General features: G+C 45.9%; 4 protein-coding genes and 1 long non-coding RNA gene across 8 annotated transcripts; 4 read left to right on the plus strand and 1 right to left on the minus strand.

Annotated features, from left to right (window-relative positions):
* The first annotated feature begins 740 nt into the window (after positions 1-740).
* Positions 741-42,281, plus strand: WDR44 (WD repeat domain 44). The gene is made up of 20 exons (XM_063141851.1): positions 741-879; positions 14,881-14,914; positions 18,394-18,468; positions 19,136-19,808; positions 19,908-20,029; positions 22,174-22,269; positions 23,169-23,305; positions 24,419-24,502; positions 26,161-26,267; positions 27,949-28,100; positions 29,664-29,802; positions 30,324-30,388; positions 32,474-32,587; positions 33,580-33,702; positions 34,150-34,341; positions 34,998-35,099; positions 37,142-37,257; positions 37,946-38,073; positions 39,578-39,709; positions 41,191-42,281. Exons 1-20 carry the CDS (start codon positions 800-802, stop codon positions 41,283-41,285), a joined length of 2,766 nt encoding a protein of 921 aa, XP_062997921.1. The 5' UTR covers positions 741-799; the 3' UTR covers positions 41,286-42,281.
* A 3,116-nt stretch (positions 42,282-45,397) lies between these two features.
* Positions 45,398-167,666, plus strand: DOCK11 (dedicator of cytokinesis 11). 2 transcript variants are annotated; one of them, XM_063141849.1, is made up of 54 exons: positions 45,398-45,508; positions 65,261-65,377; positions 67,472-67,561; positions 68,443-68,525; positions 68,907-68,976; positions 73,307-73,402; positions 76,249-76,383; positions 78,861-79,032; positions 79,549-79,628; positions 81,118-81,201; positions 83,390-83,530; positions 84,747-84,944; positions 85,742-85,864; positions 87,352-87,434; positions 90,837-90,959; positions 92,451-92,527; positions 94,669-94,859; positions 96,942-97,007; positions 97,231-97,323; positions 100,621-100,744; positions 103,977-104,098; positions 105,526-105,612; positions 108,149-108,238; positions 109,708-109,826; positions 110,737-110,806; positions 111,500-111,625; positions 112,670-112,741; positions 114,213-114,359; positions 116,251-116,334; positions 116,425-116,536; positions 117,995-118,033; positions 121,938-122,116; positions 125,562-125,678; positions 128,096-128,171; positions 129,921-130,033; positions 131,276-131,387; positions 132,053-132,119; positions 134,815-134,862; positions 136,294-136,436; positions 138,025-138,140; positions 139,714-139,851; positions 141,614-141,796; positions 142,491-142,604; positions 147,673-147,888; positions 147,969-148,026; positions 151,664-151,770; positions 152,925-153,047; positions 156,592-156,705; positions 157,646-157,792; positions 159,756-159,966; positions 161,509-161,699; positions 163,841-163,941; positions 166,182-166,320; positions 167,178-167,666. In XM_063141849.1, exons 1-54 carry the CDS (start codon positions 45,407-45,409, stop codon positions 167,295-167,297), a joined length of 6,249 nt encoding a protein of 2,082 aa, XP_062997919.1. In that variant the 5' UTR covers positions 45,398-45,406; the 3' UTR covers positions 167,298-167,666. The 2 variants fall into 2 exon arrangements, with proteins under 2 accessions (XP_062997919.1, XP_062997920.1); XM_063141850.1 differs by lacking the exon at positions 117,995-118,033.
* A 1,283-nt stretch (positions 167,667-168,949) lies between these two features.
* LOC134409368 (interleukin-13 receptor subunit alpha-1-like) lies at positions 168,950-199,586 on the plus strand. Its single transcript, XM_063142080.1, has 12 exons — positions 168,950-168,982; positions 175,586-176,150; positions 180,925-181,085; positions 184,171-184,303; positions 187,744-187,864; positions 188,904-189,076; positions 190,085-190,362; positions 191,227-191,334; positions 194,747-194,894; positions 197,370-197,469; positions 198,539-198,623; positions 198,784-199,586. The coding sequence occupies exons 1-12, from the start codon at positions 168,950-168,952 to the stop codon at positions 198,862-198,864; spliced, it is 1,986 nt and encodes a 661-aa protein (XP_062998150.1). The 3' UTR covers positions 198,865-199,586.
* Positions 181,708-184,147, minus strand: LOC134409312 (uncharacterized). Its single transcript, XR_010026173.1, has 5 exons — positions 183,955-184,147; positions 183,703-183,764; positions 183,040-183,127; positions 182,384-182,430; positions 181,708-181,831 (listed from the first exon to the last, which is right to left on the minus strand). It is a non-coding gene; the product is annotated as an uncharacterized LOC134409312 (long non-coding RNA).
* Positions 199,587-209,913: 10,327 nt separating the features above from the next.
* LOC134409311 (interleukin-13 receptor subunit alpha-1-like) lies at positions 209,914-231,489 on the plus strand. 3 transcript variants are annotated; one of them, XM_063142008.1, is made up of 10 exons: positions 209,914-209,992; positions 215,895-216,055; positions 218,068-218,197; positions 221,326-221,446; positions 223,187-223,359; positions 224,719-224,858; positions 226,562-226,700; positions 229,762-229,861; positions 230,363-230,447; positions 230,674-231,489. In XM_063142008.1, exons 1-10 carry the CDS (start codon positions 209,926-209,928, stop codon positions 230,752-230,754), a joined length of 1,197 nt encoding a protein of 398 aa, XP_062998078.1. In that variant the 5' UTR covers positions 209,914-209,925; the 3' UTR covers positions 230,755-231,489. The 3 variants fall into 3 exon arrangements, with proteins under 3 accessions (XP_062998078.1, XP_062998079.1, XP_062998080.1); XM_063142009.1 differs by having other exon boundaries at positions 229,825-229,861; XM_063142010.1 differs by lacking the exon at positions 209,914-209,992 and adding an exon at positions 211,010-211,228.
* Positions 231,490-236,071: the final 4,582 nt, after the last annotated feature.

A 236,071-nucleotide genomic window follows, 5' to 3' on the forward strand; every position in this document is an offset into this window, starting at 1 on the left:
TTTGCTTTTTTCCTCCCTCCCAATCCCCTTTCCTTTTGTGCCGTGTAATCCGCCTTGGGAACCTCTTTGGCTAAAGGGCAGGATAAACATGCTATAAATAAATAAATAAATAAATAAATAAATAAATAAATAAATAAAACAAATGCTATAAATATAAATGCTATAAATAAATAAAATGATTTTTTAAAAATAGTAATAATAACATTTATTTATTATTTATTTATTTAAGGATTTTTATGCCGCCATTCAGCCAAAAAAGGCTCTCACGGCGGCTTACAAAAGTATTTCTTGATGGTCCCTGCCCACAGGCTTACAATCTAAAAGACATGACACAAAAGGAAAGGGGATTGGGAGGGAGGAGGAGGAGGGGGAAAAGGAAAGCAAATTCAGGCACTACAATCTTAGTTGGAAAGTTCAGCAGTTGCAGTTGACAGTTGGCAGCAGGAGGGAGGGGGCTCTCAGCTGGAGCTGGACCCAGGCACGATGGAGAGGTGCCTGGCTGCTGCTTCCTCCCTCACTGGTGGCCTCTCAATAAATAAAAATAAAACCAATAGGCGATCATGCAAAAAGCACCGTAGTAGAGATCATCAATGGGTGCGTGTGTGCGCGCGCCGAACGGAAACCAGAAGTGCGCGGCGCGTGTCTCTCTTTGCTTCTACCTCTACGGCTCCGCTTCCCAGGACTCCCCCTAGCCACGCCCCCCCGCGCAGCTCTCGCGAGACTTGGTGCGCGGCCCTGCCCCGGCCCTGCTGCTGCTGCTGCTGCTGCTTTTCCCCTCACGGCGCCGCTGCTTGCCGGGATGGCGTCCGACTCCGACACCGAGGAGCTCTTCTACGACGCGGCCGAGGATGTCGCCCACCACGGAGGGACCCCATCGCCGTGAGTCCATCCGGAAGGAGGGCGGGGCGGGGCGGGGGGCCGCGCGCGTACACACACACACACAATCCGGATCGACTCCGAATCAAACCTTAATCCGGATTACGCACGCCGACAGGTTGCCGGCCAGCTCAGCCTGCTCCTTCCTTCTCCGTCCCTGCCTCTGGAAAGTGGTGGTGGTGGTGGTGGTTCGGGGAGCAGCAGGGTGCGCACCAAGGCAAAACTAATCCGGATCGAAGCCTTAATTTCGGGTTGCATTGAGCAGCTGCTTGCTAGCCAGCCAGTTCTCTCACCTTTCGCCCCCGCCCCGTCTATCTGGCTCACGAAAGGGGAGAGCAGAGCAGAGCAGCAGGGTGCACCTCAAGGAAAACCTAATCCGGATTGAAGTCTTAATTGGAGTCATACCGAACAGTTACCCTTCGTCTCATTCTTCTTCTGTTTCTCTTCCTTTTCGCCTCTCCCTTTCCCTTCTCTGCTGCTTTCTCTACCACCTTTAATGGCTTCTCTCCCTTCTGTTCTTATACCTCTTCTTGGTTTTGTCTATTTCTTGCATCCCCCCCACCCCCATGACCCCACTGGGCGTGAAATACAATTTAAGCAATGACGTTTAAAGACTAGCTGAAATCGAGTTCAGCTGCAGAATTGGTTTAAGCGGCAGCGTTGTGCCCAACCTCCAGCAGCCGCCCTCCTCAAATAGCAGGCCACTGCCGCCCCACCCAGCCACCCCACTCCTGGGAGGAAAGACCACCCTAAAGAGGGACACGGGGCATCTTCCTGAGCACAACCGGCTCCTCCTTCCTCCTGGCTTTCCTTCCTGAGCCTCTACCACATCTGCTTTCCCTTTCCCCACCTTTAAGCCTCCTTTCCTAGAATCTGTTTTTTAGAAAAAGAAACTCTGTACATGTTTAGAAGTCTCTCGTTCTATATGTTCTGAGCCCTTTGCTCCAGTTTCACGCCTTCTGCCCCCATCTCCCTCCCTGCTCTACGCACACCTTCCTACCCCACACTCTGGCTGTGTCGCCGTATCGTTGCTTGGCACTCTCAAACCAACCCAGCGTGGGTTGCACGGTTTCCCCTGGTGCACAAGCCACCATCCCTGAGTCGGGCAAATGGAAGTCATCGCTGCACCCCAGTCTGTTAGACCATGTATAAAGTTGTGTACGTTGTAATCTGTTACTTCGCTTCAGTCTTTCCACCCGGTTCCGGGTCACTTTTGCTTGCATTCTGCCTCCCCTTCCACGGCTGTATTCCCTTCTCTTTCCCCTGGCATCCAGCCTTCCACTGTTGGCGTTTGACCCACGCTGCTTCATTCCCTACCACCTGTGTCCCTCACGCGTCACCACTTCCTCCTTGTCAGAACCTCTTTTTCCTGATTCATTTCAAGGCCTTTTCCTGGGCATGCCGTCACCGATACAGACACGCACGGAGGGCCTTTTAACTCTTCCGCCTTTTATTCCGGCTTACGCCCAAGGCTGAGGGTCCTTTTTCCTTCCTCGCTCTTTTCCTTGCCCCGATTCTGCTGCTGTCATTTTCTTTCACTTTCCTTGTGCGCGCGCGCGCATGTGTTGCATGCTTTGCTGCCCTCCACCCAACCGCATCTCGCTGTACACCAGGGACTCCCATTTTCCAAGCAAGCAGCCCCGATTGCAAGAGAAAGGGTTGGGCCAGACAGCCTTCATTTGTGTTGGCGTGTGATCAGAAGGGAGCGTGATGCACTGGTAAAAGACATATTCAGAGCTGGGTGCGCAGCAGCCGGAGACCTGGATGCTTTTGTGCGCCTGGAGGAGTCATTGTTTGTGCGAGCGTCTCTGCCTGCAGCTGCCGTGTTCTGGAGGAGTTTGCTGGTGGGGAATATGTGTTGTCCACAGCTGGATCGTTGGCAAAGTTGTGAACGTTCCAGATGGTGTAAACACTCCTCTTGACAAGCTTCTAGGCTTCTCCGCTCAGAAATTCCACGGCACCTGATGAGGGAGTGATTCATGTTGACTTTCATGAATCACGTTTGCCTTATGAAGGAAAAATCTGCAGTCAGCTTTTCCAGCTAAGGAGCTTTTTTAAAAGAATTAAAAAACCAACAGCTGGTTGCATTTTTAAACACAAACACCCTTTCTGCAACCTTTTCAAGCCAGCTCTTACTGCCCTGAGTTACTCACAGTCAGCTGTTTCTGTCTCGTGGGGTTTTCCTTTTCTCAGGCTTGGAAACCAGCGGTGATGCCCCACTTCCTAACTTGCAAGTAGCCCTCCAGCTGACTCCCCGTGCTCCGCTAGGGCTCCAGTTCTGTGGCTTGTTTCTGTCCACTTCTCTTTGCATTTCTTATGCAAGCGAGCAGGGAAAAGCAGAGGCTGAAAGAGGCCTCAGCCTGCTTGCACGGTTTAAAGTGAGAGGTGCTACAGAAGTACTTAGAATGTCTGTTAGTTTTTTTTAAAAAAAGTTATTTATTATTGCATTTCTATCCTGCCTTTTTTCCTGCAAGGAACCCAAGGTGCCGTACATAATCCTCCTCTCCACTTTATCCTCACAACAACAACCCTGTGAGGTGGGTTGGGCTGAGAGTCTGTGACTGGCCCAAAGTCACCCAGTGGGTTTCCATGGCCGAGTGGGGATTAGAACCCAGATCTCCCCACTCCCAGTCCGACACTCTAGCCCCTACACCACACTGGCTCATAAGATTAAATCAGGACACAAACTTCGCAGCATTTGTGGCTGTCAGCCAGGCAGTTTATCCGTGAGTTGTAGATGACCAGTTCCCCTCCAATTAAACATTTGTGTTCTAACATTGACCCATTTTTCTGCAGCCAGGGGGGACGAAAGGAATGCAGACACAAACTTCATGGGTCACTTGCAAGGGTTTTCCCCCTGTTCCTGTAGAACGGTTTGCTTTCGTAATGGCGATACTGGGTTTGAGAGGTGGAGTGTTTAGTACAGCGGTATTTTTGTGGATGCTTGTGGTCTTCTCTTTTGCCCACTTCTCACCAGCTGCAGACCTCCGGCTTCATTCATTCATTATATTTATATCCTGCTTTTTAGCCAAGATGATCTCCCAAAGGAACTTGCATTTTAAATCCATACAAAGGTATCTTAGGGATAAGCAGAGGGGGTGATGGCAGCCTCTTCCAGCCCCTGGCAAGCAGTGATGCAGAGGCTTTTTCCTCCGGTGGGGCCGGCTTATTGATGGACTCAGGTTGATAAAGATACCAGCCCACAGGAGCAACTCTTCTGCCCATCTGCACAGTCTTCCGCGCCCTGGTTTAGGAACAACGGAAGCTGCCTTGTACAGAGTCAGATCACTTAGCTTGGTATTGTCAACATCTTGACTTGCAGTAGCTCCCCAGGGTCTTGGAAAGGGCATTTCCCAGACCTTCTTGGAGATGCTGTGGATTGAACGTGGGGCCTTCTGCAAGCAAAGCTGGTGCACTACCATTGAATTGTGACTTGTTCCTCATAGTCCACATCCTAAGCTCTTCTCATCCGAGGCAAAAAGAGCTGTGGATGGACTTTAGTGGCTGATAAGACAGAAGCGGCCTGTGTGATGATCTGGAGACTTCTGTTCCCTGCCCATGGGTGACGTAGTCCTGGTTCCAGGCTCTTCCCTCCAGAGGTAGGGGGGCAGAGAGAATTGCGGATAGGTGTGGGTACTGGTAAGGTAAAGATGCCCACGGTTGCAGCCTTTCCAGTTATCCTTCTTTGGAATAGCCCCGGCTTGTAAATAGCTACTAGCCTGGTTGCCTATGACAAGGAAGAATAGCGTTCAAGTGACTGGGCAAAAATGTTTGGGGTTTGTTTGTTGTGTATTTAAAAGAAAATTAGAAGAGAGTTGGGTGTTCTGTTTTCAGGTGGTCGGTGTACCACAAATGTACTTAAATTGGTACACATGGACAGGTGGGCTGGTAAAACATTATTCTGGAATAAAAAGCACCTGTGGACCTATTTGCAGTGCTGGAGTAGTCCTGGTAGTGGTGGTAGTAGCAGACGTGACTTAAAGAGTGGCCGTCTGAATTATCCTTACTCATCAGTTAACACTCTTACGCCCGCCAATTGTCGAGAGAGAGAGAGAGAGAGAGAGAGAGAGAGAGAGAGAGAGTTGAGGGGTTGTTATCGCTCTCCAATTTCACACTGTGTGTTTTTAACAAAATGTACGTTGTGGCTTTTTTGTACGGCTGATTAAAAACGGCTGCAGCGGCAGCTCTGTTTGGACGTCTCCGTCTCCTTGCGTTTCAGACAAAAAACAAAAAAAACTCAGACAGAGCTGCTAATAAGTTCTGAGGAAAAAAACAAGACCGTCCTTCTTCATCTTAATGATGAAGAATCCTTAATTTGACTGGGCTTGATTGCATGGCATCAAACAGAGAAGACGAAATAGTCGTCACAGTGCAAAAGAATATTATGAAGGGGAATTGGCTTCTTCTTCTTTTTGGAATGGAGGGGGCACCCCCCACCGGCAGCTTCCCTTAACAATATGCAACACTAGGCAGGGTAGCGGAAGACAGACCGGTAGAGGCTTTTGGGCCCATGGGTATAATAGCAGCTATAGGGACAGACGCTGCTTTGCATAAGGTCCCAGGTTCGATCCCAGCTTCTCCAGGTAGGGCGAGGAAACGAATCCCGCCTGAAACCCTAGAGCGCTGCTGCCAGTCAGTGTCAGCAATACAGGTCTAGATGGATCAGTAGTCTGACACGTTATGAGGAAGCTTCCTATCTACACCAGCCTTCCTAAACCTGTTGCCCACTTCATGTTTTTAGCTTACAAGTCCCATCATCCCTGACTTATTGGTCTTGCTGGGTGGAGCTGATGAGAGTTGGAGTCCAGAACACCCGGAGGGGCACCAGATTGTGCAAAGATGAGCGAGACATTTCTGGACTACACCTCCATTGTCCCTGACTATTGGCCGTGCTGTCTGGAGCTGATGGGAATTGTACTCCAAAGCATCTGGAGGGCACAAGGTTGGGGAAGGCTGAGATAGAGATCTATGCCCCTTTGTGAGTTTGGTTGATGGCTGTTTTGGCGTTGGGTCCTGTGGGTTGCTTATTTATTTAAAGTACCTATTGGTTGCTTTTTTTTATTAAAAACAATGTTCAAAGCAGTTTACAAATAACACAGCAGTAAATATAGCAATCTATGAAAAGAACAGTCTCAAGGACAATAAATAAGATCTTTTAAATTCAAGTTTAAAAGCAGATCGATAAAACTTGTCTGAAGTCAAAATAGCAGCAACGAGACTCCACAGCAACGCTGAAAGCTATAAAAAGCCACTGAAAACGTTAAAAGCCTCTCTTTGTCTTCTGAAAGATTTTAAAAAGCATTTATGCCTCCTTTTCCTGTCGGATGGACAGATGAGGTGCCACTCCTGAAAAGGCCTTCTCGCCTGTTACCCTCACCCAGTGGGGCACTTGAAGGAGGGCTTCTGATTTGGTTCTAAAAATATGGGAGAAGACTAGAACCGAGATCTGTAGTTACGGAAGGGGCGTAGTAATGTCTGTGGACTGGGGAGAAGCCATTTAACGTTCCCATTGCTGTTGTCACCAGTCAGCCCTGCCTTAATTAAGGGAGGAGCCGTAGCTCCTGTTTTGCATGCACAAGGTCCCGGGTTCGATCCACAGCATCTCCAGGTAGGGCTAGGAAAGAACCCTGCCTGAAACTCTGGAGAGCTGCTGCTGCCAGTCAGTGTCCGCAACATGGGGCTAGATGTACCCATGGGCTGGGTTCACACGTCATGCTAACCCACGGTGGGTGGCAAACTATGCTGGGTAGGTGGTTATGCAAGCAACCTACTGGGCTCCCACCGGACGATCAGGCAAACAAGCTGCCCGGTTGTGCAGGGCTGCTGCTGTGTTGGCTGCCAGAAGGGCTATAGCTCAATGGTAGAGCCCCTGCTCTGCATACCGAAGGTCCCAGGTTCAATCCCCGGCTTCTCCAGGTAGGGCTGGGAAAACTCCTTCCTGGAATCCTGGACAGCCTCTGCTGCCAGTCTGTGCCAGGAGCACAGGGCTTGATGGAGCCAGGGTCTGACTCAGTAGAAAGCAGTTCCCCTTGTTCCATAAGGATCCATACTCTGTGAGTTTGATACTAGTATATAGCAGGGATGGGGAGGCTGTGGCTCTCCAGGTGATGTTGGACTGCAACTCCCCTCATCCATCAGCTGTGCTGGCTAGGGTTGATGGAAGCTGCAGTTGAACAACATCTGGAAGGCCACCCCCTGGTCTGTAGGATATGAATCCATCATGGAACTCAAGGCCCCATACATGGGGTTCCCATCTGGCCTTTCATTTAGGCACCGAACCTGTCAAAGCCTTTGCCCATCTAGCCCAGCATCGTCTACACCGACTGGCAGCAGCTGGGCAGAGAAGCCTTTCCCTTCACCTGCCCCATGCTCTTTTCCACTGCTGATAACGTGGATTGAACCTAGGACCTTCCACATACAATGCAGGCACTCTGCTCGCTGGCCAGGGTCCCTTCTCGGCTTCCCCAAGATGGTTGCAGTGTGGTGCCTCGAGACCGTGCCCAGAGAGATGAGGACAGGCCCTTGACGGGCTTTGCCAGGCAGTGAGGGGAGCAGTGTGGCAAGGTGACGAGGGGCAGAAATCAGCGATGGCTGATTGGTCGGGTGCACGCTCTCCGCCATCGCCAGCTAAAATGATGTTGGGTCGGAGGGCTGGGAAAGGTCTCTTATTGGATAGCTGGTATTACTCAGGGCAGACCAGGAGAGAATCTACACAGCGTACTGAAGGCGCACGCAAGCGGCTTCAGTGCGCCCCCAAAACGATTGTGTAGATCCTGCCTGAAGAGACGCAGGAAGAGGCGGAGGAGGAGGCGGCTGGGGAATCTGGCCGCGTCCTTGCCGCTGCCCACCTCCCCGCCGGCCTCCTGCTGCCCCCAGCCAAAGCCCCCCGAAGCGCAGCGAGGAGACCAGGGCCAGGCCGCCTCCCTCCCTCCACCTAGCAGCAGCAGCAGCTCCGCCGGTCCGGTCCGTGCCAAGCAGCCCCTTCTCCGCTGCGGCTCTGCTTACCTTACTTACCAGCAGGAGGCCGGCGGCCCACCTCCCCGATCTACACAATCATTTTGGGGGCGCACTGCAGGCGCTCGCGTGTGCCTTCAGTACGCTGTGTAGATTCCCTCCAGGAGTGGGGACCGTGGGGCTGCCAGATGTTTTTGAATGATAATGCCCATCACTCCTGACCATTGGCTGAGGCTGATGGGCGTTGTAGTCCAACTACATCTGGAGAACAGCAGGCTCCCCGCCCCTGGAATAGATGACACAGAGCTAAATCTACCAGTGTTTCTAGGCAAAAAAAGGTAAGCCTCGTATGTTCAGAAGTACTTTAAGGTTTGTTTGGAGTTGGGCTGCTCCCCCAAGTCCCAGGATGTACTGATAGCCCAGGGGTCAGTGGGCTGCTGGAACAGGAAATGTCTAGTGTGGATCCCAGTTGCAGAGAGTTTGGCTCTTGGAACTTGAATATCAATGGAGCGTGGCGTTCTGGGAGTGCCCCAACCTGCAGGCCCCGTGAGCAAATGCAGCAATGGGAGCTTGCATTGTTCTGCCCCCCACTTCGGGAACCTTAAGAAAACTTTTTCTTAAGTGTTCTGGGTCAAAGAAGCCCCCACAAAGAATTGAAACTCAAGAAATATTTGTCTTTTCTGTGCTGGTTTTATGTGAACTGCAGGTGTCAGGCGCAGGTTTAATTTGGCAATTGTGTGTGGTTCTCAGACTTCAAAAGATCGAAATTTTACCCTCTAGCATTAAGTTTGGAGAGCCCATGTGTGGCGTGTCGGCATTGTGCGTAAGCACCCTGCAGTTATGGAACAGTGGCTTATCTCTAGCAAGGTTCTGCGGGCGCTGGGTGAGGGCTACAGAGGCCTTGCCTGATAGGAACTCGGTGGATATTACAAAACATCTAATACTTCATTACCCTAAGAATAATAAGTGGTGCAAAAACTCTTAATTGTCCATTTCCCCAGAATCCCTGCTAAGTTTAGCTGTTGCCTTGGAGTGTTGCGAACGAAATTTCCACCCTGAGCTCTTCAGAACCTTTCCTTTCTCTTGCCTTTCCATTGCTGGCTCTGTGGTGCTCCACAGCCATCCCCTTAATTACTGGTTTTCATGGAGGGTGAGTGGCTACACCCAGTCTGCCAGTTAGCCGGAGTGCTCAGGGATAGTTTTCCCACAACAGCCCCTGTTAAGGGCAAGGAGAGTGGGCTTTCTTTCTTTCTTTCTTAAAATGTTAATTTAATATGTATAACCCAGCATTTTAACATCTGGGGGCAGGGAGGACGTGACGCACTTTGATAACAGAGAAAGAAAGAAGAGTCCAGCAGGAGGGAAAGGGCTAATATAATCTTTTGTAAACTGCCCAGAGAGCTTCAGCTATGGGGCGATATAGAAATGTAAATAATAATATTTTTTTCTAGACATCATGTCGTCTAGAAAAACTGCCATGAGCAAGAAAGAGATATAATAATAATAATAATAATAATAATAATAATAATAATAATGTAGTATCCCAATAGTCTTTAAACCATTTCTGTTCTTCTCCAGACATACCCTATTTCTTCGATTCTAAGATGCACTTTTTCCCCCATATAAACATCTCTAAAAATGGGGTGCGTCTTAGAATCGCGGGTGTGTCTTAAGGTTTTTTTTTTCTGTTGGTGGTACTGAAATTAGTGTGCGTCTTACAATCGATGGCGTCTTACAATCGAAGAAATACGGTATTGATCTCCCATCTTTAACATGCATATACCATATGATTTTATTCTTAACAGCCAGGCCCCGTGACTTTAATAAAACAATTCTTTTCAACCTGGGATATACTCGGACTTCCAATCTTTCTACAAATAACCCTCTAGCTGCCACAAAATAACCACCCTTTTCTTTGAAACGGATCCTCTCAAAGTTATTAATAAAAACATTTTGGGATCTATTATTATTATTATTATTATTATTATTATTATTATTATTATTATATAGCACTATCAATGTACATGGTGCTGTGCGTAGTAAAAGAATAAAACAGCAACACCCTGCCACATAGGCTTACATTCTAATAAAATCATAATAAAACAACAAAACTAACGGTGTGAAAGTAAGAACAAAGTCAAGTTCTAAAAGCTGTAGAAAAAAGAAAAGTTTTCAATTGAGCTTTAAAAACAGTAACTGAATTTGTGATCCGCAAATGCTCTGGAAGAGAATTCCAGGCAATAGAAATTCCAGTGAGAGAAAATGGACGAAGCCGAGCAAGGGACGTAGAGGCCCTTGGGCGGGTAAGAAACATGGCATTCGATGAGAGAAGATCACAAGCGGAGCAATAGAGTGAGGTGAGAGAAGAAAGATAGGAAGGAAGGAGCTAGACTGTGACAAGCTTTGAAAGTCAACAGGAGAAGCTTATATTGGATTCTGAGCGTATATAAGGCCTATAACCATTGTATTCCCCCCCCTTTCGAATGCAAGTCCTCTCTCTCGTGCAAGCACTTGAGTCATTGCTGACTCCTAGAGGGACGTCTGCTTTTGCTGACGGTTTCTTGGCAGGCCTTATAGCGGGGTGGTTTGCCGTTGCCTTCCCCGGCCATTATTCCCTTTCCCCCAGCTAACTGGGTACTCATTTTACCGACCTCGGGAGGATGGAAGGCTGAGTCGACCCGAGGCGGCTGCCTGAAACCAGCTTCCGCTGGGATCGAACTCAGGCCGTGGGGAGAGTTTCAGCTGCAGAAACTGCTGCTTTGCTGCTCTGCGCCACATGAGGCTCTAGCAGGGAATAAAGTTGTTTCTTTTGTAACTGCAGTTCCAGCATCCTTCAGTGCTGTTACTATAAAGCAGAGAGTATATTTGCTGCCTTTGGGGAGGCTAGTAGCTCCAGCTGATGCTCTCCAGTTGTTTTGGACTACAACTCCCAGAAGCTCCAGCTAGTGTGGCTTGTGGATAGGGCTTGTGGGATTTATAATCTTGAACATCTGGATGGCACCGGGTTGCCTACCCCTCAACTACACAAACCGGGAGGGGAGCAGTTTTAAGAAGTGCCCCCATTTTCCGGCAAGAAAGTAAAACCTTCCTAGGGATCATTCCAAAGAACAGTCCCCCTGCATCAGATCAGTTGCCTACTCTGCCCAGTATCCAGTTTCCACCAGCGGCCAGCCCCAAATGCTAGCACAGCCAGCCCCAACCTGATGCCCTCCAGATGCGTTGGACTCCAGCCAGCGTGGCAGAAAATTCTGCTCACCGAAAATGGCAGCCTTAACATACCTGGAGGGCACCAGGTTGGTTGAAGTCTGTGCTATAAGAACAACTGTCGACTGGGATAAGACTCATCTACACCAAGCAGGATATTCCACTATGAAAGCAGTATATAAAAGGCAGGAGCCACACTACTGCTTTATAGTGGTATTGAAGTGCTCTGACAACTGTTGGGGCCCATTGGCACATACCATACACCGCTTTCATACAGCATTCATGGTGTTATATCCTGCCTGGTGTAGATGTGTCAGGGGCCCCAACAGTTGTCAGTGCACTTCAGTACCACTATAAAGCAGTAGTGTAGATCCTGCAGTGCACTTCAACACCACTATAAATTTATTTATTTATTTATTTATTTATTGCACTTATATACCGCTCCCATAGCCAGGGCTCTCTGGGCGGTTTACAGAAATTCTAAAATTAAGATTAAAACGAGTATACAAAATTTAAAATTCTGAAACACAGAACATACACACATAAAGCATTAAAAACCATTAAAAAACTAAACATGTGGGTGATTAAGATGTGCCGCCATATGCCTGGGCAAAGAGGAAAGTCTTAACCTGGCGCCGGAAAGATAGCAGCGTTGGCACCAGGCGAGCCTCGTCAGGGAGATCATTCCATAGTCTGAGGGCCGCCACCAAAAAAGCCCTGTCCCTCGTTGCCACACTCCGAGCCTCTCTCGGAGTAGGCACCCGGAGGAGGACCTTAGATGTTGAATGTAGTGACCAGGTATATTCACGTCAGGAGAGGCATTCCGTCAGGTATTGTGGTCCCAAGCCGTGTAAGGCTTTATAGGTCAAAACCAGCACCTTGAATTGGGCTCGGAAACATACAGGCAGCCAGTGCAAGCGGACCAGAGCAGGTGTTATATGGTCAAACCTTCTGGTTCCCGAAATCAATCTGGCTGCTGCGTTTTGCACGAGCTGCAGCTTCTGAACCGTCTTCAAAGGCAGCCCTACGTAGAGTGCATTGCAGTAATCTAACTTGGAGGTTACCAGAGCATGGACAACTGAAGCCAGGTTATCCCTGTCCAGATAGGGGCGTAGCTGGGCCACCAACCGGAGTTTGTAGAAGGCACTGAGGTCACCTGAGCCTCAGGTGACAATGATGGATCTAAAAGAACCCCCAAGCAGTAGTGTGGCTCCTGCCTTTTATATACCACTTTCATACTGTTTTCATAGTGGAATATCCTGCTTGGTGTAGATGAGCCCATAGTCTCCCGTTCACTTTAATTGGAGCTAAACAGGAGTGGATCGTAAATGCTCCATTGGCCATTTCCCAACGGGTTCACTGCATGCACTTTCCAAACAGGTCTAGAAAAGCGTACCGTCCGAAGTGGCCTTGGGCGGCCAGATTCCCTCATCTTTGCGTTGCAGCAGACCTGCGGTTGATAGAATAGCATGCAGAATTGCGTCTCCTCCTGCCCAGTCCCTCCAGGACCGGGGAAGAGTGAAGCGTGGCTGGCTATAGAGAACGAAGGGGGTGGGACGTGACTGATGCCCAGAACAGATGGTGGTCAAGCGCATCCCTTGTCATTGCGCCCTTGCCGATGCAATCCAGGGACGGTCTGTAGCTCTGTGGTGGAAAATACAGGATTCGTGTGAAAGAGACACTGCCTGAAACCTTGGAGATGCACTGTTAGAGAAAAACAGCCCTGGGCTAGACGGACTCGTGGACTGGCTAGGTAAAATCCAGCTGCCCTTCCTACGGCCCAGTTCCGAACAGGGGCTCTGGAAAGCTGCCCATATCTGTGAGCGTACGGAATGTGGCGCCGAACACAACTCTGCCGTTTGAGCAGGTGGCTGAGAATAGCTGCTTCTGCTCACCGAAAATAGCATTTTGTTGTTTTTGCAGCCACTGAAGAAAGCCGGAAATAGCTTTGGCTTTTTAGAAAACGCAGGAGAACTGGAAGGCGGTGGACAAGCGTCGCAGCCGCCCACTCTTGGCAAGGGAGAGGGGGGGTCCCTTTTCTCTGTGTTTCCCTCTCCTTACAGGCCACTTTTCTCTTTCCACTGTCTTTAGCTGCAGTAGCCTCTGATGCCCCAGGTGCACCAGGCATTGAGGAAGTCCCGGGGCTTCTTCGAAGTTTATTGTGTGAGAAGAGCAGTAATAGTGGCCAAGCGTCCCTGAAAGATGGACTGATAGTGGTGGGCAAAATCGCCCTGCCGCACACTTGGTCACTGGCATCTTCTAGCTCAGGGGCAGGCTGATTTCAGGCTTGTGGAATCTACTTGATTTACTGCAAGATCCACCAACCAGAGCCTGGTGGAAAAGACACGCCCTCAGAATTAAAGATTTCCGTGCCCAGGAATTTATTTGGTGTTCCAGAACAGAATGGAGATCGCCGCCTTTCCACCCCAAAAAGGCTCCCACAGCCTTCTTAATTTCAGGAGTATAATTGAGCATGGAGGAGCGGGGGGGGGGGGGGGACGTCATTTTGTCGTTGCCACGGTTAAACAACTGGGAGTCAAAAATCTTCGCCTTTCTACTTCAAATCACCCAGAGATTGGCCCATAGATCCTGGTCTTCCTTCTGGCCACCCCTGTTTTAGGGTGCTTGCTGAGTTAACATTGGGCAGCGTTGAGGCCTAAGAAGTCTGTGGCTGCATTCGGACAACGTAATAGAGCTTCGGCTATTGGGTGGTATAAAAATGTAATAAATAAATAAATAAATAGTCAACGGTGGGTTAATAGTCAACCCCACGGTTGATTATCGAGGGGGTACTCCCCACACGACATGATTATAATCAACCATGGTTTGGATTAAGGCCAGAGTTGGGTTGACTAGAGCCTCGTGTGGCGCAGAGTGGTAAAGCAGCAGTTTCTGCAGCTGAAACTCTCCCCACGGCCTGAGTTCGATCCCAGTGGAAGCTGGTTTCAGGCAGCCGGCTCGGGTCGACTCAGCCTTCCATCCTCCCGAGGTCGGTAAAATGAGTACCCAGTTAGCTGGGGGAAAGGGAATCATGGCCAGGGAAGGTAACGGCAAACCACCCCGCTATAAGGCCTGCCAAGAAAACGTCAGCGAAAGCTGGCGTCCCTCCAAGAGTCAGTAATGACTCAGTGCTTGCACGAGAGGTTCCTTTCCTTCCTGGGTTGACTATTAATCAATGGTATGTTTGGTTGACACGTCCCCTGCCATCTCTGCCCCCTCAGTCCTCCTGCTGGTATCCCATCAGCCATTGTGAGTTCTGTTGGCTGGACTAGAGTGGCAGCTGCTGCTTTGGTCGCTCTTGCCGGGGGACTCTGTAATCGCTGAAAATAACCAACTGTGTGCAACAAAATAGTCAACGGTGCCTGACACAATAATCAACAGTTGTTCAAATAATCAACTCTGCACAGCGTTGGTTATCTGCATTGATTTTTTTCGGGTGAATAACCAACCGTGGTGTGGAAAAAGTCCCGACAGACGAATAACCCACCGCCGACTATTTAACCCACCGCTGGTTATTGTGTCATCTGAACCCAACCTGTGGTTCCCAATTGTCCACTCTGGAACATGCCTCTGAATCTTCTACAATGCACAGGAAGGGCCCAGGGGGAGTGGGTGGGTGGGAAGGCGGAACATCCATGGCAAGCAGATCAGTGCGTGTTTGTTTCCCAGAAGGGGTGGGGGAGCATTTGTGCTACACCGCCCCAGAGGACAAGGGGAGGAATTCTTACTAGTTAATTTTTAAACGGTTAAGAGGTGTTAAAATTCCACGTGTTCTTTTTGTCCTGTTTTATCTAATCTCTGCACATGTGTGTTTGTGTGTGTGTGTTTTTCTTTTCCCCCCCACAGGTCGCCTACCAAAGTTGGGCTGCCAGTACCGAAGGTGCGTCTCTTTGTATAAATGTTTGTTCGATGCAAGCACCGGGCCCGATCTAAACAGAGAGCCGCCCAGGTCATCTCATTCTAAAGACGTCAGACCTGCAGCGCCTAGGTAGACGGTGGCAAACGGAGAGGGGGACGTTTTGCTTTTTCCTCTCCTCTCGAGTTTCTTTCTTCCTTTTTTTTTTCCTTTTTCCCCCCGTCACATGGTTTAGTTCATAAGGTTTTGCTTTGGACATAGAAAGGGAATGGGAACGGAATGATAAGAGAACCGCAACCGGTGCTGAGCCGTTCTTTGCATTCCGATCCGAAGTCCCAGGGCCAGGGAAGCGTGGCAGGGGAGACCTGAGGCACAGCTGGCCTTCCAGATCGTGGGGGGCCCGGGGGCCGTGTTTCTCCAAACCTCCTGCCTTCTTGGGAGACAATTACAAGGCCTCCTAAGTAATCCACAAAGCTTTATTCAAGCAATAAACATCTCTTCCCTCCTGAAGAGAGTCTGATCTCTAGGAACTTTCTTCTAGGCAAAATTATGCAAACTAAGCGAGACAATTGTCCTTTCAAGAAGGACAGAAAGCCTTTTCCCAAGACGGGTTAACGTCAGAGAGACTAGTTCTGAGGCAGCTTCTGACGGGACTTGAGCCGGGCTGACTTTCTCTCGCCTTCCTTTAGCTCCACCCGTTTTAGTCTGCGGCGTACTCTAGGATCAGCTACCCTCTCCGTGCTCTCCCCCTTGGAAGAATGTTGGCTTCCATCTGACTGTGTTTTATTTGCCCTTGACGAGATAAGCTCTCGAGAGAGTTCACCACCAGCTGGTGAAGAAACCGTGAGAGCTTTCTCCCCCACTGGTCCAGGCTGGCCTGTGTCTGGCGCCGACTCCTCTACTTCAGAGTCTGATTCTGATTGATCACCTGAAACACCTTCTTCCAACCCAGAGGGAGCAGAGCTACACATGACACCAGGACAGTTGGTCTTCTCCTTGTTAAACACGTGGACTGTATCAAGCTGATTACAGCAAGTGGACGGGCTGATATATGGGACAGTGAACTGAAGCTCACTGCACAGTCTTAGATAGGCACAAGGGGGCCTACCAAATCGGAAGCATGATCAGAAACGGAAGTCAGTGGCTAACACCGGGGGTGTTTTAGTTTTTTAATCTAGCCTGCTTGAAGTCGTTTGGGGAAGGTGCAGCGGTTTTCATTAAGCGTAGCTCCAAGCTACACGTTCGCTGTGCATTGATTTGGGATCTAGCCCAAATCCAGCGGCTTCGTTGAGCCACTGCACCCCTGTCAGCTGGCTCCTTTTTTCTCCCTTGACGCTTTTCTGCTCCCCAGGTGTCTCAGTGCGGTGACAGGAGGGAGTAGGGTGCTCTGGTTTGAAAAGCTTGAGATTATGTGAAAGCAGAGCTCTAAACTTAGCACATGGAGGCAGCACCGCTGCTTCCCACGCGGGTAATTAGTATGCTGCCGCCACGAACGGTGACAGCAACGCTGGATCTCTGGCATTTATTAAGTAGGCCAAGAGTCGGTATGCATTTAGGCGAGAAGGAGGGGAGAGAAAAACCCGCGTGTGTTTCTTTAGAATGAGCAAAGATGCCGCCGTGCCGTTTCCCAAGGAATAAAGAGGGCCTAGTCCATGAGGAGTATTGCGTCCAGTTCTGGGCTCCACAATTCAAGAAGGACGCAGACAAGCTGGAGCGTGTTCAGAGGAGGGCAACCAGGATGATCAGAGGTCTAGAAACAAAGCCCTATGAAGAGAGACTGAAAGAACTGGGCATGTTTAGCCTGGAGAAGAGAAGATTGAGGGGAGACATGAGAGCACTCTTCAAATACTTAAAAGGTTGTCACACAGAGGAGGGCCAGGATCTCTTCTCGATCCTCCCAGAGTGCAGGGCACGGAATAACGGGCTCAAGTTAAAGGAAGCCAGATTCCGGCTGGACATCAGGAAAAACTTCCTGACTGTTAGAGCAGTGCGACAATGGAATCAGCTACCTAGGGAGGTGGTGGGCTCTCCCACACTAGAGGCCTTCAAGAGGCAGCTGGACAAGCATCTGTCAGGGATGCTTTAGGGTGGATTCCTGCATTGAGCAGGGGTTGGACTCGATGGCCTTGTAGGCCCCTTCCAACTCTGCTATTCTATGATTCTATGATTCTATGAGGGTTGACTTGGTGTTATACTGTACCAGCGGTAGAAGACGCGCCTCGATGCGTAGAGGGGACGTTTGCATATTTATTTGCTTAAGGGAGAAAATTAGTAAGTAAAAGTTACCACCTCTCCTCGCAAAAATGTCCGAGGCAGCTTAAAAAACAAATGCAAAAGCAGAACGTTCACCTGAAAATCTTGCATATATTGGAGCAGTGGAAAGCCAAATCCCACCCCAATAAAAGCTAGAGAATCAAACCGACAGCAATAAAATGCAAAATGCGTTAACTTGCTGATAGAAAACCCTGGCCAAACAAGCAGCGTCGTGTGCATAGAGCTAGAGGAGGCATTCCCGAAATGGAAAATTGGGTCCAGGGGTGTAGAAAGAGGCCAAGGGGCCATTGGTCTGCCTTTAACCCTGACCTGTGTAGCGGTGCGGTTTCATCACACCTGGTGGTCGGGGCGGGGGGAGGGTGACCTCGTCAGTGGCTTCTCCGAGGGCCTGCTTGCTTGCTTTCACTGCTGTGGGCTTAACCGGATGGCAGCCGCTGGGACTGGGTGCTATTTCAGTTTCCCTGCAGTGCTACTTCAGGTTGTCCAAGGCATCATGGGGAAATCAAAGCAGCCACAGAACTGAGAATGCTGGCTGGCCATGCAGCAGCCTGGATAGATCCCACTGGGGCCCTCGACCAAGGCAGTGCTCAGTCCTGCTATGCCTTGAGCTGTTCCTGACCTCGCAAGGGCTGGTCCGCTCATCTGTTTTTGAAGTGGAAGCCTTGCCACCAGAATCCGTGCCCTGAAAAAAATAAAAGGCTTTTTAAAAGGGCCTTGCCTAACCTGGTGCCCTCCAGATGTCTTGGACTACAACTCCCATCATTCCACACTGACGGGTAATGACAGGAGTTGTAGTCCGATGCATCTGGAGGGAACCAAGTTGGGGAAGGCTGGGCGAAACCATTTCATGGAGCACAGGGTTCTCAGCAGCGACTGGCCATGATAGCTAAATAGAACTTCCAGTATCAGGAGTAGTCAATCTCTGAATACCAGATTCTGGAACAAGCAGTGGAGGAGCTCTGCTGCTGCCATGCCTAACTTGCAAACTGGTCAGGGGGGATCTGGACTGGCCACTCTCGGAAGCAGAGAGCTGGGTTAGATGGCTCCAGCAGTACCGCTCTCCAGTTTCTTAAAAGATTCACCTTTTGTTCACGCGAATGTACGCTTTGCCCAACGTGCTCAGCTGCTCCCAGTGTGTTTCTGTACGTCGGTGCTATCTGTGTCGTGACCGATTTTGCCCTCGGGGGCCTTGATAAAGAGAGTTTCCTTATGCTTGGGTTATTTTACAGGAACTGGTCAGTGATCCCCAGGCAGGAGAGAGTGAGCCACGCACACTAGACGTCAAGCAAGAAGACCCCAAAGAGGTTCGTTGTACAGCTGCTGACAAGCGTGGCTCTTAGCAATGCACTGAAAACCAGCTTCACTTTTGGAGCCTGTGGTGTGGATATTCCAGGAGAAAACTCAGAGGCAGCCGTATTCCAAAGCCATTCCCGAATTTGTGAAAACCAAATCAGTTTAGTTCTTAACGTTGCTATTATCGTCCCATTATGGTTTTAATCAGATTAGTGTTTTTTTTTAATCTCTCAAACGTTTTATGCGCCACCGGGGCAGGTTTCATTTGGAAAGGCAGTATAGGAATACCATAAATGAATTTAAAAATATTCGGTGTCCCCCCCAAGTTTCTAGTGAGACTGAAACTATTAAACAGATGAATTCATCCGCTGCCACTTCAGGGCCGAGTGGGGGCTAGAACCCGGATCTCCTGAGACCCGGTCTGACACTCTAACCGCTGATCCACACTGGCTCTGTATTGCTGTTTATATATTGTTGGGGGCCGGAGGGGAAGGTCCCTGCTGTATCTCCCCACTCTGGGCACAGAGGGCATCTAACACAGTTGCTTAATCTTCCAAGGCACCCTCCCGTCCCCCTCGCAGCAGACGGGCTACACGGCACCTCCGCCAGCAATTCCTACAGTTAGCCGCGTTCTCTGCCCACCTGCTGTCTTACGGAACCCATTAATTTGCTGTTTAGATCATTGACAATATTATAGAAGAAAGCCAAAAGGCGCATCGGTCGGAGGACGATCCTTTGGGCCCGCCTGGAAAGGAGCTGACCACCCCCTCGCCGCACGCCAACGCTTGGATTCCCGGAGCAGACCTCCTCCAGCACATTCCCGAACTGTTGGTTGCGGAAGCCACGCTGCAAGGGCAGGATGAGGCCCCGTCAGGCCAGGCGCTGCCTGTGGCAAATGGGATGGAATCTGGGCAAGCCTTGCTCCCTTGTGGGGAGGATGGCGACGCCCTGGAGCGCCGAGAAAAGGACGCTGTTGCTGTCTCGACCGAAACCGCAAGCGAGACCCAAGAGCTGAAGCCGGCGGAAGGCGACAGGCCAGGAGAGGGGTTGAAGAGCGAGGGAGCAGCCGACGTGAGGCTGGCGGATGCCTCGGACCAGGCACCCTCCTCGGACGGCTTGCCCGCCAAAGATTTCTCAACAGGCGACGAGATGGCCCCAGCCAAGCCTCCGCGGCAGCTCACGGCAGAGCCCGACATCGTCGCCAGCACAAAGAAATCCGGCCCTACCAGGCCCCCGCTTCCGGCCAGCGGCCCGCCTCCCAGGCCTCCGCCCCCTGCCCGGCCCGCTCCCCCCCCACGGAAGAAGAAGAGCGACTTAGAAATGGAGACGCAAAAAATACCTGGTTTGGAAGGTGAGTTTCAGTTCTGTAAATCCCCGGCGAACGGCACGCTTCGGTTTGATCCGTTCAGCTCTCCGCCGCCTCCTTTTAACATGTCGACTCTTGCTTTAGTTCCTTTCTCGACCGGCGGGCTCTTGCCTCCCAACGCGTCGCTGGAATCGATGGGCAAAGATGGCCAGCCCTTTTTGGATCTGGCAAGCGCAACTAGCGGAGACAAAATCGTAACTGCACAGGTAAGCAAATGGTCATTCCGACGCCCGGTCGCGTTTGGGAGAAATTCGGGGGCTCTGGGATAAATCGCTCATTCTGAAGTGGGGGAGGGAAGGGAGCCGAGACCACCTACTTAAGAGTTGATCCAGACTTTCAGAAAAAGGGAGGGCATACCTCTTTGGGGTTAGGGGGTGGGGGGCTGTGCCATTTCAGAACACAGGTGTAGGATTGCCTGTTAGAATGCTCTCGCAAGTCAGGAATTCAGCGCATGTAGAAAGCCAGCATCTGAGGGGAAGCTAGACTTAGACCCTTAACGTTCTGCCTTTCCGTGAGCAGGACACGAGGGAGTATTCCAAGGTGGGGTTCTCTGCTGAAGTCTGTCTAAGGGCCAAGTTTTAGGTGTCTAGATTTCACAGTTGGCGCTGTGGCTCTGACGGATGGACAGATACACCGAACCTCTTTTTTATTCTCATCTTGATGAAGATGGTGGCGATGATACATTAATATCCTCCCTCGCACCTGATCTCTGTGAGGTTTGGCACTGGGCGAGACCTGGGGCCGGCCTTTTCGACAGGGGCTTCTGGGCTGTAACCACTCCAAGTCAGTTGGGACGGAGGCACCGATGATAGAACCTTGTTCCATGCAAAAGAATCTCAAGCATGTAGAAAACTGATACATAGAAGAATTATAAAGAAAACTGCTTAGCAGACCATTGCAAAGCAGACTTTGCAATGTTTTGGCTTGCAAAGTAATAGTGAAAAAAATATGAATAGCGCTTAGGAGTGCTACCCTCTGTCAAAAAATCGATTTAAATTCAATGTATTTCTTTTTATCTGTTGATAACTTTGTTGAGTTTGTTTTGGGAAATGAATAAAATCTTTAAGAAAAAAGTGATATGTTGGGGAAGAAGTGTTCTGGCTTAGTCTTTTCCCTGAAGCGGCAGCTTTCTACGAGTAGGGAAGCTTTCTAGGGAACTTTTTTCTATGAGTAGGGAAGCTTTTCAGGGAACTTTTTTCTACGAGTAGGGAAGCTTTTTAGGGAAGTTTTTTCTACGAGTAGGGAAGCTTTTTAGGGAACTTTTTTCTATATGTAGGGAACTTTTTTCTACAAGTAGGGAAGCTTTTCAGGGAACTTTTTTCTATATGTAGGGAACTTTTCTACGAGTAGGGAAGCTTTTCAGGGAACTTTTTTCTATATGTAGGGAACTTTTTTCTACGAGTAGGGAAGCTTTTCAGGGAACTTTTTTCTATGAGTAGGGAACTTTTTTCTATGAGTAGGGAACTTTTTTAGGGAACTTTTTTTTACAAGTAGGGAACTTTTTTCTATGAGTAGGGAGGCTTTTTAGGGAACTTTTTTCTATGAGTAGGGAAGCTTTTTAAGGAACTTTTTTCTACGAGTAGGGATGCTTTTTAGGGAACTTTTTTCTACAAGTAGGGAAGCTTTTCAGGGAACTTTTTTCTATATGTAGGGAACTTTTTTCTACGAGTAGGGAAGCTTTTCAGGGAACTCTTTTCTATATGTAGGGAACTTTTTTCTACGAGTAGGGAAGCTTTTCAGGGAACTTTTTTCTATGAGTAGGGAAGCTTTTTAGGGAACTTTTTTCTATGAGTAGGGAAGCTTTTTAAGGAACTTTTTTCTACGAGTAGGGATGCTTTTTAGGGAACTTTTTTCTACAAGTAGGGAAGCTTTTCAGGGAACTTTTTTCTATATGTAGGGAACTTTTTTCTACGAGTAGGGAAGCTTTTCAGGGAACTCTTTTCTATATGTAGGGAACTTTTTTCTACGAGTAGGGAAGCTTTTCAGGGAACTCTTTTCTATATGTAGGGAACTTTTTTCTACGAGTAGGGAAGCTTTTCAGGGAACTTTTTTCTACGAGTAGGGAAGCTTTTTCTTTTAATCATGCGCCCTGTTCCACTGTTCAAGGCAACTTATTTCCTAGGAAGTGATTAGAATTGCCACCTTGCTCTGCTTTCAGTGCTGCTGCCCTCTATAAAAGTAGACTGCAACTTGGTACTGGCCAGAGCTACGATGGTGTTGCTCTTTGGAAATCCCATTTATACTGTGTGATATGCCTTGACCCAGTTTCCAGTACTGGGATGTGAGTGCAGTAATGTGTTCTCTTTCATTTTTATTTTGCATTTAAGCAAATGCACAACTGTAATTGCAGGAAAACGGGAAAACAGCCGATGGGCAGATGATCACGAGTGAAGCGATTGGTCCTCAGAGACCCAGGTCTAATTCTGGCAGAGAACTCACGGACGAGGTATCCTTTGGGGCCAAAGGCAGTTGGAACGATTTCCTTCTTCCTGTTTGCATGTCGTCTTTAAGTGCTGATTTGGGGCGGGGGGAGGGATTTCATGCTGAAAATTACATGCGCATATACCCAAGAAGCAACACACACACACACACACACATTGTGAAGCTGTACAGCACCATGTACATTGATGGCACTATATAAATAAATAATAATAATAATAATTTACCAGCTCAAACCACAACTTTTGTGGAACGCAGTATAAAAGTCATAATGCTAGTCCTCTAAGTGGAGCGTTAGCCTGGTCCCCGTGCTGAGTGAAATCGCACAGCTCTGTAAGGGCACAAGAGGAGCCCTGCCGGATCAGTCCACAAGTTCATCTAATCCTGAATCCACTTTGAATCTCCCTGTCCCAGCAACAACCCTGTGAGGTAGGTTGGGCTGAGAGTCTGTGACTGGCCCAAAGTCCCCCAGTGGATTTCCATTGCCCAGTGGGGTCTAGAATGTCGCTCTTCACGCCAGTACTACAGCACCACAAAGGCATTCGGGATAAACAGTGCAGGGACAGAGAAAACAGGCAGCGGTTTCTTAGATCACCACGGGTTAAAGAACTCATGGGTACCGTTATGTGCAAACCAGGCCTGTGCGTGGCTTTTGTTTGGATTAATTTTCACCGTGCCCCTCGCCTCAGGCATTCTGATGCTGAGTCTTCTAGGGTACATGAGAGCCAATCTCCTGCCTGGTAACTACATGCCAGCGAGACAGGGCATTTTACCTGCTTTCTGAAAACTTGTACGACTCGAGCACCAGCAAGATGGGTTCAAGATACTCTCATTGCCACCTTCCATTGGACGTTCATCTCTGCGCCTTGTCTGTGTCCGTTCCGTCCCTCCTGCCCTTCTCTGCAGGAAATCCTGGCCAGCGTCATGATCAAGAACCTCGACACAGGAGAGGAAATCCCCTTGAGTTTGGCTGAGGAGAAGCTGCCCACCGGTATCAACCCCCTGACGCTGCACATCATGCGGCGGACGAAGGAATATGTCAGGTAGGGGTTGAGGGGCGGCAGCTGGACCCGGTGGTGGTGGTGGGGAATCTGTTCCGGTGCCTGTGTTTCCTGATGGATGTCCTTCTGTATACAGCCCCCCCTCATCAGCTTTCTTTAGGGCGTTTTATGCAGCATTGGCTCTGAAGAGAGCAACGGGCTGAAATTACACCTGTGAGGCTGTTTGCTGGCACATCTAGAAATGAACGTATCCTGCCAGTCCTTAAGAGAGCTTCGCTGAGTGACAGACTCATGTAGTTGGAGGGCTCCTCAAAGATCATCTAGTCTCCCCCACCACCAACGCAGAAAATCCATTGCCACAGCATCCCTGATACAGAGCCAACTAGACTCTGCTTGAAACATCCAACGGAGGAGAGTCCCTCGCCATCTTTCAAGGCAGCTTGGACCGTTCAGGAAGCTCAACCTAATTTTTAGTCTAAATCCCCTTTGTTTGGCCCTACCTTCTGGAGCAGAGATAGGCCCTCTGGTACCCACAGGCACCTGTGTGTCCCCAGACACCTTTGAAAGCAGCCTTCCTCCCTCCAGGTGGCCTACCCAAGAGGTTTCTGATGGTGCTGAAAAGCATAGGCTTAAAGTTCTTACCTGTGTTGGGGCTCAAACCCCATCTCTGCCTTCTACTTAGTCTTTGGGGCAGGTTACTTGTTCTCTGTGGCTAGCCACACCTCCTATGGCAGCCATTTTGTGGTGGTGCCCACAACAGTTTCTCATATTGCTAAATCCCAAGAAACTTGTCTACCTCTGCTCTGCAACAACAGAAGACAAATTTATTCCATTGTCTATGTAACAGCCCTTGAATATGGCTGTCCAATCACCTCTGAATCATTCTCCTATGTAAACATATCCGGCTCCTTCAGTCTTCCCTTGTAAATACTGGCCTTAAGATTTAAAGGCCTAATTGGCCCAGGGCCAGGGTATTTGAAGGACTGCATACTCCCGTCTGACTGCTTCTGCCTTACTTCCATATTCTGGGTCAATACAACCATCGTTACAGGACCTACCGTCTGAGCAGAGGTTGGTGGCTACCTGGGTTAATTCCACTGAGAAGTTTGAATACTTGCCACATAACATTGACAGCCGTTTTTTGCTTTTTCACAGTAATGATGGGGCGCAGTCAGATGATGAAGACAAAATGCAGTCTCAGCAAAGCGACACAGACGGCGGGCGCTTGAAGCAGAAAACGTAAGCCTGGCGCTTCCTCGTTGGTTACATTTATATCCGGCCGTTTTTTCCTCATGCAAGGAACCGAACAGTTGATCTCCCTCCTCCTCCCGTTTTATCTTCACAACAACCCTGTGGGGTAGGCTAGGTTGAGAATCTGTGAGGGCCCAAAGTCGCCCCCTGTAAGCTTCGTAGCAGAGTGGGGCCTAGAACTCAGAGCTTAGGATCCAGTGGTGCCCTACCGCTGGCATCCAGGCCTGCTGGTCCTGCTACGCACGCAGCCCTCACTGCCAGCGGTGGCCAGGTAGTGCTTTCAGGGGCAAGTCCCTAAACGACCAGAGATGCATGATTCTGGGAGGCACAACCTGGCATTTCCGGTCATTTGGCGGCTGGCCCCCAGGAGCTCTGAATTGCTGCTGTTGGTACGGGTTGTGCATGTGCCAGTGGTAGCAGGGCAAGACTCATACAGACCGGGAACTGGCAGTGCTGAGCAGGAGGGGCACCGTGGGATCCCACCCAGAGCCCCCAAGGCCCAGTCCAACACTCTAACCACTACACTACCCTGCTTTTGCTGCTGTTGTACCTAAAAGCTGCCCCTTTCCAGCATGTAACTTCTCTGCTGAGGGAACTGCACTGGCTGCCTATTCGCTACCGGGTCAGGTTTAAGGTTCTTGTACTTGTGTGCAAAGCCCTAAAGAACTTGGGACCAGGAAACCTGAGAGAGCGCCTTCTCCCCTACCAACCTGCCCGGTCACTGAGGACATCCGAGGGCCTGCTCCTGGTGGTCCCACATAGATCCATCCTCCGATTGGAGTCCACCAAGGGAAGAGCCTTCAGCGTGGTGGCCCCCCTCCTGTGGAATTCCCTGCCTCTGGAGGTCAGGCAGGCGCCATTTTTGTACTCCTTTCGGCGCCTCATAAAAACGTCATTATTCCAGGAGGCCATTCCTTAATGACCAGCCACAGTTCACTTTACATTTTGTTTCTTTTAAAATCTATTTTAAAGTGTTTATTCTGTTTTTATCTTATCTTGTACAACGCTCCGGAATTTTCAATGGGGAGCGGCATATAAATATTGTAAAAAATAAAAATAAAATCCATTACAACATCATTGGGGGGTGTATCCAACGGCGGCTTTGCACTAGTGGAAAGTGCTTCTGCTCCCGCAAGGCGAGGCTCCTGACCTTCACCAGGGCCCTCTGCTGGCTGCATCTCTCCATGCCATCTCCCATACTGTTCCGGAGGGTCCCCCTACCTTCCGGAGGAGCTTTTCGGGCCATACTCAAGCATGGCAGAGGAACTGACAAAGATCGAGTGCCTGGCTTTGCTCTTCACAGCCATCGTTGGTGGGCAGCCCAGGTTGGGAGAAGCAAAAGGTGGAGGTCTCTTTGCTGCACTGCTCCGTGCATTAATATTTTAATTCCTGGCATAGTTCATGGTTCGTTTGCTTGTACAGTTTTCAACGCGATCCCAGTTGCATTTTCCTCTTTTGCTGTAAGCGGCTTCGGATTATTATTATTATTTTTTTACAGAACAGCAGCACATCAATATTTAAACTAAGCTGAAAACAGGAAGGGAATGGATGCCCTGTTTTCAAATTGTGGCCTGCCTCTCTCTCTCTCTCTCTCTCTCTCTCTCTGAAATGGATCGTTTTCAAATGAACCTTCTTTTCTTTTAAAGGACTCAGTTTAAAAAATTCTTTGGCAGTAAAGTCAGGAAGGCGAGGCACCTGGCCGAAGAGTATGGCGAGCGCGCCGTCAATAAAGTGAAGAGCGTTCGAGATGAAGGTACGGAGGGGGTGTGTGGTGGTGGTGGTGCTGGTGTGGCTGTGGAGGGTGTTTTTTAAAAAATATTGTAATAATATGCCCAAGAAGTGGGGAGGGCCTCCAGCAGACAAGCTGGAGCGTGTCCAGAGGAGGGCAGCCAGGGGTCTGGAAACAAAGCCCTATGAGGAGAGACTGAAAGAACTGGGCAGGTTTAGCCTGCAGAAGAGAAGATTGAGGGGAGACATGATAGCACTCTTCAAATACTTGAAAGGTTGTCGCACAGAGGAGGGCCAGGATCTCTTCTCGATCCTCCCAGAGTGCAGGACACGGATTAACGGGCTCAAGTTAAAGGAAGCCAGATTCCAGCTGGACATCAGGAAAAACTTCCTGACTGTTAGAGCAGTGCAACAATGGAATCAGCTACCTAGGGAGGTGGTGGGCTCTCCCACACTAGAGGCCTTCAAGAGGCAGCTGGACAAGCATCTGTCAGGGATGCTTTAGGGTGGATTCCTGCATTGAGCAGGGGGTTGGACTCGATGGCCTTGTAGGCCCCTTCCAACTCTGCTATTCTATGATTCTATGATTCCTTCCTTTCTGATCGAAGTGTGTGGCTTGAACCTTGCCTCTGCCTCAATCCAGCTTTTCTTTCTCAACTTCAGGCCTCTCGGCTGCGATATGACAATAATATAGACCAGCTTAATTCAAGTATTTCTTTTCCCCTCACTCATTAGCCAAAAGAGGCTCCTGGAGCAATGTACCAACTCTCTAAGACAGCCCCTGCCCACAGGCGTAACAGTCCAGAAGACACAACGTGCAAGGAGAAAGGGGAAGAGGGGGGAACTGACACCTTTCAGCAGGGCTGGCAGAATCCGAACGGCCCAGTTTCCCACCTTCATCTCCCTCTGTCCGGTCTGTTGGAAGGGCAGCAGTGGAGCTGGACGGGGTGCTGGTCGAAACGCTTTAAATAACCTATCATGTGGGGGGCAGAGAGGCCAGAGGTTAGTGGTAGAGCAGCTGGTTTGCATGCAGAGGGTCCCTGATTCAACCCCCACCCCACCCTCCAAAGGAAGGCCAAGATCTCTCCTCGATCCTCCCAGAGTGCAGGACACGGAATAACGGGCTCAAGTTACAGGAAGCCAGATTCCAGCTGGACATCAGGAAAAGCTTCCTGACTGTTAGAGCAGTGCGACAATGGAATCAGTTACCTAGGGAGGTCGTGGGCTCTCCCACACTAGAGGCCTTCAAGAGGCAGCTGGACAGCCATCTGTCAGGGATGCTACTATTCTATGATTCTAAGCAGCCCCTGTCTAAAACCCCTGAGTGCAGCTGCCCATCAAAGAAGGGCAGCCCAGTTCTCTCCAGATGTTTTGGACCACACCTTCCATAATCCCTAACGATTGGCCATGCTGCCTAGGGCCGATAGAGTTGTAGTCCAAAATGCCAACTTCAGTTTATTTCCACCTTCCCCAACCTGTTGCCCCGCAGATGTATTGGACTGCTGCTCCGACCATGGGTGCAGCCCAACACATCTGGGGAACACCCGGTCGGGGAAGGCTTTTCGGTTTATTTAGGTGTGGGTGTGCTCTCACGGTCCTGATGCTGGAAGCACGGTTTCTAGCCTCATTTCGAGCCCCTTGAACGTTTTCTAGATGTGTCAGAATCGGCCCCTGATTCTGGACCTGCTGCTGATTTTTCTTCTCAGTCTTCCATATTGACCAAGATGACCCCTCCTCGAGCGACGACGAAGGCATGCCGTACACCAGGCCAGTGAAATTCAAAGCGGCGCATGGCTTCAAGGGGCCCTACGACTTTGAGCAAATTAAAGTGGTTCAGGATCTCAGTGGGGAGCACATGGTAAGGGCCTGTTTCTTTTTCCGGCACAGTAACTAGCCGGAGGGAAGGATCCAGAAAGTCACGCTCTTGAGGTGGACAAGCAACAGGGTCACTGTGCCTGGCCAGCTCGTGACACAAACCAGTTTTCAGGCTTTCTCTCATCATCATCATTATTATTATTATTATTATTATTTGCATGTATATACTGCCCCATAGCCCGAAGCTCTCTGGGCAGTTTACAAAGATTAAAACACAGAACCCTAAAAACAAATATACAAAATTTAAAACCATAAAAAGCGTACAAACAGATTACATACAATATCTATGTTGCCTTCAGGAGCAGCCTATTCATTTCTATCCAGCTTTTTCAAATCCTGTTCCTTATAGGAAGTTCTATATAAAATACCAAAAACTTGACCACTTTTTTTCGTGTCTCCTTAGCCCGAATGCCCGAGGGCAGGGTCTGCGTTGCATTTTAATTGGAAGGTGTTTTTATTTATTTATTTATTGCATTTATATCCCGCCTTTTTTTCCTGCAAGGAACCCAAGGCGGTGTACATAATCCTACACATCCTCTCCATTTTATCCTCACAACAACCACCCTGTGAGGTAGGCTGGGCTGAGAGTCTGTCAGCCCAGTGTGGGCTCTCCCACACTAGAGGCCTTCAAGAGGCAGCTGGACAACCATCTGTCAGGGATGCTTTAGGGTGGATTCCTGCATCGAGCAGGGGGTTGGACTCGATGGCCTTGCAGGCCCCTTCCAACTCTGCTATTCTATGATTCTATGACCTAGGGAGGTGGTGGGCTCTCCCACCCTAGAGGCCTTCAAGAGGCAGCTGGACAAGCATCTGTCAGGGATGCTTTAGGGTGGATTCCTGCATTGAGCAGGGGGTTGGACTCGATGGCCTTGTAGGCCCCTTCCAACTCTGCTATTCTATGATTCTATGATTCTATGACTGGCCCAAAGTCACCCAGTGAGCTTCCATGGCTGAGTGGGGATTAGAACCCGGATCTCCTGACTCCCAGTCCAACACTTTAGCCACTACACCACACTATGCTGTTTTAATTATTGTGTTTTTATGTTGTGAACCGCTGAGAGATTCTATTATATTCAGCGATCTAGTAATGTTACAAATAAAAATAAATCAATAATGTTTGCCCCATGCCAATGGGTCAGAGCGACTGGCAAAGGCTGGGGAGACCCAGGTTCAAATCCCCGCTCGGCCATAGAGCTCGCTGGGTGACCTTGGGCCTTTCACTCATTTCTCAGCCTAACCTGTTACCCCTAAAGGTTTGCTGTGAGAATAAAATGATGGGGAGCGAGAAACTTGTACACGGCAGTGAGTTTCCTGAGGGAAATGTGCGGGATATATATTCAATAAATACTAGTCATAGATAACCATGGTGGGAGGAGCTTGGCCCAGCTAGGAGGTCCCGTGGCAGGGCAGGCCGAGGGCTTTCAGGCCCAAAATGGCGAGGGATCCTACTGGCAGCCCTGCTGGCCTTAATAACATCTGGCCTGGCAACGGCAGATGCTGCTGGGTTGTGCTGACCACCAGATTGCAAGCGGCTTTCTCTCAACAGGGGGCTGTTTGGACGATGAAGTTTTCCCACTGCGGCAGGCTGCTCGCGTCCGCAGGTCAGGACAACGTGGTGAGAATCTGGGTGCTGAAAAACGCTTTTGACTACTTCAATAACATGCGGATGAAGTACAACACGGAAGGTACGTCTTGCTTCCGCGTGTGCGCTTGCCCTTCCAGGGCCGGCTCTACCATGAAGCGATAGGAAGCTGGCGGCGCAGGTGGTCGGAGTAGGGGAAGAGAGGCGCTCTCCCCCTCCAAAGGGTCTGCCGCTCCTTGGTCCTGCCGGCTGCCTGCATGGCGGGCCAGACGGGCGGATGGCAGGGCCAAGAAACAGCGGCCTGCTCACTCCCTCACGCACTGCGGCTCCCCTCCCTTCCCGCTCGCTGGCTCTGCGCGCCTGGCTGGCTTATTGCTCTTCGCACGCACATGTGTGCCCGCCTCCCCAGGAGTGCCCATCCTTTCGCCTTCAGGTGCCGCGCGGCAAAGTATCGCGGGCAAAGTATCGCGAGAGGACCCGGAAGTTCCGGGAGGGGCGCGGCAGCGGGTCCCTGCTTCAGCCGGTGTCTGCGCAGTTGCAAAGCCAAGCGTGGCTCTTGAGAAAAGAGGGGTTGTCATTTGCAAAGAAACTGGGCTTCAGGCCGTTTCTGATATTGTGTTTCAGGCCGCGTATCTCCCTCCCCGTCTCAGGAGAGTCTGAATTCCTCCAAGTCGGACAATGATGCAGGGGTAAGTCGGACCCTTTTGTCCTCGGGGTGTGAGGGAGAAATAATCCTCCTTGCCAGTAGGTTTCCAGGACTATGGACCATTCCCTCCCCACCCACCCCCCGAGATGGGCTGCTTGTGGTTTGGATTGTATGGGGGGAGCCTTCCCCAACCTGGTGTTTTGGACTCACAGAATTCCTGATCATGGACCGCGCTGGCTGGGGCTGATGGGAGTTGAAATCCAACACATCTGGAGGGCACCAAGTTGAAGAAGGCCAGTATGCGGTACGGCCTATGAATCTATGGGTGGTCTTTGTAGTTAGGGGTTGGACCGCAAGGCTATTGCATTCACGTCCTGCTTGTGGGTTCCTGGTCAACAGCTGGTGGGCCACTGTGTGAACAGAATGGTGGGCTAGATGGACCCTTGGTCTGATCCTGCATAGCTCTGCTAAGGCCTTTTTGGCCTAAATGAGATTCAGATCAAACGTTCGGAGGTCATACGACTGGTGGAGGATCTGACTTGACTGTAGGTCATTAAAAAAATAATCTCACCTCCTCCTGCCGCTTGGGTAATTAATGCTGCTCTCTCAGCACGACTGTGGATTTGAATGTTGGAGGTAATTAAACGCTGCGCTCGCGGCCTGGGCTTCCTAGCCTAACAATTACTTACTACAGCCTTATTTAAAGATGAGGCTGATGTTGTCCGTCGCCTTCCAGTGAAAAGACGGGGGGGGGGGGGGGAGTGAGGAAGAAAAGTACAGCATAACCAAAGCCAGGAGGGTCTAGAGTATCGTTCTCCAAGCTGGTGCCCTCCACATTTGTTGGACTATGACTGTGCTGGCTGGGGGATTATGGGAATTGTAGTCCAATACCAGGTCAGAGGAAGGTTGGGGTTGGGAGCATGATTCTGCAGGCAGAGGCACGGTGCTCCCCCCGCCCCCGCTTACTTCAGTGCAAAACTCCATGTGTACAGCTGGGACCACCTCCGTGCAGAGACGGCTTCTAGGAGTTTCCAGAATATCTTACAATATTTATATACTGCTCCCCATTCAAAATTTCGGAGCAGTGTACAAGATAAAATAAAAACAGAATAAAAACACATTAAAATAGATTTTAAAAAAAATGCAAAGGGAAGCATGGCTGGTCATTAAGGAAAGGCTTCCTGGAATAACGACGTTTTCAGAAGGCACCGAAAGGAATACAAAGTTGGCACCTGCCTGACCTCCAGAGGCAGGGAATTCCATAGGAGGGGGGCCACCACGCTGAAGGCTCTTCCCCTGGTGGACTCCAGTCAGAGGGTAGGTCTGTGTGGAACCACCAGGAGCAGGCCCTCGGATGACCTTTGTGGAACTTTGTGTGAATTGGCAGCATCTGACAACTGAAGCAAAATCATATCACCGGATTCCTTTCCTGTAAAAGAAGTTCCTAGCCCTTATTGTTCCTAGCCCTCTGATCATCCAACCAGGATGATCAGAGGTCTAGAAACAAAGCCCTATGAAGAGAGACTGAAAGAACTGGGCATGTTTAGCCTGGAGAAGAGAAGATGGAGGGGAGACATGAGAGCACTCTTCAAATACATAAAAGGTTGTCACACAGAGGAGGGCCAGGATCTCTTCTCGATCCTCCCAGAGTGCAGGACACGGAATAATGGGCTCAAGTTAAAGGAAGCCAGATTCCGGCTGGACATCAGGAAAAACTTCCTGACTGTTAGAGCAGTGCGACGGTGGAATCAGCTACCTAGGGAGGTTGTGGGCTCTCCCACACTAGAGGCCTTCAAGAGGCAGCTGGACAACCATCTGTCAGGGATGCTTTAGGGTGGATTCTTGCATTGAGCAGGGGGTTGGACTCGATGGCCTTGTAGGCCCCTTCCAACTCTGCTATTCTATGATTCTATGATTGTCTGCAGCAAGAGCTTAAAAACATCCTGGCAATCATGACCACAGTCCAGATAACGGACGGTCCATTGCCTTCGTGGAGGTCCGCTGCTCAGGACCGTTTTGCTTTGGTGTGGAGGTGACCTGCTAGGACACCTGTCTGTACCCACGGAAACCATTGCAGCTTCTAAACACCCTTTGTCTTCCTGCTCTGCCTCATTGCTCTGCTTAATAGGTTTGCAGCGGGACTGATGAGGACCCCGACGATAGAAGCACGCCCTTTCGCCAGCGCCCCTTCTGCAAATACAAAGGACACACGGCAGATCTCCTGGATTTATCCTGGTCGAAAGTAAGCCATCTTTTTTGGTTTTGATTTGTTTGTTTTTTAAAGCGGCAGCGTTATACAGCCCACGTTGCAAATTGTATTTAAGCCACATCATGCGGAATGGAATGCCTGTGATCATTCCGTAGCAGCTCCTCAAAACTGGCCAGCGAAGGGCCGTGCAAAGACACGGGAGTGTCACGCCGCTGTAGAATCCTCCAAGGCACTAGTGTGGTACAATACGAAGCTGCCCTTGTAACCAAGTCATCTAGTTCAGTATGATCTGTACCAGAGGTCCCCGGTCTTTTTGGGTCCCTGAGTGCATTTGGTAGTGAGTGCCGTGGGCACTCTCACAAAAAGTCTGCTGGGGGAAGTTGCCCATTCTTAAAATGGCTCCCTTAATGTCCAGTCACTAAACGCGCTGATTATCTGATTATCTTCATCCACGGGCAGGTCTATGTAGGACAAGGTGGTCCTTTAGAACAGACACACACACAAACACACACATTCTGTCACTTTCCTATGGTGAGTGTTGTGACTATGCCCCCCAAGCAGTGGTTTATCCACATTCCGAGGAGCAACAAAAAACAAGGATGTGGTTAGTTTACCTGGTGGCCAGGTGAGGGGCGGGGGAGTTTCTGCCATTCTCATCCTGGGCCAGTGACCAGCCTAGAAAGTCCCAAACAGCACTCCCTGCAGGAAGGATCCGTAATGGTGGACAAACTGCCTTTCTGCGATTCCTGATCTCCTTGGGGGATCCTCTGGATTCCTATGGACGAGGGCGGAATCTCATCGTTGCGCTTATTACTCTAAACAGTGCACAAGCAGGGCACGAGCTTCTTTAGTATGCATGAAGGGTTGTTTTCCTCCCTCGTTCCTGTTGTGGAACTCCAAGCATTGAGAGAGATCTTTTCCGTTCTGAGCAGATGAGGCTTAACAGTAGATTGCATCTGCGGTCAGGGCTCTCTCCGAGTTTTACATCCCTCGGAAATAATTCATGCCATTTTGATCCCCCCTAGAATTACTTCCTGCTTTCTTCATCCATGGATAAGACAGTCAGGCTCTGGCACATATCCAGGCGAGAGTGCCTGTGCTGTTTCCAGCACATTGACTTTGTCACTGCTATCGCCTTCCATCCTAGGGTAAGTGGCTTCTTCTATTTTTTTTTGTGGGCTGGCCTGGTTTTTAACCCAGTTTTTTTTTTAAATATGGATTGAATGAGAGGTCACATGCAGTAAGGGAATAGGAAAAGAAACTAGCATGGTACTGGTTGTACTTTGTTGAGGAGAAGGTGCTTGGTACAAATTACATGCATCAGTTGCACTTTGAAGAGTGTATCAGGTGTACAACGTGCCCCTAGGTTTGCAGTCCCCAAAGCCTATCTCAACATCAGGAGAAGTTAAATACAGAGCTTGTGGAACTGTGCATCGGAGACTAGATCCTGCACCTGTATTCCCTGATTGTTTGTCCCATCCCTGATTGTTTGTTGCATTTTTTATATGGGGGCAGGGGAGGGAGGAAGCAATAGCAGATAGATTGCCTTAAACGGTTGCTGCTAATTCCTTGTGGCATCACCTCCCCTTTCTCAGGACGACAGATATTTTTTAAGCGGCTCCCTGGATGGAAAACTTCGACTCTGGAACATTCCCGACAAAAAAGTGGCGCTGTGGAATGAAGTGGATGGGCAGACCAAGCTCATCACAGCAGCAAACTTTTGCCAGAATGGCAAATACGCCGTGATCGGCACCTATGACGGCCGGTGTATCTTCTATGACACAGAGGTGAGCCAGTGTTTGATGGCTCCCATTTTACTAAAGGGAACCAACCAGTAGACCTTCGGCCTTGATTCCTCACCCTCATTCAAAAGTGAGTCCTATTTACCCCCCTGTTCACCACCTGTGGGCCTGTTCAGAAGACGCCTTAAGCCCTGCTGGTTAAGGCTTTTGGTTAAGCAGCAGAGTTTAAGGTGACTTAGGGGATGCGTTTTTCCTCAACACTGCTCACTCTCTAACCCCTCGGGCCACCTGCAGCAGAGTTAGCAGCTCTAACCATGGCTTAAAGTGTTGTGTGTGACATCACGGCTCGTAGTGAGTGCTAACCCCAGAGAACCATGGTTTCGCTAACCACAGAGCCAGAAATGTCGTCGGAACATGCCCTATGTCTCCTTGAGCTGCCTCTCGGTCCCAAAGCGGTTTCAGGCAAACCCAGGTGCAGAGCATCTATAGGCAAACCCATACCTCAGGGCATCTATATATTCTAGTGTGAGCTCTCCCACCCTAGAGGCCTTCAAGAGGCAGCTGGACAGCCATCTGCCAGGGATGCTTTAAGGTGGATTCCTGCATGGAGCAGGGGGTTGGACTGGATGGCCTTATAGTCCCCTTCCAACTCTACTATTCTATGATTCTAATAAGTTCCTCTGTCTTTTATTTCTCTTTAGCACTTGAAGTATCATACGCAGATACATGTACGGTCGACTAGGGGACGGAATCGAGTTGGAAGGAAGATCACGGGGATTGAGCCCTTGCCAGGAGAAAATAAGGTAGCCCTGCAGTGTTGGCCGCCTCTTAAGTTGTGGTCTCTGAAGTTCTTTGGGCTGTGTGTGCAGTTCCACAGGTCAGTTTGACCGCTTGCCGGGAGGCACAGCTGAAATCACGGCGGCCAGACAGCCTGAAAAAAACAGGCACAATGCCCGTGCTCTCTTCCTCACTCGCTGCTTCTTCCCGCAACACCAGGTTGGTTCGTAGGGCAGGGCTCAATCCAGGCTGCAGTTCATCCCTTGAGCACGTGGAATGCTTTTCAGCCAAGACTCGCTCCCTTTTCGGGGAGTAAATGCTGGGTAGCAACGCAAGAGGACCTGGTCTTAAGCATTTCATTCATCGTTCAAAAGAAAATATTCCATAATCCCAAATTGTCCAGTTTTTAATAATAATGAGAATTTTAAAAAATCCGGGGGGGACTTTTCTTCCCAGGTCTTCACATCTCTTCCCAGGTACATCGTAGTCAGGGATACATTGGTGGTTCCCGAGTCCGGGAATTGGGTAAACGACCTGTTCTGGATGAGGTGGCGCTCCCTCTGAAGGAGCAGGTGTGTAGCTTGGGAGTATTCCTAGATCCATCCTTGTCACTGGAGGCCTAGGTGGACTCCGTGGCACGGAGTACGTGGGGTCAGCTTCGGCTGATCCGCCAGCTATGGCCTTTCCTGGACAGGGACAACCTAGCCACAGTAGTGCATGCTCTGGTAACTTCCCGATTAGGCTACTGCAATGCACTCTACGTGGGGCTGCCCTTGAAGATGACTTGGAAGTTGCAGCTTGTGCAAAATGCAGCAGCTAGTCTTACAGAGACCACATAACACCAGTCTTAAAGGAATTGCACTGGCTGCCTATACACTTCCGGTCGGAATTCAACACCTTGAAGCCCTAAACAGCTTGGGACCTCTCCTTATATATGCCTGCCCGAGACTTGAGATCTGTTGGAGGAGTTCGTCTCCGCATCCCACCAGCGCAACACATACGCTATGATGGGACAAGGGAGAGGGCCTTCTCTGTGGTGGCACCCTGACTGTGGAATGCCCTCCCCTTGGAGGCCCGACTGGCGCCAACACTGATTTCATTTCGACGCCAAGTAAAAACACGGCTTTTTAACAACGCCTTTGATGGTTAAATTCACTAAGATGGCACATTGTTTTACCCGTTTTTACTGCTTTTAAATTATATATTGTTTTAACTTGGTTCATGGTTTAATTTGTTTTTAGCTGTGTGTATTTATTGTTTTATACTGTATGCTTTTATCTGTATGCCGCCCTGAGATCTTAATGATATAGGGCGGGATACAAATGTTTATAAATAAATAAATTTGGGGGAGGGGGGGTCCCTTCTGCTCTGTGGTAATTGGTGGCACTGTCCAGGCCCTTTTTCCTTGCCTGGATGAAAGAGACAAAAGGAATTGGGACTGGCTGATGTCCCATATGCCAATTCACAAAAGCAGCCCTTCCATTAGTCTTAAGAATAAGATGTATTCTTTATAAACCACCTATAGGATTGCACTGTAGGTTAAGGAGAACACAGCATGTCTGCAAGCATACAGTCTGGGAGACAGTTTAATAACAGAGAAGGCCTTTAAGCGTGTGCAGGCGACGTTTCCCTCACTGGAGGGCAGATTCTGTACATTCAGTGCTACGGGAAAATGCTTCTGTGGAACAGGGCGTGAAATCTATTTATTTAAGGTATTTGTGACCCGCCTTCCTTATAAGTCTATCCCAGGGCTGTTCATAATAACAAATTGCAATAAAATACAATTCAAGTTGGGGATTACCGGGGTGTGTGTGCGTGTTTTGGGTGGTGAGAACACAGTCAAAACAGAAGCATTTCTATATTCACCCAGGTTTCAAAACCAGTTCAGACAACAACAGAATGGATGACTCAGTTACAGTGTTTAAAACATACCTAGGTCTGAACTCTGGTGACCGTCACTGTAGAAATGAAGCACAGGTGTGGAGCGGGAGGCTCTGTGTGAGCGTGTCTGTCTTTCCTCGAAGTTGCAGTTTTTCAGCCCATGGAAAATTTCTACTTTTCCTGCCAGATCCTCGTGACATCAAACGACTCCCGGATCCGTCTGTACGACCTGCGAGATTTGTCACTGTCTATGAAATACAAGGGCTATGTCAACAGCAGCAGCCAGATCAAAGCCAGTTTCAGGTACAGACTTGGCTCGTAGCCAGGGCATTCTGCCCCCCCACCCCCACCCCAAATCCAAAGATGCGCAGAGTGCCCGCCCTGAATTCAGTCTGCGGATTTAGGTTGATATGTTTCCTGCTTCTAAAATTAAGCATTTCAGGGAATCGGGGACATGTTAGCTTTGCGTTTTTCTTGCCCAGCCTCTCCTGTGGTGCAGTGGGTTGCTTGTCAGGCTTGGTACAGATCTGAACTCGCACCAGGAGGCTCTCAAAACCTAACCCACCTCACAGGGTTGTTGGGGCTAAAATGGGGGCGGTGGGGATGGAGGAAAGGAAGATGGCTGCAACCCAGAGTTCCTTGGAGGAAGGACAGGATAAAAACGCAATACATCCCCCAAATCTATTGATAATCGAGGTTGTAGAGACCAGCCTTCCTCAACGTGGTGCCCTCCAGATGTTTTGAACTTCAGCACTCATCAGCCCTCAGTAGCCAAGAACGCTAGGGGTTGTAGTCCCAAACATCTGGAGGGCACCAGGCCAGGGAAAGCTGGTTTAGAACTTTGACACACAGACATGTACCTGCTCCGCCTTCAGTCTTCATTTGCATTAAGCCGTGCACCTTCTGTCTGGGGGAGGAAGCGACGGGCGCAGCGAAAGATGACATGGAAATGATTGGTCCTTTCTCTCATTCTCTCTCTCTCTCTCTTCAGCCATGACTTCACGTACATCGTCAGCGGCTCGGAAGATAAATACGTTTACATTTGGAGCACCTACCACGACCTAAGCAAATTCACTTCTGTACGGAGGGACCGCAATGACTTCTGGGAGGGTGTCAAAGGTGAAGCCCTCCCTGCTCCGCGATACTTGACTTGCTGCTTGCCTTTAATATTCTGTGATGAAACAAGAGAAACTCCTTGAATTTATCTCCTGGGCATGGCAAAAGTCTCGTGGGCTGCGGAACTGCCAGCCTTTTGCTAACAGGCTCTGCTTGCAGCGCTGGTCAGGTCAGGTGGCTTCCCAGAATGCCCTGCTCCCAATAGGCAGAGCTCTTCGCCCTCCACCCCACTATCCCTTCGGTCGTGTAACTACGAGGCGTGTGAGCAGCCCTTAGTGATGGCTCCGTTTGGGTTTAGTGAATACGAGCTCAGGAGTCCCTTGGGTTGCTGAAAGGGACACAACTCCTGTTGGACTTGAGGTCTACAAAAACTCTTATGAGCTCACTTGCCAGCCCACACGCGCCTATGTAAAATGTGGCCTGTTCTACGCTTTTCAGAATGAGGTGGTGGACAGGGCCGCTTGAGACTGTGGGGTGGGGGAAAGGGCACCATTTTTAATATCTCCCCCCCCCCCATGTTCGTTTTTAAACATCCTGCAGGTCAAGAACTAGCCCAAAGAGGGATTAGAGTTCTCTGCTGGGTTTTTGGGTTTTTCGCTTCTCATCATTGCTGTGAGAAAACACTGTTACCCTTAAAGCAATGCTGGGGCCTTCCAGATGTGTTGGACTACATGCCCAGCCAAAAGGGCAATTGGATTTGCCATCTGGGGATAATGGGAGTGGTGGTCCAACACATCTGGAAGATGCCAGGTTCAGGAAAGCTGGCGTTGAGTTTTGTAGGAGCCACAATCGCAAACGGCCCAAGGCGAAACGCTCCTGTCCCACGAATCGCTTTGCTTGAGGCCAGTGTTTTCAAGCCATGGCGGAGTGACTTACTATCCAGCCCAGTTTTGGCAATGTTCAATTCCAGCTATTCAAGGACACGTTGGAACACACGTGGGGGATTGCTTGTGTGAAAGCATCCCTCCGTCTCCCCGTTTGTGGAAAGCTAGAGGCTTTGGGGCGGCTTTTTGGGTGGGGCAGATTCTTAGCTGTCCTGAGTGAATTGAGTAGCATGAGGCAAAGGGATACCTGAAAGACCTGTGAATTGCAACTCTGGGCCTATGCCCATATCGGGGGGGGGGGGGGGGAAGTGTCACAAGACTCTGTCCTAAAACTGGAAGAGATCCAGGGCTACGTGTGTTGGGGAAATTCCCCCATTTTTAGACTGGCTTCTTGTGAATTTCTTTGCAGGTTTAAATCGGGTGTAGGCAATTTGTAGCTCTCCAAATGTTTTGGCCTAGAGTGTCCATCATCCTTCACCACTGGTTAAGCCGACCTAGAGGCTGATGGGGATTGTAGGCCCAAACACCTGGAGCACAAGCTTCCCACCCCTGGTAAAACACCTCCATCAAGCCTTTCCTAAAATTAGTTGTATCTAGTTGGTTGTGCTGTTCCCCCCAAGGTTCATTTCCCCTTGCATCTTCTTCAGCTGCATGGATCCTGATTGCTTTTCCTCTCTTCCCAGCACATAACGCGGTAGTCACGTCGGCCATTTTTGCCCCAAATCCCAGCTTGATGGTCTCATCTGAAACGTCCGAAAAGCAAGAGCCCGAAAGCAAAGGTGAAGATTCGGAATCTGCAGATCCCATTCCTTCTGGTAGGTGGGGCTTAGATAACAGAGGGCCGGGGAGGACCTGGGACGTTGAGCCAAGAAGCCTCCCGGAACACCTACCCAATTATAGTTTTATGGCTTTTGTTTTTTGGTTAGCCACCTTGAGGCATTGCAAAAGGTGGGATGTCAATTCCTTAAATCAGTAAATGATCAGTGTTGGCATAAGTAGAGTCATGTTGGATCGGACCAAGGGTCCATCTAGTCCCGCATTCTGTTCCCACAAGCAGGACATCAATGCAACAGCACCCTCCCACCCATGTTCCCCAGCAACCGGTGTACATAGACTTACTGCCTCTGATACTGGAGGTGGCACATAGCCATCGATCGCCTTCTCCTCCTCCAGGAATTTATCCAGCCCCCTTTTGAAGCCATCCAAATTGGTGGCCATCACTACATCTTGCGGAAGTGAATTCCATAATTTATGTGCTGTGTGAAGAAGTGCTTTCTCTTCTGCGACTTGACTCTCCCACCAATCAGCTTCATGGGGTGGCCTCATTGGGGTTCCAATATTATGAGAGAGAAAATGTCCACACCAGGTATAATTTTGTACACCTCCATCATAACTCCCCCCCCTCCTTTTCTCTACATGAAACAGTCCCAGCTGTTGTAACCTTGTGTCCAGCTTACAAAGCTGCCTTATTCTGAATCAGACTCTTGGTCCATCTAGCTCAGTGGTTCCCAAACTTCTTCAGATCACCGCCCCCTTGGTTCCACAAACTCATGCCCAGTGCCCCCTACCCTACACTATAAAAATCATTATTCCGAATAGCCGGTTTCAATGAACCACTAAGGAAGATAATAACAATAAAATTTGAAACAGTAACAATTAATTGAATATTTACTCAAAATCCGAAGCACCCACTGCAGGCTTGCCAAGGGAGGGAGGGAAAAGAGCGAACGTCTCTGTTTTGCAGCCGGCGTGGCGGGGCACACCAAGCAGGGTATGTCTCTTCATTAGCGTTTTGGTGCTTTTGAAACATTTCAATTCACCGTTAAAAGGACTCTTCTTAAACGGTATTAATACATGTGTGGATTCTTCCCTTATATGGCTTGGGACCAAACTACCTTCTCCCATAAAAATGTCCCTGGATTTTAAGACCTTCTGGAGAGGTGCTTCTCGGAAATGACCACCTCGAGCGCCCCCCTGCCTCTTAACACCCCCCCTATGCAATCCCACCGCCCCCAAGGGGGTGGTACCGCCCACTTTGGGCACCACTGATCTAGCTCATCCCTGGTCTATCTGGACAGCCTGCGGCTCTCCAGGGTTGCAGGTAGAGAAGAGCCTTTACCATGATCTCTACCTGATCCTTGAACTGGACATGCCAGGACTGTATCTGGGACCTTTTGTACACCAAGCAGTTGTTCCACTACCGACCTCTGACCGTTTACCTAACCGGTTTACTGCAAGCTAGTTCTTGCATGGAGTGGGTTCCTAAAACCATCTCTTTTTCTTCTGCCATTTCAAGGAGCTTTGAAGACAGACCACACAGAAGTGCTTCTGTCAGCTGATTTTACTGGAGCCATCAAAGTCTTCATTAACAAAAAGAAAAACGTCTCTTAAATCAACGGTAACTTGACAGCGTCATGAAAATGGTACCTGGATGTGAATCATGTGATCAGTGAAGCAAAAGTAAAATATAGAGCTGGAGGCTGGCTTAATTTTTAAACTTCTTTCATTTAAAGCTGCTCCATTAGGCCTCCTGGGACAGCAGCCTCCGGACTCTTTAATTCCCCTGGCTTTTAGAATAGAAAGGGAAGGGCGCAAGTAACATTGCCAAGCGACTCCGCGTTGTGTTTTCCAAATAATTCTTTTGCTTGAAGAACTGTTGCCACGCGCAGGATTCTGCATGAAAAGGGCAATGAGATATTCACATAGGTATGTGCCATTTGGGGGTTATATGCAACAAACTGCACAAAAGTGACAGCTTACGTTATCGAGTTGTGCCCATGCTGGGGTAGGGAAGGAATTTAATTTAAGAACAAATGCGGACTCTTCCCAGAATCCCATTTCCAGCAAAGTTGATCCGGTTTTGAATTTATGTTAACAGAGCTAAAATTGTGACTGGGTTCCTCACATCCATGAGCCCCCCCCCCCCCCCCGGGTCATCCTACCTTGGTCAGAGTAGCAGCAGCCATGTATCAATGTTTTCTAATGTGGATTTTTGTTGTCTTCTAATTGTTGTGCACTCAAGATTCCTTTCTTAATATATAATTATTATTATTTTTGCACACTGGAGCACAATATTTCTATGAAAGAGTCTCTCATTCCTTATTCACGGGCACTGGATTATGCTCACCTTAAAATTAAGCGGCGTTAGGAACAATTCTTTTACAACAATGTAAAATAAACTGTTTACATATTTTTTAAAGCATTGTAGTTTAAAATTGCGTTTTTGTTTTTTGTTCAGAGCTAACGGAATTTAAAGGTCTTTGTAAATATTCGTAAAATATACCAATGAAATAACATTTCGGGGTGTTGAAACTCACAAAATGTTGTTGATGGTTCCTGTTCCACAAGACAAAAGATGTATCATTAAAAATGGGTCACATTGAAAGAGATGATGTGTTTTGTCGTTTTTACGGCATTGATTTGCTTGGCTTTTGGCTCAGAACTGGAACACGCTGCCTCCAAGCTGTGTCTATTAGTCACCAAACTAAGAACAGAAGAACCTCAAAAGAGCCCTGCTGGATCAGACCAAGGGTCCATCTACTCCATCACTCTGTTCACACAGTGGCCAACCAGCCATCGGCCAGGGATGAAAAAGCAGGACATGGTGCAACAGCACCCTCCCACCCATGTTCCCCAGCAACTGGTGCACATGGGCTTATTGCCTTGAATACTGGAGATAGCACACAACCATCAGGGCTAGTAGCCATTGATAGCCTTTGCCTCCAGGAATTTATCCAACCCCATTTTAAAGCTATCCAAATTAGTGGCCATCACTACATCTTGTGGTAGTGAGTTCCATAATTTAACTATGCGCTGTGTGAAGAAGTCCTTCCTTTTATTTGTCCTGAATCTCCTGCCAATCAGATTCATGGATTGACCCCAGGTTCTAGTATTTTGAGAGAGGGAGGAAAATGTCTCCCTATCCACATTCTCCATACCATGCACAACTGGAAAGCAGCAATGCACGTTTCTTTAAAAGCTTCCTTAATAGTCCTTGATCAGCAAGGCAGGTGGCCTGCAGTTACCCAATTGCTACTGGGAATTCTGCTTTTTTGAAATTGTGCCCGATGACATTTTCTATGAAGCTCAAAAAACACACACACCTTGCAGCACCAGGTCTGTTGTATGTATTTCGTCTCTTTCAGTTCTAGAGAGCCCTTATTTCCACTAGATGGCACCCTGCATTTAGATTTGTAAGGACAATTTGGAGCGGCAATAAAATGTGGGTGTGGAGTATGAACGTTTCATCCATCAAGCTACATCCTCTTTCAGAATACCCTGTTTCATCCCTCCCCGGCCCCACCCCCTGGTTTCATTTCCCCAATAGATACTTGGGCGTCTATGGCCACTGAACATGCTGTATCACTGCTAGGTTGCTTGTTTTAAGACTTTTTGTGCTTCTGCAAAGTCGGGGGTCCCCCAAACCTGCTGATTCACAGAGAATCACAGAGTTGGAAGAGATCTCAAAGCCTACCTCTGGAGGGAACTTGCTCCACCGAAACAGCTCGTACTATCAGGAAGTTGCTATGGTGCTATTTTGGCTACTTACAGATTTGCACTGTTACTTGGAGAATGAATTTGCTATTAGTGTACAGGATGGAAAAGCTTCTTACTGTGAGTTATTGACCCTTTAGGGAAAGGGCATATGTTACTTGGAAAAATAACCACTTTCAGAGCTGTGTTTAATTGCTGTGGCTCCCAATTAAGCAATCCTGGAACCTGGAATTCAGCAGGAGCAGGGAGAGAGGTGAGGGATCTTTTATAGAATTCTCAATGCAAAAATCTATGTAGAAAGCCTTTAACCATCAACCCTGGTCAATTTTTCTATCATAGGTATGCAGTGGAAGTGACTCCACCTCTAGTAATTTGAGTTTTCCTTAGTTTTGTATACTGGTTCCTGATGCTGGCTTAAATTTAACTAAAGCTAACTTCCTTAAGGCTGTCTTTGAATGTGTGTGTCCAAAGAAATGAAGGCCTCAAGTAGTTAATGCATAGAAATCAAGCAACAGAGACACTGTCCTGCACGGTGCTCATACTTATTTTGGGGTTGCACACACTTATTTTGGATGAACTGGAATCGAGAACAAGAGGATGGTGAAAGGCCTTGAAGGCTAAAGGTGCTCAGTCTAATAAATTGAATATTCTAGAGGGATAAACCCATTGTTTATTTTTTTTAAAGAAAAGATATATCCCACTAACAAGACGTTCACAGATCCACTGAAGAAGAAGCAAGAAGCATTGGGGTTGAATTCTAGGAAAATTAGATGCATGTTAAAATGGGGGGAGGGGGACAACCAGTGGGACAGCAATCTTAAGCAGGCGTGCTGGAGGAAAGGGAAGGGTTCACCCTCCTCACCCTCCCAGCAACCCGAAAGTAGCCTCACCCCACCCCACATCCCTGCCACTGCCCAACCCAGCAATTTTAGGGTCCACTGGAACTGCGGCAAAGTACTACCACCTAGCACTGCATATGCCCCTTGGGGCAAAAGATTCTGTTTCTGCATTAGGGGATTCAAAAAGGTAAACTACAACCTGAACGTTCATTGCCCATGCGTGCACACACACACCCTTTAAGGAGGGGAAATGGGGGAGACAGGACATTTTTTAGGACCATCAAGCCTCCCCACCCTGCAAAAGCCACTCTAACACATATGTGCACACCCCTAAACGCAAACACCAGCAAGAGTAAAATGAAGAGATCCTGCTCCCAGCAGCTGAAGAGATCTCAGCCCTCCTAGGGCAGATGTTTCCATAATTCTGGGGCCACCGTAGAGAAAACCCTGCACCTGGGAGCCAGCAGCCAAAGGTGCATTGGATGGATGCTGACAGGTGCATTTCCTCTCCTTCCTGGAGTGAAGACAAATGGGGAAGTTAATTGAAAAGTTAAACTGGCGTGAAAACTCAACCAGGAAAGTTTAGCTTCCTGGTTTGCCTAAAATATGGAGGCGCTTCTGTATTTCGGGCAGGACCCCCATTTCTCTACCCCCAGCCATCCAACCAACCGGGAGGGGGGAGCTTTGGTCCTTAACGCGGGGGAGGGGGGTCCTCCGGCCAGGGGTATCTCCGCCCCGCCTTGGTTCAAAGCGAGCGCGGCGGGCGAGGAAGGAAGGCGCAGGGTTGGGCATCTCCCCAAAGGGCCCCTCTGAGCCCCTCCTCCTTTCTCGCGGTGGGGCTGGGCAAGCAGGCAGGCATTCAACCCCAAGGGCGAGCGGGCAGGCAGGCAGGCAGCGGCGCCCCCTCCCTGGGGGCCCCGCCGCCGCCGCCATCCGCGCCACGCCACGCCAAGCCCCGCGCTCCGAGGGGGCGTCCCCGAGGCGCGCGCGCGCCGCCTCCCCCGGGCCGGGCCTGCGCTCGCTCGCTCGCTCGCCCGCCGCCGCCGCCCGCCCCTTCCTTTGTCTGCGGCGGGGAGGGGAGCGCGGCCCTGGGCCGGCCCCTGGCTCCTCCCCGCCGCTGGCCTGCCGGGCGAGGAGGCGCGCGGAGCAGCCAGACGGCGCGCGGCAGCTGGGGGCGCGATGGCCGAAGTGCGCAAATTCACCAAGCGCCTGAGCAAGCCGGGCACGGCGGCCGAGCTGCGCCAGAGCGTCTCCGAGGCGGTGCGGGGCTCGCCGGGGCTGGTGAGAGCCGGGCGCCGCGGGGGGAGGCGGCGGCCAGGGGCGCACGTGGCCGGCAGGCAGGCAGGCGGGCAGCGCGGGGCAGGGGCCGGGACGCGCCACCCGCCTGCCTGGGAGGCGCTCCGCTCTCCGCCCCGCTGCGGGGAGGGAGGGAGGGAGGGAGGGCGCTCTGTACATGCCCAGAGGTGCCCTTGTCGGGGGCCGGGGTAGACTTTCCAGCTGCTGCAGGCGGGGCCTGAGTCAAGGAAGGGCCGAGGGGGGCTGAATAGGAGCCTCTGTGCTGGGGGGGCGGGATGCGGCGGGGATGGGCGGCGGGCGAGCCGGAGGGGGCGTGGCTGCTCTCTGATAGACAAGCGCGGGAGGCCAGAGGCGCCGGTGAGGGGCCGACAGGCAATGTTGCGCGCCCCGGACAGCTCCGCCGCTCTTCAAAGGGGAAGGAAGGCCCCACCCGAGCAGGAGCAAGCTGCTTCCTGGGTGGTGGTGGGGGGGAGGGACCATCTTCGCCTGGCTAGCCTGTCAATCTCCCATTCAATCCTTTATTGGGGGGGGAGAGGAGGAGAAGAAACCCCCCCCCCCAAATGAAAGGCTTACAGAGCTCCGCTGCGACCACTGGGCCGTTTTCCTCTTCAGGGGTCCACTGAGACCATCTCTGGGCCCATCCTTATTTTGGCCTGCACTGTGTCTCCGCTGGTCTTTTGCTGTGACTGTGCCAAATCCACAGGCTACCCAAAGGGCTTTGGGCCAGGAGCACCCAGGGGCAACGGAGGTGCCAGGAGCCATGCCCGGCAGGTGGATTAGTAGCCAGGCGTGTCCGGGGAGTCCCTATCCCACTGTACGGGGGGGGGGGGGCGCAATTCTGATCTGGGGATGGGGTGGGAGAACCAAATTTAGACTTGCAGTTGGGCTGATCCAGGGACTGGCGGATCCCATGCACAGTTATTCCCTCTGCTCATTGCAGCTGCCAATCTTCCCCCCAGGATGCTTCAGTCCAACCGGCCCCTGCTTCTTTTTGGCTTCTCAGACTTCACTCAGAGTTGCCCATTTTCACGCCTGCCTTTTTGATCAAAAGGGCTAGAAGTTTACTTTTTTTAAGAAAAGAAAAGAGACACTGAGGAGGATGCTAAGTTATGCACCCGCTACGTTCAGAAGGCGCCCGGCCCTGTCTGCGTCACTTGCTCCGCAAGGTTTGGCCAGCTCCAGCCCGGCAGAGAGAAACATCTGTGCCTCATAAATTGCACCCTCACGCTTCAGCCAGGCCTTTTAAAAACCACAATGTAAATAAAAGGTGCGTCGTGATGTGTCTTGGGTAGCGGAGGCTGCAGAGTTCTGAGACTGTGAACATTAAACCTTCTCCACGGTGCTGTTTGGTTGAATCTTGCTGTTGTGAAAGTAAAAACGCTTTCTGTGCGATAGAAGTTTTATGCTGCTGGCAGGAATGAAGAGTTTTCCAAAGCAGCCAAGAGCTGCTGGAGCGTCTTTGGTAGAGTTGGCTGAGCCAAGGCCTCCTTCTAAAGTGTGTGCAAAGTATCGCAGATGTTATTAGTTTTTTCCATGCTCTTCTCTCGCCAATACGGATTTGTGCTCTACGGGAAGAATTAGGCTGGGAAAGCAGAACGGCAAGGAGCCCGGGAGGCGGGAAAATATTTCCTTTAGGGATGCCAAAAGGCAGGGTGTGGTGAAGTTTGAGATTTGGCTAGGAATTGTCTTCAAATACTCCACAAAAAGGGAGCCCAAATTGCCTTTTGGGGTAGGTGGGTTATATTTGTAGAATAGTCAAACTGGAAGGGTGCAGGAATGCGGAAATTCACGCTTTCCTGCTTCTAGGATCACCGGCTTGCGCAGCCTCTCCAGAGCACCTGCAATCCTGTGCAGAGTTCCTTTGGCTTGGTCATTTGGCCGCATCCACGGCCAAAGGAAGAAAAGCTACCAACTTGTTATTCAAGCAGGCAAGAACGCCAGCAAGAAAAGATCAGCTTATCTTCTTAGTTTGTAAACCTGATGGCAGGGATCTGTTTATCTCTTTTTTGTTTGTTGATATGAACTAGTTTGGGAGATAATCATCATCTGGAAAGTGAGATAAAGATACAGTATAATAATAATAATAATAATAATAATAATAATAATAATAATAGATGATGATGATGATGATGATGATGATGATGATATGCCACCCTGGCTCAACTGATAGCAACAGATAGGCAGACTGTAAAATTCCAGCGGCCTGGTGGGCTGATTAGTTTGTCTATGGCCAGAATCCCAACATGTGATAATCTCAGGCTATTTAATGAAGAAATCACCCTAAGCATGGTTCTCTGGTCTTGTCAGAACAGTTGATTGTAAAAATGGCTTTGGGTTTGAATGCTCGCTCTCTGTCCATCTCTTCCCCACCACCACCAATAAAATGAAGGTTGGGATGACTCGGGTCCAGGTTATTTGAAAGACCGTCTTCTCCCTTATGAGCCTGCCCATGCTTTGAGATCTTCTGGAGAAGCCCTTCTTTCAGTCCCACCATCTTCACAGGCGCGCTTGGTGGGAACATGGGAGAGGGCCTTCTCGGTGGCTGCTCCAGTGCTCTGGAACTCTCTTCCCGGGGAAACTAGCCTGGCTCCCTCCTTGATGGGCTTTCGGAAGCAGGCTAAAACTTTTTTGTTCCAGCAGGCCTTTGGAGAATAATCTGGCCCTCCATCTATGTTAACGTCTTATAATTTTGTTGTGTATTTTAAATGTTTATGGTTTTGTTTCCCCCTGCACCCAATGTATGTTTTAAACTTTGTAAGGCCGCCTTGAGGCCCTGCATTGGGCAAAAGGCAGGATACAAATAAATATAATAATAATAATAATATAATAATGACCCTGCCTCGCAGGGTGGTTGGTCGAATGGAGACCCAGATCCACAAGCACTTTGCAAAACACACATGCTACGTCTTTAATTGTTCTAATCAGGAGGCAGATCATTTGGGGCAGTTTTCCAAAACTTGTGTTAGAGTATTTTTAGATGTATAACCTCGCACTCTCTCAAGGGACGAGGCTGCTTAAAAACAAACAAACCCTAAACTAAAAACAGCTGAAATCAAGAGAGTAACTTAGCTTGCAGACATGCTGGAGGGGGTTCAGAGGAGGGCAACGAGGGTCTGGGGAAAAAGCCCTATGGGGAGAGACTGAAAGAACTGGGCGGGCATGTTTAGCCTGGAGAAGAGAAGATTGAGGGGAGACATGATAGCACTCTTCAAATACTTGAAAGGTTGTCACACAGAGGAAGGCCAGGATCTCTTCTCGATCATTCCAGAGGGCAGGACACAGAATTTTTGTGAACTGCCCAGGGAGCTTCTGCTATTGGGCGGTATAAAAATGCAATAAATAAATAAAGGGCTCAAGTTACAGGAAGCCAGATTCAGGCTGGACATCAGGAAAAACTTCCTGACTGTTAGAGCAGTACAACAATGGAACCAATGACCTAGGGTGGTTGTGGGCTCTCCCACACTAGAGGCCTTCAAGAGGCAGCTGGACAACCATCTGTCAGGGATGCTTTAGGGTGGATTCCTGCATTGAGCAGGGGGTTGGACTCGATGGCCTTATAGGCCCCTTCCGACTATTCTGACTCTATGATATCCTGCCTTTTAACAACTGTATGCAAGGCAGCTTCCGTGAAATCAAAACAATTCAAAATTCAGCCTAAAAGATCAAACAGTCCAAAATCAGCAACAGAAACTGCATCAGTTCTATAATAAATCAGGACCCTAAAATAGCTCCCCTAAATAAAATAATCTTCACCAACTTCTGCCTAAGAGCAGCCAAAGAAAGGGGGCAGACATACTTTTCTTAGGAGGCTATTCCGAATCATTGGCAGCAGAGCTGGAAAGGTTGAAGGCAGGACTTAAAAGAAGGTCTTCGTAGTGGGAGAAGTGGCAGGGACATATAGAGGCGTAGTCTCAACATCTGGAATTGAGCCCAGGAGCAAAGAGTTCACCAGCGAAGCTGGCAGCAAATTTCTGTAATGTGGCCTGAATAGGCAGCTCCTGTTTGAACTCCCCAGCCACACTCTGGACAGTCTTCAAGGGCCACCCCAGATCAGGTGCATTGCAGTAATCTATCCTGGAAGTGACAAGTGTGTGAATGACTGAGGCCAGAGATCTGCTGGGAGCTTTTTCTTTGTGGAAAACCCTGTATCCTGTTATGGAATATAGACCAGGTGCTGTTCGTGTAAGGTGGCAGTGGAAAAAGATACGCTGTTGTGATGGTTTTAAGGTAGTTTGGACTTCCAAGAGGCATCTATTGTTTATAATCTCACCATGCCTTAACTGGTTTGCATAGCAGCTCTGTTTTTGTTAGAGTCCCGCTCTGCTCATTATCCGTAAACAACAAGGCCATCAGTTTTCCAAGGAAATGACCTCTAATAAGCGAAGGGCATTGTAGATTCAGCAGCTTGATGATGGTTTTGTGCGCAAACGAGAAACTAGGAAAGGACGCTGTATCCAAAATGGTTATCCTCACGGCTATTAAAATTGCATCGCAGAGTCCTCTGGGACTGTACCACCCTGGGCTGCAAATGTGACTGTGGGGAGGGGTTAGTGAGCTCTAGAATCACATACCTCCCATGTAAAGAAATTTCCCTGCATATAGACAAGTTAGCATATATGGAAGGAGCTAGTAAGAACCTCTCTCTGTGTTTGTTTTCTATGTACAAAGGAGTTTGATTTTACATCCAAGAGCATTAAAAAATAATGGGATCCTCCATCTCTTCGCCAGTCTCTCTCACAGCCTTCAGTCCCAAATGGTACAGTCCAGGATAGATATTACCGGATGGTTTTTTAAAGCAGCTGTTGATTATGTGTAGTCTGTAAGAGGGGCGTTCCACATTTCCTCCTGATCCTTGCCAGATTGGGATCAACAGGAGTCCAGTGTGTGTGTGAGTAAAGGAAAGTTCCAACATACCAACTTTATTTATTCCCAGAGACATTTACCCTACTTTCCTCTTTGAGTATTTTAAAAAGGGGTTAATCCATCCAACAGAAAAACAAACACACTAGAAGTTGTAAAAATACAGGCCTACAATTGAAAACATTGTCGCCGTCAATGAGAGTCAAGGGGCAGCCTCAGTGAAGCTGAATAAGTATGCATTCAGTGCCCATCCAAAGGCAAGCAGAGATGGAACCAGGAAGACCTCCTTCAGGAGGGTGTCCCAGCATCTGGGGGCCACAGCAGAGAAGCTCCCGTCTCTTGTGTCCACTTGCTGTAGTTCCAACATCAGATAGAGATGGAACACGGCCTCCGATTCTGGCCCTAACATTTGGGCAGGTTCATATTATTTCGACCTTCCCCAAATGGGCATTCCTCCTGATGTGTTGGACTTCAACTCCCATGTTGATAGGAGTTGTAATCCAACACATCTGGAGGGCACCTGGTTGGGGAAGGAAGACCGTATTATATATTTGTTGCAGTACACCGTAAACGTGTATGGCACTTTACAGAATGCTAGGGGAGAGGTTCCCTGCCCCAAGGAACTTGCAGTTTGAAAAGGAGGGGAAACATCAGAGGAAGGTGGATAAACAGGGAAGCAGGATATGGCTGTTTCAGCTGCACATGATGCGCTTGCAGGAGGACTCAGGGACTAGGGTGCGGTTTAAGCGGGCTTTGAAGGAGGCAAAAGAGGATCACACGTATTCTGGAAGGCAGTTCCAGGCATATGGGGCAGCAAGGGGAAAAGGAACAGAGACCTTTGAAGAGCTGGGGGTCACGGAGCCAGAGGAGCAAAGATTTCAGGTAGAGATGCATCAGGCTATAAGAGTAGAGCGATAAGGCAGGCACAAGGCCATGTGCTTTGAAGGTCAGGAAGAGGCGCTTTTGCTTGGCCCCAGGTGCAGAGAGGAAGGCAGTGAAGGGGTTGACATCAGAGCGACTAGGGAAGCGAACAGTTTTGGCAGCAGAGTGCGAGAGAGGCCCCCTGGGGCTAGGCTGTCCACGGCGTTGACGCTCCAAACCATTTCATCGCTTGACCCCTCACCTCTCCAACAACCCTTGTTTCGGAAAAGCAGGGGAGCTGCTCCACCCAGAGCCGGTGTCAAGGCATGATTGGGCCCCTGCCGAGGGCCCACAGCCAGGCAGGGTCCCCGCTAGACGTCCCCCTCCTCCTCTTCGCTGCCGCGACCTACTTGTTCACCTGCCTCTCTGTAAGCCCGGAGCAGGGGATGCCCCCGGCTCTCTGCCTGTCAAGCAAGGAAGCCATGATGAGAAAGGATGAAAGGCAAGAGCAGCTGGTGACAGTGGGGGTCAGAAGGCGGGCTCACAAAGGGAGGGGGCCCAGCCAGCGTGTCTTGCCCAAGCCCCCCACCCCAAACCTGGAGCCGGCAATCGCTGCCCGCTTTCCCAGTTGAGCCTCGGTGCCCTGAGGAAGCACCCTGAGCACCCAGCAGCAGCCAGAACGGTGTGGCTTCCTCTTCAGTGCAACGGTTGCCGCCTAGAAGTAGAGAGCAAACCACAGCAGTGTAACGTCAGCAGCAGCCCTTGATAATGACGGCGCTTCTGCAATCCTTGCGGTCAGAAACATCAGCGCTCCAGAAGACCTGCAGGCCGGTTGGAGGGGCGGATGCCCTGCCTGGGGCTTGGCTGCCCGCGGGGAGCCATTTGTCCTGTGCTTTGGAGAGACCCCCATTCTGTTGGAGTTCTCTTTGACCTGCCCTCCTGTCTTCTCGGCCGGCTGGCCTTTCTCGCTGTCGCTCTACGGCCCGGGCGAGCCACCCATGTCAGAACAATGGCCATGTTTTGAGTGGGGCCAAGGGCTAAAGCATCGAGAGGCAACACCTGGCCCTTGAGATGTTTTGGCCTACAACTCCCAGCGTCTTTCACCATTGGCTACGCTGGCTAGGAATTATGGGAGCTGTAGGCCAAAAAAACAACAAGTAAAAAATTGGGCGGGTCACAGAATCTTGTCTGTAAACAAGGAAGGGAGCACTGACAGAGGCCCCTCCCCTGCTCAGGCCATTACCACTAGGACTGCTGACCTCAGTGGGAGACCCAAGGCACAAGCAAATGGGAGAGAGCTTCCATAGTTCATAAAGACAGCACTTCTCTAGTTGTTCACACCGGTAGGTAGGGACAAAGGGTCTCGAGGTGCATAATAGAGGGGAAAGCCCTTGGAGTGAGCGGCTGTTTTTGTGCCAGGTGGGAAACCCCTGAACGCCAGGTGTGGTCCCTGGGCCTGCAGTTGTAGAGCCTAGAGATGAAGAGTCATTTGCTTTCCAAAGCATTGAAGGCAATACGGCAGAGGCATCGTTGCCTGTGGTGTATTATCTATTTCTTAGTACTTGTATATTGCTTGGTAAAAGAAAGTATGGTTTACATGCCAATTTATTAAATTCAAGTACCCAGTGAATAAATAATTGATTGTACACACGTGTTTTGCTTGACCCCCTGTTACCTCTGGTCAAACAGGTGTGGCAGGTTTTTGAAATGGGTTTAAAACTTGCATGTCTTGTTTGGCCAGAAGTAGAAGTGGGATGAGTTTACACACACACACACACACACTTCTTTCAAACTATCTTTAACTCTGGGGGGGGGGCACTCACTCTTGATTCTTTCTATCCTCCATTACACCATTTTCTTGCCTCTTGCTATTTCCCTTGTGGCGATGGTTCTCTTTTCAGCCTCAGTGCATGGCCTTTTGCTAATTTCTGGTGAAACACATTTTCCCTTTCTCTAGCTTGTTCCGCTCCCTCTCTCTCTCTCTCTCAGTACATGATGCAAGAGACAGCTGCACATGATTCTCTGCAAATTCTGACCCACAACGGGGCAAAGGATGCTTTTTCTTACATTGGGCAGGTTCTCCCAGCTCCAGTTGAGAACTAGTTCACAAGCCTTTTCCCAGATACTAACAAATCACTGTTCCAGCTGGTTCTGGCATTGTTTTCTGTAAACAGACCTCGCAGAGTCACCCCTGTTCCATCATGTCTTGGCTGTAACCCATAATATCCTACTCTAGAGCAAATGGAAAGGAAGTTAGTGCTGGATCCGCAATAGAGCCTCATTAAAAAGAAGAAGAAAGTAGCTGTACTGAGAATTTTGAAGCTTGTATGCGTTGTTCGACTAGGTAGTTACAAACTCGGGTAAAACGGGGGTCATTCTGTGACCTTCGTTCTGTAGGCACCACTTTCCAAGATGTCAATGTGGCTATGAGGCGACTGGTGCGCAAGTGCATGGAGAGAGCGCTCATTTTGATGGCAAAATATGTTTTTTTTAAGTGAAGAAGGCCAGAACAGTTATCACCATGGGGGCTTTCCTTGAACGATGCTGCCAGATTACGCCTTCTGCCATGACCGTGTACAAGTACAAACGGGTTTCTGGCTCCCAATGGATCTGTTATCTGTAATTTGAATCAGTGGGGAAAATATAATTAATTACGTACTGAAATGCCCCTTATATGGCAGACCGGGGGGGGGACACCTTTGAAAACATTTCGTTTAGGTTAGCAACCTGTTCTGCTCAGGAAATACCTAGGCTGTTTTGTTTTTTTGTTTGCGTGTTTTTCCTGGATGGCTCTCATCTTTTGCGATTTATATAACAGTTTTGTTTGCTTTAGCAGCATGAAAACTTTGGGCGAAAGAAATGGAATGGATCAGGGTGGTACGCTGGCGGGGAACTCCTTGATATCATAAATAACAGACCTTTTTCGTTTTGCTGAGGATTTTATTGCACTGGTTAAAATGCGTTTCATTTTAACGTCTCTTGTTTGATGGCAACTGTTGGACTGGAAATTTTTGCATGGAAACCCTGTCAGGAAATTGTCAAGGCTAATGGTTACTACAATAAAGTTGATGATGTTGACTGTCACTCTTGTGTGATGGAAAACAAATCTCACAATCTCGTAGAGGGTGGGCAGTGAAAGCCCACTGAGTGCATTGGGATGTCAGAATGTGTAGCAGCTACGGTGTTGGACTTGGGGTTGGAGCAAATCTCAACTCAGCCATGAAACTGACTAGGTGACCTAATCCCTCTCCCATGGCCTGGCCTACCTCATAGGGATGATGTGAGGTTAACATGCGATATGTCCCATGTCTGTAGGCCTGAGCCTCTTCCCTAGGCCTGAAATTAATAATAGTAATCAGTTCCTATCTAAATGGCAGAAATGGTTTATTTCATTGGCATTGCCTTGGCTTTCCCCATGACGATAGGTGTTGATGGAGGGCTTAAATGAGCTCACTGCCCCCCCACTCCTTGGACTGTGTCTGGAGAGAAATCCATTGTCTGGTAATAGCTTAATTGCTTTAGTTCAACTCTTTCTCCACTTTCAATTATGTCCCGGGTGCCATCTGGTGAGGTGGCTGCAAAAATAGAGGCGACATAGAATTGAGGGCATTTAAAAGCCGGGTTTGATGCTAAGACTTCAGAATCTTGTTTCAGGGTTTAAGCTCAAGGCCCTTTCGATTACGGTGAAGAAACTCTTTATCAGATCAGTTCCTTTCAAGGCCCTGGAAATGGAGCATTCATTTTCTGAGAGCATGAAGCTTCTCAGGCGGATAGATTTTGCCTTCCTTGGGGAAGACACTTCTTTCCAGTTGCCCTGGGGCGGGACAGGGGGGGGCAGAAACTCTGGGAAACGACCTGTTCTGTTTGGCTACCAGGTCAAGCTTGTTTACAAATAGCTGACCTACATCTTTCAGTTTCAGGCTGTCACTTGGAGACACCTGTCGGTTCACCATAGGGTCGACCTCACCGTGTGGGGATTATGAATAAAACCGGTGTGATGGGATTTGAGTCTTTCTGCCAGGGTCAAAGAAAGCAGGGCTGGGATGGGTGGGCACATAGCAAGGGCCACCTCCAAGCAGGGGCCCACTAGACAACCCCTCCTGCCCCTCACCATTGTAACCTCCTTGTTCATCTGTGTGGCATTACCCACATTTCTATTTCCTTAGGTCTAGAGAGGTCTAGCTCAGTGGTTCCCAAACTTTTTCAGGTCACCGCCCCCTTGGTTCCACAAACTCATGCCCAGTGCCCCCTACCCTACATTATAAAAATCATTATTCAGAATAGCGGTTTTCAACGACCCACTAAGGAAGATAATAACAATAAAATTCAAAACAGCAACAATTAATTGAATATTTATTCAAAATCCGAAGCACCCGCCGCAGGCTTGCCGAGGGAGGGAGGGAAAAGAGAGCGAATGCCTCTGTTTTGCAGCCAGCGTGGCGGGGCACACCAAGCAGGGTATGTCTCTTCATTAGCGTTTTGGTGCTTTTGAAACATTTCAATTCACCATTAAAAGGACTCTTCTTAAACGGTATTAATACATGTGTGGATTCTTCCCCTATATGGCTTGGGACCAAACTACCTTCTCCCATAAAAATATGCCTGGGTTTCAAGACCTTCTGGAGAGGCACTTCTTGGAAAAGACCACCTCGAGCGCCCCCCTGCCGCCCCCTTGCCTCTTAATGCCCCCTATGCAATCCCACTACCCCCAAGGGGGTGGTATCACCCACTTTGGGAACCACTGGTCTAGGCCTTAGGTCTAGTATGTCTAGAGAGTACAGAATGTCGGACTGAGTGGGTGTGACCATATGAAAAGGAGGACAGGGCTCCTGTATCTTTAACAGTTGCATAGAAAAGGGAATTTCAGCAGGTGTCCTTTGTATGCATGCAGCACCTGGTGAAATTCCTGCTTCGTCACAACCGTTAAAGCTACAGGAGCCCTGCCCTCTTTTGTATCTGGTCACGCTAGTATAGCTCCTGCAGCTTTAACTGTGGTGATGAAGAGGGAATTTCGCCAGGTGCTGCCTGCATACAAAAGACACCTGCTGAAATTCCCTTTTCTATGCAGCTATTAAAGATACAGGAGCCCTGTCCTCCTTTCCTTATGGTCACCCTAACTGAGTGGGTGTGGGTGGTTATGCTGTGGAAACGGGAGGAGTACATATATATGGGGGAGCTGAGTGGTTCTGAGGTAATTGGGGTTTGGAGGGTAGACGTATTTAGCCGTGGGATTTATTGTCAGGAGTTGTGTGAAGAGTGAGTGAAAATAAGATCATAGGGACTAAGGATTGTTATTATTCGATTTGTTTCTACCAGTATTCTTAAGAATAGGCAGGATTTGAATAGAATTTGAAGGAACTAAGAACCGTAAACAGCAATAAACATTTTATTTATTTTGCTGCCATAAAGCCATGTGTCAGCTTGGCTGTGTCTCCTGCTCTATTGGTTCATAAATAAACACATTCCATTAAACCTCCAGCCTGCTATATTCACAGAAAAGCCTTTTCCAAATCTCCTTACCTTTTCCCTCTGCTATAAGGGAAAAGTTATACTTTTCTTTTTACCCCTTCCTCAGGTATTTAAGTGGTGGGGCTTAGCCTGAGGGAGGTGTGCACGTCAAGGCCTTGTGTGCGAGGCGATGGCATCGCACCTTGCCCCTTGCTCTGGCCCAGGTAATGGTGGTGGTGGTGAAAAGGAGGAACAGGAGATGCCGCGGCCTCCTCGCTCCCTGCCTCTCTGCCTCTCAAGTAAGCAATTGGGAGCCATGAGGAGGAGGAGGAGGAGAAGCAAGAGCAGCTGGTGACCATGGCGCTGAGAAGGATAGTCCCACTGAGGGTCCCTTGCCAAGGGTCAGCACTGAGAAGGAGCAAGGCCTTAGCTAGACCTAAGGATTACCCCAGGCAAATGGAGGGGTCATCCCTGCCTGCTCCTGGGATCCCCTGTGTGTCATTTGGATGCACAGGGATGATCCCGGGACGATCCCAGGATATAGGCCTGGTCTAGCCACGGCCCAAGAAATTGTGGAGAACCAAGTCCATTGCAGGTCCTCGTCTTGCCAGCAAAATCTTTGCTATGAAGCTATTGGTCATCTCTTCGTCTTTTTCTTTTCTGTTTTTTGTGCATGCACAATTTCAGGTAGCTTCAGGTTTTGGTTGAACTTTACACGTTTTTCTACCTTGTTATGTGGAGATCCAGGCAGGGCCTGCAAAACCCTGTAGTTGTATTATGTCACCTTCTTCCCTGAGGAAACGTCTTAGATTCCCAAGAACTTTTGAGCTCAGGATGGCTTGGGATGGAGGGAGCGGTTGTGCCTCGGTTTGGTGGGTTTTGAGCCGGACGTTATATGTCTCTTGGGAGCAAAATCCTGTCAGGCGTTTGGGGGAAAGGCATTATAGATCCAGAACTGGAGGGCATACGCAGAGATCCCCTTGATTGCAAAAAAGCCGTTTCTGGGTTCTGTTCTTTGGCACATTCACGAGCCAGAAAGCTGCCTTGTGAGCTGAGGAAGCCGCCCTTGGGATGTTTCTGTTAGTCAGTTGCTTTCCAGCCTGGGTTCTGTTTGCTTGGATTGATCAAGCTGTCTCAAGGCTGAGGACATTAACCAGATGGCAGTTAAACAAGGCACGACACTGACTCCAAATTCAGGCTGGATGACTGCAAAAGGAATCTTTAGCAAAAAGCAGATACACTCCCCTTCTCTTTCTCTGGCATGCTTGCTGATAAAGGAATGTGTCATCATCAACCACACACCACCTGCCTTTTGGGGGCAGGGTTTAATTTGAATCCATGGCCCATCTCAGAAGACGTGAAGTGCTACTAGATAAAGAGTGCCTCTGAGCGCGTACAGGGCATTTCCCCAGTTCACCTTCTCAGGGCTGCTTCTTCAGTTACGGTTTCTTTATTCTTAAGAGTACTGGGTTATAGGTAACCCCAGATATTCATAGGGGAGGGTCCCTTGTGCATTGCTGTCTTGTTCTTTTCATGCTAGAATGCTGGTGCCCCTTTATGGGTTTATTTTGAGTGCACCTGAGTCCACTTTAAGTATCTAATACCAACTTTCACAGCCTTCATGTATTGGACTGTATCTCCCAGCGTGCCCCACATGACTGGCTGAGGTATGCTAGGATGGGAATGGCTGAGAATTCAACGTAGGTATATTTCACGTTATAGGCAGCAAGTGTTAACTCCATGCGGCCAGTGGATTTTCATTGAGAGATTGGTCAGTTGTCTTCCAATACTGCCAGTGCTCTGGTCCTGGGCTACTCAGCTCCGCCTCTATCATCATCAGAGCAGCTAAGCCAATGGCAACCAAAGGAGGCCATAGGCACATTATGCCATCAGAGTAGTTCAGCCAATGGCATTAGGAAGAGTAGAGCAGGCTGAGTTCAGAGTCTGAGAAGGAGTTACTGCAGGTAAACCAAATTACTGTCTTGTCATACCTAAGGCCCTTTGCTCATTTCAGTGTAAGAAGCAAGCCCCTGTGTGTATCCGGGATAAACAGGGCAGCCCGTTTACTAACAGAGACTGGCCAGAGAGTCCACATCACGGCAGTCCTTTTACAACTTCATTGGCTGCCAGATTCAAAGTGCTGGTACTAACATTCAAAGCCCTAAACGGCTTGGGGTCAGGTTATTTGAAGGAACGCCTCCTCCCATATGTACCTGCCTGGACCTTAAGATCATCCACAGGGGTCCTTCTCCGTAAGCCCCTGCCAAAGGAAGTGAGGCAGGTGGCTACTAGGAGGAGGGCTTTCTCTGCTGTGTCACCCCGGCTATGGAATGAGCTCCCCAGAGAGTTTCGCCTGGCGCCTACACTGTATTCCTTCCATCGCCAGCTGAAGACCCTTTTTATTTTCTGAGTATTTTAATACCTAATTTAACTTAAATTTAAACCTTGCTGTTTTAATTCCGTATTTTAATCTATATCAATTTCTGCTGTGTGGTTTTATCCTGGTTGTGCTTTTTATATTGTATTTTGTATTTGTGTTTTTAGACTGTTGGTTGTTTTATTATGCTTTTCATGGTTTTAATTTTTGTGAACCGCCCAGAGAGCTTCGGCTATTGGGCGGTATAAAAATGCAATAAATAAATAAATAAATAAGGGGAGAACCCCAAAGTCAGAATTGCGGGGTGAAACTGATGGCTTCTCACACCACATTGTTTCTCAGTTGAGAGCTACAACACGGCTCTGCCAGATGGGCTGCAAACCCACTCCCCAAGAAGCGAGTTCACACGACGTCCTGCAACTTCCCTTGGTTTTCGTGGCTGCAGATTTAGGAGTTCCTTCTGGACGGGTTTGGCTTGGCTTTGTGTTTTGGCCAGCCATCGATGTGTACCCGAGTTGAAGCTTTTTGGCATGCTTTGCAGAGATGGTTGCACAGAGAGATGTGGTAGATGCATTTCAGCTGCTCTGGTGAATCCATTTTCAGGAGATCTGAGCAGGGGGAGGGATGTCTTTGAGTGCAGGAAGAGCCAGGAATAAATTGCTTTCCCGTTAGCAGCTAAAAGCACTGAGTTGAGATGGCTGCTCCATTTGAGAGCAGGATTGCACCCTTTTCCCGAAGGAACGTTGATTGCTAAAATGGGCTTTACTGGTTCTCCAGTCTTTTCCCCATCGTAGTCTCTGTGCCTTGAACTGCCAGACGGCATTGAGATGCATCAACAGGGAACCTGCTGGATGTCTGCCTCTCTGTAGCAAAGCTTTTTATGGTACTGCAATATATAACTGAACCCACACTTAAAATCTATGCCTAGTGACCGTGTTTGATGGGTTGGCTTATCACCATAACTGTGCAAGGGCTAATTAAAGAGATTGATTTTCATCTTAATGACCATCACAGACCATGCACAAGCCTTCCAGGAACGCATGATGAAATTACCTTTGTGGATTAAGAGCGGGGAGCGGAAGGAACCCATTTCACCCAACTGTGTGCCGTGATGACGTTCTTTGTTGAAAAACTGCCTCTGTGGATTGCCCAAAAGCGACATTATCTTTTGAGGCGTGCCGTTTGATCAAGCATTAGCCTCCTAACAAGAGGGATCTAATTTGCTAGAAAGCTTTTGTTGAAAGCTAAATGCACAAAGGTTCTTAGGGTGTTTTGCGATGGGGGACACACACAAAAGCTTCAGGTAGAGCGACTACGGTTTAGAAATGTGGGTGCACGGTTTTGAAATCTTTGCAGAAAACCCTGCAGAACATTTCAGCATTAATCATTTCCTCTTTGCTATGTTAATGTGGAGGCTGGCACTTGGTCTTCCGCCCATATGGTGTCTTTTTTTCTTTCTTTTTTGGCCTCCTTTGTGCGACTTGGTATTTATGCCATAATGAGTTTGATTGGCTCTGTCTGGATGTCGCCAGGGCGAAAGATGTACAGGGATGTTCTCAGATGGTTTCACAGGAGCACCTGCAGCTGCAAATGAGCAGAAAAAAGCAGCCATTGCCTTCCACCCCACACACACACATCCTACCAAATTTAGCACAAACGGAACCTCACATTCTACTCAAAGACCCCTCTGGTATCATGGTGAGAGCCAGTGTGGTGTAGTGGCTAAAGTGTCGGACTGGGAGTCGGGAGATCCCATTATTCTGTGTCCTCATCCCAGAGTGCAGGACACGGAATAATGGGCTCAAGTGACAGGAAGCCAGATTCTGGCTGGACATCAGGAAAAACTTCCTGACTGTTAGAGCAGTACGACAATGGAACCAGTTATCTAGGGAGGTCGTGGGCTCTCCCATCCTAGAGGCATTCAAGAGGCAGCTGGAGAACCATCTGTCAGGGATGCTTTAAGGTGGATTCCTGTATTGAGCAGGGGGTTGGACTCTACTATTCTATGATTCTATTAGAACACGTAGGACTTGGGCCAGGATCTCTTCTCAATCCTCCCAGAGTGCAGGACACGAAATAATGGGCTCAAGTTACAAGAAGCCAGATTCTGGCTGGACATCAGGAAAAACTTCCTGACTGTTAGAGCAGTACGACAATGGAACCAGTTACCTAGGGAAGTTGTGGGCTCTCCCACCCTAAAGGCATTCAAGAGGCAGCTGGACAACCACCTATCAGGGATGCTTTAGGGTGGATTCCTGCATTGAGCGGACTCAGTGGCCTTATGGGCCCCTTCCAACTCTACTATTCTATGATTCTAAGACTAAGGGGTGGCATTTTCACTGAACAGTTGGATTTTGAGGAAGGGTTTGAAGGGAGAGAGCTACAACTGCAGAAAGTAAACTTCATGGTATCACAGTCTGGTATACTTTAGGGTGGATTCCTGCATTGAGCGGGGGGTTGGACTCGATGGCCTTGTGGGCCCCTTCCAATTCTACTATTCTATGAATCTAGTCCCCACTCGGCCATGGAAACCCACTGGGTGACTTTGGGCCAGTCACACATTCTCAGCCCAACCCACCTCACAGGGTGGTTGTTGTGAGGATAAAATGGAGAGGAGGAGGAGGATTACGTATGCCGCCTTGGGTTCCTTGGAGGAAAAAAGGCGGGATATAAATGCAATAATACATACATGCTCCCTGGTGGGTGGGTGTGATAGACGATGCACAACAGGCAACACTTTAGGCATCCCCCATTCTCTCTCAGCCATACCGAGGGGGGGGGGGGGCGGCGGCAAGCTTGCTACCTGCAGCTTGTATAAATACTTGCATTAAAAATGATGCCTAAACATGAAAAAGTTGGTTACCCGATTAATTAGAAGCACCTTCGGAGACAATCAAAAATATTATCTGAATTGGTTTACCATTGCAGCCAGGGTTTCAATACTTGTAAGCGGCCTTAGGAATAGATTAAAAGGCAGAGATACATTCTGAAATAAATACCTGTTGGACATTGCCTTAGGTAGCTTCCCAGCATTTGGGCAATGAGGTGTCATCTGCCTGGATTGTGATACGTCTCACTCTTTTTTCGCTTTGTACACATTCATGGCAATCTCTGCCAACCCAAATACAAACACATTTGGCTAGAAAGGAACCGGGGGTTGAATGTGCACGGGCATTTACACTTTTGCAAAGGTGTCAGGGAAACGGGGTCAAAGGTGTTTGCAACAGCTCATGAAGCTCTCAATCTGCAATAACAGAGCTTTTAATTGGACTAGTAAATCCATTCCTTTCGGCAAATTAATCATCCTTAGGAATTCAAAGAATGCTCATTTCGTCAGAGAAGGGGGGAAAGGCAGAGAGACCAGCTAAGTTTAAAAGGTATCTCCAGTTTCTGCTGCAGATAGATCAAAGCTCTTTTGCTGCTTGTATGTGATGTCAAAGAGCCAAGGCAATTCAGATGACGCACAATTTATTAATAAGTTCCTTCACTGCAAATCACTAAAAGAATCTAGCCACCTTTCAATAGGAGGACGTCACACACTAATTTAACAGGAGATACGTCTGGGCACATGGGCATCCTATTTCTGGAGCATGCCCCAAGGAGCTTACAGTCTAAGATCCAAGATAACCCTATAAGGGGAGGTTACAGCAGCAGGGATTGTTTAGCTTGGAAAAAGGAGGCTAAGGGGAGACCTGATAGAGGTGTGCAAAATTATGCATGGTGTGGAAAATGTGGATAGGGAGACATTTTTCTCCCTCTCTCAAAATACTAGAACCCAATGGGGTCATCTCATGAAGCTGAGTGGTGGGAGATCCAGGACAAATAAAAGGAAGGACTTCTTCACACAGCGCATAGTTAAATTATGGAACTCACTACCACAAGATGTAGTGAAGGACACCAATTTAGATGGCTTTAAAAGGGGGTTGGATAAATTCCTGGAGGAGAAGGCTATCAATGGCTACTAGTCCGGATGGCTACCTCCAGTATCAGAGGCAGCCTTCTTCTGTAAACATGGACAGGAGGGTGCTGTTGCACCGTGTCCCGCTTGTGGGTTCCTGGTCGGCAGCTGGTTGGCCATTGTGTGAACAGAATGCTGGGCTAAATGGACCCTTGGTCTCGTCCAGCGGGGCTCTTTGTATGTTCTTATAACAATAAGGGAGGGAATTGTGTGCCCAGGCGTAAATGTGAAAAGTTCATACCTTTATTTTAGTTACACACACCCAGGCCTTAGCTAGACCTACCGGTTAGCCCGCGACAGAGGAGGGAAGATCTCGCGATGTGTTTATCGCGAGATCCCTCCTCTGTTTACATGCGAGGTGTGACGACCTCAGAAGGAGAAGCATCGCGGCCGCCATTTTAAAAATTATTATTAAAGCGCAAGCAACGCACAAATGCTCGTGCACAAAAGATAGGTAATTTTTTTAATTTAAATTATTTTCCCCACCATATCCCTGAAGGGTGCAGCGCTGCACCACATGTGTGGCTCCCAGCTCCACACGTTCTGCGGTCGCAGGAGGGCGAGATCCCGTGGCAAGGGAGGGATCATCCCTCCCTGATCCCGGAATCCCCTGTGCGTCATGTGGACGCACAGGGATGATCCCGGGGATCACCCCGGGATTTCGCCCCATCTAGCTATGGCCTCAGGGTTAGCGGCAATGAAATGGGAGAAGTTACACCATAGCCTCCCCGGGGCTTAGAGCAAGACAACGAAATGGTCACCAGTTCTGTGGGGTTGTTTTGTTATTAGTGTTTTGGCTTAAGCAGTGGTGATTATACATGGAAGTGCCTTGCCCATCACAAGACAACAGCTGGAGCCGGAGCACCATCACATGCCTCTGCTTTCTGGCTGAACTTCCGACCTCTCCCCGAAATTCTCTTATCAGCTTGCTCAAGAGCATCCTCCTTGTAGAGCCAGTTGGACCCATCCCAGAGGCAAATACAGTTCGCCACCTCCCAAACTGTAGATGGCACCAGTTTCTTTAAAGCCTCTAGAGCAGGGAGAGCTTTGTGGGGTTTTTTTTGGGGGGGGGATCGTGCAAACATGGCAATTGCTTTTGTTTTCTCACGGCCCGACAGCTACGTTCCTTTTCGGCTAACCATTTGGGGACAGCATGTTGGAGATGGCATGCCCCCCCTCTGCAAAACATGGGCGGTGTCAAAGCTAAAGTGACTGCGACCGCTCCCCCCCCCCCCCATACACACATCCTTTCTCACGGTGCAACTGCACAGATTTTAATAATATTGTATTTGCAGGTGTTCTGTGTTTCAGGGTTTTTTTTTAGTGTGCAGTTGGACACAAAATGTGCAGTTGGGAAAAAATGTGCCGTTGGAAATCTGATAATGTGCAGTTGAAAAAAAAGTGTCAAAAATAAGCCACGTGTTATGTGTATGTGTTTGTTGAGAACTTAACAGTAGACATAGCCATGGATGGCATGTAATACACATTATATAAGGATACAGGTGAAAGAGCCCTTGATGGTGTGACTGATGTTGTTGGGTCCTGTGACAGATGTGGGGGCAGAGTTGGCCCTTGGGTCTATTGCATGGTCTGGTCCCTCTGTCTGAGTCTCTGTCCTGTGTACTATTGCTGGTTAGCATCCGCTTCAGGTTGGGAGGTTGTCTGTAGGCCAGGACCACTCTGCCTCCCAAGGCTTGTGAGAGAGACGTCTGTGCTGGGTTGGAGTTCACTGATGATCCGTTGCCGTGCTTTCAATTGGGGGCTGTAGGTGACCACCAGGGGTGTACTTCTCTTGGTCTGTCATCCTTCCTGGGTATCCGTACGGCCCTGTCAATCTGCCTTTACGTTTAAGGTGCTACTAGTGTTGGTGACCATCTGTCCAGTCGTGAAAGAGAAAAAATGTGTTTGGCTGGAGCAGGGTGTGTGTGTATGTCTGTGCAGTTGGAAAATTTGCTTTTTTAAAAAAACCTGCTGTGTTTTTTTTAATAGCTTGTTAGCTGCCCCCAGCTCTTTGTGAGGAAGAGGTACTATAAATCAATTAAATAAATAAACAATCAAAACATATATTTAGTATTTTCAAGTGTTCCCTGCATCCCGTTCATCATCATCCTGTAAAGTTAGTTAGTATCGTCCCCATTCCTCAGATGGAGAAGAGGTTGCATCTCTCGTGGCCTGTAATGCTTTCGGATGGAAGTTCTGTTGACCTGTGTTTGTTGGTCTTGTATCCCATCAGGAAAAAGCAAAAGTGATCGAGCCTTTGGACTACGAGAATGTCATCGCCCAAAGGAAAGCGCAGATTTACAGCGACCCGCTCCGGGATCTGCTTATGTTTCCCATGGAAGATGCATCTGTGAGTTGCTTTTTTGGCGCCGCGGTTTCAGCTGTGGCCAGTCAGCCACTTTTACCACGGCAGAAACTGCCACTGTTATTATTGTTATTTAGTATTTCTCTCTCAATACCCTGTGCAAATGAGTCCTCGGAGCAGCGTACAGAAATATACAGCATTAAAACTACCGATTAATACAGTTGTTGAAAGCCTCAGCCATTGAGATGGTTAGAACAACGGCACAGCGAAGCATTCAAAGCCTGTTTGAATAAAGATGTGTTCAGTTCCTTTCTAAAAGATAACAAGGAGAGAAACTGGGACTTTTCCACAGCGAGAGTGTCTCAAAGCCTGGGCACCACCACCGAGAGGAAATGGCACCGCCGTTTGCTTAGACACCGTTTGCGGAGGGCTTTTGAAATGAGTCTGAGGCTGCATGAAATTAAGCCAAGCGCCAGAGGTGGCCCATTCCTTGTACATCATGAAATGCAATCCTCTTTCATACCACTTTCAACTCTCCTTAAAAGTGTGGTCTGTCTCCAGGCTAAGTGGAAGAGCCCTTTTAGATTTTCAGTAACTGTTGTAATGAACTCTTTTTTTCACCGATAGGGAGAGATAGTTCCCTGTGAGGCCTGGAACTTCACCTGGTGTAAGCTCAGTGACTATTCCCTACAGCTGTCCTGGATATTAACACAATCATCCTTGCTTTGCTATGTAAATGTACAGCTATAATGGGAGAGGAAACTGTTGTCTTGATGAAGACGTAAATGAATCGGATCAAACTTCCCATAAGTTTACCAACAGAGTTTCCTGATAATTAACTGAGCAAAGCTGAGATGGTTGGTGATAAACATAATTACTGCTGTTGTGAATGGTTACGGAGCTGATCTTGTATAACGCTTTAGTTACAAATGTCACAGTCTTTTGCATTTTATGACCATTTAGCCCCGCTGCTTACCATCTTTCCCCTCCACAAAGTTGTAAGTATATCTACCTTCTAATTGAAGATAGCACTTCATGCATCAGGTGACAAGCCCAGCCTGGTGCCCTCTTGTAAGTTGGACTGCAATTCCCATGATCCCCAGATAGCATCTGCAAAACATCTGGAGGGCTCCAGGTTGGGAAAGCTGCTCTAGCCCATGGAAACATCTGCCCCAATAAATTGGTTGGCCTTGATGGTGCAACAGGGCACTTTGCTGTTAGAGCGTGCACTGCACTGCTGTACCAATTCAGTTTGGTTCTGTAGGGTTGTCACCATGACTTGCAAAGGAAATAAACTGTTGTTGCACATTTGAATGAGTTTAATTTATTTGAGTGTGTACAGATGCAGAGCTTTCACTTGCTTGACACTGAGGCTGAGCTAAGAATAATCCTGGCTGGACATATTTAAATTTAGCCTGGTAGCAAACATTAAAAGGTGCCGTCCTATGCAGGTTCAGGCCGAAAAGTCCTACAACTCCCAGCATTACCATGCTGGCCGGGGAATGATGCAGATTGTCGGACCTTTTTCTGTCTAAACGTTCATAGGATCCTTCTCTTAGATACAAATAAATCAATAAATGGTAGCCATGTCAGTCTCCATAAAAAATAAGAGCAGAATTACAACCTGATCCTTATTTACTGAAGAGCAAGCCACTGGGACTTAATCCCAGGTAAGGGCGCATAAGATTGCAGCCACAATCTTGCAATCTGATCCTGCAAAATATAGACTCATAGAGTAGGAGGAGACTTTAGAGATCATGTAGTCCATCCCTCTGCTCAGTGCAGGAATCTTGCAATTACAGCAACCCTGACAGAAGCCGTCCAGACTCTGATAAAAACCCTCCAGTGAAGGAGGTCCTATCATTCTTCTCCACTGTCCAACAGCGGTGGGTGTTAGGAAAGTTCTCCTAATGTTTAGGCAAAACACCCCTACCGTTTCCACCCACTCGTCTTTAGCCCTTCTCTCCACTGCTCCATGTAGATGTTACGGAGATCTACGTTTACACCACCACCACCACCCCATTGTACGCTTTAAGGCTTTATCCACCTGATTTCCAGAACCAAAGTAGCTCAGGGTTGAGTCGCTCCAAGGCTTGACAGCCATTCCGTAACCTCTTGACTGTTTCCTTCCCCCTCAAGGTCTCGGTTATCATCCGCCAGAGGAGGACAGTTCAGTCCACGGTGCCGGAAGACGCTCTGAAAAAGGCACAGAGCCTCTTTGTCCAAGAGGTAATGGTCATTGGCTGTGATGTCCCATGGTACAAATGGTTGATTGTGTTCCTTTCCCCTTGAGATAAATAAAAAAAAGTACCTTTTCCGGGATGGCTAATGCCTTCCACCTCTTGCAAGTGCACACCAGAATCCCCTGTGGGCAGTGCATGGAAGCTCAAGGGCACGGGATGAATTTATGCGGGGATAAACGGAGCTGATGGTTAAAGAGGGGGAAATCCTAGCGATGTCTCCGGTAGTTCTTTTTCAGCTGTGTTGCAGAGGGACCCAGATTGGCCTTTGTAAACCGCCCAGAGAGCTTCGGCTATGGAAAAGGGAAAGGAACCTCTCGTGCAAGCACTGAGTCATTACTGACTCTTGGAGGGACGCAAGCTTTCGCTGACATTTTCTTGGCAGGCCTTAGAGCAGGGTGGTTTGCTGTTGCCTTCCCCGGCCGTGATTACCTTTCCCCCAGCTAGCTGGGTACTCATTTTACCGACCTCGGGAGGATGGAAGGCTGAGTCGACCCGAGCCGGCTGCCTGAAACCAGCTTCCGCTGGGATCGAACTCAGGCCGTGGGGAGAGTTTCAGCTGCAGAAACTGCTGCTTTACCGCTCTGCGCCACACGAGGCTCATATTTCGGCTTTGGGGCGGTATATAAATGTAATCAATAATAATAATAATAATAAGGGTGGAGTTCGTGCAAAGTGTTGGTGGGTGGGTTAAGCAACAGAGGACGCAAACCACGTACTCACACTCACGTGGTTTTCCTGGATCTAATTCTGCCGTTCCTCCTGTGAATTTGCAATTTTGTATATTTGCGGTTTGTACTCCTGTGCTGCATTCTAATTTCCCGCAAAGATTTTTTGGTAAATCAAATTGAGCCTTTATTTCATTTGCAGTGTATTAAAACCTACAGCTCAGATTGGCACGTCGTGAACTACAAATATGAAGAATATTCCGGGGACTTCCGAATGTTGCCGTGGTAAGACCCTCTTCTCTAGGGCAAAGGTGTCAAACCATTTTTTGACCCAGGGGCCAATTTTTAATTTAGGGAGGGTTGGCAGAGTTAAGGGCACAGGGCCAAAGACAGAGAAAACAAACGGGCAGGCCCAGGTGTAATCCTTAGCGATTTGGACGTTTTCCCACGAACACAGCTCACTTCTAAGCAGGTATACTCAAGAGTAAGCTTCAGTGCAAGAGTTCCCATGCCTGCAAAACGTGCAGCTCAATTCCTCTGAACAAGTTCCCATTTCTGGATGCACCTTCTACGGATCGTCCGTTATTCAGTCACGTTCTAGGAAATATTGTGAGGGTACTTTTTTTCCTCCTTAAATAAATAAATAAACGTATTGTGTTTTCTCAGTAAGTCCTTCAGGCCGGACAAGATTCCAAATCATGTGTTTGAAATCGAGGAAGATTTTGAAAAAGATGAGGTAAGAAGAAAATGCTGTGTGCACATTCCTGCACACGGCAGCACAGTTTTGGGCAGGATGCCTCGACCAAAGGATGGGAGCAACACTGTTTGTGCACACACATGGGCATGTGAATTCACGCATACGCTTCCGATCTTAATTTGGGGTTGCCGCCTTCATTGCTTCCACAAGTTTCTCCTGTAAGTCACTAGAAACACTGGGTGGGAAGGATGTAAGACATTTTACTCCTCTCTAAGAAAGTGACAAGGACATCCAGAATGCAGGAGCAATTGGCCCTATATCTGTGCTGTCAACTGGCAGCCAATGATGCAATCGGTGTAGCTCAAATGCTTGCCTAAACTTACACCAACAGATTCTGGTCCGATAAAAGGATGCTGAATGTCTTATTCACCTTCCCCGACTGTACGCCCTTCAGATGAATTGGAGTATAGAATCATAGAATAGTAGAGTTGGAAGGGGCCTACAAGGCCATCGAGTCCAACCCCCTGCTCAATGCAGGAAACCACCCTACAGCATACTTGACAGATGGTTGTCCAGCTGCATCTTGAATGCCTCTAGTGTGGGAGAGCCCACAACCTCCCTTGTGAACCGCCCAGAGAGCTCTGGCTATTGGGCGGTATAGAAATGTAATAAATAAATAAATGAATAAATAGGTAACTGGTTCCATTGTTGTACTGCTCTAATAGTCAGGACGTTTTTCCTGATGTCCAACCGGAATCTGGCTTCCTGTAACTTGAGCCCGTTATTCTGTGTCCTGCACTCTAGGAAGATCGAGAAGAGATCCTGGCCCTCCTCTGTGTGACAACCTTTTAAGTATTTGAAGAGTGCTCTCATGTCTTCCCTCAATCTTCTCTTCTCCAGGCTAAACATGCCCAGTTCTTTCAGTCTCTCTTCATAGGGCTTTGTTTCCAGACCCCTGATCATCCTGGTTGCCCTCCTCTGAACACGCTCCAGCTTGTCTGCATCCTTGAAGTGTGGTGCCCAGAACTATAACTCTCAGCCTCCGGAACTCTGTCGTATTCTTTAATTCCAATATAAATAGAGGCAGCGGTTGAAACAAGACACAAAAAGAGTGAACAGCATTCAACCACATATAAACCAAACAGACAACAGTTATAATATGTCAACAATTTTTTTCATAGAAATTCATTAAATTATTTCTTCAGCATAGATGATTTCTTCACAATATGGATGTTTATCCAGCATCTATATATTTTCCAAACAGACAACAATTTTAATGTGTCCACAGCTTGTTCACACATTTTCTTCAAAATAAGTCATGTCACCTGTTAAATAAATATATATGCGCTGGATAAATATCTATATAGATAATACATATATATATTCTGTATAAATATCTGGTGACAGACTTGACCTTGGGGGAGCTAGGGGTGGCGACGGCCGACAGAAAGCTCTGGCGTGGGCTGGTCCATGAAGTCACGAAGAGTCGGAAGCGACTGAACGAATAAACAACAGCAACAATAAATATCTGTATAGTTAAGACACAACTTATTTTGAAGAAAATGTGTGAATAAGTTGTGGACACCTATTTGTTGTCTGTTTGGAAAATATATAGATGCTGGATAAACATCCATATTGTGAAGAAATCATTTACGTTGAAGAAATAATTTAATGAATTTCTATGAAAAAGTTGTTGACACATTATAACTGTTGTCTGTTTGGTTTATATGTGGCTGAGCACGGCTCACTCTTTTCGTGTCGTGTTCTGTAATTCCGATGACGACAATGCTTGGTGGTTATAGAACACTACGGAGAGCCCGAAGCTCATTCACTGAGGGGACCTGTGGGCACACTTGGGGATTTCAGAGCTTTGGGGGTACAACTGCACACCTGCTCGAACCCTTCCAGCAGCTTTCTTAGCTAAACCAATATTTCTCCTCCTATTGAGAAGGGAAGGGGTAGGAAGCCAAGAGGCTTACTGAACATTGCCAAGTGAGCCAGTGTCACAGTCTTTACCACTAGGCTACAGCACCTAAGGAAAGGAAAGGAACCTCTCGTGCAAGCACTGAGTCATTACTGACTCTTGGAGGGACGCCAGCTTTCGCTGACGTTTTCTTGGCAGGCCTTATAGCGGGGTGGTTTGCCGTTGCCTTCCCCGGCCGTTATTACCTTTCCCCCAGCTAACTGGGTACTCATTTTACCGACCTCGGGAGGATGGAAGGCTGAGTCGACCCAAGCCGGCTGCCTGAAACCAGCTTCCGCTGGGATCGAACTCAGGCCGTGGGGAGAGTTTCAGCTGCAGAAACTGCTGCTTTACCGCTCTATGCCACACCTAAGCTCTCATCTAAATCTCAGTTCTTGCCAAGGAGAGGTGAGCACGTCGGCTTAGATTTCTGCGCTTGATTTAGTCAGAAGCTGGCCTTTCCAGCACTCCAGGCAAGAGGCGTGTTTACTCATTTGAGCTGTGGCTGTTTAGAACCTGTTAATTTCTTCCAAGGTTTACCAGCTGCCTTTTCAAAGAACAGCCCGGGGTGTGTGGGGATGTACGCTCAAGTCGACAAAGAAATCGTCCTTTATTGGGCTTTCTAGCTGTCGGTGCTTTTTAAAGTGTTGCAGCCTTTTCAGATTCTGCGAGGGCAGGTTTCCGAATCAGAATTAAAGTGGAGCAAAATACGTGTCCGCGTATTCACGCTTCACTGTCGGCCTCCTAAAGTCGGTCCAAACCAGGAGTCACCGTGGCAGCAGCAAAGCAATTAGTGGTTCGCCACCGAATTTCAGTGGTGGAAGCTGGGAAGGGCCAAATTTCGCGTGTTTTTCGGCCTCCGTTGCGGCCCACCACTGAAATTTGGCCACCCTAAAGGCCAGGGGGCAGGCACAGGTTGCCCACTGGTGCCTTAAACTTTAGAGCTTAAGAAAAGAGCAAGACAAAGCCAACCTTGATGCTATGTACAAAGTATGGGGCTGCCAGTATTTCCCCCGTAATGCTAACGCAAGGGAGGGATTGGCAGATGGATGGTCCATCCCTGAAAATGCCCTTTGCCCAAGCCGGGCTCTGAAACTGGAAGTAGGCCCATCTGAATAAAACAGAACTGGGGCGTGGAGCATTAGCAAGAGGAGAAGCAGGGTTTTTCTCTTGCAAATGTCCTCTACAGTATCCAAATCAAACACAGTTTTGGGAACAGGTGTTTGCCCAAATTAATATCTAGCTCTACCTAGATTTAGTGGTGGGGGAGAGAGAGAGAGAGAAACAGCTTGCTACATCCGAAAATAGCATTATTATTTTATTTTATTCTATTTTATTCTTTCATAACCCTGAGAAGTATCCTGGATGAACTGACGTAAAGCTAATCTGGAATTTCTCTTTTGTAATTGGAACCTTTGTTTCCAGGCTGTTCTGCTGGCTGACGTCACAGTGGCTTTTAAATCTAATTTGATACTATTTCACATGCGCTGAGCTCAAAGCAGCACCATGCAAAAGACGTTTGCGCAGGAGGAAAAGCGAACCACAGAGCGCTCGCATATGCACACCCCCAAATTACCATGCAGCTGTTGAAAGTCAGGCTGTTTTCCTTGCTGGAAAGTGGAAAGGAGCATAAAGTGTCTGCATAAAGATAGGCATCAAAGGTTCTTCTCACTTGGTCAACTTTGAGGACAATTAGGTTGGCAAACACATGAGAGAGGGCCTTTTTTGCAGTGGCCCCATACTCCGCCATCGGGGGTCCTCCAGGCCCCGTCACTGTAGGCTTTAAGGAAGGCCCTGAAGACTTACTTGTTTATTCTGGCCTTCCCCTGATTATACTTGACTCATCTGTTCTGGTTTGAAGTTGTAATTGTGGTGTAGGTCTTCAATACTGTCTGGGACTAACGTTTTATTGTTGGTGTTTGTTATTAGGATTCTCCCTCTTTCTGCCCCATTTTATTAGTTTCATTTAGTTTCACTTCCGTTTTTGGCCACAGCTATTGCACTGAGCATCCAAATGAGAAAACTAGAATAGACAAAATCTCTATGCCTAATCTCCCGTTGCATTCATTCTCTCTGAGCTGGTTCGCATGTAACAACAACCCAGAATGTGGGTTGAGAATGCGTTGAGCATGGGTTGTAGCTGAATTGTGGTTTGTCATTATGTGTGAACCTTGGATATGGTTTAACTATGGGTTGCTAACCACAAACAAGCCAGAATTCACGACCCCACAGCAAACCATGGGTTCTCTTCCTGGGTTGTTCATGCTTAACGACCCATAGTTAAATCATAGTGCAGGGTTTGCATGTAATAACAACCCATACTCAAATGGTACCCTGGGTTGTCGTTACGTGTGAACCAGGCCTCGTGTCTCTCTCCCTTTACTTTACATTGTCTTGATCTTCCAGGATTCCTCCTCGCTATGCTCACAAAAGGGCGGCGTGATCAAGCAAGGCTGGCTGTACAAGGCAAATGTCAACAGCACTATCACGGTGACCATGAAGGTGAGAATTGTTGGAGGGCCTTGCTTACATTTCACCATGGAAAAAGGTTCAAAGGATCTCATTCTGGATGTTTGGGGAGGGGGGATGTTTTGGGTAGCTGCCAGAGGGTCACGCCTGTCTTGAATCTGGGTCTGCTGAAACTCATCCTATGCTGCAGTGGTAGAAGAGTCTAATGACTCTGCAGAGAAGTCCAGAGAGACGCAGGTTCAAATCCCCACTCAGCCATGAAGCTCACTGGGTGACTTTGAGCCAGTCACCCTCTTTCAGCCCAGCCTACCTCACAGGGTTGTTGTGAAGACAAAATAGGAGGTAGAGGAAGCCACGCACTCTGTTGAGCTCCTTGAAGGAAAGGCAGGATATAAATGTCATAAGTAAGGAAATAAATTGCCTGGGAAAGAGGTGCACGGAGTAGACTACGTTAGTTACATACCCTGAAATTGTCAGACTATATTGGTCGTGAGTGTCTATGAATGCAAAGATTGGCAAAGGAGCTTGATTTGTGATGAGTTAAACTACCTGTGTGTGTGTGTGTGTGTGTGTGTGTGTGTGTGTGTGTGTGTGTGTGACTTTTTGCCCCCAAGGGTCACATGCATCCCAGTGGATTGGGCCAAACTTGGCAGTGGGGGGGGGTTCCGTGCTCGCTCCTCTTGGGCCCCCTCACACACTTACACACACACACACACACACACACACACACACACACACACACACACACACACAGCTAAGGCTCTTCCTTGTATAGCAACAACTCCTTCTTTCTTGGGAATTGCTCTATGGTGCCTACGTAGACGTAAACTAGAACGTCCTTCTTATGTGTGTATTGTTGTCACTCTGAAGGGGAAGAGAGGTGGTTCTGGGCTTAAGAACATGAGGATCCTCCTTTTACTGAAGAGTAGCCCAATACTGTCGACACTGGCTGGCAGCAGCGGCTGTCCAGGGTTTCAGGCAGGAGTTTTTCCAGCCCCACCTGGAGAAGCCAGAGATGGAACCTGGGACCGTCTGCATGCAGAGCAGGGGCTCGCCGTTCCACACTTGGTTCCACGTCATGTGACACCAAGAGCCACGCCCTCGGTTTCCCCCTCTTTCGTTAAGTGGCTAGCTGGCGACAGGCGGCTCCTGACCCTTCCGAAGCGCAGGCCAGACGAAGAGCGCCAAGGTGCTTCCCCTGTCGCGGGTGTCTCGGTCAGCCTCCACCGCTACTAAGGGCCACGCGTTGCTGCAGTGCTGCTGAGGTTGCTTCTTGGCTACAACCCATGTAGCCGCTTGCAACCGTCAGCAAAAGCAGCGGCGGTCTTGGCTAGCAATTTCCCGTTGCAGGGACTCTGGAGTTTGGCACGTTTGCTGGCCTCTCCTGGCTTTTATCCTGCAGCACAATTGCCTCCATTTTCGGAGCAGACAGAGTAGCTGCCCTAAAAGGAGACGCACCTGGTCCAGCCGGGCTGCCGGCACAGGGGTTGTGGAAGCCAGGCTGTCGTCATTTCTTCGGGATGATGCGCGTCGCCTCTTTGAACGTGAGCCTTGTGCACGTGATGGCTGATAGCGATCTCAGAACCGGAGAAGGTGCAGGAAGGGGTGACCCGACTGGTCAAGGGGATGGAGCAACTCCCTTGTAAGGAAACTCTAAAGCGTTTGGGGTGATTTAGTTTGACTGAGAGCCCCCTCCTCTCACTCCTGGAAACACAGGAAACATAGGCCATAGCTAGACAGGGCGATATCCTGGGGATCACCCCTGTGTGTTCACATGACGCACAGGGGATCCTGGGAGCCGGGAGGGATCATGCCTCCCTTTCCCCAGGATCGCGCCCTACAGTTCTAGCCCGCTTTTTCTGCGGACTTGGGCTAATCCCGAAACTGCGGAAAGTGTGGGCAGGCGTCGCGGTTTGTCCCGGCTCCTCATGAGTAACCTCAGGAGCTCTGTGCCCATCGGGGGTGGGGTGGGGGAACGGGGAAATTATTATTATTGTTATTATTATTATTATTATTAAAAACCTCACCTTTTGAGCACGAGCGCTCATGCACTCCTCCTTTAAAAAAACAAAAAAATGGCAGTCGCGCACTGCGTAAACCAGGGTGACGATCTCACAATCATAAAATCGCGAGATCGTCGCCCTACTACCCCCCTCATCTAGCTGAGGCCATAAAGAGCTTGTACTGGGTCAGACCATTGGTCCATTTAGCCCAGTACTGTCAACACTGACTGGCAGCAGCAGCTCTCCAGGATTTCAGGCAAGAATTTTTCCAGCCCTACCTGGAGATGCTGCCGGGGATCGAACCTGAGACCAAGCAGGGGCTCTATCACACTGAGCCACAGCCCCTCCCCTGAGGCCATCATTGGGAAGCACAGGGATGATGGCTGGTTTCGGTGCCGGAGAATGCTACAAACTGACCCTGCCAAAGGCAGATGGGTGCAAAGTTATTGCCCGGCTGAAGGAAATGCAAAAGCTGGCTGGTGTATCTGTCACGACAGCGCATTAAGACGGTCCCTGTCTCCCAGAGCTAAGCAATTGGGCTGCCTCATGCACTACTGTACCTGAATGGATTCCAGTTATTCCTTCCAGAATCCACTCTCCGTCTCTTTTTCCTGGAAAAAGAAGGTCCAACAAAATGGTGTTGTTTTGCCCCTGTGCTTCCCCCGTGGAAAATGTCACGGTCCTCCTCCCCCATCGCAAACCTTTGCCTGAAATCAAAGATCCTTCGCCTGTACTGATAGATGAAACAGCAGGCAAAAGAGCACAAACTCAGCTGCCTAGATGTGCTGTGATTGGGGACTTGGACTGTTGGAATGGTAAGGGGGTGACATTATTATTATTATTATTATTATTATTATTATTATTATTTGGGGGCAGGTGTTCAAGAGAAGGTACTTCTACCTGACACAGCTTCCTGACGGCTCCTACATCCTCAATTCCTACAAAGATGAAAAGATTTCCAAGGAATCCAAAGGCTGCATTTTCTTGGATTCATGTATCGACGTTGTGCAGGTAGAGACATCCAAAATATTTGCTCAAGTCCTTTCTGCTGCTTTTTACTTTCCTTTAAACTGTAGGCTCTGTAGACCCAGAGGTCACGTAAATTCCAGCACGTACCTGCATCAACACCCCCCCCGGGGCTCTCCATTTATCGGCTCTGAATTATGAGTAGATCTTTCTTTTAAGCAGGGTGATGTTTTCTGTATAATATATATATATATATATATATATATATATATATATATATATATATATATATGTTTCTGTATAGACATTTATTTATTTATTTCATCTCTATACCGCCCAATAGCCGAAGCTCTCTGGGCGGTTCACAAAAATTAAAACCATTCAAAGTATAAAACAAGCAGTATAAAACCATGATATAAAATACAATATAAAAGCACAACCAGAATAAAATCAGCAGCGGTACAGAAATACAAATTTAAAATACAAATGTAAAACAGCAAAGTTAAAATTAATGTATAGAGTGTTAAAATACTGAGAGAATAAAAAGGTCTTCACCTGGCATCTAAAAGAATACAGTGTAGGTGCCAGGCGAACCTCCTTAGGGAGCTCATTCCACAGCCAGGGTGCCACAGCAGAGAAGGCCCTCCTCCTGGTAGCCACCTGCCTTACTTATCTTATTAAGCAACTTTCCTGGTGAGGTATAATGAGCCCTCCCTCCCTTTCTTAGAGGTTTTAAGGGGGGTATTAATGGCCAAAACAGACATTCCTGTAAAGGTGTGTCTAGTAGCTAAGTCATATTTTCATTTCTTTTCTCTCAGGTAGGTGCAGAGAGCCTGATCCGGATCTTAAAAGCTTCCCCCCCAATCCTCACACTACATATGTCTACTCTATGGCATATGTAGGCCCTATGCCTACTCTAAAGTAAAAATGAAAGCAAGAAGTAGTCCTAGCTGCTAGATGCATATTGGAAGTACCTATTGGTTTTGGACCTGGATTTCCAAGGCAGAAGCTAAGAAATGCAGTTCATTGGGATGCTACATAGGGAAGCTGTACACGGACCTGGAGGTTCCCTGTTTGAGCCCCAGTAGCTATGATAATTTGAGGCCTTTCTTTGGCAGGCCCCCTATCCATTGAGGCCGATTGGAGACAGTGGCTTAATGGGGTGGCAGCCAAATGCTAGAATTCCCTCCCTAAGTGTATGTGCTCACCATATTCATGATGATTTTTTAGGTGCCTGGTGTCTTAGATTTTTAATAGCTTTTGGTCTGCCTTTTCGGATCTTTGCTCCCTCTTTGTGAGTGGATGTGTTTAGGTTTTTCCGGTTTGTTTTTATTGATTCTTCGGTTTGTTGCTGTGTTGTGTTACGTTCTCCTGGTATGGACTTTTGGTTTATCTGGTGGTTAGCCGCCTTGGATTTTTATTTTTTATTTTTAAAAGGCAGGATATAAATTGACCATATATAAAATAAAATAATGAAGCAGAAGATCCTTTTGCTGACCGTGAAAGACGCGTTCTTTAGCATCATTCCCGTTTGGCCTGTTGTCACAGTGAAGTCGAATTGCTTTGCAGGGTGATTAACTCCCAACCCGTGAGTACTGACGGTGCAGTTCAGCGTCCCTTTGGGCTTCTGGGATTTCAAGAGTAATTGCCCACCCTGAAGGCTAGAAACGTGCTAGAAATTGCCCACCTTCAGGGCTAGAAACTTGCTCTTAAATTGACTTTTCATTTCATTTGCTATTCCACTCATGTCCTCCTTAGAGGTTTCCCACAGGCAGCTGGTTGGCCCCTGTGTGAACAGAATGCTGGATTAGATGGACCCTTGGCCTGATACAGCATCAGGGCTTTTCTTAGGTTCTCAGTTTGCAGGATGTTGAATTCTGCCCATAATGCAAGCCTCTGCGCTCGTATTGCAGATTCATGGAAAATTCGCAACCCTGATCTAAGCCCTAATTCTCACTTTGGCTTTAGCTAGACCTAAGGTTTATCCCGGGGTCGTCCCTGCCTGCTCCCGGGATATCCTGTGTGTCATTTACATGAACAGTAATGACCCCGGGACGGTCCCAGGATAAACCTTAGGTCTAGCTAAGGCCCGAGGCAGAAAGCCGATGTCACTGCAGCTCGAGGGGGGTGGGGGGTTACACCACCCAATGCTCCTTTATCCATTGCTCCTTTATTTGTGTGAACCGCCCAGAGAACTTTGGCCATTGGGCGGCATAAAAATGCAATAAATAAATAAATATACAAAAAATAAATTCCCTCCACATAGAAAGCTAGCATGTCAGAGAAATAAGTGCTGGCTTGACATGCTAGTTTTCTGTGTGCATGGGGATTTTTATTTTTTTTTAATATGAAGGAGCATTCCATCCTGAGAGCTCCCCTCCCCCCCGCCCACAGCATCAAGAGACACAGGCCAGCCACTTTGTGGAGAAGGCGGCCCCAGTGATAGGAGAGGAAGGGAGGAGTCCCAGCGCCCCCTCCTGCCTTCAGAAAGTGTTGTTGCGGTTTTGCCTTTCTTCCTGCAGTGCCCCAAGATGCGGCGCTACGCCTTTGAGCTCAAGATGCTGGATAAGTACAGCCACTATCTGGCCGCTGAAGGCGAGCAGGAGATGGAGGAGTGGCTGGCGACGCTGCGGAAGATCATCCAGATCAACGCAGAGAGCTTGGTGCAGGAGAAGAAGGAGGAATCCCTGCCCGGTTGGTTGGCGGTGGAGCCAGCCCCTTGACGCAGCCCCACACACGGGCCTGTTTCACTGGGGCACGGGCTTGGAGGGTTTTTTTTATAGGTTCAGATATGGAGGTCTCAGGGCATGGTCTGAAAGCACAGGAGGCCGCCACCTTGCTAAAGCTAAGCAGGTCTGGGCCTGGCCAGTGCTTGAAGGGGAGCGCGTTGCTCTTTGCATTCGAAGCAACTCCAAGCAGAGCAGAGCACTGCTGAAGGAAGAGTCAAGCCTTCCTCTATGTGTGTGTGTGAGAGAGAGAGAGATTGAGAGAGAGAGAGAGAGAGAGAGAGAGAGATTGGCTGGAACATGACCCTGCTTCTTTGGATTGGACCCCCCTGGCAAGCCTCCAAACATCCCCATCCAATTTCCCAGCATTGCGTTTGTGACGAAGCTGCCCCCCGCCCCTGCCCCCCGGGGACCGTCGCGCCCTCCTGGGCTGGCCAGGCGCCTCTGCAGTCGTCTGCAACATCTGCTTTTTGTGACTTTACAGACGATGAATCAAGCAGCCAGGGAAAGTCGGAGAACATCCTAGAGAGCTTAGAGAGAAGCATGCATCCGGAACTCATGAAGGTAGCCGTGGCGTCTGCTGCTTCACCGGGAGGGGGGTGGGGGTGGGGGTGGGGAATGGGCGCAGGCAGGCTTTGAAGCCATTGCACCCTACTCTCTGGAGGCCCAGCTCACTCTGCCCTTTGAGATTTCATCCCGTGGTGCCATTCATGAACATTTAAGTGTATTCACAGCTATGGAACCAAGTCACTGCCAAAAGGGAGCAGAGAACTGAGTAGAAGGCTAAACGCCCACTTTTCCTGCCTGTTTGTGAATGATGATCTCTCGTTGCATTTCTTGCTTCAGAGCAATCTGAAAATCACAGACTTCAGGACAAGGATGATTCAGATGCAGGTTTTCAGTTTAGTATTCCCAGTGGAAGCTGCTAGCGAATTTTCAGTTTTTTTTTTAATTTGCACAAATTACGGCTGCAATCTGTGGGGCTGCCCTTGAAGCTGCTCCTGAAGCTGGAGCTAGTGCAGAACGCTGCAGCTCGGCTGTTGTCCGGAGCTGCCCCTTTCCAGCATGGAACTCCTCTGCTGAGGGAACTGCACTGGCTGCCTATTCGCTACCGGGCCAGGTTTAAGGTTCTTGTACTTGTGTGCAAAGCCCTAAAGAACTTGGGACCAGGATACCTGAGAGAGCGCCTTCTCCCTTACCAACCTGCCCGGTCACTGAGGTCATCCGAGGGCCTGCTCCTGGTGGTTCCACCTAGATCCATCCTCCGATTGGAATCCACCAGGGGAAGAGCCTTCAGCGTGGTGGCCCCCCTCCTGTGGAATTCCCTGACTCTGGAGGTCAGGCAGGCTCCGACCTTGTACTCCTTTCGGCACCTCCTGAAAACATCTTTATTCCAAGAAGCCTTTCTTTAACATGCAGCCTTGGATTTCTGTGTTGTTGTTTTTTGCTTCTTTTTAAATTTTGTTTTAACTGTTTTGTTCTGTTTTTATTTTCATTTTTACCTTGTACACCGCTCCGAAATTTTTCAATGAGGAGCGGTATATAAACATTCTAAATAAATAATAAATAAATAATAAATAAGTTGCACAGATTCGCCCCATTTGTGTAAATGGTGCAAATTACGACTGATTTGCGCAAATTATGCAAATTTGCACAAATTACAGCCGGAAAATATATGCAAAAAGTCCCTGGAATTCAGGGGAAACCCGCAGCTCAGCTCGCAAACGCCAGCCGAGTCGCGCACACTGCAGAAGTCCAGTGATCCCCCAAAGGCCGGATTTCCTGGTAATGGACATTCCTGTCTGCATCAGAGAAGTCAGAGCACCCTTGGGTGCAGCAGGTTGTGCACATTTGCACTAGAGATCACCGCTATGGGAGACACCCAATACGGCTGCACAAATCACTCTGGATATTTGAAACCCAAGCTGTTTTATTCTTTATTCTGTGCAATCGCTTGCTTTCCAAAAGGCCCTTTGCAAAGTTGAGAATGCTGCTTCTCTCCGGACCTGTCCTTTCTCTGAGCCATTGCAGATGTGTGTCTTTTCCCTTTCAGTACGGAAGAGAAACGGAGCAGTTGAACAAGCTCAGCCGAAACGACGGGAGGCAAAATCTCTTCTCTTTCGATCCAGAAGTTCAGGTAATACTTTCAACAGCTGTAGCTATGTCTTTCACATTCACTGCTTGAAGGCGGTCTGCTTTGTTAAAAACTTGCTGGATTTGTATAGTTTTCAAGAAGCTGTATGCGAACTGAAATGCAGTTAGACCTCAACGTTTCCTCTTTTCCGAATTTTGTGACGCGTACGTACAAAATGTGTACATAAATGCATACGTTAGGGAAAGAGGCACTCAGAAATGTGGTATATTCATGAAAATAATGTACCGAAGTCCATTATATGAAAGGAAATTGCTTACAAAATTTGTTCTTCTTAGACAAATTCTTGTACAAGTTTGCATATATTAGGAAAGATGTGCACAAAAAGGATTGAAATGTTTTGAGATCACTAATATGTGCAAAGACGTCTTGGAAAGAAATAATAAAATGGTCTTTATAAAGCTGTAAGGAACATATTTTGGTTCCTGCCTCTGCAGATCCGTTAAATCCACTGCACCCCCGGCCCAGACACGTATGCCTGTGTAGCAGACTTGCATTCGGGTTACGTTCCTCTGCCTGTCATGACTAGTTGGGACTCAAAGACAAGAGTCTTTCTCCCAACTGAAGAAGTAAAAAACTGACCCTTTCCTCTTAACCCTGAACTGGAAAACCCCATGAATGTTGACCTCTGCTCTCGTTTCCCTCTGCAGCTGATGTTTTTGTGCTAAAAGAAGAACTGAAAGCATCTCTTTGTTTGTTGACTTCCAACGTTTCCCTGGTTTTGATCATTTATTTTTATTTTAAAATGCCCTACGCCTCTTTCCCCCCATTAGGGGAACTCAAAAGTGATTAACAACAGAAGTTATGTCATCGAATCATAGAATAGCAGAGTTGGAAGGGGCCTACAAGGCCATCGAGTCCAACCCCCTGCTCAATGCAGGAATCCACCCTAAAGCATCCCTGACAGATGGTTGTCCAGCTGCCTCTTGAAGGCCTCTAGTGTGGGAGAGCCCACAACCTCCCTAGGTAACTGATTCCACCGTCGCACTGCTCTAACAGTCAGGAAGTTTTTCCTGATGTCCAGCCGGAATCTGGCTTCCTTTAACTTGAGCCCGTTATTCCGTGTCCTGCACTCTGGGAGGATCGAGAAGAGATCCTGGCCCTCCTCTGTGTGACTGGCCCTCCTCTGTGTGATGAAGACCCTCCCTGAAGGAGGAGTCCAGGAAAAGACTTTTGGGCACCACAAGAAACCGTTCGTTTAGTCAATAGGCATCTGCCTTTGTTAGGCGCATTAAGCTTAGAAGATAGCTCCTAGCGTTCACGCTCCCTTCAGGTGTGAAGATACGTCTATTTTACTGAATAAAGGTTTTGTGGATTGCGCAGCGGACCTCTTTGTTGACCCATATCTCAGTCGGAGGGTTTGGGATCACGACAGTAGGGACATGGCTAGACCAGACCTACATCCCTGGGATCATCCCTGTGGGTCCACATGACACACAGGGGATCCTGGGAGCAGGGAGGGACGATCCCTCCCTTGGCCCGGGATTTGACCCTACCCTTTAATCCCGTTTTTTCTGCAGTCTTGGGATGATCCCGAGACCACAGAACGTGTGGGCGGACCTCGCGGGTTGTCCTGGCTCCTTGCAAGTAACCACGAGGAGCCGGGGCATGGAGCACTGAGCTCCTTGTGCCCATCAGGGGTGGGGTGACGGGAGGGCGAGGAGGTTTTTTTTAAAAAAACAACAACAACACCTCACCGGTTTTCAGACAAGCGCTCCTTCTCCTTTAAAAAAAAAAAAAAAATGGCAGCCACAATGTTGCGCACCGCATGTAAACTAGGACGACGATCTCGCGATCATAAAATCACGAGATTGTCGCCCTCCGACCCCCTCGTCTAGCCATGGCCTAGGTTAGACGTTCTTTTTTTGTTTGCGTATCTTTAAACAAAGGGATTTGTACCATTGGTGTGCATACCAAGAATACGCCTGACCCCTTTGCCTTGAGCCCCCGCCCAGTTTTGCCTTAAGCCCCGCCCACCACTGGACTTCGGCGCCCGAGAGCGTCTCTCAACATTAAATTCAGACCTCAGGCTGAAAGAGGTTCAACACACCTGGTTTAGGAGAGTGGTCACTCAGACGTCAAGGGGCTCCAGAGTAAGCCATGTGGTTCAAAACACTAGGTGGAGGGGCGATTCTCCCCTGCCCTTCCTAAATATTTTTTCTTTCTTTCTCAGAGGCTGGATTTCTCTGGGATAGAGCCGGATGTGAAACCTTTTGAGGAAAAATGCAGCCAGCGCTTCCTGGTGAATTGTCACGCCTTGACCTTCAACCTCCTCGCCCACCTGAACGACCGATCCAGGGACCCACCTTCAAACGTACGTGCCACAGTTGCTCACGAGGAGCTGGGAACCGTGCACAGGGCGCAGAGCGCCTCAGCCGCTCTACACCCATCGGGGGTGGGGTGGGGTGAGCGGGAAAATAGTTTTAAATAAAAAAACCAAACCTTTTGCGCACAAGCGCTCGTGCGCTCTTCTCCTTTAAGAACATTTTTAAAAATGGCGGGCGTGATGTCCTGTTTCTCCGAGGCAGTCGCGCGCCACGTGTAAACAGAGCGGGGATCTCGCTATAACAGTATCGCAAGATCCTCACCCCTCCATCCTGCTTGACCCGTTGGTCTAGCTGAGGCCTGAGTGGGGATATGATCACATTCTTCAACTGTAGGTCACAAAATAACCGGCTTAAGTTACAAGAAGGCAGATTTTCGTTGAACGTCCAGAAGCAAAGGGGGGAAAATAGTCTCAGGATGCAGTAAATGCGTTTATTGATAAAAAGCCCGATGTACTCCCGCCTCTCGCTTTATTAGGAGGCCTTCTTCAAAGGGTGTAACAACATCTGCAGAGATTATTTACAACAGATTGTCTTGTGCTTTAAACGCTGGCCACTGTTGCCAGGGATGTTTTAAACTGGATCCCTGCACTGAGATGGACTCAGTGGCCTAAGAGACCCCTTCAAACTCTAGGATTCAGGTAATTTGTAAGTGTATTTATAAAAACAAGATGATGATGATGATCATAATTTATTTATTACCCGCCTCTCCAATGGGATCGAGGTGGGGAACAACAGCAAGCATAAAATACTGATTAAAAACATGGTATACACTGTTAAAAAACATCCTAAAAGCATCCTAAAAGTATCCTAAAATTACACTGGTTAGGCCTGCCGGAAGAGATCAGTCTTGATAGCTTTCTTGAATACTAAAAGGCTGTCAAGCTGACGAATCTCCTCCGGCAGGCCATTCCACAGTCTGGGAGCAGCAGAAGAGAAGGTCCTCTGGGTAATAGTTGTCAGCCTAGTCTTTGCTGACTGAAGTAGATTCTTCCTAGAGGACCTGAGCGTGCGGGGCGGATTGTATGGGAGAAGGCGATCCCGCAGGTAGCCTGGACCCAAACCACGTAGGGCTTTAAAGGTGATAACCAACACTTTATACTTCGCCTGGAAACTAATTGGCAGCCAGTGAAAAGATTTTAAGACTGGTGTAATGTGGTCACCCCTAGATGTACCAGTGACCAACATCTGCCTTCATATATCCAGGTGGAGCCTTTTTTCCTCAGCCTGGCGCTCTTTGACTTGAAAAGCTGTTTCAAGATTTCAGCCGATTTCCACGTGGACCTGAATCCTTTGCATGTGCGGGAGATGCTCTCGGACGGTTCTGCTCAAGACTCCGGAAGGTCTGTGAATAGCCACTTCCTTCACGGAATAGCTGAATCCCGCTTGCGCTACGTGAAGCAGGTAAGGAGCTCCCGGCCTTCTGGGTAGGTACAGGGTAGATCCAAAATCTAGTACGAACAAGGAAGCCGACAAACACGACATAAAGGAGCTGGAATTAGGAGTGAGCAGCGAAGTGGCCAAATTATTTAGGGTGGTTAAAACAGAAAGGGATTGTGGAGCGTCCCAAAGGGATCTCTCCAAGCTGAGAAAGTGGGCATCCAAATGTCAAATGTGATGCAGTGTAAGCAAGTGTAAAGTGATACATGTTGGGGTGAAAAAATCCCAACTACGTGTACATGCTGATGGGATCTGAGCTGGCGGTGACCGAACAAGACAGAGATCTTGAGGTTAGGGTGGACAGCTCGAAGAAAATGTCCACCCAGTGTGCAGCCGCTGTAGAAAAGGCAAATCCTCTGTTTACTGAAGCATTTATAAACTACCTTTTTGAATCCACACTGTTATCTTTCCAGTGCCAGTTCAAGACTTTTCTCTTCTCCCAGGCAGTTAATAACATATGCTGAGGTTTTTTTAATTTAACTAACCCCAGACTAGTTGTTTTAAAAGGATATTGTTGTTTTGATGCTTTTGTTGCTTTTAAATTTTTGTATATATATTTTTTAATATTCACTGTTTTTAACTTTTGTAAACCGCCCAGGGAGCTTCGGCTATGGGGCAGTATATAAATGTAATAAATAAATAAATAGAATCAAGGCAGCAAACGAAATAGACCCATCCCCAAATTAGCGGATTCACCCAGCTTGTGCCTGTGTGCCATTGAATTGCTTTATGGATTCTGATGCTCTGTCTTTTAAATGAAGGGGATCTTCTCCGTAACCAACCCACACCCAGAAATTTTCCTTGTCGCCCGGGTGGAGAAGGTACTGCAAGGAAGCATTACGCATTGCGTGGAGCCCTACATCAAGAACTCCGACCCCGTGAAGGTACATCAAATCGGCCCAGCTGCCTCGAGGTGGGATGTTGCATCCCAGGAGACACCTCAAAATTTCAGTGTGTCACAACGACAGTCCAGCTGGGGATGTCTGGGGAGCAGACAGTGTATAGATTGGAAAAGAATTATGGAATGAGACATGCCTACCTAAATATCATATACTGTTGACGTTACTCATTCTTCACATGCTCAGAGGCAGGTGATTCCTCCATTTTCCTCAGTGCACTGCTGTGCCTTGGTTTGGAAGGAACTCCAGAGAGTTATCTGGACACTTATCCACATCTCTAAGGGCCCAGAGGAGTAAAACCCTGTTCCCTAAAGGAATGCAAACAATGAATCTGAGGTTTCCTTAAAAATGAAAACAAAACAAATCACAAAGTTTCTAGCCCATGTGATCTTCAAAGGTATACCTGGAAGTGTTTGGGCAATCTCTGTGTGAGAAGCCACAAAGTTGGCTGCGTAAGTGATTAGGGTAGGTCTCCAGTGTCTTTGCCCCTAGCGAAAGGAATGCAAAATAGCAGAGGTTGCAGGATTTATTCGTCAGAGTGTGAGAAAAAAGGCAAGGGAATCAATTTGCCTTGCGCAAGATTTGGATTACCTAGGTGGAGAAACTCTTTATTTATTATTAAGTTGCAAAAAAAAAAGGAGCACCAAATGTTGTTAGTGGTCTGTTCTCCTAGAGGTAATCTTCCACTCGCCCAAGGTGAGCGTAGGACTGCAACTGAGATTTCTGTGTCAGGAATTATTCTCACAAAAGTACAATAAACTGAAGGCTGTGGTTGTAATAACAGAACACAATTGGGGTGCTTAGCACTCAACCACAAAAACTCACATTTGAAGTGAAAGATAAACGAACATTTTAATATATTTCTACTGTGGGTGATATTTACATCAATCCTACATATGCTGTTTGAGAATACCATTATATAATGTTTACAATCAGGCATACAAAAAGATATGTTCTTCTTGCTGATGCACAACCTTTAACACATAAAAATAAATCCAACAGGGCAGAAGCCTCCAATGTATAGGTAAATAAAAATAAAAATTCAAACAAGAATAATATACAATGTTTCAGCAATTAAATAACAATAACAGCATCTTACAAAACAGCATGTGGGGGGAAAAATTAAGTCCAATATTGTACCACCCAACAAATTCAATATTCTAGGTGTCTAGAGCATTTTTTGGCTGATCTACACATGAGAACCGCAAGGTGATAGTGTCGTTGGGAGGGCTTCACCCCAAGGATATAGCCACGGCCACTTCTATGAATAAGCATTCAACTGATGAAGACATCTCGAAACAGGCACTGTACCGGACACCTGTTTTTTACCTACCCTAAGCACTCCAATTGTGTTCAGGAATTATCCTCAGGCTTGTCCACCCAGTGCTAGCTAGTTCCTCTGGCCTCGCTCGCCCTTGCTTTGAATATCTAGACTGAATCGGTCCGTGTGTCACCTGTCTCCTGCCCTACAGACTGCGCAGAAAGTCCAGAAGGCTGCGAAGCTGGTGTGCAGCCGCCTCGGCCAGTACAGGATGCCCTTCGCTTGGGCGGCCCGGTGAGTGTGCCTTGGATGCTCTCGGCGTAGCTTTGCGGTCTCCGACATAGGAAATGGAGAAAAGCCAGGAGCCAAGCCGAGCCACATCAGCTGCGAAGGTTTGCCACAGGGAGGCAGCGATTGAAGGCTCCGGGCAGGGGAGGGATGGAGAAGAAATGCCACAGGGCCATTGTCAAGGGTAGGCACGATTGGGCATGTGGCCAAGGCCCACAAACAGGCAGGGGCCCACTGACACAATCCCCCTGGAGTTCCTCCTACTCCTCCACATTGCATCCTGCTCATTCATCTGCCTCTGCTCCAGCCAAGTCAACAGTGGTGCTGAGAAGGAGGAGGAGCAGATGCCTCGGCCTATGTGGCTGATGTTGTGATTCCAAGTCCTCTCACCGAGATGCAAGACAATAAAGAGGTGTAATCCACAAAGCTTTATTCAGTAACTAGTCACTTCTTCATACCTGAAGGGAGTGTGAAGGCTAGGAGCTATCCTCTAAGTTTTGTGAACCTCCCAGAGAGCTCCGGCTATTGGGCGGTATAGAAATGTAATAAATAAATAAATAAGCTTAATTAGCTTAACAAAGCAAGGCAGGTGCCTATCAACTAAATGCACGGTTTCCTGCTGTGCCCAACAGGCTTTTCCCGGACTCCTCCTTCAGGGGAGGGTCTTGAAGCTGTAACTTCTTGCTGTATGGCTAGCCTGGCGGACTGCCTCCCACCTCCTCTCAAGGCCTGCTTAACCATCTGGCAGACTCCAGGATCTGTCAGTTCCTATGCTCCCTCCCACTCTGACAAAGACTGAGCTCCCAGAGGTGGGATGGAGGGAGAAGAGGGAAGATGATCTCTGAGCCTGGGCCTCCTCTTCGATAAGTTCCTGGGAAGATTCCTCCTTGACTCCTGGAGAGTTTGGGAGAATTTCCTCCCCTACTTCCTGTCTCAGCTGGTCTTCTTCAGCCTCTAAGGCCTTAGCTAGACCTAAGGTTTATCCTGGGGTCATCCCTGCCTGTTCCCGGGATCCCCTGTGTGTCATTTACTTGAACAGGGATGACCCCGGGACAATCCCGGGATAAACTTTAGGTCTAGCTAAGGCCTTAGTCTAATTCCGAATCCTCACCAGGGAGACCGGGGCTCATCCTGACACCTGATAGGTTTCCTGCTCCTCTAGAAGTCTACTTCAGTAGAGTATCTACTGGGCTGGGCTGGATCCGGCTCTAGAAGAAGGCCAGGAAAAGCACTTTCATTTCCTCTCTTTGTTCAGGACTTTTACAGAAAGGCTAGAAGATGCCCAAGGAAATGCGCATCCTCTTGCAATCCCCATCTAATTAATGTTCTCCTTGACGCCCCTTTTGTCCGTGGGCGCGGCGCCAGCCTCATCTCCATTGTGGTTCTGTCACCGCAGCAGTTTGTAAAAGATGCTGATCCCGAGCGCCGAACGAGCCTTTTGTAATTCAATTGCAATTTGATCCTTTGGCCTGTGAAGGAAAAAAACGCACCTGGCCAATAAATATTGAAGGTTGCATCAATGTCAGCCTCTTAATTGTAATGACAAACTGACATCTTGTATATACGTCTTGTATAGAGACGGGGGCGGGGGCCTGAGTTTCCTTTAAGAATAAACCACACTCCAAAAGGGAGCTACCTGCTATGCCATTAATGTACTGTGTAGTTTGAGCTTTTGGGGGAATGATCAGCGTTTTCTGGCCCATGCCGACATGTTCTTTTTGGGTTGCTTTGCTAGAGCACAGCAGTGCACGAACCAAGTCTTTGGGCAGCCCTGCTCCTGTGGGTTTCGTGGGCGGCTTTACGTCAGTAGCAACTCCCATTTTCCGCCACGCACTGCAAAGGCAGCTTAGCTGAGCGAACTGAGAACAGCCCTGACCTCTAGTGGCAGCAAACCGAAATTTCACCTAAACCGACATTTGACATTTTTGTCAATAAATATATTCTTGCCTCCGGAGCGCTTAGTTCTCTTCTGGGTGTACCTACTTCGGATGCTCACCTCCCTCCCTTCTTTTCTTGCTTATGTGAAACCTCAAAGAATATTAGAAGAGCCTTGCTGGATCGGACCCAAACGTTCAGCACCCCATTTCCCAAAGCGTACAACAAGATGCCCACAAGGGGGCATGAAGGCAACAACATGAGCATCACCCTTCTACTATGGTTGCTCAGGCTCCGTGGCTTTTGACCTCGGTGGATGTAATAAGCTGCCTGATACTGATTTGGACCAGTGGTCCATCTATCTAAGTATCGTCTGCTCTGATTAGCAGCCACTCCCCAGGGTTTCTAGTAAAGGAAAGGGATATAGCTCAGTGGTCGAGCACAAGCAGAAGGTCCCAGGTTCGATCCCTGGCATCTCCAGGTCGGGCTGCAAAAACCTGAAACCCGGGGGGGGGGGGGCGATAATGCTGCCAGTCAGTGTTGACAATACTGGGCTAGATGGACCAAGGGTCTGACTCAGTTGAAGGCAGCTTTCTGTGTTCCCATCACCTGTTACCTGACCCTTTAACTTTTAGCCTTCTGCATGCAAAGCAGGTTTTAAGAACATAAGAAGTGCCCTGATGCTGGATCAGACTGAGGGTCCATCTAGTCCGGCACTCTGGTCACACAGTGGCCCACCAGCCATCAGCCAGGGATGAACAAGCAGGACATGGTGCAACAGCACCCTCCCACCCATGTTCCCCAGCAACTGGTGCACACAGGCTTACTGCCTCAAATACTGGAGATCATAGAATCATAGAATAGCAGAGTTGGAAGGGGCCTATAGGGCCATCGAGTCCAACCCCCTGCTCAATGCAGGAATCCACCCAAAAGCATCCCTGACAGATGGTTGTCCAGCTGCCTCTTGAGGGCCTCTAGTGTGGGAGAGCCCACAACCTCCCTAGGCCATTGGTTCCATTGTCGTACTGCTCTAAAAGTCAGGAAGTTTTTTCTGATGTTCAGCCTATTGTGTGCTATCTCTATTTCTAATAGAGATAGCACACAGCCATCAGGGCTAGTAGCCATGGATAGCCTTCGCCTCCAGGAATTTATCCAACCCCCTTTTAAAGCCATCCAGATTGGTGGCCATCACTACATCTCTGTATTTTGCAGGACTTCACAAGCTTTCCTCTTGCAGAACATGGCACGAGTAGGCAACCTGGTAGCCTCCAGATGTTTTGAACTACAATTCCCACCAACCCCAGCCAGCATGGTCAATGGAAAGAGATTATGGGAGTCGGGATCCAAAACGTCTGGCCCTACCTCTTCCCCGTTGTGTCCTCCCTTGATCAACTTCCTTTCTAAAGTATGAAAGAAAGTACATGTTGGCTTCTTCTAGCAGGGAAAGTGGCCCTAGGGAATTTTGAGAGATCCTGATGACGTTTCTCAGAGGTGTCCTTCTCATGCCATCCGTGTAACCCTTTCTGTCTCCAGACCCGTCTTCAAAGACTCCCAGGGCACGTTGGACCTTGAAGGGAAATTCTCTCCTTTCTATAAGCAAGACAGCAGCAAGCTCTCTACGGACGACCTCCTGAAGTTGCTGGCAGAGTATAAGAAGTCAGTCCACAGCAGATGGGGGTTTTGGGGTTTGGGGATGAGTATATTTGCAGCCCCTCCAAAGGTGATGGGGGGATCCGGAGACCACCTCGGGGCAGTGGGGGCCTGGAAGACATTTTCCGGATTTTTCATCCAGACATCATCAAATTGAGTTGGGTTATTTAATAAAAGTATTGGAAGGGCAGAATTTCAGACTGCGTTTGAATATGCGTCACAGACAGTATTCTGAATTGTAATTTCTCCATTGGTCCAAGTTTTCTTGGGTGCCTTTGGTCTGGTCCTGAGAGGATTCCTCTGTTTGGGCTGTACCACTTTCTGACTCATATGACAAAATGCTCCTCCATGCCCGAAAAAGCCCCGCAAGCAGAAAACTAGCTTGTCCGAGAAGTCCAGGCCAGGGTGGGCCTTTCTCTCTGATTGCTAGTCTTCTATTTTGCATGGAGGATGACTCCATCACGTAAGCCCCCACTGGAAGTGGTACAACCTAGACAAGGGGAACCTCTTCATCGAGAACTACGTCCTCCTTAGAACACCATTTCCTTGGTGAAAAGGTGGGTTATCAATAAAATAAAAATAAAAATTTAGTACACAGGTTGATCAGGCCAGGATATTCTTTTAGTTATCTTGTTGGTTGGTTCTCACCCAATCCAAGAGACTGAAGTTTCAAAAAAAAAATAATTGAATACTTTTCTGGAGAATGAAGAATTTGCATTAGAGCTTGTCTTAGTTCGCATGTAAGACCAAACCATGGTTTAGTGTTATGTGAGTGAGGCTCAGGCTTATATGCATGCAGCCAGTGGGGGCTGGCAGCTCCAATGTCAGTAGGTGGTGAATCCATTGCAAGTTTCAGTCAGAACCAGTCAGAACCCTTAGATTGCTTCTTTAGACTTCTGACAGGATCTGACCTAAAACCCGGAGTGGATTCACCGCCCCAATGCCATCGGAACCATCAGCGCCCACGTCACTCTCACTCTCACCCCTTGTGCACTGAAGTTTCAATTAGACACTTCCTGTTTGGTAGGACCCATGACGTTCTGAACAGGAAGTCAAAACCTGAATGTGAGGATAGAAGGGGAGTGGGGAAGAGGAAGTGGGAACACACGTGCTGACGTTTGGAGGACTGGGAATGTTATTTATGATATCATGTATCTCTGCTTCCATGACTATCGTGATCGTTGTACTCTAAACCAGCCTTGCCAAACCTGGTGCCTTCTAGTTGGAGTGCAACTCCCATGGATACCCGTGCCGGCTGGACAACATGGGAGTTGTAATCCAACACATCTGGAGGGCACTAGGTTGGAGGAGCCTGCTCTGGAGCGCAACTCAGAATGTTTAAACGAGTGTGTAACTCCTTGCTTTCGTTGTTCTCTCGACCGTGATTGTTGTGACCTTCTGGCTAAACAATAAGCTGAATTCCTTCCTCTTGTGTTGTGGGGTTGCTGCCTTGGTTGTCGTGCGTTTTCTTTATTGCGTTGTCTCTTTTTTATTCAGACCAGAAAAGACAAAGCTGCAAGTGATTCCCGGCCAATTGAACATTATGCTACAGTGTGTTCCACCGGACTTCTCAAGTAAGGAACTGGTTTTTAATAAGATTTAACAGTCTGTGTCATTCTTTTGGATTTTTTCCAGTATTAATAGAATTATATTGGGTTCCTCTTGCTTACCCTTGTTTCTGAACCATGGTTTAACTCATCAATCATAGAGTCATAGAATAGTAGAGTTGGAAGGGGCCTACAAGGCCATCGAGTCCAATCCCCTGCTCAATGCAGGAATCCACCCTACAGCATACTTGACAGAAGGTTGTCCAGCTGCCTCTTGAATGCCTCTAGTGTGGGAGAGCCCACAACCTTCCTAGGTAACTGGTTCCATTGTCATACTGCTCTAACAGTCAGGAGGTTTTTCCTGATGTCCAGCCGGAATCTGACTTCCTGTAACTTGAACCCATTATTCCGTGTCCTGCACTCTGGGAGGATCGAGAAGAGATCCTGGCCCTCCTCTGTGTGACAACCTTTTAAGTATTTGAAGAGTGCTATCATGTCTCCCCTCAATCTTCTCTTCTCCAGGCTAAACATGCCCAGTTCTTCCAGTCTCTCTTCATAGGACCTGGTTGCCCTCCTCTGAACACGCTCCAGCTTGTCTGCATCCTTCTTGAATTGTGGAGCCCAGAACTGGACGCAATACTCTAGATGAGGCCTAACCAGGGCCGAATAGAGAGGAACCAGTACCTCACGCGATTTGGAAGCTATACTTCTATTAATGCAGCCCAAAATAGCATTTGCCTTTCTTGCAGCCATATCGCACTGTTGGCTCCTATTCAGCTTGTAATCTACAACAATTCCAAGATCCTTCTCGTTTGTAGTATCAAACCATCTCTGCTTTCAGGACATAGATAGGGAAACACCAGCTGAAAGTTTCTCCCCTTGGCCTTGTTGCAGAGGCAACGCTTAACCATGGTTAACTCAAACCATGATTCGCAAGCCCTCTGTGCCTCTTCCAGAGGGGGGAATGAACAGTTTGCTTGGTTCTCTCTCAGGAGACTTGCTAGTGAAGTGTTCTGTCTGCATATTATCACTGCAATAATTTCAGCCCTGGGAGGAAAGTTACATTAGAACATCAGAAGCGCCCTGATGCTGGATCAGACCAAGGGTCCATCTAGTCCAGCATTCTATTCACACAGGGGCCCACCAGCTGCCCACAGCAAGACATGAATGCAACAGCACTCATTACCAGACGCTAACTTGGACTAAGCAGGGACTAACCCAAAATTGTAATAACACAACTTGATTTTAAATGTGTTTATTCTTTCTTATTTTGAAAGAAAGTACTTCTTCACACGGCACATAGTTAAACTATGGAATTCACTACCACAAGATGTAGCAATGGCCACCAATTTGGATGGCTTTAAAAGGTGATTGGACAAATTCGTAGAGAAGGCTATCAAGGGCTACGAGTCTTGGTGGCTATCAGTTACCTCCAGTATCAGAGGCAGGATGCCTATATACACCAGTTGCTGGGGAACATGGGAGGGAGGGTGCTGGTGCACCCATATCCTGCTTGTGGGTTCCTGGCCGACAGCTGGTTGGCCACTGTGTGAACCGAGTGCTGGAGTAAACGGACCCTCGGTCTGATCCAGCAGGGCTCTTCTGATGTTCTTATGATTCTTCTTTCATTTTTGTTTACCGCTCTGGAATCTTTTGGAGACATACATTTTGTAAACAAACAAACAAACAAATAAATATATTATGTTGCTATGACATCAGTTGCATAGCTAGCAGAAAAAGCTTGCCAAAGCAGGAATACTTCCTGGTTTCTCCTTAGACAAACTAAAACAAGCTTTCCCTGTAAGTTTGTGGTCTTAACCAGAGTTAAGGCAACATGCCATGCTGGTTGCTAACCATGGTTAGGCGTTATATCAGTGCCAAATAAATCGTGGCTAGGTGGTTTCCCTGCCTCTCTTCTTGCAAGGTGACAAGCAGATGTTATGAACATCTCCCTATACATGTCTTTCGGAGGTGGGGCCTGACAAGATAAACCATGGATTCTCTGTACGTTTGCAACCTTAACCAGGGTTAAGGCAACAAACCATGTTTGTTGTTAACCATGTTCAAGCGTTTTATCTACATTAGGGCATTGTGAGCTTAGGTAAAGCTTTCTTTTTCATTTGGTTGCCTCGTGTGGCAATCAGATACCAACTTTTGTTTCCCTGTAGACTGTGTCACAGCCTCTTACATTCCCATCAAGCCATTTGAGAAGCAAGACCAGGTTGACGGCGTTGCGGTTGAGGTGGAAGAGTTTATCCCCGAGGTCGTGAAGTACTGCTACCCCTTCACCATCTACAAAAACCAACTCTACGTCTACCCCTTGCACTTAAAGTACGACAGCCAGAAAACATTTGCCAAGGTGAGCTTGGAACAGTTTTGGGCTGTTAAGGCATTGGAGGAGGGGGGGGTGCAAGTTTGAAATGTGTCCATAAAACAACTCAAAAATGTTAAGCAGAGGGCAGAGTTGCACTGTGCAACTCTGGATCAAACTAAAGGCCTATCTAGACCAGCATTCTGTTTGCACAGTGGCCAACCAGTTGCCTCAATGGGAAGCCGACAAGCAGGGCATAAGTAAAATCATAGAATCATAGAATAGCAGAGTTGGAAGGGGCCTACAAGGCTATCGAGTCCAACCTCCAGCTCAATGCAGGAATCCACCCTAAAGCATCCCTGACAGATGCTTGTCCAGCTGCCTCTTGAAGGCCTCTAGTGTGGAAGAGCCCACAACCTCCCTAGGTAACTGATTCCATTGTCGTACTGCTCTAACAGTCAGGAAGTTTTTCCTGATGTCCAGCTGGAATCTGGCTTCCTTTAACTTGAGCCCGTTATTCCGTGTCCTGCACTCTGGGAGGATCGAGAAGATAGCACCCCCCTTCTCATGATAATGCCTCTGATACTGGAGGTAATTAATCATCATCATCATTATCTCTTACCCGCCTCTCCATTTTGATCCAGGTGGGGAACAACAGTAAATATAAAATACATAAAACTGAATTAAGAACATAATATACATTGTTAAAACATCCTAAAACATTGTAAAGGCAACCTAAAATTCCACTGGGTAGACCTGCCGGAAGAGATCAGTCTTGATAGCTGTTCTTGAATGCTAATAGACTGTCAAGTTGAGGAGTCTCCTCCGGCAGGCCATTCCACAGCCTGGGAGCAGCAGAAGAGAAGGTCCTCTGGGTAACAGTTGTCAGCCTAGTATTTGCTGGCTGAAGTAGATTCTTCCCAGAGGACCTGAGTGTGCAGAAAGGATTGTACGGGAGAAGGCGATCCCGCAGGTAGCCTCGTCCCAAACCACGGAGGGCTTTAAAGGTGATAGGAAGGGAAGGAAGGAAAGGAACCTCTCGTGCAAGCATTGAGTCATTACTGACTCTTGGAGGGACGCCAGCTTTCGCTGACGTTTTCTTGGCAGACCTTATAGCGGGGTGGTTTGCTGTTGCCTTCCCCGGCCGTGATTACCTTTCCCCCAGCTAACTGGGTACTCATTTTACCGACCTCGGGAGGATGGAAGGCTGAGTCGACCCGAGCCGGCTGCCTGAAACCAGCTTCTGCTGGGATCGAACTCAGGCCGTGGGGAGAGTTTCAGCTGCAGAAACTGCTGCTTTACCGCTCTGCGCCACATGAGGCTCTTTAAAGGTGATAACCAACACTTTATACTTCGCCTGGAAAGTAATTGGCAGCCAGTGAAGAGATTTTAAAGCTGGTGTGATGTGGTCCCCCCTACGTGTACTGGTGACCAGACTGGCTACCATATTTTGGACTAGTTGGAGTTTCCGGACAAGGCACAAAGGTAGCCCTATGTAGAGCGCATTGCAGAAGCCAAGCCTTGAAGTTATATATAGCCACCATGACTTATGTAATCCCCTTTCAAAGCCATCCAAATTGGTGACCATACTATATTTTGTAGTCATGAATTCCATAGTTTAACCGTACGCTGTTTGAAGAAGTCCTTCCTTTTATTTGTCTGGATCTCCCACCGTTCAGCTTCATGGGATGATGGCCCCATTTGGTGCTGGTATTATGGAAGAGTATCCACTTTCTCCACAACATGCGTAATTGAGGTAGTATTGCGATATGGGGGATGTGTACTTTCCCCTCTTTACCTTTTGTAAATCACCAGGTGTATTTCTGCTGCTGTAGGAGTATGACTACTGGAAAAAATGTATACCCTGCATTTAACTTTCTTAAAAATATAGAAATTAATAATATCATAAACCCTTAAAAGCCAGAAAATGGAGCAGCAGATAAAATGAGGGATCTGTTCAAATGATATGGCTAGAAGCAAGAGGGGGGCATCTTGGTGTTGACGTGTGTGTGCATGTGTGGGACATCAATTTTGGTTCATGGGGAGGACAAGGGGAGAGATGGATCTGAGCAGGAAGACATTGTTTCTGAGTCCAGTCCTTCTTCTCCCCACTTCCTGTTCCAATTCCAGGCAAGGAACATCGCTGTCCGTGTGGAATTCAGAGACTCCGACGAAGGGGACTCCAGGGCTTTGAAGGTAAGTTCCCGAGTAGCGCCGAAGGAGCAGGGCCTTGCCTGATTCCTCTACCCCACTAGTGCACCTGTATGGAACAACCACCTGGAAGGAGTGACCATTGCATCAATGCCCACATACACACTTTTGGGAGTTGGGAGAATAAGCACTGTCCTAACCACTACTCATCACTGCCTTTTTACTGGTGTTCCTTCCAATCCACCCATATTCCTGTTTTCTCTTGCAGTGCGTCTACGGTAAACCTGGAGGTCCCCTGATGACATCGAGTGCCTACGCTTGTGTGTTGCATCATAATCAGAGCCCTGAGTTTTATGATGAGGTAAAAAAACAACGATACATTCCATTCTGACACGTTTAAGCTAAAGCGGAGCATACCGGGTGCACTTGCTTGCTCCTGATTCTCCGGATGCACAGAAAAGCGCTAGAATGGGGGTGTTTGTGGTACCCTCTGTGGCGTTACACCCCACAAGTCAGTTCCCTAATTTGTAAATCTATTGTGTTTATAATGTTGACCTGAGTAGGTAGAGATTGAATATCTTAGGAGGGGGGAGGAGGATATATAAGGGGAGGAGATAGGATGAGGAGATAGGAGGGTGGGTTTTTAAAAAGTACTTTGGTTCGAAAGAGAATTAGAGGATCAGGGTAAAGAGGGTTGTCTTTTGAGTGTAGGGTGCAGATAGTCAGTTGGTGTATATTAAACAACCCTGATAATAAAGAAAGTTCAAGAGTGAAGGTGTGAGAGAAAGGAAAGCGTGTATGAGAAAAGAGAAGGGATTGGATGAGAGGTTTTAACAAGGGTCTGAAAAGTTTTATTATGAAACAAAGTTTGTGAACATTGAAATACATTTTTATTCAGTTTGTTTTACTACCCCAAAAATCCCATGTGTCTCCTTGGCATTTATCATCTGCAGTTATATACATAATAACACCCGTTCTGACATTAATTCACCATCAGCACGTATAATTCACAGCGCATTATTTTATTCCTGAAATTATTCCTGTTGGACCCCTCTCTCCACATAGTTTGTAGAAAGGTGGTGTTTGTCCCTCACCTCAGGCTCTTAAAGTGGTGGCGCTTAGCTTGAGCAGGGAGTGTCCGCGGACAGGCCGGTTGTCAAGAGCCTGTGTGTCATGGCAGCCTCCCGCTTGCCAAGGGTAGCTGTCATTTTATATTAAGCCAACGTTCAGATCGGGATGTTTGCAAGGATATGCTTGGAAGTGGGTGAGCAGCTTGTGATGGAACCAGGCAGCAGTGGAGAAGAGGCGGAGTCAATGAAGGGAAGAGGGGAGCTTTGGTTGGTGTGGGCTGTGGAGGTGGGGGAATGGACGTAACGGGCAAGGCTGTGCATGTGTAGCAAGGCTGTGCGTGTGTAGCAAGGCTACAGTGTGTAGCAAGGCTATGTGTAGCAAGGCTGTGCGTGTGTAGCAAGATACAAGAGCAGAAAGAGATGGGGTAGCTGCTGCCACGACACAGGCTCTGAACACCAGACCTCACGTCTGCCACCACTTCTTATGGGGCGACACAGGCTCTGAACACCAGACCCGGCCGCAGCTACTCCCTGCTCAAGCCAAGCACCACCGCTTGATACGCCTGAGGCAAGGGATAAAGCCCACCTTCCTCCAAACTATGTGGAGAAAGGGGTTTAAAATGGAGAAGGATGTTAATATATATAATAATGCGCTGTGAGTTATATCTGCTTAGGTGAATGATTGTCAGAGTGGGTGTTATATGTGTAAACTTAAGATGATAAACGCCAAACATACACGTGGGATTTTTGTGGTAGTTTTAAAACAAACAATCAAAATTTATTTTTAAAAGTTCCTAAGCTTTGTTCCAAATAACAACATTTAAAAACCTTTTTGAAACCTTCCATACAATCCTTTCACTCATTCACATTCGCGCTTTCCTTTTTCTCACACAATCACTCTTGAACTTTCTTTATTCTCAGTATTGATTAATATACTTCCACTACGTGCACACCACACTCTAAAGACACCACTCACTACACCGACTCTCAAATTTCCCAGAACTTAAGTACCATAAACACAGAGAGCACTAAAGACTCTTAAGAGTACCTAACAAGTCCCTCACAATCCCCTCCATCCTTCCCTTATATATATCACTCCTCCCCCCTCCCAAGACATTCTAACTCCGTCCACTCAGGCCAACATTCTAAAAACCACAGACTTACAAACTGCAGCCATACATTTGGGAACTGACTTGTGGGGTGTAACACCACATAAAGAGATGGGGTAGCTGCGCCCTGGAGGACTTTGAAGGTAAGGCCAATGGGGTTGTGATGGCATCTGATAGGAAACCAGATTAGGGATTTAAAGGGTTTTATTTATTTATTTATTTATTTATTACATTTTTATACTGCCCAATAGCCGAAGCTCTCTGGGCGGTTCACAGAGATTAAAACCATAATAAAAACAACCAACAGTCTAAAAACACAAATACAAAATACAGTATCAAAAGCACAACCAGGATAAAACCACACAGCAAAATTGATATAAGATTAAAATACAAAGTTAGAACAGTAAAATTTAAATTTAAGTTAAAATTGAGTGTTAAAATACTGAGAGAATAAAAAGGTCTTCAGCTGGCGACGAAAGGAGTACAGTGTAGGCGCCAGGCGGACCTCTCTGGGGAGCTCATTCCACAGCCGGGGTGCCACAGCAGAGAAGGCCCTCCTCCTAGTAGCCACCTGCCTTACTTCCTTTGGCAGGGGCCCACGGAGAAGGGCTTCTGTAGATGATCTTAAGGTCCGGGCAGGTACATATGGGAGGAGGCGTTCCTTCAAATAACCTGGCCCCAAACCAGGTTATTTATTTATTTATTTATTAAATTTATATACTGCCACATAGCCGAAGCTCTCTGGGCGGTTTACAAAAGTTAAAAACAGTGACCATTAAAAAGTATACAAAATTTAAGGTGGTCACCAGTTTTAAAATCTCTTCACTGGCTGCCATTTCATTTCCAGGCGAAGTATAAAGTGTTGGTTATCCCCTTTCAAGCCCTACATGGTTTGGGTCCAGGCTACCTGTGGGATCGCCTTCTCCCGTACAATCCGCCCCGCACACTCAGGTCCTCTGGGAAGAATTTACTCCAGCCAACAAAAACCAGGCTGACAACTATTACCCAGAGGACCTTTTCTTCTGCCACTCCGAGTTTGTGGAATGGCTTGCTGGGAGAGATTCGTCAACTTAACAGTCTTCCGGAATTTAAGAAAGCCATAAAGACTGATCTCTTCTGGCAGGCCTACCCAGTTGAATTTTAAGATGTCTTTTTAATAATGTGCTGCTTTTAATAACGTATTAGTTTTAAATGTTTTAATTAGTTATATGTATTTTATGGTGTTTGCATTTGTGTTGTACTCCGCCTCGTTCCAGAGGGAGAGGAGGGTAACAAATTTATTATTATTATTATTATTATTATTATTATTATTATTATTATTAGAAAGAGAGGTGCTCAGTACAATGAAATGTGGGTCTTTTCCCCTCCTCCTCCTCCTCCTCCTCCTCCTTCATCTTCTTCAAGTAGCTTAAAATGCATCTTGGTCAGTGTATTATTACACCAGTGTAAAGGCAGCATCTCATGGTGTCATTTTTTCAGATTAAAATTGAGCTTCCGATTCACCTCCACCAAAAGCATCACTTGCTTTTCACCTTCTATCACGTCAGCTGTGAAATTAACACAAAGGGGACAGCGAAAAAGCAGGACACCGTCGAGACAACAGGTAGGTTTGGGGTGGGAATCTGGATTCTCTGTTCTCCCCCGAACTTCTGCGCTAGGTAGAGTTAGGAAATGAGGTCTATGGTGGTGACTCTTCCCGCCTAGCTGTTTGGGTGTCATTAATATTACCTCAGAAATGGAAGATAAGTTGGAGAGCTTTTACAAATGACATTGGCTTTTTGGGAGGTTTCCATTTTCAAGGTAGCTGTTCAAACTTTGTGAATGAGCTTGGTTGGATCCAGATTTAGGCACGGGTAACACGGCTGATGAAAGTGGAGTTCCCCACCTCTTCCTTCCCATAGTAGCCTCTTCAGCCCCCTGAAAATGCTACACAGAGAGTCCTGATTGTTAGAGCAGTACGACGATGGAACCAGTTACCTAGGGAGGTTGTGGGCTCTCCCACACTAGAGGCCTTCAAGAGGCAGCTGGGCAGCCATTTGTCAGGGATGCTTTAAGGTGGATTCCTGCATTGAGTGGGGGGGGGGGGTTGGACTCGATGGCCTTACAGGCCCCTTCCAACTGGAAACAAAGCCCTATGAGGAGAGACTGGAAGAGCTGGGCCTTGAGAAAAGAAGATTGAGGGGAGACATGATAGCACTCTTCAAATACTTGAAAGGTTGTCACACAGAGGAGGGCCAGGATCTCTTCTCGATCATCCAGAGAACAGGACACGAAATAATGGGCTCAAGTTACAGGAAGCCAGATTCTGGCTGGACATCAGGAAAAACTTCCTGACTTTTAGAGCAGTACGACAATGGAACCAATGGCCTAGGGAGGTTGTGGGCTCTCCCACACTAGAGGCCTTCAAGAGGCATCTGTCAGGGATGCTTTAGGGTGGATTCCCGCATTGAGCAGGGGATTGGACTCGATGGCCTTATTGGCCCCTTCCAACTCTACTATTCTATGATTCTATGAGGGAAGTGCAAAGAGGGAGGTGGGATTCCCAAAAATCGGGTGACAGCTTATCCTGTTGGGTCAAAAGCTGTGCTCTAATTTGGTTGTGCCCACTGCAGTAAGATCTGTGCTTTCTACGTTTTCTCTCTCTCAGCTAAACTAACATTGGTGGGGGAAGGGGGAGCTCTGAGCAGGAAGATCTTTAAGGATATCCTAAATGCAGTGTTGACATGTGCACTGAAATGCTCACGCCAATCAATGACCCCTTTTCGGGGTTCTTCCCCTTTGCACTCAGTAGCTCAGTGGATAAGGCACCTGCTTTGCATGCAGAAGCTGCCAGGTTCATTCCCCGGCATCGCCAGGTAGAAAGATCAGATAGCAGAAGGATCCGGTAGAAGGAATAGTAAATCACCATTGCCATCTGCCTCAATCCCTCCCCCAAGTTGGACCCTTACCCAGTGTTTCCATGCCTGAGTTTCTAGTGTGCATGTAATTTGCTTAGAAGTTTAAGGGCTCGTCTACACCTGCAGCCCTTTGGGGAGTGGGGGAGGGACAATCACAGAGTTTTCCACTTCCGGGATCGTCCCTCAGGGGCCTCATAAAATCATAGAATCATACAATAGCAGAGTTGGAAGGGGCCTACAAGGCCATCGAGTCAATGCAGGAATCCACCCTAAAGCATCCCTGACAGATGGTTGTCCAGCTGCCTCTTGAACGACTCTAGTGTGGGAGAGCCCACAACCTCCCTAGCTAACTGGTTCCATTGTCGTACTGCTCTAACAGTCAGGAAGTTTTTCCTGATGTCCAGCCGGAATCTGGCTTCCTTTAACTTGAGCCCGTTATTCCGTGTCCTGCACTCTGGGAGGATCGCGAAGAGATCCTGGCCCTCCTCTGTGTGACAACCTTCTAAGTATTTGAAGAGTGCTATCATGTCTCCCCTCAGCCTTCTCTTCTCCAAGCTAAACATGCCCAGTTCTTTCAGTCTCTCTTCATAGGGCTTTGTTTCCAGACCCCTGATCATCCTGGTTGCCCTCCTCTGAACACGCGCCAACTTGTCCGCGTCCTTCTTGAATTGTGGAGCCCAGAACTGGACGCAATACTCTAGATGAGGCCTAACCAGGGCCGAATAGAGAGGAACCAGTACCTCACGTGATTTGGAAGCTATACTTCTATTAATGCAGCCCAAAATAGCATTTGCCTTTCTTGCAGTCATATCGCACTGTTGGCTCATATTCAGCTTGCCAGCACGTTGTCCTGGAAGTAAAGAGAGACATTCTGGGCCCCCTTTTTTTTTTTTTTAAGAGGAGACAGTTGCACGGGCATGATCCTGCGCGAAGGTGAGATTTTTTTTAAAAAAAAACTCCCAACAAACTCGGCGCAGGAAGACGCCGAGCGCCATCCCAAAGATGGTGGAAATGGTCTCCTCCTCACCCCCAACGCCCACGGACTCCCCCCGCACAGCCCCGTGTCCGTTTCCTGAGCCCTGCTACTCACGGGGAGGAGGGAGGACCCTGGAAGGGAGCGCACACCAACTGCAGAGCTCAGGATGGTCTCGAGGACGGTGGAAAAAAGCAGTCCCAGTCCACGTCTAGACCTCCCGGCGTTCTGGGAGGAAGTGGACATCGCGCTTGCCATTTTGGTTTGGGTTTTTTATTGAAGATGGGCGCACGAGCGCTCCATCGAAAAAGTGAGGGGGTGTTGTTGTTGTTTTAAAAAAGACCCCGTTCCCACCCCCAATGGGCACGGAGCTCCTGAAGAGTTCCATGCCCGTTTCCCAGCTCTTCACGTTTACTTGCAAGGAGCCGGGACTAAACCGGGATGGCTGCCCACACGTCCCGCAGTCTCGGGACGATCCTGAGACTGCTGGAAAAGTCAGGATTAAAGCCATCCCGGTTATCCCGGGGAAAGGGAGGGATCATCCCTCCCTGCCCCTGAGATCCCCTGTGCGTCATGTGGACGCACAGGGATGATCCCAAGGCGATCCCCGGGATAACCCTTCATGTAGACATGCCCCCAGCTATCCTGGGAGAACTGAGCATTCGTCCCCTGTTCACCGCAGGTTCAGGTGTGCGTCATTGGGACGCGCAGGGATGACCCCGTGACCACCCCGGGATAAATGGCAGGTGTAGATTAGGCCTAAGATTTCCAAAAAGTAACATGGGTAATGATCTTTAGAAACCAGTGCCTCTGGTTGCTGGAACATAAAAGATTTTAGGTGCCAATGAATTTCTACAGTTCTCAGGTAAAGGTTCTTGAGTCTCTTTGAAGCAACCAGATCTCATGGTTCTACCCTTAATCCAAGGAGGTTGCTCATTTTGCCGCCCGTGTTCCTGTCTCCGCAGTTGGCTTTACCTGGCTGCCCTTGTTGAAGGATGGTCGGATTATCACCTCTGAGCAGCACTTGCCTGTTTCAGCCAATCTTCCTGCCGGCTACCTGAGTGTTGGAGATACTGAGGGACGAAGGGTAAAGAGACCAACATCTGTATGGGGGAGGGGGAGGAGTGGGTATGCTGCATTTTTGTGTATTTTTTACAGCTGTGTATTTTTCAGGCACCTAAATAGTATACTGGGACCAGTTTAGAGACGATGTGGTACGCAGCTCATCAACTGAGAATGTCAACATTTCTTCTTAAAATGAGATTTTAGGCTTCATGGGGATTTCCCCCCCCCCTTTTGTGCCTGCGCAATGCGTGCCCAAATTATTTGAAATTTTTAAAAGCCGAAGTAAAGACTTGAAGACGTACTTTACTTCCATCCTGATTCTGATTTGCCATCATTTGGGCTTCTTGGTTGAAGAATTTGGAGTGTTGGGAAGGTTTTTGTTTTTGGTCAAATTACTCACAGATCTGCTAATGGGCTTATCCTGTGCTGGTCCAGGTCAATGGCAATTCACTCTAGTCCCACACAGTGTCTGCCTCTGTACGGATCTATCAAAAGCTGCTAGACATGGTGGTTAAATGCAGCAGTTGGGTTTAGAAGTAGTGCGGAAGAAGAGGGGGGAAAGCACCACGAAAAGTCTGTGCGGAAAATAGCTCCAAGGCTGGCTCTGGCGCTATAAAATATGAAAGCAGGTTTTCTTTGTTTTCCTTATCCAAAATGAAAAAAAATCCAAAAACTTTCAACTAAACTTGTACAAACGCTCAACGTTTCGGATCCGGAGATCCTTCGTCAGGAGCTGTACAAGAATTCCTCCTTGAAGCAGTTATCAATTTAAAACCTTTTAGGTATTTTTTACGGACCGTACTCGTATTCGTTCTGCCTCCATTGGCAATCAAACAGTTCTGCCCAGTTTGTAGTTTTCCCGTAAGCATCAGGCTAGAAGCTGTGGGAAACAGTGGGCCTATTCAGACGACACGCTAAGCCATGGTTAGGCCGCTAACCCTTTTGCAGCAAGCGGTTAGTGAGCGTGTTTAAATCGTGGTTATGTAGCCACCAATGGGTTGGAATGGTTCACACGTCACACTACGCCATGGTTCATATGACACATTAAGCCATAATGTTTAGCACAAAATGCTTAACTGCTGTGGTTTAGCGTGTTGTCTGAATGGTGTCCTTATGATAGATCAGTGGCTCCTTGGTCTAATCCAACTGGGCATTTCTTATGGCTGATGAAGCCATGTTCCCAGCATACACTGATTTGGCTTAGGTTTGCAGAGCTTAAATCCTCCCCAAGTTATGGAAACTGCAGTCCCTAAAATGCAACTTGTGGGTTTGTGTCACTTTCCTTCCCTACAACTTCAGACCTTTTTTTCTGTCTCTCTGGACATGCAGATTTCTTGGGTTCAGCTGTTCTGTATATGACTTCTTTAATCCCTGGCTGGGCAAAGCTGCCTTGGGAAGTCACCCAGACCTCCTAAGGCAAAGCAGACGCTTCTTCTTTTCATTTCACAGCTGCCGAACATTGACGTGAAATGGGTAGACGGGGCAAAAGCTCTTTTCAAGATCAAAGTCCATTTGGAGTCAACCATTTACACCCAAGTAAGTGGCAATTCGCCTTGCCTTGAAAAAAGTGGCCTTCTTATATATATATAAAGAAAGATGTAGTGATGGTTGTGGCGTTACACCCCACAAGTCAATTCCAAATGTATGTCTGCGGTTTGGACGTCTGTGGTTTGTAGAATGTTGGCCTGAGTGGGCGGAGTTAGAATGTCTTGGGAGGGGGAGGAGTGATATATAAGGGAAGGACGGAGGGGATTGAGGGGGACTTGTTAGGTACTCTTAGAGTCTGTAGTGCTCTCTGTATTTATGGTACTTAAGTTCTGGGAAATTTGAGAGTCAGTGTAGTGAGTGGTGTCTTTAGAGTGTGGTGTGCACGTAGTGGATGTATATCAATCAATACTGGTAATAAAGAAAGTTCAAGAGTGATTGTGTGAGAGAAAGGGAAGCGCGTATGTGAAGGAGTGAAAGGATTGTATGAAAGGTTTCAAAAAGGTTTTTAAATGTTGTTATTTGAAACAAAGCTTATGAACTTTTAAAAATAAATTTTGATTGTTTTGTTTTTAAACTACCACAAAAGTCCCACGTGTCTGTTTGGCATTTATCACCTTAAGTTTACACATATAACACCCACTCTGACAATCATTCACCTGAGCAGATATAACTCACAGCGCATTATTATATATATTAAAATCCATTCTCCATTTTAAACCCCTTTCTCCACATAGTTTGGAGGAAGGTGGTTCTTATCCCTTGCCTCAGGTGTATCAAGTGGTGGTGCTTGGCTTGAGCAGGGAGTAGCTGCGGCCGAGTCTGGTGTTCAGAGCCTGTGTCGTGGCAATGGTCACCACTTTGGATGGCTTTAAAAGGGGCCTGAATAAATTCCTGGAGGAGATGGTTATGTGCTACCTTCAGTATCCGAGGCAGTAAGGCTGTGTGCACCAGTTGCTGGGGAACATGGGTGGGAGGGTGCTGTTGCACCGTGTCCTGCTTTGTTGGTCCCTGGTCAACAGCTGGTAGGCCACTGTGTACTGGATGAGATGGACCCTTGGTCTGATCCAGCATGGCACTTCCTATTTTCTTAAAGAAAGATCTTTTAAAGAAAGATGAATATTTAAAACAAAGCTCCATGTGACAAGTTTTCCCCAACCTATAGGACAGGGATAGGCAACTCAGGTGATCAGTATTGTCATGCCAGGCTCCAGTGGAGCCATACCACTGCTGTAGTCACTACTGAGGGTCGCAGGGAGCACACACCTTGTTTTCAAGCAAAATTGCAGCGGGGACGGGTGTCATTGCCACACCGCCGAATTCAGCAGCAAATTCAGCAGTACTATGGCGCACGTAGCCCATGAGTCACATGTCGTCCATCCCCTTTGTAAGAAATTCTTTTGTGCTCCCAAACAATCTGTTCAGCGTAGTTTATCTGACAATTGAAACATCCAAGGTCCTCCTCCGGGTGCCGACTCCGAGGGAAGCTTGGAGGACGGCAACAAGAGAGAGGGCCTTTTCTGTGTTGGCCCCGTAGTTGTGGAATGATCTCCCTGATGAGTCCCGCCTGGCACCATTATCTTTTTGGTGCCAGGTTTAGACTTTCCTTTTCTCCCAGACATTTAACAGCATATGTTGAGTTTTCATAGAATCATAGAATAGCAGAGTTGGAAGGGGCCTACAAGGCCATAGAGTCCAACCCCCTGCTCAATGCAGGAATCCACCCTAAAGCATCCCTGACAGATGCTTGTCCAGCTGCCTCTTGAAGGCCTCTAGTGTGGGAGAGCCCACAACCTCCCTAGGTAGCTGATTCCACCGTCGCACTGCTCTAACAGTCAGGAAGTTTTTCCTGATGTCCAGCCGGAATCTGGCTTCCCTTAACTTGAGCCCTTTATTATGTGTCCTGCACTCTGGGAGGATCGAGAAACTTTTGTAGTTTTAACTAACTACAAAACGAGCTTTGGCCTGGCTGAGTGTTTAAAAATTGTGTACAATGTTTTTATGTTTTTAAATTTTGTATATTGATTTTTAATATTCAGTCTTTTAATCTAAGCTTTTTAATCTTTGTAAACTGGCCAGAGAGCTTCGGCTATGGGGCGGTATATAAATGTAATAAATAAATAAAAATAAGTGTTGGCTCTGGGGCTCTTCAGGCATTACGCCCAACCATGACTTAACATTACAAGAAGCAGCAAGCAGTGACCTGCAGACCTTTGTACTCCTTCCTGTCCCTCACGCACCCAAAAGAGAAACATCCTTAATTTGCCATTTCTGCCATGCAACATTTTGCCAATGGCGTGACAAGTGGACAAGAACCATCCATTAGTCTAGTGATGTCAGCTTCAAAGTAACCACTGCGGAGCTAGTTTGGGAAATGACATCCATTCCTTCTCGGTGGGCGACCCGTTACGTACACTACTACTGGGAGCAGAAGTGCCACGGAGTGCCACTAAAGTCACCTAAAGAACTGGCCCTAAGCCTTGTCACTAAGGATGGTTGCGTATGAAGGGTGGCCTTGGAAAAGCGAACGGGGCTGACTATTAACCATGAAAACAACCCGTGAGCCGAGTTTCTCCGTTTCTTTCAGGATCTTCACCTGCATAAATTCTTCCAGTATTGCCAGGTGATCCAGACAGGTGCCAAAGAGGTCCCAGGAGAACTGATTAAACATTTAAAGGTGAGCTGTGAAGATCAGGCAATCTATTTCTGTAGTAGTCCAACCATGAACACCGTGACTGACTGGGCTGGGCGGGGGGGAGGTTGAGGGTAGGTCCCTTCTCCATCAAAGGTAAGTCAGGTTATTATCCACAAGGTGGACTTTTGGGGCTGCAGCACCCAGCATTTAAAGCAGCCTCCCAAGACGAGTTTTCCTGGTCCTTTTACTGGCAGATGAAGGCAATTATATTTGTGTGTGTGTGTGTGTGTGTGTGTGTGTGTGTGTGTTGGTGGTGGTGGTGGGTCTGTTAAGACTCTTGATTCCTCTGCAGCTGTTTTATAGTGTCATGGATTTTGCTGTTCATTGTTTTTCTTTACTGTTTTTAATTGTCTTATTTTTACTGTTGTAATTTTTTTATTTATTTATTACATTTCTATACTGCCCAATAGCCGGAGCTCTCTGGGCGGTTCACAAAGGTTGTAAGGTTTTACTGAGTGAAGCCAGGCCCGCTTCTACCCCAGACGCGGTCCCTGCCACGTTGCAGTCCTATACTCCCCCCCCCCGAGGGTGGGGTCTGTCCACTCTTTTCCCTTGAGAGGGGGGCTGCCCCATGGCAGAGGGAAGGCGTATAACTGTAACTTTCTGCCTACTACTTCTGCCTACTTAACAGTCTTCCAGAATTTAAGAAAGCCATAAAGACTGATCTCTTCTGGCAGGCCTACCCAGTTGAATTTTAAGATGCCTTTTTTAATGGTGTGCTCCTTTTAATGATGCACTGGTTTTAAATGTTTGAATTAGTTGTATGTATTTTATGGTGTTTTTATTTGCGTTGTACCCCGCCTTGATCCAAAGGGAGAGGCGGGTAACAAATAAATAAATATATTATTATTATTATTATTATTATTATTATTATTATTATTATTATTATTAATCACCCCTGGCTTCAAACTCTATGGACTGCAAAGCTGGTTAGGGAAGCCTGCCCCCTAGTGGCTGAAGATGTCCATGCAGGCTTCAACCACACAGACACATTGAAATGAAATGAAATTAATGACTGCATTTTAAAATCAAAATAAGTCCAAGGAGCATACCCCTAGGGTCCTCTTAGTAAACATATTAAGTTTCAGTCATCTAGGTGTCATGGCATTGGTTCTATAGTGCTGATAGATGGATGGACAGACATCCTCTTTGGTTATCATAGATAAACAGCACTTTGAATTGTACCTGGAAATGAACCGCTGGGTAATGTAGGTTGAACAGAACTGGAGTTATTTGTTCCAGACCCCAAACAAAACCTTGGTGGTGGCATTTGAAATCTGTTCTCCTGCTCCGGCTTGAGAACAAAATCCGGCTCTCAAGTTCCCAGTCCTGTGTGGCCAAGGATTTTCACGAATGGACCTACTTCTTTCCCGGTGACATTTTGCGTCGTGTTCTGCTGGTTCTGTACTATGTCTAACTAACAGCACGTATGTTCTACATGTTTGTTTCAGTGTTTGCACGCCATGGAGATCCAGGTAATGATTCAGTTTCTGCCTGTGATTCTTATGCAACTATTTAGAGTGCTCACCAACCGGACACAAGAGGAGGAAATTGCCGTCAACTGTACCATGTAAGTTTCAGTCAAGGCCCAACAACTAAGAACTTAAGAAGAACCCTGATGCCGGATCAGACCAAGGGTCCATCTAGTCCAGTATTCTGTTCACACAGTGGCCAACCAGCTGCCCATGGGAAACTCACAAGCAACAGCACCCTCCCACCCATGTTCCCCAGCAACTGGTGGACATAGGCTCACTGCCTCTGATACTGGAGGTAGCACACAGCCATCAGGAGTAGTAGCCATTGACAGCCTTCAAATCAAAGGCTGAATCGCCTTGAGAACATTTCGCTCCCCAATCCATTCTAGCCTGTGTTTCCCACAATCTAAGTTAACCATTTTGAGCACCTTGGTGGCCTAATTAAGTGGGGCGGAGGGTGGGAGAAAACAAGTCAGCTTTTTCCCCATTTGCCTAAGCTTATCTGCCTGCTCGCCTGGAGGCGACCCTTTCTTTGCTACAGGTGACCAGAGAAATGGATATTTACAAGCCCGAATTAGCAAATTTTACAATACCTCTATCTAGTTGGTATTTTGAGGACTGAAAGCACTGAACGGAATGCATTCTATGTGCTTCATGAATGGGAAGGAAGACAAAGCCAATAAATAATGTCCAGAAGAGAATCTGAGAATGCGCTTACCCAAAGCGTGGGTGGAAAAAATCCCATTCTCCCTGTTATTTATTTATTATTGCATTTATATACCGCCTTTTTTCCTGCAAGGAATCCAAGGTGGCATACATAATCCTTCTCCTTTCCACTTTATCCTCACAACAACAACCCTGTGAGGTGGGTTGGGCTGAGAGTCTGTGACTGGCCCAAAGCCACCCAGTGGGTTTCCATGGCCGAGTGGGGACTAGAACCCGGATCTCCCGACTCCCAGCCCGACACTCTAGCCACTACACCACACTGGCTCTGTTATTTCACAGGGTTCTCCTCCACGTTGTATCCCGATGCCACGAAGAAGGCCTTGACCACTACTTGCGGGCTTTCATCAAGGTGAGCAGTGGAAGTTAGGACCCTGTCCTCCTCTCCTCCTCTGGGATGGGTGGTGCAGCTAGGGCCAAAGTCCAGGGGCTGCCCAAATGACCACCCAGAAGGTGATGACGCATCAAGGCAACAGAAAGAAACTCCATTCTATACCTGTAGTTATGATGGTGCTATGATTTAAGTGAGTTTAGAATGCGAAACTGCACCTCCTCTGAGTATATTTTTTCTTTGACTAGGGTTAGCAAATAGTTTTGTTGTTGTTTCTACTGTTCTTAAAAGATCAGGAATGTAGAAGCATGGAATCATGAGTGTGTGTGTGCATGTGTGTGTAGAGAACTGTCAGTTGTGTGCTTCACAACTGAAGTAATACACACGGCTGTCCCAAAGGACCAAGGGAACAGCAAGAGGTGAAGGCCAAAACAAAAGAGAGAATGTTCTCAGGTGCCAGGAAAAGAACGTTTTTTAAAAAAATTCTGCCCAACGCATTTCGGAACTGCATTTCAAGACAGAAGAAATATTGGGAGGATTCTGAGGAAAGGGAAACAGGCCCTGAGGAAGGAAATCTCTTTCCGAAACACTTTGGGCAGTCCCAAAGGGCTCCCATAAGACCATGAAGTCCAGGGTCTAAAATCACCCAGCTACACCCCTCTCTGTGACCGGGGGAGAACCCATCAATAATGAAAAAACGTGCTTCTTTTGCAGTATTGCTTTCGACCTGAGAAGCCCGGGGTGCCACAGGCCAAGATGACGCATGAAATCCTGGCTGTCGCGATGGCAACAATTCTCAAGCAGTCGGCAGATTTCTTGGCCATCAACAAGATGCTGAAGGTGAAACAAGACTGGGAGGGCCTCATTCCCCGGCCCTTCACCCTGCAATAAGGCCAATATGGCCAAGGGAGTTGGCCGTAGACCTTGAAAGATGCATCTCACAGCTGAACTGACCAAATCAAAACCTTCCCAGTTCAGTTTTCCATCCATAAAATGGGAACAACACTGATTTGCTCTTGTTGACGTACAACACGTACTGAAATTGTGTCGAGCTATTTAAATGGTTTTTAAAATCTTGTACGTTCAACTATTTTTCAGACTATGTTTTATTGTAATGTTCTGTGATGTTTTAATGTTGCAGTCTGTTGCTGTTGTTTTCTGTGTGTGAATTGTTGTGAACCGCCCAGAGAGCTTCAGCTATTGGGCAGTATACAGTGGTGACCAAAATTGCGGACACTTTTTGAAATGTTCATGTTTTGCAACTTTGCATGCTTATAGAAAATGTTCTGTTTCACGAAATTCAAATGTTTATATATCAGTTGAAAGAGAGTTTCATGCTGAATTCAATACAAAAAACAGAATGCAAATAGCTACAGTACAAAAAAAGTTATGCTTACTTTAATCTAAAAACAAACAGGTGTGATTGAGTGAAGAAGCGGATTGGAATTGCAAACCCTACTGGCCAATCACAGTCCTTGTTCTGGGGACCAATCACATGGCAGTAGCTGCGATACATCATGTTTCAAGTTGGGGAAAGTCAGTTTTGCTGTTTCTTCTGTAACTGAAGCGCAATTGGAGATGGTGTGAACATTTGAAGTATTTCTCAAATGAAAAGTGTTCGTACGTACATCATAAATAGAACAACGGCACCAAAGAAAAGAGTTGATTGGACACCCAGGAAAAGAAGCCGGGTTGTTGTATTACGTGAATCAGGTCTTTCAATTGATATATAAACGTTTGAATTTCGTGAAACAGAACATTTTCTATAAGCATGCAAAGTTGCAAAACAGGAACATTTCAAAAAGTGTCCACAATTTTGGCCACCACTGTAGAAATGAAATAGATGATGATATCATCACCTCTCTTTCTACCTGTTTGTTTCAGTATTCGTGGTTTTTCTTTGAAGCTCTGGCTAAGTCGATGGCTTTGTACCTCCTGGAGGAAAACAAGATCAAGGTAAAGACAAAAGCAGCCAGCTGAGGACTGGCCGAGCTCCTCCATAATCTTAATATAATAGCGTCTGCCCCATGCCATCACAATCCTGCCTCCCAACTTAAACACCAACAGAAATGTTGAGGAGTTTTGGCTCCATTATTTTACGGGTATTGGTGTTTCATCAGTGAATCAGTCTCAGTCTTCCAAAAACCTAGTGTCCCCCAGTTCCCAGCCACCATTCCAGGTGTTGGCCATGTCGCTTGGAAATGATTGGAGTTTCGGTCCGACACATCTGGAGGCAACAGTTGGAGAAGGATGAATCAGTTAGATGAATCCGTTAAAAAGAACTTTTAATCAACTACGAAGGTGTCCTTGATTTATTTGGGGAAGCATATATAGCTACCGTATTTCTTCGATTGTAAGACGCCATCGATTGTAAGGCGCACAGTAATTTCAGTACCACCAACAGAAAAAAAAAACCTAAGAAATACCCACAATTCTAAGACGCACCCCATTTTTAGAGATATTTATATGGGGGGAAAAGTGTGTCTTAGAATCGAAGAAATAGGGTATATGGATGTTTGCATACAAGTACTTATCAAAACTGCAGCTGACGGGCATTATTTTAAAAGAGGCAATTCTACCTTTTCTCTCTCACGCCTCTTCTCACATGACATCTGTGAGGTACATGCCTGCATCGCTTAAAAACAAAGAGAGGGTGCTTTTAGCTTCAGGACACTTTGCAAATTTAGTTATTCGACTGATTGATCCTTTAATTAACTAAAATACATACGGATGGACTAAAATTTCTTTAATCAAGCAACAGTCCTAATTAATGGTTCAGTGTTTCAAAAAAAAAAAAAGCTCAAAGAGTACAATATGCCATTTAAAAAAATAATAACATTTTCAAAATGTCTTACAAACCAATAAACAAAACTTAAGTGACCAGGGGCAGATCTACACCAAGCAGGATATTGTAGGGTGACCCTATGAAAAGGAGGACAGGGCTCCTGTATCTTTAACAGTTGTATTGAAAAGGGAATTTCAGCAGGTGTCATTTGTATATATGGAGAACCTGGTGAAATTCCCTCTTCATCACAGCAGTTAAAGCTGCAGGAGCTATACTAGAGCGACCAGATTTAAAAGAGGGCAGAGCAACTGCAGCTTTAACTGCTGTGATGAAGAGGGAATTTCACCAGGTTCTCCATATATACAAATAACACCTGCTGAAATTCCCTTTTCTATGGAACTGTTCATCTTCATCACAACAGTTAAAGCTGCAGGAGCTATACTAGAGTGACCAGATTCAAAAGAGGGCAGGGCACCTGCAGCTTTAACTTCGGTGATGAAGAGGGAATTTCACCAGGTTCTCCATATATTCAAGTGACACCTGCTGAAATTCCCTTTTCAATACAACTGTTAAAGATACAGGAGCCCGGTCCTCCTTTTCATACGGTCACCCTATGTTATACTTCCCATGTTGTCCTTTTAGCTCCCCAGGGTGCAACGGTTTCCTGAGTCCTACAATCACGTCTTGCACTCGCTGCTCCTCGCCATCATTCCTCATGTGAACATCCGCTACAGTGAAATTCCGGAGGAGTCCAGAAATGTCAATTTCAGCTTGGCCAACTTCCTGAAGGTCAGTGGCATTTCTTCTCCTCTTCCACCATATTTACTTTTTAAAAACAAAACACACAGCTAAGGAAACAAGAACTGGGAAGAAGGTCCTTGGCCAAATCTGCTACGGTGTAACCAAATTTGGAGTACTGTGTACAGTTCTGGTCACCCCAAAAAGTGGTGAAAAGGACCTCCTCAATGATGACCGTATTCCCTATGAGAAAACGCTAAAAGGTTTGGGTTTTGTTCGTTTGTTTTAGTTTATAAAGAAAGGAACTTGGTTGAGATGTTACAGAGATTTATAAAATTATCCGTACTCTGAGAAATGTGGCTAGAGAGATGTTTTCTCCCATTCTCATGAGACAGAGCCTGGTGGGTCATCCTGTGAAGCTGAGTGGTGGGAGATTCAGGACCGAAAAAAATATATACTTTTTCACATGGTGCATAATGATGTCTACTAACTTAGATGGCTTTGAAGGGGGATTAGAAAAATTCTGAGAAGAGATGGAGGATTATTGCTATGGGTATTATCCATTGCTAGTCCTTCTTAGAGAAGACCCATTGAAATGAATGGGACTTAAGTTACTCGTGACTAACTTAAGCCCCATTCATTTCAATGGGTCTACTTTATATAGGACTAACATTGGATACTACCCATTACATATTTCGAACCTACCTTTTAGGACAGGCCCGTACAAAGCGGCTTTCAATAAAAATGTTAAAAATGAAACAATTGAACATTTAACAAATATAATAAAACCAGCGCCAGATAATATCGTATATGGAGAGGCATCAATAAAGGATCGATGAAAGCTGTGATAAAATTAAAAAGCCTTTACGTTCTTCATCGTGGTCTCTGTGCATCACATGGGCTGTGCGCCTGCGCAAAGCTCTGCTTCAGGAATTTTCCGTAGCTAAGAGCCATTCTGGCGGGAATCCTCCCCCTTCGCACTGCGCATGTGCAGGAGGGTTCATGCCCAGATCCCCCAGTTCTTCTTCGACCGTCATAGGCATAGCTAAGAATAAAAATATAACCTTTTTCTCCTCTTCTTCAAACCTCCTTCTTCATCATCTCCTGTTCTGAAAAAAATATATATAAAAAGGTTTTTTCTTCTCCTTCCTAACGCTATACTTCCTAGATGCATGGGCCCCAAGGCCCCATTCAAAAAGTGCGCCCGCTGCAGGACAAAACTACCGCCCACAGTCGGACATAATTTTTGTGTACTCTGCCTCAGAGACAGACACAGAGTGCATAACTGCCCCAATTTCAAGCCTTCTCCAAGCAAATGAGGAGACGTCGGGCATCATAGATGGAGAGGCATCAATAGGATCAATGACAGCTGTGATAAAATTTTAAAAAGCCTTTAGGGTCTGCTTAAAGAACACAGGAGTGGGAACCAAGTAGAGTTCTTAGGAGAGGGAATTCCACAAGTTTGGAGCTACCACTGAAATGGCCCTGTCCCTGGTAACAGCCAACAAGATCAACCTTAGGATCATTAATTCTACAGACCAGAGAGCCAAATCTGAAGCAGCAATTATAAAAAGTCAGAATGGCCCTGATTGGTATCCCAAATCAGCTGATTTGGCTGTGCTAACAAAGCTGCAGTACCATCCCGAACCATTATCAATGTGGCGCTGTAGAGCAGCGAAGGTCAAATCACCAGTTTTCTTCACTCTTGAATTACCCTGGTGATGCAGAGCGCAAGGTACCTGGGACCCATTGCTAGATTCACTCAGTTAAGTCTGCACGTCACACTCGCATTGGAGGTTCTGGAGCTTCAAGATAGATTTAACAAGATCCTTAGGATTTAAAGCACCGACAAACGTTATAGTCCAGAGTGCTATAAATAGAGTGGGTACTGTTTTTGCTTTGGAATACGACGGGGCTTATTCATTTTCAATGTCTTCGACAGCGGTGCCTGACATTCATGGACCGAGGATTTATCTTCAACTTGATCAATGACTACGTTTCTGGATTCAGCCCCAAAGACCCCAAGGTAATAATCAGACTTATGGGGACCATTGTAGGAGTGCCACCATTTTAAAGTGTAATACCCTATGTGTGTCCTTTCCTCCTTCAAATTCAGCTCTTGGTGGAATACAAGTTTGAATTTCTGCAGGCAATTTGTAACCATGAGCACTACATTCCATTAAACTTGCCAATGGCCTTCGCCAGACCAAAACTTCAGAGATTTCAAGGTAGGTCCCTTGTTCAGTGGCTTAACATATGGATACTTATGGCCCAGCATTGGGCAAAAGGCGGGATACAAATAAATATAATAATAATAATAATACTTTGTTGTTTCCGACTCATACTAAATTGTACTTATTACTTTTGTCTTTATTCTGCCGATTGCAAAAACTTCGAGGTTGGATGTGTCATTTGAAACTTACGAAGGGGTACAGGAAAAACAACAAAGAGTCTTGTGGTACCCTAAAGACTAGGCCCTGGTTTATACATGACGCTTAGCCATGGTGTGGTTTGTTGAAATCTGTCTCGTCGTGTCCAAACCCATTTCTGCAAACAAACCATGGCCTGGTTTAAACAACACGCTAAACCAGGCAGCCTGGTTTAGCGGGTTGTCTGAACTAGGCCCATGATTTTTTTAGCCAGCTACACACCACAAACAGAAGCCCTGGCTTACAAAGTCTGGCTTACTTACACCATGGCTTGTTGTGATGTCTGCATCAATAAAAGTGGCTTATTCCTGGTTTTGTTTTCTGCTTTTTTGCACTCCTGTGTGCCTTGATACAGAGGCACCTAACAAGATTAGCATCAAAATGAAACGGCTCTGAAAGCTGGCAGCATGCATGGGAGAGAAACAAACCAGAAATAGGGGAAACAAGCTGTATTTTGCTTGCTTACCTGCAAGACAACGCATGGCTAGAGCAACAAACCATGGCTATTATAAACCATGGTTTAGTATTACATGCATGGCTTTGGTGGACTAGAGTTCGTTTTGTCAGAAGCAAAACAGATAACACAAATATGTAGTACATTGAATGGACGCAACCTATTAATTCAAATTTTAAAACCCAATAGAATCTCTTCTCCCCACTCCTTTTAATTTGGCTAATTTCAAAAATAAAGGGGTAAGCTGTTATTTAAGTAATCAAGTATATGTGTACGTGCAGACACTTTTAAACCCAACTCACTGCAAAAGTAGCACTTGCTACCTTATACATAAACACAAAGCATTGTCTATTTTTTATCAAACAAAAAAATTGAACCATTCTGCATCAACGTATCATCCAAAGGTCCATAGATGAGAGGATGCAGTTTCATGTAGTTTGTTCCTAGACCTTGGAATTCTAAAATTTATTTATTTATTGCTTTTATTGCATTTCTATACTGCCCAATAGCTGAAGCTCTCTGGACAGTTCACAAAAATGAAAACCATTCAAAGTATAAAACAAACTGTATAAAACCATGATATAAAAGACAGTATAAAAAGCACAACCAGGATAAAATCAGCAGCATGCAGAAATTCAAATTTAAAATACAAATTTAAAACTGCAAAGTGTCCAAACACCCTGCGTCCATCTGTTGTTGCACAGTATATGTGCCCATGTTAACTTAACCTGGCTAAATGTATAGCCAGGTTATATAGCCTAGCTAAATCATCCTTTTTTGTTTCCCTTTTGCACATTAATTAGATTTCATTTCCATGGCTCTGACGCCGTTCACTTCAGTAGGTAGGTCTGTAAACAGAAGTATCCGGAACACTTCATTCCAAATCAAGTGCAACTTCAAATCTGCTAATTTTTGCGCCTGGTAATTGTCGTGCAGCAATGCTTTTTTAAACCAATCCACTTCTTTTGAGCGCCCTGTAGCTTCTGAAACTGATCAACTTCTTTTGAGCACATATGGGGTGCTAAAATTGTGCAGCGCTTGCTTCTTTAACCGACTAACTTAGTTTAGCGACTGCTTTCTGCTTTTGTTGAATCAAAAGGAGTGTTACACAAAAGGGAGAAACCCTCGCTGCGAAAACAGGAACAAACAGGAGGACCCCAAGGGAGTAATGAATAGAACTGTGTACAAGTTGGGGTGTTTTTTTGGTGATTCTTAATCTGTTATCATCTGGGATGTATGTATCCCCAAAAACTCAACATATGCCAAAAATCGTCCACGTTGTACACATACAAAAAATTGTTCACATTGTACAATATGTTATATACAAACTTTGATATGAATGGTCAACGTGCATTAAAGTATGACATGCCTTACACAGATACAGGGCTCATATTATGAAATTACAACTTGGGGAGAAATATCTCATATGCCTCATTAAGCACAGATGTGAACGATTTTTGGCGTATGTTGAGATTTTGGGGATACATACATCCCAGATAATACAGATTAAGAATCACCAAAAAAAAAACCCACTTGTACACAGTTCTATTCATTACTCCCCTGGGGTCCTCCTGTTTGTTCCTGCTTTTGCTGAATCAAAGGCAGGCTGAGATTAAACATCTGGAGCAAGAGAGAGACATCTGTAAGTCTTTACTTTCCATAAATTCCTTGCTAGAGCTGCGACGTCTCGGTCTTCTGAGAGCGCTTATCTTAAGATCGCTGTAGTGCGTCTCTTACAAAAGCCCAGAACTGGCAGTGACTGTAACTATTACTGAACCAACTTTAGTGCTTTGAACCGTTGCCGTAAACATTCAAACTCATGGGGGCCGTTACCCTTGAATTAATGCTTCAGCCGTAGAAGTTCAGAGTAATGTCACGTAGATATGAGGTTCCATGGTCCAGCTGGGTATTGCTCTGTAAGAAAGGGAGTATTCAAGAAGAGAAAGTGAACTGAATTACAGTATAAGTAGGCCAAATGTGGGTAACTGGATTCAGTTTATGTAGGTCAAGGCTGGGAAATCTTTACTGATCTGAATCCCCCAGATAGTTACAGCCCTTTTTTCCTGGCCGCTGAAAATGTTGTGGTTTTCCAGATTTTGCACGTTTCCCCCCTGTTCTAAACAGCTGAAATACTTCTAAGGCTTAGTTATGCCAAGAAGAGCGTTAATTTATTGGATTCTTTTATTTATTTATTTGCTGCACTTTAAAACTTTAAACTATATTATGTGGGGGGGGCTTAGCCCTGCCCCCTTCTGCGTTTGGCTTCACCCACCATTGGAACGCAGCCTCTGAGAACTTCTCGGAAATTGAATTTGCCCCTTGGGCCAAAAGAGGCTCCCAACCTCTGATGGGGTGGAAAACTTCTCTGCCCATGACCCCGGAGAGACCATGCTAAGCTAACTGGGCCAATGGTCTCACTCAGTGTAAGGAAGGTCCATTGCATTTACTCGATAGCTAAGGTCAACTCAACAGCTTAGGTCAATAGCAGAACTCAAAATATGTACTCTGCTGTTGATGTTAGCTGAATAACATAGCACGCAGAAAGTCCCGTGTAGGGTTGTGGCGAACGTGTCATGCTTGATTTTACACCTGTTCTCCTTTTTCCCCACTGCCGTGTTCGTTCCAGCCCAGATCAGATTGCATTTTGGGCGGGGTTGCTATTTTTGTGCCCATTTTCAGGCACATTTTCCCGAATGTACGCATTTTGGGTTGCAATTTTTCCACTGGATAAAACATTATTGCGTGCGTTTTTCCAAATGTACACTCTTTTGCGCACCTTTTCAAATGTATGTATTAGTGTAGTCTTTCCATCCCCCCCCGAAACTACATTTCAAACTTTGTTTAAAGTACAGATTTCAACACCGAAGTGCTTTCTGTTTCATGCTCAGGGAAGTGCGAATTTGGTAAGTTTGCATTGAAATGCGAACCGAGCGAATTTCTCCTCCTTCCTTTGTCCCATTTTCAATCCTCGGCCTCTCTGGATAAAAAAAGGCTCCTGCTGCAGATGATTGGAAAGCCGGAAAGCCCCTTCTCTGCCTGAGACCGTGGGGACCCCCCGCCAATCAGAGTAGACCATGCTAGAGTAATTCAACCAATAGCCTGACTCCAGCATAAGGCAGTCCCCTAAATAGCTCTGGCCTCTTATAAGGCAGGAAAGGAAAATTACAAACACTGTTGCTCCAATCTTCCTTAAGCAACCTTGTGGATGGGTACCGAATGATTTTTTGCTCACCCATCCATGTGTCCATATGTTTTCACTTTGAGTCTATTTATTTTTATTCATTTTCTTATTTGTTACATTTATATCCCACCTTTTCTCCAAGGAACTCAGCAATGTACATGATCCTAACAATCCTGTGAGTTAAGTTAGGCTGAGAATCAGTGACCGGCCCAAAGTCACCCAGTGAGCTTCATAGATGAGTGGGGACTTGAATCTGAATCTCCCCAGTTCCAGGCCAACACTCCAACCACTACACCATGCTTCTTTTCCTCCCTCCCTCCGATCCTTCCCTCTAGGTTTCACCTTTTCACCTTATCCTTCTGGATCATTCTCCCTTCCCTCCCTGTCTTGTTTTTCCCTTTCCCCAACCCTGTTTCACTTAATTTGCTGCCTTCTTAGACCTCTGCCTCTTCCCTTCTTCCTCTCCTAATCCCTTTTGCCTGCCTTAGCAAGATCCAAGCAAATCAACCAATGGCAGCCAAGACTCCCTTCCGCTTGCCTTACCCTTCTGTGACTAGTGGGGAAGCTCAGCCAATCACCGCAAGAGGCTTCATCACCACCACAAAATCCCTTATGGTGGTTCTAGCTGAAGCTTCTATGGCACCGCGGCCTGGCCTCCTTCGCGGACGTTTATGGAATCTCTAGATGTCAACGTCGTCCTTTGCCCTCCCATATTTCCCCAACGCTACTTCCGTCTTCTCTTTTAATGCAGAAAAATCTGTTAAGGAAGGGGGGGGAAACGCAACAGTCTTCCTTATGCTCATCTCACCGTTCTGCAGCCAAGATTATTCTCTTGGCTCGTCGTTCTGACCATGTTTCTCCTTTGTTGAAATCTCTTCATTGGCTTCCGATCCCATAGAATTCAGTATAAGCTTCATTCAAAGCGTGTCATGGTCTTGCACCTTCTTATCTCCCCTCTCTCATTTCACTCTACCACCCCCCTCGTACCCGCCGTTCTTCAAATGTTACGTTGCTCTCCTGCCCAAGAGTCTCTCTCTCTCTCTTGCCCGGCTTCGCCCATTCTCTCTGGCTGCCCCGTTTTCTTGGAATGCTCTTCCAGAGCAACTACGTACCACGAGTTCCATCGCAGATTTTAAAACGCGTTTGAAAACTCATTTGTTTTCCATAGCTTTTGGTATTTTAGCTTGATTTACTGTTCTTATTACTATGATTATTCTCTTATTTCTGTTTTGTGAACCCCTTTCCCCCCTTCATATGTTTGAATGTGATTTTTGGTTGTAAGCCTCTAGGCAGGGTATCGCGGTTTTTTTTTGTATATTTTGTACAGCACCAAGTACATTGTTGGTGCTAAATAAATAAATAAATAAATAATAACAGCCGTGCGATGATTTCTGATTGCTTGCGCTAGGAGCCATGTGACTGGAAGCACTCTTAGTGCATTACCGCTGAGAGATTTTACTATACTCAGGGATATATAAATGCCACAAATAAATAATGAAAAATGACAATTCTAGATGGTTAGAAAAGGAAAAAGAAAACCCTTCTCATTTTACTTTTTGTGGCAGATGTAAATCTCGAATACAGTTTATCCGATGAGTACTGTCGCCACCACTTCTTAGTGGGTTTGCTCCTGAGGGAGACGTCCGTTGCCTTGCAAGACAATTACGACATCCGATACATGGCTATCAGCATCTTAAAGAGCCTTCTGATAAAGCATGCTTTTGACAACAGATACCAGCATAAGGTACGGTAGTTTCGGGTAATGGTGTATTCAGTTATATTTAACATCATTTTCAATTCTATTCAGGTAATGTTATATCCAGTTGTGTTTGATTTGTTGCCAAAGCCACGTCACGGACTCTTTTCAGCACTTGGCCGCTTTCTGGCCATATTTGTGAGAGAGGAAAAGCAACATAGGGGAGGGGGGAGACGTCATGGTTGCCACCGCCCCCGCCTCTCGTTTCCAACGACAGACTTCTAAGCTGGCTTCCCGCCTCCCCCTCCTTTTAGAAAAGAGGGCGTTCAATGTCTGCCCAGTGTGTGCCAGGGCGCCCACGCTTTGATTCCATGCCTCACCCACCCTTGTAAATATCCAGCCCGGCCAGAGACGCTGAGCAGCGTGACCTCCAAGAACATTGGCATGAATAAAAATGACGGATCAGCTGACGGCATTTGTTGGCGTAACCCAAGACACATCCTGCAGGGCGATCCCACATCGTCCACCCAAGAGGGAAACACTTTGCAGCCGTTTGCGCACTTGACTAGAGTTGTCAAGCTTCTGCTTCAGTTGCTCCATTTTTTATGTCACAGGACACGGACTCCTGGGGCTTGTCTACACCATGCCTTATCCTGGGGATCGCCCCGGGATCATCCCTATGACACACAAGGGTACCTGGGGGCAAGGAGGGATGATCCCTCCATTTCCACAGGATAACCGGGACAGCTTTTAGCCTGATTTTTCCCCGCTGTCTTGGGATCGTCCCGAGACAACAGGATGTGTGGGCGGCCATCCCAGCTTCATCCCGGCTCTTTGCGAGTAAACACTAAGAGCCAGGAACCGGGCACGGAGCTCTTCAGGCGCTCTGTGCCCATCAGGGGTGGGGTGGGGGGAACGGGAACGAGGTTTTTTTGGGGGGGTTACCTTTTACTTTTCAAGTGCGCTCCAGCTCTTCACGTTTGTAAAAATAAAAAATGGCTGCCTCAATGGGCGCGATGCCCAGGATGTCTCGCGGCCCATGTGGACTGAGGGGGAGGATCTCACGATTAGCATATTGTGAGATCCTCCCCCTCCCCTCCCGTGGTGTAGACATGCCCCTGGACATTGCAAAGCTTGGACTTTAGAAGATATAGGCAGACCTCTTGAACTGGGCTGATGTTCACTGCTAGCCAGGACTTGCCTGGCAGCTCTCATTGCAGGGCCTGGCTGTATTTGGGGGACTTTATCCCCTGCTAGGCCACGCGGCTGACAGCTGTAGGACCAGCCTCTAACTCACTTGCCACGAGTCCAAGGAAGAGGGAAGGGCGCGCAGAAAAGATGGCCTCTATTTTCCCCGTTTCGCCATCTCGTGGTTAATGTGGGGCAGATTTGTTTAAAAACAACACCAAACTGCACGTTCTGTGCTAGGAATGTGTTGGTGTTGAAAAGCTGCTTTCAGGCACGGCCGAGGCAACCTCTGGCGCTGAGAAAGGCATCCGTGGCACAGTGTCCAGGTTGGGCCTGCAAGCCCGCAGCCCCAAATCTCCGGGTTGCTGCATCCCAAACCCATCTTCTTCTCTGTATTCACTTAGTCAACATCTAGAGCTACTGCTTGGTCAGCCGGGGCATCCCTTAACTTGCTCTCTTCAGTTTCCAGGCGCTTTGTGATTTCAGTTTTAAAAATATGCCGTTGCTAGAGTTGGCAGTGGGCCAACATCCCCCTCCCTGCAGTCCAGGCCTCCCTGGGGGGTCGTTTGGCCTTCTGCATTTCTGCACGTATCAAATCCGACGTCCTGCACAGAAGTTGGGATCCTGGGAACCTTGTCTCTTTCATTTTCTTCTTTTAATCGTACATTTCAAAAGAGATTCCCAGCCCTTGCAGGGGGGCTGGGAATTCACAGACCTGCCCAGAGAGCCGCACAGCTGTTTATGGATCCCTTAGCAACTTGTGGCCACCCAGATGTTGTCGGACTGCAACCCTTGGCTATGCTGGCTAGGGCTGACGAGGTTTGCCGACTGACAACATCTGGAGGGCCACAGAATGCTCACCCACTTCTCACCCGGGCTGCTTCTGCCCTCCAACTGCCTCCTAGCTGAGCCCCTCCAGCACCCCATGGCCAACAGCCTTTGGAAACCAAGTCCGCTTCAAAAGTGACTTGCGATGAGGTGCTTCTTTGGCAGTCAGAAATGGCACAGCCCTAGATGGACGTGGGTGAATCCTTCCATCAGCTTGAAGGGAGATGGTTGGTTGGAAACAAAGCCCTATAAAGAGAGACTGAAAGAAATGGACATGTTTAGCCTGGAGAAGAGAAGATTGAGGGGAGACATGAGAGCACTCTTCAAATACTTAAAAGGTTGTCACACAGAGGAGGGCCAGGATCTCTTCTCGATCCTCCCAGAGTGCAGGACACAGAATAACGGGCTCAAGTTAAAGGAAGCCAGATTAGCTGGACATCAGGAAAAACTTCCTGACTGTTAGAGCAGTACGACAATGGAGTCAGTTACCTAGGGAGGTTGTGGGCTCTCCCACACTAGAGGCCTTCAAGAGGCAGCTGGACAAGCATCTGTCAGGGATGCTTTAGGGTGGATTCCTGCATTGAGCAGGGGGTTGGACTCGATGGCCTTTCAGGCCCCTTCCAACTCTGCTATTCTATGATCTGGTTCTCCAAAAGAGTCCAGAGTCCAAGATCTTATATCCTGCACATTTACCTGACCTTTCCTGGTGTTTTGACCCTCTTACTTCATTACACCGAATGAGCACATGTACACGGACACGTTACATAACTTGTTCCAAATACAGAAATTTGACAGACATAATATTAAGGCAGAAAATACAGTGGGGGGTCTTCCCTCTCTCTCACACATACACACGCACAACACACACATAGTGTTACAATTTGGATAAGAGGCATAGCAAATGCCGGCTCAGCTGAAGAAATCACAACCTACGCTAAGGATGTTGATGTGTGAGTCTGTTTATTTCCTTCATGATCTTGCATTATTGTTATCTTTGTTCTTTCATTGTTGTCCTTGTCGCATATATATTGTATTTCAAAAGAAAATAAGCCTTTGCATCTATCCTGCAGGGTTTTGTATTAAAAAAAAATGTGAATTGCATCGGCTGGCAGGACAGAGCTGAGAATTAGCAGGATCAAAGCTGCCAAAGGAAAGGGAGTTCAATCCTTCCTTCTGCGCAGCGGCTGCAGCTCTGAGCAAAATCCCTTTTCTGGATACGATATTTCCTGAGAAGGAAATCCTGCATTAGCGCCCGGGGAGGTAATTCCTCCCATTGCAAATGCTAGGTTCAAAGGAGGATTTTTCTTTAGGGCCCCGGCAGGGGAGGAATGGGTTAAATTCCCGCTCTTTGGCTGTTGTGATCCCATCAATTATCAGCCCCCACCCCAATTAGCCAGCTGACGCAAGTCAATCCTCTTTAACCTCATGCCTAGCTCACCCTTTGAAACAATGTCTTCTCCCCATTTCGCTCTCGCAGAACCAGCAGGCCAAAATCGCTCAGCTCTACTTGCCTCTGGCTGGACTCGTCTTGGAGAACATCCAGCGTCTGGCCAGCCGGGACACTCTGTACCCTTGTACCGCCATGTCAACCTCCGTGAGTAATCTTGGAGCGGTCGTTTGGCTCTTCCCCAGAAATTCATGAGATTCTGTTCTTAGCTGTGTTAACCAACAGTGCGTGCTGGAACGGAAGCTTTCCAAGCCATGCCCTGGGAAACCGTGAGATTCCTTGGACGCTTACCGGGTGTGCCTGAGGAGACAGTATCAACAGACGCGCCTTCCTGCACGACCCCTTGCAATCAATCTTCTCCTGAATTGCCCCTGCGTTGGGAGTTTTGTAGGATCAAAGCCCTAGAAAAGCCAACTCCAGTCTGGTACCCTCCAGGAGGTGTTGGACTGCAATTCCCACAATCCCCCAGCTATACTGGGGGTTTCTGGGAGTTGTAGTCCAACACCCCTGGAGGGCACCGGATTGGAGAAGGCTGCCCTAAAACAAGGGACAGGCAAAAGGTTGTGGTGCAACGGACAACATCTGCCTAATTCATGCTGGGATTCTTGCAAAGAATGCTGGAATGGGTGAACTTTGATTGAGGAAGGCAGGCAGCTGTCTTGCACTACTAAATCAGACTATTTTGGCCATCTGGCCCAGTACTGTTTGCTCTGACTGGCAGGCCCTCCCCAGGGCCCTTCAGCTACTAGGATGATCACCTGCAGCCTGATCCTTCTGGCTAGATTGCACCTGGGACCTCGTACGTGCAAAGCATGGACTCTAACCTCTGAGCTGCAGTCCCTCCCCTAACCTACGGACCAAGATGGCACTTCTTACTTAATTAGTAAAGATGGGACCCTCCGTTTCTTCATCTGAAGTGAGGATGAATGTCTCGCAAAGTGCATTCACACCAGCAGCTGCCTGTCTATCAGGGATCAAGAATCTAACGGCTGAAGTCCCGATGCAGTTCACCTGGGATTTGGCCCCTCCCACCACTGGAACGCAGCCCCCAAGAACTCCCCCAAAATGGAATTCAACCCTTGGGCTCCAAGAGGTTATGCGCTCCTGATTTAAGGGTTCCTCTCTGAAAAGTGGCCTTGAAATAATGTTTAAATAGATCCATCTATCTACCCATCTATCCATCCATCTATCTTCTGTCCCTCTCTTCCAATATTCTGTGTTACCAAGGACTTCTTCACCCAGCACATAGGTAAACTACTGAATGTGCTACCTCGTGACATAGCGATGGCCACCAATTTGGATGGCTTTAAAAGGGGGTGAGATAAAACTCTTGGAGAAGGTTATCAGTAGCTACTAGTCCTGATGGCTATAGACTACCTCTATACACCAGCTGGGGAACATGGGCGGGGAGGGTTCTGTTGCACTCCTGTCCTGGTTTTGGGTCCCTGGTCGACAGCGGGCTGGCCACTGTGTGAACGGAACGCTGGACAAAATGGACCCTTGGTCTGATCCAGCAGGGCTCTTCTGATGTTCAAGGAACAGCACCCAAGATGGGGTTATTATTCCGGTGAAAACAAGTCTTATTTTTAAAAGTTGGGTTTGTCGGGAGCAAAGAGAAAGTTTACGTTGGGCTGAGCCCAGTCTCAAGCCCACAGTGATCTACAGGCATTCATTATTTATTTATTTATTTATTTATTACATTTTTATACCGCCCAATAGCCGAAGCTCTCTGGGCGGTTCACAAAAATTAAAACCACAGTAAAACACCCAACAGGTTAAAACACAATTACGAAATACAGTATAAAAAGCGCAACCAGGATAAAACCACACAGCAAAGTTGATATAAGATTAAAATACAGAGTTAAAACAGTAAAATTTAAATTTAAGTTAAAATTAAGTGTTAAAATACTGAGTGAATAAAAAGGTCTTCAGCTGGCGACGAAAGCAGTACAGTGTAGGCGCCAGGCGTTATCTCCACCCCGCACCCCCCAACTCCAAGACCCTTAAAATGCACAAAGTCTTCCTCCTGTACACACACCCCAACATCAATTGATAAAATGGCAGGGAATTTTTTTGCTAGTTTACAAGAAAAGAGAATCTCTTAAATGTTGGATTAAATGTTACTCTTGGGTTAAACATTACTGTAATCAGCAGAAGAGTTTAGCAACGTTTCCCTTTATTGTTTTCATCGCCAGTCATGGGAAAAGTATGCAAGCAGATTGTCCCGGGGTGGGGAGAACATAAGCAGAGCCCCACTGGGTCAGCATGTGGGCCTCTGTAGCTCAGAACCCTTCGGTCACCTTCTGGGAAGGTCACAAATGGGGCACAAAGGCCTGAGTCGCTTTCTGCATTCTTGCTGCTGCTTCTCTTCCAGTAGCATTGGCCTGTAAAAGTGGAGTTTACATTCAGTTGTCACAGCTAATAACCAAAGAAAGCCAGGAGATTACAGGAGCTAAAGAGTCAAGTTTTCTTTTGTTGATCTTTCCATTTCCTACTTGAATATAAACCAAGTCTCCTCCTCCTCCTCCTCGTCTAAAAACTTCTCTTTCCCGTTCCCCTTGCAGACATCCAGAGATGACTTTATGTGCAATTTTACATCGCCTTCCAACCGGACAAGCCTCATTGTCGAAAAAGATGCACGTAAGCAGGCCGGTCTTGGTTCAGGAACTTTCTCTTCCGGTTGTTCCGGGGATATAGGTTTCATTTTTGCTCACCAGCAGAGGTTTCTTGGTTTGGGTGTTTCAGTGGAGAGTGTTGGAAGTTAACTCTACTCAAGAATAAGCAAGAGTTCTGTTAGAAGCTTCTCTCAGTAGAAACGCAGCAAAGACTCAAATAAGCTCAAACACTTTGTTAAGATAAAACAGAGCTTCTTTTACTGGCATAGAAGTTGGTTGAATAAATTAGTTACAGCACACACATACTCACAACGGTCACATCTGATAACAGCAGTAATGATAACAACACAGAGCCATATAGATAGGACAAAAACTGTACAGTCATCCCAGCCACTAATTGAATAATCATCCCATGCCACCAATAATTCAATAATTGCATTGTCCAGCTGGCGGCCTTGACATTTAGAAATATTTCTTCATGTTTCTTCATGTCTTCTGCCAATGGGCATCCTAAAGCTAAGGAATAAAGTAAAACTGATCCATTCCAGGATCCAACAGAGAGATGGTCGGATTTGGACCTCTGAGCCCATCTCTGGCATGCAACCACCAGTTGGCCGTGAAATGGTTTCTAAGCATGCAACGCTATGCCTGTTTAGACAGAAAAAGGTCCTACCACTCTAGCATTCTCTCTCTTAAACACGCATGGGACTGCACCTTTAATCTCTCTGCCTCACTCGCCCGATCTGAGAAATGGGAATAACAATGACACATGGCCAAGCAAAGCACTCTGCTTTCTTGCAAGGGAAGATACATAGCAACATTACATATGTAGGTCTCTAGCTGGTGGGAGATGACGCACTCAAATATCCCTATAGGAGCCAGCAACGGCCATCCTTTCTGTGCCGCTGCAAATGTGCTCAGATGTGCAAATGTGCTCAGCTGCGGCCACCGGCAGCCGAAAGCAACATCAAACAGAGGCAGCGGGCGGCTGCAGGAAGACTCTGAAGCTGGAAAGCTTCTTGGCCCCAACAGGCCACTGCAAAGGAGGCCGAGAAAGCAGCCAGAACAGAGCAGGGAGAGCAAGTTGGGAGAAGATCACAGGAAAGGATGAGAGACGGGATAGAAAAGGGCCAAAGCAAGGCAGCGAGTAAGGAAGGAGGAAAGAGAGACGGGAGCACGAAGAAAGAAGTTGGGAGGGACTTGGAGGAGTATGGCTCGGGTAGACACAGAGGTATAGTGGTAAAATTTGAGGTGCATGCGCTCATCATGACATTCCCTCAAAGAGAGCCCAAAACTGCAGGCAGCTGTGTCGAAATGAGGCAACAGACCAGTTCTGGGAGTTTTCATCTGCTAGGAGCAGATCTTTGGTAAAGCGAATGGGTCAAGACCAAGCCACCCCATAATACTTTACATGACATCAGTTCCTTTCCCCACAGTGAGGATTTTAGCTAAGCTCAGAGGGAGCAGGGAAGTCCGAAGGGTGTGGCAGATGACCTCAGCATCCCTGCTAATAAAAAAAGAGCCGGGCCTTTTCCCCCTTGAGCCCTGAGCCCTCTACACCACTGGCACAAGAGCCCATTGATACTCTTGGTTGCTGCTGCCGACCTGGTTTGAATTTGCCTGTGCAAAGATCGCACACCCAAAGAGCCGGCAAGTCCAGCGTCAGCTGTGTAATGCAGGTTTTTCCAACATGAAAAGCATCCCATTTCGTCAGCGTTCCGGTTAGGGTTCCCCTGCTGTTGATGGCAAGCAACTTCTTCTTCTTCCTTTTTAGTTTATGGCGCTGCTCTCCAGAACGGACTTTCCATGAAGAGGGAGGACTCCAAAGGATCCCTCAGCTCCGAACTAGTGGCTGGCTCCCCTGACCAGTGTAGCACCGGTGAAAATGTAATTTCTTTCAAAATGCCAGAGAATTCAGATGACAGATACTGCTTGCCTTGTGTGGCTCTCTAGACTTGTAGAAGCTTCGCTTAGCAGAATCGTGTCCAGGGGTCTGTCTACATGCAGGGAAAGCCCCGTGGTGCTTGCAGATTGGCGCCCCGTCGGTTAGACGACGCAGACGCAGGTTTGCAGCCACCACGGGGCTTCTCCGTGATGCTGCATTTTGAAGAAGTCAAGGATTTTACCCTGACTTTTTCAAAGGGAGCGACGTCAACACAATACTTTTGTGTGTAATGGCCCTCCACGGCCAACCCGGGGCCGGAGCCTCGTGGAAGATGACCAGCGATTGGTCACCTTCCACCAGGAAGAGGGCGGGGGCAGCTCTGGGACCCGGATGGCTGCTCCGAAACCCCGAGCTCCCTGCCTCAGGAGACGGAAAGCCCAGGGTTGAAGAGGGGGGCAGCACCAACCTGGCGCCGTGAAGACAGCCCCCTGTTCATTTTGTTGCCCTAGGTGAAAGGTTCAACACCTTTTCAAAAGCCACCATCACCCACCCTGAATCCACCCCCAGAAGCTGCTCTGGAGTGAACTTGATATTGTGCGTCAGGCGGTGACTCTTAGGACGTTTTCCTTTATATACTGCAGTTGCTGTGGCTGCAGGTTTAAGAAGAAAAATGGCATGAGGGCGGTGGGAACTTCTGAGTCCTTTCCATTCAGGACTAAGGATCAGGACTGAAAATCGTCCCCACCACGACCACAAGAAACCCCCAATCCTCACCAAGCTGCTTGGGGTAGTTGTGACTAAAGCGTAGTGGCTAAAGTGTTGGACTGGGAGTCGGGAGATCCGAGTTCTAGTCCCCACTCAGCCATGGAAACCCACTGGGTGACTTTGGGCCAGTCACAGACTCTCAGCCAAACCCACTTCACAGGGTTGTTGTTTTGAGGATAATATGGAGAGGAGGAGGATTATGTACAGTGCCTTGGGTTCCTTGGAGGAAAAAAGGTGGGATATAAATGCAATAATAATAAATAAATAAATAAATAAATAAATAACAACAACAACATCAGTTTCTCAACCAATAAAACAATTGCCCCGTTGCCCCAGCCCTGCCCCCTGGACTCAGCCCCAGTCCACAAGGTGCCCATTTCAAGCCTATGACAAAGCTGTTGCTTCCTAATAATCCTTACGCTCCTTTTCCTTCCTTGCCCCACCCCCACCCTGCTTTGGGAATCCGCTGGTTGGAACAGATGCGGCGGAGTTCCACACGCAGCAGCGTCTCCCAGTTTGGGCGGCTGGACCAGTACGAGATCCGGAGCCTCCTACTCTGCTACCTTTACGTGATTAAAATGATTTCCGAAGGTCAGTAGCTTTGCGGGGCCCAAAAAGTATCTTTTGCAACCTTCCCATGTTGCTGCAGTGTAACACAACCTTCTGCAGGTGCCTGTCAGATCAGAATTGAAGCTGAGGACTTCATTTCCATATCTGCTTTGTTTTGAGCGGTGGTTAGGAATGTTCCTTGGATCTGGGCTCTCCAGGTCACCAGGGCTGACTGGGGTGACAAGCTGCAGTACCCTTCCCAGCCATGGTCCTGGGGGTGCTGTAGAGCAGCAAGGATCGGGTCAACCTTTGCTCCACCCACGACCTGGGACCCGTTGCCAGAGTTTGAGCCTGCTGGTGTTACAAAGCTTAAGGTCTTCAACAGTCTTTGCTCTTTCCCAATATATGGGATCAAGATGCGAGTTGAAAGGAAGGGAATGTCAGAGAAGACCCTCGTGTGTGCAGGGATCCTTATTCTAGCACACACAGTCGCTTTCACTTGTATGCATTTGAAGCCTTTCTGTGACCTTGTGCGTAGAAACTTGGGCAATCCACCAGGCCCGCATCATCACACCACCCCATCCTTCATGAGGATCTCTTTGTTTGAGAATTATTGGAGTTGCAGTCCCAACACATCTGCAGAGTGCAAAGTTCAGGAAGGCTGGGGGAGGCTACCGACCTCTTGAGCGGTTTCCTTTCGATTTCAGATACCTTGTTAGCCTACTGGAACAAAATATCCCCCCAGGAGCTGATGAACGTCCTTGTTCTTCTAGAGTAAGTATTTTATTCCTTGTGTGTGTCTGCATTAAGTAATAGGAGCAGGGAGAAAAAGAAAAGTGATATTCGCAATTTCACACCACATTACCCATTCACGGGATGCTCACGGGATACACACAAGCCAGTCTGGGAATCAAATCATAGAATCATAGAATAGTAGAGTTGGAAGGGGCCTACAAGGCCATCAAGCTCAACCCCCTGCTCAATGCAGGAAGCCACCCTAAAGCATCCCTGACAGATGGTTGTCCAGCTGCCTCTTGAATGCCTCTAGTGTGGGAGAGACCACCACCTCCCTAGGTCACTGGTTCCATTGTCGTGCCGCTCTAACAGTCAGGAAGTTTTTCCTGATGTCCAGCCAAAATCTGGCTTCCTGTCACTTGAGCCCATTATTCCGTGTCCTGCACTCTGGGAGGATCGAGGAGAGAACCAAGCTAAGCAATACACAGGAGATGCTGGAATCGTGTCCAGCTAGTTGCTTGCTTGTTTGTCTTAAAAAACTAAAACTCAGCTGCAAGAGGCTGCAAGTTTTAGTAGAAGAACAAAATGGGGTAAAGGAGCTGATGAAGCCCTTTATTTTCCTGCTATTATTCTACTCCGCCCGGTCCTGCCAGCTCATCTCCTATCTAGGGGAGGGGGGGGGGAGGTGCAGGACCTACAAATATTTCCCCCTGGAGGGAGAAAAGCAACTTAGGAACCGCCGTTTTGAACTGAAAAAGTGGGCGGTGAAAGGGTTAAGTGGCTTTCCCCCTCCCACCAAAAAATGCAACTTCCTGCAGCTACTTTTTTAATGAAACCCCCACCCACCCAAAGGGCTCGGTCTCCTGCATAGTTAGGCCGTTAGAAATGGGGTGTGTTGTGGGAACAGAAGGTGGATGAAAAACTAGGGCCATAGCTAGACCTAAGGTTTATCCCTGGATCGTCCAGGGGTCAAACCTGTTCATCTAGGTGACACACAGGGAATCCAGTGCTCAGGCAGGGGCGAACCCTGGATGATCCCAGGATAAACCTTAGGTCTAGCTGTGGCCCAAGTATCCTGTTCAATCAGGATAAAAGAGGTGTGTTCCCTGCCAATAAATACATTTCTGTTTAATATTATAATATAGCTTATACATCAATTGGTCTTCTGTTTATTGTGAGCAGGGTGTGTTGCCCTTCACCCCGGGATTTCTAAATTAAAACGTTGCAGTGCCTTTGGCCCAGAAGCGACGAAGGTGTGTTCACCGGACGGTGTGCGAAGAGAATAACAGGAAGTGAGGCTGCCACTTCAAAGGAGGCCGCAAGCAAATGTTTTGGGCCGCAAACGAGCACAATTGTTGTGCAGAGCCCGGGGGCCTTGAGGGGCTTCTACGGAATTGTAGAAGCACAGTTAGAAGAGATCACGTGAGCCATCAAAGCCAACCCCTGGGAAAGTGGCCCCGACGAGCCATTATAATAATAGTATTATGGGAAGAGTGTCTCCAGCCAATCACTCTGCTTCTCTTAGAGATCCTTTGCCTCAAGGTGGTGGTAGTAGAGAAGGGGCTGAGGGGAGTAATCCAATGTGCGTTTAGACGGGGCGGAGGGGGGGAGTCCTAGAACTCCCAGCTGGCTGGAGAATGCTGGGAGTTCCAGGGTTTTTTTCTGTCTAAACGTGTGTCAGATGGTGCTTTAATTCACCCGTTCGCAATCGGGTCTCTTCCAGGTGGGTTGGATTACAGCTCCCATGAACCCCAACTCCGTACTTGACTCAGCAATGCTACAAACGAGAAGGATCTTGGAATTGTTGTAGGTCCCAAGCTGAATAGGAGCCAACACTGTGATGTGGCTGCAAAAAAAGCAAATTCTCTTTTGGGCTGCATTAATAGAAGTATAGCTTCCAAATCGCGCGAGGTACTGGTTCCCCTCTATTCGGCCTTGGTTAGGTGTCATCTTGTGTATTGCGTCCAGTTCTGGGCACCACACTTCAAGAAGGATTCAGACAAGCTGGAGCGTGTTCAGAGAAGGGCAACCAGGATGATCAGGGGTCTGGAAAGAAAGCCCTATGAAGAGAGACTGAAAGAACTGGGCATGTTTAGCCTGGAGAAGAGAAGGCTGAGGGGAGACATGATAGCACTCTTCAAATACTTGAAAAGTTGTCACACAGAGGAGGGCCAGGATCTCTTCTTGATCATCCCAGAGGGCAGGACACGGAATAATGGGCTCAAGTTACAGGAAGCCAGATTCTGGCTAGACATCAGGAAAAACTTCCTGTTAGAGCAGTATGACAGTGGAACCAGTTACCTAGGGAGGTTGTGGGCTCTCCCACACTTGAGGCCTTCAAGAGACAGCTGGACAACCATCTGTCAGGGATGCTTTAGGGTGGATTCCTGCATGGAGCAGGGGGTTGGACTGGATGGCCTTGTAGGCCCCTCCCAACTCTGCTGTTCTATGATTCTTCTAACATTGGCAGGAGGCCTTCAAGAGACAGCTGGACAGCCCTCTGTCAGGGATGCTTTAAAGTGGATTCCTGCGTTGAGTGGGGGGTTGGACTCGATGGCCTTATGGGCCTCTTCCAACTCTATGGTTCTATGAACCCCAGGCATCTTGGCCAATGGGGATTATGATGACTGTATCTCAGCACATCTGTGCTAAATCTTGTATTTGAAATGTGTTGTGTGCCCGCTTTGCTTGTCACGTGAACATTCACCTCTCTCTCTCTCTCTCTCTCGTCCAGAGTATGTTTATTTCACTTCAGATATGTGGGGAAAAGAAACATTGCCAGGTATTATTATTATTATTATTATTATTATTATTATTATTATTATTATTATTCCTCAGATGTATATACTGCTTTCCGTGGAGGTATCAAAACATTTACCATGGAATGTAATACCGTCAAAACAACAATAAAAGATAACAGTTAAAAAACACAGTAATAAAAATGTTAATCAGCAGTAAAACTGCGTGTTCTGCTGTGTGCTACGCCCCATAGCTGGCTGTGTGGCTGCAGGGAGGGAGGGGTTAATGGAATTGGGCTGGTGCTGTTTGTGGTGCAGTAACCTAGGCCCAGGGAAAGCGGTGGCACGCCAGAGGGCACTGTTGCCCTTCTTCTCGCTCGGGCACAGGGAAGGCAGACAGCAGAGCTGTCCTGCCTCCTAGCTGGATGAAGAGGGGAAGAAGACAGCTGGGTTTTGGATCAGGTGGGGCCTCGAAGCAAGAGACACAGGCTGGTTCGAGGATTCAATGCCAGGCAGTTCCTGTCGGGACATTCACACGATGCCCCGTGGCCTTCTTATTTGGTGGGGTCCCCCTCCTTTCAGGCTTCTTTCTAAATATATTCTGTAACCCTTGGGGTTCCCCCCAAGCCTGCCGATTTTTCTCCTTCGTGCCGTTTTGACTACGTGAGTGTCGTGTTTTAGGGGGGAAACCCTGCTTTCGATGGGGGACAAACGACGAGGCCTGCTTAGTAAATCCGCAAAGCTTGTATTAAACAATAAACATCTCTTCCCACCTGAAGAGAGTCTGGCCTCTTGGAAACGTCCCCCTAGGCAAAACTATGCAAACTAAGCGAGCCAATTGTCCGACCAAGGAGAACAGGAAGCCTTTTCCCAAAGCGTGTTACTTCAGAGAGGCTGTTTCTGGCGCAATGCGACCCTGGCCGACTTCCTTACGCCCTCCTTTCGCTCCGTGCGTTTTAGCCTGCGCCGGACCCTCGGATCAGTTAGCCTGTCGGTGGCCTCTCTTTCAGAGGAATGTTGGCTTCTCGCTGCCTCTGTATGATTTGCCCTTGACAAGATAAGCTCTGGAGAGAGATGAGGAGAAAGCGTGAGAGCTCTGTCCCCCACTAGCACAAGCTGGCCTGTGTCCGGGGCCAACTCCTCTACCTCAGCATCTGATTCTGATTGAATACCTGAAAGACCTTCTTCCAAAACAGGGGAAGTAAAGCTAGACACACTAAACCATGCTGCTTCACCGCAAAATAGTTCAGGGAGTGCATTGAGGTTAATGCACTCCCTTAACCATTTTGTGGTTAAGCAGCATGGTTTAGCGTGTTGTCTGAACCAGGCCAGTGAGGATCCACAGTTAGAGAAGGAGCTTGCTGTGAGCAGATAGGGCTGAACGGCACCAGCCAACAGTCCCACTTGGCAGACCGCAGCTTTCTACGTCCGTAAAAGGTACCGTAAATCCAGGTTGCCGCCCTTTCCCTTTCCAGGGTCCACGACGCTTGGTTGTCAAAACACGTTGGCGTCGACAGGAAATCCCAGACGATGCCTGCCCTTCGCAGCAGAGCCGGCACCATCCAAGCCCGCCTTCAGCACCTGAGCAGCCTGGACAGCTCGTTTACGCTTAATCACAGTAAGTACCGACAAGGAGCTGCTCCAGACTGCGACGCTCCCCCTGCTTCCGTTTCTGCTGCCTGGGGCCAGCCCTGCTATTGGGCAGAGCAAGGCACTCTCCTCAGACAGCAGGTGCCGGAATGTTTCATTCCGAGATCTGTGTGCCCCACGGCCTGCCCTGCACCCCCCAGAGCTAGCCTGCTCCCTTCAGGTGTGGTGGAAAACACTGTCCCATCATTGGTGTTGAAAAAACATTTAATCGTAGGTCTGGTTGGTGGGAGGCCTTCCCCCCCCTCCCAATTATGGAACCATGTCCCCGCCTGGCACCAACATTGCTATCTTTTTGGCGCTGGGCCAAGACTTTTCCCTTTTCCCGGGCGCTTAGCAACATGCGATGAGTTTTAATCAATCCTGGATCTTTTTCTTTAGGTTTGACTGATCCCTCAAAGTGGTTTTTAGACGTATGTTATCATTATGCATATTGTTCGTTGTGTGTTTTGACAGTTTTATATTTTGGTATCGTTTCTTAACGTTTTAATCTTTTGTAAACTGCCCAGTGATGGGGCTGTATGGAAATGTAATAAATGATAAATAAGTTTGTTCTCTGCCCGAGATAGCAAAATATCTTGGGCTGGCCCTGCTGGTGCTTCACACATTACAGGAAAAAGGGAGCCGTGTCTGTTTGTGAATGTCTGAAAGGCATTTGCATGTCTGCAAACACGGGGTAGAGGTACCTAAGAGCTTTGGGCCACTCTGACTTCCATTTCACAGGCAGGAGCCCAAATCAAGTGATTAATTCGCGGGTGAACTGACGCACTCCTTTCAAACCTTCCTTCGTCTCACATCAGTCCGCTGGTCTCTGTCCACCACTCTGCCGCTAAGATCATCTTCTTGGCCCGCCGCTCTGACCATGTCACTCCACTTCTGAAATCTCTTCATTGGCTTCCAATTCACTCCAGAATCCAATATAAACTTCTCCTGTTGACCTTCAAAGCTTTTCACGGTCTAGCTCCTGCCTATCTCTCCTCTCTCATCTCACACTATTGCCCCGCTCGTGCTCTCCGCTCCTCTGATGCCATGCTTCTCGCCTGCCCAAGGACCTCCACTTCCCTTACTCGGCTTTGTCCTTTTTCTTCTGCTGCCCCTTACGCCTGGAACGCTCTTCCAGAACACTTGAGAACTACAAACTCAATCACAGCTTTTAAAACTCAGCTAAAAACTTTTCTTTTCCCTATAGCTTTTAAATATTGAGTTTGTTCTGACCCTATACTGTTTAGCTTCACCCTACCCAGTGCCTGTTTACACTTCCCTGTGCCTGTTTGCATTCTCTTTCCCTCCTTATTGTTTACTACAACTTTATTAGATTGTAAGCCTATGCGGCAGGGTCTTGCTATTTACTGTGTAATCTGTACAGCACCATGTACATTGATGGTGCTATATAAATAAATAAATAATAATAATAATAATAATGAACCAGCACCCTTGCCGAAACTCTCCAGAAAGCCTGAATCGTAACCCTGGCATTGAACCTCTTCCCATTGCATTCCCTTATAAATAGCGAGTTGTGATGCTTGCAGGTCAGTTTTCGCACGTCTTTTCAATCCCAGGTGCCGGCACGTCAGAGGCAGACATTGTCCACCAGGCCTTGCTAGAAGGCAACACAACGACCGAAGTGACCCTCACTGTCCTGGACACCATTTCGTTCTTCGCCCAGTGTTTCAAGGTAAGCCTTGGGCTGCAGGCCACAAGCAGGCTTTGCCCAGCGCCCCCATCCTTGCTGCTGGGCTTATCTGAGACGTTGCGTTCCAAGGCATTGTGACCGGCGGCATCTTCGTGGTTTTCTTCTGGCCGCTAAAAAGCCAACAGAGCGGGTTGTTCTGCTTGCTGACTCGTTCCACTTTCCTTCAGCTGCAGCCACAGCGGCACCGGTTTAATTTTAGTGAGCCTTTGCAGTTTCATTTTTAATAGGCAGTTGTGGTGCTACTACTTTTCAGGTTTTTAGTTTATTGTGGCGTCTTGATCTTTTGGGGGAGATATTGATACTCTTTTGTGTATTTTAATCTGGCTTGTAAGTCTCCGCGGAGAGAAAGAGAGAGATTTTAAAAAGGCAGGAAATAAAAGAAAGGCAGAATATAAATATCAATGATAAATATATAAATCATAAGAAACTGCCAGATTGTGGCCGTCTTGCTGAATACATCTAATAGTATACCAATGTGTGTATACTTCCTGACCTAAAGTGTCCCTGATTTAAACTTGACAATGACCTGATTCACACATTAACGACAACCCTGCGTCTGAGTTGAGTATGGGTTGTTGTTGTTGAATTGTGGGTTGCTGTTGACTTGTGGATTGTTGTTACATGTGAAACCTACACTATTGTTTTAAGAATGGATTTTTGATCATGAACAACCCAGGAAGAGAAGCCATGGTTTGTTGTGGGATTGTGAACTCTGCGTTGTTCACGGTTAACAACCCATAGTTAACCCATAGTGTAGGGTGCACATGTAATGACAACCCACGTTTCAACAACAACCCATATTCTGGGTGACATTACATGTGAACCAGGTCAATAAGTTCTCTGAAGAAAGCTTGAAGGAACTGGATGTTTAGCCTAGGCAGGGATGGTGTTGTGGAGTGCGTCTGATGGCATTCTTCAAAGACCAGAAGGGCTGTCAAATGGAAGAGTGTGTCCAAAATCCTCCATCCATGGAAAGCTAGCATGTCAGGGAGAAGTGCACTACTCTAGCCTTCTCCCTGATGGGCTGACTTTCAGTCTGCAGGGAGATTATGGCATGAGGAGATTCAAACATAATATTCTTCCCCATCAGAGAATGCCACCAAAAAAGCCGGAAATAAATGTGACTGTGCCCTGCATATACTTTATTTATTTATTATGTGAAGTATTTTTATGTCCCTCCTCAGCCAAAAAGGCTCCTAGAACAGTGTACACATAATCAATTGAACAAGACAGTCCCTGCCTTCGGGTTTACAGTCTAAACAGACACGACACCAGAGGAGAAAGGAAGAGGGAGGGAAGAGGGAGAAAATGTATTCTTTTACCGGGGCTGACGGAATGGCCCTGCTCTCCCGCTCCTCTCTCTTGGTACGGCCTGCTTACTTTGCCCTTTTCTCTGGTGTAATTGCTTGGTCTTGGCTTTGGCATTCAAGGACTGTCGTTTGCCTGCTGTAGAAAATGGCTTCCCTCCATTCGGAGCAGGTATCATAAGCTGCTTTCTGGAGAGTGTCCGGTGAGCCTCGCTGTCAAAAGTCAACCATGGTCTCTTCTTCTCCAGAACCAGCTTTTGAACAACGACGGGCACAACCCGCTGATGAGAAAGGTTTTCGATATCCACCTCGCCTTCCTCAAAAACGGGCAGTCCGAGGCGGCCCTCAAGCACGTCTTTGCCTCTCTGAGAGCTTTCATCAACAAGGTAGAAGAGTGAGAGAGCCTTAATAAGCAATATCAAGAATAACAATAACAATTAACAATCATTAACGATAACTGGTAATGACTTTCCGCGCATTGTATGATGTTTGTATCTGTCTTGAAAGCTCAGAAGAGCTGAGGTATTGCTCTTCTCCACCAGTCCCTCTCCTGCCCCAGCAAAGCGGCCTCCCAGGCACCCGCTGACACCTGCTTCCCCTTTTGGGTTGTGCAGGGCCATGTGCCTGTGTTTAAAACATTGAAAATAATGTAATGGGGTATATATACACACACACACACACACTGATCAAAACTTGCAAGTCAAGAATTGGATTAATTTATTAAACTGAATTAGGTGTGACCCCTTTATTATTATTATTTTTCATCATCATCATCATCCTTCATGGACTTCAAGGGTCTCATGCATGTTTTTTCTCTTCCACCCCTTTTATCCTCACAACAACTCTGTGAGGTAAATTGGGCTGAGCGAGAGAGAGATTGACTAGCCGGCCCAAGGTCACCCTGTGAGTTTCATGACAGAGGATGGATTTGAATCCAGCCTTCCCCAGTTGTCTGCCTTCCAGATGTGTGAGACTACAACTTCCATCATTCCCAGCCTGGTTGGTGCTTGAGACTGAGAATGAGAAAAGTGATTGAAATTGAGTCAGGGAAGTTCCAGATCCAGGCCTCCCCTCTTCCATAAGCCCTGGCCCTTCAGCCTCAGTTCCCGTATCTGCAAGATGGGTTTAATACACCAGCCTACCTCAGGGGGCTGTTTCACGGATTACTCCAATCATGTGTGTAAAGCGTCTTAATCACTGAAAGGACTGTATAGATCAGGGTAATGTGTGACCTTCCAGATATTTTTAGACAATAACTCCCATCATCTATGATGATTGGCCATGTTGGCTGGGGCTGATGGTGGTTGGAATCCAATGACATATGGGCAACCACAGATTCCCCACTCCTGACATAGATTATTATATATTATATTATATTATATTATATTATATTATATTATATTATATTATATTGTGCTTTTCTACACAAGAGCCTTGTGTGGCACAGAGCGGTAAAGCAGCAGTTTCTGCAGCTGAAACTCTCCCCACGGCCTGAGTTCGATCCCAGCGGAAGCTGGTTTCAGGCAGCCGGCTCGGGTCGACTCAGCCTTCCATCCTCCCGAGGTTGGTAAAATGAGTACCCAGCTAGCTGGGGGAAAGGTAATCATGGCCGGGGAAGGCAACGGCAAACCACCCCGCTATAAGGCCTGCCAAGAAAACGTCAGTGAAAGCTGGCGTCCCTCCAAGAGTCAGTAATGACTCAGTGCCTGCACGAGAGGTTCCTTTCCTTTCCTTTCTACACAAAGCATTTGTCATGCACTCATCATTCCCTAACCATGGTTATTTGCGGATTCTTTAGATGACGACATGACCCTCCAGTTTTGCTTCTGTGTCTAATCAGCAGTGTTTTTTAGGGCAAGAAAAGTGCAGCATTTCATTGTGAAAACAAAAGAAAGTATGATTTTGTATTTGCGCTCTTCCACTATACCACAGTGCCACCAAGAGGTTATGTAGGTGAAAAGCAGGAAAGGAAACACTCCTCCTGTAGTACTCTGATCTCAGTTCTGTAACAAAACCAAAGTAGATAACACTGGATTAACAGCCTTGTGTAGAAAAGCTCATAGCATTGGATGAGATTGTCACACCGTTTCAGGAGAAAATTACCCCCTACAGCCCCTGTTTTTAACCCTCGGTCTTCCGCTTGTCCAGTTCCCATCAGCCTTCTTCAAGGGGAGGGTGAACATGTGCGCTGCCTTTTGCTATGAGGTCCTCAAGTGCTGCACCTCCAAGCTGAGCTCCACGCGGAATGAGGCGTCCGCCCTCCTCTATCTCCTCATGAGGAACAACTTTGAGTTCACCAAACGAAAAACCTTTTTGAGAACTCACCTCCAGGTCAGTGAAAGAGGAAGGGCATCGCAGGGGTGGGGGACGGATTGCTGGGTGTGGAGTGGAAGCCAGCTCAGATTTGCAGGAATTGATAAACTAGGCCAGGGAGGTTAATTAGCAGGTTAATTAGCGTGACTTTGGTGTTGATAATTTCCTTCCTTCAGTTGTGATCGGTATTTGAATATATTTTCTTCCTCTTGTTTTTTTGTTTTGTTCAGTGGGTTGGGGGGGGGTTGCGGGGGGAGGCATTTTCTTAAGTACTTTGTTTTTTAGAACAGAAAAGCAAAAAAAAAAACATTCTGTAGATCAGAAAGGCACGGTAGAAATGATTTTGAATGCAGTGTTTTAATATTATCACATTCAAATAAAGAATTGGCTGTAGATAAATATCCCAAGTAAAAAAGAGCTTCAGATATGAAGGACCTCTTTTTGGCTTGTTCTGAGTTTCTGTCTCACATTATTGTTGTTGTTACTATTATTATTATATTCCACTTTTATTCCAAGGAGCTCAGAAAACATAGTTTTCTCCTCAAAGCAAATCTATGAGGTAGGCCAAGCTGAAAGAGAGCTACTGGCTCAAGTTCTCTCAGGGAGCTTCAGGGCTTATTATTATTATTATTATTTTATTTATTATTGAAAACACGCACTCACACTCACACACACACACACACACCAGCAACCACCTCTCTTTCTCTGATAGATCATTATTGCCGTGAGCCAGCTGATAGCCGACGTGGCGCTCAGTGGAGGTTCACGATTCCAGGAATCGCTCTCAATCATCAATAATTTTGCCAACAGTGACCGGCCGGTGAAGGTAGGTTTGATTCACTGAAAGCAAAGCCGCACCGCCAGCCACCAAGGAAGTCCTCTGCCTGTGTAAAACTTAGACGGGAGTTTTAAAGAATGTGTGTGTGTGTGTGTGTTTCAATTGCAAGCTTGTGATCGCCTGGTAGTTCAAAGAGAGCAGGGGAAGGCCTTGCGATGCGCAGCGTGCGCACTCCTTACACCGCCGTTGCTGGGGTGGCCGGCGGGGCCTTCTTCCTGCTGAATGAAACAGACTTGACTGCAAGTCATACTGGGGAGGAGGAGGAGGAGGAGGACTCTGAAAGAGCAGTTCCAGGAATCTTATAAGGGTGGGACGAGAACGCGAGCAGGGTCTGGCCCTGGCGCGGCAAACCCGCCCCACTGAATGACAGCGACGGCCTCTGAAGCAAGAAGTGCAAAAGACACTGTAGCCCTTCCTCCGGACTGGAGCTTTTCCCCCCCTGACATTGAGCTGTCGGCTGGAGGACATCTCAGTGTCATGCTTCACCAAAAGCTGAGCTGCGAGTTCTTCACGCAACGCTTTGGCTTGGAAAGAGTGACTCAGAGGGGTGAAGGGTGTTGGGGCACTGAAGACTTCGTGAAACCCTGGTACTACCCCTCACCTTGTCTGCTGCCGGATAGTGGCAGTGATTACATTCTTGGAAGCACTGGATGGTGCCATTTTCCACTCCCATTGTTTTCAGAGACGCCAGAGTGAGGATAGGAGGTCCTGCCCTTACTCTGACTTGGCTTCATGTCGTTATGAAGCCCAATCCGAGTGAGGGCAACGCTGAAGCCTTGTGGATTGGGAAGAAGAGGGAATGACCTCCATCTGCCATCAGGAACATGTTCTTGGCTGCACCCCACAAATCACCCCTGTTTGTCTTTTTTTTTCCCAGATGGCCCAAAATTCCCCTAACTTTCACATCTTACAAACAGAATGGTGAAATGGGGCAGGAGGCTGTAGTTGTGCTTCCAAGGGAACCTCGTCCCTACACATTCTTTTTGGCAGCCGCTTCACTTTAACACTGGAAGTGTCCATCTTAGCCAGGCAGCACATGGCACTTAAGGACAGTACAGGAAGATGCAATGTCAAGTTTGTGCGTTCAGGCCTCAAGTGTAGCACTGTCCTTGAGGAGCCTCTGTAGCCCAGTGCTAGATCTCAGGCTTTGCAAAGATGCAGAAGAACGGAGGTCCAACCCCTGGCATCTCCAGTTAAAGATCTCTGGTAGCCAGGCTGGGAAGGACCCCCACCGGTAGGCTTGAGGAATCACTGCACAACCCAGGAGACAGCACTGGGCTAGATGGACCGAAGAACTGACCCATATAAGTCAGCTTCAAATGCGATTACCAGTACTACGTATGTGGTGCTATTACCATAGAGATGCAGAGAAGGAGTGACCCCCCTCCCAGGTTCATCCATAAGGAAGAAAGGGAAAGGAACCTCTCGTGCCAGCACTTGAGTCATTGCTGACTCCTAGAGGTCCGCCTGCTTTCGCTGACGTTTTCTTGGCAGACTTTGTAGTGGGGTGGTTTGCCATTGCCTTCCCCAGTCGCGGTTCCCTTTCCCCCAGCTAGCTGGGTACTCATTTTACCGGAGGGGGAGTAAAAAGAAGCCAAAGGCAAAGGTAGAACCAGGCAATCTTCAAAACGAAATATTTACAAAAGTAAAGAAACGCGTAGGCGGCACCTTGGCACTGTAAATAAACTTTTGTAAATATTTCGTTTTGAAGATTGCCTGGTTCTACCTTTGCCTTTGGCTTCTTTTTACTCCCCCACGGGGTTTTCCTTGCTTTTATTATTATTATTATTATTATTATTATTATTATTATTATTATTATTTATTTATTTATATAGCACCATCAATGTACATGGTGCTGTACAGAGTAAAACAGTAAATAGCAAGACCCTGCCGCATAGGCTTACAATCTAATAAAATCATAGTAAAACAATAAGGAGGGGAAGAGAATGCAAACAGGCACAGGGTAGGGTAAGCAGGCACAGGGTAGGGTAAAACTAGCAGTATAAAGTCTGCACAACATCAAGTTTTAAAAGCTTTAGGAAAAAGAAAAGTTTTTAGTTGAGCTTTAAAAGCTGCGATTGAACTTGTAGTTCTCAAATGTTCTGGAAGAGCGTTCCAGGCGTAAGGGGCAGCAGAAGAGAATGGACGGAGCCGAGCAAGGGAAGGAGAGGCCCTTGGGCAGGCGAGAAACATGGCATCAGAGGAGCGAAGAGCAGGAGCGGGGCGATAGTGTGAGATGAGAGAGGAGAGATAGGAAGGAGCTAGACAGTGAAAAGCTTTGAAGGTTAACAGGAGAAGTTTATATTGGATTCTGAAGTGAATTTGCAGCCAATTTGCACTTGTTACTCATTTTACCGACCTCGGGAGGATGGAAGGCTGAGTCGACCTGAGCCGGCTGCCTGAGAACCAGCTTCCGCTGGGATTGAACTCAGGCCGTGCTGAGAGTTTCGGCTGCAGTAACTGCCGCTTACCACTCTGCACCACACGAGGCTCCATCCATAAGGAATTATAGCCAAAATGGCAGTTCTCAGATGGATACCTGAAGTTCAGGCTGTGTGTGACTCTTAATCTTTTCCCGCTATATCTCTGGCTCTGCCCCCGAGTCCATATGGATGGCCCAAGATGGTCTCTGGAGGGAACAAATAGCGAGAAATACTGGCTCTTGGGTTCCCGTGCACTCGATTGCTCTTTGTTCCAGCAAAGGCGACCGGCACACAAGGAAGCAACAGCCACTGACGTTTCTTTTTTTAAGCCTCGCATTTCCTTTTCGGTAAGAAGCTGTTTCCTGCCTGGCGTTCTGCCACAGCTTCTTGCAGCCTCGGTGCTGAAAAGAGAGTAAAACTCTGGTGTTCGATGAAGTAAATGAATGGTTCTAATAGTTTTCTTTCGAAAATAATCTTACAATTAAAACAATAGTAATGCTCAAGAACAGTATTGACATCTAATGTGCAAGACATGCAGCATAAACTTTATAAATAGAAAAAAGAAGGCATTAAGAATTTACATAGAACTATTAAAGCCATTATGGAGAAATTCCAGGTCTGAAGGACTTGATAGCTTTCAATCAGGTTATAAATGCATAATGTTTTAATGGTATACAACTCCATACACACAATGTGCATATTGTTCAAAGTCCAGTTCAGTATGGAAACTATGAGGGCAGGTCTATATTGTTGTATAAATCATCAAACAACGGGTGTTGTTCCAGTTCTTTCAAGATACTTTCAAGATTAATGTATTGTGAAAATATTGAATATGTGCAGCTTTCTAATACCTCGATGTATTGACTTCTAGCTCCTGAGGAAGGACCACTTTGGGTCCAAAACGTTGAGCTCCCAATACACGATTTTTACTATAGTTTTAATCATTATTATTATTATTATTTATTGCATTTTTATACCGCCCAATAGCCAAAGATCCCTGGGCGGTTCACAAAAACTAAAACAATTCAAAATATAAAACAAACAATATAAAAACATGATATAAAATACACATTAAAACAGATTAAAATATACCATCCATGATTAAAACATCTTTAAAACATCCTGAAAACATTCTAAAATTTCACTGGATAGGCCTGCCGGAATAGATCAGTCTTTATTGCTTTTTTAAATTCTAAAAGACTGTCAAGTTAATCGTTGAATAATTTTTGAAAGAAAACTATTAAAACCATTCATTTACTTCATCGAACACCAGTGTTTTACTCTCTTTTCAGTACCAGCGTTTTGGTGTTTTTTCCCCTCTTTCTACTTCTTGCAGCCTTTGTCTAATGCCAAATGCTGTGACAGGTTGTGTAGATGTGTGATGTGTCCAGGCCTGTGGATTCGGTGCAGTTTGGGTTTTGGCACAGAACTAATTTTCTTCACAATCTCAGCCTTCATGATTCTGCCTCCCCCAAAAGAAGTAAAGCAACAAAGAAAGAAAAGAAGAAAGTTTCTAACCCTTTACACTGTAGCTATAAGCTCAGAAATCTATAAAACATGCAGGGGAAATCTGGCACGGTAGAAACAATGTATGATTGTTTCAGGATGCAGAGTTTGCTCCATTCTTGATTCAAAAAGGCTTTAAAGCAGCCTTCCTCAACCTGGGGCGCTCCAGATGTGTTGGACTGCACCTCCCAGAATGCCCCAGCTAGCTGGCTGGGGCATTCTGGGAGGTGCAGTCCAACACATCTGGAGCGCCCCAGGTTGAGGAAGGCTGCTTTAAAGGTTAATGCCGACACTTGAATTGAGCCCAGAAGCAAACCCACAGGCCATGAAACTGACACCAAACTGGCACAATGCCATCCATTTTGTTAGCCCTCACTACCAATCTGGGAGAAACATTTTGGACAAACGGACATTTCTGGACTCTTTTCAAGGCTGCCCCACGTAGTGAGCTATACAGTAGCCAATCCTGGAGGTTAGCTAGGGCATGGATACAGTCTCCCAACTCCATTTCTTAACTGAAAAGCAGTCACGGGTCTTGAGGGAGCAGCTCCAAAATATTTGGAGTGTCATCGTTAGACTCAGATTTATAATTAGTGAATTCCTTTGTTTCTTTAGTGATTGTGATTAATTAGTCTGTATATTCTTTTTGTTTCAAAATAAAATTTCATGAGACAGAGGAAAAGAAAATGGAATGCCCTCCCCTTGGAGGCCCGACTGGCGCCAACGCTGATTTTATTCCGGCGCCAAATGAAAACATCGCTTTTTAACAAAGCTTTTAATGGTTGAATTCACTAGGCACATTGTTTTAACTGTTTTAATAGTTTTACTGCTTTTAAAATATATATTGTTCTAACTTGGTTTATGGTTTAATTTGTTTTTAGCTGTGTATATTTACTGTTTTTATACTGTATGCTTTTATTTGTACGCCGCCCTGAGATCTTACTGATATAGGGCGGGATATAAATGTTTTAAATGGGGACACATCCCCTTCCCCAGTGGTGCTGTCATGTCAAAGTGAGGTGGGACAGCCCCTTCTCTTTTTTTAAGTGAAAATTAAAACTTCAGGAGATCTGTTCGTAGAGCTGTCGCATCGGTCCGCCCTGACCCAGCCTCTCTTTTGGGAGCAGGCAACGGCCTTTCCTTCTGAAGTCAAAGACTTGACCAAGAGGATCCGGACGGTGCTGATGGCCACGGCTCAGATGAAGGAGCACGAGAAGGATCCCGAGATGCTGGTCGACCTGCAGTATAGCTTGGCCAAGTCCTACGCCAGCACCCCGGAGCTGAGGAAGACGTGGCTGGACAGCATGGCCAAGATCCATGTCAAGAACGGAGACTTCTCCGAGGTAGTTGCTTTGGCTGCCCGCCTTGATGAGTCGCCAGAAGCGTTGCTTCACCGCCCTGATCTCTGCCCCTTGTTTTGCAGGCAGCCATGTGCTACGTTCACATCGCGGCGCTGGTAGCAGAGTTCCTTCACAGAAAAAGTAAGTGTCTGATATGGGAAGGGATGGGGGTGGGGGACGTTTTGAAAGGAGGGTTCTGGGTTCCAGGGTGTGTGTGTGGTTGTGTTTGGGGTCTGGAGAGGGTTTGCTTTGTTTTGTTGGTAATGGTTGCATCATCTTTGCTGTGTTTTCTTGGTTTTGTAACGGATTGCGTGAACCAGAGTCAATTCCACTGAAGCCCTTTTGGACGGAGGGAGGACCTCAAGCTATCTGAGAGGGGGAGTGAGCAAGGGCTCTGGCCATAGCTAGACGGGGCTTTATCCCGGGGCGAACCCCGGGATCATCCCTGTGCGTCCACATGACGCACAGGGGATCCTGGGATCAGGGAGGGATCATCCCTCCCTTGCCCCGGGATAGAGCCCCCCTGGTTTTTCCACGGTCCCAGGCTGAGCCCGAGACCGCGGAACGTGTGGCCAGGTGCCCCAGGTTGACCCTGCTCCCTGCGATTCCTTGCGCAGAGCCGTGAGCCGTGCTGTGCCCATCGGGGGTAGGGTGGGGGGGAGTGGGGAAAATAATTCAATTTTTTTAAAAAACAGACCTTTAGCGCATGAGCGTTCGTGCGCTGCTATCTCTTTAAAAACTTTAAAAATGGCGGGCGCGACACCTCTCCTTCTGAGGTTGTCACACGTCACATGCAGCCAGAGGAGGGACCTTGTGATAAACACATCGCAGGATCTTCCCTCCTCTGTTGCGGGCTAAAAGATAGGTCTAGCTAAGGCCTCAGTGGAGTGTCAACTGATCACTTGGTGGGTGGAGCATAGGGTGACCATATGAAAAGGAGGACAGGGCTCCTGTATCTTTAACAGTTGCATAGAAAAGGGAATTTCAGCAGGTGTCATTTGTATATATGGAGAACCTGGTGAAATTTCCTCTTCATCACCACAGTTAAAGCTGCAGGAGCTATACTAGAGTGACCAGATTTAAAAGAGGGCAGGGCACCTGCAGCTTTAACTGTGGTGATGAAGAGGAAATTTCACCAGGTTCTCCATATATACAAATGACACCTGCGGAAATTCTGTTAACAACTGTTAAAGATACAGGAGCCCTGCCCTCCTTCTCATATGGTCACCCTAGTGGAGCAATGGCACTATCTAGAGAAAGAGGGACCATCTCTGGAGCTGGCCAGGAGGAAGAGATAGTTTTGCCTGAAGACCATCCAGCGTGTAGCTCTCATGGGGCAACGCGCAGCAAAGCATCCTTTCACAGAGGCTACTTCTCTTTGCCTTCATGGAGCAGTTTATTGAAGAGGGGCTGAACAGCCCTCAGGCCAGCTTGATCACGAAGCAATTAATCACAAGGGAATGGATTGGTTGCTCTCTTAGTGGACCCTAGGGGCTGATCATCAAAGTCTTGCTATAGAGGAGGAGCTAGTGCTGCAGGAATTAGAGGGACCAGTCCCCCTCAATCCTCACTGCAGAATTTCTGAGGTCAAAAGCCTCCTTTAAGCTCACTTGCCCCAACATATCAAGCTATGCGATCAGTCCCCTAAGAGCAGAGGTCCTGGACTTTAAATCCTCAGAGGGAAAGATGTCTGGCGTTCCTACTTCTGGTTCCCCACCCCCCACCCCACCTGCATCTTGGCCTAGATGCCAGAGGGTCAAAAGAGGGAGATGGAAACCAAGGCAGGACTCCCAACTACACCCTTGAGAACTAATTTCACCCTATTTCAAAAACTGGGAAACTGTAGAACTTGGAAAGATGCAGAGAAGTGCAACTACCACCACAACAACAATAATAGTAGTAGTAGTAATAATAATAATAATAATAATAATAATAATAATTCTTACCTGCCTATCCATTTGGATCGAGGCAGGGTACAACATTAGTACAACAATACAATATAAATCAAATACATAAAATTAATTAAAAGAGCATATAAAACCAATACAATATCAAAAAACGATCAAGACATCTTAAAATTCTTGGTTTAAAATTCATCTGGGTAGGCCTGCCGGAAGAGGCTAGTCTTTAGAGCCGTCTTAAACTCGGAGAGAGAGTTAAGTTGACGAATCTCCTCCGGCAGATCATTTTACAGTCTGGGGGCAACAGAAGAAAAGGTTCTCTGGGTAACAGTTGTCAGCCTAGTTTTGGCTGGCTGAAGTAAATTCTTCCCAGAGTTCCCAAGTGTGCGGGGCAGACTGTACGGAAGAAGGCAATCCCACAGGTAACCTGGATCCAAACCATGTAGAGCTTTAAAAGTAATGACCAACACTTTGTACTTTGCCCGGAAAGTTTTGGCCAACTGCTCTAGGACTTGTATTGTGCAGAAAAATAAATCAGATGAAGTAGAGGTATTTTAGTCAGGTTGGCCTAGGGCATAATTAAATTCATGGAAGGCGTAAAACAGTCAGGGAAATAATGTTTCTTGGGAAATGTACATTATCATAGAATCATAGAATCATAGAATAGCAGAGTTGGAAGGGGCCTACAAGGCCATTGAGTCCAACCCCCTGCTCAATGCAGGAATCCACCCTAAAGCATCCCCGACAGATGCTTGTCCAGCTGCCTCTTGAAGGCCTCTAGTGTGGGAGAGCCCACAACCTCCCTAGGTAACTGATTCCACCGTCGCACTGCTCTAACAGTCAGGAAGTTTTTCCTGATGTCCAGCCGGAATCTGGCTTCCTGTAACTTGAGCCCATTATTCCATGTCCTGCACTCTGGTATGATCGAGAAGAGATCCTGGCCCTCCTCTGTGTGACAACCTTTTAAGTATTTGAAGAGTGCTATCATGTCTCCCCTCAATGTTTCTGTCACTGTGGAACTTCTGTTTTGCGACTACAATTTCCCCTTTTTTTCTTCCTCTTGCAATGGGAAAAAAATGTATACATCCATATATTTATTAATAAATTCATTTTTTAAAAAGAGAGAAGTGGGACCCTTGCCAGGACTCACTGACCTGGCCAAAGTTGTTGTGGGTTTGGAATAGAACAGGGAACAAGCATTGTGGTTTAGGGCTGGTTGTTGCTCTGATTAAAATGGACTTTCCAGGGACTGTTTGTTTATCCTGGCGATGTCAAAAGCTGAATTCATGATTCGATCCCTGGCATCTCCAGTTCTTTTACTTCTTATAGAACCATAGAATAGTAGAGTTGGAAGGGGACTATAAGGCCATCGAGTCCAACCCCCTGCTCAGTGCAGGAATCCACCTTAAAGCGTACCTGTCTCAGGGCTGCCTCTTGAATGCCTCTAGTGCGGGAGAGCCCATGACCTCCCTAGGTAACTGGTTCCATTGTTGTACTGCTCTAACAGGAAGTTTTTCCTGATGTCCAGCTGGAATCTGACTTCCTGTAACTTGAGCACATTATTCTGTGTCCTGCACTCTGGGATGATCGAGAAGAGATCCTGGCCCTCCTCTGTGTGACAACCTTTTAAGTCTTTGAAGAGTGCTATCATGTCTCCCCTCAATCTTCTCTTCTCCAGGCTAAACATGCCCACTTCTTTCAGTCTCTCTTCATAGGGCTTTGATGTTGAATTGGTTAACTGCATTCATCTCCATTTGCTTGGTAGAAAAGTGGGGTTGAAATCAAATCAATGAATGTCCCCTTGTTTCGTTAAACTCTTTGATCTGAATCACGTCAACAAATGTGTTCCCTCTCTCTTTCTTCTCTCCTGTCTGTAGAATTATTTCCTTCTGGATGCTTGACTTTCAAGAAAATTACGCCCAATATTGATGAAGAAGGTGCGATGAAAGAAGACGCTGGGATGATGGACGTTCATTACAGCGAGGTAAGGGAGACTTACTTGATTGGGCAAGATAAATGTAAGAACGCAATTTCTTCTGTGCAAAAGTTCTGCGAAACCAAACCAAGGGATGACTTCAATTTTGGGGAAGCTCTTGGGGGTTGCATTCGGGGGGGGGGGGGCGGGACCAGAGGCAAAATAGGGTGGGGTCAGGGCAAAAATACTAGCAGATTTTAGTGTAAGTCTCTAGTAACGAAGTCTTAGGAGAGACATTTCAACCTTTTAAAATGGCGGAGGGCAAGCAAAAGCAGGAAACCATTAAACATTTGGCGGTCAGGGCAAAGACGTTGCGGCCGTCTGGGGAACCCCTGAATGGCAGGGTTGGACCTCCAGGAAGGCCAGATCTAGTATGCGTGTGGTTCCGCACCACTGATAATAAGACCACTCCCAGTAAATAGAGCTAGCCCTTTGGTTTCTTTTTGCAAGGGTTTTGAGCCTCCCCCCCCCTTTGTTTTTTCTTGCCTTCTGTTTGAAGGCAGTTCAGTTTGGTTATTAGATTTTCTTGCTTATTTCTGCATTTGTCTGTTGCTGTTATAAACCGCTTTGAGCAAGAGACCTGCCCAGTCTAACAAACCCTCTCTAGACTAGACGTGGAGGCCCCAAGCATCATGTCTGATGCCACTGAATGATGTGACACCAGGTGAGGCCACCTGGCCAAGTAGAGAGGAGAAAGCCGTCTTGTCGTGGTCTATTACTTTGCCTGCCATGGATATCTGCTCCTTCCTACTCCAGAGGTTTCTTTTTCTCAAGCGTCCTCCACCAACTGTCTATTTCTGGGTTGGGGAGGGGGGGGCAGAACCTCATGCCCAGGGTCCCAATCCAGCCTGCCTAGGATCCTAGTCAGGTCCTTCAAGGTTCTCCAGATGCCCCCCTTCCCTGGCTCCACCGCCTTTCCCCCAATTATTTGGGGGTTCCCCAGCTTTGCTGCTTCTCCTAAAGCTTCTCCTAGCAGTAAGAGCTTTAAGGTAACTAACTTTTCACGCGGATTTCAGTGGCACGCAAGTGCGACTAACGTGGGCTGGAACCAACCCTAGGAATCCACTGACCTAGTTCTCCATTTCCTTCTTCGTTGGTAAATGTCTGCTCAAAACAACACTCGGATATCAGCAGCTTCCCCTTTTCTTTAATGTCATCTTCAGGAGGTCCTGGTGGAACTGCTGGAGCAGTGCGTTGACGGCCTGTGGAAAGCAGAGCGTTACGAAACCATCTCGGAGATTTCCAAGTTGATCATCCCCATCTATGAAAAGCGGCGCGAGTTTGAGGTAGTGACCCTAAAGCTGGCTTAATCGCCTACTGGGAATTCTGCAGAAGGAAGGTGCAAGGTCCAAATTGTCCATCAGATGTTGCTTTTGCATACGGAAGGTCTTGGGTTCAATCCCCGGCTACTGGAAGGTCTTGGGTTCAATCCCCGGCTACTACAGTTATTATTATTATTATTATTATTATTATTATTATTATTATTTATTTATTTATTTATATAGCGCCATCAGTGTACATGGTGCTGTACAGAGTAAAACAGTAAATAGCAAGACCCTGCCACATAGGCTTACATTCTAATAAAATCATACTAAAACTATAAGGAGGGGAAGAGAATGCACCAAACAGGCACAGGGTAGGGTAAAACTAGCAGTATAAAGTCAGAACAAAATCAAGTTGTAAAAGCTTTAGGAAAAAGAAAAGTTTTTAGCTGAGCTTTAAAAGCTGTGATTGAACTTGTCGTTCTCAAATGTTCTGGAAGAGCGTTCCAGGCGTAAGGGGCAGCAGAAGAAAATGGACGAAGCCGAGCAAGGGAAGTAGAGACCCTTGGGCAGGTGAGAAACATGGCGTCAGAGGAGCGAAGAGCACGAGCGGGGCAATAGTGTGAGATGAGAGAGGAGAGAATGAGGTAGAAGCCCCTTCTCTGCCTGAGCCCCGGGAGAGCCATTGCCTGTCAAAGCAGACCAGCGTTCCCCTTTCTGGCGCCCTTGAATTGTGAAAGGTTACAAGCTTTTCTACACTAGGCATTTATTTATTTATTTATTGCATTTCTATACCGCCCAATAGCCGAAGCCCCCTGGGCGGTTCACAGAAATTAAATCCATTCAAACTATAAAACAAGCAGTATAAAAAACATGATATAAAATACAATGCAAAAGCACAACCAGGATAATCATCAGCAGTGCAGAAATACAAATTTAAAATACAAATGTGAAACAGCCCAGTTAAAATTAAATTTATAGACTGTTAAAATGCTGAGAGAATAAAAAGGCGTCTAAAAGAATATAGCGTAGATGCCAGGCGAACCTCCTTAGGGAGCTCATTTCACAGCCGGGGTGCCACAGCAGAGAAGGCCCTCCTCCTGGTAGCCACCTGCCTTACTTCCTTCGGCAGGGGCTCACGGAAAAGGACCCCTGAGGCTGATCTTAAGGTACGGGCAGGTACATATGGGAGGAGGCGTTCCTTCAGATAGCCTGGCCCCCAACCGTTTAAGGCTTTAAATGTTAATATCAGCACTTTGAATCCGTTCCAGACCTGGACTGGCAGCCAGTGAAGTTGGAAAAGGACTGGTGTGATGTGGTCATTTATTGGGCGCTTGTGATTCCTTACTCGCAGTCATTTAGGAGTAATCCTCCAGTTTCGCTTCTATTTTTTCAGAGCACTTTCCTAGTGTTTTGGGGGGGGGGGTTAGAACAGGGAAAATGGGGTATTATTTCTGAAAGCCCTCTTTCTAGTTGTGTATTTGTGCTGTTCTGCTATAGCGCAGCGCCACCTAGAGGTTCTGTAGGGGGGAAACATGAAAGGAAAAGCTCTTCGTGTCGTGCTTGGATCTCAGTTCTGCCAAACCTAAAGTAGATACAGCGATTAACAACCTTGTGTAGAAAAGCTCTACACCTCATCTGGAGTTCATGGGAGCTGAAAAGACCTGAAGGGTACCAGTTTGAGAGAAGCAGTATTGCACTAGGTGGACCCATGGTCTAAATCAGCTCCCTACGCACGAGTTGTGTATGTGTGCATTTCAGGCAACTTCCCACGTTCCTTCCCCATGTACCTCCCTTGCTAGTAAAAGAACTGTGTCATGTCATGTCGTGGCCTGTTGCGTTTCCTTGCCCCGCCCCCTGCAAGTGCGAGCCAATGAAATGGAACAAGGCTGGGGGAAGAGTGATGATGTCATGTCCTGTGTTCTTTTCCTGAATTTTATCGGGGAAATGTGGTCTGAAAGCAGCCACGTGCCTCGCCCCCCCCCCCTCCCAACAGTGACTAGTTAGGCCTTTTGGTTAAGGAGAAGGAATTGGGGGCCAGCTGCAGGGCCTCTGAGTGAGGAGTAGAGAGGTAAAATTTCCAGAAATTTTGAAGCCATGGGGCAGGGGGAGCGTGTGTGTGTATTTCTTTTTTGAAAAATTGGGGGGGGGGATGCAATATTAGCACTTTTTTACAGATTGAAAGTCCCTTTGTTACTTTACGAACATCAAATGTAATTATGTACAAGTTGGTTTGGCGTAAAGTTATCACATTTGCTATATTAAAAGTACAGTGTATTCAAACAATTATTACAAATTGCATTTACATTTTAAAATGTTTGCATTTTGGGGTGTGTTTTTTATATATAACAAATGGAGCTACAAGCTCCTGAACTGTAAGGGACCTCTTTGGTTTTGCCAGTTTATGAGGAGCAGGCAAAATACAATTTAAAAACACAAACAGAAGAAACCATCAACGTTAGTAACAAAGAAAATTATTTATGTCTTAAACATTTTATTCATCATGCTAAAATAAAACATTCTATAAGCCATTTTTTCTTCATTTTTTCTTCATTTTTTGGGGGGGAAAAACCAAAAAAAGTCTTCGGGGGGGGGGAATGGGGGACAGGGACGTTTTCCCCCCGAATTTTTCCGGGTTTTTCCCCCCCAGGCCTTCACATCTCTAGTGAGAAGTAATTATTGCCATGGGAAAGTAGCAGGATCGTGGACAAGCAGGAATGAATGTGAGCCTAAGACCTGCCATGCTGGATCATACTGAGGGTCCATCTAGTCCATTACTGTGTTCGCACATTGGTCAAGCAAGGACCCACAAGCAGGACACGGGGGCAACAGCACCCTCCCACCCATGTTCCCCAGCAACTGATGCACACAGGCTTACTGCCTCTGATACTGAAGGTAGCACCTAGCCATCAGGACTGGTAACCATCAATAGCTTTCCCTTCCAGGCTATCCAGGGGCCGCCTACTGTGTCCAAACTGATCTTGGGGCAGCAAAATTGCATTTTCTGGAGAACTTGCAAAACAACTGCGCAGCCAGTAAAACCCTGAACGTTGCTTATTATGCAGGGACAGCTCCATCTCAAGGCCTCAAAGACATTTAAACATCTCAGAAGTAAATCTTTAACGCGGAAGCATGATCACTTGGGATAATATTCAGCAGTTTATTTATTTATTATTGCATTTATATCCCGCCTTTTTTTCCTCCAAGAAACCCAAGGCGGCATACATAATCCTCCTCTCCATTTTATCCTCACAACAACAACCCTGTGAGGTAGAGGTTGGGCTGAGAGTCTGTGGCCAGATCGACACCAAGCAGGATACCACACTTTAAAAACGGTTTGAAAACTGTATATGTAATGTGTCCTGGGCCTGAACAGTTGTCATAACCATTATAAACCGTTATAAGCAGTGGTGTAGATCCCGCCTGTGACTGGCCAAAAGTCACCCAGAAGGTTTCCTTGGCTGAGTGGGGACTAGAACCCAGATCTCCCGACTCCCAGTCCAACTCTCTAACCACTACACCACACTGGCTCTCAGTTGGTTATTTTTCGTGTGTGTTTTGTCTTCAGAAACTTACCCAGCTGTACCGGACGCTCCATGGCACTTACACCAAAATTCTGGAGGTGATGCAGACCAAAAAGAGGCTGCTGGGCACGTATTTCCGGGTGGCTTTTTACGGACAGGTAAGCGCATCAGCCTGCCCGTGAAATGTGTTGCGTGGATCCACTTGACAGCGGTATTGATCCGCTGCAGAGGCCTTGATCTCAAGCCTTCTTTGTGAATCGGTCCTTTTTCTCTGCGCTAAGCACAAGTGGGACGATGTGTACATGCCATGGAAAGGAAGTTGGAAGCCTTGCCCAGACCCTCCAAATTTTGCATCAGTAAGAGCTGGCTTCTGTACGCTTTTTAAATTATGCAGGTGGAGGGAATTTGCACCATTTCTCCTCTTTTGCTTGCTGCTTTGCATAATTTATTCTGGGTAGTAAGGAAGGGTGGGGAGGTAAATCCTGTCCCCCCCATCCACTGGAAATATTAATCCTACTCGTTCACTCCCCAGGCTTCTATGATTTGAGTTGACATTGGGTCGGTTTGCATGATACGACAGCCCATCCTGGGTTAATTTACCCATGAGGAGCTGCAGTACGTACCAGCTGCCATGGTGAATATGCAAGCCCCAACTGGGGGTAGCCTAGCTTGTCGTGTCATGCGAACCCAGCTGGTTGGTGTTATTTGAGGGTTAAACAACCCTCACTTAACCCTAAAACAGACAATGTTTAACCCTCAAATAACCCCTGTTGACCAGGTTCGCACAACATCATGAGTCACAGCAACCCCCTGGGTAAATTAAGCCATGATGGGCTGTTAGGTCGGGCAAACCAGGTCATTGGTTATACACTTTGAAGCGTAGTTTTACAACCAGGAGGACTAGGAATGTTTTTTTAAAAAAATGAAAGGAGGTTCTCAAGAAGTGGAATGCTGCACCCAGCACCACATTCGTTGCTTCTTCCATAGAACTCTCTCGTACAGGTAGTTTTGAGGACGACAATCAATATACATTTGCCACGTTGTTTCTGAAGCCCTTTCTAAGTGTGTTATTTTTAGTCCATTTCTGATCAATGACAGGCTTTCTTTGAAGAAGAGGATGGCAAAGAATACATCTACAAGGAGCCCAAGTTAACGGGCCTGTCAGAGATCTCCTTGCGGCTGCTGAAACTTTATGGGGAGAAATTTGGAGCCGACAACGTCAAAATCATCCAGGATTCAAATAAGGTGACATCAAAATGCTCTCGGCAGACCCCCCCCCCTCCCATCCCACCATAACAAATACAGGAGTGGGCATTTCAGAAAGGAATGGAGATGTTGTTCCAATGAGTACCTATTTATTTATTTAGGGTATATTTAAGGTATATTTATCCTGATCCTCAGCCAAAAAGGCTCCTGGAGCGGCTTGTATGCCATCAGTAAAATAAGATAGGCTTACGATTTATTTATTTGTTTGTTTGTTTGTTTGTTTGTTTGTTAAATTACAATAATGATAAAAATAGAAATAAAGTCGCAATAAAATCAACAATATAAAACTAATAAACATGCCCAAACAGCATACAATACAATATCAGATTTCAAGGACTAGGATAATAAATAACGTTGCAGGGACTTGGATAGTAAAAAAACCCAATACTAAAAAAACAGGATGATCTGGAAACAAAGCCCCATGAAGAGAGACTGGAACAATGGGGCATGTTTAGCCTGGAGAAGAGAAGATTGAGGGGAGACATGATAGCACTCGTCAAATACTTGAGAGGCTGTCACACAGAGGAGGGCCAGGCTCTCTTCTCGATCCTCCCAGAGTGCAGAACACGGAATAACGGGCTCAAGTTAAAGGAAGCCAGATTCCGGCTGGACATCAGGAAAAACTTCCTGACTGTTAGAGCAGTATGACAATGAAATCAGCTCCCTAGGGAGGTTGTGGGCTCTCCCACACTAGAGGCCTTCAAGAGGCAGCTGGACAACCATCTGTCAGGGATGCTTTAGGGTGGATTCTCGATGGCCTTGTAGGCCCCTTCCAACTCTACTGTGATTCTAAAACACTTTGAATTTATTTCTTTTAAAATGCTTGGGAGAACTGGATGATCAGCACCTGGCACTTGGAAGAGAGCAGTGGGGTCATCCCTTGGGAGAGCCGGCCAGGGCCAGGGGTGCGCCACTTAGAAAGCCCTCCCTTCTGAGCCTCAGAGGGTGGGCTTGGAATCCCTGACAGAAATCCCTCTCTAATGGTCAAGGGACATCACAAACCATGACCTGTGGTGTCAAGTAGAAGGAAGGACCCGGCAAGGGCCTGCGAGAAGCAATCAGACAGCTTGAGGAAGGCAGCTCCTATCATGTTGCCTGTCGACCATTGACTGGCAGAGTCCATGAAGAGCCAACTGGAAGGATGGGTTAGGATGAGGTCATCACAGCCAGCCAAGGACATCTCCAGCACCAGGGAAATAGGGGGAAATCTTCCAGACCTTCTAAATGGAGATACCTGCTTCTGGGCACAGGAGTGCACCACCAGCACATAGGCTGAGATCCAAAGGCAGCCCAGAGCCTTTCTGTGTTACTTATTCCAAGCATTCAGATGCCATCCTTCATCTAAGATCCAAGCGCATGTTTCTGAAATACGAACAAGAAAGTGCAGTGTGTATGAAAACAACAAAACACAGGAAGCCATTACTAAGACGGCAGGAGGCACGCTCACCAGATCTTTCGAAACTGCATTTAAGAGATGCTTTGCCAAACTAGTTAAATGCCATTTAAAAGGCCTGGAGGGATAAAAACTACTTTGCCTGGTACATTAGAGAGAACAGCGGAGGAGTTGGGAAGACTTCTCTATGGGGTGCCACAGCTCACAGGACCCTCTCTCTGGCTGCCACTAGGGTGACCCTATGAAAAGGAGGACAGGGCTCCTGTATGTTTAACAGTTGTAGAGAAAAGGGAACTTCAGCAGGTGCCATCGGTATGCATGTAGCACCTGCTGAAATTCCCTCTTCATCACAACAGTTAAAGCTGGAGGAGCCCTGTCCTCCTTTTCATAGGGTCAGCCTAGCTGCCACCAACCTTGTCTTTGATTGGAGGGAGGTGGTCACCCACGTGAGAGCATCAGCGATGACCAGGACAGTGACCCCTGAATATAGTGTACAGCGGAGTTGGGCCGCTTTCTTTTCCAGTTAGCAGCTTCCATTTCTTCCTTCAGGTGAATGCCAAAGACCTGGATTCCAAATACGCCCATATTCAAGTGACTTACCTGAAGCCCTTCTTTGATGAGAAAGAGCTCTCGGAGAGGAAGACAGATTTCGAGAGGAACCACAACATCAACCGATTTGTGTTTGAGACGCCGTACACTTTGTCTGGGAAAAAGCACGGGAGCGTGGAAGAGCAGTGCAAAAGGCGGACGATCCTTACCAGTGAGTTTGCCTCCCCTGTCCCTGGATATTGGAGGAGAGACCAGAGCGGGAGGGGAATCACGTCTGCTACAAAACCCTGCTGTGATGTCAGAGCAGATCAGCCATTGGTATTGAAGGATGGGAAACAGGCAGAAAAGTCAGAGACCAAGGAGGGAAGTTCAATAGGAGAACCAAAAGTTGGTCCACTGATGCTATAATTTTTGCATCTTTATATACAAATTCACAGAATGTTACATAGAGGGGGAGCTATTGGCTAACTAAAGCTTTTTAGTGCATTGAATGTTAGATGGTTAATCCATGAAAATCTATTTAAAGGTCAGTCTTAAAAGCGTTAGTGGATGCAAGGGTTGAAACACGGCACGATATAAATGCAACATGTCCAGCAGTATTAGTTCAGCATCTTTATCACCTTCATTCTATGCCTAGCCCAAGCTTCTTGCGTTAAAACCTTCCAGGCTGGTTTACTGTAATGCACTTTTTATACGTTCCTGAATAGAGACTTGAGCTGGTGCAACGCATTGTTGCCAGACTGCTGTCTGAAGCCAGCCAGAGTATTCAGTCCTATTCCATCTTCATTGACTACTTATTAATTTCTGGGTTCCATTTATGCTGCTGGCTCTTACCTTGAAAGCCTTGAACAGCTGGGGCCAGGGACCTTAAGGATTGCCTTTCATGATCTCCATTCATAATGGCTGGTGGGGTGAGAAGGGCCTTTTCAATTGTAGCACCCCTTCCAGGGAGGCCTGGGAGACCCTGTCATTATATGTGATACCTGAGAGACTGCCTTCTCCCCTACCAACCTGCCTGGTCACTGAGGTCATCCGAGGGCCTGCTCCTGGTGGTTCCACATAGACCCATCCTCCGATTGGAGTCCACCAGGGGAAGAGCCTTCAGTGTGGTGGCCCCGCTCCTATGGAATTCCCTACCTCTGGAGGTCAGACAGGCGTCCACCTTGTATTCCTTTCGGCACCTCCTGAAAACGTCATTATTCCAGGAAGCCTTTCCTTAATGACCAGCCACAGTTCACTGTACATTTTGCTTCTTTTAAAATCCATTTTAAAGTGTTTAGTTCTGTTTTTATTTTATTTTATCTTGTATACCACTCCAAAATTTTCAGTGGGGAGCGGTATATAAATATTGTTAATAAATAAAATAAATAAATTATATGTGTCCTGTTCTTTTGTAGAGACCTGGCGTGTGGCTCTTTAAAAAGCCCTCTGAGATAGATTAAGTCTATGTTGACTTTTCTTTTTCTTTTACTACTGATAAGATGGGGAATGTTGCTTTGACTCCTATTTTTTTCTGACTGTGTTCTTGGAATGTTTCACTGTGTTTTGAAGTTGTTTCAGGGTTTTTTTAATGCTCTTAGCTGCTTTGAGCTCCTCGCCAGAAACAAAGTGGGATTAAGCAAAGTTTTTCAAAAAAGAATAAATAAATTGGAACCACATGGGGCCGTTTCCCTGAAAGGGAGAGCTGTTTTGAACGGAACACGGCACGTTTAGGGACATAGCGCCACCAACTCTGTTTGCTCTTCCCATCCAGCGTCCAACGCTTTCCCCTACGTCAAAAAGAGAATCCCAGTCAGTTACGAGCAGCAGGTGAACCTGAAGCCGATTGACGTGGCCACTGACGAAATCAAGGCCAAGACGGCCGAGTTGCAGCAGCAGTGTGCCTCCCCAGATGTTGACATGATCCAACTTCAGCTGAAGCTACAGGGCTCCGTTTCGGTGCAGGTAAGTGGCCGAGAATGTGCTGCCCTCACATGCTTGAGATAATTACTCTGTTGGCTGGAGGCAAATTTGCTTTCTAGAAATCATTAACTAGCTTTTCAGAACCCTGTAGATGGACTGGGGCCCTCTGAGCCTACCAAATGTTGTTTTTTTTTCACCAGTGGTGGTCTCTAGATCAGTGGTTCCCAAAGTGGGCGGTACTGCCCCCTTGGGGGCGGTGGGATTGCATTGGGGGGGCGTTAAGAGGCAAGGGGGCGGCAGGGGGGCGCTCGAGGTGGTCTTTTCCGAGAAGCGCCTCTCCAGAAGGTCTTAAAACCCAGGAACATTTTTATGGGAGAAGGTAGTTTGGTCCCAAGCCATATGTGGCAAGAATCCACACATGTATTAATACCATTTAAGAAGAGTCCTTTTAACAGTGAATTGAAATGTTTCAAAAGCACCAAAACCCTAATGAAGAGACATACCGTGCTTGGTGTGCCCCGCCACGCCGGCTGCAAAACAGAGGTGTTAGCTCTCTTTTCCTTCCCTCCCTCAGCAAGACTGCGCACGGCCCCTTTTTTATTCTCAGCTCCTCAGCTCAGCTCCTCTAACCGGCTGCCGCCACCGCTGCTCAGCCCGTCCGCCCAAACCAGCAGGATCCAGAGGAGCGTGGCCCCTTTAAATGGGAAGCACCTGCCCCAGGCTTGCCGAGGGAGGGAGGCAAAAGATGTAATTGGATTTTGAATAAATATTCAATTAATTGTTACTGTTTTGAATTTTATTGTTATTATCTTCCTTAGTGGGTCATTGAAAACCGCTATTCTGAATAATGATTTTTATAGTGTAGGGTAGGGGGCGCTGGGCATGAGTTTGTGGAACCAAGGGGGAGGTGACCTGAAAAAGTTTGGGAACCACTGCTCTTAATCACTGATGCTACTCCATGGCTTTAACCCTCAGTCCCCTTGTTATCCTGGCTTTTTTCCCCCACGACTGAGATTTTCTTTCTAAGCTCCCCAGGGCAAGGCTGTAACAGTAGTCATGGTGATAAACACGATTTCCAGCTGCTTTGGCATGATCAGGACTGTGAGCATTCACACATCGCTTGTTTGTGCTTGGGTATTTTTAGTGGCTTGGAAACATGGAAATAGGGATTGAAGCAGACATGAGCAGCCCATAAAGGGTGGGCCTGCTCATGTGTGCTCTGCAGCACTGGAGGGGATGGAAAGTAGGGAGACGGAGGTGAAGGTATGAGGGATGCTCCTCTGTGTATCTGTTTGAGAATCGCAGCACTTCACCGTAGTGCAGCCATCCTGTCTAGCCCAGAAAGAGAAGAGCCTTGGGGACATGATGGCAATCCTTGAACACCTCAAGGCATGTCACGTGGAAAAGGTGTGTCCCCTGCTGCCCCAGGTTTGATCATGGAATTAATTACCTGGGGACGAGGGGGCTCTCCCGGCCTTGGAGGTCTTCAAGCAGAAGCTGGAGGGCCACCAGTCAAGGATGCTGTGGCTGCATCCTGCATGGCAGAGCCTGCACGGAGCAGGGGGATTAGACAAGGTGAGGGAAGATGGATCTGTCTACTAGTCATGAGGGCTGGCTGGAAGCACCAGAGGCAGAATACCACTGAATGCTAGGGTGACCGTATGGAAAGGAGGACTGGGCTCCTGTATGTTTAACAGTTGCATAGAAAAGGGAATTTCAGCAGAACCTAGTGAAATTCCCTCTTCATCACCACAGTTAAAGCTGCAGGAGCTGGGACCTCTTGACCAAATACAAAGGAGGGCAGGGCTCTTGCAGTTTTAACTGTTATGATGAAGAGGGGATTTCACCAGGTGCTGCATGCATACAAATGACACCTGCTGAAATTCCCTTTTCTGTGCAGCTCTTAAAGATACAGGAGCCCTGTCCTCCTTTTCAAATGGTCACCCTACTGAATGTTAATTGATGGGGTGGGGGGCGGAAAGTACAGGAGGCACAGTTAACTGATTGCGTGCCCTCCTGCTCGTGAGCTCTCCGGAGACGGCCGGCTGGCTGACCACTGTTGGAAGCAGGACGTTGGGCTCCAGCAGACCTTTGCGTGAGCGCTTTCCCCACGGCTTCACCCTGGTTCTTTTCTTCCTTGGCTGGCATCCGCACGACTGAGCTTCCGTGTTGTCGTTTCCAAGGTCAATGCCGGCCCACTGGCATACGCACGGGCTTTCCTAGATGACAAGCATTCCAGCAAGTATCCAGCCAAGAAGGTGAATGAACTGAAAGAGATGTTCAGGTAGGGTTATTTTATTTGCAGTTGGTGGCATTTATTCCCTGCAGCTCTTCTTTGATGGAACACAACGTGGCGTACGTGGGTGGGGGAGTCCCCAGTGGCCAGAGCCAGACTTAACATGGCTTGTCTTTGAGCATCCCACATAACTGGCTCTTCTATGGCTCTGCCTAAGGCAGGCAGGATGCTGTGCTACCTCATGGCCGTGATACCAGCGCAGGGACGTGACAGCCCAGCCTTGGATCTACTCCCCAGAGTCCTCAGTATCCACTGGTGCCAACGGAATGTTTTTTCGTAACCTAATTGCCAAGCAGTGGGCAATTTTCAAGGGGATTTGCAGCTGGGAAGGGTACATTCTCCCCTCCCGTGTGCTGCAGCACTCACATGCCAGATCTTTCCCTGATTGGCAATTAAGCTTATGGGGGGGGGGATTTCCCATTGGTTTGAGATGATCTGGGGCACAGTGCAAATTAATTGACGAATATATTGTATTTGAGATTTTTTGGGGGATGAGAAATTAATTGTCTGGCTGTGAGATCCAGGCCAGGGTTTCAGAATGCCGTGGGCTACCTGAACCGTGAGATTTATTTATTATAAATCCTGTGAGATTTATTTATTATTTATTACGTTTACGTTTATTACATTTATATACCGCCCCATAGCCGAAGCTCTCTGGGCGGTTTACAGAGATTAAAACTGTGAACATTAAAAACAAATATACAAAATTTAAAAAGCATAAAAACAGACAATGTCCAGTTAAAACAAATCCTAGTAATGATTTCTACATTTGCATATATAGATATAAATTAGCATATGTGGATTTTATTCAGATTTGTGACTTATGCCTAGCAAGACCCCTGGCTTGCAGCATGCCAAATTCAAAGAACTGGGCATGTTTAGCCTGAAGAAGAGAAGATTGAGGGGAGACATGATAGCACTCTTCAAATACTTAAAAGGTTGTCACGCAGAGGAGGGCCAGGATCTCTTCTCGATCCTCCCAGAGTGCAGGACACGGAATAACGGGCTCAAGTTAAAGGAAGCCAGTTTCCGGCTGGACATCAGGAAAAACTTCCTGACTGTTAGAGCAGTGCGACGGTGGAATCAGTTACCTAGGGAGGTTGTGGGCTCTCCCACACTGGAGGCCTTCAAGAGGCAGCTGGACAACCATCTGTCAGGGATGCTTTAGGGTGGATTCCTGCATTGAGCAGGGGGTTGGACTCGATGGCCTTGTAGGCCCCTTCCAACTCTGCTATTCTATGATTCTGTGATCTGCCCCAGCCCCCCCCCCTCCGGACCACTGGAAATTCTGCTCAGTCCATCCCCAGTCCTGTGGACTTCCTAGATCTCACTAGGCAAACCCACATATTTCAAATGTATCTTTCCACAACAAGGGCTAGAAACTTCATTTGAAGATGGGTGATGATGATGGATATAGCATTTATACTCTTGCCTTCTTGCTACAGTATAACAGTGTTGCTGAACGTGCTCCTCTAAATATATGTACAGACTTGTGCCATGTTCTCAAGGGAAGTTGACATGGCACAGCATTTGTGAATCAAATATAAACATACATCAATATGTGAGAAGCCCTCAGCAGATGCACAGAAATCATGTTAATCTCCAAAGTTTCCTGCCTTGGCTGAAGCCAAATATTTCCAAAAGGCACCATGCTTATGGTTGCCAGGTTTCATGGGGTTTGCCGGGCCTATTCTACCACGAGCAGCCTGCTAACATTTGGTTGTGTAGGTCTGCATTTAAGAAACTGGGCTCCGTAACCGGTTTCCCTAAATTTCTGATAGCTAGGGAGAGACAATCTTTTTTTTAACCTGAATTAAAAACTGAACCACCACCATCCCAAAAAAACATGATTAAGTACTCGGTATTTATTTGACATTAGCTGCCTTGCGCCCAGACCCAAAAAGCAGAAATAAATCAAACTTCCGGGGGTGAATTCCTTTGTGGCGAACCGGATTCGTCTTCGACAGCAATGGAAAAGGCAGTGGCTTATCTGTGAGCCTGGCCAAACACATTAATACTTGATCCTGCCTGCATTCACGTACACCTAAAGATTAGCCCATCCCAGCCAATAAATGCCGAAGGCAAAGTGGCCGCCTGTTTCTTTTGTGGCTACTCTACACGGTTCAGGTAGCCCATGGCATTCTGAAACCCTGGCCTGGATCAAAGAATTGCAAGCCCCATAAATCCCATGACACCCTGCGGGATTTTGTTTTTTAATCTCATTCCAGGAAGTTTATTCAGGCCTGCGGAATTGCCCTCGAGTTCAACGAACGGCTGATCAAGGAAGATCAAGCTGAATACCACGAAGAGCTAAAGTCCAACTTCAGGGACATGGTGAAAGAGCTTTCAGACATCATACACGAACAGGTAGGAAGCAGTCAGGCCTCTCTGAAAGCGAGTGTACACAGAGCCTCTTCAAGCTTAATCAAAGTAGAGGGGCGGGGAATATAAAGGAAGAAAGGAGACAAAAAAAGGAAAAGAGAAATAAAATAAAATAAAACCCCAAATCATAAATGTGCTGTATTCCTTCATTTGTTGTTACAATGTCCATATATTCAGAGCTGAAGCAGGCAAACATTGTTGTACATTCGGATGTGATGCATATTGAACGAATCTCCCCCATATGACATCAAACGACGTTGATTCTGATTTCCCTTGGATTTGAAGCAAGTCATGAATTATTTTTTCTGATATTGCCACAGACCATACATTTCGATACCAGGCAGATAAATTCAAATTCTCCAATTTATTTATTTATTTATTTATTACATTTTTATACCGCCCAATAGCCGAAGCTCTCTGGGCGGTTCACAATTTTTTTTCCACTGCTGCGTGATTGTTTGATATTCCATCAACAGGAATATTATTAAGTTTTTGCATTTCTATCCAGTATTAAGTCCTTTATATATCGATAAGAAAAATAATTCTGGATCATATAAAATTGTTTCTTTTGTAATAACCATTAATTCTCTATGTAGTGATGACCTATGTCTTCTGGTTTATTTTTAAAGCTACGTAGTAGACATTTGAGAATACAATCCTTGCTAAATAACCTCTATTTCTCGTTCTCTTTTTGTGTTTTTCCTTTTAACGCTGCCTTTGCAATATCAGCTTTGAAGACCAGGTTGGGTAATGCTGTGCTACATTTCCCTTTTGTGTTGTCGAAATAATTTTGCTGCCGTAGGAAGTACGGAAGAGTTTGCTAACTTGGCTTTTGTTTTTAGATGTACCAAGAAGACACGATCCATTCCTCGTCGGTGTACAACACCTTACATGTGTTCTGTGCCATAAGTGGAACTTCAGGGGATGGTTACGGCACAATTAGATCTTCACCCGACTTTTAAAAAAGAGCTAGGAGCAACGCTTGACATTTTGCAGATCTTTCTCAGGAATACTTGGAACGTTGCCTGAAAGACATTAACCTCCAAACGCGTGACCAGAATACACTCAATATTTTCTTTTTCAAAGCAGAATCAGCAGGCTTCCAAACCAGGGTACTTGCTTAATTTACAGACCAACCAGGAAAGTGCCTCCCTACATTTCGTTTTGTTTTTTGTATCTTTTTTTGTGTGTGTCCGTGCGTGATGTTAAATATATACAAGACACCAAAAGCATTTATCAGGCCCCGTTGTATGGAAGAATGAACTTGAAAATGGTACCGTGTAAAGATGTACAATGGAATATAATAAAATGTAAGGCTGTTTTTTAAATAAGCTGCAGTGTGTGTGTGGGTGCATGTGGAACATAAACTGCAGAAGCCTGAATGTATAAACTGCGTCCTCTGTACCAAATATATATATATAGTATATACATCTCCAACACCTCCATCAAGAAAGTCAAAAGGTTTCCTGAATTTTTTTTTTCCGGATTTGCCTATATTTACTCCTTCTGCACAGTTTGATTACTACTGGCCATAGGAGAAGTCCAAGAACTAGCCAGTGTGTGCATTGGAGCACAACTCTGACCGCTGGAGTTCCTGTTGGGATTTCTTGAGCTACTTTGGCCATGTTATTTCCTCTTTTCTTTGGTTTGTCCGGCACCAGACCAGAGGGGGAAATTGGAATAGGGATAAATGCCAAGTTCTACATTTAGGGAATAGAAACCAAATGCACAGTTACAAGATGGGGGACACTTGGCTCAGCAATACTACAAACAAGAAGGATCTTGGAATTGTTGTAGATCACAAGCTGAATATGAGCCAACAGTGCGATATGGCTGCAAGAAAGGCAAATGCTATTTTGGGCTGCATTAATAGAAGTATAGCTTCCAAATCACGTGAGGTACTGGTTCCTCTCTATTAGGCCCTGGTCAGGCCTTGTCTAGAGTATTGCGTCCAGTTCTGGGCTCCACAATTCAAGAAGGACGCAGACAAGCTGGAGCGTGTTCAGAAGAGGGCAACCAGGATGATCAGAGGTCTAGAAACAAAGCCCTATGAAGAGAGACTGAAAGAACTGGGCATGTTTAGCCTGGAGAAGAGAAGATTGAGGGGAGACATGATAGCACTCTTCAAATACTTAAAAGGTTGTCACACAGAGGAGGGCCAGGATCTCTTCTCGATCCTCCCAGAGTGCAGGACACGGAATAACGGGCTCAAGTTAAAGGAAGCCAGATTCCGGCTGGACATCAGGAAAAACTTCCTGACTGTTAGAGCAGTGCGACGGTGGAATCAGCTACCTAGGGAGGTTGTGGGCTCTCCCACACTAGAGGCCTTCAAACCAGGGTACTTGCTTAATTTACAGCTGGACAACCATCTGTCAGGGATGCTTTAGGGTGGATTCCTGCATTGAGCAGGGGGTTGGACTCGATGGCCTTGTAGGCCTCTTCCAACTCTGCTATTCTATGATTCTATGATCTTCAGTTCACATTAGCTTTGGTGAGACTTCAAGCTTCATCGTTGTCATCAGAAGCGAACTCTTTTCGGTTTCTTGAGCAACAGGAATGCAGTGGGCAGTGGGAAAAGTGTTGCCTCTTTTCTCCTGCACATGGGGGTTCCCTAATGGAGCATTACCTGTTCAACATGTCCACTGAGGTATGAGAGGGCTCCTAGTTATGGCGGCTACATGCTACCACCAGGGTCAGAGGCAGCATGCCTCTAAGAAGACCGTGCTGGATCAGACCAAGGGTCCATACAGTGGCCAACCAGCTGACGACCAAGAACCCACAAGCAGGACACGAGTGCATCGGCATCCTCCCACCAGCAACTCTCAATACCAGTTGGTGATCAAGAAAAGTGAGGGTTATTGCACTCCTGTCTTGCTTCTGGGCCTCCCATGCAGGTTAGATCGGCCTTTGCATTGATCCAACAGAGCTCTGCTTGTGTTCTTGGATGATTCTGTCATGCCTTGAAAAAACAAAACAGCTCGTAAAAGAGAGAGAGAGCTTCTGTGTTTGACTTAAGTGATTTGTAAATATTTCTTCTGGTAAACATTTCCAAAAATGGCTAATTTGTTTCAGCAAAAGAGAAACTGTTCCAGGCAGGTTGCCACTGCTAACTTGTTCCTCACCTTTCTTCTCTTTACACCAAGAGTAAGTGTCGCCCCTCTGGATGGTGTTGGACTCTCAACTCCCATCAGCCCAAGTTAGCATATCCAGCGGCCAAAGATTGAGAGTCCAACATCATCTGGAAGTTGCCCACGTTTGCTTTACAAAACAATGCTTTGCCCCTCCGTTATTGACCGCATGAAATGGGAGGTGGGTGTGGAGGGGAGGGGAGGGATTCCATTGCATGGGGCACTGTGAATATCCCAACCTGCCTCCTCTTCCTACGCTCTGATATTGGCTCATTGGGGCCAGTACTACCTACTCACCTGGGCAGGAGCTCTCTGCGGCCTCAGGCAGAGAAAGATCCCAGCTCTGTTGCTCCCTGAACACCTTCAACTGGCTATATTGGGACGTAGGATATTTTCTGTCTACCACTCTGCCTAATGGTAGGGCTGGCCCTGGACATTTTGCATGTAAAGTGTGGTGCTCTGGGATGTGTGGTTGTTGTTTTTAATTAAACCTAATTTATGTATTTAATTTTGAAAAAATTAATTCCATCCATCTTGGGTGGGGGATTTGAATCCAAGTGTAACATATGATGCTGCCTTATCAAGAGTCAGGCAGAAAGGCCTCCTTCTCTAGTCTCGTCTGAGTCATTCTGCAAAATGAGTCCTTATGTGATGCCCATATGAAAGAGGGGGATTGCCTACTTTCTCCCTTTGAGTCACTGACCCACACCTTCTTTCCGGGATCACCCCGCCCACTTCCCATATTTAACACCCCACCCAAAACCATCACATACACCACCACTCATCAGTCATGGATTGTTGCCCAGTGAAATTTTCCCCAGAGTCATCTCCCCACCCCACCCCACCGTCCCAAGCCTTTCTGAGATATGACCATGGTTCTTGGCATGAGGGGTTAGCGTCCCTATGGAGCAGATACCAGGAGGGATTCAAACCTGTCTTTTAACGTCTCCCACAGTTGCAGGACTCTGTGTGTGTGTGCACACGTGCGTCCATGCCTTGGCTCCATAAGGAAATGAAAGAGAGCCTGCAGGTCTCCTGCCCAATGCAGGCAAGCACATGTTTCTTTTGGATATGCAAGAACAAGAAAGGGTTGCTTGCTTCTTTTCTCTGTTGCAGTCTTTCTTGGGACCATGCAAAAGCACTCACACATGAAACACATCCCAAATTATCTATCTCCTGGTGCACAGATGCGATAAAGGGGGATTGAAGCTTCCCCCACTGATCTACAGCCTGTCACGCTATGGTTTAAAAATGCAGAAATACAAGCAAACTTTCTTGGCCTGAAAAAAATACAAATTCCTCCAAGTCCTTGCTTTGAGCATTTTAAATCATTAACGTTGAATCACCCCGCCTCCATTCTGCATCCTTTGAATCTCTGCGATCAGGAATTCCATTCAAGGAGAACAACCTCATTTTCTCCCTTGTGTGATAATTTCAAGGAACACAGCTACCTCTGCTTGACTGGTGCTCTGATGGGGCTTATGTATACTCAGGATGCATCCAAAAGCATTTTATTTATTTATTATTGCATTTATACCCCACCTTTTTTCCTCCAAGGAACCCAAGGCAGCATACTTAATCCTCCTCCTCCTCTCCATTTTATCCTCACAACAACAACCCTGTGAGGTTGGTTGGGCTGAGAGTCTGTGACTGGCCCAAAGTCGCCCAGTGGGTTTCCATGGCTGAGTGGGGACTAGAACCCGGATCTCCTGACTCCCAGTCCAACACGTTAGTCACTACACCACACTGTCTCTCCCTTTGCTTTTCAAAGTATGTGTATCAGGTGATCGACTGACCTGTGTTGATAACATTGCTATAATTAGGATGCGGGTATAAATAGGGAAATGATTCACAACAAAGACTCTTGAACTACTCAGCTTTCTTGCAACAGTAATTGTAAACCGCCCAGAGAGCTTGGGTAGGGGGCAGTATACGACAACAACGGTGATGATGGATTTGGCCACTTGTCAATTGGAGAGAGCTGGCTATTGTGTGTGAAATGCTCCTGTAGGGACACATGGGAAAATACACTGCTGAACATCAGTGTGGCATTCTATGCTTGCAAGTGTAACTAATGTGAACACAGGAAGCTGTCTTTTAGCAAGTCAAACCATTATTCCTTCTAAATTGGTATCTGACTGGCAGTGTCTCTGCAGGGTTTCAAGCAGGAGCCTTTCTCATTAAGACCTAGAAATGCCAGGATTCAATCTGAAACCTCGTGCGAGCAAAGCAGGTGTTCTACCGCTGAGACCCATATAGGCTTTGCCACCAAACTATCACTTTAGCTTCGTTCCCAGCTCAGATCAGGAAAAGCCTTTGCGCGTTGGCCTGTCAATGGAACTATACTCCCCGTTTTTACCTTCACATGTGAGTAGTTGCAGGCATTCCCACACCCACATATAGCAAAGGGAAGGGCAGTCAACTAGATATTGAGTCATTTATTTTATTATACATTATTTGCTTGATATAACAAAATCTCTAAGCGGTTTACATAATGATTTTAAATCACTATTTAAATAAATAAAATAAACACAACTAAAACAAGGATAAATAAGCAATAGGAACAAAACAATTTAAAAAACAATACAAAGCAATCCAATGGAGCAGCATCACGATCATCAAATACGCCACGAAAAGCTTGAGTAAACCGGTATGCGTGCCGGAGGAGTTTAAAACTTATCACACTTTCCGTCTCCTGAATCATATGGGGGAGGGAGTTCTGGATGATGTGGAAGAGAGGCCTTCAAGAGGCCGCTGCACAGCCATCTGTCAGGGATGCTTTAGGGTGGATTCCTGCATTGAGCAGGGGGTTGGACTCGATGGCCTTAGAGGCCCCTTCCAACTCTGCTATGATTCTATGTCATAGGAACACTTTCTGTTGGTCGTGGATGAAGTTCTAGGGAATTAGGCAAATTTATGGTGGATGGGGCTATTGATGGCTACTAGTGATGTGTGCTACCTCCAGTATCAGAGGCAGTGTGTGCACTGCAACCAGAGAGGCCAACGTTGGGAAAGGCTACTCCATCATCGTCTGCTTGTGGGCTTCCCAGAGACACCTGGCTGGCCAGAATAGCGAACTGGATGCTGAGTAGATGGCTGTTTGGACTGATCCGGCTCCAGGGCTCTCCTTATGTTCAACAGGAATATCCGGGAGCAAAGAGGGTTATTTTTTCCAGGTCCAGAGACCCAAACAAAATATTATTTGGCCAGGTCTTCAGCCCATCCCCATAACTGCTTTATGCAAAAGCCTTGAGCCTTTTACGTAAAGGTCGGCTGTGGCTTATTCAAATAAAGGTGCAGAGGAACTGCGCTGCCTGGTAGAAATGAATCAGTCCCTTTTTACACCTCAGATGGCCTTTAAAGCCACAAATCCCGAGTACCTACAAAACACGGTGTCAAACACAGGCAAATGATTAAGGCTGCTGGGTAAATTCAGAGAGTTTAGAAACATCTGGAATTTTGCCTGCACTCATTAGTGCTGTGGGAACTGTTGACTGAGTTCTAAAAAACAAAAAAATCCCAGCTAGAGATTAGATGCTCTAAGGAAACTACCCACTAACCCATGTTTATGTCAAAATCACTAGGCTTTCTAGATATAATCACCATCACCTCCCCCTCGCAGGGCTATAAGAGATTTTAATCGTGAACCAAGAAGATACAAAAGAGTGATATGTGCTTGTGTGGCAGAGAGAGAGAGAGAACATTCAATGTTTGTGATAAAGATGTCTGAGAAAACGATGGTTGCTGTCCACCAGTGGATCAATTAAAAATAATAATTGTGGGTGCCAGTAAGGCTACACTCCTAATCACACTTACCTGGAAGTAAGGCCATTGACTTCAATTGGATTTAATTCACAATAAACATACTAAAAGATCTGTATGCCTTTGCATACCAAGGGTTACTCAGGTGTTTCCTCTGCTGAGTGACTAACATGTATGATCATGCAATGCTCTCTTTTTTATGTTTGTAATGCCTTTCTAATTTTATTGCTTGAGAGAGTTCGTTGTGATAAGTCAAATATATAAAATAATGTAAACTTAAAAAAATGTTTAAACACACACACACACACTGATGTAACAGGAAAGCAATAATGGGCATTCAGTGGAGAATGTTGTTTACCCAGAAATCATGCTTCATAGGAATGCCACAGCTCAGTGGTAGAGCACCTGCTCTACAAGAAGAACATCCCAGGTTCAATCCTTGGATTCTCCAGGTAAGACTAGGAAGATAGCTTGCCTGAACCCCTGGAGAGTCGTTGCTGCCAGTCAGTGTTGACAAAACTGGGCTAGACTGACAAGGGTCTGACTCCGTATGAGGCTGCTTCCTATGTTTCATAATGACCACCCTGCTTTGAGTACTGGGTCATGTTTGTTGTTGTTTATTCGTTCAGTCGTTTCCGACTCTTCGTGACTTCATGGACCAGCCTATGCCAGAGCTTTCTGTCGGCTGTCGCCACCCCCAGCTCCCCCAAGGTCAAGTCTGTCACCTCCAGAATATCATCCATCCATCTTGCCCTGGGTCGGCCCCTCTTCCTTTTGCCTTCCACTTTCCCTAGCATCAGCCTCTTCTCCAGGGTATCCTGTCTTCTCATTATGTGGCCAAAGTACTTCAGTTTTGCCTTTAATACCATTCCCTCAAGTGGGCAGTCTGGCTTTATTTCCTGGAGTATGGACTGGTTTGATCTTCTTGCAGTCCAAGGCACTCAGAAGTTTCCTCCAGCACCACAGTTCAAAAGCATCTATCTTCCTTCGCTCAGCTTTCCTTATGGTCCAGCTCTCGCAGCCAGAAGATGAAGAGTGCCCTGCCCTCTTTTAAATCTGGTCACTCTAGTATAGCTCCTGCAGCTTTAACTGGTATGATGAAGAGGAAATTTCACCAGGTTCTCCATATATACAAATTACCTGCTGAAATTTCCTTTTCAATACCACTGTTAAAGATACAGGAGCCCTGTCCTCCTTTTCATATGGTCACCCTAATAGTATAGTTCTAAGTATTTAGGAAGCTTTGGTCTTCTAGTTAACTACCCCATAGCTGATCAATACACCTCAAAAAAAGTATAAATTGTTTTGAGTAGATTCAGTGTGGCTGGGTTGACTCTTACCTTTTGCAAATAACTTTTATTTGTCCTTCAGTTCTATACTAAAGCATGATTAACCTGCCTTTATTACACTTTAGGAACAAAAGCATTTTATCTTTTTATTCTATTTGAAGTTCAAAATCAGAAGTTAAATAAAGAGGAAGGAAATATATCAACATCCCAATTCTGTATTTATATCCTACCTTTCCTCCAAGGAGCTCAGGACAGCACCACACAGGGTTCTAGACTCCCATTTTTATGTTCACAACAACCCTGTGAAGTAGGCGACATTAGTTAATCCTTTTAGATTTTACCATTTTGATTGTTTTTGTCTCTTTGCTTCATTGGAAGTCTGTTTTAGACATTTATTTCTCTCTGGCCCTCTCCCACTTTTTGGGAAGTATATAGATAAAGATGCAATCCTATGCATGCATAGGGAGAAAAATGTCCTATAATTGTAGGGGTTGTATCTAAACACATATTGGACCGTATCCTTAATTTTTCAAAGGAACTTTAAAAAATGTACAAAGCAAATTTTTGCAAAAATTGTTCGTTTTTTCCAAAAAGGCAGAGTGGAGAAGAACAACATAGGGCAAAGGCCGGTGTCCTTCGTTGTGTTTTTATGGATTTAATTTTACAATTACCCTGTTAAAGACGTTCGTTTATTGCTCCGTTTATAACCCGACCTTGGGACAATGATTTCTTCGTTTTGCGGGTGTGTGTGTGTGTGTGTTAATGTCGTTTTTAGAGTAACTTTTTTAAAAAATAGACGAAGTCAAACATTTGCACACCGTTCCACAGTTTTGGAAAGAGGCAGGGAGGGTTGGTGTGGCGCAGGAAGGCGCGAGAGGGGCCCGTGGCACTCTGCGCGTCCTCAAGGGGCCCCTCGCCACACAAGGCCTCCGGCGTGTTTTTATTTATTATTTATTTATTATTATTTATTTATATAGCACCATCAATGTACATGGTGCTGTACAGAGTGTGCCGGCTCCGTCCCCGCTGAGGGCCGAGGCGGCGAAATTCGCCTCCGCCGCTTCCCCTCAGCCAGGAAGGCGCGAGAGGGGCCCGTGGCCCTCTGCACGTCCTCAAGGGCCCCCTCGCCCCACACGGCCCCTTCTTGCGGCTCCGGCCTGTGCCGGCTCCGTCCCCGCTGAGGGCCGAGGCGGCGAAACTCTCCTCCGCGCCTCGGCCGCTTCCCCTCAGCCAGGAAGGCGCGAGAGGGGCCCGTGGCCCTCTGCACGTCCTCAAGGGGCCCCTCGCCACACAGGGCCCCTTCTTGCGGCTCCGTCCCCGCTGAGGGCCGAGGGCGGCGAAATTCTCCTCAGCGCCTGGGCCGCTTCCCCTCACAGGCCGCGCAGCAGCAGGCCGCGCAACCGCCGCCGCCGCCGCGGCAGCGCCGCCTCCTGGGCTCCCTCGGGCGGGGCCGCGGTCGACGCCTGGGCGCTGGGCGGGCCTTCGCGGCAGCCTTTCCCGTCTGCGCCGGCCCTCCGGGAGTGCCGCGTCGAGGAGCGAAGCCGAGCGGGACCGAGGGGGGCGCCGTCCATGGGGACCCTGCCGCCACCGCCGCTGCTCGCTGTCGTCGTGGCCCTCGCCGGAGCGGCCGTCGCAGGTGAGGGCAGGGCAGGGCAGGGCAGGGCAGGGCGCCGCGTTCAGACCTCCCGGCCGCGTGGTCTCCGCCATCCCCGGGGCTGGGGGGGCGCGGCGCGGGCAGGACGAGGCGGCGCGGGGAGGACGAGGCGCCTCCAGCCCAGGGCAGCGCTGAGGGGAGAAGGCGCTTCTCGCTTCTCGCTTCACTTGCCCCGCGCCGTGGAAGCGCCGCCTCCGCCCGCTTACTCAGAAGGAGACCCCTTTGGGCACGGCGGCGCTGACCACTGGGGTTAAGGGCTGCTTACTCTTTAGTAAGGAAGCCCTTACTCAGAAAGAATCTCCAGTTGGGTTTAGTGATGCGTAATCAGTGCGTGGTTACTCAGAGGTGGACTCTGTTGCATTTGGGGGTGCTTGCTGCTTGGAAAGTGGATATTGACACAGCTGTGCGTGAATTCCAGCTCGTTCAGAAGAAGCAAACTCCATAAGCGTGGAGGCGCAAGGCCCCTTCTGCTCGGTGGTGCTCACTCCCTAGTAAGTGTGCCTTCATGCTCCCCTTCCCAATACTTTCCCACATCCTAAAGAGAACTGGGATTCCCTCTTCCCATATGTTGTTGTTGTATTTGTGCATCTTGATCTGTGGTTGTTGTTTAGTAAATACATGCTTATAAACAGGTAGGCTCCATTGGATTCTCTCGTAAGTGCGTGCTTACTCCGCTGGATTAAGTAGCATTTACTCTCTAGTAAGGAAGTGCTTACTCAGAAGGAGACCCCATGGGGCCGGCGGTGCTTGTTCTTTAGTAAATTCATGCTTATAAACAGGTAGGCTCCATTGGATTCAATGGTGCATGCTCCCTCATAAGTACGTGCTTACTCCACTGGGTTAAGTAGCGTTTACTCTCTTATTATTATTATTATTATTATTATTATTATTATTATTATTATTATTATTTATTTATTTATTTATATAGCACCATCAATGTACATGGTGCTCTCTACTCTCTGAAGTGCACCCCTCTATGACCGCTTATTCAGAAGGAGACCCCATTGGTTTAAATGGTGCTTACTCAGTGCCTGATTACGCAGAGGTTGGGTCCGTATGTTTGCTTACTCAGAAGTAGACCCCATTGGGTTTGGTGGTGCTGATTCCCTAAAAAGTGTTCATTTACTCAGAACTGAATAAGTTTAAGAGTTACGCTTATTAAGAAGGAGTAAACCCCATGAGTATGTTTACTCAGATGTAAGTCTTCTGTTCAGTGGTGCTTACTCCCTAGTAAGTGTGCCTTAATGTTCCCCTCCCCAATACTTTCCCACATCCTAAAGAGAACTGGGATTCCCTCTTCCCATATGTTGTTGTTGTAATTGTGCATCTTAGATCTGTGATGAAGGTTCAGTATAAATTACAACCCAAAGGTGATTATTTATGGGTGTTTCCTAAAAAGTAACCTCGTTGAGTTACGCTATTCCTTGTAGGACTGGTGGCTCCCAAATTACTGTCAGAGAGTCAGGCTGAGTTTGGACAACATGCTAATCAACAGTTGTTTCCGATTCTCCCAGTTGATGAGCGTGTTGTCCAAACTCAGCTGCAGTCTCTTGCCACAGAAACCAGGTGCCGTGCTGTCCCTGTTTGTTTACCCTGCCTGAAGTGTAAACACTAATTTCTGGTTAGAAAACACTAACGGATTGTGATGAGACCAAATCCAGCTATATGCATGGTCAGATGTGTGTGACTCTATGCACTTCGTATTTTCAATTGCCTTTCTATTAACTTTGGCAGAAAACTGTAGTAAATAGCTTTTTGATTCTGCAATCTTAATTCTTTGAATTGCACCATAGGAATGTTCATATTTGGTTTCTATAGCCTGGCCTTGAATAGATGTTGAGCAATAGGTTATGTGCTACTATCATTACCCTAAAGGACCAAGGGGCAGAAACTGAGCTTCATCTTCGGAAGGCTGTGTTGGGCAGCTGGCAGATTTGACCTGCGATCTGGAAGCCTTTGCAAGGGTGGTGAGACCCTTGCAAAGGGTCTCGCCAAGGGTGGTGAGACCAGGCAAGACTCGCTGACCCAGCATTCCCACTTTACGTGGCGTCTTTGCGAAACTCAAAGGCAATGTGATGAGATAATTCTCTGTTTACATATCCTACATCTTTAGCTCAAGGCAGGGGTGGGGGGCTCTGGGGATACCTGAACTCCTGAAACTGCCACTCCAGGATTGTGAGCAACCTACTAAGTTCTCCTGTGATAATGCAACTCCATATGCACATAATTTCAGTACTGAGTTTGCTACTGGATGAAGGGTTTAGCATCATGGACAATCTCAACTTTCCAGGATTTCATGGAGTCTTATTAAAGCAGTTTAAAGCCACTTTATGTTTGATCATTAGATGTACCATAAACCTTCTAAAATTTTATGATTAGTCTCTGATATCCCAGCTCTCTCCAATTGCTTTTTCCCAGTTTTCCTCTTCCAAACAACGATTCTCAGGGTCACCACCCTGGACCATATCCAAACAACTGTTTCAGATATTCCCAGTTGTGCATTGTGGCATTATGTTGGAGGGCCCACAGCTCAGAGGGAGAGCACATCCTTTGCATGCACAATGTTTGATCAATGACTTCTCCAAAATGATCTTGTGTAATAATGCTGGTAGAAAGACCTCTTCCTGAGACCTTGAACACACCAGGTTAAGATCTTCCTCTTTAAAGAGGCATTTAATATTTAATCTGTTGTTTTGGGTGTTAATTTCACTGCTGGCTCCTCAATTTTTAAAATAGTTGTAATACTTATTATTGTATTTTGATACAGTGATGCTGATTATTTGTTTACGTTGTTGTTTATGTGGCTGTGTTTTGGTTTTATGATTGTAAACTGACCCAGGGACATTTGCCAGTTAGGCAGCAGCTTTTTCATGCAGAAAACATACCCCTCTCACACATACACACAGGGAGCTGCCTGACAAAAATGTAGTACCACTGAGTCATTTGAAATGCAGGCGAAGACTGGAGGAGTTGTTCCTATCTTCAAAAATGAGGAAGCTAGGAACTGCAGACCAGTGAGTCTGACATCCATCCCTGGGAAAAATTTGGAGCAGATTATAAAGAAGTCAATCTGTAAGCACGTTGAAAACAATGCAGGGATTACTAGAAGCAAGCATGGATTTTGTCAAGCACAAATCCTGTCAGGCTAATCTGATCTTATTTTTTTATCAGGTTACCTCCCTTGTAGGCTGCGGAAATGTTGTGGACATAATATAGCTTGACTTCAGCAAAGCTTTTGACAAAGTACCACATGACATTGTGATTAACAAACTAGTTAAAAGTGGGTTAGATGGAACAACTATTAGGTGGATCCACAGTTGGCTACAGACTCAGACTCAGAGTGCTTATCAATGGAACCTTCTCAAACTGGGGGGAGGTAACAAGTGGTGTACCGCAGGGCTCTTCAACATTTTTATTAATGATTTGGACAAGGAGGTGCAGAGAACGCTTATCAGATTTGTAGATGACACAAAATTGGGTCAGATAGCTAATACCCTGGAAGACAGAAACAAACTTCAAAGTGATCTTGATAGGCTGGAGCGCTGGTCTGAAAACAACAGAATGGAATTTAATAGGGATAAATGCCAAGTTCTACATCTAGGGAAAAAAAACCCAAATGCACAGTTACAAGATGGGGGATACTTGGCTCAGCAATTCTACAAACAAGAAGGATCTTGGAATTGTAGATCACAAGCTGAATATGAGCCAACAGTGTGATGTGGCTGCAAAAAAAGCAAATGCTATTTTGGGCTACATTAATAGAAGTATAGTTTCCAAATCATGCAAGATACTGGTTCCCCTCTATTCAGCACTGGTTAGGCCTCATTTTGAGTATTGCGCCCAGTTCTGGGCACCACGCTTCAAGAAGGATGCAGACAAGCCGGAGGAGGGCAGTGAGGATTATCAGGGGCCTGGAAACAAAGCCCTATGAAGACAGACTGAAAGAACTGGGCATGTTTAGCTTGGAGAAGAGAAGATTGAGGGGAGACATGATAGCACTCTTCAAATACTTGAAAGGTTGTCACATGGAGGAGGGCCAGGATCTCTTCTCGATCCTCCCAGAGTGCAGGACACAAAATAATGGGCTCAAGTTACAAGAAGCCAGATTCTGGCTGGACATCAGGAAAAACTTCCTGACTGTTAGAGCAGTACGACAATGGAACCAGTTATCTAGGGAGGTCGTGGGCTCTCCCACCCTAGAGGCATTCAAGAGGCAGCTGGAGAACCATCTGTCAGGGATGCTTTAAGGTGGATTCCTGCATTGAGCAGGGGGTTGGACTCTACTATTCTATGATTCTGTTAGAAACCACGTAGGACTGAGGGCCAGGTTAGATACAACTTTTCTCAATGTATTTGCATTGTACATGTGGGAGGGTACCCCCTCCAAAGTCCTGCTTGGGATGGCCTGCAAGGGGAAGAAAGGTCCACTGACATTAACGGGAGCTTTCTTTCTATTGTAGGAGGGGGAATTTCTAGTAGGATCCTGCTTAGGGTTGAAATCTCCCTTCCCCACACACCATCGTCCCTATCCATAGATCCAGCTGTAACACCATTTTTTTATTATTAACAAATATCAGACAAGCAGTTTTTACAGTAACCAAGCTGGGGATAATTTTATATGCTGTACTAGGTGATTTTTTAAAAGAAGTCATAAATTGAGTAGTTAGTTTGCCTTTCCTGTTCCTGCTTGGATGTGTCCTAAATGCACGAACTCTTAAAAGAACAGAAAGTGATAGTTGTCCTTCCTTTTTCATAGGAGCCCTGATTGACCTGCCTCCCCTATCTAACGTCAGTTACACTTTCATCGAAAAGCGCTGCCAGTTGGATGTGAGATGGAATCTTGTAGAAGGCTTTAATAGTATCTGCAATCTAGAGTATTACAGTGAAGTGAAAACTGGTGGAGAATGGCAGAAACCAGTAAGTTTTCTGGTTATTCGGATTCCTTATCAATTCTTGTAAAGTAACAAAAATAATGAATTACAGGTACAAGAATTGTGATGAAACTAGAACATTGCTGCTTCTCAATTCATAATCAACTACTTTCCTTTATTGCTTCACCTCTTTTGGCTCTAGGACAATTGTATGAAGTTAATTTTCTCTGAAGAGCAAGAATCTTGATTTTGTGCAGTCGTTTTATATCAGCCTGGTGGAATCTAAAAATCAGATCTGGTTGATCTGATGCTTCCTTTCCACTGGGGGGCAGGGAAAAGTGGTATATAAGTCTTTCAGATAAATAAATAAATAAATAAATAAATAAATACCTTCCTCCAAGGAGAAGTGGGCCTGTCACCCTCTCCATCATCCAATCTACAGTGGTGGCCAAAATTGTGGACACTTTTTGAAATTTTCATGTTTTCCAACTTACGGTAGCGTGCTTATAGAAAATGTTCTGTTTCACGAAATTCAAATGTTTATATAAAGTGGAAGAGAATTTAATGCTGAATTCAATACAAAAAAACAGAATGCAAATATCTGCAGTACAAAAAAAGTTATGCTTACTTTAGTCTAAAAACAAACAGGTGTGATTGAGTGAAGAAGCGGATTGGAATTGCAAACCCTACTGGTCAATCACAGTCCTTGTTCCGGGGACCATTCGCATGGCAGTAGCTGCGATACATCATGTTTGAAGTTGGGGGAAGCCAGTTTTGCTGTTTGTTCCGTAACTGAAGCGCAATTGGAGATTGTGTGAATATTTGAAGTATTTCTCAAAAGTGTGCGTACGTACATCATAAATAGAACAATGGCACCAAAGAAAAGAGTTGATTGGACACCCAGGAAAAGAAGCAGGATTGTTGTATTATGTGAATCAGGTCTTTCAATTGATATACCGTATTTCTTCGATTCTAAGACGCCATCGATTGTAAGACGCACACTAATTTCAGTACCACCAACAGAAAAAAAAAGCTTTGATTCTAAGAAATAATAAATGCACCTGCGATTCTAAGACGCACCCCGTTTTTAAAGATGTTTATATGGGGGGGGGGGAAGTGTGTCTTAGAATCGAAGAAATAGGGTATAAACATTTGAATTTCGTGAAACAGAATATTTTCTATAAGCATGCAAAGTTGCAAAACATGAACATTTCAAAAAGTATCCACAATTTTGGCCACCACTGTATACTCTTTATGGGCAGAGTGAGTATTGCTGCCTCTTCTAACCAAGGAAAGTTAAATTGAGCTCATGATGGATTGAACGAGTGCTTTTCTCATGCTTACCTGTGCGCACAGAGGAATGTGACTTGATTTCTTCAATATTTTTTGTTCTGGAAAATAGAGGGAAGTCAAAAGATGAAAGGATGGGAAGGGAGACAGGTGGAGTGTCAAAGGGTACACAAAACAACCTTTAATAGTACAATGCATTTGACTGTATTCTTCCCCTTGGGTGCTTGGATGCACAACATCATGTCCCATGCCATGCTCTTTGACCAAAGGTTCCTATCATTAACAGTGCAATCCTAAACATGTCTACTCAAGAGCAAGCCCCATTGAGTTCAGCAGGACTAATCCCTTTTGTGTACATAGGAGTGCAGCTTAAATGTTTATTTCGTGCACTTTTGAGACCTCAGCTCTGCCTTTTTCTTCCTCCGGCACCTGCAACTAGCACTTGATTTCACCTCAAAGTGCTGCCTTGCAGACAATAGGGACATTCTGCCTGCGGCGTTGGCTCTGTTGTAGGTCATTTGCATGTGCGAGTCATTACTTGTTGCAGACGTCAAGAATGGTTTGTGCTCATGATAATTTACAGAACAAAATATAAAACAGATATTCTAAAACTAACCATAATTTAATTGGTAAAATTAGACAGTCAAATAATTATAAATTATCGAAGTAAGGACCTGCAAAAACAAGGCCACAATCCTATTTATGCTTACCTGTGCGTAAGTCCCATTGAACACAGTGGAATTTGCTTCTGGGTAGACTTGTATTGGACTGCACTGTAAAGGTATATTAAACTGGCACCTGAACAACAAATGCATACATGACAAGTTAATATTTCAACCAGAGATGAGGCACTGCTAGAGAGAAGATCCCGTGCCAGTAGTCGTTCCCTTCTCTTTTGAAGGCAGGGACTGTTGTAGCAGACCTCTGATAATGATCTCTGTGTGTGAGAGAGAGCACGTGCACCCCATCTGCAGCATGAGTTCTACTTCTTTGTTCCTTCCAATCTCCCACCTTCCCTTGTGTAACTCCAGCACGATACAGCTTGTCGTAACAAGTGCCAACAGCCATGAAGAGGTTCCTGTATAGTTTTATAAACATTATACAGGAGAGAGAAAAATGAATTTTAAATAACATCTTTAGAAGATATTTAGAAGAACAGGGTTCCACACATGGTAGCTGTGCCAGGGGAGACACAGAACCGAGAAGTAGCTCATAGGGGTAAACGCTTAATAAGATGTTTTATGTTCCATGGGTGAAAAGACAGATCAGAAGAACAGAAAGAAAGCAACAGCGGATACATTTCATTTCATTTATTTCATTTCATTTATTGCATTTTTATACCTATATATGAAGGGGCAAGATAGACTGCTTACCTGTAACTGTGGTACTCCAGCATTCCCGCCCTAATCCTCATTTCCTTGAGACCGAAACCAATCTTTAAAAGAAACCAAGGATCCACTCACCTCTGGTGTCAACATAGTTCGCATCAACACCAAAGTGGGGATTGTGTGGGTGTGAATTCACAGCTGGCCACTCGAAAAATCACAGTTACAGGTAAGCAACCTGTCTTTCTTCTTCGTGGTCTCTGTGTATCACACGTATGGGCGATTAGCGAGCTCACTTACCGGTGGAGGATAAGGTGTCCTACTGTAACACTGATGAGAGGACAGCTCTGCCGAATCAACAGTCGGAACGACTCCGTATCGAGCTTGTAGTGCTGAACAAATGTCGAAGGGTTAGCCCACGTGGCAGCTTTGCACAAGTCCAGAAGTGGGACCCCTTTCGCAAAGGCAGTAGAAGTTAATTATTATCTAACAATTCAACCCCCCTTCCAAATTTAGAAATGGAGTTCCAGCCTTTTCCGGACCTTGCAACTACCTCTGGGTGAAAATACTGTTTTCAGAGTAAGAACATTATGTTTGGACAGCCACCAGGGTGAAGGAGAATGGTTTAATATTTCTCTTGCACAAAATGGTAAGTCACATGATATTATGTCAATTCTTTGTATTTGTTTTATGTATTTATTTAACTTTTAATCTGTCCAGTATCCTCTGGCTGGATTACAAAGATTGAAAAACCATACAAAGAGTTAAAAATATAAAATACAATACAAATATGTAAAGTAATAAAATACAGTGCAATACAAAACCACAAACAGCACAGGAATCAATAAAAGAGCCATAAAAGTCTGAGTTATACTACTTGAAAATTACACAAACCTGTTTTTAAAGTTATTATAACAGTGTGTTTGCACACTCCAACCAAGACAGCAGTGAAAACCCTGCCTAGTTCTATAGCCAGTACTGTACCTGCCCTATATTGGTCTCTTCATCACCCCATAGCATTTAATCCTCAGAATAAGAACAGTAATCAAGGATCCGTGAGCTTGCTATATCTTTTCAGTGATCCCTAGGGGGTCATCATTCAATCCTTGGAAAATTCTAAGCAGACCCTTCTGAGAAATATTACCAATTCAGTGATTTTTTAAAAATTGCCAGGTTGTCACAATTAAGGCTCAAGGAAATTGGAAGCTAAGGCTGATGCCTTAACAGATATGACCCATGATGGGGACAGATGTTGTGCAATGTCACAAATTGTACTTGTTTACGACATATCTTCCACCATATCTTGCACCCTTTCCCGGGTCTTTGCGATCCAGATCCAGATTGGGAGGAAGGAAGGCCTGGAACCAGCAAAGACGCTCTACATTGTCCTGGTCCTGTATTGCATTATGAAGCATCTGAACTTTACTGTATTTCTAGAGGAATCCCCCCTGTGAGTTGACCCAAGCCTGTTTGTTGCTTGTAAGCAACAAGCATCAAGTTTGTGATGTTGCACAATTTGTGACGTTGCACATCTGTTAAGGGATCAACATTAACTTCTTGTTTTCTGGCTTTCAGGAACTTGAACATGAGATAGCCTTAAGTCTGGTCTTAAATCAGCATTTTTCTATCCTTGTTTTTTAAAAAGGAAAACTCCCTGTTTTTGAAAAAGGAAATTTATTATTACAATGTTCTGGGGGGAAAACAAAGCCCACAAACTAAAAAACAAAACACAAACAAGACATTAACTGAGTACATGTGTTCACATGACTAGATAAGTCTGTGTATGTGCAGAATAGCTTACTTTTTAGTAAGCCTGTGCAGGATTGCAGCATAATTTCCCCCCTTTCCTCCATCTTTTCATCTGTGATCTATCAGTCAGTGAGAGTGATTCCCTCAGCCTGCAAAATGCCCTCACTGTTATCTCATTTAACAGTTTCCTCCTACCCACTCCCCCAGTCATAATACTGACAAAAACCACTCTCAGGAAACAATTTCAGAGTGAAACTGACTACGTCTGATATAACTTTGCCAGCATTTGCTGCCCTAAGCTTTCCTGAGGCAGAAAAGCTTTGGTAAGTTTTAAACCACTGCTCAGAATTTCACCAAGCAGAATTTCATCAGCACACCACGACAAGCCTGAATAAAGTAGTTTCTCCCAGAATTTTAAAGAAATGTAACATATACTGAGCCACACCATGGAGGAAAAATTACAAATGTCTCAATTTTCATCACTGTTTGACTTGTTGTATTTGTGGCAATTGGCGTCGCCTCAGTTTGAAATTTTGCGCAATTATAGTAGATTATAGGTGCCATATTTCAGGTTATTAACAGAACAGTTACCACATTTATTTATTTATTTTGCATTTACATCCTGCCTTTTTTCCTCCAAGGAACCCAAGGCGGCGTACATAATCCTCCTCTCCATTTTATCCTTACAACAACAACCCTGTGAGGTAGGTTGGGCTGAGAGTCTAGGACTAGCCCAAAGTCACCTAGTGAGCTTCCATGGCCAAGTGGGGACTAGAACCCGGATCTCCTGACTCCCAGTCCCACACTTTAGCCACTACACCACACTGGCTCTTTTTATAAGCCATAGAATATTGAGGCTTAGAATGGCAGAACCTTTTTCCCAACTCATCTTAACTATAATAGCACTCTTATGCCCCTTTAGTGAGGCATGCAAAACTGTACACCGGTAGTTGGATTTTGTAGGCCGGACCAGTACAATGTGATTTGTCTCTCTCCCAAACTGGGAGCTGTGTGGCTCAGAAAAGCTCCAAATCAGCAAGTGAAGCATGCCAATCCTTAAAAGCTGCTTGGTTGAGTCCTTCACATTGGCAGTATAGCAAAGAGGAAATGCACACATCTTTTGAACCAGTTCTTTCCATTTAGAACAGCTTAGTGAATGCAAAACATATCTAGGCTCCATTGAAGTCAGTCTGTGTGCTAGCAATCAGGTCCAAGCTGAGGGCATTTAGTTGGGAAGGGGCCATAGCTTGGACATAGTTTGCATGCAAGAAAAGGACCCAGGTTCAGTTCCCAGCACCTCCAGGTAGGAGTGACAAAGATCCTGGTCTAAAAATCCTGGATATTTGCTGCTACTCAGTGGTCAAAACACAGTGCTAGATGGGCCAATTGTCTGAGGCAGTAGAAGGCAGCTTCCTGTGTATTTTCTCTGCCACAGAAAAATGGCAGAACAATAGTAAAGAACAATAATAAAATCACAGCAAGTGGAACCTGCAGCCAAATGTTACCATGTATGCTCACATTCTAGTAGGAGTGCTCCTGCTCAGGGTTCCTGCATGCTCCCCCCACCCACCCCGGATACTATTGAGCTGTAGGAAGTACAAGCCTCACATTCCAATTCCTTTCCTGGCCTTTCTTCTTCTCTTCTATCCAACAGTGAATATTCCATGACTGTTGAGCCTGCTCAATCCTCATTGGGCTCTTTTTTTTGAAATTTGCCTCCTTAGTAATTTTTAAAATACATCTTTTATAGTTTTGCAGACTTTCGTGTTCCTTCCTAATTGTGTTGTTGCCTCTGTCTTGGCTCATTTTTGCTCCATTTCTGTCCACCACTCGCCACTGGAATTTACTATTAGAGGAAGAGATGATTAAGAACAAAAACATTAGAAGAGCCCTAGCAATATGGATTGATTGATTGCATTGCATTTCTGTACTGTCCAATAGCTGAAGCTCTCTGGGCGGTTTACAAATATTCCAACAACTTTTCATATCTGATGAAAACACTTTGAATTCTGTGGATCCAACATGGTGAATTATCTCAGAAGGGTCTGGGGAAGGTTTGGGAACTCCCATTTTCATACCTACTAATTTCCTGCCCTGCCCCACTTCCAACTTCAGCATCCTCTCTCCAGTCAGTTTAGAATTAATTATACAATTTGAAATGGCAGAATGTTGCTAGCCTGACTTCTTCATTCTAGCCAAGCTCAAAGCACAATGTCTGTTGAAGTTCTGCTATACAGGCAGAGAGAGCCAAAGTCTCAGAAGCTCAGTGAACAAAGAGGAATGTTCAGCAAAAGAGAAGTGCTTACTGGAAAATGTGTTGGTTTTGCTTTTGCTTTCCAGGTACTGCAGGTACAGGAGCCATTAATGTCAAATGCATTTGGCATAATAAACAGTATGTCGTGTGTACATGGCAGCGTGGAGAAAAAGCAGATAATAATACCTTCTACAACCTGTCTTACTGGTTTGTATTTCAAAATATGTTTTTCTCTCTGAAATTATGTGGGGAATTTGAGAGCTCTGGAGGCTTTTCAGTGCAGGGCTGTGAGGGATTTTAATTCAGTACTCTCCAGTTTTGAAATCTGTTAGGATAGTATGATGGAAAGTGGACAGGAATATCCAGAACAGCTGCGTTTCCTTTTCCAAGTAGCAGATGCATTTAGGAGAGTTACTGGAAAGGACGATTTGTTTTAGTAGTCTTTAGCCAACAGCACTTCCAAAACAGTCTCCTGTCACAAAATAGTCTCCTGTTACAGATCTGTGTACGGAAGAAAACCTGGTTTAATCACCATGGAGCGGACCTGTGTTGTTGAAATTCACAGTCTGCTTTTTCTGGGATAAATTTATCCAAGGATTAATATTTAACACCTTTTTCTTAAGGATCCAGTAAACATACACCAGTTTAATCACTTGTTTGATAAATGGTTAGAAACAGGCAGCTGAAGAAAAGTAAACCAAATCAGGAACAGCTAATTTCATTCTTCAGTGCCATGCTTCTCTGATTGCACACAAAAATGTTTTATTACCAATTTCTGCCTAATTTTTTGAATTTGCCAATGGCCAAGTCTCGTCATGTCCAGGGGGGAATGGCGATTGTAGGCAGGGCCCAGCAGGAGCAGGGGGCAGGATTCACTGGCAGCTCTGTGCTGATGGCCCCTTTAAGCCTGGTGCGGACTCTCATCAGTGCTGCATGTGAATTTTTGCCACTACTAGTTTTGGTTGAGCTCTAGCAAAAATTTGGGAGTGTGTATCCATGGAAGACTGAAATGAAAGGATGAAAAAAGTTAGGGATTCAGTAGAGCCTACCCAAGCATGAGTATGACTAAAGTTGCCCTCTGGATTGTGGCCACAGTGTGGGGCTGTTAGAAACTGAACAAAACAATACCATCATCCCTTACTTCAGGCCTGCTACTTCCCATTCCATGAGTCCTTGTTTTTTGATGGTCTGTAGGCAATAGTGTGTTTGGTTTTATAATGTACTGATGTTACTTTTCCCTCTCAAGGTATAGTCCTCTGAAAAAAGAACAGCCGTGCACAAATTACACTAGAAAAGGAGATTCCTTTCGATGCACTTTCAACTTGGACTTCGAGGGATTCGTACCTCTTAGTATTTCTATCCGAGGCAATTCCAGAGATATTCAGCCTGTGTGTATAGTGAAGGAAGGCTTGGAAAGTGGTACGAGGATTTTCTGTTGGTTGTTTGGTGCCCTGGAATAAGAAGTGACAGTGCAAACTTAATGCCCATTAGAACAGTCCCCTTCTCCCTCCCTTCATCTAAAAAAAGCCATATGTTGATTCTGAAAGATGCTTAGACTTATGCACAAGTCTCCACAGGGAAGGGATTCCATAATTGGGATTGTGTGTGTGTGTGTGTGTGGGGGGTAACTACAATGCTTCCCTCTGCACCTAATGCAGCATACAGTTGATGCACTGAGAAAGGTGTTTCTTATCTTTAACAGCCTGATGAAGTGGAGCAGTGGAGGCTTTGCCAGGTGTTTCGTTGATAGCCCCAGGGAGAGATTTCATCTCTCTGATGAATGTAATGTGCCAAGGGTTAAAGATGGCTTCTCTGCTGAAGGGCGGCTACAGGTGGCTACATACCAGATTTGCATTCCTTAATGGTGGACATCGTGTGCTAGCAGACAAAGAACAAAACTTTCAACCAATAGAGCGTCGAATGTAACCTATGATTATGCACCTTAACTTTCCATTCATGATGTAACTTGCTAATCCAGAACTGACCAATAGAAAGGTTAGAAAGAGACTAACACCCTCTTGTAGTCAGGGCCTATATATACTGTGAGATTCCCTTGTTCTTGGCGCCTCCATTTTGTGGAACCGGAGAGCACCCCCATACTGCAGTATCGGAAGTAAATGGATTAAGTGTGTTCTCCAGCCTCATGTGTTTGACTGGCTATTAACGCACCAGGGAAGTGGGCCTTTAAATCCCTGGTTAAGGGACAACGATTTGGCGATCAACACGAAGGGATGGCTTCGCTGAATTCCGCGTAGCCTCCCCGGTCCACCTTGCCAGCTCCTACATCCTCCTTCACTGGACGTGGATAATAGCTTGTAAAAAATAGCTTATTTTATTTTAAAGCCCAAAACTATGGCACCATCAAGTTAATGACAGACTTCTTTTTTTAATTGTTGGGCATTTATTTATTCATTTATTTTGCTTTAGATTTACCTGTAAAACTTCACCCTCCAACAATTGTAAACATCACAAAGACCAGTGATGGAGTATCTCTAAACTGGACTCCTAGCAAATTGGGTGCCACATGCTATCAAGTAGAAATAAATAACACCGAATCTAGCAAAACAGTAAGTTATTCTCATACCTTACCACAGAACTTATATATACCTATAAAGCAGAAAGTGTGCGTCACTTATGTCTTGAAATGTTTACCCACTTCCACATATGGTACTGCCTTAATACTGTTCACCCAGACAGGTCTTCATGCACATAGATCAGAAAAAATCTCAAAATATAAATTTTGGGGTATTTTTAAAGAATTTAATAAAAACCTAGATTTACGCCTACAACTCCCAGCATGCCTTGGGCAGAACTCCCAGCATGCCTGGCCTTTGGTGGCTATTGTGATTCCTAAAGTCAGTCTTGAGCAGTCAACCCAATTTCACATAAAAGGAAACAACCCACATCTGTTTGCGGTACCTCCTCCCACCTGCCATGTGTGGTTTTAAAATCATAACTAGATACAACAGTGTGGCTTTGAGAGGCCAAACTCTGAACAACAACAACAACAATAATAATAATAATAATATTTTTTTAAAAAAATATTTCTTACCCGCCTCTCCCTTTGGATCAAGGCGGGGAATAACATTAGAACAGGAATCAATACATCTTCAAAATTCATGATTTTACATTGATCTGGATAGGCCTGCCGGAAAAGGCTAGTCTTTAAAGCTGCCTTAAAATCACACAGAGAGTTAATTTTACGAATCTCCTCCGGCAGGCCATTCCACAATCTGGGGGAGACAGAAGAAAAGGTCCTCTGGAAAACCGACATCAGCCTAGTTTTAGCTGACTGAAGTAAGTTCACCCCAGAGGACCTGAGTGTGCGGGGCGGACTATATGGGAGAAGGGCTTCAAAGCACATGCATCTAACAGTTCCCTGCATCTACTATATGCTGTTCAGATATCTGGGCAATACTGGGTATATTTTGAAAACATATTTTTAGGGTTGCATCTTTTTTAGCTGGTAGAAAGGGTGTTGTGTGTCCTGATTGTTTTTGAAGTTTAGACAGCTTCTCCAGCCACGGCATGATGGGAGGTGTAGGCATTTCAGGTAAAACAAAACAATTGTAAACATCACAAAGACCAGTGATGGAGTATCTCTAAACTGGACTCCTAGCAAATTGGGTGCCACATGCTATCAAGTAGAAATAAATAACACCGAATCTAGCAAAACAGTAAGTTATTCTCATACCTTACCACAGAACTTATATATACCTATAAAGCAGAAAGTGTGCGTCACTTATGTCTTGAAATGTTTACCCACTTCCACATATGGTACTGCCTTAATACTGTTCACCCAGACAGGTCTTCATGCACATAGATCAGAAAAAATCTCAAAATATAAATTTTGGGGTATTTTTAAAGAATTTAATAAAAACCTAGATTTACGCCTACAACTCCCAGCATGCCTTGGGCAGAACTCCCAGCATGCCTGGCCTTTGGTGGCTATTGTGATTCCTAAAGTCAGTCTTGAGCAGTCAACCCAATTTCACATAAAAGGAAACAACCCACATCTGTTTGCGGTACCTCCTCCCACCTGCCATGTGTGGTTTTAAAATCATAACTAGATACAACAGTGTGGCTTTGAGAGGCCAAACTCTGAACAACAACAACAACAATAATAATAATAATAATATTTTTTTAAAAAAATATTTCTTACCCGCCTCTCCCTTTGGATCAAGGCGGGGAATAACATTAGAACAGGAATCAATACATCTTCAAAATTCATGATTTTACATTGATCTGGATAGGCCTGCCGGAAAAGGCTAGTCTTTAAAGCTGCCTTAAAATCACACAGAGAGTTAATTTTACGAATCTCCTCCGGCAGGCCATTCCACAATCTGGGGGAGACAGAAGAAAAGGTCCTCTGGAAAACCGACATCAGCCTAGTTTTAGCTGACTGAAGTAAGTTCACCCCAGAGGACCTGAGTGTGCGGGGCGGACTATATGGGAGAAGGGCTTCAAAGCACATGCATCTAACAGTTCCCTGCATCTACTATATGCTGTTCAGATATCTGGGCAATACTGGGTATATTTTGAAAACATATTTTTAGGGTTGCATCTTTTTTAGCTGGTAGAAAGGGTGTTGTGTGTCCTGATTGTTTTTGAAGTTTAGACAGCTTCTCCAGCCACGGCATGATGGGAGGTGTAGGCATTTCAGGTAAAACAAAAAATGTGGTTTATCACGAAACTCTAATTTAAAATACAGTTCTTATTAACACAGTTTTCCATTTATTCTAACAAAACAATTTACTTACTTAACCAAACAAAAAAACCCAACCAACCTAAAGATGAATAAGTTGCAGGGAAATTTATTATTTATCAAATAAATGTTATAAACATTATTCACAGACCCGAGCAATGCCAGGCATATCGGCGTGTCTGTGTCTGTGTCTGTCTGTCTGTCTGTCTCTGTCTCTCTCTCTCTCTCTCTATATATATATATACACACACACACGTATATAATATTTCATAGAATCATAGAATAGCAGAGTTGGAAGGGGCCTACAAGGCCATCGAGTCCAACCCCCTGCTCAATGCAGGAATCCACCCTAAAGCATCCCTGACAGAGGGTTGTCCAGCTGCCTCTTGAAGGCCTCTAGTGTGGGAGAGCCCACAACCTCCCTAGGTAACTGATTCTATTGTCGTACTGCTCTAACAGTCAGGAAGTTTTTCCTGATGTCCAGCCGGAATCTGGCTTCCTTTAACTTGAGCCCGTTATTCTGTGTCCTGCACATCTGTTGATCTCTTCATAGAATCATTTTATTAAGAGAGCAATCCTATGGTTCCAGGAGAGTGTTCCAGGGACCATAGGATTCTTCCCCCCTGCCCCCGGCCCTGAGACCATAGACACCGCTACGACCCTGGAAGCGGGGCTTTGGTATTCAATACCTCCCCCTTCAACTCCCACAGAAAGAACCACACCGGCTGCTTTCCAAGGTTGCAGAAATAGTTTGGGGAAGTCAGAAAGAGGGCGTATCAGGGAGAGGGGAGGCCAGGATACAAAGAATCCTATATCCCCTACAATCCCACTCCCACCAGCAGGACCTCTTTATGGGCTCAGAGGCCCATCAAAAAGAAAGATTGGACATGGAAAAATGGACTTCTTCCCTCTTCCTGTCCTGGTGGGTCTGCGAGGGCAGCGGACCCCCCTGTATCCAGCCCTCTTGGAACGGTCAGACATGACCAGCAGCAGCATGCTCCTGCTCCCGAGCGCTCATGAGGCTGCTGTGAGCGCTTGGCAACCACCTGCCCTCAGGGCTAATGGCGGCCACCATTGGCACAAAAGGGAAAAATACGTGATTTCCAGAGGTCCCCGGAAATGGTGCATTTCTCTCCCCCCTGCACCACTGGGGGCCTTAAAGGCCCTATTGACACTATCCTTGTGTCAATAGGGCCGTTAAGGCATCTATTGGTACAGGGGAGGAGGGAAACTCGCAATTTCTGGAGGTTTCCCGGTTTGCGCATTTCTCCCCCTCTTCCGGAAATCATTCATTTCCCCCTTTTGTGCCAATGGCAGCCGTCATTACCATGGAGGGGGGAAGGCAGAGAGAGTCTCACAGCAGAGTCTCACACAGCCTGGCTCGGGGGCAGCCCGCATGAGCCCTCACGGGGTGATTTTGCCCTTCTCAGAAGCTTCTGAGATCAGAGGCTTCTGTCTTACCAAGGCACAACCAGTGGGACTGTGCCCTAAATGTATTTCTTACGCATCTTTCAAGGCTATTGTCTTTCTGGTATAAAACAACAAATTACAATGTAAAACAGTAAATATCAATATCAAATTTAAAATTACAATGTTAAAATAAACCAGTTAAAATAAAATACAATGTCAAATAGCTAAGAGTAGCAATTACCATAAAAAAGATTTCATTTAAAAGATAAAGAGAACAAGTGTATTGTAAAAGCATCCACCAATGGAGATGGCTGTTATCTCTCACGAAGGAATTGCTTCCGATAGGGGCAATCACTGAGAAGGCCCTATTAGTGCCCTACAGGCCACGTTATTGTGAAGCAAGGGCAGGTTCATATGGGTGTAGGAGGTCCTTCAAATTACCTGAACCCAAAACATTTAGGGCTTTAAAAGTCAATACCAGCAGTTTGAATTCTGCCTGGAGATGCACTGGTGACCAGTGTTGCTGGTACAGGATTGGTGTAATATATTCCGACTATCTAGCCCAGCAAGGACAGAAGCGCCTGCATGTTCCATTTTCAAGAGCCCAAGCCCTCATTTTCAAGCAGCTTGTCTGCTAATATGTACACCCGGTCAGTTTCCTGGGCAGGAATCCTGTCTCTCACATTATTATTATTATTATTATTATTATTATTATTAATTAATTTATTTATTTATTTATTTATATAGCACCATCAATGTACATGGTGCTGTACAGAGTAAAACAGTAAATAGCAAGACCCTGCCGCATAGGCTTACATTCTTTCCTGTTATACTGTGCATTTTTTCCCCTCCTGTTCAAACATTTCATTTGAAAAGGCCTTTTCAATAAAAACAAACTTATTTTAAACACTCCAGTTTAAAGCCAACAGAGTGTTGGTAGATTCTGAAAAGTGTTTGTTTCTTTTCTCTTTAAGGTTTATGAAGATCATACCAACATATCATTCAGTCTCAGGCCTAATGTATACCACACTTTCCGGGTGAGATCCATTCTTGGTGTTGTCAGCAGTGGTTGTACGAAGACATTGGGCCTCTGGAGTGATTGGAGCAACATAGAGGAGTGGGGTGAGAAGCATCTTTTAATTCAAGAGTTGAAAATCTAACTGCAGGCTTCAACCACATGGACACACTTAAACTAATGAAAAGTAATGCCTTTTAAAAACAAAATAACCCTGAAGTGCACATTCCTAGGGTCCCCTTAGAATACATGTCACATTTCAGGTACCCTATTTCTTCGATTCTAAGATGCACTTTTTTCCCCAGATAAACATCTCTAAAAATGGGGTGTGTCTTAGAATCGCGGGCATGTCTTAGGGTTTTTTTTCTGTTGGTGGTACTGAAATTAGTGTGCGTCTTACAGTCAATGGCGTCTTACAATCGAAATACAGTATCTAGTTTTCACAGTCTTGGAGTTATTGCGATAACAGACAGACAGACAGATGGTAGGTAATCATGTGGTTAAAATGTATAATTAAAATTTGCTCGCTGCAGTGCTCAATCATCATGCCAAGTTTGGTTGAAATCTTTAAAAAAATTGATTGGCTGCCATTTTGTTTCAAGATGGCAGATGAAATTTTCGCTATGCGTAAAACCATCCCATGTAGAGGTAGAACAAATCCTAAAAGTTTCATAACAATCATGTATACGTTTTTTTTCATCAATGGGAGGACACTTCCTTCCTTATTGATAGATAGATGAAGATATTGACTTGAACATTCATGCAGGGCTAGCTAAGATTTTCTAGGGTAACTAAGTTATACCAGCTTTGATATCTGTTCTTAATTTATATAGTTCCTTGTAGAATATTTTATGGAGATACAAAATCATCAGGTTAAAATTGCAGCTTTTTGTCCTGTCCTGGAATCCACAAGATACAAAAGACACCTGAGGGTGACTTATTCAGGTTGGAGTTGCAGGACCTTGGACAGCTCCAAGCAGACAACTTGCTGCAATGGTCAGTTGCTCAACTGAGGCCTTTTAACACTCTTGGGCCAGAATACCTCTCCCAGGCTCTGCCCCTTTTCCGATGAATTGCGAGCCTTCTCTGGCCTGGAGCCTAGCATTTGATCCCCTCTCTGTTAGTTCCTGTCCTGTGTGTTGCCTGTGCTGGCAAGCAGGCATTAAGGAGCATGAGGTCCTTGGGGTAAAAGGGAGTGGTTCCTCAAGCAAATATCACTTGTGGGGTGCCCCAGTTCGGGGGTCTCTGGCTAGAATTTATGGCTGACAGTCTTGGTGTCAGGGCCTTGGTTCAGAACCTCTGCAGCTTGCACTGAAGGTCTTCCTGAGCCATCTGGTCTCTCCTTCTCTTTGACCTGACTGATAGTTGCATGTGGCACTTCTAAAGGAAAAATGACACCAAAAAGCATAATAAGGGCCAAGGATCTTTGGGACAAGAATGTTTCTGAAAAAATGGCTGAAGTCCAGAAACTCAAGGAAGTCTGGATGAAAAAAGAAATGGTTTGAATATAAAATACTGACATGAAGAACATAGAAAAGTTGTAAGAGAAACAGACTCGATGGCCTTATAGGCCCTTTCCAACTCTACTATTCTATGAAGAAATTAAACATGAACTCTGGAAAATAGATCTACATTTAAGAGGGCTTTCAAAATGTTGAAAAAAAGGCAGCAAGGGGGTGGAGACCACTTTGGCAAATATTTGCAAATTATGTATGGAGGAATAGAACCTGCTTGCAGGATTGGCTCAGCTCTGTCATGTAGGTCCGAATGTATAAACTTATTGGTTAAATAGATTAGTTGGGAAGAGAAGGAGGCCATAGCTTTCATGTATTCGGTGGGTTAGAAAGTGATCATAGAAGAGCATTAAATAGAAGTAGCAACTGACTTCCACCATTATAGTATAACAAGGAGTGTTTAAAAAACGTATCGCCTTTTGGTGTAACAGTTCGAGAACATTTCCATATTAATAACAGTTCTTTCAAACACTAAGCAGGTTAAACTTTTGCTATATTTGGATGATGTCATAATGATCATTCCTTGAAATCCCTTGAAACCTAATTATACCTACAGTCAAATGTCTGGACATAAAATAAAACAGGATATAATGATGATACTACATATAAATGTAGTTTTGAAAGAGAAGCAACAGTTTTATCATTTGTATAGCTTCAAATACTGGAGGCCGCCCACATCCTGTTTGGAGGTCAGCTGTACAAGAACAAAAAATCCTAATGGCTAAAGATAATTATGTAGCACAGCCTTTCTCAACCTGGGGCGCTCCAGATGTGTTGGACTACAACTCCCAGAATGCCCCAGCCAGCTGGCTGGGGCATTCTGGGAGATGCAGTCCAACACATCTGGAGCGCCCCAGGTTGAGAAAGGCTGATGTAGCAGAAAGTTAAAGAGAAAATCCAGTCCTGGAATAAATTCCATCTCAAGTTTTACCAGGGTGTTTGTGGCTAAAAAAGATTCTTCCAGTATTTTTATTTCTTTACAAAAACTCAGACACAATGATGGTTTTGTGGTCATTCTTTCATTCAGCACAACTTTCCCTGACTGCCTGTTGTTCCTTGCTTTTTCAGATCAGAAGGACACAGACAACACATTGAACATTATTTTACTAATTCTTATTCCGTTATCTGTGGCAATCCTGACTATCACTTTGGTAGTTTACCTGAAGAGGTAAGAGACTGATTTTGCACCTTTTGTATACCATATCTACATTTTTCAAGAGTATTCCCCCCTTCTGTTTAATACTTCCTATAAACCATAGAGCTGGTGGACATTTGTGGTTTAGGTGGAGATGACTAGCTATATAGCTAGCTGTCTGCATGTTCATACATACAATTATTATTATTTATTTATTTATTTATTTATTTATTTATTTATTTATTTATATAGCACCATCAATGTACATGGTGCTGTACAGAGAAAAACAGTAAAACAGTAAATAGCAAGACCCTGCCGCATAGGCTTACATTCTAATTAAATCATGGTAAAACAATAAGGAGGGGAAGAGAATGCAGACAGGCACCGGGTAGGGTAAACAGGCACAGGGTAGGGTAAAACTAACAGTATAAAGTCCAAACAACATCAAGTTATAAAAGCTTTAGGAAAGAGAAAGGTTTTTAGCTGAGCTTTAAAAGCTGCGATTGAGCTTGTAGTTCTCAAAAGTTCTGGAAGAGCGTTCCAGGCATAAGGGGCAGCAGAAGAAAATGGACGAAGCCGAGCAAGGGAAGTAGAGACCCTTGGGCAAGCGAGAAGCATGGCATCAGAGGAGCGAAGAGCACGAGCGGGGCAATAGTGTGAGATGAGAGAGGAGAGATAGGAAGGAGCTAGACAGTGAAAAGCTTTGTAGGTCAACAGGAGAAGTTTATATTGGATTCTGAAGTGAATTGGAAGCCAATGAAGAGATTTCATGAGTGGAGTAACACTCATTGATTCTAGTTTGCAACCTTAAGAGGGAGAGTTATCCTTACTTATTCTTGTTTCTAGTAGGTCCATTCCAAAATAAAATCCAAATTAGGTTAAGATTCTAGATTAAGTTGTAGGAAGAGCTTGAGTGTTTCTGAGGAAAGCAGGATCAATCTGTGCTTTGCTTGTGATGTGATAATCCTGTCTTGCTGTGCTTTTATGTAAATAATCCTCAAGTACAGCCTTGAAATACTGTTGAGCCAAACAATATCTGCTATCTAGAACTCCTTAATTCATTACCCTTTTTCTTTTTCTCTTTTTTTTTTGCGTTCTGAAGGATTAAGCTGTTGATTCTTCCAACAATTCCTGAGCCTGGAAAGTTTCTGAAACGAATGTTTGAAGAGCAAAGTGAAGATCTCCCAGTGAGTATCAGCCAGCTCAGCTTCCAGCTGATCCCACAAAATTCAACCCAATGAGTATCTTAAAGAAACAGCCAGAATATGCAGTTGTCTAAGTTGGTTTGGCAGGTTTGGTTTTTCTTTTAAAGAACTTAACCAGAGACTTTTTTGTGTGTGTGCCTAGAAACCATTCACGGAAGATCCAATCAAAGATGAGCAAACCCATGTATTGATATTCATAAAGCCTCCTAGGAATGAGAACTGAGGAACCACGCTGCTGTCTTTACATCACATGACTTCTGAATGTAAACCAGATGTTTTCGGGTCAGGGGCTGATGCTCCCAGCTGCTGGACAACCTTTTTGGAGATACATTATAACACACAACATTCTTATCCTGGCATCTGTTTGCTAAAAATATCTTGTTGGACCAAGCAGGCCATAGAAATAATAATCCCTTCACCTGATGTGTTGTCAAATCGACCTACCCTCCCCAATTTGTCATCGGTGCTCATCAGTTCAAAAATGTGAGCATCAGACCCTGTGTTAGCTTCTGTGAAGCAGCATTTACTCTGGAGGACTACCTATTTCCATCATTTTTCCCACTTGAACAGCAGGAATGTTCACAACAGTCCTGACAGGGCTTGGCTTTATCTCTTGTCATTTTGTTCTTGGGAGATTCTCCAAGTTAAACCAGGAACTACTCAAGTGTCTTTGAGAGTGCCTAAGAGAAAACTGAGTTGGATGGCTAAGTTGGTGTATGAATCCTTTCATTCCGAGCCAAGATGTCTCACACCTGGATTCTTGGCATAACTGTCTTTTTTTGTCACAAGCATGTGAATATAGAAACCCTGGAAAGGGTTTATGCCCATCCTAATCACGTACCTATGATTTTAAATGTGGGAATGACAAGTGAGAATGCTTTGTGTGCATTGTGTGGTATTTTAATAGATGAGATTTATTTTGTATAAATAACTTCTTTAAATTTTTTTGAAGACTATCTCTTTTTTGGTATCCTTTGCATTTTGCATTTAAAATGCCCGATTCCCATATCCTTGCTGGTTTCTGGGCTTTTATTTTTAGTGACTCTTTTTAGTTGGTAGTTACAAACTCGTGTTCACAGAGCAATACTATGTCGCTGCTGAATCGTTACATTAATCCCCAAAGAACCTCCCCAATTTAGTTCAGAATACCTGTGCACAGGAGGAGGCATAGTTATGGAGATGGTGCAACCTCCCCTCCAAAAAAGGCAAGGTGAGGAGAGACAGACATCCTGTTCATTTGCCTGTAAGTCAGGGGCAAGCAAGTTATGACCCTCCAGATGTTGTCAACTCCCATCAGGCTCAGCCAGCATATCCAGTAGTGAGGGATGATGGGAATTGTAGAGGGGGGCAGAGGTTACTCATTTATTTATTTATTTATTTACAATATTTATACAATATTTATTTACAGGTTGCCCATCCCTTCAATTGGTGTTAAAGTGTACCAGGCTACATGGTTTTCCCATGCCATAATCGCAGGTGAAAAGGACAGCTAAACATCAGACTAACGACCTTAAGTAACTGTATCAGTTGGCCATGCTCTCATTTGTCCTTGTTCAGGGAGGCATCAGAAGGTAGCAACCTTCCGATGCCTGACTAGCAAAACGTTAAAAGAGAGACTAACTGCTACTTTATACATATCTACTAGGGATGAGGCAAGAATGCTTTTTGGTTCATATTTCAGTGAGAACTTACCAAATTCACATCTCCAAACCTAACACAAATTGGAATGTGCACACACAAAAATCCATACACTTGAAAGTATTAAAAAAACCTATAATTTGAAAAAATGTGCACAAACTTGTATTTAATGGGAAATATGGTTTGCTAAAACGAGTGTTTGAAAAAATGCATACGTATAAAAATACGTATGTATTTTTGCGTAAACTATTTTTTTTAAAATCCACAATCTAGTGCAAAAAGGGGATCAAATAAATTTAAAAGTGGAAGATTGAGAACTTTAGTGAGCCTGAGCTTGAGAGATTCACACATCCCAAATGTCTTCTCAGAGACATTTCAGTGAGTTCAGTGTAGCTTGCTCCCCAGGTAAGTGGGTATATGACTGCAACTTATGTTACTAAGGGAGCAGCCCTATGCACATTTAGACAGAAAGAAGTCTTTCAACTGTCAGGATTCCCCAGGCATAGGATAGCACCCTAATACCACTTAATACCACTTTTATGGCATGTGCAGACTAAGACTTTGGAGGCTGTCCAGCATGAATCAATGTCTTGCACCTTCTGTAATTCACAAGTTCAGAGAGTCAATCACAGCCTGTTCTGATGGTCCTAGAATATTATGACAGATCAGCCCAAACTCTCCTTGCTGGAGTTTATTTACCTTCTCTTCCAGTGTGGCAAATGTAAACAGTATTAAAGCTGTTAAAGTTAGAGGCAGAATCTAGCAGCAACCTGAAGATAAACATTGGGAAACTCCTCCAAGCTGTAAGAGGACTGGAACAACCTAAATAGAATAGCAAGGGGATTTCTTTTGTTGTGGAAATCAATAACGGGCCAAGAGTTTGACTAGATTGCAGCTGAATCTCTTCTGATTTATTTTTAAAGCTACATAGTAAACATTTGGGAACACAATCATTGCTAAATAACTCCTCTTTCCTGTTCGTTCTCTCTCTCTCTCTCTCTCTCTGTGTGTGTGTGTGTGTTTAAGGGTGCCTTTGCAATATCAGCTTTGAAGGCAAGATTGGGTAATGCCGTGCTACATTTCCCTTTTGTGTTGTCAAAACAATTTTGCCACTGAAATAAGTAGAGGAGGTTTTGCTAACTCAGCTTTTGATTTTAGATGTACCAAGCAGACACAATCCAATTCTTCATCAGCATACAACATCTTGCATGTGTTCTGTGCCAAAAGTGGAACTTCAAGGGATGGTTGCGGCACAATTAGATCTTCACCCAACTTTTAAAAGAGAGCTGACATTTTTTTCAGGAATATTCTGAACATTGCCTGAAAGATGCTAACCTCCAAACATATGAAGAGAATATGGTCAATTTCTTTCTCAGTGCAGATTTATCCAGCTTTCAAACGGGGTACTTGCTTAATTGACGGATCAACTAGGAAAATGCCTCCCTAGGTCCTTTTCGTGTGTGTTTTGTTGTTGCATTGTTTAGTAAGCTAAAAAGCTAGGTGGGTGATTTGAATCCAAGTGTAACATATGAAACTGCCTTATCAGAGTCAGGGGCCTTTTCTAATCTTGTCTCAGTTGTTCTGTAAAACGGCTCCTTACAAATTGATACCCATGCGCAAAAAGGGGGTTACCTACTGAGTCACTGACTCACACCTTCTCTCTGGGCCCACCCTGCCCACTTCCCAGTGTTACCACCCCACCCAAAACCACATACACCACCACCCATCTGTCATGGATCATTGCCCTGTGAAATTCTCCCCAGAGATTTCTCCCACCCACCCCCAAGCCTTTTTGAGATATGACCATGGTTCTTGGTATGAGAGGTTAACATCCCTATGGAGCAGACATCAGGAGGGATTCAAGCTTCTCTCTTACCATCTCCTAGAGTTGAAGGATGCGTGTGCGTGCCTTGGCTCCACAAGGAAAGGAAAGCAAGTCTAAGATTCTCCGTCCCAATGCAGGTAAGCACATGTTTCTTTTGGAAGAAAATACTTAACAACAGGAAGAGCTGCTCATTTGTTCTTTCTACTGCAGTCCTTCTGTTTAAAAATACAGAAACACTGGCAACCTTTCTTGACCTGAAAAAACACAAATTCCTCCAAGTCTTTGTTTTGAGCAGTTAAAACCATTAATGTTGAATCACCCCGCCTCCATTCTGCATCCTTTGAATCCCTGCAATCAATAATGCCAGTCAAGGAGAATAGCCCCATTTCCTTCCTTGTGTGATCATTTCCAAGAAACATATTTATTTCTGCTTGACTCACTGGGACTGGTGCACTGATTATTGTTTAAGTTTTAAATAACTGACATTTAACAAAACGAAGGAGAAAATAAATACAGATATATAACCGTTATATCATTTCATTATATGGTGTGGGGTTTTTTTGCTTCCTGAACCATATGAAGGAGAGGGGCTCACCTTCGTGATGTTATAGGGCCACATTCTATTCACGGGTGAATTCATAGACGGGTTAGGCGAATTTATGGTGGATGAGGCTATCGCTGGCTATTAGCTATGATGGTTATATGTTACCTCCACTATCAGAGGCAGTGGTCTGGTTCAGACAACATGCTAAACCATGCTGCTTAGCCACAACATTGTTAAGGGCATTTCCTTAACCATTTTGTGGTTAAGCAGCATGGTTTAGCGTGTTGTCTGAACCAGGCCACTATGTGCGCTGAAACCAAAAAGGCCAACACTTGGAAAGGCTATTCCATCATCGTCAGCTTCTGGGTGTCTTGGAGACATCTAGTTGGACGGACTGGGGAACTGAATGCTGAGCAGGTGGGTGTTTGGTCTTTTCCAGCTCCAGGGCTCTCCTTGGGCTTGTCTATAGGCTCCATCGTGGCTGTGCAATTGTGCCCCGTTGTTTATATGATGGAGCCACCAACTCACAGCCACATCGTGCTATTCCCCACGAAGGTGTGCTTTTTCAATGTATCATTTTACCACAGTTTTTTACAGTCCTCAAATGTCACCATGTTTGTTCGTTTGTCTGACAGTGGTGGCGTCAATTCATATTAAGAGAGTGGGTGTAGTTAGGGGCAGATCTCCGTGCAGGGTCAAGGTGGGCTTGACAAGCCTAGCAATGGCCGCCATGGCAATATTAAAGTCTGGGGAATGAAAATAGAGATAGTTATGATGTCTAAACACATACATTCAATGAACTGTAGCAGCACAGATGCGCAACTACAGGCTTTCAAAGCTACAATGTTACGCAGAGTTGTCAGAAAACAAACAAGGTTTTTGCAGTTTTCGGTTCCTCAATAGTTGCTGTTGATTACCGGCTTCTGACAACAGCTCTGCGAATTTTCCTAGCTGGATAACCTGCTCTCACTCCTGTCATGTAGCCCTATCAATGAGGCTTCACAGCAGCAATGCTATGGGGTTTGAGGGGGAATCAGTAGGCAAAGCGGTGTTGTATAGATGCCCCCTTATCTTCAACAGGAACGTCAGGGAGCAAAAAGGCAAGGTTTCCAGTCCATCCCCATAACTGCTTTATGCAAAAGCCTAGAGCCTTTTGGCTTTTTGTTCCAAGGCATTATTCAAATAAAGGTGCAGAGGAACTGCATTTCCTGGTAGAAATGAATCAGTTCCTTTTTATACCTAAAATGACCTTTAAAACAACAAATCCCAATTACATATAAAATACCATGTCAAACACAGGCAAATTATTAAGGCTGCTAGTAATTTCACTAACCTGGAAGTAAGGTTTATTTTCTTCAGTTGGATTTAATTCGAAGAAAACATGCTAATATATTGGGGTGCCCATGCATACCAATGGTTTTGATTTTTTTTAATGATTGTAATGCCTTTTTACCTTCATTGCTTGAGGCAGTGCTTTGAATACTGGGTCATACAGAGATGGAAAAGGTTGTGAAAAGGAACAGGGCCTTTTTGGTGTTGGCTCCTCATCTGTAGGCCTCCATCGCTAGAATGGTTCGTATATTGCACTAAGTGAGTTGTAGTTTTCACTGGTTTTCAAAGAAAAAATGATGACGGCCCTCTGCAAATGTCATGTTGACTTCTCTCTTTACCAAACTCCAGCGGAAATGAATGTAGGCAAATAAAATAATATCATAGCAGATGGAAGGCAGTAACAGAAGTGTGTAGATAAGGCAAGCTGGAATGAGCTGCATGTCACACATGCTGCAAGAAAAGGTATTATTGCATCTGGGGGATAGTGCTACTGCTGTCTGCGCTTTCTAGCCAACTGCTGTAACAATTTTTGTTGAACTGGATAAAGTGAGTATGGACAGTAAAGGTTTCCTCAGATAGGTGGCTTAAATTAATTTGCGTTTAATTGATGTATAATATACTTGAACAGCAAAGTCCCTTCGCACCTTAAAGACTAACACATTTATTATATAGCATACGTTTTCACAGACTAGAATCCACCTCATGAGATGTGTGAAGTGCTAACCTCAGTTGGCAGGTATACAGTTTCATATGTACATTATAACTTACCAGGGTAAAATAATAATAATAGTTGCATTAAATACTTTGCCCATTTCTATATATGAGTCCATTTTCAAAGAAGAGAGCCGGACTGAAGAGCTTCCATTAATACTTTCAGTAGTAAAATGTGGGGAGGGAAATTTCAGTGTACATCTCAAAGTGGAAAAAGAAGACCAGATACCTCCCTGAGGTATCCTTTAAACGAAACTAGAATTGAGATCAGTGTGAGAATGAAGAAGAGGACAGAAAAGCAATTGTGAACAAAACTAACATTAGAATTCTACAGAACGAAGACAAGATCAGACCAAAGATGGCCTGCTTTTGCTGCAAAAGACTTCACCCTTTGGAAAGTGTTTACTTGGGCAACTGAAGAGGCCACAGGACTCTGAGGGCTATGTCATCAGGAACAAGAACATGCGCTTCTCATAACCCTTTAACCTTTCCCACACTATTCATCGGAATCTGATCACTGCTAATGTAGATCAGAACCATCTTTAATTCACTTTGGCCAATATAGGGTTTACATTCACATTCTGGAAACTAGTCCAGCATCAGGTTTGGAAAATCTGGATTAAAAGAATAACTAATTTAAACCTGGAATTTAAAATTTCACAACCAACAAACCAAAGTAATGCAGCAACATCTATGGAGTTTAGTGTTCTTCTTTGCTGAAGAGTTTTTGAAACATTCATCTTGCAGTATATACATACACTTTCAACGCCATATTTTTAGATCATTAGACTAAATATTTATGTTTCCCTACAACATTTTTGACTTATTTGTGACATTCCCAAACTTCTCATCAAGGAACTCATGGGAGGACGGCTGCTCCTGTGGGCTGAGAAATTGACCATTAAGCCATGTCAGCCTTCAGTGCTTTCTACCTCCTCACTTGAAGGCTGGAAGACTGGAACCTGTGGTGTTTCCAGACGGACAGCTCCTAATGGTACTAAGACATTGTGCAGCTATTCTGCCGTTGCCCTTTCAATGGGATTTCTGCGGAAAGAAAAGAGGCTGGAGGGTTGCAAATGGAAGACAGTGATGTCTGAACCCCAAGTTAAATTCTGCACATAAGGCAGGACGGCTACACAATAAATTATAAGAACATAAGAAGAGCCCTGCTGGATCAGACCCAGGGTCCATCTAGTCCATCACTCTGTTCATACAGTGGCCAAGCAGCCATCAGCCAGGGATGAACAAGCAGGACATGGTGCAACAGCACCCTCCCACCCATGTTCCCCAGCAACTGGTGCACACAGGCTTATTGCCTCGAATATTGGAGATAGCACACAACCATCAGGGTGAATATTGGAGATAGCACACAACCATCAGCTACCTTCTCTTGGACTCGATGGCCTTATAGGCGCCTTCCAACTCTACTACTCTATGATTCTATGAATCTGGTAAATCAATGCAGAAGGCAGCAGTTGTCAAAATCAAACAAATATAATGCACAAGGCACACAACTATTAATATATAATAAATTTCAAAGCTGGGGTAAGAGAATACTTTTTATCACATATGTCAATTTTAAAATTATATACATACAATAACATCTCTGAAATGTGAAATAACATTGACAGTATAAACAAACAGTACTTTGTTTATATTAACAAGCTGACACTGGCTAAGTAAGGAATGTTTAAACAACCGTTAAACAGTCGATGATGAGTAAATGCTAAGCAGAGATGTTTTATACAAAGGGAATGAATGGTTTTTGAAATGGTATTTATAAAGCAAATAAACAAAGAAATACAGAAAACCAGTTTATTTTCAACCTGTTTCGCAAGTAGTTTCTTCAGAAAATAACATTTATTAGCACCATCGTGAAAGCTATTGCCATGGATAAATGGAGGAATTCATTCTTCAACTCCATATAGAAATTCACTTGAAGTCCTGGCCAGAGTTTTAAAGCCTCAGACATGGTGAGCTTCAGCTCTAGTATGATTTCAGTGCTAGGGTTTAACCTTGGAACACATGAAGAACAGAGTTTCTGAGCATGTGCAGAGTGTCTTTCTCTGACCACAGTGGAGCTGTTGAGAGTTCCCACACATCAAGGATATGGGGAGAGGGCTTTCCTCTCAAAGAGTGGTGGTGTTTCTATACAGAACCAACTCCTGGCCTGGCATCAACTTTTCTAGAAATGAAGCACTGTGCTAGAGGCAAGGACTGGGCGTTGTGAAGTTATGGGTTAGTTTTATTGAAAGTGAGGAACTGTGGGTTTTACAGATGAGTGATAACTTTGGGAGGCTCTGAATATATCATGTTCTGAAACCTGTGGTTTTTGTTGGGGTTACAGATGAACAGTGTGGGCTCTGGAGATTTCAGGAGTTGTGGGTTTCAGATTATCTGATGGTTATGTGGGGCTGGTCTGGTGCTGCAGTGGGTTGGGAAGACGTTTAGGGGAGGATTAACATTTGCAGATTAGCAAGAGCCTCTGGCAAGGTTTGTGAGTTGTATATATTTTTAGTTAAAAAAAAAAAGCTTGCTGAAATAAGGGGTTTAGGAGGCAATTCTTCAAAGGGCCATGTACATTGATCGGTGCAAATAAAGGAGGCTTGGAGGGTGGGCTAAGCCACTCTCTCTGGGCAGAGAAAACTACCAAGATGGTTAAGGGCAAAAAAGGGGGGTGACCAAATGACATTTTAATAATAATTAATAATAATTGCTATCACCTATTTAAAGAAACCAGTTAATTGACTGAGTATGTTTTAGCCAGTAAATTAAATTTGCATATATTTGAATGTGAATAAAGCAAAAACAGTACTTTTGTTTTTAGATGATGCACACCTCTTATTATGATTATTATTATTATTTATTTATATAGCACCATCAATGTACATGGTGCTGTACAGAGTAAAACAATGGGAAATGCCTCTTCCAATACGGCATCTGCAATATTTTACAAGTATTTGTGTTAAATACTTACAAAATCACTAATTATTTTTTTAAAAAAATTGCTGCCCTGTTGATCTGGGGATATCTTGTTTTGTAGCTCAGCCTGTTTTAAACAGATCAGTCTAACCAAGTACTGTATTTCCTCGATTCTAAGACACCATCGATTGTAAGATGCACACTAATTTCAGTACCACCAACAGAAAAAAAAAAGCTTTGATTCTAAGAAATAATAAACGCACCTGCGATTCTTAAGACTGTTTTTAGAGATGTTTATATGGGGAAAAAAGTGTGTCTTAGAATTGAAGAAATACGGTAATCAGTTTATAGCATAATCCTATGCACATAGGACTTCCTTAGGGACACTATTATTTATTATTATTATTATTATTATTATTATTATTATTATTATTATTATTTATAGTATTTTTGTCCTGCACCTCAGCCAAAAAGGCTCCTGGAGTGGTCAGTAAAGAAGACACTAAAACCAACAACCTCTATTTAAAAATGTATTATTATTATTATTATTATTATTATTATTATTATTATTATTATTATTATTATTATTATTATTTACATTTATATACCGCACCGCATAGCTGAAGCTCTCTGGGCGGTTTACAAAAGTTAAAAACTGAACATTAAAAATTAATACACAAAATTTAAAAGCATAAAACACAAACAAAAACAGACACCATCCATTTAAAAACAACTATTCTGGGGTCAGTGAAAAGAAGAGACATTAAAATACCGAAACAAATCAGAAATGTTTCATCTAGCCTTCAAAAAAAGAAAACACACATGATGTAAAAGTATTGCACAATAACCTCAAATTGTATTATAATAAACAGGCCTGCCAAACCCTCTGAGGTCTGAAGGCCTCCACATTGCAAAATCAATTTTAACCGGATATATGTATAATCTCAGTTGTGTCATTGTAAACCCCCTGGGGAAATGGGATTTCACAGTGACATTTACTTCCATGGAAACATGCGCTGGATTGCTCTTAAATTTTGCAGCTGTTTCTATTATTATTGGAAATGCAATTTATTATTATTGGAAATGCATATTTCTCCTAGGATAGATGACTGAGCGCAGACCTCAGTTAGATTTATCTTAAAAGCTTTGGACTCCCTCATTTTTGGCTACAGGGCAAGCAGGTTACACTGACACAACTGAGAGAAGTATTTTTTTGTAGTCCAGCCTTGGACAATTCGTTCTTCCTCCACACTTGACACCCTTTGGGAGGGGACAGAACAATAAACTTTTTGAAGCAACTTTTTGAAGAACAGGCGAAGTCAAACGTTGCCATCGCTTTTGGAAAGAGGCAGGGAGGGTTGGTGTGGAGCAGGAAGGCGCGAGAGGGGCCCGTGGCCCTCTGCACGTCCTCAAGGGGCCCCTCGCCACACGCGGCCCCTTCTTGCGGCTTCGGCGCGTGAAACTTTAAAAAATGTACAAAGCATTTTTTTGCAAAAATTGTTCCGTTGTTTTTTTCCCAAAAAGGCAGAGGGGAGAAGAGCAACATAGGGCAAAGGCCGGTGTCCTTCCTTGCGTTTTTATTCATTTAATTTTACAATTACCCTGTTAAAGACGTTCGTTTATTGCTCCGTTTATAACCCGACCTTGGGACAATGATTTCTTCGTTTTGCGGGTGTGTGTGTGTGTGTGTGTTAATGTCATTTTTAGAGTAACTTTTTTAAAAAATAGACGAAGTCAAACATTTGCACACCGTTCCACAGTTTTGGAAAGAGGCAGGGAGGGTTGGTGTGGAGCAGGATGGCGCGAGAGGGGCCCGTGGCCCTCTGCGCGTCCTCAAGGGGCCCCTCGCCCCACACGGCCCCTTCTTGCGGCTTCGGCGCGTGCCGGCTCCGTCCCCGCTGAGGGCCGAGGCGGCGAAACTCTCCTCCGCGCCTCGGCCGCTTCCCCTCAGCCAGGAAGGCGCGAGAGGGGCCCGTGGCCCGTGGCCCTCTGCACGTCCTCAAGGGGCCCCTCGCCACACAGGGCCCCTTCTTGCGGCTTCGGCGCGTGCCGGCCCCGTCCCCGCTGAGGGCCGAGGCGGCGAAATTCTCCTCAGCGCCTGGGTCGCTTCCCCTCACAGGCCGCGCAGCAGCAGGCCGCGCAACCGCCGCCGCCGCCACAGCAGCGCCGCCTCCTGGGCTCCCTCGGGCGGGGCCGCGGTCGACGCCTGGGCGCTGGGCGGGCCTTCGCGGCAGCCTTTCCCGTCTGCGCCGGCCCTCCGGGAGTGCCGCGTCGAGGAGCGAAGCCGAGCGGGACCGAGGGGGGCGCCGTCCATGGGGACCCTGCCGCCGCCGCCGCTGCTCGCTGTCGTCGTGGCCCTCGCCGGAGCGGCCGTCGCAGGTGAGGGCGGAGCGGGGCAGGGCGCCACATTCAGACCTCCCGGCCGCGTGGTCTCCGCCATCCCCGGGGCTGGGGGGGCGCGGCGCGGGCAGGACGAGGCGGCGCGGGGAGGACGAGGCGCCTCCAGCCCAGGGCAGCGCTGAGGGGCGAAGGCGCCGCCGCTTCTCGCTTCTATTATTATTATTATTATTATTATTATTATTATTATTATTATTATTATTATTATTATTATTATTATTATTTATTATTTATTTATTTATTTAGCACCATCAATGTACATGGTGCTGTACAGTAAAGACCCTGCCGCATAGGGTTACAATCTAATAAAGTTGTAGTAAACAATAAAGAGGGAAGGAGAATGCAAACAGGCACCGGGTAGGGTGAAGCTAACAGTATGGAGTTAGAACAAACTCCCCGCGCCGGGGAAGCGCCGCCTCCGCCCGCTTACTCCGAAGGAGACCCCATGGGGGCCGGCGGTGCCTACTCCGTGGTAGACGCCGTGGAACGAAGTCGTGCTTGCTCTCTCGGGGGTAGTAGGGGCCTATTCAGAGGGCGACGGTGTGGCGTCAAGCGGGGCTTGCTCTCCTCACTTGAAGGCTGGAAGACTGGAACCTGTGGTGTTTCCAGACGGACAGCTCCTAATGGTACTAAGACATTGTGCAGCTATTCTGCCGTTGCCCTTTCAATGGGATTTCTGCGGAAAGAAAAGAGGCGGAAGGAGAAGAAGGAAAATGCTGGAGGGTTGCAAATGGAAGACAGTGATGTCTGAACCCCAAGTTAAATTCTGCACATAAGGCAGGACGGCTACACAATAAATTATAAGAATGTAAGAAGTGCCCTGATGCTGGATCAGACCAAGGGTCCATCTAGTCCATCACTCTGTTCATACAGTGGCCAACCAGCCATCGGCCAGGGATGAACAAGTAGGACAAGTAAGGAAGTGCTGCTTACTCAGAAGGAGACCCCATTGGGCATGGTGGTGCTGACCACTGGGTTTAAGGGCTGCGTACTCTTTAGTAAGGAAGCCCTTACTCAGAAAGAATCTCCAATTGGGTTTAGTGATGCGTAATCAGTGCGTGGTTACTCAGAGGTGGACTCTGTTGCGTTTGGGGGTGCTTGCTGCTTGGAAAGTGGATATTTACACAGCTGTGCGTAAATTTCAGCTCATTCAGAAGAAGCAAACCCCATAAGCGTGGAGGCGCAAGGCCCCTTCTGCTCGGTGGTGCTCACTCCCTAGTAAGTGTGCCTTAATGCTCCCCCCTTCCTTCCCACATCCTAAAGAGAACTGGGATTCCCTCTTCCCATATGTTGTTGTATTTGTGCGCCTTGATCTGTGATGTGGGTACAGTATAAATCACAACCCAAAGTTGATTACTTACAGGGCAAGGGGGTGGGGAGCGCACCTGGGTGTTTCCTAAAAAGTAGGACTGGTGGCTCCCGAATTACTGTCAGAGAGTCAGTGGCTGAGTTCCGAGGACACACTAATCAACGGTTGTTTCCCATTAAGTTCCTATTACCCTTCCAGTAGATGAGCATGTTGTCCGAACTTAGTCACAGTCTCTTGCCACAGAAACCAGATACTATCCCTGTTTGTTTACCTTGAAGTGTAAACACTAATTTCTGGTTAGAAAACACTAATGGATTGTGATGAGACCAAATCCAGCTATATGCATGGTCAGATGTGTGTGACTCTATGCGCTTCGTATTTTCAATTGCCTTTCTATTAACTTTGGCAGAAAACTGTAATAAATAGCTTTTTGATTCTGCAATCTTAATTCTTTGAATTGCACCATAGGAATGTTCACATTTGGTTTCTATAGCCTGGCCTTGAATAGATGTTGAGCAATAGGTTATGTGCTACTGTCATTGCCCTAAAGGACCAAGGGGCAGAAACTGAGCTTCATCTTCGGAAGGCTGTGTTGGGCAGCTGGCAGGTTTGACCGGCAATCTGGAAGCCTTTGCAGGGCCGACTCCAAAGGTGGTGAGACCAGGCAAGACTCACTGACCCAGCATTCCCACTTTACATGGAGTCCTTGTGAAACTCAAAAGGCAACATGATGAGATAATTCTCTGTTTACATATCCTACATCTTTAGCTCAAGGCAGGGGTGGGGGATTCTGGGGATACCTTGAACAAGAGCCCCTCAACTCCTGAAACTGCCACTCCAGGATTGTGAGCAACCTACTAAGTTCTCGTGTGATAATGCAATTCCGTATGCACATAATTTCAGTACCGAGTTTGATACTGGATGAAGAGTTTAGCATCATGGACAATCTCAACTTCTCATTTTTCCTTTAAGGCTGTGAGGCTTAAAATTGCGTGGGAAGTGCCCTGTGAAACTTTAGAAGGTTGTTGTGGGGAGGCAGGGAACAGAAGCAGGATGTCCAAATAAGACTTTTGAGAGCCTTGCAAAGTCACCAAATATAAGTAGGTGCATAATCCAGCTGGAAGCACTGGTTGGATGAATCCTCTTTATCACAGATTAAAATGTAGCTTTAAAAATGGGGTGCTTTAGGGGAGTCAGTGCTGATGATCTTGAACCAGGCCACCGGTTTAAGATTATTTTTCAAAACAAGTGTGAGTGGGAAGTTGTGTAAATCAGGGAGGAAAAGCTGTTGTTTCTTCATGCCTTCTAGAAGAGCTTAGAGGAACTCAAAACCAATAAAAATACATTGGTGGAGGAGATTGGCAGGATCCACTGATTCCAGGAGGTAGCTAAAACTAACTACGTGTCATGGCTCTCTTCACCTCCTTTGGGATTTGTAGTTTTATGTGAAGGCAAGAGATTAATTAGCATCCTTGTAAAAAAAAAAATTCCCAGGATTTCATAGACTCCTACTAAAGCAGTTTAAAGCCTCTTTATGTTTGTTCATTAGATGTACGCTAAATTTTAAAGCCACCTTCTGAAATTTTATAATTAATCTCTGATTACCCAGCTCTCTCCTACTGCTTTTTCCCAGTTTTCCTCTTGCAAATAACTATTCTCAGGGTCACAACCCTGGATCATATCCAAACTACAATCCTGGACCATATCCACAACTATTCCCAGTTGTGCGTTGTGATGTTATGTTAGAGAGGATCCACAGCTCAGTGGGAGATAACATCCTTTGCATGCACAGTTTTTGGTCATTTACTTCTCTAAAACCATCTGTAACAATGCTGGTGGAAAGATCTCTTCATGAGACGTTGGAGAGGCCAGATTTAGATCTTCCTCTTTAAGCAAGCATTTAATATTCAATCTGCTCCTTTTGTTATTAATTTTACTGCTGACTCTACAATGTTTTTAATATACTTAATGTTTAATATTGTATTTTTATACTATAATGATGATTGTTGTTTCTGTTGCCACTTTTTGGTTTTATGATTGTAAACTGCTGCTTTATTATCGTGATTACTGTAATTTCATTACAGTATGCTTTGTATTATTAAATAAGTTAAGTAGGATAAATTTAAAACGAGCATTTAAAATACATTATGACTTGCTCTACACAGCTGCCTTAGAAGCTTTATCTGAAGCAAGAGGCAGTGAAAAGGTGAATACGAATGAGAGGAGTTGAACATTTTCCTCTCACCCACCTTACCGCCCTGAGCTACATTCCCGCTGGAGCTTTTCTATGAGCCTAGTCTTAAATTGAGCTGGGCTAGGAAGAAAACCTGCCAGGAACAAGAATGCAAGCTAATGCAAGGTTATGAAGTTCACCTCCATTTATTGTTGTAAAAATTAGTAGACCTCTCACCTTCAGCTCTCACTTCATAGGTGAATTAATCCTAACTACTCCTATTGTCCATCTTTGTTTAACCACACACTTTTTGTTGTAAAAATTAGATCTCCCCCCCCGCCTCCCACTCCATCTGTTCCATGAATGAGACGGACAAAACACACAATTTTAACTATTCTCTTTGTCCAATTTACTGAACTGAGTCATTTGTCGCCTTCAAAACTACTGCTGAGTCACATGGTTCGGTCACTTCCTTCCTAATTGTGGGAGGAGTTAAAATGCCTGGGCTTCTGAAAATAATAATTTTCTCTTTGTCCTTGGAGACTTCAGCCTAATCGACTTCAAGCAGGATATAGCACTATGAAAGCGGTATATGGTATGTGTCATGGGTCCCAACAGTTGTCAGTGCACTTCACTACCACTATAAAGCGGTAGCGTGGCTCCCTCAGGTAGAAGGTTTTTCTTTTAGTTTGGATTTTTTGTGAGAGAACGATGAGGTTGGCGCTATATAGGTGGCTTGGAAAGCTGGAGGTGGCTAGGACAGAGGCAGACACATATTTTCCTGGGTATGCTGATTTCATAGCCTAACTCTGTGGTGGAATAAGAATGGGCTGAGGACCTTCAGTGCAGGTTGGACCAGAGCTGTACTTAAACATCCAGCTGCCTCAGGCAGATTCTTCTTCGTGGTCTCTGTGCATCACACATATGCACCTGCGCAGAGTTTTGATTTGGGAATCTTCCACAGCTGAGAGTTTTGGCAGTAACCCTAAGAGGGTTCCTTCCAATCCCTCAATTTTTCTTTGACTGCCATTGTGGCTGCATCATCGGGAACAACTTCATCTTCGGACTGCACATATTAGCTGAGCATTCTTATATTTCCAACTTCATCTTCTACCTTTTTCTTTTCGTGCTTTGTCTAATATATCTATATCTATCTCATTTATCTGTCACCTCTTTCATGATCTGCTGATTGTAGGAGTCATCAGGAGCGTATGGTTTTCAGGGGGCCCTTTTCAGTGCACCCGTTGTGGGAGCAAACTGGGTATGCTGCTTTCATAGCCTAACTGTGGTGGCCCCTATTTTCTATAGGAATAGGCCAAGCTGTATTTAATCATCCAGCTGCTTGAGGCAGATTTCCTGACTGCCACCATCCCATACACCTCTCATCCTCCAGTGTGGGATAATGACAACATTGAAGAGAGGAGAGGGGTGGCCCAAACTCCCTGCGCTGTAGGCAAGGACAAACACATAATCAGAAGGCTGACATCCACCTAAGTCTCAGACCTTTCAGGGCACACTAGGGGCACAAAAATAAGGGTTCAAAGTGGCACCCTCTATTTCAAGCCCCAAATCTAATGCTCTAAACCAGCGGTTCTCAACCTGTGGGTTGGGACCCCTTTGGGGGTCGAATTACCCTTTCACAGGGGTCGCCTAAGACCATCGGAAAACACATATTTCCGATGGTCTTAGGAAACTGTATTGACTGAACTATGTCATGTATCATCTTTTGTATTATTAAAGCTATTGTTATGTATTATTTTCATTAGCAAACCATCCCATGACAATGGATCGTGTAGAGAAGAACGAAAATAATTTTATGGTTGGGGGTCACCACAACATGAGGAACTGTATTAAAGGGTCGCGGCATTAGGAAGGTTGAGAACCACTGCTCTAAATAGTAGCAAGTCCAAACAAAAGGTTCTGAGTCAAGTAGTGAAGGTTAAATGGAATAAAGCACACACAAACTTTGAAATAGGTCTGAAGTTTATTTAGAATAAGGAAGGGAGAAAGGGGAAGAAAGCTATGCAAAGAAAACTAGAGACAACCAGAGAAACTTTTTGGAACAATGCTGCAGCAAAAATAACAAAGCAATACCAAACCCTCTCTTATACGTTACCAAGGGTCTTCCACTAGGACAGGGCCCAGTCCAGGATCCAAGAACTACATGCTTCCATCCTGGGTGAAGCACACTGGTTCTTTTCCCCAGTGGATCACAGAGAGAAACTAGGCAGTTTTTACATTAACCAAGCTGGAGATAATTTTACATGCTGTAGTAGTTTTTTGTTTTTGTTTTTAAAGGCAAGTAAAGCTAAAACTAAAGTTGCTTCATGGATGTGTCCTAAGTGGCAGCAACTCTTAAAAGAATGGAAAGTGATCGTTGTCCTTACCGTACTTTTCCATAGGAGCCCTGTTCGTCATGCCTACACTATCTAACCTCAGTTACACTTTCAATGAAAGGCGCTGCCTATTGAACGTGACCTGGAATCCTGTAAAAGTCGTTAATGATACCTGTGACCTAGAGTATGAGAGTGTTGTGAGCCCCAGTAGAGATTGGAGCTACCCGGTAAGTTTTCTGGTTCTTTGGATTCCTTATCAATTCTTGTACAGTAACAAATTACAGGTACAGGAATTGTGATGAAAACTAGAACTCTGCTGCTTCTCAGTCCGTAGTCAACCTCTTTCCCTTATCTCTTCACTTTTTGGCTGTAGGACAATTGTATGAAGTTAATTTTCTATGAAGAGCAAGAAACATGATTTTGTACAGCCATTTTAGATCAGGCTGATGGAATCTCTAAATCTGATTTGGTTGACCTGATTTTTCAATTCGACTGAGGGGTAGCATATAAGTCTTTCAAACAAATAAATAAATTCCTTTCTCCAAGGAGAAGTGGGCCTGTCAGCCTCTCCAAACTACATCCAATCTAAACTCTTTATGGGCAGAGTGAGTATTGCTGCCTCTTCTAACCAAGAAAAGTTAAACTGAGCTCATGATGGACTGATTGAATGCTTTTCTCATGCTTAGCTGTGCGCACACATGAATGTGACTTGATTTCTTATTTCAATACTTGATGTTCTGGGGAAAAGAGGGAAGACACCAACAAGCAAAAGAGAAATGAGGTGGGAAGGGAGACTGGGGAGTGTCAAAAGGTACACAAACAATCTTTAATGGCCCAATGCATTTGACTATTTATCCCCCGTGGGTACTTGGATGTACAAGATCATGTTCCATGTCATGCTCTTTGACCAAAGGTTCCTACGTTTGGTCAAAGAGCATGGCATGGGTCAGCTGAGTGTGACTTCATCCCTTTTAAATAATAATAATAATAAGAAGAAGAAGAGTGCAGACTTAATTTTTATGATGTGCATCTCTGAGACCTCAGTGCTGCCTTTTTCTTCCTCCGGCACCTGCGACTGGCACCTGATTTCACTCCAAAGTGCTGCTTTGCAGACAATAGGAACATTCTGCCTGTGGTGTTGGCTCTGCTGTGGGTCATTTGCATGTGCAAGTCATTACTTGTTGCAGACATCAAGAACGGTTTGTGCTCATGATAATTTACAAAACAAAATATAAAATAGATATTGTAAAACAAACCATAATTTAATTGATAAAATTAGACAGTCAAACAATCACAAATAATCTAAATAACAAGACTGCAACCCTACACAGTCTTACCTATAAGTCCCATTGAACAAAATTACATTTTCTTGAGTAGACATGTATTGGACTTCATATATACCAAGCTAGTATTTCTGCCAAAGATGAGGCACTGCTACAGGGAAGACTCTGCCAGTAGCCATCCACTTCTCTTTTGAAGGCAGGGACACTTGCAGAAGATCTCTGATAATGATCTGTGTGTGTGTGTGTGTGTGACAGAGAGAGAGAGAGAGAGAGAGAGAGAGAGAGGCATGTACACCCCATTTGCAGCATGAGTTATACTTTTGTTTTATGTTCCATGAATGAAAAGACAGATCAAAGAATAAAGAGAAGGCAACAGGGATACAGAGATACATAAGAAGGGGCAAGCTCGTGTGTGTGCTTGAGTTATATTTCTTTGTTCCTACCAGTCTCCCATCTTCCCTTCTATAACTCCAGCAGGGGTGGGAGGGTGTGTGTGTAAAACTTGTCCTACTGGTTGCCACATACATGAAGAACTAATTTTATATAAATCCTATCCAGGGAGGGAAAACATGCATTTTTAATAATGTCTCATAGTGAAGTAAATAGAAGGCCAGCTAAATATGTAGAAGGACAGGATTCCACAGGCCACTTTATTGTTGTGGTGAGAAGGTAAGTGGAAAGGCAGTTTTAGCTGCAGTGGCTTCTTATGTCACTGGGGGATGGGGGTGCAGTTCGGCAGCATCCCACGAGCATGCTTGTGGGGCCGCAGGAAAGGTCTTGGAGACTGTTTCTTGTTCTTGTATAAGATTCCAGCTGAATGACTAGCACTACTACATAGTTACATGTTGTCAGAAGAGAGACCCTCTTCTGGGATTAGGTTTGAATTTGGCCTTGTTTGAGATAAGTATTTTTTCATCCAGATATATAAAAATGATTTCCCCCTCTTTCAAATGTAGGAGTGGCATCGCAACCATTTCCATACATTGCAAGTAGCTCTGAGTAAAATCGTTTTTGGAGTAAGAACATCATGTTCGGAAAAACTCAAGGGTGGGGAAAAGTGGATTAATATCTCTCTTCCACAAAATGGTAAGTCTTCAGATGCCGTGTTTATTCCTTATACTGGCCTTATTCATTCAATTCATTTATTTTAATACGCCCAATAACTAATGTCCTCTGGGTGGATCACAAACAAGTAAAAGACTGTAATGCCATTTGAAGAGTTAAAACTATAAGATATTATACAAATATTTAGAATAATACAAAATAATACAATACAGTACAATGAGCAGCACAAGAGTCAATAAAACAGCCATAAAAGATTGGTAGTTCTTGAAAATTACACAAATATCTGTTTAAAGTTATTAAAACCCTGTGTTTGTACACTCCAACTAAGTCAGCAACGAGTTCCCTGCCCAGCTTCTATAACCAACACTGTGTACCTGCTCCGTCTTGGTCCCTTCATGACCGTATAGCATTTACTCCTCAGCATTAGAACAGCAAACAAGGCTGCGTGAGCCCACTATATCTTTTCATCATTCAGTCTTTGGAAAATTCTAAGCAAACTGTTCTTGGAAATATTACCAATTAAATTATTTAAAGATTGCCAGCTTGTTACAGTTAAGGCTATCGTATGTTGGCTCAAACTCCACAAAGCCAGGATATTGGAAGATAAGGCTGATGCCTTAACATATGACCCATGATCAGGAATGATGCTATGCAATGTCACAACTTGTGCTTGCTTACAACATGCACCTATTTTTCCCTGGTCTTTCAGATCCAAATCCAGATGGGGAGGAAGGAGTACCTGGGACCAGTGAATATGCTCCACATTGTCGTGGTCCTGTACTGCTTTATGAACTATCTGAACCTTCCAGTATTACTAGCGGAATCCTCCTATGAGTTGACCGATGCCTAGGATTGTAAGCAAGCACAATTTGTGACGTTGCACAGCATCATTACTGAACATGGGGGCAAGTCTGTTAAGGCATCAACCTTAGCTTACCGGGATTGTTTTGGGCTTTCTGGAGCTTGACTCAACATGAGAGAGCCTTAAATCTGGTCTTAAACCAGCAGGTTATTTTTTATCATTGAATTTCCCTAGTTTATTTATTTATTTATTTATTTAAGGATTTTTATGCCGCCATTCAGCCAAAAAAGGCTCTCACAGCGGCTTACAAAAGTATTTCTTGACAGTCCCTGCCCACAGGCTTACAATCTAAAAGACATGACACAAAAGGAAAGGGGATTGGGAGGGAGGAGGGGGGAAAGGAAAGCAAATTCAGGCACTACAATCTTAGTTGCGAAGTTCAGCAGTTACAGTTGACAGCAGGAGGGAGGGGGCTCTCAGCTGGAGCTGGACCCAGGCACGTTGGAGAGGTGCCTGACTGCTGCTTCTTCCTCTCTCAATAAATAGGAAATTTGTTATTACGCCGTTCTGGGGGGAAAATCCACAAATGAAAAAAAAAAGAAAACACAAGTCATTAACTGAGATGTGTGCAAATGCCTAGATATGTCCCTGTATATTCAGAATAGCTTACTTCTGAGTAAGCCTGCATAGGATTCCGGCATACCTTTCCCCCTTTCTCCCTCTCCTCATCTGTGATTTATCAGTCAGTGAGAGTCATTCCCTCAGCTTTCAAAATGATCTCACATCTCAGTTATCAGTTTCCTCCAAACCCCCGTTACTACCCCCAACCCCGCTGACATATGCTGATAGGAACACCTTTCAGGAAACACTGCAGTACTGGCAGCATTCTAGCTTCAGAGTGAAACTGAGCATGCCTGATATTGTTTTGCGAGCATTTGCTGCCATAAGCTTTCCTGGGAAGAAAAGCTTTGATAACTTAAACTGCTGCGCTCAGAATTTCACCAGACCATTGAAAGGCAAACCTTGACAAGTACATCAGCGGTTTCACCCAGAATTTAAAAGAAATGTAGCATTTACTGAGCCAAAGCTTGGAGGAAAAATTACAAATATGTCAGCTTTCATCACTTTTTAACTTGCCGTATCTGTAGCAATTTGCATTAGATCAGTTTGAAATTTTGCTGAATCATAGACCCCTTCAGATGCCATGTTTCAAGCTATTAGCTGAACAGGAGTTATTTTTATAAGCCGTAGTATTTTGAGGCTTGGAATAGCAGAATGTTTTGTTTGTTGACATAGCACAGAGGAAATGCAACACATCTTTTGAACCAGTTCTTTCCATTTAGGACAGCATAGTGAACTATCAGCTTAGTGAATGCAAAACATATCTAGGCTCCATTGAAGTCAGTCTGTGTGCTGGCAATCAGGGCCAAGCCATCATGTGAGGCTGAGGGCATTTAGTTGGGAAGGGGCCATCGCTCAGTGGTAAAGGACATGGTTTGCATGCAAGAAGAGGACCCAGGTTCAGTCCCTGGCGCCTCCAGGTAGGAGTGACAAAGATCCTGGTATAAAAATCCTGGATATTTGCTGCCACTCAGTGGACAAAACACAGTGCTAGATGGGCCAATTGTCTGATGCAGTGGAAGGCAGCTTCCTGTGAATTTTCTCTGCCACAGAAAAATGGCGTTCAAAACTGTAGAACAATAATAAAATCACAACAAGTGGAACCTGCAGCAAAGTGTTACCATGTGTGCTCACACTTTAGTAGGAGTGCTCCTGCATGCTCCCCCCCCGGATACTATTGAACTGTAGGGAGTTTAAGCCGGACATTCCAATTCCCTCCCAGGCCTCTCTTCTTCTCTTCTATCCAACTATGAATATTCCATGGCTGTTGAGCCTGCTCAATCCTCATTGGGCTATTTTTATGAAATTTGCCTCTTTAGTAATGTTTAAAATATGTTTTTATAGTTTTGCAGACTTTGGGGTTCCTCCCCAAACATGCTGCTGCACCCCCTTTATTCTCTAGTGGCTTATTTTTGCTCCATTCCTGTCCTGCACTCACCACCAGAATGTGCTATTAGAGGGAGTGATGGTTATGAACAAAGACATTAGAAGAGCCCTAGCAATATTCCAACAACTTTTCATATCTGAGAACTGATGAAAACACTTTTCGTTATATGGATCTTGCATGATGAATTCTCTCAGAAGGATCTGGGGAAGTCTTGGATACACCCATTCTGCTAACTGTCTCATGCCCAACTTCTCCAGTCACTAGAATGAATCACACAAAATAAATATTTGCAGATGAGTTTTATTTGTTGCTTTTGATGCCTTTGCTCTTCCTTTGCAGGTACTGCAGGTACAGGAGCTATTAATTTCAACTGCATTTGGCATAATTGGCAGCATGTGGTGTGTTCATGGCAGCGTGGGAAGAATGCAGCTGATAACACGTTCTACAACATGTCCTACTGGTTTGCATTTGAAAATATGTTTCTCTCTCTCTCTCTCTCTCACTCTCTCTCCAGAATTATGTGGGGAATTTGAGAGATCTTGGGGCTTTTCACTGTGAGGGATTTTAATTCAGTACTCTCCAGTTTTGAAATCTGTTGGGATGGCATGATGGAAAGTGGACAGGAATATCCAGGAACAGCTAAGTTTCCTTTTCCAAGTAGCAGATGCATTCAGGAGAGTTACTGAGCAGGACGATTTGTTTTAATAGCCTTCTGCGAACAGGACTTCCCAAATAGCCTCCTGTCACAAGTCTTCAGATCTGCGTAAGGAAGAAAACCTGGTTCAGTCACCATGGACTGTCCCTGTGTTGTTGAAATTCATAGACTGCTTTTTTGGAGGAAGGGATGCAAGCATTAATTTTTTGGAACCTTCCAAGTTCACTTTTTCTTAGCCTTAAATTTGTGTTGCCTGGCTTCCTTTTGCATAAATGAGAATTCAGTACTCAATCTTCCCCAACCTAATACCTCCCAGCTGTCTGTACAACTCCCATCATCTCCAGCCACCAATGGGCAAGGATGATGGGAGCTGTAATCCAAAACATCTGGAGGGCACCAGGTTGGTGAAGGCCACAGTTCTCAAATTACGGGAGGCCAGTGAGGCATGATTTGTGCCCCCACCTTTAATCAAGGGGACCCCAATGCCCTCCCTCCTAAATCTTTCCACCATGTCTCTTTATGGTTGTACTTCTGGCTAAGGAGGAGATTCTGGGTTGCTTTGCAGTTGCTCTGCATTGCTTTGTTTCATGTCGATTGTCATAGTGCCTCAGTTGTCTCACCATGCTGTTCAAAAACATGAAAATAATGAAGCATCTCACTGTGCATGAGCTGCCCTTGACTAATTTTCCTTGCCTTTAACACAAACCCTTTTTGTAAAAAAGAAAAGAAAAAAAGACCCGGTAAACATATACCAGTTTTATCACTTGTTTGATATATTGTGGTAAATAGGCAGCTGAAGAAAAGTAAATTGACACAGTAACAGCCAGTACCAATGTTCAGTGCAGTGCTACCCTGATTGCGCAAACAAACTGTTTCATTACTCATTTCTGCCTAAAATTTTGAACTCACTATTGGCCAAGTCTCGACATGTCCAGGGGGGATGGGGAAGGGGCCTGGTGGTTCTAGCCAGGGCCCAGTAGGTAGCAGGGGGGCAGTCAAGGGGAGCATTGGCAACACTGTGCTCTGGGCACCTTCAGGCCTGGTGCTGGCCCTGGTCATAGCTGCAAGCGAATTTTTGCCACCACTATATCTGGTTGAGTTCTTGCAAGGACCTGGGAGTGTGAATCAAAATCTGAGTGAGTTCCCTGACAGTGTGGACAGGTTAACCTCTTGTGCAGATTTAATGTGCATCCAAAATGCTCCCAGAAAATGCAACTCATCCACCCTCCTTCCCTTCACCAATTGTTGAGGATGGGGGTGTTGTGATAAATGAAAGACTGCAGTGGAAAGGAAGAAAAAGGTTAGAGATTCAATGGGGCCTGCCCAAACATGGATCTGCCTAAAGTAGCTCTCTGGATTGTGGCCACAGTGAAAGGCTATCAGAAACAGAACAAAACAGCACTGACATCTCTCACTTCAGGCCTGTTGTACTTTGCTATTTCCCACTTCTTGATGCGTTGCTTTTTCATGGTCTGTGGGCAATAGCGTGTTTCTCCAACACCATCCTGGTTTTATAATGTACTGATGTTGCTTTTCCCATCCAAGGTATGATGGCCTGAAAGAAGAAAAGCCGTGCACAAATTACACTAGAGAAAGAGATTCCTTTAGATGTGCTTTCAACTTGGACAGCAAACTATCCGTATCTCTCAGTATTTATATCCAAGGCAATTCCAGAGACATTCAGCCTGTGTGTATAGTGAATAAAAGTTCGAAAGACGGTAGGATTTTCTGTTGGTTTGTTGATGGCCTGCTTCATGCCAAAAGCCTTGGACTAAGAAGTGACAGTGAAAACATAAAGCCCATTAGAATGTCTAAAACAGCCCCTCCTTCTCTTCTCCCTCCCATCTAAAAAAAGCCACACCTTATTTCTGAAAGATGCTTAGACTTATGCTATGGCCACTCTCCACAGGGAAGGGATTCCATAATTGGGATGGTGAGTAGAGGATGTGGTACCTAGAATGCCCCTCTATGCACCTTGGCAGGCCTAATGCAACACACAGCTGGTGGATTGAGAAGGGGGTTGCTTATCTTTAAGATCCTGATGAAGCAGAGCATTGGAGGCTCTGTCTGATATGTTGGCTTGAGCTTTTATAGGTCATTGCCACCAGCTTGGATTGGTCCCAAACAAGCAATTAAAAGCACAGGAAGTGGAATGCTGTGATCATTGATGGGTTCTTCCAGACTCCAGCTTACTCTGCCTTGACTCCAAAGGCACCATGACTCAGCAACGTTGTGGATGTTGATGGGAGACTGCTCAGGAACCTTGCCAGGGAACCCTTAGGAATTTCCTTGAGTTTCATGGAAGGAAGGTGGGATATAAATCTAATAGAACTGTGCTCAAGTGGACAAGTTTTCAAAATAAATAAACCAGGAGCAGGGGAAGCATCCCAAAGAAAGGCACCTCCTATTTCCTCCTAATTTGAGGGAGCTGCTGGGACACTTACCCAGGGATGATGGAAGGGCTTAAAGGAAGGTGCAATGGGTGAGATTGGGTGAGAGATAGAGACACCTGTGCTAGAAGGCCCTGTATTCCTGAAAGGGAGCTGAAACAAGGGCAAGGTTTTCCACCAGTGCCCTTGCTCTGTGAAGGTACAGCATGCATCTCGAATGGGCGTGGAAAGCTTTGCTTAATCCCCATGCATGTGCAAGCAGCTGCAAGAGAGGACCACTGGATAGAACCCGAACAAGGGCATCGATTTTGCCAGCAGAGGAGAGGATGCTTAAGGGGGCTGAGAGGACTCAACGAGTCAAGGACTTCCTTCTTGCTTTGACCATCAGTCTGTTGACAGCAGCAAACCTTCCCTCCTCTGATTTGACGGTATATAGTCCGGGAAGCTAAAGTGGACCATCCTGCTGGAGCAAGGGATGCCTGTCTCCTTGCTGCCTGGATGAAACTGGCCACACTCAGTTGGATGTTTCCTCCTTCACGGGATGTGGATGTTGCCTTAAGGAGAATATTTGTATGTTTGATTTTAAAGCTCATAAATGTCACTGTCAAGTTAATGTTAGAGTTTTTTTTTAAAAAAAAATTCTTCAATATTCATTTTATTGTTTAATATTCGTTTATTTTGTTTTAGGTTTACCGATAAAACTTGATCCCCCATCAATTGTAAACATCACAAAGACCAGTGATGGAGTATTTCTAAAATGGACTCTTAGCACATTCGCTGGAGTATGCTATGAAGTAGAAATTAATAAAAACATATCAAATAAAGAAGTAAGTTGTTCTACTAACTTACAGTAGAACTATTTTTTATACACACAGTCTTATGTATCTATTAAGAGAGCAGGACTATTGGATTCTTCAGAGCCCCCACCACCACCACCACCAAACTGTAGACACTGCTACAACCTTGGAAGGGGAGCTCTGGTTTTGAATCCCTACCTCCACCCTCACAGCTGCCACAGAAAAAACACATGCCAGTTGTTTTCCAAGGTTGCAAAAGCGATCTTGGAGAGGTCAGAAACGGGGCATGTCAGTGGGAGGGGAGAGGTGAGGCTAGGATACAAAGAATCCTATGGCCTCTCCAGCCCCAATCCCACCAAGATGCCCTCTCTAGACAGGCTCAATGGCCCATCTAGAGGCAAAAGCAAAAAAAAAAAAAAAAAAAAAAACGGAAGAGAGGCAAAAAAATCACCTCCTTTGCTCTTCCCAATTTGCTGGCAGGGCACTAGATACTCACTGGATACTGTCTTTTGTGGGCACAACCCATTGGATGGCCCCCTCAATATATTTCTTAACCATCTTTCAAAGCCACTGTCTCCCCAATGTAGAACAGTGGTAGCCTAGGAAATAAATTGTAACAGGCATAAATGGAGCCTCAGTCCAGCAGTTTTTTGACAGATCTTCAACATGTTCAGAATTATAAACCTATTTGCAAAAACAGACAATACCAGTCTCCTGAGATACCTGACCAGGTTCCCATCAGAAAGCACAGAAGGGATGGTGCCAGCAAATCCACTCAGTAAAGATCGGGACGTTGAGTCATTTCCTCGGAGCTCCTACTGCACAAGGACTCTGCATCCAGGGACTCCTGATCTGGAGCTATGAGAACAGCAGCTGATAGCTTCAGCAGAGTTAAGTCAGCGGACTGGAAAAAAATTCTAAAGCAGCCACCTGGCCTCGTCTCCTCTTTGCTTGAGGCAGTCCCAGATCAGGCTTTTTGCATCAGCCGCCACCTTTGGAAGGTGGATTTTGCAAAAGGTTGTATAGCCTTGTTCAGAAACAGCTTCCCATCCAGAATGCAGGGTGGAGACATCCTTCTGCAGAATGTCATGTTCCTCTAAGGGAGAACAGACCATTAGACTGACTTGGAGCATTCCTTCTGTGTGGAGATGGGAAGACATCTTGCCTTCACCCAATGAAAGGGCTGCAATGGATGATACTTTGAATATTTTTGTAAGAACTAGTCTGAAATTAATTCAAGATTGCCTCTGCCCTTGTTTTCATTTCTAACTTTTCTCATGTTACATGCTGTTTCCTGAGCTTGAGACCAGTTCGGTATTTTAATTGTAATTTTTTTGCTCCATTACAGGCTTTATTTTTAATGACTTAATAGATAACATGGGTCACCTCAAACTGTTTTAATTTAGCCTTTGCAGGATGTCTTCCAATCTCCAAGTAGAAAGGACACTAATGGTAAATCCAATGTTCCATTTTCAAGCTCCCAAACCCTTGTCTGCTAATATGCAAGTCTGGCCAGTTTCCTGGGCAGGAATTCTGTCTCTCACAAGAGAGGCAGAATGTGGATTTGCTGCGACATAAGCAAGCAGAGAATTTCTTTCTTTCTTGTTGTATTCTTCTGTACCTCCTGTTCAAACATTTTATGTGAAAAGGCCTTTTCAATAAAAGAAATATTTGTTTTCAGCCAACAGAACATTGGTAGATTATGAAAACAGTTGGTTTGTTTTCTCTTTAAGCAATACAAGGATATGAACAACACAACACTCAGTCTCAAGCCTAATGCGTACCACACTTTCCGGGTGAGAAGCATTCTAAATAAAGGCTGTACGGAGAAACAGAACCTCTGGAGTGATTGGAGCAACGAGATGGAATTGGGTGAGAAGCAGCTTTGTAATGAATGAGCTATTTGCTTGATTTGATCCTCCTTGGCTAACTGCCTGATTGGACTCTGCAGAGTTATATACTGAATTAATAACTTGGGTTGATTTTATATTGAAATGGTTGTTTCAACTGATTGCATTTATTCTTTGAATTAACTTCTTGGAATCATTCTATTTTATATTGATGAATTGACTTCTCAAATTTTAAGAAATTATTAAATTTGATTTTGAAGGACTATTTGCATATTTATAATGGGCTAGCTCAGATTTAGTAGGTACTTCATTTATACTGGCTTTGATATGTGTTCTTGGTTTCTATGATTCCTTGTAAAATATTTTATGGGGGTACAAGATAATTAGTTTTAAATTGCAGCTTTTTGTCCTGCCCTCCGCAGGAGTGGGAATCCACAAGACACAAAAGACACCTGAGGGTGGCTTAATCAGGTTGGAGTAGCAAGACCTTGGATAGCTCCAAGCAACCAACTTGCTGTGATGGTCAGGAGCTCAACTGAGGACTTTTATTCCTCTTGGGCCAGAATACCTCTCCCAGGCTCTGCCCCATTTCTGAAATTCATCAGAAATGCCAGAGTCTTCTCTGGCTTGGAGCCCAGCATTTGATCCTCTCTTTTTTAGTTCCTGTCCTGTGCATTGCCTGTGCTAGGAAGCAGGCACTAGGGACCATGAGGCCCCTGGTGTAAAGAAGTCAGGTTCCTCATGCAAATTGGGGGGTGGGGGCATGGACAAAAGCCATGCTCAGAAATCTGGAATTAAAGTTTGGGAAAAGTTGGGAGATCTTTGAGGAAATGACCAATGAACTCTGTAAAATAAATCTAAATCTCAGAGAGATTTCAAAACATTGGAAAAAGGCAGTCATGGGGGTGGGGGGTGGGGAGACCACTCCGATAAATACTTAAATTGGACAAACAATGTATGGAGCAATAGAAATGCTTGTGGAATTTGCTCAGCTCTGACATGCAGGTGCAACTAAATAAAGGTCCAAGCTCTCTATGAATTTACTGGTTAAATTTATTCGTTTGGGAGAGGAGGCTGTAACTTATGCATTGAGCAGGGGGTTGGACTTGATGGCCTGGTAGGCCCCTTCCAACTCTGCTGTTCTATGATTCTATGATTCTATTGAGTGGGTGAAAAATTGCTCATAGCAGAGCATTAAATAAAAGTAGTAGCAGACTTCCACCATTTTAGCAAAATGAGAATTATAAAATGTATAGTTGTTGGCTGTTACAGTTCAGGCACATTCCCATATTAATAGAATTCATTCAAACAATAGGCAGGTTAAAATGTTGCTATATTTCGATGATGCGATCATATTTCTTGAACATCCCTTAAATTCCATAATGCCCTTCAAAAGCGTAATTAATTCCTACAATCAAGTGTCTGGAAATAAAATAAAAGAGGCTATAACAGAGAAACTACATATAAAGTCAGGAAGTTTTTCTTGATGTCCAGCCGGAATCTGGCTTCCTGTAACTTGAGCCCAGTATTCCGTGTCCTGCACTCTGGGAGGATCGAGAAGAGATCCTGGCCCTCCTCTGTGTGACAACCTTTCAAGTATTTGAAGAGTGCTATCATGTCTCCCCTCAAACTTCTCTTCTCCAGGCTAAACATGCACAGTTGTTTCAGCCTCTCTTCATAGGGCTTTGTTTCCAGACCCCTGATCATCCTGGTTGCCCTCCTCTGAACACCTTCCAGCTTGTCTGCATCCTTCTTGAAGTGTGGTGCCCAGTACTGGACGAAATACTCAAGATGAGGCCTAACCAGGGCTGAATAGAGGGGAACCAGTACCTCATGTGATTTAGAAGCTATGCTTCTATTAATGCAGCCAAAAAGAGCATTTTCCTTTTTTGCAGCCACATCACACTGTTGGCTCATATTCAGCTTGTGATCTAGAGCAATGCCAAGATTCTTCTCACTTGTAGTATTGCTGAGCCAATTATCCCCCATCTTGTAACGGTGCATTTGGTTTCTTCCTAGGTGTAGAACTTGGCATTTATCCCTATTAAATTTCGTTCTGTTATTTTCAGCCCAGTGCTCCAGCCTATCAAGATCACTTTGAAGTTTGTTTCTGTATTCTAGGGTATTAGCTATCCCACCCAATTTTGTGTCATCTGCAAATTTGATAAGCATTCCGTGCACCTCCTCGTCCAAATCATTAATAAAAATGTTGAAGAGCACTGGGCCCAGGACTGAGCCCTGCGGTACCCCACTCATTACTTCCCCTTAGTTTGAGAAGGTTCCATTGATACGAACTCTGAGTCCAATTCTGTAGCCAATTGTGGATCTACCTAATAGATGTTCCATCTAGCCCACTTTTAGCTAGTTTGTTAATACGAATGTCATGGAGCACTTTGTCAAAAGCTTTGCTGAAGTCAAGATATATTATGTCCAAAGCATTCCCACAGTCCACAAGGGAGGTTACCCAATCAAAAAATGAGATCAAATTAGGCTGACAGGATTTGTTCTTGACAAATCTATGCTGGCTTCTAATAATCACTGCATTGTTTTCAAGTTGCTTACAGATTGACTTCTTTATGATCTGCTCCAAAATTTTCCCAGGGATGGATGTCAGACTGACTGGTCTGTAGTTTCCAGGTTCCTCCTTTTTGCCTTTTTTGAACATAGCGACGTTAGCTCTCCTCCAGTCATCCGGCACTTCACCTGTCTTCCATGATTTCCCAAAGATAATAGACACTAGTTCTGAGAGTTCTTCTGTTAGCTCTTTTGTTACTCTAGGATGCAGTTCATCAGGCCCTGGAGATTTTAACTCATTTAAATAAATTAGGTGTTCCTTGACCATTTGTTAATCAATCTCAAACTGCAATCCTTCCCCTTCAGTTTGTACTTCACTTTTTCCAGGGGGGTCATAGTCCACATTTTGCACCAAGAAAAGATGAGAATTTCAGCCATCTTCCTTCAGATTCCAATATGCAACTTAAGGACATGATGGGGAAAACCAGCTTTTGGCCATTTTGTATTCATCATAGCTTGTTGATTCTGGAGTTAGGTCCCTGACTGCCTGTTGTTTCTTGCTTTTTCAGATGAGAGAGACAAAGACGACACATTTAACATTCTTTTACTAATTCTCATTTCATTATGTGCAGCAATCCTGACTCTCATTTTTGTAGTTTGCCTGAAGAGGTAAGAGACTGATTTTGCACCTTTTGTATACCGTATCTATATTTTTCAAGAGTAGTCCCCGTCTGTTTAATGCTTCCTATAAACCATAGAGCTGGTGGACATTTGTGGGCTAGGTGGAGAGATGACTAGCTATATAGCTAGCTGTCCACATATTCATACGTACAACATTCATTGATTCTAGTTTGCAAGCTTAAGAGGGGGAGTTATCCTTACTTAGTCTTGTTTCTAGTAGGTCCATTCCAAAATTAAATCCAAATTAGGTTAAGTTTCTAGATTAAGAAGTAGGAAGAGCTTGAGTGTTTGAAGAAAACAAGATCAACCTGTGCTTTGTTTTCACTGTAAAATACTATATGGAGCATGAAATAGGAGATATGCTGCGTTGTTATGTAAATAATCCTCAAGTACCCACCTTGAAATTTAGTCAGTTAAACAATATCTGCTATCTAGAACTCCTTAATTCATTACCCTTTTTCTTTTTCTCTTTTTTTTTGCATTCTGAAGGATTAAGCTGCGGATTCTTCCAACAATTCCTGAGCCTGGAAAGTTTCTGAAACGAATGTTTGAAGAGCAAAGTGAAGATCTTTCAGTGAGCATCAGCCAGCTCAGCTTCCACCTGATCCCACAAAATTTAGACTAACGTATAGCTTAAACAAACCCAGACTCAGAATGGTTTTGAGATGGTGGTGGTAATCATCTTCCATGTACCTTTGAGACCATCTCCCAGCTCATTCCTACATTTGGCGCTTTTCCAAGAGCAATCATGTGATGCATTACGTTGTTTCAAGAGACTTTTATTTCTCTTTTATCCTTAGAAACCATCCACAGAAGAGCCAATGAAGGATGAGCAAACTGATGTGTTGATATTCTTAAACCCGCCTAAGACTGAAAACTGAGGAACCAGCTTGCTGTCTTTACATCGCATGACTTCTGAATGTAAAGCAGATGCTTTGCAGACAGGGACTTTTGTGCCCAGCTACTGGACAATATTCTTGAAGATGCATTATTACACACAGCATTCTTGCCCTGGCATCTGTTTGCTAAAACATATCTTGTTGGAATAAGCAGGCTACAGAAAAAATAATTTAAATGGCCTACTTCACCTGATGTCTTGTCAAACCCACCCACCCACCCAATTTGTCATCTGTGCTCATTGGATCAAAAATGTGAGCATCAGGGCTTGTGTGAGCTTCTGTGAAGCAGCATTTACTCTGGAGGACTACCTCTTTCCATCATCTTCCCCCCCACTTGAACAGCAGGAATGTTCACAACAGTCCTAGCAAGGCTTTACCTCTTGTCATTCTCAAACTTTGTTCTAGTGAGATTCTCCAAGTTAAACCATAAACTACTCAAGTGTCTTTGAGAGTGCCTAAGAGAAAACTTGAGTTGGATGGCTAAGTTGGTGTATGAATGTTCTCATTCCCAACCAAGGGTATGATGTCTCACACCTGGATTCTTGGCATAACTGTCTTTTTTTTTGTCACAAGCATGTGAATATAAAAACCCTGGAAGGGGTTTATGCATACCTATGATTTTAGATGTGGAAATGCCAAGTTGAGAGCACTTTGTTTGCATTGTGTGTGTGTTTTAACAGATGAGATTTATTTTGTATAAATAACTTTTTTTTAAAAAAAAAATAGAAGACTATGTCTTTGGCTTTTTTGGTATCTTTCCATTTTTGCATTTAAAATGCCCTTGATTCTCATATCCTTGCTGGCTTGTGGGCTTTTATTTTTATTGACTCTTTATTAATGTTTAGCTGGTATTTACCAACACTATGGGCCTGCTGAATCATTTTGTAAATCCCCAAAAAACCTCCCCAATTTTTTCAGAATACTTGTGCACAGGAGGAGGCATAGGAGGAGGGGCACAGGTTGAGCACCTTTCAGTTGGTGTTAAAGTGTGCCAGGCTACATAGTTTTCCCATGCCACAACCCCAGGCGCAAAGGACTATATAAACATCAGACTAACAACTTTAAATAACTCTGTATCAGTTGGCCGGGGTCTCACATTTTTCTAAGGACAGATGTGCAAGTATGTGTGCCAAGTGCCACATTGGCCACAGTAAATCCGGGCATGATTTCATGTGTCTGCTAAGCCAGTTCATCTCCCTGCTTTCATTCTCTTCACTCTACCAAATATGGTAACAGGGCAGCCAGCCCTGTATGGCATGTTAGCAGTTTTAGCCACTGAGATAAACTAATTGCTCTTGATTCCTAGATCACAGATACATTTGAAATTTTGCCAGTATCCTGAGATCCCTTAGGGATGTTTTATGGCTCACCATGGGAGTACCTCACAATTCAGTTTATATTTTCAAACATACTAGTCTAATTAAACAAAATGTTAATCATATGTAGTGTTCTAAAGAGTACAGGACCATAGGAGCAGATTACAAAAAAGCAGAGTTACTAAAAAAAAATATCCAACATACAACTTGAACACTTGTATATTGCATTGTGAATAGTGGTTGATCTTCATCAATTATGTTTACTGTCCCTGTGAAAAAGAACCATGATCTTTCATGAACTCATGATTAGCTAAATGGGACACATCACTTTCCTTTCCTTGTGCTTTCCTTTCCTTATCATAATGTAGAAATTAGTCGCCAGGGGGCAGGAGAGGCCCACCAAAATTCTTGGTGGGTTTCCTTTCTGCCCCTTGGTAACTAATCTCTACGCAGGAAAAGAAAGAGATATTTTCTTCCATTCCAAACTAGTCATTAAGGATTCCTAATGTAGTTTCTTTGTATTTTTCCTGCATTGCTGTGATGCCAATATTACTGGCATCTATTTTCCCACAGAACAGAAATGCTTTTCATTTTGAAAATGGGGAGGAGGGAGGGAAAGCGTTCAACAACTAAAGCTGTGGATAGCAGCAAAATAAAATCCATCTATGGAACTGCTAATATTTTAGAGGGTGCTGCAAGACAGTAATGCCAGCATATTCACAGACATCAACAAAGAATTCTCAACGGAGAGACATTTCTGCTGACTTTTCCATATGCATCAAGTAGTAACATTCAACAAGCAAGCAGTGTGGATTAGCTACAGAAAGTGAGGCTTATCTTCCACAGCCAGTTTTAGCTTTAATGCCGTAGAGAGAGAAAGGTGTTCAACCGTTAGTACCTCTGGTCTTCTTGCTCTTCCTGGTGGCAGAGGGAGGAGCCACATAATTTTTGGAGCACTCATCCAGCCTGCCAACTCCCTACAAATCAGCCTATGCCATCTAAGACACAGGGCTGTATTCCATATCAGACATATAAGCACACATGCCAACTTGATCATGTTCCCCAAAAAACATGGGATTCCACTCCAAATGCAGAAAACGCAATTGGCAGATCTGAATAATTGATCTGAACTTGGTTCTGACATTGAGAATGGATCGATTACGTTTGCCAGTGGCATCTTCTATTACTACTGATTAGCCCTGCAACGCACTAGGACAGCTGTAAAATTGGTGCATGCGATATAAATGAAGATTTCAGACCAGATACATTCCATGACAGGGAAGAGTGTTGCTGAGAAACTTAAGAATAGGAATTTGTTTTTTTTTCCAAAGTCCAAGTTGCAAATATGGAGCGAGAGCAAAACAAGAGAAAGCCAGAACAGCCCTGTCATCTATCAGTCAGAGCTCATGAGGTCTGAAGATGAAGAACAGCCGTTGATCTTTCTCATAGTTTGAAGAAGCATCAGCTACTTGAATTGGGGGAAGAGAAAGGACGCAAGACATCTGTCAAGATTATACTTAGGAGGAACTTCTTCCTGCTATGCTGCTTAAGGAGGCCAGTGTAAAATGTTTGCTACAGTCAGAAATGCAGCTGGAAGAGTGGAAGAGAGTAAACTTTCATGAAAGGGAAGTGGGAAAAGCTGGTTTCTGAGACAGGAAGTCCTTTGCAACTGAACGTGTGTTTTGCACATACACAGCCTTATGTCACGATCCCATTGACCTCACACAAGGGAAACAAAACACAATTGGAGAGAGCTCTTTAAAATTCCTGCAGAATTTCTGCTGGTGATTCAACAGAAAAGCCACACACAAGAGCGTGCGAGGGGCGCCTACACCTTGTGAGCTTCCCTCAGAAGCAGATTCCACTGAATTGAAGAGAACTTGCTTCCTGGTACACGTGTTTAGGATTGGAGTCGGTCCCTGTTATCAAACATAAAGGCAGTCTGGTTAATGCCCTCCATCTCTTCTTTATGAAGGTAGTTCTGAAAAGATCTCCCCGAAATTATGTCTGGGGTAAGAGGTGGGGAGAGATTGTCAGAGGAGGGTACCCACAGAAGATGCTGTCGATTTTCTTCACCCTTAAGAAAAAAACGAGTCTTTATGCAAACAAAATAGTTCTTGTTATATCAAGTATTTAAAGCATGTTCACATTTTACGCTTTCGTAAGTATTTCATTTTTGAATCGTCGTTTGCAAAACACTGACCTGCTTGTGGGCCTTGATGCCTAATCTCCCCACCCTTATGGGGGGGGGGAACACTGCTCTAGCCAACCTATGTGCTTTCTGGCTTCTTTTTTTGCACCTTCCTCTTGGGTTTCAGTCTCCATCTTTGTATTTAGGTCCCTCTTGATAAAGCAAGAGTATTCTCTATACTGTGGTCTGTTGCAGTAATGTTTAAAAGGGTATATTTCTTCAGAGCTTTGCAAATGGTACCTTTACTTCTTTCACTTGGCCAAAGGTTGCTGTTTTTTAAAATAATAATTGACCGTCCTGTTGCAAACGCACTGAGTGCAAAAAGGCTACTTTGTCTCTCTGTTTGCACCAGGTACCCATGCCTGTTTTTTGCCAAGCAACTCCTTGGAGTTCTGCCTTTGCTGTTGCTTTTCTTTTTTGCAAGCACTGTTGCTGAGATACGGAGCGTACAGCAATTCTTTTTTTCAATGGCAACAACTTTTATTGCTTCTCAGCAGTTTTCTCAGGCTGCAGTCATGTGTGAATGCTACTTCTGAAGTGAGAGGGCACAGCTACGGACCAAGAGGTAGGAATTACCATTGCAGCCAATGCAAAAGACCAAGTGAGAGCGAATGAAACATGTAGCAAATTTCATGCTTTTAATTCCTTATCAAGGGCCAGTCACAACTGCAACTAGAATAGCCAGATGTACAGGAGGACTCGTTCCTAGGCCTTTGCTAGCTATGTAAAGAAAGGAATTTCTGGACAAGAACCTTTAGATGTTTATTCGTTTCCCTAAATTCCCTCTTCTACTTTACTATGACAGGCACAGGAGCTTGTCCTTTTTTGCATCTCATTATGCTAATATGACTTCGGGAATTTGCTTAAAAAATATCTGAGAATTTCTGAAAACCTGGGTTTTGTTTCACTGAAAGATGAATTGTCTTGGAGAGAACTGTGGAACCCATCAGCAAAAAGTTAGAATTCTTCAATCACACAATTGCTGACATGTAGAATTGGATTGAAATTTTAGTATGCAAGCCTGGAACACAATTCGAATTCAGACCCTCCTCCAATTTCAAACGGGAGGAAAATGGAAATGTAATCTCATAGATTTCATGAAGACTAACATACTGTCATGAGAGCTGATTGGTTGGAGATTCATTTTGACACACCAGTTCTCAATTAGGTATTTCATTTATTTTATCATAGTTAGCCTAAGGCATTTGAAAAAAAATAAAACTCCTGTTTAGGAGTAGCTATTGTTTTATTCATTTTACTAATTTACTGTACTTTTAAACTGCCCAATAATAAAAGTTCTCTGGGTGGTGTACGATACATTAAAGACATAGAGTGCAAACATTAAAAATAATAAAAGCACAAAATAAAACCAAGACAAAACCAGCAACAAAGAATAAAACCATTACATCATAAAATCAAATTGAAAACCACACCAGAATAGAGTATTAAAGTTGTAAAAACAGTTCTTAGGACGCCTGGGAGAATAAAAAAGTCTTCACCTGGCGCTGCACAGCCCCAAACATAGGTGCTAGGTGAGATTGTCTGGTGAGAGCATTCCACAAATTAGGTGTCACCACTGAGAAGGCCCTCTTTCTTATAGCCATTCGCTTCGCCTCATTTGGCAAGGGCACCTGGAAAAAGGCCTCAGACCATGGTCAATGTCCGGGTATGTTCATATGAGAAGAGATGTTAGTATTACTCCTTGTAACTTCCCTTTATGCAAAACATTTATCTTTTTTGAGCACAGTTGTCATCCTGGCCTCAGAAAGTCACTAAGTGCAAATTATGTCTC

The sequence above is a fragment of the Elgaria multicarinata genome, chromosome 15, assembly GCF_023053635.1.
Source record: "Elgaria multicarinata webbii isolate HBS135686 ecotype San Diego chromosome 15, rElgMul1.1.pri, whole genome shotgun sequence".
NCBI lineage: Eukaryota > Metazoa > Chordata > Lepidosauria > Squamata > Anguidae > Elgaria > Elgaria multicarinata.

Bases quoted from the DNA above. Each gene is read 5' to 3' on its own strand.
- WDR44 (XM_063141851.1), top strand. From the start codon at position 800: ATGGCGTCCGACTCCGACACCGAGGAGCTCTTCTACGACGCGGCCGAG. The intron at 14,915-18,393 runs GTGCGTCTCTTT...GTTATTTTACAG, and splicing joins TTGGGCTGCCAGTACCGAAG to GAACTGGTCAGTGATCCCCA. The intron at 18,469-19,135 runs GTTCGTTGTACA...TTTGCTGTTTAG, and splicing joins AGCAAGAAGACCCCAAAGAG to ATCATTGACAATATTATAGA.
- DOCK11 (XM_063141849.1), top strand. From the start codon at position 45,407: ATGGCCGAAGTGCGCAAATTCACCAAGCGCCTGAGCAAGCCGGGCACG. The intron at 111,626-112,669 runs GTGAAACAAGAC...TGTTTGTTTCAG, and splicing joins CCATCAACAAGATGCTGAAG to TATTCGTGGTTTTTCTTTGA. The intron at 116,537-117,994 runs GTAGGTCCCTTG...CACATTAATTAG, and splicing joins AAAACTTCAGAGATTTCAAG to ATTTCATTTCCATGGCTCTG.
- LOC134409368 (XM_063142080.1), top strand. From the start codon at position 168,950: ATGGAGCATTACCTGTTCAACATGTCCACTGAG. The intron at 191,335-194,746 runs GTAAGTTATTCT...TTTCTCTTTAAG, and splicing joins ACACCGAATCTAGCAAAACA to GTTTATGAAGATCATACCAA. The intron at 198,624-198,783 runs GTGAGTATCAGC...GTGTGTGCCTAG, and splicing joins AGCAAAGTGAAGATCTCCCA to AAACCATTCACGGAAGATCC.
- LOC134409311 (XM_063142008.1), top strand. From the start codon at position 209,926: ATGGGGACCCTGCCGCCGCCGCCGCTGCTCGCTGTCGTCGTGGCCCTC. The intron at 224,859-226,561 runs GTAAGTTGTTCT...TTTCTCTTTAAG, and splicing joins AAAACATATCAAATAAAGAA to CAATACAAGGATATGAACAA. The intron at 229,862-230,362 runs GTAAGAGACTGA...TGCATTCTGAAG, and splicing joins TTTGTAGTTTGCCTGAAGAG to GATTAAGCTGCGGATTCTTC.